The 288,358-nt window shown below is 42.7% G+C and overlaps 11 protein-coding genes and 1 long non-coding RNA gene across 36 annotated transcripts; 7 read left to right on the top strand and 5 right to left on the bottom strand.

Annotated features, from left to right (window-relative positions):
- The first annotated feature begins 20,192 nt into the window (after window positions 1-20,192).
- On the top strand, window positions 20,193-28,780 carry cxcl14 (chemokine (C-X-C motif) ligand 14). The gene is made up of 4 exons (XM_035650871.2): window positions 20,193-20,594; window positions 22,460-22,565; window positions 26,227-26,340; window positions 27,103-28,780. The coding sequence occupies exons 1-4, from the start codon at window positions 20,531-20,533 to the stop codon at window positions 27,116-27,118; spliced, it is 300 nt and encodes a 99-aa protein (XP_035506764.1). The 5' UTR covers window positions 20,193-20,530; the 3' UTR covers window positions 27,119-28,780.
- Window positions 28,781-30,075: 1,295 nt separating this feature from the next.
- On the top strand, window positions 30,076-89,322 carry fam13b (family with sequence similarity 13 member B). 7 transcript variants are annotated; one of them, XM_035650865.2, is made up of 24 exons: window positions 30,076-30,444; window positions 44,278-44,425; window positions 46,069-46,281; window positions 49,822-50,034; window positions 50,886-51,063; window positions 51,641-51,785; window positions 57,777-57,904; window positions 71,395-71,439; window positions 73,752-73,847; window positions 74,653-74,800; window positions 75,638-75,735; window positions 76,884-76,935; window positions 77,141-77,273; window positions 78,463-78,534; window positions 79,154-79,439; window positions 79,564-79,705; window positions 80,014-80,095; window positions 80,870-81,049; window positions 82,311-82,525; window positions 82,790-82,873; window positions 82,970-83,065; window positions 83,304-83,677; window positions 84,351-84,452; window positions 85,131-89,322. In XM_035650865.2, the coding sequence occupies exons 3-24, from the start codon at window positions 46,116-46,118 to the stop codon at window positions 85,252-85,254; spliced, it is 3,159 nt and encodes a 1,052-aa protein (XP_035506758.1). In that variant the 5' UTR covers window positions 30,076-30,444; window positions 44,278-44,425; window positions 46,069-46,115; the 3' UTR covers window positions 85,255-89,322. The 7 variants fall into 7 exon arrangements, with proteins under 7 accessions (XP_035506758.1, XP_035506757.1, XP_035506761.1 ...); XM_035650864.2 differs by having other exon boundaries at window positions 44,273-44,425; XM_035650867.2 differs by having other exon boundaries at window positions 30,078-30,444; window positions 44,273-44,425; window positions 77,144-77,273.
- A 1,599-nt stretch (window positions 89,323-90,921) lies between these two features.
- klhl3 (kelch-like family member 3) lies at window positions 90,922-104,599 on the bottom strand. Of its 3 annotated transcripts, none has more exons than XM_035649344.2 (15): window positions 104,484-104,599; window positions 102,526-102,684; window positions 101,958-102,064; window positions 101,715-101,836; window positions 98,279-98,441; window positions 97,867-97,976; window positions 95,689-95,805; window positions 95,154-95,303; window positions 94,931-95,048; window positions 94,420-94,617; window positions 94,113-94,214; window positions 93,863-93,991; window positions 93,107-93,247; window positions 92,635-92,778; window positions 90,922-92,522 (listed from the first exon to the last, which is right to left on the bottom strand). In XM_035649344.2, the coding sequence occupies exons 1-15, from the start codon at window positions 104,531-104,533 to the stop codon at window positions 92,494-92,496; spliced, it is 1,839 nt and encodes a 612-aa protein (XP_035505237.1). In that variant the 5' UTR covers window positions 104,534-104,599; the 3' UTR covers window positions 90,922-92,493. The 3 variants fall into 3 exon arrangements, with proteins under 3 accessions (XP_035505237.1, XP_035505238.1, XP_035505239.1); XM_035649345.2 differs by having other exon boundaries at window positions 102,526-102,660; window positions 104,484-104,597; XM_035649346.2 differs by lacking the exons at window positions 101,958-102,064; window positions 104,484-104,599 and having other exon boundaries at window positions 102,526-102,661.
- LOC118319194 lies at window positions 98,364-103,467 on the top strand. Its single transcript, XR_004795910.1, has 2 exons — window positions 98,364-98,749; window positions 103,028-103,467. It is a non-coding gene; the product is annotated as an uncharacterized LOC118319194 (long non-coding RNA).
- Window positions 104,600-106,316: 1,717 nt separating the features above from the next.
- Window positions 106,317-108,241, bottom strand: LOC124850498 (heterogeneous nuclear ribonucleoprotein A0-like). Its single transcript, XM_047334244.1, has one exon. The coding sequence runs from the start codon at window positions 107,959-107,961 to the stop codon at window positions 107,050-107,052; it is 912 nt and encodes a 303-aa protein (XP_047190200.1). The 5' UTR covers window positions 107,962-108,241; the 3' UTR covers window positions 106,317-107,049.
- Window positions 108,242-109,489: 1,248 nt separating this feature from the next.
- Window positions 109,490-114,011, bottom strand: LOC118319998 (heterogeneous nuclear ribonucleoprotein A0). Of its 2 annotated transcripts, XM_047334243.1 has the most exons (4): window positions 112,779-114,011; window positions 111,543-111,693; window positions 111,121-111,225; window positions 109,490-109,588 (listed from the first exon to the last, which is right to left on the bottom strand). In XM_047334243.1, exon 1 carries the CDS (start codon window positions 113,901-113,903, stop codon window positions 112,989-112,991), a length of 915 nt encoding a protein of 304 aa, XP_047190199.1. In that variant the 5' UTR covers window positions 113,904-114,011; the 3' UTR covers window positions 109,490-109,588; window positions 111,121-111,225; window positions 111,543-111,693; window positions 112,779-112,988. The 2 variants fall into 2 exon arrangements, with proteins under 2 accessions (XP_047190199.1, XP_047190198.1); XM_047334242.1 differs by lacking the exon at window positions 111,543-111,693.
- Window positions 114,012-116,397: 2,386 nt separating this feature from the next.
- Window positions 116,398-188,582, bottom strand: maea (macrophage erythroblast attacher, E3 ubiquitin ligase). Of its 4 annotated transcripts, none has more exons than XM_035649356.2 (13): window positions 188,455-188,582; window positions 185,975-186,066; window positions 185,534-185,737; window positions 185,074-185,171; window positions 154,892-155,017; window positions 123,499-123,681; window positions 122,026-122,229; window positions 121,700-121,822; window positions 121,198-121,274; window positions 120,921-121,029; window positions 119,256-119,389; window positions 118,551-118,746; window positions 116,398-118,443 (listed from the first exon to the last, which is right to left on the bottom strand). In XM_035649356.2, the coding sequence occupies exons 6-13, from the start codon at window positions 123,604-123,606 to the stop codon at window positions 118,348-118,350; spliced, it is 1,047 nt and encodes a 348-aa protein (XP_035505249.1). In that variant the 5' UTR covers window positions 123,607-123,681; window positions 154,892-155,017; window positions 185,074-185,171; window positions 185,534-185,737; window positions 185,975-186,066; window positions 188,455-188,582; the 3' UTR covers window positions 116,398-118,347. The 4 variants fall into 4 exon arrangements, with proteins under 4 accessions (XP_035505249.1, XP_035505250.1, XP_047190196.1 ...); XM_035649357.2 differs by lacking the exon at window positions 188,455-188,582 and adding an exon at window positions 187,714-188,159; XM_047334240.1 differs by lacking the exons at window positions 154,892-155,017; window positions 188,455-188,582 and adding an exon at window positions 187,714-188,159.
- LOC118319188 (C-terminal-binding protein 1) lies at window positions 128,091-155,506 on the top strand. Of its 6 annotated transcripts, none has more exons than XM_035649349.2 (12): window positions 128,092-128,562; window positions 144,888-144,911; window positions 145,061-145,215; window positions 146,533-146,677; window positions 147,610-147,713; window positions 148,161-148,263; window positions 148,713-148,837; window positions 149,161-149,250; window positions 149,866-149,996; window positions 150,820-150,947; window positions 151,387-151,501; window positions 152,499-155,506. In XM_035649349.2, the coding sequence occupies exons 3-12, from the start codon at window positions 145,078-145,080 to the stop codon at window positions 152,692-152,694; spliced, it is 1,275 nt and encodes a 424-aa protein (XP_035505242.1). In that variant the 5' UTR covers window positions 128,092-128,562; window positions 144,888-144,911; window positions 145,061-145,077; the 3' UTR covers window positions 152,695-155,506. The 6 variants fall into 6 exon arrangements, with proteins under 6 accessions (XP_035505241.1, XP_035505242.1, XP_035505245.1 ...); XM_035649352.2 differs by lacking the exons at window positions 128,092-128,562; window positions 144,888-144,911 and adding exons at window positions 133,969-134,217; window positions 151,864-151,915 and having other exon boundaries at window positions 152,499-152,688; XM_035649351.2 differs by lacking the exon at window positions 128,092-128,562 and adding an exon at window positions 133,971-134,217.
- Window positions 174,328-181,412, top strand: spon2b (spondin 2b, extracellular matrix protein). Its single transcript, XM_035649359.2, has 6 exons — window positions 174,328-174,479; window positions 175,600-175,868; window positions 176,225-176,448; window positions 177,174-177,365; window positions 177,875-178,061; window positions 180,334-181,412. Exons 2-6 carry the CDS (start codon window positions 175,634-175,636, stop codon window positions 180,510-180,512), a joined length of 1,017 nt encoding a protein of 338 aa, XP_035505252.1. The 5' UTR covers window positions 174,328-174,479; window positions 175,600-175,633; the 3' UTR covers window positions 180,513-181,412.
- si:ch211-255i20.3 (transmembrane emp24 domain-containing protein 11) lies at window positions 184,822-187,675 on the top strand. The gene is made up of 5 exons (XM_035649368.2): window positions 184,822-185,164; window positions 185,540-185,631; window positions 185,934-186,059; window positions 186,513-186,659; window positions 186,820-187,675. Exons 1-5 carry the CDS (start codon window positions 185,035-185,037, stop codon window positions 186,967-186,969), a joined length of 645 nt encoding a protein of 214 aa, XP_035505261.1. The 5' UTR covers window positions 184,822-185,034; the 3' UTR covers window positions 186,970-187,675.
- Window positions 187,732-194,286, top strand: LOC118319192 (probable E3 SUMO-protein ligase RNF212). 7 transcript variants are annotated; one of them, XM_035649360.2, is made up of 13 exons: window positions 187,732-187,845; window positions 188,430-188,680; window positions 189,329-189,390; window positions 189,525-189,599; window positions 189,753-189,809; window positions 189,935-189,993; window positions 190,103-190,162; window positions 190,796-190,860; window positions 191,319-191,379; window positions 192,158-192,200; window positions 192,410-192,464; window positions 193,276-193,345; window positions 193,896-194,286. In XM_035649360.2, exons 2-13 carry the CDS (start codon window positions 188,446-188,448, stop codon window positions 194,011-194,013), a joined length of 960 nt encoding a protein of 319 aa, XP_035505253.2. In that variant the 5' UTR covers window positions 187,732-187,845; window positions 188,430-188,445; the 3' UTR covers window positions 194,014-194,286. The 7 variants fall into 7 exon arrangements, with proteins under 7 accessions (XP_035505253.2, XP_035505256.2, XP_035505260.1 ...); XM_035649363.2 differs by lacking the exon at window positions 187,732-187,845 and adding an exon at window positions 188,020-188,143; XM_035649367.1 differs by lacking the exon at window positions 187,732-187,845 and adding an exon at window positions 188,028-188,143 and having other exon boundaries at window positions 188,430-188,554.
- A 7,705-nt stretch (window positions 194,287-201,991) lies between these two features.
- fgfrl1a (fibroblast growth factor receptor like 1a) lies at window positions 201,992-267,605 on the bottom strand. Of its 2 annotated transcripts, XM_035650185.2 has the most exons (8): window positions 267,075-267,605; window positions 265,475-265,579; window positions 242,598-242,870; window positions 215,663-215,740; window positions 210,887-211,171; window positions 207,520-207,692; window positions 207,226-207,406; window positions 201,992-206,553 (listed from the first exon to the last, which is right to left on the bottom strand). In XM_035650185.2, the coding sequence occupies exons 2-8, from the start codon at window positions 265,533-265,535 to the stop codon at window positions 206,126-206,128; spliced, it is 1,479 nt and encodes a 492-aa protein (XP_035506078.2). In that variant the 5' UTR covers window positions 265,536-265,579; window positions 267,075-267,605; the 3' UTR covers window positions 201,992-206,125. The 2 variants fall into 2 exon arrangements, with proteins under 2 accessions (XP_035506078.2, XP_035506079.2); XM_035650186.2 differs by lacking the exon at window positions 215,663-215,740.
- Between the last annotated feature and the right edge of the window lie 20,753 nt (window positions 267,606-288,358).

The following is a 288,358-nucleotide window of genomic DNA, read 5'->3' as shown; positions in this document are numbered from 1 at the left end:
AACATCTTGTGGTAACGTCGGTTCAAACCCATGAGGCGGTCGCACTCGTGTCCGCCATTTTAATCATTATCGAGTCACATTCTTATGAAATCTCCTCATTTAATACGAGCAATTTTCAGTAGACGAAATGTGCTGCCCTTTGACAGCTTCCCCAATGTTTGTACAGTAATTCCTTTTTTCTCTTTTAATTACTTTTGATACATACCTTTTTTTCCTGTACTGACTTATTCATTTTTTACGTGTGGTCTTCCAGCCAAGCTTTTGGCCATTCAACCTTCATCAAGGCAAGTCTTTGACAAAAGGGCATCCCACAGCTTTTAATGGCATCAAATCAAGAGGTCTTTCTTTCTGTCTGTCTGTATTTCTACTTATCTGACAACTGCTCATTCGGTCGACTTCAGAATTCCGTGGGTGTGTTGCTGAGGGCACGAGGACGACCTCTCTCTCTCTCTCTGCCTCACCTCAGGGCACTGCCATCTGGCCCTGCCACTGCTCTACCACCCCACACACACACACACACACACACACACACACACATTATTAATGTACGCTGATTCTCGCATTTATGTGCCCATGTTATGTTTTATGAACCGAATCCATCTTCTCTTTTTTTGTTCACGTTGCCTCGGGGCTAAATCCATTTTATTTTATGAAACCAAATATTCTTTGGTGTGATTATTTTTTTTTAGTTTCCTTTGCAAACAACATACATTAGATACGGCATCGAGGGCGGATGTTTTTCCTTCCCCCGTTCCCTTCTTTTCCTCATCTACCCTCTGTTTTTGCCGTCGGCTTTGTCTTTAATCACGGAAGAATGTGTGTGTGTGTGTGTGTGTGTGTGTATATCACATTACTGTTTTCCTATCAGCACAAAACAGACCTAATTGGTGCTGTGTGGCCGCAACCCAGACGAGAGGCATTGTAGTGTGTATTGTGTGTGTGTGTGTGTGAATGGATCTGAACGTCGAAACCATGAACCCAGATGACATTTTCTCTGCACCGTTTCTGTCAGTTGGCTATATTCCCGGTGGAGAGGTGGGATAAACACTATGACCTTCTCACTGGACCGGGATGACATAGCCCTCCTATTTCATTTAAGTATAACAGCAAAATACAATATGGGTTTTGTGGAGGGGCAGTTTGGTTGAGGACGCCTCAAAACAACGTGTGTACGTTCACCTCTAGTGGCCGTAGACATTGTCATAGGTCCAAGTAGGTTGGGGTGTGGATGGATGAGACAACTACAAAACCGGACTTTGCCTCGAGGGACTGCTGTTAGTTCTTTTTTAACGTGTCCAACCATGTGTGTGCGTGTGGACAAGTTTCACCAAACTTGGTGGGGATATTACCTCAGGTCTTGGGAGAACTCTAACACACAGAGTACAGAACAGGGCCGGTGCTAAGTGGAGCTCTGCTGAGAATTGTGCCCGCCTGCCAAAGACGGCTGAAAGGTTTTCATCGGAGGGATTTTTCTTCTGTTGCTGCCGATGGTCAGAAAGAGAGAGAGAGAGAGAAAAAAGCAAGCGACAGCGGGGCAAAGAGCGTTGCCCACAGCTCCGAGGTGTAAACACTAAGTTAGAGGTCTTTTATCTTTTGTGAAACAAAATTCATATCATTTTGAAACTGTAGTGTATATTCAGGAGCTTTTATACAATATGATATGTGAAACTGTCAGCGTGGTTTCTTTTATTACCCATGACCGTGTTTATTGTTGTTACCCCCTGCCCCTGATACGCTCCTATGTGTTGTAGCTGAGGGTCGGCACAGTAAACTATATGTTATACACGTTTACGTGGGAAAACTTGTCGGGTGTAGAACTCCATTCGTCGGAAGTTGAAAGTTTACTCGTGAAGGGTTTTGAAGGGCAACAGTAGTTCCAAGAGAGCGACTTTTCTTTTTTCCCCAAATGGTTTTGTCTTTAATCTTCTAACAGTTGCTCAGCGGGGGAGAGGGTTAGTGTCTCCATCTTTGAAGTTAGATGATGAGTTACGCAACTACTGCTCTGGCCCCTCATAAGTATTTTCATTCCATTAACACTCGGGCGGTTGTCACCATCTAGACGGGAATTTATAGCCACACGGTGACACAAATCCCCCGTGTTTACTTCCACTGCTGCTTACACAGTATTACTCCGTGGTTCAATGCTTGACTGCTTTAATCTCTCTTTTTTTGTGCAACTTGACATGAGCGACACCAAATCCACCGGGATCTTTAGATTCAAATGGGGGGAAAAATACGAAATGCAGTAGTGTCACTGAGCTCCTGTTTTGGCCTCTGTCTGCCTACGCTGTGTTTTCCATTCACTCAGACTTGCAGCAGAGGAAAAAGTAAAAGCAGACGGTTTTTATGACTGAAGCACTTTGCTTTGAAGTTCGCTGATAGGTCGCAGATAGGTCAAGGCTCTTCTGAAGAGGTTCCCCCGTTCATTCTAGTCTGGTAAGCTGCCGAATCCACCGCCACTTTCGCTTGCAATATTATTATTATTTCTTTGATTATTTTGCAAGTAGTTCCCACTGGACGTCTGTGAGCTGGACACACCCCCTAGTCTGGAAGAGGGGGGGGGGGGGGGGGGGGGGGGGAGGCTGATATTTCAAAATTCCTGTGATTTTTTGTAACGTACCCTCCCCTGGGAAGATGGTAAACAGCGATAGTTTACATGAACATGCCACGACCTTGAATAAAGTGTGATGAATCGCAGATCTTCTGTTTGGCACCATCCCACAACCTTCTCCTCCGCCTTGCCCCGCGCTCATCGGAGCTGCCTTCATTCACCCGACAGCAGTTTAGGCTTGTTTAACAGGAGAAATATGCTCGGAGGCTGTTTTTTTTTTTGTTGTTTTTTTTAAACACATATTTACCCGGAGAAACACAGTATCTCATTACTGGTGTGATGATTGAGCAGGCCTCAGACAAACATCCTCCTAGAGAGCTCAGAATGTCTTTTTAATCTAACAGGAATGTCATCCGCTTATCTGCGAAAGTATTTCAGCCTATTTGGCAAGGTTGAACCACAGCTTCCTATTGTGTGGCACTTTTTCATTACTAGTTTTCCCAGACAAAAGTGCTGGTTTGCAAAAAAAAAAAAACAGAAGAGGATGAATAGAATGATTCACACAATTCACATTTCGATCTTGTGATATAACCCAAGCGAGTTACGATCACCGATGATTAGGATGTGGTTATAAGCGCCGGAAAATATGTTGCGATATGTCAGGATGGAGTATATTTCCTGAAAATACTCTCTTCAGAGAAAGAAAAGATCCGGTGCCCCTGCAGATTTGTGGCTTTTACTGGAAACTACTTCAGCTGAGAGGATTTCAATTGAAAAAAAAAAATAAGAGATCACAGACCAAAAAGCACTCTCATTCATATTCACCTCTGGCTTCACTGTTGTTGTTTTCTCTGTGTTACTTGTGTCTATGACAAACCTGCTTTCTAAAAAATCCCTTCCAAATAGCTTGGCGGAAGCGTGATGGTTCGCTCGCACGGAAATCTTGTGTAACCGCCATTCCTCCCATCTGTTCCCCCGTCTTCGTTTCTCCTCATCTGTCTCTTTATTTGTTTATCACAACAGGTTTTTCTCTCCCCCAGCTGACTGCTCATTCGCCAGCGTCTAAATCTGTTGAATTCAGTTCATAGAAAGTGTTTGCTGAAGCAGCGAAAAAGTATGTTGGTTGTAACACAAAAAGAAATCAGTCAAAGGCAGCTTTGGTATTCAAACACGGAGAGATTATAAATTCATCAATCTCAAAGAAAATGAGTTTAAACCATGGTTCCTGCATCTACATACCTGCCTCCTTAATGATTAATTGTGGTTAAAGTTTTTATTTTTGTCTTCATTTGACGGTCAGGGTAGAATAGACGGGAAACGTGGAAAGTAACGAGGTCCGCCATTCAACTGTGGATGTTGTGAGTATATAGCACGTGACTTTCGGCAAAAGGGTTTCCCACCATTTGCTTTGAGAAAAACAAGGTGCGCGCTGAGCTCACATCAATTCTTTCCACGCTCACATTCAGGCATCAGGTTCTTTACTTGCTCGTCAACGTGGGGCAGACTGAGACGACATAGAGAGCCAGATGTTTCCCATGAGCCGACGGGAATATAACCTGAAGCTGGGTTCAATAAAACCCTAATAAAACTGACACAACGAGATCTCCCGACGCACTGAGGTACAGCTGCTTTGAAGCAGAACAAGTCAGATTCTTGGATTACTGGTTCAAAGACTTTCTGTGGCTGCACGAAAGCAGCCAGCCTTCAGTGTTACCCCCCCCCCCCACCCCCACCCACTAGACACGAAAGGCCCAACCGATTTTCTATGTTCTCTTGTAACTAATTAAACTTTGTTAACACACTGATGTGCACAAATACACCACCAGAGTGAAGGAATCCCTTGAAGTTTTCAGGTAGATAGACGTCAAACGCCTTGGCTTTTGTCTCGATGCACTAACCTCGACAGTGATTACAAATCCTGCTTAATGTTGATTTGAGTGGAAAATCCAGGCGTGTGGGTGTCCGTCCTCACCCTGGTGAAGGACACGTGCTCACACCTTTTCCCTTCTCCGTGCACCTTGGAAGTTGGTGAAGCTGTGCCAGAAAAATCTCCCTCTCTCACCCTCTGATCCCATTGCCCCTCTCAGCCCTCCGTCTCCACTATTCTCCAGCCAGTGAATCCAGAAATCCGTCTGTTTGACAGTTTGTCCCTCATTTCCACGACGACCGCCCACCTGATCGACTTAGTGGGTGAATGGCCGATGACCCGGGAAGGGCAGAGTCCATTGTCAAGTGTTGTTTGCAGGAGCAAATGTTGAGATCCCGTCCCTCAACCAATAGAACCCATTAACCCCATCATTATTTGGTAACAATGCAACACGCTGACAGGCAAATACATAGTTACTGGTCAATAACAAAGGCAAATTGCTGGATCACCAAACTTAAATATTCTGCACCGCGCAATTCAACCAAAAGGAATTCACGTGTTTAAAAAGGACTACACTGGTGTCAGACAGTGAAAAGTGTTTGTAGCACAAACTACTTGAAAAAGTCCAAAGTTGACATTGAAGGTGGTCGACTCATTGATCAGATAGAAAAGCATCGGAGGGTTTTACAGAAAGACATGTTTGTGTTCTCCAAAGTAAGATATCTCAACAAATTAAGTCTTGCTGCCGAAATGAAAGAACTGTATTGGTAGTAGTATAAGAACAACTGTAAACTTGCTGTAACTGAACTTGCCACGGCAACAACAACAACAACAACAGCAGAGATCATGTTTAACAGGAGAGGACAGGCCCAGCCGAGTGCACGTGGCGCTGCGTGGGGTGCGCTCGGAGCCGAGGAACACATTTGCGGGCAGAAATCTGCGCGAGCATGTGATCCTGCTGATCGCGCACACAAAGCCCGAGTCCTCCCGGGAGACGGAGGAGACGCCCGATGAATGTGGACGCACGTGAGGCGGACTTTGTGTGTGAATGTGCGAGTGTGTAGGAGAGAAAAGGAGAGGAGACAGGGGAGGACGGAGAAAGGAGAGGAGGCAATGAGTCCCGCTCAGAGGAGAGGGAGAGATTGAGACTCCCCGTGCCACACGGAGGGGAACAAGTGTATGTCTTTCGTATGTCACACACCCATTGAGTTAACGGGGATCCTGTTTGCCCTTATTTTCCTCCAGATATCTCTAAGACAGGATCCGTCATCATGGCAAACTCAATTGGCCGGACGTGATCCCGAAACTCAGTGTGTTGCTGTGTTCAGACGTGAAAGGAATTCCAGGAAAATTGGGTCCCGACATTTTGCCCTCAGGAGAGGGAGATTGTCCGAGTCGGACGCGTTCACAGGAGCGGGACACGTTCTGGGACTTTCAGGCGAGGGGTAGAGCGCCGGAGCAAACAATTGCGTTCTCACATACAGCCCCCCTCCAGAAGAGTTCAGGACAATGTCCAGACTTCAGTGCACGTCAAGAACCTCCAGCGGTCCGCGAGTCTTTAAAACGACCACATACGTCGTGATGCGCCATTTCAGAAAACGACATAGTTCGTCAAATGAGTTGGAGGACAGCGATCAGTGACTGCCCCACGGCGGTCAGCGAACACCGGCCTCGTCTTCGCAGCGGACCATCACATCGGACGAATTCACCGTCAAAAAGAAGAATGCGGCCTCAGGGAAACCTGCTGCACCGAGAGGCCACAACAATCCTCAGTCATTGGAAGACCTCCCTGAACTCTGCACACATTTTCCATCTCAGCGTTCCCATGATCACACAGAATTAACTGCGTTCACAAAACAAGGTGGAATCTTGCTATTTATCTTTAGCTGCTTCTTTCCGCCTTTCAAAGTTTGTCCTTTGCCCTTCTTTCTGCTGTGACCTGGGAAACACCTTGGCAGCTTGGCAACACAACACAACATAAACAATAACCGCCACTCCCGGAAGATATTTAATGTTGTGAGCACAATCCGAATGAGGAGGTGGAGAAAGTATAACCCTCAGTCAGATGTGAAGGTGTTTGTGTGTCAGAGTCCTCTGGTGTAAGACTCCTCGGTCTTTCCCAGAGCACTGCCCCCGAGGAAATAGCAGCGTAGATAATTGTCTCCTGAAACGCTTGTTTTTCTGTTTGGAATCTCGCAGAGAATCACACACAAACATTCGCTAACTCCCCCGTGGTTATTCCAGTGACCAGCACCTTCGGACGTGTTTATAGATCTCTAATGGCACGTTGCATCCATAATATTACGCCGTCCACAGCTTGTTAATTCTGTTTTCTTTTTATATATTTGTTTTTTACCGTCCCTCTCAAATGTTCTCACAGGTCCAGCTAGAAAATAACAAGGTGTTTCTGCGTAGTGGGAATCATCCTAACCACTATCATTACCCTCGTAATGTCACACTTCCTCGCAGACACGCTGACTGCCGGGTGGATGTTTTCCGTTGCAAAAGCGACGTCAAAACAAATGTCTCGGTTTCTGTTTCCGGGGGTGACGCCGTGCAGACATTTTCTTTTTTTGCTTCTTGCAAAGCATGTGGCAGCTTCTCTCTCCGAGGCCCTGCTTGCACTCTGTCTGACCCTCCCATCATCAAGTCTCCACATTCACTACTTCACTTTCAAAATGATTTTAAAATACATGTATTACTGTTGTGCATTTATGACAGGGGAGGTGCACAGGGTGGATGTGGGGTCGGAGGCAAACTTAAAGAGGAAGGGAACGTTTTGTGGCTGAAACATGTCATTATGACGTTTAAACTGATGACTCACAGTGTAATGATGAAAAAAACAAACTACATCCGTTCGTGCTTATTTTGGTCCTCTATAATATTTATGGTCACAATCAGTTACAAACTTGATTCACAAGAGCATTTTCAGAAATGAAAGAAGAAGAGCGCCATGCACTTCAGACACAGAGCGCTGAGGCTGTGTGGAATACAGAGCACGTGATGGTGACCTGATGTTTTTCTTTTCTCTCTGATGCTCTTTTATGAAATGAAGCCTCAGATCTCATCACTAAGAGGATTACTTGGGCGAAGACTCTTGATATCTTGGAATCACGGCTGGGGAATTCACAGTATTCTCATAAATCCCGCTGTCATCCATCCTCTCGGGGCAAAGAGGACGACTTAAGAATGTGAGTTTTCATCAAAATACTGAAATGTAAAAAAGAAAAAGAAAAAGGGAATTCAATGAGTTTAAGGCCCTGATCAGACGGGGCACGTTTTGTGGGTTGCAAACGCACACTATGCTGCCTGTTTTTAACTTCAGGGACAGGGCAGTGCATTTGTTACTGTTGCTAGGCAACCAATGAATCACCTGTCCGTAGCCTTGCAATTTTTGTTAAAATCCCATAACCCATCGTTAAAAAGAGCCGGAAAATGACAGCAAACCAGAAATATGTGCGAATGTGAAATGAACAGCGAAGCGGTCCTCCCCTCATCTCTGAGTCTGTCCAGGCTGCAGCTCCCTGAGGCGAATCACAGCAGCTCATCAGGCCCCATCTGGCTCCAGCAGCCCGCGGTGCCCTGTCATGTGACGGCAGCCCGAGACGGATCAGGTCGTCTCCTCACTACCTGTCCCGTCCCTTCACCTTGTTTTTGTCAACCAGGAGGCGTCTGCGGTGTCGGGAGAAATTGGGCAGCGACGCATGCAGTGCGCCTTCTGTCGGGATTCGTGGTGCTTTGGCCAAACGCGTCACGTTGACTGCTAAACGCAGTCGCACAGAGGAGCGGCGTCACTGCTGGCCCAACGAAGAAGAGCAGTGTGCGGTGTATGGATGCATGTGATGCATCAGTATCATCCAACTTAACTCGGAGTCACTCCCAGCTGCTCGGTGGTAGCACAGAGCCTCCTCTGACCGTCACCAGGTCAATACCCTTGGCGCCGGGTGCAGCTGAGTACAGCATGTGTCGAGAAATGTGGAAGCTGTTTGCTGCAGCGTCCCCATTATGATATTTAAATTTTAAGAGCACACACGTATTCCAAATGCAATGTTTTCAGCCTGATCTCACAGTCTCAGTGGGCTGACGCTGGCCCCGTATCTGGTATTTTACAGCCCACCCCTGTCATAAAACGCTCAAATACAAGAGTTCTCCTCAGGGTTCTGTGTCGGTTATTCAAAACCACGTGCTCATGTGTGGGTTGACTTCCCCTTTTCGACTTCCTCCTCTCAGTCAATCCGTTGACTGTCTGCGCCACATGCAAAGTATGTCGCAGAGATGATGTGAGAGATTCGATGCTGAATGGCCGCACTGCCACGAATCCCACGCAGACTCGGTTAGCAGCTAAAAGTGTGTCAATGGAAAAACTATGCGTGCCGAGTGGGCGTGAGCCGTTCCTGGAGTACGTCAATCGCCTGACAGAGTCGGCGCGGGGCGAGAGAAAAGGACACTTTGTTCAGCGCCGAGTTGTTTCCCATTTCTCCAAAAGTCGCATAAAAGCGTCAGAATGAACCCAGACTGAATAGAGATTCACATTCAGTCATCGTAGCTGAATAGGACATGACAGAGCGCTGACTGAACACACAAGCGGCATCTTTTGTACTCGCTTCCCATTCTTCAGACCATTTGTGCTCTTCCATGCCCTCTCGTGACTCACGAACAAACACGATGATGGACGAATGCATCGCATTGTTGTCCATCTGATGCGCGAAGCTGTGTGTCATTCTTGGGTTTTGCTGCCTCCAGTGCTGCCCACGTCCTCCCTTGTTCAATGCGACTCAAGCGTATGTACGCACACACTGTATTTAGAGTTCTGCCAAAAAGTGGTAACGTCTGACAAACACATCGCATCATCCCATCAGTCAAACGTGTATCTATTTTATTGACTAAAATATTCTAATTTAAGATTTATGTATTTTAATTGCCTGTAAAATGTCCCTCCATTTGGTTTACTCAGATTTGATATAAACAATCTTAATAAACGTCATGTGGTTTCAAACAAAGAGGTTTTATTTATATTGACTATGTAAACCCGGGTTCTTACGTTTTTGAAACAAATGGGATTTATTGATTTATAAATATCTAAATCTGGTTATGTGCATTTAAAACATATTGGGTTCATTAGAGCTCTTACATTCATTTCACTCTTACTTGTTTGATTTATGTTTGAACTATGCAATTAAAATACATTCATCTTAAATATTAGGACTGAATCTTATTGTGAGTGAAGAATGACGAGAATGTGAAAAAAAAGAGGATTATTTTCGGAGTTATGTGCTTCACAGACCAAGATCCCATCGCGCTGGTTTCTGCGACACAAACATTGAACTGTTGTACATCATATATGTCCCGGCTGCTGTCACTGTTGAGTTTTACTTCAAATCCAAATGATCAGTTGCCAATCTTTGTGTGTGTGTGTGTGTGTGTGTGTGTGTGTGTGTGGGTGTGTGCGTGCGTGTGCGTGCGTGTGCGTGCGCGTGTGCGTGCGCGTGTGTGTGTTAGGTCAGTGGACATCTGCCTGGCCCTTGTTTGCAATCCCAAGTAGCCTGAGCCTAACAGCTACATAATGAGGGTGCAAAGCAGCTGGTCTCTGTTTGTGTTTGTGTGCGCATGTGTTTGACTGTGCGTGTTCCCTTGCCTCTAAATGTGGACACAAAACAGTCATTAGCTGTGTTTGTCAGTGTATGTGTTTGTGTGTGTGCGCTTGTTTAATAGATAGCCAGTGCACAGAGTAGCCTTTATAGACAGAATGAAATTATCCGATTACCACACTGAAGGTGCGCTTGTGTGCGCTTAAAATATCATTTAATAGCAAACCTGTCATTTGGATGCTGTGTGTGTGTGTGTTTGGAAAAGTGCACCCCGTGCAAACGTGTTGTGCAGGTGTTTATATGCGTGTGTCAACAGTAGACACAGATGCTGGTGGAGTTGGTACACACACACACACACACACACACACACACACACACACCTCACAATACCACTGGCTGTGCTTAGATTTTTACATTGGCATAAAAACACAGGCGCACTAAGTCTAGACTGTGTGTGTGTGTGTGTGAGAGAGAGAGTTAAATTCAAATTCAGTTTGCCTGCTTTAAGTCAAAGATGATTGTGTGAGTTGTGTCTCTTGTGCGATAACATCTCAACATTTCAATCCATCGACCAAATGTAGGATATCAGTTTCCTTTTAAACTATACACAAGCGAGTTTAAATGAGAGGCTCTAAATTTCCCATCAATGTGAGTGTTATTGCGTGAATGGATATTTGTCCCTGTGATATACTCTGCCCCTCGCCACATGTCGGCTGGGACTGGCTTCAGCTTTCTCAGTTATTAAATTCATCACTGTGAGTGTTAAATTAGACCCTAGTGAAAGCTGCCTGATATAATTCCCCAAAAACCAGATATGACAAATAAGTAAAGCAGAAAGTATTATCAAAATGCAGAAGTTTGTGATTTATTTTCTGTCTCTACTAATTCATCCAGAGACTAATCATTGCATCTCTTTGTGTGTTCATGTGGGTGTGTATTGTACGTGACTGAGGTCATGTTGGGCATGTGGTGTGATACTATAGTGCAACTCTACATCACAAAAAGTTGCAAACAGGATTATTATACCGGGTACAGTTGCTCTTTTACTAGTATGAACAATAAGAAAAAATGAAAATGAGAGAAATCAGTAATTGAGCTCCAAATGTGTTATTGTAATAACATCTCACGATTTCAAACAGAAAAAATACCTTTTCAATCAGAAAACTGAAAATAATGAGCCTACTAACAGACGGGAAGTGGGAATGACGGGGTGACGTTACTGGAGCAAACTCTTCGTCAGGGTTAACTCCTCCTCCTCCTCTCTGTGTCCTGTGTGAACCAGTTCATTCATGTCGCAGGCGAATACCTGTTCACTCGTAAACAGATACTTCAGAGTAGAAGTTTTGAGTAGCAGGATGACGAGGAGTTAATCACGTGTTTCCATGAAAGAGGAGAACGTTTCTTCAGTCTGTCACAATCATAGGAAGTCTCCGGTGTCACTGAGTGTGTACGTGCATCTTTCCACGAGCGAGTCTGTTTACCTGTATAGGCTTTGTCGTCTGTGTGTGTGTGTGTGTGTGTGTGTGTGCGTGCGCGTGCGTGTGTGTGTGTGTGTGTGTGTGTGTGTGTCACACGTGATTAACAGACCCCTAGTGACATCATTCTGAAGCGTGCCTCATATACCTTAAGGTCACTGCGGTCAAAGTTAATAAGCACGAGCAGGTTAATAATTAACCAGCCTCATCAATAACTAATAATTGAACACAATGCAAAGCTGCTGACGGTCCCTCAGCCACAATGACAAATCCTGAAATCGTGATTTGATGGTTTTGTGATTATTATAGAAGTATTTTTGTTTATCTTTCTCTCTGAACAAAAACATATATATTTTTTTCAAATTTACCCAAATCTTTGGCCAATCTTAGAATCTCAAAAACTCCACTCAGTAGCTTTCCCCCGAGCTTTCAACCACATCTGAAAGCTGCTCTTCCTCGGCCTTATTTTTTTTTCTCTCACTTGTCATCATGTGACCCAGGTATTGGGCCTTCAGTCATGTGGCCAGAGGCCGTTGTATGAGAGGAAGACCATGAGAATCTCCAGGGGGAATAAAGAAAAACTAATAAGTGGACAATGAGAAAAGAATTTCTTGAAAAAGTGAATTCATGCTTCACTAAGATCTCATCTGAGTTCGGTCAAGTTGTTTTCATTTGTTTAAAGTTTTCTTTAGTTGACATATACATTGATGAACACACAATGTCTATTTTATTCATGTTATTTCCTAGTTTTTTGGAGAAAAAAAAGTTCAGACTCAGAAATACACGATTGATCGGGGGGGGGGGGGGGGGGATTGGGTAAACATAAAAAAAAGTCAATAATGTAATCAATCTTATATGTGTCATGTGTTTTGATGACTATCACTATCACTCCCATGTCTCTGCAGTACACCAGCGAGATCGCGCTCTGCTCGTTCTGTGTCTGTGTCCGCCGTCTGTGCCAACTCCACGTATGTATCCCCGAGCTGCGGGACGCGTGGCCTTTCTGTGTGCGTGATCTCAGAGCGATCGCTCTACGTGACACGTGAATTATTCAGGAGCCCGGTCACGTTTTTCCATGGGCGCGCGTCCTCGTCTCGTGCCCGCATTAGCTTGGTGACCTACATCGTGCTTTTTCAGCCTCGGCTGTTTGACGTGTACGTGCGGCCCCCAGTCTCTGTTGTTCACCAAGCACAGATGAAAATATGTTGGATCAGGTGATGTGAAGTACTTTGTCTTTTATTTGATGTTCTATGGTATTCAACAGAAGGTGTGGTGGCAACCCAGTTCAACTTTGTTCACTTCATTCAAGTCGGGAATGTTTGATAATGAACATTACCGTGATGACACTTGTGTTTTGGGCTCAGCCTGTGAGTAATGTGTAGGTTAAAACCCCCAGGAATGTTGAAGGTTTCCAGTCAAGCGGCTCCACAAGCTCCGCAATTACCGAACACATATCTGGGGGACAACGGTCTGATCTGCCCGCTTTCTTTGTGAAATCCAACTCGTTTGGGACAAAATCTTCCGACATACACGTCGACTCGTCCGGCAGCTTTCTCGCGGCAGTGTAGCTTCAGATACGTCTTAAAGGCGTGTTTTGAGATTTTAGCAGATGCACACATGCGTTTCCTCGCGTGGAGTTGGAGGAGAAGAGTCCTACCACTGTCATGTGTACGAGAACTGAGGCAACGTGCGGAGCCGTTCTTTTGGCCCGGCACAGTAATTTTCCAGAAAGGCTCCACCCAGTCAACACAAAGCCTACAAGTCCAGCACTGGTCTCCTCTTCTTTGGACTAAGCAAACCACACGTGTTGTGTGTAAGAGGTGTATTGTTGTTGTGGTTGTTTCCTCCAAACAGAGCCAGACTTGCTGTTTCCCTGTGTTTCCAATAAATACAGTCGCCAGTAGCTGGCTATAGCTATGTATTTTCTCGACAGACATGAGAATGACATTGATCATCTAAATCCAAGAATGAGAATATTTCTAAAAGTGCTGAACTATTCCTTTAACATTAACTTGTTTCAATGGCAGTCGTGCATTGGCCATTTAAATATTTAAATACAAATAACTTATTTTGTGTAGCATAAATTGGGGATGAACAGTGAGGGTGAAGGCTTCCTTCTAAAAATCAATTCATAAGTCCAGCAGCACTTCAGTGAGCATGATAATCAGTTTGCGATTTGAAAACTAGGTCTTACACGAGATTAAGATTTGATCTGATTTCTGCTGCAACACTCTGCAGATCTGCGATATATGTGATTATAGAGGCAATGTTTTCACTTATTTGTCCTCCTTGGCAACAACTTTCACACCAAGTCTTCAAATGGGTTTAATCAGCTGCGAACATTTGGAGGAACAGTTTGTCTCCGCACCTGTTTTCTTGCAGTTTGTCCACTGTTTATGTTCACAATAACAACGCGAGCTGCCTCCGGTGTAGTGTGATGTTTCATTGAACCTCCCGGGGGGATTCTTTTCTTTTCTTTTTTTTTTTATCAGCTGAAATCATCTGCTCGAGTCTCCGACTTTACGACATTCATTTGCACAACATTCAAGCATTCGAGTCTCTGTTCCCTTTTGCTGAAAACATGAAAAGGGTATTTCTTTCCGGTGATGCCGCCGGGTCAACTCATTTTAATGACGCCAAATATCTCAGTGAACCACACAGTTTGGAGACGGAGCGATTTGACCAGAAACTCCTAAAAACTTTAAAAACCTTGGGGAATTGAAACTCTTTACATTTTAGAGAGATATTTAAAATGACTCATTAGAGTTCCAAATGCAATCAGGGTCATATAAAATATGTGTGTTTTATTGCACCAAAAGACAAGATTGTGTCCATATTGTTTGGGCAATTAGTCTCCACTGATGAATAGTGGATGACACTGAGGTTTTGACAGACATCAGGGATGCGTGACCTTGTTATCAACCATCATGAGCGAAGCTGACACAGCTGCAGTTCTGACATTTCACTCTGTGTCCAGAACGTCCAGGTCATTACTCACTGACTCACTGAGAAAGCAAAGAATAATTAAGTTTGATTTTCCCATGGCGGGAAACATACCTCATGAAAAATGACTTTCCAATCAACAATAATCGCTGTGTGTGTTTTCTCGGTGGATCGGAGAGCGCGATGTGGCCAAAGCTGGATAACAGAAGCATGAGGTTGTTACCGGAGACGGGAAAGGAAGCAAAAAATAAAACCCATGAGAGTGAAAACAGCACAGATAGAAGGATGTCTGAACTGGGTAATGACGCCGCATTGATGGAAGTAACTAAGATGATCTCGTGGTGCTGATGAGAGCAGCGGACATTTCATAATGATAGTTGATAGTTCAGAAGGTGAGAGAGCAGGTATTCTGCAGGAAGCAGTGTTACTGTTTTATTATTATAAATTATTGGAAAGGAAGGATCTTAATGCTTGTAGTGAACGTTGTACATGCAATTTACTTGTGTAGTTTTTCTTATTCACTCAGAAGGTAGAAGTTAACAGCAGAAAGTCACTGGTATATAATAAAACACAAACCCCAATTCAGTTTTCCAACGATATCTATGGTCATAAGAGATAAAATCACAATCCGCTGGCTTTGAAATGTTGGCTTTTTATTTTAAGTAACTAAAAACGTACAATTAACAAAGCAAATTTGTTTTTATAAGTTTCTGGGTTGTGTTATCATACTGAGGATGTATTTCATGTTTCCACTCTCTGAACAAGATATGCATCAAATAGCGTCAAAGGATTTGTGACACCCTGCGTAAATATACATCTGAGTATACCGTTATACCGCCTCTTAAAAAGTTAGTTTTTTGAAAATCTGATTTCATTGGGGTGGTTTTTATTGCCGGTCATTGCTGCTGGACAAGAACCATTAAAAGGCAATTCCTCTTCGTGCTGCTGTAATACCTACTGGGCACCAGCAGAGGCTAATCAAAGCCATCGATCAATTAGTTCCCCCTTGATGGGAACTTTTTATGCGACAAACGAACTCGAGGAACCGAACACGGCGGTTGAGAAAGAGAAGAAGGACCTGAGAGGTTGCAGCCCCAGTTCCTCACATTGGGAGGAACATCATCTTCATTAGCTTCCGCTGCTGTTTGTCTGCAGGAGGAGTTGGACAGTGCAGCCAGAAACGGGTGCTCTGGGATGCATTGTTAATCCCATGACACATGCAATCTGGATTACTGCCGTTTAGATTTTTTTTCTCGATTTTTTGGGCCATTTCTATTTCTGGGCCATGTCCTTTGCTGCTTCGATTTCTCATCTGGTTCCTTTTGCTCATTTCCGTCCGTACGGAGATCTCATTTGCGCTCTTCCACTATTTTATATTTATTTCAACCTTTGGCTGAGATCTGATGGCCTTCATACGTCACCTCATATCAGCTGTGTGTGTTTACACTTTGCATGGACTTCTTTGTCGAAATGCTCTGTTTCGCCGCGCACTTTCGCCTCTGTGGACATTGTGCACACTCACATACTTCTCTACAGAGACACATGTCAAAACAGATGGACAGTGCCTGTCTCTGCTGAGCACTAATGGCATGTCTGTTTATGTGCTGACTGACATGGATATAAGAGATCTCAAGTAGGAATCTCTCTACACACACACACACACACACACGAGCTATGTCTTTCTGAAGCCAAGGAAATCCAAACATACTACAACCGATGATGGCGTGTCTGTTCTGAGGTCATGTAATGTCGCTGCACCAGGCGAACCATGTGTTTATTATTCACTCAGCCTCAGGACTGTAAAAGGAAGGATGGTCACTCATTGTTTTGAGCATTACTTCAACGGAAGAATTTTATTTTGGTTGAATAAATAATCCAGGCCTCACACAGAACTGTCCTGGATTTAATTTTGTATTTCCACTGAACGGTCATTGTTTATTTTTTCTGAATTCTTTAAAGTGAATTATGGAGGCTGCACATTTGCATTTGTCATTGCAGACACGTGTGTGTGGACGCAACAGATGTGCCGAGAAAATGTTATCTGCACTGTGCAATCACACGAGTTGAAAATGACAACAGTTTTGAGGGTTTCTGGTAAATTCGGAGACGAATCCCAAGTGCTGAAGTGTCAAATAAACACTGCACAGACACACGTTTGGTGAGCTCGTGTAGTTTAGTGCCAGTATCGAAGCAATAACAATATATGTCGCACAGTCAAGCTAAATAAAGCTGCTCAAACAGAAAAAAAACATCTCCATCTCAAATGGAGCAAATGTTTCGACTAAATCCCGATAGAAATGGTCTACGTGAAAAGACAAGCGGAAGGGAAATCTCACCGCAGACCCGCCCTTAAACCGCAGAAGCACTGTGATGTGAACGTGACAGTTTAAACAGCAGTTGGCCTCGCCCTCCGCCCCAACCCCCCGTCACCTGCGAGGAACAACACCTGCCGGCCTCTTTGCCTGGGAGAAAACCCTTTCTTTGCATACCTTCCCCTCTGTCTTTCCATTCTCACCCTCAGTCTTGTCAATCTGTCCGTCCTAAGCTGCTGAAAATCAAACTCACACAGAACTTTAGCCACGTTTTTTTTTTTTGTTTTTTTTTTTGTATCTACAGAATTACTGGTGGTGAGTGGCACTTGCACTTTTTTTTCCTATTTGTGGCTACTGTAATAAACTGTTGCAGAGAAACGATGAAACGTAGCCGCTCCCCCTGAGCGTCCCATTATCGTCGGCTGCTGCTGCCTCCCAGCGTCTGCACGCCACTCTGTGTGTCCGTTGTGACCTGTCCCTACATGCCTGCGTTACCCAACACTAAAGGGACCATTGTCTTCATTATTTGAATTACCCTCAACACCTGCATGTACCGCTCCGCCCCATCTGTCCTCGTGTCTGTCTGTCTGTCTGTCTGTCTGCCGGCCCGCCGGCCCTGCGCGCATGCAGATCTCCTTCGTGTTGCGTTTCTCTCACCACCTGTTTTGTTCTTCAGGATGTGCGTGAAGGAAACACGTGGGCACAAGATGCAAATAAGAAGCAAAGTAGAACCTGCGACAGCTGAAGATAATGGGCCTAAAAATATTTTTTACAAAATGCTGAAAATGCCTCTTCAGACAAGAGTATAATTTTGGAATTTTCCAAGGGTTGATACAGAGATTGGGATATATTCAGATAACTTTTTTTTGAGGTCTTACGCAGCTGCAGGCATTGACCATTTACCCATCGATGGGTATAATCAACCTGACCCTTTACTGCAGCCTGTATTTAAATATCAAGAAAAACTCAGTCCAACACAAATCATTTCATTTCCACTTTCTTTTTCTTTTTCTTTTCCACGTTCTCCCTTATTTTCACCTCTTTTTTTTTTCCCTCTGTCTCTTCTCACACTTACACCTCATATCCTCCACAACTAAACATTAGACTCCTCACAGCCTCTGCCATGTTTGACTTTTGGGGGGAAACTGCTCAATATCCCCGTGAGTTAGGTCTGCACTTGTGCTCCTGCCAAGTCAGTCCAGTCGCAGAGAAAGCTCTCCGGCACCGACGGAGTTTACAAGCCAAGTCCAGGTTTGTATAACTAGACGTCGTCTCCCTCCCTATATGCTAAAAGTCAGGCTGAAAGACTTGGAGCGGAGTCCAGAGGGACCGACCGTGTGGCTGGAGTATTCTGACAGCTACAGTCACAAAACAGCTCTGCTGCGATGCCTCAGTAACATTGATTTTGGGGAAAGAGGTAATAGAGTTCATCAGCTACAACAGCTGCTCCGGGGTTTTCCAGATCTCATTACCTGTGTTTTGAGGAAATTGGCTCTAAGTTGTTGGTATAGCATCTGTTGAACATTCGGTACAAGCTTGCTGATTATTTTGTCTATTACTGTACTCCGTTTTGTTGTGAGGAGCCGCTAACGCTAATGTACCTGTAAATGACGTTGAGATACGTCATTTACAGGTAGTTCTCACTCTCCTCAGTTTGATGCTATCACGACATAGATCATCTTTGACCTGAATTTGATCTTCAGTTCGAGTCTGATTCCTATTGGCTGATCACCTGTGTTTCTATTGGTTCCACAGCCGCCTTCACCTTCTGTGATCTGATGGATGAAGACAACAAATGTCCGACCGATCATCTGTCACTACTGCTGGAGAACCGACGGCTGAGCTCACCCATGTCCTTCATCCACAGATCAAAAATACATGGGAGGCTTTCACGCCAGCACCGACGTCCTGCAGGGGATCACGGAACGTCCTGATCTGAGGATCATGTTTCAACTAAACTTGAATTTTAAGGCAGAAACATATATTTGTAGCTTCATGGGGTGAAAACTCAGATCTGCTGTCGGTGTTTAAAACTAGCCACCGAATCCAACACTGTCTGTTGAATTGTTGCACACACAGAGTACATGTAAAACATCCTGTTCACAGATGAACACGCTTGTACTCATGTAGACACAAACACAAAAAGTTGGACGTACATGCATGAACAAACTGTACACACACGCGCACACACAGGCTCGTGCTGCAGGCTGACATTTCATGGCCGCTGATTTGAGTGATGACAGCAGCTGATTGCATCAGTGTTCGGGTCAGCAAGGTCAACACACACGCACACACACAAAACTCACACACACAGCGAGAGAGCAGAGTGAACACACACACACACACAAATCCCTCACGGTGCACGACGGCGATGATGAATGCTGTTTAATCCCGTGGTCAGAGCGTCCCAGGTGGGAGGGGTCAGACCTTCTTCTCAGGGCTATTCTCTTACAGGCCAAAGGTTCAGTCCACGGTGGCATCAGCAGATACAGTGGCTGCATTTATTCATACGCAAGGGATTGAACGGAAGAGCTTAAACACCACTGCATCCACGTAAATATTGTCGTGGCTGAATTTATATAATTGTGATCAAAATGCACAAGCGAAACCCCATGCTTTTTAATGGCTGTGAAAAACAATGAGTTTATGTCCATCAGTCAAGAAGTTGCAGTGAAGCTCTGCCAAGCCTTGAGTTCAGCATTTTTTTTACCCGCGCCATCTTGGTTCTTTTGAAACCAGAACTAACCATATTTGGAGGAGCAGGGGGGGTGGGCCTGACCTGCGACCTGCACCCATTGGACGGTGCTCGCTGACCATCATGCTGTATTGAGATGAGTGTCTATAAGACCATAAACTCCTCAGGAGAAGTTTTTGCTACATATCAAGTGAGAAGCAGAGTCATTTTATCTCATATAGACTTCTATGGAACCGGACCATACTTTTTTTCCCTTTTTTTTTCTGCAGACAGTGAAGTCGCCCTCTGCTGGTCGTTTTAGACACTTCACTCTCCGGAGCATCGGGTGACAATGTGTCCATTTTTAGACACAGTCTATGGAAACATCATATAACTTTGTCTCTGCTTCTCTGTTTAGGAATCTGCCAACCGAAACCTTTTCATCTGCTCATCTGTATAATGTCGTCTAAATAAAATGCCGTTGTTGTAACATTAAAAACATTACATTAAATTTAGTTTTTTAATTATAATTAGTTTTATGTCAGTTATGATTCAGTCAAAAAAATTGAAATAAAGTACCAACACAGTCCACCCACCCACCCTTATTCCAGTGGATGATATGCGTATAGTTTGCGTTTTCTTTTTTCTTTTTCTCCCCTCCCCTCCCTTTGCACGTTCTCCACTCTTCCCTCGCAGGACACTAGTGTTTGATTCGCTGTCTGGCCGTGCATATTAATGAGAGGGGGGACAGCGGGCTGCTTTTAAAAGAGCTGCTGCTGCTGCCTGCCTGTCCACAGCGAGAAGGAGAGAGAGAAGGAGAGAGAGAGAGAGAGAGAGAGAAGGAGAGAGAGGAGAGAGAGCTACACGGGTGATTGGAGATTCATCCGAGCGCACAGGACGCACAGACTGGAGTTGCACAATCTGCGCTCCGCGACTCCAAAAAGGCAGAGAACCTCCTCCACGTCTGCCCCCCGAGTGGATATTAATTTGCACTTGAAGTGCCTCTTTTTATGTTGATATTTTTGTGCGTCTGCAAGTAGAGAGCGTCTCGGATTTCGAGGAGCCTGGTTGAGGGGAAGAGAGAAAAGTCCATTTCTGTTAGTTTTTTACCTCTGAAGACATGCATCGGTGCACCGCGGTGCTACTGTTGTTGATGGTGGCCGTGTACGTCCTGAGCGCAGAAGGTAAACTACAGCACTTTCTATTTATTTGGGGGGGGGGGGGTTGTCTGGATGTTTTTTTTATTGCACTAAAGCTTTCTGCAGAAGAAACGATCATTAGGTGGAGATGTCCATGTTTTTGAACGCCTCTGTTGGTGTGATGTGTGTGTTTGAATCGTGCGTAAAGTTGCGCAGTTTGGGAAAACACCAACTTGGCGTCAGTGATTCATTGATGCGTTTGCCTGCGTGTTGATTATTAACATCATCACTTTGCAACCCCATGTCCACACTCTTGTCCCTCTTAATCTGATCCCAAAACGCGTTGTTCACAACCTCACCGTGTCCAGATCCCCAACAACAAGATGACAGTGTGATGGTGTGAACATCTGAGGCGTTCGTTTGCTTGTGAACACTCCACATCCTCGAATCTGTGTGGTTGTCAAGACAAGTGAATGTGACCATATGTAGCTGAAATAATTGAAAGCCAATATTCGGGGAGCCATGTGTGGGAGGAGATGAGGGACTGGTGGAAATGGATGGGTTTTGCCAAACGCCATTTTTTCTTTCTATTGTAAATTATTGACTTAATGAGGAAAACATTTGAAGGAAGAAAAAGATCTGCAGTGGAAGACTGTTGTTTCTGCATCTGTCAAGTTTTTCGATAAAAGAGGAGCATCATTACTATTAGTATTAGTAGTCAGCTCCCTGGGAAATATCTTTGGCATGCCATCATGTTTTGGGGCATAACAAGGGAAACCTGATACTCATCTACTCATAAGATTGGTTGTGAGGTTGTATTTTTCTCCATATATTCCTTCACCCATTGGTTTATGAAGTTATTGACCAGCACCATCACATGAGGCAGAAAATAGAAGTAGACGACCACTTGAATTTAGAAAGTAGATCCCATCTTCTACCAGTGTGAAATGTTGGAGCAGATTCCACAGTCTTCATAGTATATGACTGTACTAACCTCGGTGACTCCGTGGTTCTATTGGTCCTCGTCGTCCTGTGTGTCTGTGCCGAGTGCTGCCACCACGTCAGGGCTTGTGACAGATTTAGAGGCGGGCGGTCGGGACAGAGAACAGGTGATGGATGAAGGAAACCTTGGGACGATCCATGGTCACCACCCCCTCCCACGACAGATAAACAACCCACCCGGCCAAAACTCATCTCCTCTGCCATTATTCAGCAGAACCAGATAAAGAACCGCTGTGAAACTGAACCTGGAGAAGACATTGATTTAAAATGTGTAAATAATCAAGAAGTGGCGCCGCATGTAACCTTTGTTTATCCCCCTGCCTTCTTCCCTCTCTGTAGCTATAATAAAATAATGTCTTAAAATAAACGTCAAATCAAACCAGTTCATTTTGCAGATGTGCAGTAGCTCTAGAAGAAGCCAATACTTATACTTAAGATAAATTTGGACAAATATATATCTCAGTCTCTTTTGCAGGGTACCAACTTGTGTTCCATTTATTTGTTTTCTCACATTTTTAAACATGTTCACATGCGACTTTGTTTAAAACTTTTAACTGTGTCGTACAATCGCTGTTTGTTTGTTTGTTAGACATGTGAAGCTTTCGTAACTGGTAATCCTCCTCATCAGCGTGCAAATTTAAAGATAAACAGGGGATTTGATGATGATTGAGAGCCAATTTGCTGTCAAATCACAGAGAATTAACTTTTCTATCAGTCGGCTGGAAGCAATTACGACGCTAGCCGTGATAACCTGTCACCCAATTCAGCGTCCAGATGGTGCATTTTCATCATATCGCTGTAGAATTGGCAACAAAAGTCTTGACGACAAGATTTCCCGTTCACGTCGCGGTTCAGAGAAAAATACAGACGATATATGATCTTGACCGTGTGTGTTGATTTCTCCACAGCTTACAAGTGCAGGTGCACCAGAAAAGGACCAAAGATCCGTTACAAGGATGTACAGAAGCTGGAGATCAAACCCAAACACCCGTTCTGCCAAGAGAAGATGATATTGTGAGTGGGACTTTATTCTCTCTCGTACCTCCCTCCGCCTCCTTTGTATTCTTCTTACTTGCTCGATCTCGACATTTTCCTCCCCATGTTTTCATCAATGCCGACATTCCTGCTTTTCTTCTTCCTCTTCTTGTCCTCCGCTTCTCTCCCCCCCCCTCTCCCCATGTGTGTGTGTGCGCGCTGATGTATCTGTACCTGCAGATATACGGTTGTAACTCCATCGCTGTACGTTTACTTCCTGTTTTTCTGAGGGGGGTCGTCAGAAAAGTACGTAAGGCTTCCAGTATGAAGCCTTACGTACAGGTTTAAGTTTGGTTTATGGTTTATGATCCTCCCACTCTGTCTCTCTGCAATCTGACCTGTGACCCATAATATCACAGCCCGAGCACACACACACACACACACACACACACACACACACACACACACACGCACACAGCCTTTATGTTCAAATTGAGCCATCGTGGACTGCAGCCTGAACATCTCTGATGAAACTTGGCCTCTTCCAGTAAACAGATCCACACCTGACCTGAAGTAACCTGTGGCTCTCTTAGACACACACACACACACACACACACACACACACACACACGCACTCCAATCCTGAATAAATAAACTTGCTTATTATGCATAACATATCTACTGCATGTTTTATGTAATAGCTATGAACGAGAGACGCGATCTCTGCGTGGAATTTAGTTTGAAGTTTGGTGTCAAGGCCACCACAGGAAGGGAAAACAGATGGGAATGTTATGTCTGCATCCCCAGAGTCGGGTTTTACATTCGAGGCTCAAACTCTGCCGCCACCTGCTGGTCAATCACAACGTGACACGGAGAAGGCAATCTGGGGAACAGCAGCAGCCGAGTAGGAAAACAGATTGTGTGGATGTGACATGAATAAATGTGTTTACATAGTCAACGTCTCTGGTATGGACAAAACAAAGTCCTAACCATGCAAGACGTTAAATTTTAGTTGTTGAATTAAGGTGAATATTCTTTAAAATTATTAATTAATCACCTTGACAAGTTTTTACAGAACAGAGAAATTTCTTAATATCTTAAAGTGTTTATTCTGCTTTTCTCAAAATGTCTCATTCTCAAACCGTATTATAAGGTTGAGTTATTTTACATATATAGTAAAAATAACATTATAAAAGTTGCATTTGATAAACTGTAATAGAAAAGTGTTTGAAATTTAACAGATAAACTGCTAACCTGTGAATTGATTAATCTAATTGAGTCAGAATAAAATCTACAACAATTTTGTTAATTGATTGTCGGGTCCATTTACTTTAATGTAACAATTTACTTTTTTTAAATCTGTTTTTATGCCAATGTAAATTAAACATGCTGGGATTTTGGACTATTGGTCAGATGAAACATTTCCTTAGGCTCTATGAATTTATATTATATTACTGAAGGACAAATCAATTGATCAGGAAATAATCAACTTTTGAACTGACAATCAAAAACAAAACAGCAAATGAGATGGAGCCATAGTAAAGTTACAGATGCAATTTTTAAAAACCGTTATCTCAAAAAAGTAAGAAAAGGGAATTGAACAGAAGAGTAACAATACATAAACAATGAGTGGAGGGGGGAGAGATAAAGACTCTGAGAAGTAAATTTCCTTTGGTCTTTTTGGACCCACATGTCCGTGACGTATGTGGCATAGCTGTTAGTCAAGGCTGCTCCATTAGCATGAGATGGGGGCCACCAGTGAAAAACGAGCCTCAGCGAGCTCCAGAAAGCAACAGAAAGAAAGTGAAGTAGAGGAGAAACAAGAGAGAGAGAGAGAGAGAGAGAGAGAGAGTCGCCCCCCCCCCCCCCCCCCCTTCCCTCTGGCCTCTGTTGTGGCCGTTTGGCTTACGCCGTTCAGTTTGGCATTCTGGGCGACCACCCCGAACCGCAAACACACGAGCTGAGCGCCACGAAATGTCCCTGTTTTATCCCCCTTCACCTCTGTCAGTCTTATTTCCACTTCATCTTAATCTTCCTCTTTGATATAATTTTTCACCTCCTTTTAATTCTAATCACTCATTGGGTTTCGTATTGGTGCTCTTTGTCTTCATCACTTGCTTTTCTGTCTTTTTCTCACCAATGTGTTTTGCCAGTCGAGGACGTATTCACATCCCTCACTTAAGTAAACGATAAGAACATTGCATTAGAAGTACAAATCTTTACAAAACAACTCATATCATATTAAAAAAAAAATTGATTTTTTTGTATGTTTCTGTGAGTCTAAATCTACAAAGCAACTTGCAGATGAGGCTGTCGAATAAATGTTGTCAAAATCGAAGCCACAGTATGTCTCCGCTAAACGTAGTGGAGTAGCGTTAGTGGCAGAAAGTGGGAATACTGAAGCAAAGTGCTCTCGACCACCATCACTTCTGTTCTTCCTCTTTTGTCTTTGTGCTCATCAAACACTCTTCTGACAGTATGAGCGTTCGGAGCCAGTGGCTGCACTTCAGCCGCCCAGGTGAATGATAATGAGGAGGAACCAAAGCTCAGATTAACACCGTTTCACCGCTCGCTCAGCAGCCATGGATACACATTAAGAGAGTTGTTTATTACGGCCTCGCAGATATGAAACCATTGGCGTGCCCCGCGTACATTCGCGATTTCTCCTGCTCTCGCTATCGAACGCAAACCCAGAGCTCAATTCTGCCACAACAAAGCGCGTGGTGCCAAAACAAAGTGACAAGTGAATGAGCAGGAAAATAGATGCAAAACACTTTAATCTAATTCTCAAAACTATTGAATGCGACATTTTTCATCGATAGACGGGCTCTTTTCTCTTCCAGTCAACCCATTGAACATTCATGTTTTCTGTGAAAGCCTTTGAGTGTGTCACTGGATGGAGAGGCCCCATTGCATGGTGGGAGATTTTTCCCACATTTCTCTCTTCTTCTTTTTTTTTTGCTCTGAATATGCCACATGCCGGCGGACCGTCTCTCCCATTGCCCTCAGGAGCGGGTCACTGACACACCAACTGATTCAATGAGCTCACATGTCACATCCTTTAAGTGGCACCTCCATACGACCGCCTCACTGCCAAGGAGCCGGCCTCCCAGCTCCAGCTGATCTTTTGAAATCGCGTTTGAATTGCGAGAGCGTTTGACTGTGGACATGTTATTGAGTCCGCCCTACAACCTGTCCAGTTGCTATTCAAATGAGTCAGACTCACATTTTTTGACTCCATTCAGTTTCTTGGCTCTCGGAGTTGAACTCAACCGTCTCTCAAACTATTCAAGTCAACGTGGCCGTCCAAAACATATTGTGTGACTATTTCGCCGTCAAGTGATTGTGTCAAATGTTTTTGTATGATTTCTTTTTACTCTGGAAGCCACGGGGGTTTTCCGTCTGAATGGTTGTTTGTCCCCAAATCTTAAAATAAAGTCACAGGGAGGTGCAATTTAACTCTTTATTTTTTTTCAAAGTTTGATTGAATTGTTCTGTTACATATTTTATTATTTCTGACTTAAAGAAAACACACATGTTGCCTCTCCAATCTTCTCCAGTACATCGTGCCTCACTCACCAAAGGTTTTCCGGCTTCTGTGCCTTCACAAGAGTGGTTTAGGACAAAAGGACAAAATTATTTTTGGTAATAACTTTTGGACTTTGATATATTTTTTCTTGTTTCTTCACTTCTCCTTCAGCGTGACGATGGAGAACATCGCTCGGTTCAAAGGGCAGGAGTACTGTCTTCATCCCAAACTCCAGAGCACCAAGAATCTGGTCAAATGGTTCCGCATCTGGAAGGACAAGCACAGGTAATAGTTCAGGTTCTGTCTCAACTGTATTCAGGCTATTGAATGTTCTACTCAACTTGTACTTAAATGTATTCCTTTTTAAAATTTTATTTTATTTTACTTTATTTTATTTTATTTTATTTTATTTTATTTTATTTTATTTTATTTTATTTTATTTTATTTTATTTTATTTTATTTTATTTATTTGTATTATTTTTTTTTAATTTTTTTTTTTTTTAATTATTATTATATATATTTATTTATTTTTTAATTTATTATTTTATTTTATTTTTTAATTTAATTTTGTTTTAAATTTATTTTATTTTATTTTATATAGATAGAAACAATCATTTGATGTTAAAGGAACAGTTCTGCATTTTGGGAAATGCATTTCCAAAATCCTCATACGTGACATTATACCTGTTGCACAGATCCACACATACATGTTACCGTTTCACATACAGACCTCTGTTATCACTGGACTCTGACCTGTCGATCATGTCCAGTGGCTTTTCTGTGATGTTTCATTGTTTTGCTTTGTTGAAACTTCTCTCTAACACGGGGAGGTCAGAGGTCAGAGGTCAGTGTCAGCGTCAGCCACAGACCTAGGCCCTGTGGAGACAGTAGTGATGGAACATTTTTGCTTTGTACACAGGCACACGGGAACAAGAAGATAGTGGCAGTAGAGGATCATAGCAGAAAAAAACTAATATGAGAGGGGAGAGACTGGGCAAACGTTTGAAACCACATTAATAAATCAACTCTTTTTTGTTTCTTCCTCAGGGTGTACGAAGCCTAAAACATCAAGTGAGACAGAGAGAGACAAGCGCCACCACCTGGACTGTTTTCACGGAGTACAAGATGTAATCCACGATCAACCTGTACTTCTCCCTCTTCTGCCTGAGATCTGTCAAACGCATTAAGAGATTTCTTTAGTTCGTGTGTAAGCCGGTGGGCTCATTTTAGTCGGACATTGCTCTAGACAACAGTCACTCACCACTCCAGTCCTTTGCAACTGTAGTTATACTTGTCAAATAGTGGACAAGACACCGCCGTCTGTGTGTCAAACAGTTGTGGGTTTGTTCAGATATGATTTAAAGGGACTTCTCTTTTGCTCTGGGTTTTTAGGGTTTCCTTTGAATACGAAAGAAGAAGAATGTGTCGTTCTTAAGAAACAAGCAAACCTCCGTCTGACAGATGCAGTGTAGGTGATTCTGTTGTTAAGATTTCCAGTACTCTGTGTTCAGTAAGGCAGGTATAATATTTTTTTGTACAACGCCAACCCTTAGGATCTGGTTACCTGTGTTTAAGAGGTCTTAAGTAGAGGTGAAGCGATGAAGGTTCTCGATGAATCAGAGTCGGTGTGTGTGTATAGAGAAGAGGCATCGGTTACAGATCTACAGTAATACAGAAGTTTCTATTGTTCAGTCAGATAGAGATCTACCACTGTGTGTATGTGTGTGTGTGTGTGTTTATCAGGTCCATGCTTACTCATACGTGTCAAACAAACACACCGCTCTGCAGCACACATTTTGTAAAACACGATCTCACTAGACGTGCAGGGTGTATAGTTTCAGTAGACATTAAAAATACATATAGTTCATACGTGCCATGGCTGCATAAATTACAGTCTGAGGAGTTTGTGGAGAGAAAAAAATCATGAAGAACCCTTAGAAAGCAAGACTGTCTGCAGTTTACGTCAACAGAAGAAGATCTGCTTTATGTTTTATAGATTTCTGTGCAGTGAAGCAATATCTCATAACAAACTTCCGAAATAATCTTTGTATGAAGCTATGATAGCGTCCCTAAAGGAGAGCACTAGTGGTATTCTATTCTATTCGTTCATGTGGACTGAATCCACAATGATTTACTCCATCTCTCAGCACCTCCCAATTCGCCTGACCTGTCTGTGGCACTTGGATTCATTCTGACTAAGAAATCGGAAATAAACACTTTCACAGTTTTACTGGGCACTGTAGTTTTGAGCCAACATCACTCATACAGGAGTAAAGTAGGCATTTGTTTGAGACTATTTTTAGTCGTGGATTCATACACATTTGGTTCTTAACCGAGTGTTTACAGCAGCACAAAGACTGGTTATTGGACAACAATGACTAATATATAAAAAACCCACCGCATTTTCTTTACCTTTTGAACAATGTGCATTACTCTTGTTTTATATCTTATATATAAATATATATAAAGGAGCATTTTGTAAATGGACCAGTACACGCCTACATGTTAGTGAGAACGACTTCACCTTAAGACTTTATAGTGTCATCATGTATATTGTATCGCTGCATTATAGTTGTTTTTTGCTTTTTGTTTATTTAAATCTTGGTTTGATAACATATGTATATTTGGAGGGTGCGTGTGAAGAGGACTGGCCCACCAAACGCAGAGTTAGACGTTACGCTGAGTATGAAACAATAAAAAACAGCAATAAAGTGTCTGTAGAGCAGCTCGTGTTTGTGTGTGATTCACTGAATTAACTGAAACATAAAAAGGAAAACTGTTTAATAGCAGATGAGTAAAAGAGGAAGCAGGTCGTCGAACTAAAGTGCTGGTAGGTAAACAGGCCACCAGATGGCGGTATATACCAACTGACTAACAGGCTAACGTCAGGAGATTAATATACACATACATATTAATTAAGATCTATTTTGAGGTAATATAGATAAGTCACTATTAACGCTGAGGAAATCTACAGGGACTTGTATGAGAAGTCAATATCTGGGTCTATTTTCCTTTATCGATTATTAAATCAGATTTAGAAACTGGTTTACACTTATTTGTTGTTTCATATTATTATGAAAAAGATTATTAATACATATAAGTGGCACTGCTTTTCAGATTCAGAGGTAAAATGCTGCCAGTGAAGACAATAACAGGAATTAATGTAAGTAGATGCACTAAATGTACCGGTAGATAAATATATATATAAATATAGTATCTAAGTATATTTTATAGTATCTAGTGTATATTATTATTATTATTATCATTATTATTATTATATCATACAACCCTAATTAGATAGTTTGTTATTTTTTAGTTATGTAGATACCACCAGACGACCCATGTGGACATATAAGACAATAAAAATACTAATCAACATAAATTCTTACATTATACACTGGAATCTGTCTCATGCTGTCTCAAATAAAATCAGCCACACACAAAACTAACCTTTGCAATAATTCGATTTTTTTTAACTATAGAACACCTTTGAAAACATTGACCGAATTGCTTTTAAAGAGATTTATGAGATTATTGGATTGATGATTACAACCAAAGAGAGACACATAATAAACATGTTACTAAAGAGAATATTTGTACGCTTATATTCACAGCTCAGGTTTTTCATAATAACTCATCTACAGCAATTAGGTATGTTTACTAAATAGTGTAGTATCATACCATAATTAGACACGTGTCTCTTTATGGAGACCAGCAAACCTGCCGCAAATTATTCAGAATATTAAAATGTGCATAGACATTTGACTTCTGCCTCATATACGACAATATGTCCTTAAATAATACAGATGTTATACAAAGTGGTATAAAAGGGGGGGGTGGGGTGATAGACCCTGTGAGATGATGAACACGTGTGACAGAGAAACTGCGTTATCAATAAAGATGATCACGAAAACACATCAATGATTGTGTCTCTGTGCGTTCGAAGTGCTGCTGTCCGCCTCTCTGCAAGGCGGGGTCAGCATTTGGCAGCTGCCTCCCGCTGTGCTCGGAGTGAGGGGGGCGGGGTCAGTTTATGGCAGGTTCGTCCCCGGAGGGTGTGCGTGTGTGTGTGTCTCTCTCTCTCGCTCGCTCGCTCACTCGCTCGCCTGCCCTCTCTCTCTCTCTCTCTCTCCAAGTGAGTGTGTCGACTCGCTAAGCGACGATCTGCAAACAGGCACCGGAGCCAGTCCGAGCTAAAGAGACACGAAGAAACAGGAACCACAGTATCTCCCAATGTTCTCGACGACACCTCTCCGCCGCCTGCACTGATCCCGTCGACGTTGCCGTCTCCCCGGACTTCGACCTCCCAAAAGAAAAGGAAGAAGGAAAAAAAAAAGCCACAGGAGAAATTAATGCATCTCGCGCTGCGTTCCTGTTCGTTTTGACCTGGTAAGACGAACCGCTTCCTCCCGGAGCGACCGATTAGCTTCTCCGCTGCTAACCAGCGCTTCCCCTCTTTGGGCTTCCTCAGCATCTTAGCGGCTAACGCTAGCCGAGCTAGCCCCAAGCTAACTTTGTGTCTGACGCTATTGTGTTGTCCTGTTTGATACATATTCCTCACTATAGATATCATCATATCGGTTGTGTGTGTGTGTGTGCGTGCGTGCGTGCGTGCGTGTATTCGGAGGGGGGTGCTCGCGTGCACCGCGGCTGTTGAATGTCGTCCGTGGCTTCGTTTGTGTTCATCCGAAGCTAACGGCTAACGGCTAGCTCCATCACATCTGTGGCTCGGCAGCGAGCTCACTCCGGAGACAGGAAGGGGGAAAGTGCGCCGTGAATGAACACACATTTGTGGGACGGAATCGTGCATTTTGCTTTCGGTTCTGCATTTTTAACATTTGATTCTACAGTTGTTTATATTAAGTCTTGTTGCTTCTGCATCGGCAATGTGATGAGATGCACCGGACGATTGAGAACCAGCTGGATTCGACGGTGGTTGTTCACAGCAGTGTTTCAGAAACACACACACACACACACACACACACACACACACACACACCCTGTGTGTCTGATCTCTGCAGTTTCATTTTATGTTGAGTTGTGGTTTCGTTTCTCGTTTTGACTGTTGCTCTCTCTCTCTCTCTCTCTCTCTCTCTCTCTGTGTGTGTGTGTGTGTGTGTGTGTGTGTGTGTGTGTGTGTGTGTGTGTGTGTGAAGTGTCTGTGCTGGAATGTTCTGGTGTGTTGTGGCACAGTCGATTACAGACATCAAAACTATCTGTCACATGCCCCCTTGTTCCTGATGCATGGATGTTTTATCATATTTATTAACGTGTGGCCATTGATCTAGACATTTGGTGTCTTTGAAGGATGTAAAAGGTTGACGTGAAATTCTGGGCTTTGCACATATTGCATAAGCGTATCCGGCCATTGCCCAGAATTAGGACGGATTTGTCTCTTCATCCATGTGGTGTTATAGGCATGAGTGAAGGCGCCGACGTGCATGTAGGATTTTCTGTTCATGCATTTTGCAAAGTTGGTGTTTCATCATTGCAGGGCTGAAAACCGTTGTTTGTTCAGTCAAAGTCAACGATTGAGCAACAACACTAAACAGTTATTGTTGGCTGGGCTGCAACTATAGGGGTTGTTTTCGGTATCATTTAATCCGCAGCTTATTATATTTTTTCCCCCAACTAATAATATTGTCAGAATACTCCAGAACCCAAGCTTCAAACCCAAATATATACAGATGTGAATATCATGGATATCAGTGAAAATAGACTAGAGTCGAAATATATATATATATATATATATATATATATATATATATTGTACAAGTTCAATGAATAACAATGACAATAAGTGGCAAATCCTGCAAAATCACAAACGATAAATTGATTATCAGCACAGCTTCAGATTATTTTTTCAGTCGAGTGACTAATCCGTGAATTGTTTTAGCTCTGAATTCGGAACTGTTAATTATAAAAATTCAATGATTGAGTTATTACAGGAATTATTCTGTTTTTTATGGGGATTTTTTCTTCATTTTCTAGAGGGGATGGTTCAAATAATTGGTATATAATTGAAACATGTTGGTCACAGCCCCGAGGATAAGCATTGCAAATGATAGATTGATATTTGAAGTCCTACACTTTTGCCAATATCAAGAAACATACTAATGATGATGAGTAGGTTAATAGATCGAATGGTTTAGTTGATCGAAAGAAATTTAATGGGTGAATATTTTGATAATCAGTCAATCGGCTCAATATGAATATTAGGTGCTTCCTGCTCCTTAGATATAACTGATTTGTTATTGACTTTATTATATTAAATTTTTTGGCTTTGACTGTTTCGAACATCACTGTGGGCTCAGCGGAGGTGTGATGGAAGTTTTTTAGTTTTTGGTGTCAAGGCTGACAAAGAAAATGATTAATTAACTACACAAAACTGTCCTGCTCGTAACTTGGTGCGACAGAAGGCTCTGTTGAGTCTGTACTTGATTAAATGTGGCTTTGGGCTTATGAAATACAGCAAAATAAGCTCTATTTGCTGTGTATTCAGATGTGGAAAATGCCCCTGAACTGTTTAAATACTTATTACATCATTGTGAATAATTTCTTTTTGCTCCGCACATATACGTTTCTATATTTTCCTGAGGTCTGACTTATATTTGAGCAACGCCAACAAGATAAACATAATCTTCCTGTTTGCAGAGGTCACATAATGTGTAAGCTTGTGTAAAATGTGTCCTATGGCTCTGTAAAGTTTAACCTGTGAGCAAAACAACTATGCTATTGTGTAAGAGACAGCACGCATATCTATAGACACACTGGGGTAAAGGTCAACTTTGCAGTGGTGCTGATTTTGGAAAAATGTTAGTAAGTTGTTGTTTTACATTTTAGAATAATACTGTCAACTTGAGTCGGATCAGTTCCCTCCTTAAGATGACAGCAATAAAGCTAAAACAGTATGTCAATGTCAGTCGTCAGCGTTGTGATTACTCAGTGGCCTTATTAATAAAAATGAATAGTGCCTCATTCTCATTCTCATCAAGTGCACCCCAGCTGAACCCGGAGCCTTTTTACATGGAGGATCTCACGTCTGCACATACCAACAGTGTCAAACTCCTCCAGCCTCCTGCGGTGTGGCGATAAGACCGTGTACGTAAGACAGCTCATTGTTTTTTATACGGAGGGAAAACACGTATGCACACAGCAGTGGCATAACCGCAAGGCCCCCTGCAGCGTGGGATTGTTGTAGCCAGGTCAGTGAGTGGTTGTTTTACTGTGGACCGGGGCCAAGCCAAACCAAACGTTGGTCCAAATCCCTGCTGAAGTTGGACCCACACCGCCACAAATTTGCCAGATGTAATGAGACCAATTCCAGCCTTGTTATGTTCACACCTGTATGCAAAATATGTTCCATAACCTCCTCATTTTCTTTTTTTGCAACCTGCAATGATTATATCGGTGGTTATCAAAACATTGCAATACATATATATATATATATATATATAGATATAGATATACATATATATATATATATCTGTATCTAATAAGAAGCTGTGAGAGCATTGTCTGTCTCCTGGTGTATATTAAGCCAAAAAAGGCCGAAGGCAGTTATGCACAGTGTGGCACTGACCTCGGCCAAAGATTGTGCAAGTAGAGATGGTCCATAAGGAGGCTGAAATAACAGCAAAAAATCTTTGTGTTCATGTGTCTTCATGTTTCTCTCTGTCAGAAAGTCAAAGAGAAAAGCAGCACAGGCGTAGTTTCCCTTCACATCCTGGTGTTTATCAACTAAAGAAATCCAACATTTTGGATGCATGTCCTCCACACGTCTCAATACCCCACTGACTCCTTCTCGCCCAGCTTTGGTTAGACAGACATTGGCAGTCGCCTTCTGCTGGTCATTCCAGAGAGACGGGCTTCTGGCACTTCCACATTGGCTTTGACTACAACCATTTTATGGTCCGTGCAAGAGTCAGTTTTGAAAATAACTGCTCTCCGCCGCAGGTCGTCCCGAAAAGACAAAAAAAGCGTCACACTTCAGTTCGTGTCTCCTCAGAATTGGGAAACCCCTTCAGGACATAGCACATAGAGTTTATGGAACTCAATTGGAGGTTGTTTAACTTAGCTCTGAGCTACCGTTGCTTTGCAGTTCAATGATTTCAGGCCGCAGCTCGTCAGGCAACATCAGCTGGTTCCACATTAAGCAGCTTAACTAATATGTTCAGTTCCTTTTTAGTTTACTTTTTTCCTGTGCTGAGACTTTCACCAAATGCCCCGGAGGAGTTCTGCACGCTTGTCAGCATGTTCAGATGTCATAACAGGCTTCTGTTCTCGCAGGATAGATTCTTTTAATTTAAGGTTCTAGCAGCTTCGCAGCGGCAACCACACTCCCTCACAAAGTCCTCTTAATGAGGTTTTAGCTTCTTAGCCGTTGGCTCGCTCGATGCAAAAAGTGGACCAGGACGTGGTCTTGTAAAATCTGCTTGTTGGACACACAAAGTTTTACCTGCAAACTAGGCACACTGTCTTGCCCTTAATGGCACAAAATAGATTATTGCTGTCATGGTTAGTTTGAAGTCTGAGTTGCTTTATTTTGTTGCAATCGTCTTGCGTGCCAGATCAAATTGTTTCACACACCACATACATTTCTGTATTTTAAAGAAAGGAGGTAAATACAGGAAGGTACTAATAAGCTTCGGTAACCCGTCAGTTCCTGTTTGTGAGATGATTATTCGAGCTGCTCTGTCAGTTTGCTTGGTCACTGTTTGCCTGCTCCTCTGTCCGCTCATTTGTCAACTGTTGTGTTGATCTGTTGTTTATACACACACACACACACACACACACACACACACACACACACACACACACACACACACACACACACACACACACACACACACACACACACACACACAGATGGAAATGACAGGATGAGTACGTTCCTGTGTAACAACAGGCTTGAGATTTCTTCATTGATTAACTGTTATCTCACTTTGTTATTGCACCACCACTGTTTTTTTATAGAGTTGTTAGGCATGTACTGTACAAAATATGACGACAACAGACGGAGAAGGGCCTTTTTTTTTAATGCAGCGAAGGCAGAAGCATTCCGGCTCGTGTCTCATTGAGCTGTGGTCTGGAAATTTCCAACTGTGTGAGATGCAGCAAGAGGGAGAGGTGATACAGATCAATACTAAATCAATCAGGCTCAATGTCACTGTCACAGATGAGGCTCTGCTAAGGAGAGGATCACCGTTAATCCGCGATGCTGCTGTGAATTGTAGTTCACTGTGTTGTGTGAATCACACGGCTTGTTCGTTATTGGGTTTAAGAAAACCTAAATGAAAGCTGCGGTGAAAGCTTTTGCACACCCGAGTCACGTGCCGACCTTTTTCTCCACACAAAATATTGTTCAGGAATAGTAAAAGTAATCCAAAAGGAATCAACCCAATAATCAGAATCGATAATGGCACTGGTATCAATAAAATCCAATCCAATCCCTAGTCACGGTCAGACCCTTTGTCAACTGTCAGATTTTGCGAGACCAGTAATACTGTGGTCGCTGTTTAGGGCTGCAACTAACAATTATATTCATAATCAATTAATCTGTTGATTATTTTCTCGATTAATCGATTAGTTGTTTGGTCAATAAAATGCCATAAAATTGTGAAAAATTAAGATCGTGTTCCCCAAATCCCAAGATGATTTTTTGTCGTTTATCACACACCAAAGTTTTACATCAATGTGAAGAAGTACATTACTTTTTCAGATCGAATTTCCTGCATCAGCCTTAATCAGCGTGACTATAAGGGACATTTTTTCTTGAGTTGAATGTGACCTCTGAAGGTCCAACAGCAATTATTTCACATAGATAATTAAAGTATATGTCTTCAAAAAAAGTATTATAGATGGAAAATGATGATTTACAGTTGTTTTGTGGTGTTGTACATCGGCATAGTTCACGAGTTGGTATTTACACAAGGAGATGGATTTGGTTACTTAAAGGCCAAACACTGCTGTGAAGGCCACATGCAAATGAAATGCACGGCCAAAACTGTTGTTGTGGTGATTAAATGCATTTCTTAATTATTCACCAAAAACCTGAGTTTGATTGTTTCAAGAGTCAATAGGGAGATAAAGGAAAAAACTCCGGAGAAAGACGAAGTTGTGTGTCTGACTGTTCACCCAGATGGCAACCGAGCAAACTTTATGCAAATGTCCCAAACAAAATGCTGCTTTGCCTGCACTCCCACGGTTGCCAACACAGAGCTGCACTTGTTTCCACTGTAGGCGTTCAAGCTTTTCTGCAGCGTCGCAGCCCCTCCGGCGGGCGGAGAATGGACCTTATTGTGCCGTTTCTCCATAACAGCGCTTGAAAGTCATGTTGGCCCTGTGTATTAAATGTAGGTCGGGGGCAGACTGTGATAACCTGTAGTATAGAGCGAGGCAGGCTCTAAAGAGCAGGAATTTACCATTTCAGGGAAACTCCCTCGTTCCTTCTGCAGAAGCTATTAAGTCGGGCACTTCACCCTGACAGTGGAAGTGTGTGGTAGCAGATAACCTTTCGCTGCACAGGCCTTCGGTTGTTCCGGGGTGAAATTGTGCCCTATGCATTGTGTAATGTACATGTGAAGTTGCTGGATAGAGCGGAGATTGGCTGCCCTATTTTATTATTCTGAATAAATAGGTTAAAAAAAGATAGACTACAGCTAATGGTAGTTTTACAGAGCAGGGCTGGTGTTACACAGTGAAAGCGGTGTTTGGCCGAGTTTGTGCAGATTCCTGTCTGCCTGCCGAGGACGTTAAAAACACAGAGGCGCCCACAAGGGCGGGATTTCTCCCAGTGCTTGTTGGGTATGCATCGCCCCGCCAATGCTTTCATTATCACTGAATCTGTCAAGTCATTTGCTTTACAGATGTCAGAAGATTGTGAAAAATGTCCATCAGTTTTTTTTAAAGCCCAATGTGAAGATTTGAGAAGCTGAAAAGAGAGATTTTGGAAATAAGAAAATATCCCTGAAAACAAATGTTTTCAAAAAAGTTGCCGATTAATTTTTTGTCAATTGACCAATTGATCTATTGATTAATTGTGGCAGCTTTACACTGAAAAAAGTCATCCCCCCCCCCAATTTTCGATTATTTCCCAAAGCATAAATCGACGTCTTCATATTGCTTTTTTTTGTCTCACCAGATTTACCATCATTGAAAACAAGTGAAGGCAGCAAATCTCCTCCACTGACGAGCTACAAAAAGAGAATGTTTAGCATTTTTAATGAAAAATCCAAACAAACAATCAACCATTTAAACGATTTGCTAATTAATTTCCAGAAAGGGATGATGTAATAGTTTGTAACAAGCTTTTCTCACTCTACCTTTTTTTTTCACCCTTGCTTTTTCGACTTACACATTGTGTGTAAAGACAAATCTTCACACGTGGTCATTATTTTTGTTGTGCGCTTGATGTACCTTCAACACAAATAAAGGGGAGTTTCAGCTCAGTTCGGTGAGGGTGTAAGAGATAACAAGGCCTGAAAAAGCCCATGTCCCCTGAAGACATGTGCTTATTAATTTATCACTGACAGCGCTACGCTGGGAGGAGCAGCTAAACTAGGCTAGGACAGTGAGCTGCTGTTACTGACTCAAGGGCAAACACTGCCTCTTCTTCTCTCTCTCTCCCGTACCTCACTAAATCTGTCTTTCCTGCCACTTCCCTTTCTCCCCGCTGTTTTTTTCTCTCTTATAATCTTCCTCTGCCTTTCTCTCTCTGATGCTCTTTTATTCTCCTTTCTAATCAGTTCTTCTGGAACCAATACTTTGTCAAAAAATATGGACGACATGTCTCCCACTATACAAAAATGAGGCCAAAGTACCTCAAGATCCAGTGGATTCAACAGACCTCTGCTCATCGTAGGCAGCCATCTTGGTTGTTAAGGAAAAAGATTCAGTGGCTCTCCCGTACCATCCTGTAAAACCTACCTCATTATGTATAAACGGTTGTGATTGGCCGGATCACTTTAAGGACGGACGTAGACCGCAAGCTGATTGGTTCTGGTTTACAGGTTAGCAGCTGTAAAATGTATATAGCGGAAAACACTGGATCATCATTAAACATTAACTTTATACCAAACTGGTTATTCAAAGACATTATGTCATAAAGTTTCTTGCAAAAAAACGTTATGAGTGAGTGAGTTAAGTTTTCAAGTTACATGTCTCCAATCCCTCCATTTCAACTCTGAAAACACATTTTAAAGATGCACCACTTTTCTCAAGTCTTGTTGGGAAAGTTTTCCTGAGATATGATTGGTTCAAGCAACATGAAATACTTCCACTAAAGCAGATATGACTCTTACATGTGGGCAGGTTGTCTGTCGGACACATTCTCCTTCTCACTTTCCTGTCAGACTCCCGACAGCTGTCAAAAATATTTTCTCCAGCAGTTCGCATTTTGGTAATTCTTGACTGCTTGACTGAGACGACACAGTCTCACAGTCTGTTTCCACCTTTAAGATGACCGGGGGGGGGGGCTTTGAACTAATTTTCGCTCGTCATGATTTTATTTCCTCCGTGATGATTCAGAAAGCGAAGTGAGTCATAAAGACATAGCATGATGGTCTCCAAGACACTCGTTGGCCTAGCAACAATAACCTATAATGCAAAACTCGCTATACCTCAAAGTTTTGGACTGTTGTTTAAACACAAATTAAAGATATCTGCAGAAATCAAAAAATAAATTCCTAATTTTTTATGGACTAAACAATTAGTTGCTAATGGACGTAATCATGAGCTGCAGCTCTAATCAGGTACTTGTTCATCTTGGTAGTTTTATATTCGTATATATCTTTGTTGGTTGTTTAACCTCGTGAACCACAGACTGTATGTACAGTATCTGTCAGGATGTGTCTATATAACCCATGACAGGAAAAGCTGTGTTAGAAGGGAAACATGTGAACTGTCATTCAGTTTGTGACACGGCTGATGAGGCTTGAAGTCAAATGTTCAATTATTTGCGGAAGATATTTGTATCCGTTCGTCTCTGTACTCATTCAGAAAATTACACATCCTTGTACTTCTTCCGTCCTTGTGATTGTGTGTTTGTGTTAAGTGTGCACACTATTTGAATATGACAGGTCATGCTCACAAGGAAGTAGCCCTGTGTCAGTGTCACGGGATCTAAGTGTGAAGATTGGACCTGATAAAGTAACATGGTGTATATATATATGCCGACGTACGAGGCTTTCGATCTCCCCCTCATGGAGTTTGGGCTTTGACACAGGAATCGGATCAATTTTAACTTCTGAAGGCGATTCCTGCTGTCCGACCTTTCTGTCTCCCTCTCTACTTCACAGATCATGGCCGACTGTGAGCTCTCATTTTTGAGATTCCCCCCCCCCCCATAAAAATATGATGTAAGTTGGAGGAAATGTGCTGATTTATTCATCCCGACTTGTGAATATTTTTTTGTCTCCTGCTGGTCATGCACTTTGTTTCAATGAATTGAAGATTGTGGCAGATCACAGATTGATCGTTACACACACCAAGGTTTTCTATTTAATTGTGTTTTTGGAATATGAAGGATTTTTTTCTCCTTTTTCCCCCCTTTTTGACATTCCTGTTACCAGTTTCAGTCCTCCCTAAATATTTCCACAATTTCCCTAATGTATATTTATTTTGTGGTATTTAAATGTGGTCAGATGATGAAATGTGATCAAACAATACCAGTTTTTGTTATATATCCATGACTTTGGAGGCTTTAAGGCTTTACAAATGAATCTACCAAAATCGTGCCATTGCATGCACTTGATTTGCCAATAAAAGAAGAGTCTCACTGAAATCCATCCAAAGGTCAAAGGTTGCTTCATGCTCTCTTGTTCTTTAAGTGTGTCTCTCCTTGTGTACTTCGTTGGACTTGGTCGTTCTCATATTCTCTTCCGTTCCCATTCCTGTCTGGTCCTCGAGTTCTCCTTCATGTTTCTCTCTCTCTCTCTCTCTCTCTCTCTCTCTCTCTCTCTCTCTTTAAACAGCTCTGTCTTAACTTTCCCTCCAAATAATGTCCCTCATTGTTGAGCAGGAGCTTGTCAAGCATGATATCTAGGATTAAGACGCACAGACAGAAGGAAACACAGACACAGCCATTCTAGGCTGTTCCATTACTGGCCGAGTCCCCGCTACAGAGGCCTTTTAGGGTCAGTTTTCATGGCAGACTTGGTTCGGGAACAGTGAGTTCGCTGATCTCCTGGTGTCATTGTCCTCATCCGTCTTTATCCCCTGCTTGAAAAGGTGCATGCCCCATGGTAATGTGCTACTTAGCAACTCAAACTGATGGGAGGAATACTCGTTTTACAGTGTTCAACCAAGTACTTGGAGTTTTCCTATTGACAAAGTTCAGTTCTTTCCAGTTTTTTTTGTACGTTTCTTTGTTTTCAGTGTTCAGGGCCCGGACCCGACACAAGAATTTCGGCTCCAAAAGCAGGATTTTCTCTGGCTTTTAAAGAGGCTTACAGCCTGGCAGGACCAGTTCAGTTGGTTTTGGAAAGAATCAAGGCTGAAGAATGCCCTTTTAGAGGACTTTGCAAACTTTGTGAGCAAACATAATGCTCCTGAATCCCAGAGTTACTTACACTAAGTAAAGCAAACAAAACTGAGAATAAAGGTGGATTCATCAGCCAGCAACAAATATAACGCACTGAAGTTTAATATTCTTTCTCTTTATTTTGTTCAGTCAAGAGTTTGGTAAGAGCAAACAAAACAACAATATTATAATGATAAGAATGAATGGGACAAGCAGATATCAGATGACAATTAAAACAAGTGAAACTTTTGTGGAGGATTTGGATGTGATAGTCGTCAAAGCATTCCTTACATATTTAAGTTAGGGAATTGTTTTAAGGTGACATTTGATTATTCCGGTGGGTCTCAACTCGTAAAGATGGAGAACTGCTGTACTAGTGAACTGACTGGAGGAGGTCGCCACGAGATTCATTCATTATTCTCTGGAAGGTCCCATCCCGATGAAACACTGTGACTCGGCTCCGTCCATGTTGACAGAACAGGGTCTGTCCTGTCTACTCCTTTTCACATCGCTTGTGTACCAGTGAGTCATAGAAATATTCAGGTAACATTTTAGATTTACCAGCTTGTAGATTTACGAGAATCTGACACTACTTTTGATATGAGGTGAGCCGACCAGGTCTTGATTCAGTCTGAGCTTTAGAAAGATAAGAAGAATTCCTTAACTTTTTTGTTCCTTTTTTTTTTTGTTTTGTTCTGTGTTGCTCCGGCTTCAGCGTTGCTGGGGTTTCGGTCCTCTCTGGTGCCACTAAGATGTGTGGATTTATAAGCGATCCGGGCTATTTACATCTGCGGTGACCTTCACATAACATATTGCATAACCATTATAACAATGCGGTGTAAAAATGTAGAGCAATTACTGTAAAGGTTCGACAGCCCCTTTATGATGTTCCCGATAAAAAGAGCCATTTCAAATGAGCTGTTTGGCACAGAATCACACAAACGTGGCTTCTGCTAAAAGCTGTAATTCTGAATTAGCACTGTCCCACAAAACTGGTTATGACGTTCAGTGCACTTAAAAGGTCTCTGCAAGGATTTAGGTTTTACATTGAGCAAAAAAAAAGACAGATTAAAGGAAATTTTTGTGTAAGGGCTTTATTCAGTACATCTGAGTGTGTGTTTTTAAATTTTAGTTCATTTTAATACCAGATAAAAAATGTTGGACAAAACAAATGGTGAGCGATTTAGCTCCTTGCTTTTCCTTTGTACCTAAAATAACCTCTTCCTGGTATCTGGAATTTTTGTTGCTTTGCATCGACTGTGGTTTCTGGCGTTTAAAGGTTTTTATACTGTGGCGCAGGGTTTAATTTACGTGTGTTTTTTTCCCAAATTCTTAAAAAATGACTAGAATTGGTATCAGTTACTTGGCCCTATTGGCTGATTGAACATAGTTTGAGTGATTAAGCGATTTAACTGTTTCTGTATAGACAAATGCTTTGGTGCGATTGCCTTCACCCTGGGCAGAAAAAGTTAAAGGAGCAGTCAGATTCTTAACTCAGTTTATATCTTAACACTTTAGTCTGCTCATCTCTGCTCTTCTGCTCCTCCTGACGGAAGCAGTAGAAGTGATGCAGAACGCCTCAAATAGGTCAGATGGCTTGTGTAACGTGCATCGTGAGGATGAATGAAGGAAGGATGAGACACAAGAGGAGAGGACGGAGTAAAAACAAGAATGAGAAGACTTGTTCTGGTAAAATGAGAAGAGAGGGACCAGGTGCATGTGTGCAGATTGAAGACCACGGCGCTTGTCCTCCCAAGTTTCTGCCGCGCTGTTCGTCCCTTGTATTTGCCAGTGCCTCCCTACCTCAATAGTGCTCTAAAAAGAAGAGCTGCGTTAATATTTCACCATGGGGCCATCTTCCCACAGAGAGCAGCGAAGTGGACAGGGACACACTCAAAGGACCGGTTTCTCTCTTCATGCACACTTGGACACGCAGACCAACACAGTCGCCCTCTTTTATCTCACACACACTAAGACACAGCCTTATTCATGGGGTGCACACAATGGATAGTTAACCTCACCTGTTGTCTCACCTGTATCGAATGACTGGTCTGCTTTGAGCGAGAGACACGTTTTCACTCTTGACAGCCTCTTCAAGCACGCACGCACGCACGCACGCACGCACGCACGCACGCACGCACACACACACACACACACATTATTCACATATACCAAAAGACATAAATGCACACACACATGTACTGAGGTGGCACCAATTAACAGGGACAACGCAAGGCCAACATACTCCGGTTCAGAGTGACAGTTTACTGCAGAGGGACATGCTCAGACATGTATTAGGACACACACACACACACACACACACACACACACACACACACACACTGGCACAGCTTCGTAGCCTAGCATGCGTCAGTTTAATTATTGTGTTCACTCCTCCAGCTGACTCTTGGGCAGCCTGACACCTCAAGCCTGGAAGTAAGAAGACAGGATTAGAGAGGAAGGGGAGGATGGAAATAAGAAGGGAGATATGACGGGTAGAAAAAACAGGAAGGTGAAAGGCATGCATAGGAAATGGGAAGACAGGAGGGCGAGATAATGAAACCAAAAAGAAACAGAGAACGCCTACTGAGAAGTAAAGAGAGTCCAACTCTCGAAGGAGGCACTCAAATATGAAAAGTCTGGCATGTATCATAAGGTTGTGTGTCCCGGTCCGGCTGGTTTTCATGTGGCGAGTCACTGTTCCGCCAAACGCATGTTTCACAACAACATTTTTTGTCTTACCACATCAACATGATGTGAGAAGTAAAAGATATCGGTGAAACTGAGATTTCCATATTATAATAATATTATTTATTATTATTATTATTTATTATTATTATTTGTTGTTGTATAGTCCTTTGCCCATATTTTGTGTCTCCATGGGCACATGTTCAATTTTTTGAAAAGGTATTTTGAATGTATTGCAAATCATTATCTTGATTCATTGCATTAGTTCCTTGTGTTGCAGTCGCTTCTATGAACTGCTTTGAATAAGGGTGAGCCGAATTTTGCCCGTCTGTAAACAGTCATTATCAGCAAGAGCCATAAACCGTCATGTTGCATAGATATCTTAACATGAGGACTGCTGGCACGGTGGTGCAGTGGTTGGCACTGTTGCCCCACAGCAAGAAGTTTCTTCTTCTTCATCCCTGGTTGATCCGAACCGGGATTCGAACCCGGCTTTTCTGTGTGGAGTTTGTTCTCTCTGCGTCTGTGTGGGTTAAAAGTGTTGAATATGCTGATATGCCAAATTGTCTTGGAAGTCCATTTTAGTATTATTAAGTATTATTTTTGATATAAGTTGTTAAATTCATTATTATTACTCATTGCAAACGCAGGTCCTTTGCTGTATTTATAACAGAAAATAAAATTAGTACTTTCAGTACTTTAATAATAATATAATTAATTGCAAGACTCTTCACCAGAGAAACAAAACCGAAAAGCATAATCAGAAGACATGTAGACCTAGTTTAGAGAAAACATGTTCTGGCAGATATTTGACAGGAGCAAATGTAAAAGTGTAAATTGTGCAACATGAGACACAATAGAAAGTTGTAAATAACATGTTTACGAATATACCAAGGTTTGTTGCTCTACTCATTTTGTCTTGTCTCCCCCCTGACTTTTTCTCCTGCCTTCATCTCCTTTTCTTTATCCCTCTCTCTCCTCTTTCTCTCCTCTCTGTCTGTCTCTCAGTGTAGCTACAAGGGAATCCTGCAAGAAGGATTAGCGGTCTGTCAATGAGGAACTACCGGCTCATCTTCTGCCACAACCTGAAGCAGCCATAGATGGTTCAGTGGTTCACTGGCTAGGGGAGGAGAAGATAGGACACACTTTCACTGCTACACGGTGAGTACACACACACACACACACACACACACACACACACACACACACACAGCTGACAGCAGAGCAGAGATGCTGCGATGGAAACGGTGCAGCAGGTGAAGAAAACGTGGAAAAGAGATATTTCAATCCGTTTCGTCAGCTGTTGTTTTACACAGTTTGCCACAAATATTAATATCTTGTACGATCTCTAAACACTAAATGTGATATGAAGCATAAAACATATCCTGGACACTGACTTAGACAAATCACCTAGTGAAAAACAAGTTGAATGTTATTTGACAAGCTGAGCATGAATACCATAACTGGTTTAAACTGGCTATAAAGTGAGGGGAGGAGTAAACAGCTGATCACTTCAAAAAGCTTCATCCTTCCGTTACCTTTGTGTTGGTATCTTCTGAAACATGCTGCTGAATTTAATTGGAGTTTTTTCTGATAAACACCTGGTGATGTTCCTCCTCCCCGATGACCGGACTGGACACCATCTGCCTCCGTTCGCGTTCAGATTACTCACCGACCGACTATCATCAAAGTCAAACCTCAGATAGAAATGATTCCTGCGGTTTATTGTCCTTCCTCTGCTTGATTTGCGTGGATTTTCATTCCACCGACGGATTCTCCTTCACACGGGAACCAAGGGAGTAAAAACACCAGAGGGATGGAAATTAAACTTAATCATAATGGCCTTTTTAAAATAACGATTAGGTAATAGTCAACTGGACAAGTGAAAAAAAAAAAAGGAAAGAAAAAGCTCTTCGCCCACACCGAATCTTGTTTACGTAATTTAAAACATCTCCCGCGGGAACAAATAATTGTGAGTCTTTGATACTGTGCAGGGAGAAAACCTGATGTGTTACTTTAGCCACTGTTTTGTTAAACAAATGAGACATTATATGCTTCCCTAATCGCTGCCTGACAGGAACACAGACACATTCATTTCTTTACCTGAAACCTTATATCTTCTCCTGTTGCTTCAGCTCCCAAAACACAGCGGTTTCTTTAACTTATCTTCAAGAACCACGTCGGAGTTCCTGAAATCAAATCTTGTTGTTTCCTCATTCTGATGTTTGATTTGAACATTGACTGGAGCTCCTGACCTGTATGTGTATGATTATACGCAGTGCACTGCTGCCACATGATCGGCTGATTAGATAAATGCAGGAATGAAGAGGTGTATAGATGTGATCAATGAGTATGTTGTCTTCTTTCACCTAAAAGAACCAGGTGTAAATGATTTTAAAGATCAGTATCATGTTGCTCCCCCCGCTCTCCCCGTTCCCCATCCCCCTCTTCTTCCTCCTCCTCCCCTGTCTTGGCTAGATAACAGTTCACAATAATTTGTTGCAATGAGTAAAACCAACCATTCCTATATGTTTTGGGTTTTTATTTTTCATTTTATTTGTTTGTGAACAGCAGAGATAGTTGACTTGTGCACCTAAATCTTTCTTTTGTTATCTCTGAATTAATTCTATTCATCTTGGTGACTGATGTTTACTCCACTCTTTTATTGCAGGAAGGGAAGATAAAAAAGCAATGTTTTTCTTTGCCATACTGCATCCTTTACTGAGGCTCTTATTTTGTAAATCCTTCCATCCCACTTTATTTTTCTAATCTCTTTCCCTTTGCTTTTTTCTTTCTTATCAAAGACGTGAGGTCTTGGCGGGTCTGTGGTGAGGAGGAGGAGCAGGGGGCCATGAGGAAGAGCGTGTCTCTGTTGCCAGGCAACGAGGGTGGGAGCTCAGCCAGCACCACGCGGGTTTTTGGCGTTCCTTTGGAGGAGGTGTCGCGCACGCACACCATCAATGGCCACGAGGTTCCTGCACTGGTGAAACACATTGTTGACTACATCGAGGAACACGGTGAGTGGTGGCCACACACGCACACACGCGCGCACACACACACACACACACACACACACACACACACACACACACACACACACACACACCAGTATATACACACAGCAGTATATACACACAGTACACAATCCATCCAATATTAAATGTTAATACACTGCTGTAAAATTTGAATCCACAAATCTAAAATATCCGGTCAATGTAGATGATGCCAGTGCAACAACATCAGTAAATTAAATACCTATAAAATAATAGTCCTGATGCAGTATGGACGTACACTCATGATTCATAAACACCCGCACAATCCATTTGTTTGCAGGAATTTAATCACACATGTTTGAGTCTGTTGAGTGTTTTGTCCTCTTTGCTGCCTTTTAAATATAAATGATGAATCTGTAATAAAGGAATTATTAGTGTAGTTTAAATGGAAAGTGTTAAGTGAATTAATGATGTTATTGTAGCAGCCAATATTCACAAATTTAGACTGAATGAAACAACTTTTTTTTCTGACTCATTTGTTCACATTTAATCTTTAAATCAGGCATTTTTCATAGATTAATTTGTTTTCTGTTAACATGATGGACATGGTTTACAATGTCTGTATATACCTGTAGTTTACATTATTGCGTGAAGTCTTACATGGACCATGTTTCATTGATGTTTGTCTCTGTACAGATTTTGTGTTATTTGTTATTTGACAGACAAAGTGACATTTCACATAGAGACTTGAAATTGGGATAAAAGATCCACCTTTGTGCATTTATGTTTTGAATTCTACAATCTGTGGCCCACTCATCACTTCTGCATAGTCGGTTACATCTGAAAACCTTCCATGACTTGTCGGCCTCATAGTCGTTGACCACAATATGTCGTTAGGTGGAGATCCAGTTTATGCGATAAGAAGAACCCTGAATGTACCCGCAGACACGCTCCGCTTCCTCTTTCATTACATAACCGTTCTGTCAACCGCAGACTCACTTGTAAAAACTGAAGAGCTTAACAGTGGAGAGGGGAAGCTACCAAATGACTGGCCCTGGACCTTTCCCACATGCCCCCTGGAATATTTCTCCGCAGTTCTCGCAGAGCAGGAATGTCAGACTTTTGTCATTTTCCCTTTTTAAGTGCAGGTTAGCAGTTTCAAACTTTTTGCTTCTTGAAGGATGAGAGGGATGAAAATGGAAACTTTAACGGTGTCATGAGCCAAAAAAAACCAACTAACAAACCAGAGCCAGACATTATCTGATATGGGTACTGACTGCATAACACCACCAGTACCAGTTTGTTGCATGACATAGCTTGTAATGCTTGAATGCTATCTTGTGTTTTTGTGCTAATGAAACATTGTCGGTATGAACACTGGGGAAATGACGTGAGTCATTTCGATTCCTTTCACTTTTTTCACTAAATCTTATCATCTCTGGCATGTGCCAAATCTCATGCTACAAGAAAAAAAAATGCATAGCAAATCAAGATCCATTTGAAGAATAGATTTACATTCTGTCTTACAGTAGAAGCAGCTGCTATAAAAGTGCAGGAAAAATCATGAAAAGCCAATAGATGATTAACAATAACAGCTAAATAAAGGGAAGCATCCAGAAGACGAATATGTAGGTAATGTTCAGTTTTAAAATTTTCAAGGCAACTTCACATACTGGTCATATATATTTTATATACGTCTATATATTGCAGAAAGTGATACAAGTTTGTTTACGTGTTGTCATTGGCTTTGGGCTTGTGAAAACGAATCAGTGCACGACGAAAGGACATAAATCTACATTGACAAGTTAAACAATAGAAAAAGTTTCCTTCTCTTATTTCCCTTCCCTTCCCTTCCTTTTTGTGGTGAGCACTCGCAGTCAAGACATTTTCTTGTAAAACCTGTCGAGTCCGTCAGGTTTATTTTGTTTTTTTCTTCGAAGAAAGCTTCACCTCGAATCCCCTCAAGTGACCAGTGAAGCGGCTCCGTGGTTAGTTTGACTCTCCGGGGGCTGCTCGGCCACATGAGGTTATGTAATAAGGCTTTAATCTCCCCCGGGGCTCTGCTGGCCGCAGCGCTTGCCAATCCAGAAGCTATTGAGCCAGTGAAAAGGCCTTAATCTGTTTTATTTCATTTGTGTGTGATGCCTGAGGTTTTTGCAGAAGCAGGCTGGTGGAAAAATATGATAACGAGGTAATTTGATGTAAGGCCGAGATGGAAAATTCAAAGCACCCGAAGGTGTCTCGGACTAAAGTCGTGGAATCTGCGATGGATTAAATTCCTGACATATATTTTGTTGTGTTCTATAGGACTAAGCAATGTTTTAATCAAATTTACTATTGGCTGTTCTGTTTCTAGGTTATTTTGTTATCTGGTGTGTTTACGGAAGAAAAATCGGGGAAGTAAACTAGAAGGAAAACCAGGCAGTTGTTTCAGAATCCTCGAATCCCAACATGTTACCACTCAATCATCTTAAAGCCTTGCCTATTGTGTCTATACACACCAGGTTCTGCAGGTCATCTTCAATTCATCATGATGAATAAATACAGGATCAGCAACAAGTGACAGCACTGGAAGGGGGGGGGGGGAATATTCCAATTTATGCCCACGTAAGGCGACAATACAGTTTTATGCTTCAAACAAAGAGCTTGTCATCGTTGAAAAGACATGTTGTTTTGTAACTTTTCAAAAAACCAACAATTTGCCAAGCGTACCACTTCCATGCAGCGATTGTATGCAGGCTATTAACTTCTCTCTCAAGCTCTCTATTCTTCCAGTCATCACACAAATACAACCAAGTGTAACATTGAAAGAATTCTAGGAGAGTCTGTTGAAATTGTTCAAAATGCAATATCCGTTTTATACAATTCAATGCATCGCACTCTCTCTGCCCATTACAGCCGTCTTTGAGTGTGGCCTTTTAGAACAGGTGCAACATCTCTGCCGTTAGACAGAGTCTGGAAACTGTTTTGGACAAACTAGTTTGTTTGGAGCATAGTGAGCCCTCTAGGCTCAACTGGTTAACAGATTTCTTCTGGAAACAGCCCAAAGATAAAACCAAAAACAGGCCAATCGGCATTCTTCTTTTGGGGAGCTCTTACTTCTTTACCTCACACCGTGACAAATGTTCAGGAATAAAGGCAAGACGGGAGCAGCGAATAGGTTAATGGAATAGAGTTAATACATGCACAAGAGGGTTGTTATCCATTTAAAAAAAAAGAACTCAGGATAGTAGAATTGTTTTGCTGTACAGGTCGATCTTGTATATGTACTTCTTTATGTACATTTTAATCTATTTGAATTTGTGAAAATCCGACCAACAATTGTTGACCTGCAGTGGTTGGAGCTGCCAAAGACACACATTGTTTTGCAAGAGATTCATGTGATTACATAATACATGATACCCACAGACACGGGCACACAACCCCTTGTACTATAAAAAAAAGGATAAAGGGATATAAATAAAGGAATTAAATAGGAATGAACAGTATAATATATTGTTACGGTAACTATGTTGATGGCCCAAATGTTAATGAATGACTAATTACTGCTGTGTTTCTCATCAGGTCATCTGGACCTGGAGGGGCTCTTCCTGGTTAATGGCAACGCAGAGCGTGTGGATTGGCTGCGTCAGCGCTACGACAACGGTGAGGAGGTGGAGCTGGAGAAGGAGGCCGACCTGGCGTCCGCGGTCAGTTTGCTGCGACTCTTCCTGCAGGAGCTGCCTGAGCCTGTTATACCAACAGCGATACAGGGACACATACTGCAGCTACACCAAGGTTTGTGACGGAGACTTATCTTATCCACGTCTAATGCTATTACCTGGATTTCTCCCCTCACTCACCCCACCCCCCTTTTTATCCTCTCCGAAACAAATGATGGTAGAAACTCGCCAAAACAAACTGTTTCCTAACATGCACCTGAATAATCTGTGTGTGTTGTTTGTCTACTAGTTTGAGGTTCGTTTATTGTCCTTCTTTTACTCTCAGGTTCATTATTAAAAGGTGGCAGGACAGATTAGAACAATGGGAAACACTGATTGTGACTTGCTGGTATTTTGGTATATATAATTAATGGTACTGACAAAAAAATCTGATGAAGTAACCAACAAACTAAGAGGTGGACAATGTCTATAATGTGTTTCTCCTATTTGCCCTCACCTCTTTTGCATCTGTTTCTATCAGAGATAATCTACACTAATCCCCTTCTCATGATGATGGTTGTTCCTGTTGCTGTCAGCATCAGGGGTGTTTTCGCTAGCTCTCCATTTTATGCCATCAATTTGTAATTCTATTCTACAACGGGACTACATTAAATATCCCTCGTTCCAAATATACCGTTTTTACTTCATTTCACCTCGATTGACCTGTGTCTGCAAACTGTCAAATGAGGAGCACCATTGACTCGATGACCTATAATATACTCCATGTACAGTAATGAAAAAGCTGTGTAGCAACGTTCAGTGCAACATGTTGTACTAGTGCTAATGGCAATTATAACCCAACACCCTTTTTGCAGTAAAACTAATTGCAGTAATAACAGTCAGTAAGTGATGTGCAATGAAGGTTGTAAGAATGTTAATAGTGTCATATATTATCATAACCAGCAGTCTATTTTCAAACATCCCCAGATTACAGCAATGAGGAGGAGCTGTGTAGAAATCTGAAGTACCTGCTGCAGCAGCTTCCCCAGCTGAACTACGGCCTGCTGCGTTTCCTGTGTCGCTTCTTGGCCAGCGTGGCATCACTGCAGCAGGAGAGCTGGAACATCGGGACACTGGCCGCCGTCTTCGGACCTGACATCTTCCAGTAAGACACCTGTTCAGGAGATACATGATTAACACAATCACTGTGCCTCCTTTGCAAGTTATCGAAACTGTATCAGGTATTGTGTACTAAGGGCGAGCAAGAGTATTCACTTACAGTTTTACTAATACCCAGGCAGGTTGTCCTGCATTTTGTGCTGTTTGCAATCTGCATTTCCACACGTTAAGTCAAAAATTCCAATATCTAGTTTTATTTATTGCATTTTTCTGCCTTGGAAATAATATCATCCGGTGCAAATTGGCGCATATCATCAAATCATCAGAAAGGGGAACAAGAAAACAAGATTGTTGTACAAGAGAAATAGATTTTTGCTGAAGCCTTACTTGTGACACCACAGCCACAGATTGGACTAACAGCTGCTTGGTCATGCTTCCTAAATTCTATTACAGTTAAAAGGGGAATCCACATGCGTGGGGGGGAATATATATATATAATTTTTACACAGAAAGGCATAAATAGGCACTTTCACTTTCAAGTTTATTTAGCTAGTTGAGGCATTTAATATCCCAACGGTGGCATTGCACAGCAAACACCCCTCTTTCTCGCCCTCCATCTGCAGTCTATCAACAGACGGAGAGGACCTTCGGGACCAGGAGTCTGTTAGCAGAGTCCTGGCAGAGCTGTTAGACAACCAGGAGGGCCTGTTTGACTTGGAGGACGATGATGTCTCCACTACCAATGACTACAGCTCCATCAATGAACAGGTACAGCCCTTTTTCTGTAACGGCTGCCACTTCTCTATCACTCTTTTCTACTGTGAATCAATATCTGCTTGTATATCTGGTTGTATACACATTGTACACATGGCACACTTACACAATTCTTATGTTTATGTTTTTGTTTTATATTCTTAACCCTGCTGAAATGGTTCAGTTTCCCCTTCAGGGTCATTAAAGTGTGTTTAATCTGTTTTTGTTCACTTCTCCATCGACGCACATTAATCTTTTTAGTTATTGTTGGAGGGCTGTTTGCTCAATGTAAAAAAACATAACAATTTCAAAATTACAAAACTCCTCTTTGTCTTCTTCTCTGTCTTTTTTCTTCCTTTCTGCCCCCGTAATGGAGCCCAATTAGTAGTATGTGACATTTAACTCTGCCAGGTTGAGGGGTGAAATTCCTTCTGACAAATCCTTCTATTTAAAGTTGGGTTAGGTTAACAGATTTACAGAGTCCGCAGATGAATCAACTGGACATTTCATTTGGTCTGTGAATTTGTTAACTTCTGATTTTTCAGACCATTAGATATGTGTCTATGCATGTTATCTTCAGGAAAAAAATATAAATAGTGTGAAAACGTCTGCAGTCTTTTATATTCTTCCTTTATTCATGAAAAATATTTAAGCTCTAACAAAAACTCTGGCTTTTAAAAGAAATCTAATTAGACTGAAATTGAGTTCAGCACAGCAATAAACTGAAATAAACGTTTCTTCCATGCAACTCATTGAATTACATATTTATTTAGCAAATTGAATCTGCTTATCGGTCTTGGTTTTACCCCTGTCTTCCATTGTAAATTGTGTTGGCCGGCCTGTCAGATGGATGAGACAATAACATTACCCATAGGAAGAATGAGAAAAAAAGAGCAGAAGAGGAAGCGGCAGACGGAGAGAGAAATCTGTGATGACAAATCATCCAAGCAGCAATCTCTGTGTCTTATGTAAGAGAGAGGGCAACAAAAAGTGAGTGGAGAAGGCAGACAGGAAGATGGGGGATACATGGTGAGAGAGGCCGAGAGAAACGTAAAACAAAGCATAAGAAGGTGAAGGAGGAGGGGATGGGAGGGACGAGAAAAAGAAGCCGGTGATGATGTCATTTTTTCAACTCACCTTCAGCACCCTGCGTTGCACTGGGGATGGCTCTGTGTGCACACACTAACACACACACACAGAGTCAGACTTAAGAGTAAATTTGAAATAAATTCTCAGAGGTCAGATCGCATAAAGATGGAGGAGGCAAGAAATAAGCAAACTTTTGTTTTGGCTTGAGTTTGACTTGTTGGTTGACTCAATGAGAGTCAGTGGAATTGTGTTGTTTAGGTGAGAGGGGAACTTTGCTAAAGCTCGTATAGTTGCTTTTAGGAAACCAGTGTGTGTTTTTGTTTTACCCCCCCCCCCCCCCCCCCCCCCCCCCCTCTTTTTCAGTGAACCAGAAAGATACGACTGAAAATCATTAACTTTTGTGTTTCAGATAAAATTATAAAATGTCGCTGTGTCTGTGCGTTCAGTCCTGAGAGAGCTTGTGATGTTTTTGGCCGAGTCAGGTTTGATTCCTCATCACAACATTTTCTTAGAAAGCGCTCCAGTCAGAAAAAATGCTATAGTTCCAATAAAACACATCACATCCTGTAGCGTTACAAGGATGTTCTCGTTTGAGTCAAGCCCGCAAGACACCATTTTTATTTTTCAGTCTCTGTGTTTCAGCATATTGAATTTTAATTTAAACTGAGTAGGTTAAAAAAAAAAAGCCTCTTTAGTTCTCAAAATGTAAGGATTTGAACGTAGCTGGATAGATACATTAAAAAAAAATCATCTCATCTGATTTTATTGAATCGGCCTGTCGAATCCGGGGTGGGTCTTTTTCTGTTTCCTTTTTGTTTTCACAATTTCCTCTTTCCATTTTATTAACAGGGCAAATTTTTTGGTCAGTCTGCAAAATTTTGTTGAGTGAAAACAAGACATGGCTTTGAGGATTGATTTGCATCTATTTGCCTCTGAATCTAGGGCCTGTTCTTCTTAAGCTCTTTCAGACATGCACCTTGTTACATAAATATGATGGTGATTACATCCGCTTCAAATCTTTAGTTTTTTAGGCTAAAGTTGCGACAGTAGTCTAGACTATTTTGGATCCAGGAACATTTCTGTGAAATGCCTCAAGTCTGAAGTCATTGTATCAATGTTAGAGACATGTGGTAGGATATGCACAGAGACATTAGTCACCTTGAATATCCACACTCGCACGCACAACATTCAGCACGTCAGGCAGGTGAAGCCAGCAGAGTTGCGTATTTCATGTCTGAGAAGAGCTTTAGTAGCAGCTGGCCTGCTAACACAGGGCCAAAGACTTGACTGTGGTTCCGCCTGCTCAATGAATTAGTCCCTTAATGGAAGCCTTGCTCTTCCACTTCTGTTAGTTTAACCCCAGCAGATAAATGAATTAGGATGTGCCCTGTCACTTCACCGGTGCCAACTCAGCCAAGGGGCCGCTGGAGCAGAGCCTTGTTACAGAAGTCACAGCAATATGTATAACTGTACCCTTGACTGTGGACGTGGACATGCCACAATTTTCAGCAGCAGGGAACATTTTTTTATATATATATATATATGTGTGTGTGTGTGTATATATGTATATGTAAACATTCGTCACCCATCAGTGGTTTTGCAGGATAGTGAGTGTTAAAAAAAAGAATTATGGATAGTTTGTCACACGCAGCCCCACAATTTATAAGTCTTCACAACTGAAAATGTTTCAAATAGGAAAAAACAGTCTGTAACCTTTATGTCTTTTTTTTATATTCACTCATGGTCGAACATGACCAATGACATTCAGGTGACTGAATGACCTCAGTCAGCTGTCTTTGTCCTGTTCTTGGCCCAGTGACAGTTCAACATCTGAAACAAATAAAACCACCGAGTCTTGTTGTTTCCTCCGTTTTCCATCCATAGACTCCTACACACACCGTACAGAGATTTACCACTTGTATTAAGACACGTAACCTTCACTCTGACACATAATACACAGAAACGCTCCGCAGGCTGCTCTTTTTTTAAAACTCAATGATTTGTGACCTAATGTGATTAAAATTTTCCACAGTCTTAAATGAGGGGATAATATTTCCAGCCCCTGTGAATGACCATGCCAGGTCATCCTGACAGAGGATTTAACAACTCTTATCCCCTAATGTCGTTGCGTCACCGCGAAAGGCTTTCTGACAACTTAGTCAGCAGCGCCTTGATCATATTCACGCAAGTGTGAGTCAAGGCCTAAATAGTTCTGGGGGCACTTACTCATTCTTGTTTTATTGTTCATTATGTTGGCCTCTGCATTTTAATGCGTCTCCACAAGGTCACTTCTGTTTGTGAGGTGACGACGTCCAGGCTCATTTTTCCACATCACTGGTCACTGGTCTTGATGGAATATGCTCTTTGTAGCTGGTGTATAATTCAAGGTTATATTCATGGTATCCTTCATTCATATTACTGGAGATGGGGGATATGGATTTTTTTTGTTCTCTGTTTGATTTAATGTAGATGTGTTATGCACAACTGATTGTCCCTCAGTCTCATCTATATTGATGCCAGTTGCAGTTGAAAACATTGCAACAGATGTAAACTGATGATTTGTTGTTGTTTAGTTTATATGGTACTTGTCTAACAAGATTATTATGACTGATCATATGACAATTGTTTATTAATTTATTTGCAATCAAACAACTGCAACTTATCCTATGGACACTCATAATTGGACACCCAAAGGTTAATGCATAGAGCTATTTATTGTCACTGGACAAGTACAATGATATTTTGTGTGGAGCAAGCCTGTAGATACCTAATTGGGAAACAAACACAGATTAAGACTATGAAGTAAAGGATAAAATGGTAAAATACAAGCTATAAAATATATGGAAAAACCTTATAGACTAAGAAAACATAGTGATAAAAATATAAAGTGTATCTAAATATCTATATGCAAGGAATCAAAATAGAGAGACATTTATTAAAATAAAGTGACAGTTTCAACAATAGACAGGAGGACACATACACACACACACTGTGGCTCATCCTTATTGATCTGTCCATGTGACGATGCAAGAAATTCCTGACAGTCGATCGTAGCTCTTGGAAATGAAGAGATGTTTCCATAGCGACGGCACAGTGACAGCAGCAGATGGGTTGCTGTTGAAAGGAGGGAGGAGGAAAGGACGAGAAGTGGAGGAGGGGAAATGAATGACGATACATCGGGTTCATGACCTTTTCTGTTTTTCCCAGTTTTCTTTGAACGGGCACTCGGGGCATTAGGCAGCAGATGAAAAACAAACTGACCAAAAAAATAGCCTCATATCTCTCGAACTAAAATTGGTAGAAATTAATGGAATTAGCTATTTATCATCGGTGAACTAACTACAGCTCAAGGATTCCGTGTCTGTGTCTTGTTCGCATGCTGTCAGCTAACTGTATTATGAGGAGTTATTTCTGTCTACATATTTAATCCCCTCCTCTCTCCTCCAATATTCACAGTCCCCATCTCTCCTTCCCCTCTTCTCTTTCACTCCTTCCCTCTCTTTTACTGTCAGACGCATTACTTTATTCCCCCCATCACTCCCATCTCTTCCCTCTGGCTCGCTCTACCCTTTTATCAGTCGCTGTTACCTTTAAACCAGTGTTAAGCAGCTATATTCGACGAAGCCTTTATGAGAATCTCTTTTGAAAGTGTCCTTCTTGATCTTTGACTGTGATGTTTCAGCCGGTGCAAGAATCCATTTGAGACACTTTCTGGCTTTCTTTTCTCAAACATGCCGATTTCCTTGTCCACGTTCGCCGAGTGCTCTCTCTCTCTCATTTTGGGGACCGTCTCTATTATATTGCACAGACCTCAGTCTGTAAAGAGCCCATTTGGCGCCGTGCAAATAAAACTGAATTGAATTTAAGCCAAGTGGAACAAAATCAGGCAAAATTATGTTTGTTATAGGAAAAGGCTGCCTGTATATCGGTCATGGAGTATTTGTTATATCTATAATATTTTTTTTTTTTCCCATTTTTCAGTTTTTTTGTTGAGCAGTTAAACAGTATGGTCGGTGTATCCCTGTGCGTCTCCTCGGCCTATTACATAATTTGTAATGTACGGGTACATTGCTAAGTCAACATGAAAATGATATATCCGCCAGCACAGTAAATCACTTTATACCCTCCACCCCCCTCTTCTCTTTCTCATCCACTCTTCAATCTCAACCTCTCTCTCTCTCTCTCTCCTTCCAGGAAATTTTATTTCATTCTTTATTCTCTTTATCTCTCCACTGTATCTGTTCTGTCAGTGTGGCTTCATTTGTATTTATGGAACAAACTGTAATGTCTTGTCTCTACCTTGCACAGACACACACACACACACACACACTGCACATTTGTATGTGTTGGATTTGTTTGTGTGTGAAACAGTTTATTTGATAATATTTCAGCCAGAAATCTTTTCCTATTAGTTTCTGTACTGGCCAGTTCATATCCAGTCCCTTAAAGTTGCAATTTAACTAAATGGAAATGAAGAGGGATATGTTTTGTTGGAAATAAAGACCTGGAATAGAAACTATTATCCCTTTTTTATTATTCTTAAATCAGTCTTGAGGCCGTTAAAATGTCAGTGCACATAAAGTCTAAAATTTGCTTCTGATTTAATTTACTACATGATCACTTTGTCTTTAGAATTCTTTAATTTTTTTCAGTCAGCCTGCAAGTAACTGCAAATAATATACTATAAGATATTTATTAAGACTTTTTTTTCATATTTAATTCATTATAAATAATTGTTTCTAATGAAATTATTTTTAGCTGCAATTCCAAAAAAACAACAACTCCAATGAAATCCATGTGTTGTAACCACATTATTTGGCCTATAATTAACAATGTTGTGACATGGTTAATCTCAGTAAATGACTATGTTTTTTTTAGTGGTAACCTTTCGTGTCCCTCTTCTATTCCTGTCCTCAGATCACAGAGCTGTTGGACGATGACAAGTGTGAGCCAGAATGTGAAGAGCTTCCTCAGGACGGGGAGGAGGGTCCTGCCTCCTCCGACTCACCACGACACACGCACGCCCATGACGACCCTGCAGCCAGGTAAGATAAAACTCCTGAAGTGTGTAATTTTTTAAGGACAAAATAATCTTCTGAAAACTAAAAATCGAATAGGGTAAGTGGGTTATGATATGTGACAAAGGTCCCAGACTGGATTTAAATGCCAGGACGGTGCAGTTATACGGTATTTACCTTCCTTTGGGCCTATTAGTTGCTTAGTTTCTTAGATAGTTTTACACATGTTGTTGCATCATGGAATTTCTAGTTAGTAAGCATTTCTTCATTGATTCATCTTTTAAACATTAACTGCATTTGTAGCAAATTTTCCCAATGATGAATTTTGAATTTAAACACATTCATTTGTGAAGCTCATCCCACCACAGCTCATAAAGCACCCGACCTAATAAATAGCAAGATTGTTTTCAGACACTTTTCATCAATGGTAGAGGATTTAGTCAGCTTGAAAAGGGGTCAGATTGTAGAGTTACACCGTGTTCTGCTCCTCAGTCTTTAACGTTATAGTCTGTGCACCAACATAATCAAAATAGAATCATCCTAAATATTTCAGCAGATTCCAGTTATCACACATAAACATGCAAAGTGCTCTTGATGACCTGTTGCTGATAACTAGCTTGTAACTAACCAGTAGACAAACATGGGACATGGAGACGCTCACGTACGCAGGATAATGAGGCCCCAGACTGAAGGACCAGAGTTCAATCCCCCTGAAGGAACATGGTGATCTCTGGTTCTTCTGAGCTGCTGATCTCCTTAAAGTTGATTACTGAGCACTACACCCAGACTGCTGTGTATAGACACCCATACATTTTACACAACGTACTGTAATCCCCAATATAAAGTAACTAGTGAGTGTGTGTATGAAGTAGTACTGCACAGAGGAGATTTTCATGCTTATGAAAATATAGAGTAGAGCATTTTAAAATCTTGAATGACTGATTAGAATCAAACTGTTATTCTATTGTTTTTCTTCAGTTCAGAGAGCAGAACAACACAACATTTTAACTTGGATTAACTCATAAGTCGATATTTGCTTTCAAAACAAAAGTTACAAAGATCTTGACAATTAAAATGCACAATATAAAACAGGGGCTGCACGGTGGTGTAGTGGTTAGCACCTTCGCCTCACAGCAAGAAGGTTCTGGGTTCGAATCCCGGTTCAACCAGGGCCTTTCTGTGTGGAGTTTGCATGTTCTCCCCGTGTATGCGTGGGTTCTCTCCGGGTTCTCCGGCTTCTTCCCACAGTCCAAAGACATGCAGAATGGGGTCAGGTTCATTGGAGACTCTAAATTGACCGTAGGTGTGAATGTGAGAGTGAATGATTGTCCGTGTCTGTATGTGGCCCTGCGATAGGCTGGCGACCTGTCCAGGGTGTATCCCGCCTCTCGCCCAATGTTAGCTGGGATTGGCTCCAGCGACCCCCCGCGACCCTTAAATGGATAAAGCGGTAGACGATGAATGAATGAATGAAATATAAAACAGACCAGGACAGTAAAAACAACATAAGAGTAACAAAATACAGATCAACAAAAGGGCAAAGCACTTAGAAAGTTAATACAAGTTTCTATTAAAAAATGTAAGTGAAATTGATCATCTAATCCAAATTTTGTAGAAAAGATGAGAACAAAAAGATGTTATTATATTTCATGTTGCAAATATTTCTTAATTTATATTTTATACATATTTTAAATTAATAAATAATACATTTTAATACATTTTTCAATAAGTTACATTAAGGCTGAATTATCTGTTCATCATTTATTTTGTCGGATCGCTGCCTTCATTTTCCACAATGTTTCATCCAAAATTGTATAACTATGCTGCACTTACTCACTACTATTATGACATTATTGTCCTTTTTATATTGCAAGAGGCAATTTTTCATATTCGATTTGTTTTAATTACTCTCCAATGTCAGTTATGTTTGAAGCACATAGTGTGAGTCAAACTTCCATTTGTGCAACTCACCTTTGACCCGAGCGGCATGGAGTTTCTGTGCTTTATTCAGAAAAGCATATTTAATTTATCCATGTGAACTCCTGCCCAGTTGTGTCAGTCAGTCGGTCTGTCCTAATGTGTTCAGACAGAAAAGGAAAAGTATATTCTCCACTCATCGTTTGGACACATTTGACCCCAGGCTCTGTTTGTACAATCCGTGTTGTCACCTCAAACAGTGTAACAGCTATGTATACGTTAAGCAGTGAATTAGCTAGGAATGGACACATTGACTGTGTGTGGAGTTCGTGTGTGTGTGTGTGTGTGTGTGTGTGTGTGTGTGTGTGTGTGTGTGTGTGTGTGTGTGTGTGTGTGTGTGTGTGTGTTTACTTTCTGCTCAACCTCCGACTGAACTCTCCAGGAACTCTTAATTAGTTCTGCCTCTTCCCTCCATGCTGTAATTTCCTCTCTAGCCTCAGTGTTTGCGAAGTAGATTCAAGATTAAACAACTCATTGCTTTTCATGTTGTTTAAAGTAGCACTTCAGTGTGTATCGCACTGTGGTGTGTACGCACCATTTGCTCAGTAGCAAACTACCTGTTAGATTGTTAGATAAAGGCATAGTGGTAAAGCGCCATATAACAATAAATCTGTGCGTGCGTGCGTGTGTGTCAGGGTGTTGCTGCTTGCTAGTCTTGATGATTACTGACTGTAATCCTTGATCCACATACACACAACTCGCACAGTTTCTTTCACTACACACACTCACCCATGCTCACCTGACTTGAACCATACAATGCAGGCAGTGTATTTGTGTGTCACCGGGTGTAACACGGACACAAAGGCTGGACTGAGTCATTGTTGACTTAAGGCGGCATTTGAACATTGTTCATGTGCTGCCATGATGCTTCACTTTCATCTCACTGTGCCCGGGTAGACGAGGACCACGCTCAGGCTGCTGTGTGTGTGTATGGGTGTCTGCATCTTTGGTATCTAAGTGGTTTTATCATTAATACATTCTGTGCGTGACAACACCAAAGGATTTCTCTCTGTGTGTGTGTGTGTGTGTGTGTGTGTGTGTGTGTGTGTGTGTGTGTGTGTGTGTGTGTGTGTGTGTGTGTGTGTGTGTGTGTGTGTGTGTGTGTGTGTGTGTGTGTGTGTGTGTGTGTGTGTGTGTGTGTGTGTGTGTGTGTGTGTGTGTGTGTGTGTGTGTGCGTGCGTGCGGAGGGTTTTAGGTGGCAGCTGTTGAACTGCGGTGCTCAGACGGCAGTCAAAGCTTTAATCATTACTGATTAAGATGAAGGACGGTTACATGCATACAAATTATTTAAAATAAACGCCGCTGCTCAGACCGTTTTGATCTTTAAGACTAATGTGATTTTTTCAGTAGATATTAATTCTCTGTCAGCCGCGGCTGGGCTGCAGCATTCATCCCCGTGACCTTGTCTATCCTCGGTGTCTGGGCTGGGGGGATTACTGCTGTATTAGTAGACCCTGGAGTCGACAGCCAGCGGCCACAAAGCAATTTAAGACGATGTTGACCCAGAGATTTACAAAAAATACATCTGTTAAAATGGCTAAACATATCGAGTATTCTTTTGGCCTGTCACAGATACAGTCAGTGTTTCTCTGTTTTCTGTGGAAGCCCACTCACGCTCATACTTTTATCAGCTCTCAGTCATAGTCCTGTTTTATTTCTGCCAGGTTATTGACACATTTCCCACCATTTGACACCATTGCATCTACATCACAGATGCAAATGCAATATCTCAATTCCAGTTTCATTTTTGCTACATTGGTACATTTACAACATGCTGCAGTAAATATTTTCATGATCATCTGTCATTTACTGCTACTCCATCTGACATGCCCCCCCCCCCCCCCCCGGTAGAATGACACACGTGACCATGGATCTTCAGCCCAAAAATAAGACGTTTCTGTTCAGATTATGAAAATAATCTGTATCTTGTAACTCGTGTCTCGATTTTTGTTTTCGTCCCATTCCAATTTATCCCTTACCTGTGTGCTCCTACTTACCTTACAAAAACGTTATGTATGTCTGAGGTGAGTGGTCACTGTTCCATGTGCTTACCGTTTATTCTTCAACACATGACCGGTTGTGACAGCTCAGAAATAGAAAGTTCCCCTTTCGTGACTCTTGAGTTGTTTGTCTAGCACTTGACTGACAGGGAAGTCTGTCCTTGTCGGCTGTCGCAGCGTTCCCTTAATAGACTCTTAATGCCAACACACAAACACACACACTTTACGTGCTGACAGCCTCTGCTCATTTCAAATCTATATTTAATCCCTGGTATTCCTCTTCTGATCTCGCTTCTTCTGTGTCACTACTTTGCCCCCCTACTCCTCTTGATATTCTCTCTCTCTGTTCATGGAAAGTATTTTTTTTTTTGATGAGGCAGCGGAAATATCCGACCTAGCAGACTCGGATGGAGGGCTCTGGGGATGCACTTCAGGCCCCGCCGTGAGGAGGCAAAGCGCAGGAGCGAGGGACGAATTAATGGAGAGCATTGAGAAGGGCAGAGAAGGTCGGGAGTGGGCAAGGAGAGGGTGGGAGAATTGGAACATGTCACTTCTTGCAAACTAATTATTGATTTTTTGATTTTTTTGTCCAGTCTGAGTGAAAACGCAATATCAGACCTCAAGAGGGAAAAGGTCAGGCCAGAAGACAGCATTCAGACACATTATAAAACACTTGTCATCAATTTGCCTCCAATCCTGCTCGTCATTCCTCACCATTACAACCGTCATACCATCCCAGCGTGACTGTCATACCTACGGTCTCGTGTTGCAGATAACCAACTTTGTACCTCTTAAAGGTCCTCACGGTGAATCCCCCTGGGAGATTTTTCACCCGTTATTTATGTGCGGCTGTGGAAATAATTTATGTGCCAATATGATGTTACACCGTGCAGAGGAGATCTCTGTTCTTCTGTGTCTGCCAACATCCGCAAACAAACACTTGCCTGTTGATTGTGCAAAAAAAGCAATCATGAACGTCCAAGTCGCAATCATAGTCGGACTATATTATACGACTATACGAGTCAATTCATCAGCTCACATCATCCATTTAAGAGAGTTTGTGTTTTGAAAATTCAGGTAAACAATAAACTAGCTTTGACAAACCTGTACATCGGTAAACCACAATTGACCTACACTTTATTCGATCTAGACGCCCATCCACATGTTGATTATCCAACCCATGAGTACACAGAATTTATCACTGCTTTATTACGTGGGTACTCATTGCTCATGGTCCAGACCGCACCCATCTTCAAACTTTATATATAAAGTTTCGTGAGTGTATGTTGCAGGGTTGTGACACTATTGTGGTGACACACACACACAAACACAACCCAGGACTAGAGCCCAACCAACATTGGATTTTTTCCCCGATTCTGTCACTGATTTAGGGAGTAAAACATTTTGAGACCGATATATTTACTATTCTTTGTTTATACAGTTCAATGGTTATAGTAATATTGAGAAGAGAAAATAATTAGGTCATTGTTTATCAACGGTTGGTTAGCAACGTACTGTGAAGACTCCATGACTCCACCACCGGCTGCTCAGCTGTGATGCGTACTCTGCTGAGAGTATTGTAAACACTGGAGATGAAGCGTGCTGTGCTGTTCTAATCTATGCCAAGCATCTTCCTCTGGAATTTGTTCTGAAACTTTAATTGAATCTCCCCTGTTCTGTTCTATAGTGGGAGTAGTTATCAGAACACAAAATTGTTCCTGAAGCTTAAGAAAAAGAGCAAAGTTCCATGAAAAATTAAAACCCAAAGCCAAAGCCTGGAGCGGTGGTTTAAAGTGTGATGGGATTTAAATGTTTTACTTTGGCAGCAGTCCTTGAATGCACCTACACTGAGAGGTTTGATAACAGCCCTTGCTTAAGATTATAGCAGCATTTAACTACCTCTACACTATACAGTACAGTAGAATACACTGCAGTAAAAAAGAGAGCTGTGCATATCATGGTATGATAAAACACATTCATTCTTACACGTGCAGATCTCATGTTTATCCTCCCCCCTCTTCCCTCAGTTTGTCCTACTTTGTGCCGTGCTTTCCCTCCGACCCTCACCCTTCACTGCCCGATTGTGTGTCGAGGTCCCGGCGCAAAGCACTTGGCACAGAGTGTAATATGATATAGTAACTGACCTAGATAGCACCATTCTCCTTCGTGTGCTGTCAGTTCTCACTCTCTGTTCTGGAACAACTGCCCAGTGGGTTTTTTTCCCCGACGAGCACTCTCACTCGTAAATCATCAGAAAACAAAAATTGACCACATTTTTTTTACTACATGCTACTGCTGAAGCCTCTTTTGTACCATTGCCTTGTTACTGTAGTTGCCTTGTGTTGCCCGTAGAACATGAAGTTTTAGATAAGAGTTATGAAACACTCCAGACAGGAGGTTGAGTTAACACCAATACCCACGGCCGTCTTTATTATTTCTGACCAAAGTTGCATAACATTTATTCTTTCTTATCCTCTTTTCTTTCCGTGAGTAATTTCCGGAATGTCGTCGAGGTTAGACGGTCGTGTCCCAGACAGGAAACATAACGCCAGTTTAAAATTAAACCGTTTTAGGAAGTGAGGGATTATTGAGGTATTTCACTAATCGGGTCACTTTCAAGCATACTTTATATATCACAGTATATTTCTCTCTGAGTTTTACTATAATTTGTAATGTACCACAATCCGGTCCAACAGGACACCTGGCTGACCAGTGGTTAAAAATCAGTTCACATGGTTCATTAAATCAATTCTGTCTTTGACACGGAAATGTCAACAACAAAAAAAAGGAACGGAATTTTACTCGATCCCAAAGTGATGTCTTCAAATAACATCACTCGTCTGATCAATGTCCACATAGCCCACGGTTATTTTATGTAGTGTTTTAATAGCACATTGTGTTTAAAGTGTTTAATATGTAGATTCAATATCTTTGGAAGAATAATGATCAATGTAAAGTCCCTGCAACAATAATAGTCGTTCATTGACTAATTTCCCTAATAATGGCGACACTACTTAACAATTAAACCAACCTCACATGTGAACTAGACATCTTTTAACCAACAAACTGCGTACCATTACACATTGTGCTGTCTCCCTTTTTCCTCTATTTTTTTTTTTGTTTCATTTTATTTACGTCTCTGTCTCGTCATATGCCCCGATCCCTCGTTTTCACTCGCACTCTATGATCAGCTCATTATGCTTCTTCTCTCGGCCCTTTGTGCTCAATAATGTATTAAAAGTCATTACAAAAGGTTGTTGGGGGTGGGGGGTGGGGGGGGATGTAAAAGACACAGGTGTGTGTGTGTGTGTGTGTGTGTGTGTGTGTGTGTGTGTGTGTGTGTGTGTGTGTGTGTGTGTGTGTGTGCGTGTGAGGCTCTGTGTGTGTGTGTGTGTGTGTGTGTGTGTGTGTGTGTGTGTGTGTGTGTGTGTGTGTGTGTGTGTGTGAACACACCATTACCTGCTGGGTCGGCTGTGATAACTGCTGAGTTTATAGTGAACACTGAGCGAACCGATGAGGGAAAAAATCAAATGCTCCTCCCACTTTCTGCCTCCCGATTGGCTCACAGAACTCAGTCCCCTGTTTATTATTGGCTCCCAAGTTCAGCTCCTCCCATCCCATTGGCCCCTTCGGGCTTGTTGCCTGGTTGCATCAGAAGCTCATATATTTGAGCTGGGCTCTGAATGTTTACTGCAGCACTTTCACAGAGTGCACAGTGAGACAACCTCACACACACACACACACACACACACACACACACACACACACAGAGCCTCACACGCACACTTGGAGGACACCACAGAATGCGCCCAGACGTTACCCCGGCTCTGCTGCTAGACCTGCCGGTGCTGATGCTGACTCCTCAAAGTGCTCAACTGGGATAACCTGGACAAAAGGCAGACCTGGAAAACAGGCGGATACCGAGGAGAGACTCGGAAGAAAGAGGCAAAAATCAAAAAGACTGTGGTTAAAAATCGAGCCGACTTCTTTCTCTGCTGGAAAAGAAAATCGGAACTGACACAATCATCCTACCTATCAACGCTGCGTCACTGACAGGCTGGATCCACTGTCATTAACAAAAACTCAAAACAAAAGAAAAAGGACAGTTCACTGTGAGAGAATACACAGCTGGAAAAATGAGAATGGCCTGTGACATTCTACTGCAGAGGTAAACATCGCAGTTATGCAACTCCTTTTGTCTGACTGGAATACATTTTTGGATGGGAGAATGAATGGTTGGAGGGAAAAAGCAAATAGGTTTGAATGATGGATGCATGAATGAATGAGCAATGGATGAGGTGAAAGGAAAGGTGGAAGAATGGATTAACGCGTGAGTTGTGGGATGAATATGGGGCGGGGGGGGCATCTTCATGCTGAGAGATTTAGAGCTTTCTGCTTTTTTAATCATGAATGGAAGAATGGAGGGAAGTCAGGTGGGATTGTGTGTCTTGCTCATTGTTTTTTTCCCACCAGGGAGAGATGGAGGAGACAAGAAAGAGGCAGCATCTTTCTCAGGAATAGAAATAGAGCAGGTGGAAGATGAAGAGAAAAAGGGGTCATGGAAGTTACTTAACAGCCGATATGTTATGCAATCTGAGCATAAAGGAGGCAGAGGGGGCTGAGGATGTGTCAGCGTTTTGATGCACAGCACGGAAGAAAAAGGGCATTTAGAGCTTCATTAATCAAATCTTATAAGCTCCTAGTAATCAATTTTAAAATTATGTTTTTAACAGAAAATGCTCAATGTGTGTCAAGTAGAGAAGAGGTGAGGGAAAACAATTTTATTGTTTCGGCCATGATGAATCTGGAGTGGTTGTGTTACTGTTGGCAAAATAATTGATTATTAGTTTCACATGGAATAATTCGGCAACCATTAGCTTGTTTTCTGTTTGATGGGATGTTTGTCGACTGAAAATGGAATTGAACAGAAACCGGTTGTCAAATAATCGATTGGTCACTTGAAGCAAAAAAAAAAAAAATTCCTTTTAGGCAAAAAAAATGCCAAAGCGTCTGTGGTTCATATATGATAGTATATTGGAATATGTTTTGGTTTTGGACAGGTGGTCAAAATGCAGGTAATGAGCTTAATTTACTATAATCTGACATTTTTAATAAAATAAGAAAAGAAATGTGTGGATGTACCAAAAAATGAGTAATCAATAGCTGCAGCTTTAAAATACAACAGCTTTGGGTTTGGGTGCTTGGTCTCATACGACCTTGTCTACTGGGAAGTTATGATGGATATTTTATTGGCTAAACATTTAACAGATTTAAAAAGAAAGTGATTCTCTGCTTGTTAATGAAAATAATCTTCAGGGTGGGTGGGTGGGTCTGGTTTTTGAGTAGATGCGTAGACTGCAGTAGTCTTTACCTCCCAGGAAGAACAGAGCAGAGTCCAGTTTGCTGACAACAGCACCTCTGCAGAATCACAACTAACCTCAAACTCACCTTACACACACACACACACACACACACACACACACACACACACACACAGCTGTCTTTTAGTTTTTAATTGCCGCAGACAAAAACAGTCATTCAGAGGTGTTTTTTGTTTAGTCGTTCAGTCAGCTGAGACAAGGCCACTGATACACACAGCCCAGCGTTTCACACACACACACACACACACACACACACACACACACTGCTTCTACCATCTGTTTAGGTCAGTTGATTACACAACAGCAAAACCTGCCTTGAGTATTTGCCAAAACATCAAAATGCAGCACAGGATGTGAAATCTCTTCCGCACCATATATATGTAAAAATTCGGAATCACCGAACAGAATATGAAAATAAGCAGAAAATAATTTCTACATTTTGAAGCAGAGTGTGTGGAGTTATTTTAATCATAATTGATTCAATTTCATGTTTTACTAACGTATGAATGTAAAATGTCGTGCCACAAAAACGTCTCTGACCCGTCAAGGCGTGGACTCCACAAGATGTCTGAAGACGTCCTTTGGTATCAGACAGCAAGGCGTGAGCGTCAGATTCTTTAAGTCCTGTACGTTGCGAGGTGGGACCTCCACGTGTCAGACTTGTTTGCTCAGCACATCCCACAGAATGTCGATCGAATTAAGATCTGACGTATTTGGAGGCCAGGGGCTACACCTTGACCTCACACTCCTGAACAATCTACGTAGAGTGACATTATCCCGCTGGAGGAGGGCCACTGCTATCAGGGAATATTGTTGCCATGAAGGGCAGCACTTAGTCTGCCACGATGTTAAGGTTATGTGGTAAATGTCAGGATTCAAGGCAACCAGCCCCACACTGCCTCCGCGGGCTGCCCTTCTAGCCGTGTCTCCTCCCAAGGTCAAAACAGATCCTTTTTACGAAGGTAGAATTTACAGCGAGGTGGTTGCATCAGACTGTTATAGCTAGGTGTACAGAATAAACTGCCAATTTAGTGTACACAGCACAAACACAATTCTGAATCTGCCAAAACAACACATTTATGACCTTCTGTTAAACACATTTTATGGTTCTCTTGTAGAAAACCAACAATTTCAGTTCATATAGTTAAGTGTTTATAAAAACATCATTAATTCAAGATAACTGCATTTAAGACAAAAATAATTCTGAAGATAGAATATCTTCACACATGAATGAATGATTAGATTCATATATTGACAGATATTTTTGAGTGATTGCATTACTCAGCTCTTAGGTGAAGCTAATAGCAAATTAATAATGACCAATTTCTTTTTAATTTTCCATAGCTGTCTGAGAATATGATGACATATTTTGATCATCTGTGAGGCACAACTTAAATTAGGCATAATATGCATCACACACAATATAAAATAAGTAAAATATGTATTTTTTCATAACATTTTTGACAAAAACAACCAAATCAGTTAAGAAACAGTTGAATTAGTTTGATAGTGTGACGCAGATGAACATCCATGATCCACCTTTGTCATGTGTGACATTAGAAACCATGGAGCTGTTCTGTTCCCTTCACCATCAAAGGTTTTACAGTTTTGAAGCGAGCAGTAACACTGACGCTGAAGATGTGACTCTGCAAGACGTCATCGAGGTCTTATCTCTGTCTTTGCCTACTTCTAACCCCTCTGCCTGCAGGGCAGGAGCTGATCTAATCAGACCTAGTAGGAGAACTTTTGAAAGCCAAGCCTTTATTTGCCAACGAGTGCTCCTTTTTTCACGTGGCACCTTTTTAAATGTTGAAATTTAATGTTGTCCTTTTATATGTCTTAAAATGGTCGGGTGACACCAAAAAGTTGAAAAGTTGCTAGCTGCAATATATTAGCAACATATGCATACGACATTGAATCTTCATTGGAATCACCAGTCTTCAGTTTGGATGTATATATTTTAGACATTTTTTATATTGGTTATATTCTAAAGCATTCCCGTCTACTCGTCAGTGTGGCCGCTATGCTGCGCGATTAGTTAAGGAAACTTTCCATCCTGAGAAAATAATGAAACCCTCTTCAAAACCACTCTCTACTTCACCAGGGACCAAGAATTTTTCCATGATCTCATTTGCCCTTCATAGTGTCCTAATCAGGGAAGAAATACAGTGCCCCACAGGGCTCTGCGAAGCGTGTCCTCTACGGTCCTTTAGGGCTCAACTGACACTGATAAAGATGTTATCATTGCTGCTTAGGGAGCTCGACGAAGGGCAAGAACAAACCAAAGGGCCCAACAGTGGTTTAAGATCAAGTCCTCGGGGGCAAAAGGGTTTAAGATCAGATATTATCTTAGCGACTTAAGGCCCATGGAGATTTTGTAACTTCCTCGAGGGTCCTATCAGGGATCTATTGTTAATAACACAGCCACAGAGAACATCTCAGCAGGAGAAGACCCTGCTGCCAGATGGTATCTGTGCGCTCGAGGGGACGGTCTTTGCTGCGGGGACCCTTCGGGGTGGGTTACTGTTTTTAAAGTGCAGTTCTCAGGAGGAACTTAAATGACAGAAGGATCTAATGTTAACTCAGTCGACAATAATCTCTGATTCAGAAATATACCTGATGTTGCAGAGAGATAGCTGGTATCCGAATTAATCCAAGTTAATCAACTGGGGGAGGGAAAGAGAAGGGAGGACACAAGAAACTTTCTCTTTTTGTCTGTTTTTCTCTCTCACATGCATGATCAAGGTAACAGCCTCAGAAAGGGAATGTGAGATTTAAAGACAGTTAGAAGCAAAGGAGATTGAAGAGGTAACAAAATGAAGGAGAAGATGGAAATGGGAGAACTCAATCAAAGAAAAGAGATGATGTGACTATAAATGGTGATGGGTAAAATTGGTGTAAGGGAGGAAGAATGGGTCGAGGATAATGAAAGTGATAATTAAACAGAGTGAAAATGGGGAGGACAGCAGAGTGTTTGTGTAAAGAGCCAATCAAACTGAAAAACGAAATCATAATGGAAGGAAAGGATCTGAATGGAGAGAGAGTGGTGGATGGGAGGAGGACAGAAAAGAGCAGTTGAAGGATGATGGACAGAATATCAGGAAACAGGAGAAGGAATTGGAAGAAAAGACGAATGAAGACGAACAGAGATGAAGGGCGATATCTTTTCCTTTCTGCCATTAATAATTCAGTCTGTATTGATCCACCTGAAGACTTCATGCTGCATTTGGAGTGAATGTGTGTGTGGGGTTGTGTTAACGAGCCAACACGCGCGCGCACACACAAACACACACACACACACACACACACACACACACACACACACACACAAAACCCATTGCAATTCGATGAAGAGCTAATTCAAGCACACACAAAAACACACAAAAATCTCGAGCAACATCGTACACATCTTCAACAGATTTATCTTCTTGCTGCCTCTGAAACAGAAAAATAATTTTGTGTGTGTGTGTGTGTGTGTGTGTGTGTGTGTGTGTGTGTGTGTGTGTGTGTGTGTGTGTGTGTGTGTGTGTGTGTGTGTGTGTGTGTGTGTGTGTGTGTGTGTGTGTGTGTGTGTGTGTGTGTGTGTGTGTGTGTGTGTGTGTGTGTGTGTGTGTGTGTGTGTGTTATATAAATCTGGATTCCTAGCGTGCCACCGTCATTGAGTGTGTATGTCAGCGGTGGGCTGCTGAATCAATGCACACATCTCAGCCGCCGCCTTGTTTCATACACACACAAACACGCACACTTCCTTGCTGGAACATTGAAGAACAGATATGACGTGACACACACCCTTCTATCAGATCAGCAGGGTTCAGTTGAGCTCTGTAGCCTAAATATCAATCTGCCCACCCAGAGTGGCGCCACTGACTGAAACTTTGTGTGCGTGTGTGTGTGTGTTCGTTCCTCTCTACAACTCAAATACTTGATCTAAACTTCTGTGTCTCCAACACACATTAAACACAGATGCATTCATGGTCGACATCATTATTTTGGATTTATTTTCATTCTCCGTCTGTTGTGGCTCTTCCTGCCTGACGCCCACCAAGGTCGTTTCATGTGAGTATGGGAAGTGGAGTCGTGGAGTACATGATGTTCTAACCATGTTGTCGTCGTCGTGTCGTCCCCCCCCCCCCCCCCCCCCCCGTCTCTCTCTCTACAGCTCCCACCTCTCCTCTATGTCCATCCTGCCTGCTGACTCTGCAGAGTAAGTACATACACACAGTCGTTTTATCAACTCACGACGTACACACTCATACACTCACTTGAAATTCTAGCTACTTAAAGATCTAATTTCACAATTTTTTTCTTTTGAGTATTATAAAAAACAGGGGGTAAAAGAGTGAATAGGTGTTAGCTGAAGTGTGGTGAGGGAGTGAAAGGAGTAAATCTACTGAAGAGGCAGATAAAACAACAGGAATAAAGAGAAGCGTCGAGAAGAATCGAGTTTAGAGAGAAGTTAGAGTGTAAGAGGAAGTAATATGACGGAAAGATTACTTTTTTGTTTTTTATCATGAAGCCAAACTAAAGCGTCTTACATGGTGTGGTGCTTTCACAGCCCCAAGGACATGAACTCAGCAATCACATGACTTTAAGCTTTCGGCCTGTTACAAGAGTCGACGTGTAAGATTCGCCAACTGACAAATTCATACTCCAAACAAATACGGGACAGCGTGTTACCAGGAAGCTGGGGGTCGCCACAAACTATCAAAAGAAAGAACAAAAATGCACCGTTTGTATGAGGAATAAAAGTGTTCCACGAAGGTTTATTTAACAGTCAGATTATGGAACAGGTAGCACGTTTTCCGCGATTATTTCTAAAACAATTTCACTCTTAGTCGGCCCAGGTAGAGAAACGTGGGAAGATGTAGAGTTGACAGGAGTAGTGATGGAGGAGAGCAGCTGGAGCATCGATATCAATCACTGAGCTTGAGGAAACGATGGAGTGAATGAGACAGAGACAAGATGTTGATAACACAAGTTTATAGCCTCCTCACAGTCACTACTCTCATGTTGGACCGACAGCACACTTAACGCTACGGTGACTCACAATCGCCTGCTGAGGTACATGAGTGGTATCATCACATGATGAGATGGGCCGGGGCTAACTGATAAGCATGCTCATAACTCCAGTAGATATCTCCGCCGAACAATACACAGACGTCTTTGACACAACTTAATCGCTTCACGCTCTGTTGATAAGCTTAGTTTTTAATGTTTTAAACTAAAGTACTTACATTTCGCCCCTTTAAGAACACCAACGTGTTGTAGAGCTGAAACTCACAGATTAAGATTTTTAATTCATGGTCACATAAGGGGCTAATCCTCACATCGCGTGTGATGGATGGTTATTCTTAATGGAGCGTCTTGCAGTCCTGCAGGTGAACGTTGGCATGTGGTCCGGGGAGATTTGTGCACAGTGGTTTGTGTGTTTGGTCGATGCATCCACAACTTGCACACACACATTTATTTAACCTGAGCCCAGCACCTTTATGAGTTTTTGCCTTAAATGGACACACAAATTATATTCTTGCTCCGAGTCTCCCATTTTATAAAATCTGGGAATTTTTACCGTATACTGGGACAGAAGCCCATTTAATTTAGTAGAGTAGATATGTAGATTAGATATGTTACATAATTCATATCTACAGAAAACAGTTGTGGGAACGTAGAGTAAACCTGGTGAGGATATGAAGTACAATCCGTCCAGGTGAACAGTTAGTGTGGAGGAGTTGGAGAGAGTTGAGAGTTTTTCCCTTTTTTCGACCTCTACTGCCGCCTGAGCTGGAGGAGGGAAAATGCTCACATGCAGGAAGGAATACATGACACAGATATGGTTCATTAAATAAAGCAAGCTAAATAAAATCTCACTAGAGCCCAAGGATCAACTGTGTAGCAGAGGTCAGAGTGCGGCTGCGGTTTCTACCTTTTATAGGCTGTAATGTTGTCTCCTCTCTGCTGCCCTGCTCTAGTTTAATCATTATTAATCCTCTCAGAACAGCACCAGGTCACTGACTTAATAAGGACTTATACTCCACAATGGAACCTTTTCCTGTGATTATTATCATTAGGCTCTCAAACATGTTTAATACATTAATAGAGTTGATGACAGGTAGGATTATGTGCAGAGGATCCCATGTGGGCGGCTGCATGGTGGTGTCTCCTGACAGCAAGAAGGTTCTAATCCATTTTCTGACAAAAAACGCCCAGGTTTTCTTTCTGTGTGGATTTGAATGTTCTCACAGTGTACGTGAGGGGTTTTTTTCTCCCTGTACTCCGGCTTCCTCCCTCAGTCCAAAGACATGTAGATCGGGTTTAGGTTAATTGGAGACTCTAAGGACCCCTCCCCATTTAGGATTAGGAGTATTTGAAGTTGTAACTAAAACCCGACAGCCAAACAGTTTGTTTATCCATACACTAGAATACAGCACAGGACCTAAAAAGAGGCTAAATGCAGAAGAATATTGGTAAAATCAACTGATTGATCAATGCATTTTTTGTGCGTGTGTGTTTTCCCAGGATAATCCAGCGAACCATCAGGGCTGCAGTCGAGCAGCACTTCTATGAGCTGAAAACCTCCATCGACCATGGCCTCAGCAACTATGATAGCCAGGGGTGAGAGCGCCCACACAGAAACACACAAATACAATACAGACATGCACAAACATACAAACAAAAAGCACTGAAATCAAGTACAAGCACCAAAGTTCTTAAACACCTTTGCACAAACGTTGCTGTTGCACCTGGTGATAGAAACGTGTTGGCACGGATTCCTAAGTGGCTGAAAGGGGCATCAAATTACTTTAAAGAAACATATTTGACATAGTGAACATTGTGCACAAAGGCTCAGAGTCAATCAGATGGGTCGGGTTACCAGTAAACATGTTGACACCGGTGATGTTAATAAGCAAACTGTACATGTCGAGGGCAGCAGCTGTTCAGTGACCGTCACCTCCAAAGACAATACAATGACCTGAGGTTTCCAACGTCAAGGAGACGTGACACCATAAAGGTTTTACACTGCACACAAAAATAGGCCGCAAATATCTAAACACACTTGGTAGGTAAACGTTAGCGTCATCTCAGCTCGCGCCCCCTTCCAGACGTCCTGTGTCCGTCCAATCAGCGTCAGAGAATCTCTGGTTTTTAATATGAAACTGCTTTATTCAGAGTCGCTTTGTTTTGGAGAACAAGAAGATCTCTGTGGAAAGTTAAGCTCCCGGGGGAAAAACAAAAAAAAGGTTACTGCAATGACAACAAAGATGTGAAGATTAAAAACTCCTTTGATTCCCAGGCTAATTCACAATGTCGCCAAACTACATTTTTTGTTTTTTTACACGTTGTGTTGTAACATTATTAGTTGGTATCTAAAATGTCGATTGTTTAATCTACTTTCTGAAATGTGTTTTTTTTCTTCCAGGGCGAGTCCCAGTGAGCCAGCAGACGAGGGTTGCCATGAAGATGAGGAGCAACAAACGGACCTCGGGGAGAATCCCTGTGACACAGAAGGGGAGACCCCACTCACGCAGACGGAGCAACACATGCAACAAAGCCAGACAGACACACAGGTCTGTGGCCGACGCACACGCTCACACAGAAACGGCACAGTATATCACACATACTAAAAGTTATGGCAAAAACTTAACTGTCCTCCCTTTGTACATAAATTAAAATTATTGACATTTAACATTTCACACCACAGAGATTTATCTCTGGTGGAAAACAACAACAACAACACCAGAGCTCAGGCCGTGAGTTGCTGTGTGGGTTCGCAGCATTTTTCCCATAATTGACCTCCTTCCTGTCTCAGTGTGTTGGTTCATTCCGAGGCCGAACGTTGGATACTATCAGCACAGCACATCTTTGTTCTGCTCTGATTGCTACAAAAGCAAGAATTCTCCCGGGGTAGCGCGCAGAGCCAACAACGCGTCTGTTTCAAATGCACACAAAGATCATCAGTGAATCCACGGATACACACTATACTGGCAAAGTTTTATTTTGAACTAATGTATATAAAGTCATGAGGGAATGAGAGAAGGCCAGTGCATTTTTGAAAAGACCCTTTGTCCACTTTTTGTAACTTCACGATTCCCCAGGAGGAACATAGGTTTTAAAAATGTGTGTCACCAAGTCCCCTGGAATATCTCGCCACTCCACATCTTTTTATTTCCCGAGATTGCTGTAACTCCTTTAAAGCAAGCAAGTTCAAAATGATACCAGGATTTAATATGCTAAGACAAATGTGTCCGTTTGAAAATGTTTCCCTGGGAAAATGGGATTTTCCTGCGTAAATTAAAACATTAACGAGGTAATACCAATGTTTTGTTTTTGTTTGTTTGACTCCTACTTTGGTCCATGAAAAACAAGAAGATTAATCTTAGATTCTTGCTGTTGCTTTCTCCCAGGATTCGCTGGACTCTGACTCCGGCCTGGTGAAGAGCTCGGGAATGGAGCTGGATTCAGAGGCTGTCAGAGACGCTGAGAACAACATCAACACTACCAGGTGAGCGACAGCACCCGACTGAATTCTCACATAATAAAGGAGAAGAAGTAGAAGTAAAGAAGTTATTAGTTTTATAAGCTCAAGGAACATTTGAACTAAATTACGGCTTTGTCTGGAAGATGTAATGTGGAAGAGAGGACTTCCTTGTTTCCCTGAGAGAAACTCTATCTCTTTAACACGTGCGAACAGGGAGCATCGATGTTGTCATGCACTGATCACTTGACACGTTGCGTTTATTAATCGCTTCGACATGCTGCCTCAGCCAGAGCTCAATGTCACGCTGTATTTGATAAGCATCTTTATAATCTCCATCTCTCTCACATGTAACACGTTCTAACTCACACTGCATGGTCATTTAGTTTTAACGCGTCACACCAGTGTTTCCCACAGGTCGGGTAATTATTTGTGACCGATGCAGAGACTCCTGCAGTTTAAAAAGGGGAAGAGCGTGAACCAGATCATTTTTCTGTATTTGTACCAAAGATAAAACGGATGATTCTAATCTACAGTATTTTGGCCGGTCCGCCCAAGAAGAACCTGTGTTTGGGAAGCATCACATACTGTATTCATGCCTCCAGCTTGGGATTTTTTAAACAAGTGCGTTGAATTTAAACTGTAAAACTGGTTCAGGCAGCCAGTGTCTTCATAAAGTTTCAAACCCTTTTTTCAGGAAAAATAATCATGATAAAGAAAAGAGATCAACCAACACAGCACTGATTTCAGTTGCAACACCAACTTAGCACTGTAAAATTTTCACACCAGAAATGATTTGTGTTCATGTGAAAAATATTTTATTATTATGTGACTGTAGTGTGACTCTTCCTCAGCTCTTATTAAAATCTTCCAAGGATGCAGTCGTAGGAAGAATCCCCTTAAGGTGGAAAGATTCTGACTAACATTACCGTTCAGTACATAAAAACAGAATTACTTTTCTCGATTGATTTACACAATAATAACCAACAACTCAGTTCTAAATATCTAAGCAAATGTATCGTCCAAGGTATGTCCCCCTAAGAATCACAATTAGGAAAAAATACAAAGCTCCAGATGACTGTGTGTCTGTTTTTGTGGGAATTTGTCGTATTCTGTTCCCTACTTTTAGTCATAATTATTTTTAAATACATCTTTTATTTCTTATTTGATTTCAGGCAGGACAATCAACCCTGTGACAGCATGGATCAGACCGACTCCATAAGCTGTGTAAGTATTAACTTTTATCAGAGCATGTCTACAATCTGTATCAACATTTAGCAAAATATTACCTCAAGTTTCCTCCACACCGTTTCGCTACCTAACTTCCTTCATTTGTTCCCTTGTAATTAATTTCTGTTATGTTAAATAAATTGCATCTATTTCCCTCATTTCCTTCCAACGCTGATTTGTTCCTGTAATCCTTTATTCCTAGCAGGACCCAACTTCATGTCGCTGTGATCAGAATGCCAACACCAGCGAGAACAACAGGAACCACCCATCGCCATGCCAACAAAACTCTGGCCACAACCCCCACCTCCAACTCTTTCCAGACAACCAATGGGAAGGTAGGAATCTACTTGTCTCTGCAACACCAGTACACGCTCTATTCACCAGAAAAACAAATACAAAGTACAAATATAGCCATACTAAGACTAGAATGGCACTCAGTAGAGCGCATACCTCCGCTAACGCCCAACAGTTTCCTCTTCTTAACTAGAAAAGTTGCACCAAATTGCACACACTCATATATCAGTCCCCTAAATATGACAGATTTTTTTTAATCAAGATCCGTTAATTATTCCCTGGGGAAATGGTGAAAATGTCAAAAGAAATCTCGCAATGTTAAAGAAAGTGATTTAAAGAATTCCTGGATCTGCCCCTTTTCCAGATCTGCGCCAAAATTTGACGGGTTCTGTCTTGGCAAGCGTCCCATCCTTCCTCCAAGTTTCATGGAAATCTGTTTAGTAGTTTTTGCTTAAACCTGTAGACAAACCAACCAACAACCAGACAGGGGCTAGCAACATGCTAAAGGAAATAATTTTTAAGCAAAAAATAGTCTTTTCTTTGTGATACACAATAGTAAAATTAATATCTTTGGATTTTTGACTGTTGGTTGGACAAAATAAGACGTGTACAAATCCCCTTCAACAGTAGGAAATTCGAAGAATTAATTATTAATGAATTAATCATATAAAATAAAAATAAATAGCAGATTAATCGATAATGGAAATAATTATTAGTTACAGCCCAACTTCTAAAACTGACTTTTCGACATATATAAATTCACCTAGCTAAAGCGGCATGTAACTGTTATTCTCTTTATCGAGTCATCCAACAATTATGCTTTCTTAATTATGAGTTTTGTTTCATAAAAAGTCTGAACATAGTGAAAAATTAACGTTACACTTTTCCTAATGTGTCATCTTCAAATTGCTCATTTTGTCTAATATATTAAAATGTTTGACTTTTTTTCTTTTTAAATCATGTCATCTCTGCAGAAAGTTAAAATTTTAATTCATGAGCTGTCATTCTTCATTTCTCCATACCTATCCACACACACACGAACAGAGACATACACTCTGAACTTATGTTGTTTGGAATGACTGACCTCACCACTCCTCTTCTCTGCTGCCTCTCTCTCTCTCTCTCTCTCTCTCTCTCTCTCTCTCTCTCTCTCTCTCTCTCTGTCCCTCATCCTCCTCCTCTTTCTTTGTTCTTCCCTTCTTCCTTCTCGTCTTCCTTCCATCCAAACAGCATCACCCCCCTCCCATCTCCACCTCCCTCCCATAGATTTCTCATGTATGCATCTGCAAAAAGATGGCCAAGGTGAGTAGTTTCACACATCTACCCAACCACCCCCCAGTTTACCAATCCTTCCTTTCATCTTTCCATCTTTTTTTTTGCTGATTTGGACACAGTGTGGAAATGTCATTAATGCATTCTCACAGGTTTAAATTTTGCTTTGTAGATATTGACGATGAATAAATCCCTGCATGTAATACATTCTTTCCTTCCATCAGATTTGATAGAAGCTGGTTTCACTCACTCACTCACTTGCTGCTCTTCCCTCCTGCTTCAGGCCACTGGGCAGATTTATCAGGACACATTTCCTCTGCTTCTCTGCGCCTCACCCCTGTCTCGTTATCTTTCTGACCCATCCCTCACCCTCTCCGTCCCCTTTTTTTCCCTCCTCGACTGAAAATAAGTGAGTGACTCATCAGGGTACCGAGAGAAGAAAGTGATTGTTGTTGAAGGCATCGTCTCAGAAGCGCCCCTCCCAGGCGGCTGTTGTGTGTTTCTTACTGATATGTACACAACCTACTTCTCATGCAACACTCTTTAGAGTCGGGGGTTTCATTTAAAATTAGACTTTTTCTCTCCCTCCCACCCTGAGCTTCATGCACTTGCTCTGACTCTTCTCTCATTTCTTTCCTCTTCCCTCCAGACCCCATCCCGGCTTTCAAATCCTGGCAGGATGACAGCGAGAGCGGAGAGGCGCAGCTCTCGCCGCTGGCTGGTCGCATGGTCCCTCTCCCCCTGTTGCCCCTGGAGGAGTACGGCGATGATGATGATGATGATGAGGAGGGGGAGGGAGGGCAGGACGCCTCCCCCTCCTCTTCCCGCTCCCACCCTCACCTTCTGGCCCGCCGCTTCCTCGACTTTGGCGCGCACGGTGCTCAACGGTTCCTCCAGCAGGACCCGGACGCCACCTCGCCCACCAAAGCACAGAGGTAGGACGGGGCGCCCACCTCCAGCGGCGCTTCTGAAGAGTGCGATCACACCTGTACAAGTCAGAACATTGATGTCTGGTTCATGGTTAACTCATCATACCTGTGAATTCTCCGTCACCCTCAGGCCGCGCCGAGCATCGTTTGGCTCCAAAGAGGCGATGAGGGGAGGAGATTCAGTGACCCACCAACTCACCAAGAAGCTACAGCACCTGAAGAAGAAGATCAAACAGTTTGAAGAGCAGTTTGAGAAGGACAGAAACTATAAGGTACAAATATACATGTTGATTTTTTTTGTATTGATCAATAAAATTAATTAACTAACTATTATAAACATAATGACTAAAATTTAAAAGATGACCTGAGTACGAATAAGACAAAAGTTTTAGAAAGTAAATTTGTTGTGACTGAACCGACAACAAATCAATCTTGATAATTTAACATTTTGCTTTTTTGAGACCTTTTCTGTTTGAAAACATCAGCCATCTTCTTAAATTACTGTTGTAAATCCCAAAACTCGTTTACCTAAATACCAACTCTTCCTTGTCTCCTCCTCCTCCTCCTCCTCTTTCCGCAGCCCTCTCATGGCGACAAGGCAGCTAACCCCAAAGTCCTCAAATGGATGACCGACCTCACCAAGATCCGCCGGCAAATCAAAGGTAGAACCACTCGCTCTTTCTCCTGTGAATGTGTGTGTGTGTGTGCGTGTCAGGGTTAGAGTGTCTGTGTGCCATCCTGTTCCGTGCTGGACAGCTTGACCCTGCCCACTCCTAACCTTTGACCTTTGTAACAACACCGCATGTATGCTGGATTAACACACACTCAAGCAGACATACATACGGCAGAGGTAGACGTGGCTTTTCATATGCGTGGCTCCTTCCCTCCAATGTGCTGGTGCGTCCTTGTGAACCCACATTCATGACCTGAGGAGAGGTCAGTAAGGTGAAACCGTGGAAAATTAAAGAAAAGTCTTCTAATAACCTCCAATTGGTTCAGTAAAGTTCAAAACTTGAAATGTGGTTGTGTATGTTTTTTGCCCTTTGTCTAGACTGGTGTTTGTTCTTATTAACTCAGCACAAACATTTAAGGGGAATAAATTGATAGAACCAAATAAACTGAAGCTGATAAATCACTACTGAATCACTACTCTGCAGTTTCTCTGTCATGGTCCCATTGTTTCACCATACTGAACAAACCTCACGACACTCGTCAAACATCCTCTCTGCTAGGCGACGGCTTCTCCTGTCCGGAGCAAACCAAGTGGCCGAAAAAAACATTTCTCTCTGTTTCAAATCGAAAAAATTGAAAGAAAAAAAACAACAACAAAAACAACAATAACGCGAGCACCCGCTCTTCCACTTTCCTCCCTCCTCCTCCTCCAATCGGCCAACGACCGATCGATTGATTGATTGACTGACCGATCGGCCAACCAGGACGCCAGCACCACCTTTTACCCAGAAGCACGCTGAGGCACCAGGCTTTGCTCCATTCACACAGACGCCACCATGCTCCCTCCTTCCCCTCCTCTTCCTCTATCTGCCCACCTCCCCATCACACACTCACCCCCCCGCGCCACCCCTACTCAGGCCTGAACTCTAGACCGTTTCACCTCAGTAAGTACCAACCCCTCAGTAAGTAGACCTTACATACAGTACACTGCTGACAGTAACCATGAGGCGGCATTGTGAGAGCATCTTTTGCTTCTTCATCTTGGTGTAATTCCTTGTTGAAACCGCATGTTGGCACGGGATGTTTGAATAGAGGAATGTTTTGAAAAAATGTCATTTGAAGGAGCTGGGATTCTTGATTTCCAACTAGAAATATATTATTTCTTTATTTGAGTTGTTTATTGATAATAGAGCCCGACCGTTATATCGGTTGGCCGATGGTATCGGCCGATATGTTTAGAGCCCGACCAATATTATCGGCCAACAGATATGACAATTTAATGTGTATTTATGTTTTTACATTTTAGGTAAAATAAATGTTTATTTTCTTAATTCAAATTCTATTTATTTGGTTGTATTTGTAATTTTTTTCAATTTATAGTTATTTATGACTATAAAAAATATTAATATCAAGCCTCAATTACATTTCTGTCATAAAAGTTTGATAACGGCATCTTAGGAATCATTGACAGATTGAATATATATATATACACACACACATAAATATACATGTATCGGCCGATGTATTATTATCCGGAGTCTTGTACTCCCAAATATTGATATCGGCATCGGACCCAAAAAATCCATATCGGTCGGGCTCTAATTGATAAATAGTCATGTGTAAAAAAAACAAAACTGTATAAAGGTGTGAAAAAAATACAATTATGAAAGAAACTGCACTAAAACTTCTTTGTCACCAATAGGAGAGAACTGTCGCTACTGAACAGAACTTGTGTTCTATAATGTAAATCTAAATCTAAATGTTCTTGCTCATGATGACAAGCTCTTGCTCCAACAGTATCTGACTGTAGAACGTTAAGGAAAGGTTTTTTTTGCGCGCTGTATTTGGGCTTTTACTTGTGTGGTGGTGTATGTGTTTTTGTTTAGGGGGTGTGTGTGTGTGTGTGTGTGTGCGTGTGCGCGTGTGCGTGTGCGTGCAAGTGTGTGTGTGTGTTTTGTCTAAGCATGCTCTTCATGTTGTCATTAGCTCACCATCACCACCACAGCTGTGTATTAAACTCCTGCATGTCTGATCGTCCAGTCGGAGATGTTTTTCAAATGCCGCCTGAAGGATTAAGGTTTCATTCTATCAGTTTCTACAACCACTGTTCCTTTCCCCCGGTTCCTTATCTCTCACATTACTCCCTCTATCTCCTCCTCTTTTATTCCCCCACCTCTCCTCATCACTTTATCCCTCCGTCCCCAGATGCCAAACACCGCGCAGAGAGCGAGCTCGGCCCTCTGACTCGTCCTCGCAGCAACACCTTGCCCAAGAGCTTTGGCTCCACACTGGATCAAGGAGCCTACGATGCGGCGGGGGAAGTGAAGGGTTCACATCCCACCAGGGAGGAAACACTGGAGATGATCCAGCTCAGGGTCAAAGGGAAGAGGCAGGAGGACGGATGGCCTGATGACATCAAGGTGAGTAATGGATATTTTCAATAAGACGAAAGCAGGTAAAGGACAGGTGGTGTTGATGGTCTGTGCGAGTATTTGTGTTTTGTTTTTTTTGTTTTTTTAATGGAAAAAAGAAATTTATATATAGGGATCCTCACTGGCTTCAGAGATGAAATATATGTCTCTGGTATTAATGTAATAGAAAGATCAAGGTGTGGGAGTAGAAAGTTTACAGAATATTATATCACTATCACACAATGAACCGTGTTTGTCTTTCTGTCTCTGTAGAAGATGACAAAGGAGCAGTTGTCCTGTGAGAAGACGGTCCTGCAGAAGAACTTGCTGCACTACGAAGGCCTGCACGGCCGACCGGTAAATCACCAACCGCCCAAAATCCGGATTCGATTTCATTTCATCGAAAAAACCCTTTCCTTCTTTTTTCTTTCTAATCAGCTTTTTGTCTCTCAGGTGACCAGAGAGGAGCGTCTGGTGGTGAGGCCGCTCTACGACCGCTACAGATTGGTCAAACAGATGCTCACCAGAGTCAGCATCACACCTGTCACAGTAAGTGAACGCACCATTTCATCTGTTATACGATCTAAGAAACGTACACTCATAATCTGAATTAATCTAACTAGAAGAGCTCAAGGGTCCAGACTGCATTAGTTTTAACTTTAACTAGAAAGTATTACAGCACTCAAACATAATTTTTCATAAAACACAAACTTACATGTTCTTGTTAATGCCATTACTGCGTTACCGCATATTAAACTGCCTGTGAAACCCCTTCCGCCCACCCCAGGTGTCCCCCTCCAGTAAGAGGAGGAGTCAGACCCTCCAGCCAATCATAGAGGGTGAAACTGCTCATTTCTGGGAGGAGATCAAAGAGGAGGAGGAGGATGAGCGGAAGGGAGGAGGAGAGGAAAAGGAGGAGAAGGAGGAGGAGAGGGATGAGGAGGAAGATGACGAGGAAGAGGAGGGAGAAAGCAGCGGCGGGGAGATGCAGAGCTCCGAGGTCATCATGGCCGTCGACCTCGTGACCCCGACCGACCGGCAAATGGGGAGCCAGAACCAGTCCGACGGCCAGGGCGACTGTCCAATGAGAGCCAAGCTGGAGGAGGGGTCGGGGAGGCTCGCGCTGGACCTGAGACTGTCCAGCTCCAACGCCTCGTCCATGTAAGAACAACACACGCACACGCACACATGTAAAGAAAAGACGTTTGCAAAACAGGCAGCTTGTTTTTTGGGATCACTTTACTTTCATTTAGAGACAAGAAACGAGCAGTTGAAAGGATTTTTGTCAATTTTAAAATCAGCAGCTTCAAGCGTCTTGTGGGAATTAACGGAGATGATCTGTGCTAGAAGTTAGAATTTGTCACAAACGGCCACAACAATGAGACGCAGAAGATAAACTCCTCCACCGTTTTATGATTTCACATCTGCTGCGTCTATTTTAAATTTCACTTATTGAGAAGAAATGGCGTGGGAGACTTGTCAAGAACATGGATATAGTGAAGTTACTATGGTAACTGCTATTCAACAGATTATTTCTAACATCTGTTATTTCCTGTGAGTGTCCGGAGATTCACAGCCAGCAGAGCCGAACACAACGCACACTGTATCCACCTCAGTTCACTTCCTGCCCTCAATTCTTTATCTGTGGGTCAAGATCCAAGTGGTTCCTGTAAAAGAAAAAACAAAACAATTTTATTATAAGTATTTAAATCGATTTGGAGAGAAGAGAACAAATGATTTAAAAGCAAACTCAGACCCGCCAGCCCCCGAAACCCGCCCACTTGTGCAGTATTACTTTTATAACCACATCCTCATGTGTCCTATCGTCCTCCAGGCCAGAGCTGCTGGAACAGCTGTGGAAGGCCAGGGCCGAGAAGAAGAAGCTGAGGAAGACCATCAGAGAGTTCGAGGAAGATTTTTATCAGCATAATGGAAGGTAGGTCATCGCATGACAAAAATCAAACTGTCATCTTTTAATGAGATGCGTCGGGATCCGTCTCATCCTTATTGCTTTAATCAGAGCAGAGAGAAATATCAGACACCAGACTGAAGTTGGTTTCATAATCACCAGTCGGATGCACGTAAGCCAGTTGAAGTTGAGTGACGGGTCGTTCATGTAAATCTGGTGTCTGTCACCTTTATTTTCAGTTTTCTGTTTATACCAAAAGTAAACAATTAATTGATAGACAGCAAAATAACTTATTTAAATTAAAATGCCACACTTTCTCTAGTTCCACCTTCTCTTCATCTTTAGATTAACAGAAAACTGATTATCTTCAGTGTTATTGCGCCTTTAGTCAAACAGAGACATTACCACAACCTCAAATTCTATTTAATCTTCCCCACATATCCCAGATGTAAGTACACAACACAAATGTCTATGGATAGATGGTCACCATGTGACGGTGATGTCTGAAAATCCAGACTACAAGTTGAACCCGGATCAGGAATGTGATGTTGCCAGACTCAACATTCATGTCTGACGATCTCTTTTGCTCCGTGTGCCTCTTGTCTGTTGGATTGAATCAAATCCTCTGAGCAGCTCCGCAGGGACCAGCAAGAGTTTTGCTCATTAGCGAGTTGATAATGACGCTCACTCTCTCTCCTGCTGTAGGAATGTTCAGAAGGAGGACCGGGTGCCGATGCTGGAGGAGTACAGAGAGTACAAGAGGATCAAGGCCAAACTCCGCCTGCTGGAAGTCCTAATCAGCAAACAGGATTCCTCCAAATCCATCTAGACCCGCCCTCCTCCTCGGTCAAACCCGCCAGTCATCCCTGCTGCCAGGACACGCCGGGCGGGGCGTCCACCCGTCTGCCCGACGACAACACACCCGGGGGGGCGGACTCACGATCGCTGCTCGGTCTGCTGCAGTCATGTCAGTGAAAACAAGTGACGGTGACAAACGGGCGCATTCAGGAAGTTCTCAACGTGCTATTTAACTTTTAAAACTTCCCAGTTACAATTTAGGGGACTTGTCTTTCAAACCTGAATCCTGGACCTGGACTCCAGGAACCAAAAGGTTTTCGGTTGAAGCTGTTTGTGTACAGCTTTCACTCAGACTGCAACCCAACACTGGATGTTGGTAGAATCATTCGAACGGGGGAAGGGAAGTTCTTCCTGACTAGTGGATAAAACATAAGTTATTTGTAAGTAAAAAAACAACTAAAAAAACATTTAAAAACCTCGATAAAAAGTAATCACTTTTAGCAGGCGAGGAGTTTGTGCAGCTCACAGTTACTGAGACTGTGTTCAGTGTTTTGATCACAGAGAAATCATAAACCCCATGTTTTAAAAAATAATCTCCACTCGACTCCAGCTGCTTTTCCTCGCAATGTCAGAGTTCAGTCAAACCTTTAAGATCACACAAGTTATTTCCCGTGACATGACTGCAGCAGCAGCAGCAGCAGCGGCGGCGACACGTGACTCCAGTCGCCCACAGCCGATCTCCGCTGCCTCATCCGACTTCATGTCCTCTGAAAATCATCTTCATCGCCGTTTGTGTTAATCATCGTCATCCCAACAACTTGACATAAGACTTTGCACTTGTCTTTTCTCGTGTCTCGTCTTCTGACGGGGAAAAGAACGTTCAGATTTTTTGTTTTTTTTTAAATTTCACTGGAACCTTTCTGTCGTGGAACTCTGTTCTTCACGGTGTTTCCTTCACGAGGAATCTTCTGGGACAGCTCGAGGACTGGCATTTTAGACGCTCTTCTCTCAAGACATCCCTTCTCTCGCCTCGCTTCAGGGAGCCACGATTTTAAACCTGATCTTCGCCTCCCCGGCGCGGGGCGACTGATTATTTTTTATTCTGTCAACTTCCTCGAAGAAACATCTTCACATCCTGAGTGCTTCGGACTGGTTTTAAAATTAATTCACAAAGTAAAAAAAGAACAAGTTTGTGCGTGTTTAGAGAGAGAAAGGAAAAAAAGTACACGTTTGTTTGAGAGACACTGTTTTCTTCGTGTTGAATGAAAAAGAATCTGTTGTATTTCAAGGGAAAATGAGAAAACTAAATGTTTTAACTCACATTTAGTTCTTTTCTTCTGCATTTTCTCCGTTTTGGTTCAGTTTATGTCGGCAGGTTGCAAAATAACAACTTCAGTTTCCTTTGAGCTGAGGTCTGAGTTTTTAATTCATACTCCTGTGGTTTGGATATTCGACGGGATTTAAAAGGCAGAATTCGGCTGAATGTGTTCACAGGAAACAGTCCGACGCCAGATTAGGAGATTTGGTGATTGTACAGTGGATACGGTTGTTGCAGAAATAATCTGGAAGCATTCTGCGTTTTCGTTTTTGACTTCGCTGCAGAGACGCTTGTGGGGGATAAACACTGAGGAGAGGAGCCAGTATTTGTTCCGTGTTGCTGCTTGTTCTCTGAAAACCAAAAGCATCATTGGTTACGGGTCTGACCGGGTTCGGTATCAGCGTAGTTAGACCTCCTCTCTCTGGAGGAGGAGGAGGAGGAGGTGGGGACGCAGCGAAGCAGGTGCTCTGACTCATCGTCGTGGTTGGTCCCTGGTTGATCTTCTTTTTTTCCCCTTTTGGGGTTTTTAGCTTTAAAGGCCTGATCAAAGCACTGATTTTAAACATCTGTGGTTTTCCATTAGCCTCATATCCACCACACAGACGGGACGTTTTTTACAGCAGATGAGTTTAAACACACATGAACGGAAAAAACCTCTGCTGCGTTTCTGTCCTCGGTCGAATCTGCAGCTCCGGTGAAGTTTCATTTCCTGCTGGCAGGTCAAATGAGGGCAGACGAGGAGAAGAGTCCGTTTCTGAAGTTGGATTCACGCCGACGAGTTCGTCCTCTTCATTCTTCTTAGAGGCCGAGTTCTGATTCAAGATGTCACAATGTGATTCAAAAATGTGGGTCGGAGAAGTTTCCGTCAGTCGCTAAGTTTCGTCTTTAGCTGGAAAGTGAGCGACGCAGCCGTTTGAGTGGGTGAAGTTCTATTATCAGAACCTCGGCAGCTGGTTGACCGCGGGATGTTTTAGCTGTTGGAAGACAGATGACACACAAATGTGCTTTTCTTACTGTATAGATGTACATTGACCTGCGGAGGACGGACGTGATGAATGAGACTCACAGTTGAACAAAATGAGGGGAGGGGATGGGGGGAGGTTTGTCGGCGCGGTAACGGAGGTTATTAGATGTAAAAAGATGTTATTTGCACAGCATTCACAGAATGCAGCCCTGTTGTGTTTTTTTTCATTTGTATTTCTAAAAATGAAGCACTACTTCTATATAAATATAAATATATATATACTGTACATTGTGAAAAAAAAAGAAAAGAAAAAACACCCGAAGGAATGAATGTCAGAAATGTTTAAATTATTTCAAACATTGCGTTTGGCCCCTTTGGTTCATTATATTTGTGATGCCCTGAGAATGTGTTGTTGTTTTTTTTAAGTATCATTATAAATACTACTATTACTATCATAACAATTCTTTTGTGTGATAAAGACGATTAATAATAATAACCCTTTTTGTATCTGCTCACTAACTGTAAAAAAAACCAGCTGTAGAAGTTAGTTTGACACTGTGTGTGTGGCTAACCAGACACCAACCTGCTCCACTCCCGGTTTGATTTTGTCGCTCCGTGTTAAAAATAGAAACAGAACTGTAGTGCGCTTGCATGGCAACAAGAACATAATAGTACAAAAAAAAAGAAAAAAAATCATATATTGTTTCTGTTATTTGTGCCATGAAGAAGCAGCAATAATAAAACGGCGTGGAGGTTCTGCAGTAGCGGGGTCGTGAGTAAACGATGGGTTATAGCGACTGTGTGAATATTTGAGGTACTAAAAGTCAAGTCAGACACACTCTGTTAATATGTCGTGCTCTTACCACTTGTTGTCAGCGTAATGTTCATGTTGGCGCCGCTGAGAAACCAAAATATGAATGAAAATCAGTTTAACGTGAACAGGGAATCGAAAAAGCCAATGACGGATGAGTTGTATCTGAAAACATTCCAGTTTTTAATCATCATTTAAAAAGTGGAAGCGACCCATCGTCTCTGGAGGGTTTTGTTTTTTTCCTTTTGGGGGAATTTTTACATTTGATTTGTTTCGGCGCCTCCGTTCGTCATAAATCAACCTTTTGTTTGACGTTGTGCCTGCGACAGAGTGGTAAGATGTCACGTGGTTCAAACGTTCTAGGCTGTAAATGTCTCTGTGTACAGTATGTTTCATGTCACACTCACCCATCCAATGTGCACGGTTGTTTCACACGCGCGCGCCTGGGATTCACAGCACAAGTCACTGTCAAAGACGTGTCACAGGTCACCGCTCCTGAAACAAAAATGATCAGCAACAGAAAACGCCACACGTCCATCTGACAGATCTGCAAAGGGATTTTTGAGTAACTAGAGGCCTTAATGTTTGAACGGATCGACGCTCTCGTTTCTCACAGAGTTGAGGAGAAACTGAGCAGAGGAAAGAGATTTGTTCCGGCAGCGTTTACATTTCTGTTCGGTTCACAAAACTCCACTTGCGTGTGATTTCCTGAACCTCGCGACGTCTTTGACTCAGAATTTTTGCTGTGAGTTCCTTTCGACCGGAGGAGTTCAGGAGGGACGGGCGGCGGTGGTGAGCTGGTCCCTCTTGCCTCCTCCTCCGGCTGATCTGTGTTTTATCACATTAATATATTGTACGTAATGTGTGTGTGTGTACATGTTTTCATACTTTGTGAATGCTTTTGTTTCTTTCCTCCTGTTATTTCTTCATTAACAAAAAGGATGAGAAAATACAATCAGTAACAAACATTTACACATGGAAATAAAAAAAATCCACAAGCTTGCCACATCGGTTCCTCTCCTCGTCCTTTGAGTCGGAACAAACCAAACCAGAGTGAAAAGATGAACTCTGCTCTGAGGAGCGACCCCGAGTTCAATACAAGATGCAGCAACAGAAAATGATCCTTAACACTTTAGGTCATGGATCAATTATTTTAGTAAACATCTGCTGCTTCAGAGACGTCCATGTCTTTAATGATCATAAATAGAATAGAGCTGCAAAGGTTCATTGATTAATAATTGACTATTGAATTATTTGCCAACTATTTTAATAATCAATTTATCACCACGATTGTGAAAATTCTATGATTTCAGCTTCTTATGTGAATATTTAATTTTGTAAATATTTTGTATTTGCGCCTCCATGACAGTTATCTAAATATCTTTGGTGTGTGGACAAAACAAAACGTTCTCTTGAGGTTTGGGAAACGCGATCGACATTTTTCCCCATTTTATTGACCAAACAACTGATCGATTCATCGAAAAAATAACCGACAAATTAATCGATGATGAAAATAATCATTAGTTGCAGCCCCAAAACGGATTCTATTTTTGACCCTTGTTCGGTTGTCAGACGAAACAAAACATTAGAAGGCTTCACCTTTATAGAACCAAGTCAGAATGAGCATTTTCTGACATTTTCTGGAGAAAGTATTGATAGGTGATAATGAAGATACTCATTAAATCTCGACAACTCAAATAGTTAATAACATAATTTCATTTGTAGTTATGGACAAATACGTTTATAACTGACTACAACTGATCATGTTGGGCGGTTTAGTTTTAAACAAAATACAGTTTAATGCTAAATTAAAGTCCTAGAAATTATTTTAAATGTTGACACTTATGTTTTTAGATTAAGTCGGGCTGTTTGGGGGATGGTCACGGTTTTTAAGAAAATGATTTGTTTTATTATTTTGTCCTTTTAATTGTTAGAATCTCCTGATATCCTAAAAAATTCTGCTGCCTGATATTTACATTAATCATTGTCTATAGCAGCGTTTTTATATGAATGTTTGATAATGGATCCTATTGAAGTTCTATTATATTCAGCTCCACTAGTAAATGCATGTTCGAGTAAATGTCGCCCTCTAGTGGACAACAGCGTCATACAAATGTAACTCAAAACACCTGCCACCAAAGAGCAGGTGTCACTACTAACAATAATAATTGTTCATGCCATCAAATGTCATTTAAAACACATTTAATCAAGTATTATTCTTAAGTGCAAATTTACAAGAATTATTATTTTGCCCACATATTTAAGGCTCCAAACTTTTAGTAAATTAACAAACAGTCGTGATTCAGTTCGAACGGAGAGAAACTCACCTGTTGTCTTCGTCACGTGGAAGAAGTCCACTGGTGATGATGAGAAATTAAAACTAAATCCCACCTGAAGTTTCTCCGGTTGATTCTTCAGACGTCGCTCAGCTGCAGGCCACTAATCACACCTGTCAATCACCCGTCAGAGACCACGCCCACAGGAACATTCACCTCAGGCAGGTTTCAAAGTTTTATACTGGAATCTTTTGACATGAAAAATCACAGCTTAATAGTTGATCTGTGACATTTAAATTGACTAAACATACAAAACACCGACAGTTTGGTCTTTTCAAGTATTTTATATACGTCTTTGTTATGGGGGGGTTTGAAATGGCAGCGGGTTTGTTTCCAGTTTTACTCTGTGATTTTTAGAAGATTGTTGACAGAAATGAAAAGTTGGCTGAAAAAGAAAAAAACAGCTTCTCTGAATCTCTTCTCTTCACAGAATCGAAGCGATGGCACCGGTCAGTCACGTCTGAAACACGCCCACCGTCGTCTGAATGAACGTGACGTTAGTAGGATGAGAAAATGAAATGCAAACCTCGATAAACGCTCTGTGTTATCAACTGGACCAAAAAACAATAAATAGAAAATCTTAAACCTGTGATCTTTTACATTAGAATTATTTTTTTTTACAGCTGGATTTTTCTACAGTGCATTCGGACACACTCCTCAAACAATGAACAGAAAAATAATGAACCATTGCACATTGCTAAGTGATAAAAACATCTCTGGAACTATTCTGATGGTTGTAACTGGCACCATTTTGTTTTTGTAATGTCTGATGAAATGATCGGCCTTTAATACGTGTCGAGTTTAAACGTTCCCCGTGAGTACGGAGGGAATCTGACAGCAGGTCAGAGAGACAGGCAGACGTCCGCCGGTCCACATCAGTCAGTGCAAGTGTTAAGTGCATCAGTAGTGTGTTGACTAAAAGAATCAAGTCCTGCTGATTCGTCAGATCGGCCCGCCTGGGTCTGTTTTCAACCTCTTTGAAAACAATCCAAAAATACTAAATATGACAATTTGCATATAAGACGCTCCAAACATTCTTTGAATCACCTCGCAGCTCCTCGGGGTCTTTGAGTTGAGAACTGCGGCGGTTTTACATTTAGTTCCAACAGCAGGAAAGTGCCGATGACGGTCGGCACAGGAATCAAGCTTCTCTAAATCAAGCTGAGCAAACAGAGCTTTACGCTCGTTTACATTGTAGGAACTGTGGCAAGTGTCTTTTTTTTCTTTTCTTTTTTAAATAGCCAATGACGCGCCCAGGTTTCCTAGATGCTCCTTCAACAGCCACTCATGTGCTGATTATTGCAGCAACACCATGAACTCTGTAAGCAGAGTCTGCCCGGCGACGTGTGAGTCTCCGTCAGCTGGTGTTTGTTGAGTTCAGCTCCCGTCACAGGAAACGTCACCTTCACACCACGGAGCATCTAAGGCGCTTTGCTCCGTTTGTCAAGTTCAGCTGCTTCCTGACAACAAGTCTCTCCAACATCAGCTGATACAGTTGCTTGTCATGTGCTTGGCATCTGAGGAACTTCTCACTGTGACACTGCTCTTCTCACTCTCTTTTGTCTCTATTGCTTCATATCGAGTGCAGCGGTGGAGATGATGGAAGTTTGAAGCAGTTAAAAAATCTGGTTTTGTTTTAGCACCAAACCCCCCCCCCCCCATCTTCTTCCACTGGACAAGATCCACCCGCAATAGAGTCACCTAAAGGATCGAGAGCGACCCGTCCGTTTTGGACAGAGTTAATCGCAGGTGGAACTTCTCGGTTTTTCCTCACGAGCTCCAGATGTCACTGTGAGTCACCGGCTGCCGATTGCATAGCTGATGCTCTGGGACAGCTGCCGTCATAGTGGCTTGTCAATCACAGCAACCCCTGAAGGAGAGAGAACACGACAGACAGTGGGACGGAGAGTAAGCACCACATACACGGATCAAACGTGTCTTTTTATATTGTGTGTCCGGTGGGATGATCAGTGGAGACGCACCTGCGTAGCTCCGTCCGTTGCTCATGTTGGTGGGAATGAGGCTCCACTTGTCTGTGGCCGGGTTGTAAAACTCCACGGACGAGAGGTTACAGGACCCGTCGTCTCCGCCGATCACGTACAGCAGTCCGTTGATCGCACAGACGCCTAAAAGGAGAGAGTTGATCACCGTGAAACATCCTGGAACATCTTTGTCGAGTCAATTTCAACTAATCAACATTATATTTTTCCCAATTTTTTTATTATTTAAGAACAAGGCGAGGAACAATATAAATTGAAAGAAAATCTTTGGAAATTATTATACAGGGCGAGGGACACAATGTGTGCATCCGGACACAGGTACGGTTTTACTTTCTAGATTTATTTTCTAACACAATTGATCCAATGGCCAAACTGGTGCGAACGCAACTTTACATCATCAAATTACGTCATCACTGATTTTTACTATCGACATCGTCTGTGGGTGAGATCTGACCTGCGTTCCGTCGACACATGTTCATGTCACAGACGAGTCTCCAGGCGTTGGTATGTGGGTCGTACACCTCGACGCTCTTCCTCACTAGAGGTCCGTCGTGTCCTCCTGCCGCAAACAGCTGACCGCCCAGCACACCCACACCTGGAGGAGAAGAAACACGACGAGACAAGAGGTTTAGAATTGTTAGTTTGTTTCTTGTTTTTGCAAGTGTAAACAATGTCCACCAGGAGGTACTGTTGCATAAAAACTAACAACTGTGGCAAAAAGCCAATTAGTTCAGTTATTTATTATAATACAGAGTCAATTAAAAACGATCAACTAACAAATGCAAACAACTTTCTGTTGAGCCACATCTTCAGGCAAGAGAGGAATTGTTTGCATTATGTGCTGTACTAATATAATATAATATAATATAATATAATATAATATAATATAATATAATATAATATAATATAATATAATATAGACTGTATTGTCCCAAAGGAAATTTGTCTTGGACACATTCACACACTTGCAAACAATGGCTGACGCCACACACGTCAGACATAGTGTTATCAAACCAACACGTTGTACAACACATACAGTAAAAATGAATAATATTAGCAGTATAGTAGTATAATATATAAGTATAATATTAGTAGCAGTAGGTTGTGTGTGTGTGTGTGTGTGTGTGTGTGTGTGTGTGTGTGTGTGTGTGTGTGTGTGTGTGTGTGTGTGTGTGTGTGTGTGTGTGTGTGTGTGTGTGTGTGTGTCTACCTGCTCCACTACGTCGCGTGCTCATATCAGCTACATAGCACCACTGATCAGAGACGGGGTCGTATTCTTCCACTGTACTGAGACACTGACGAGACGCTCCATCATAGCCTCCTACTGCATACAACTTACCTACACACACAAACACACACACACACACACACACTCATTAAAAAAACAGTCACATTTGAATTTTGTATTTCCATTGACATGGCACACAATATAACCCTGATCACACACATTTCACTCTTACCATCAACCACCCCCACACCCACACTGCTGCGTCGAGTGTTCATGGAGGCCACGTAGATCCACTCGTTGATTTTATAATTGTAGACTTCCACCGTCGACAAACCTGAAGGAGAGCGAGACAAGGAAAAAAGGAAAGAGTCAGATAATGATGCTAATCCAGACGAGGAAACTAACTCTTTACACACACCTGCAGACTTTCAACAATCTAGGTCGCAGTAACTCAACTGCCTCACCACATCACACGATCAAAGACTGAACAGTAGCGAGTGTACATTTAAACTGTAGCGTGTGTGTGTGTGTGTGTGTACCTATACTTCCGTTGAAGCCCCCCACAGCGTACAGTAGATCCGCCAGCACGGCGGCTCCCAGTGTGCTGCGTCTCTCCTGCATGTTGGCCACTGCACTCCACTGGTCTCTCACGCCGTCGTACACGTCCACCGTCCGCTCCCGCAGTGAACTGTTGAAGCCCCCGACTGCATACACACGGCCCGCCATGGACACGATGCCTGGGACAGTAGAGAGACGAAATCAAATGTTTAAAAGAATCAGTACGTTTAAGTCATTTCAGGATAATTATACTCAATGTATTTTATTGAATACATTAAATGTATTCAATAAATTGTGAAACTCAAAAAGTTTATTTTGTACTTGGATTGTGTCAGTTAATAAGCCGATTCCAATCTACTGAGGAGGAATTTCTAGTTGTCGTTTTGGAAGATATTTATGTTATTATGTCACCATACCGCACAAGCCTATTAAGTGTGGGAATAGCTACATCTAACCATAAAACACAGTCATGCACAGGATACGTGAACTCACCTGCCCGGCAGCGTCTCGATGGGAGGTCAGCTACTTGGTACCAACGGTCTTCCTGGAAGTCGTAACACTCCACACTGCGAATCGCTTTAGGAGCCTGACCGCCGACTACAATCATCACCTGTATCAGAATAAACAATAACTGATACTGTCAGTTCACGTTGCTCGTCAGTGAGCAGCATGTGACATGTAAGTGTGTGTGCGCTTCTTTTTTTTTTTTTATTACCTTGGGGATGCTGATGGGCGTCCTCGGTCGGGTTCTGTCTGTCTTGATGAGGTGCCGCTGGTCGGCCGGCAGCAGGTGATACTTCATCGCTTCTATGAGAAAATCTTTACACGTGTTGTTGTTCTTTATCAAAGCCTCTTCCTCCACGATCTGTAAAGAGGGAAACAGTTCAGCCAAATCTCACCTTTTACCTTCAATTAGGACACTGGTGTAATGTACTAATATTCATACTTTCTTATAAATAGAAAGAAAAAAAGCAAGATGATAATAAGGCAAAAAGACTTGCTGGTACATGTTGTATTAGACATTCCCTTAGTACAGTATTTCTAGATATTTTATGATCTGGATTATCCTGATTTACAGACATATTGTAAATATGTTATCTATCTAACTTTTTGTTATCTATCTAACTTATTCCTCAGACTTATTAAATGTTTTAAGTAAGCAATACTGGGCAGTATGAGGTATAAAGGGAGAATAAAAAGTTGAAGAATTTAGAGAAAGCAGAACAAGGACAGAGAATTTTCTCTTTCACCTGCACCAGGTAATCCCTGGACAGCAGTGGAAGTCTGACGTGCTCCATTAGTTTGGGCATGTGTTCCAGACGAGCCGGCTTATCAGACTTGATCCAAGAAATCATAGCCTCAAATACCTGGGAGAGAGATGGAGAGCCGAGTCAGAGGGCAGAGGGAGAAAATATATACATCTCACACACACACACACACACACACACACACACACACACACACACACACACACACACACACACACACACACACACACACACACACACACACACACACACACACACACACACACACACACACACACACACACACACATATATATATTTTAATACACAAAGACATCTGGTGAAACACTACATGAAGTGTTGGGTGAGATTGATGGTTTTGGAAAGTTGTTTTTTCCCTGACAGTGAAAAGGTGTGATGAGAAGGAGGGGGAGGGTTTCAGAAGCCGTTCAACAGTTTGCGTATTTGAAGCATACAGATGTCGCTAGTGTGGACATGACGCGACACGCCTCGACAATTAAACTCACTGTTTATGTAAAAATGCATCAATCAGTGAAGCAGATGCTGTTTTTCTTTCACATGGATTGCTTGTACTTCTGGATGTGAGGTCATCTTTGACCTTTTTAATGACCCTTTCTATCCCAAAACAGGCTTTGGTGAAGACACCACACCCCGTCAGCAGTCTACTGCGTCAAATTCATTGATTTACACACTTGATCATCTCCGAGGACAGTTGAAGGAAAGAGGGCTGATACTCGATGACTCCTCAGTTGCTCCTGATTTAACACCCTTTTGTATAACCATGACATGGATGAATGAGAATCTCCACAAACACCTTTTTGTTTTTATAAGCTCAAACAGCAAAGTCATTAAAAACACAAGTATAATGTATTCAAGTACAGCAAAATGGTGTCATATCATAGTTCTGTGTTGTACAAAATATAGATACTGTTTGCTCTTTACTGCTGAATTTCTACAGACCACACCACAGCTTATTCATCTGACTTTACATAATACACACTGTAATCATGATCATGTGAGAGGGAAAACCCCAGACACTTCAGCCTCACAGTCGTAATTCAGTGTCGGAGATATTGGGAAAGTTGCAAATCATTTACTGATTCACTTTAATCCTTTACTTCACTTGACTTTAACTTGTTCCCCTTTATCAAATCTTTTTTTTTTTTAATATGTGATGTGGACATGTAAATATCTATACTTCTGTATTGATCCTTCACCAGTAACTTGTAAAAGAGATTTCAGTGGCTGTGTCTCCAGATGAAGTTGGTTTGACACTTCATGGACAGTATGATGACAGTCTCTCTCTGTGTTTCTGTCCGGCTGAACCAGCTGTCACCTTGACTGCTGTTGTCCTGACAGCAGGATGACACACAGATGTTGCCTCAGACTCTTCCTGTTGTGTGACTAACATCAGGCAGAGATACCATCCTCCAGAATATGTCTGCCAGCCAGAGTCATTTCATAAGACTGGTGGTGAGGATGTCTTTATTTAATTCAACTTTATATCTTTCTCAGATCCTCAGCCCCAGGATTTTCAGACTCGACTCAGAGTTTGCAATTCTAACCGATGCATCAACTCCAAGTTTGTCATCTTCTCTATATGAACTGGTCAGATGATTGTGGTTCACGATCTCCAGCACCTGCGGTGTCAGTTCAGTCGCTGCCCTGGGATATGAAAACACCAGATTTCCTAACAGTCACAGAAAGTCTAAGTAGGAATTTTTATCATAGCTCAGTTGTAAAAATCCCACAGCTGTCTCATCTGCTGCGTCAACTGGACACCGGAGCTGAGAGTTTCAGATAACCAACAATATTTATTTGTCGTGCTGCTCTCTGTTACTATCATTTGCCTTTACTTACGTCAAAGCTAGGTTTGTGGTTTGGTCATTTTAAGACAAAACTTGATTTTTGAAATTTACGTCAGGGATCTAAAAAAACTAAATAACGAAATGCAAGTCAACTTTCCATCTTCTTGCATCTTCAACTCATTGACTTGCCCACCTTGGATTTCCTTACAGCCTTATAGTCATTGTTTCTATTATTTTTCATTCCCCAAAACATCCTGTTCTTCTCACACCTTTTTTCCACCTCGAGGAAACAGACAAACTTTTATTAAGGAATTGAAGTGTTGAAGTATGTGTCTGCATTGTGCCGTCTGACCTTTTCCTCTGTGGAGACGGTGAGTTTGTCACTGGAGATGAGGCTGCACACTTGCTGCAGAGAAAGGCCTAGAAACTCTTCACCCTGCACCACCTCTGTGAAATGCTGCTCTGAGAGACACAAACACGCAGGGTTACAAATGACACTAACTAACATATGAGCTCAAATACAATGTCCAACATTGATCAAAGCTCGTCATGTTTTTCCTGAAAACTGCAAATGTCTCTGGGGTCTTATTCCCCTTTCAACTCTTTCAACATTACATTTTCAAACTCGCTGTACACGTAGCAGGTTTCCAAAGATTCCAGCATGTATTTTTCAGGGCTGTTACATAAAAGTACCACCGCCTACCACACCACACACGGCTCAAGGGTGAGTCAGGATTTTGCGGTGTGAACACCGGGAAGCTTACCAGCGTATGCGTGGGCCTGGCCAAGAAGCTGTGTGCACGTGTGAAGGTCGGCAAAGGCTCTGATACCCAGACAGTTGGTGGGGTGAAGCTGCGACTGCAGGAACTCACAGCAAACCTGACGAACATCCATCAGCTGGAGGAGGCTCGCTGCTGGCAGCAGCACCTGCAAAGAGGAGGACACACACATGGCGGCGCCGTTCAGACCTGGCTTAAACAAGCGTCTTGGCTGATCCGATCACAGCTTGCTATCAGATATTGTCCCCCGCTCTATATGTACATCATTTCTTTCTGCAAAGATCAAATGCAATGTCGTTTTTAAGAAGTTCCGGTGGGAGGTAGCACTGCACTTCAAGTCTGCCTGAAATCAAAAGAAGAAGAAGAAGAAGCAATCATTTCAACACTGACTGGATCTGTTCCCTGGCGTCTTTCGAGACAAGTATTTTAACCACAACTCGCAGGCTTCCGCACGCGGTAAGCACAATATTTAACAGACAAAGCTTTAGTAATAGTGAGAACACTGATATGTGTTCACACAGCCATAACTAGATATTGAACCTGTCTTTGTTTGCCACCGACAAATACAATACTGACATTAGATATTGTGAGAGACTGATCGTTGGGTTAGGGTTAGCTCAGCCCTGAAGTCATCACGTTAGCTTGTCTGTTAGCACTACAGGCCAGTGGGCAGTGCACTGTTACTACTGTGATGCTAACAGACAAAGCATCCTTTGACACATCCCTACATATTAGCTTAACTAGGTCAGTGGGACCGTCTGTCTGCACACTCACTGCTCCTCTGAGTGTGTATTGTTGTTACTGTCTCCTCTGTGTTCCAGCTGCCCTGAAGCCTTATGTTTTCTAAAAGGCAGCATCAGGAACCACTGGAGCTATGTGTACAGCTAGCTGTGTGACACAAAAACACACACACACACACACACACACACACACACACACACACACACACACACACACACACACACACACACACACACACACACACACACACACACACACACACACACACACACACACACACACACACACACACACACACACACACACACACACACACACGCAGCCTTGAATCTACGTGGCATGTATTACACACGATGTAAACATTCCTTTTAGAATTTGACCTACATTGGGCACAGCAGCTAGGGTTCTCACAAGAACTTGAAAAAATATCAGCATCTTCCCCCCATTCTTAAATATTTAACTGCACCAAGTAGTGTCTATGTTTTTATGCCTGTGGAGTACTTTGTAAACCAGCTTTTAGAAAAGTGCTGTATAATTAAGCTTATTATCATTATCATTTTTATATTGCATCAAATTATGCAGCACATTCATATTGAAAATCTCCCTTTCTTCCACATCCAAAATGACTCAGGTCTGGTGACTGAACAGTTTTGCTTTGTGAAACGGTGCATTAGCATGCTGGAAGTAGTTTTTAGACGATGGAAAATTGTGAGGGAAGAGAGATGCACATGACTTATTGATATTAGTTCGCCTAAATGTCTGCCAAAAACCATTCATCGTACCACCACCAATGCAAGCCTGGATTGGTGACACAGGTTGGCTCAATGGATTCATTTTTGCTGACACCAAATGTGGATCCCACCATCTGCGGCTCTCAGCTGAAATCAAGATTTTATCAGACAAGCTTATGATTTCCAGTCTTTATCTGCCCAGTTTTGGTGATCCCGCTTCCACTGCTGCTTGAGAGTTCTGTTCTTGGCTGACAGCAGTGGAACCTGACATAGTCTTCTGCTGTTGTAGCTCATCCATCTCAAGCCACAGTTTTAAAGAGCTGTTATCTGAGTTACAGTAGCATTTACTGTCCAACCAGTCTGAGCAATCTCCTCTGACTGATCCTCACTATGTTTTTTTGTTATTCCCACCGTTCGGCGTAAACGCTGCAGAAAATCCCAGGAAATCGGCAGTTTCAGAGGCACTGCGATCACATTTCCCCCCATTCTGTTACTGTGAACAGTAACTGGAGCTGTTGACCTGTACGTGCGGGATTTTACACATTGCTGTGCTGCCACACGATTGGCTGACTGGATAATTGTGTGAATAATCAGTTGTACAGATGTGACCACTGAAGTGATCAGTGAGTGTATGTTACACAGTGAAAACATAGTTTGAAGAAATGATAAGCTAAAGCAATCTTTTACTGAACATTAGCCTTAAGTCAAAACACACAGGTCACACATTTGCAAGCGAGCCAATCAGGCGGCCATGCTGCGAAACAGTGGGAGGATTTCCTGTCTCTCTCCATGCACACTTCCTGTGCTAATAATCGGAGGAAGTATCCAGCCTGCAGCTTGATCTCGGAGCACTCGTTCAATCCCGCGGCAGAGCCGCGCGGTTACCAAGAGTTAATGCCACAGAGATAAACAACTCCCAAGTCCTCACAACCATTATCAGCACTTACATCCTTTGTAGTAAACATCTGCTGCTCAGGCAGGATCGCTTTGGCCCTTCTGAAACTTCAACTGAAAAACTAAAGGATTAAAGCGATCAGACTTTCGAGTACAAATCTATATCGATAAAATCGTACATCAGATGTACAGATTTACTTTTTTCTACTTTTTTTTGCAAGTAAAAGGTTACTAAAGTAGAGAGAATTAGAATTAGAGAATTTTACAAAGTACATTGTTTCGTAAAACTTTTATTCTACTCTTTAATCTTCCAAAAGTCCATTTTATACCAACATTTACTATATATTCGAGAAGAATTTCTGCACTTATTTTGAATGAATGGGGAAGCAAAAGAAATTTTGAGATGACCACTGTAACTCCTGCACTCAGAACTTCAGGAATCCTCGTCTTACACTTTCTGTAGTTTTGTTTGCTTTTTTCTTCAGTTTCAACTTGTTATGTTATTATTCTGCCTTGTGCTCATACCAGTGAGCAAACACAAAGGTTCATGCTCAGAAAAAGGTCAAGACAGCAGCCGCAAGATGTTTCCTTCTCAACAACAAGGACGTTTTTTAACTGTGTGACTAATGCTGCCACCAGCAAAAATAGAGTTAAAAAACAAGGTACAAGCCGTCATAACAGACGAAGAAAGGAGTATAAGTAAAAACAGGAAAATGTCTTTTTTTTACCCACTCCCTTCCTCCTCGCTCTCCCTCTACATAAACATTAACTAATGCCGAGTTCACACTAGACGATTTTAAGGCAGATTTTCCGTTCGCCGACAAATTCTCGAGCTCTGTGACAAAAATCAACGTTAAGTCGGGGATCGCAAATCGGCACTCTTTGGTCTCTATGTGAACCACAACGATGCGGACAGAGTGACTCGCAGATGTGAAAACAGCAAAACAAGCGAAAGGCTCAGAAGACAGCAAGTCGTTTAGTACGAATGATACAGTGATCTTACGACAATGAAAACCGTGTTGTGTGTCCGAGCTATAACACACACACACACTCACCTGGACGTTGTCCTCTGTCACCTCAATCTCAGCCGTGTAGATGTAATCAACTAGTTTTCTCAGGGTCTGACCTTCCACCTCTCTGATCTCCACCTGATGTGCCTTGCTCTCACTCATGTCACCTGTATACAGGGAAACACACACAGATAAGCGCACACGCACACGCGCACGCACGCACACACACACACACACACACAGTGCACACATTAGATATGATGCCAAGCAACATGGGCGTATGTTCACCTGTGAACATGGCACAAAAGTAGGGGCTACAGGCTGCCAGGACCACCCGGTGAGCAGGCACTTCAACGCTCCCTGCAATCAGCTGGACATCACACAGCATCTTTTTACTGAAGGATGAAGAGACGAAGACAGAAAAAAAATGCATATTTGTTATTTGCCAGGAAAAGAGTGCATCCTTGAAGACAAGTATGGTGCTGCCAAAATATGTGGCAGTTTAGGTGTTAATCACCCAGGCTTTGCTTAAATACCCCTATAGAATATATTAATTACTCGCAACTGGAACAGATCCATTTGGGAATATATCAGGCAAGACCGGCATATTAATTTTAACCCAACTTCTTGACAGAGGTGTTTAGAGATTTTTTTTCAGCTTGACTTTTCTTGTTTGAAAATAAAACAGGTCCTCTCGACAAACCTGGTGAACCAAGGATGACTCCTGTGTTAATGCGTTATTTCTGACCTACAAGGCAGATTACAGCCTCTTCACCTGCACACTGGAAATGGCCACATGAATACTGGTTTTGTTTTTGTCTGTCGGGGACAAACACGACTGTCAGCAGCAACACACCTCCTCAGGTCGTTCATCAGCTGGAAAGCTTTCCTCGTGTGCATCTGGTTGAAGGTGTGCATCCCTCCATTGACTGTGTCCTCCTCCGAGTCCGTGTGGCAGTTTGGCTGTGTTGAAGCCGGTGTGGCCACCAGACTGGTGAGACATGAGAGGCAGTGTCTGGATCATTGGAGATAGATGGTGACCCAACAGTTAGAAAAAGACTACTTCATGGTTAATCTACAGGATTTAAAATAGAGGATGGGACAGGGTTGACAAATTAGAAGTAGTAAAGCCAACACAATCAACAATTTCACCTACCTATCTATGTGTTGTGGTAAGATGATCTTGAAATACACAATTATCTTTTTTATTTTTTTTAACCACAGAAGAGGCTGTTAAGTAAATGTACACAAGTGTTTGTTGTTTCTCTTTTCAGATGCTGCTGAAGCACATGCACTGTGTTTCTTTCAAGACATTTAAATACAGTGTGGATTTGTCTAAATTGCATTTTATATTGCAGGTCTCCAATCTGCCTCACAAATTTGGGATTCTGCACATTCTGCACTGACGGATAGTACAACAGAAGCGGAGAACCTGAGGTTTTACTGCACCGTATATATACCAATGCATCTATGCCTTTATTATATACAGTCGTAATTGGCACTTTTGGGAAAAGTTGTATTAAATAAGCAGGACCAATTTGGCTATATATTGGATTTCCAGGATTGTTGCCGTTGTTGAACCTTAATTTGTCAATTAAGATTTTCAGATTTAGACAAAAACCGACTCACGCTGACCATAGCAACCAGGTCAGGGCATCAGCAATGATCAATCCACATTATGTCAAATGTCAGTGTTTCCTCCATCAATTACATTTGTTCGGTCACTTGGAGCCACTGAATGATTGATTTGAAAATAGACAAGTGTGTGTTCATGGTAATAAAGGAATATGGCACCTGGTAATTTGTTATCAATTCTTTTCGGCCACAGTGGCCCATATCAGACTCTAACTACTCGGACAATTTATGACATTTTTGGGAGATTTGTTGACATGCTGATATATGGCCTGCACAAAGAAAGGAAGGGGGAACAAATATTTCCTGTTTCCCAGTTTCTTTTCTTTCCTCGTGAATCCACTTGAGCAACACAGAATTAAAAAAAATGGAATTCTACAAGGACAATTTTAAACTTGTCAACGTGTAAACTGAGGTTTATAATAAACTTGTTTCAGTCAAAGATGCTCTGCACTGAGCTGAGAGCAGGTGGCAGGAAGGAACACAAGATAACAGAGAACATCACAATCACCCGCAGGACCAATGGGACACGTGTGTGGTTTCGTTTTTCTGTATTTGGTTTTTTTTTTTTTTAACGTCTGGATTCTCATGACGATTCATCTCTAGTCCACAAACTGTTCGCACAGATATCGACGCAGCAACTTACTAAAGCCACGGGGGAGTTGTGTTGAGCACATGTCGGTGAAAGTGAAATGACGAGAATACTAAACGGGTTCGCTGTGTCTACATTCGATGTCGAGTTTGGGAGGAAAAATAAATAAATAAATAAATCCGTTTTGACTTTGCAGCTCAAGTTGTCAGGTTAGCTAGCTGTTAGCATTGCTAATCATAACAGAGGCTTATGCTAGCTCCCGTTAACTTCTTCCGAAACCCCGCTGGTCATGTCGTAGTTATAAGCGAGTTCAGACGTCGGCGTACACCCGTGTGAGTGTTTACAAGAGGCGACGTGAGGGCAGCTCGCCATTGTTAACTCGGCAGTTTGGTGCTGAGCATCGCTGCTAGCTAACCGAGGCTAACTAGTCAACAAGGCTAGCTCGAGTTCGCGAGCCCGGGGAAAGTGTTTCTTTTGACTGCCGGCGCCGGATTTATGGTCATGTGGGCCTGAACTGTCACCCGACAGACGAACGAGCAGCGTGAATCACAGATCTACTTAATAATCCCCGCGCCGCTGAGCCAACTCACCCCGGCGACACACCGTCCATCCTCCCGCAGTCACAGAGCACAGCAGGCATGGGCGCTGCTGCCGCACAAAGATCCTGTGCCACCGAGAGGAATCACTTCGTTTCGGGAGAAGAAAAAAAAAAAAAGCCCAGACGAAGAGGACGGAGAGCTTATTCACACATACACTGAGGTTTCAAGTCAGTGTTTATTTAAATCAACAACCCAAACAATCTCAAATACTTGTTACACGGGTGCTCATAATACTCGGTGTATGTAGTCCACATATTTACTTCCCCAAAATTGGCAATATGATAATTTTCCGAACCTGATTTTTTGGTCTATTTCTTGTTTACCAACTTTAACAGCAATTTGCAGATATATACAGATATATTACAGGTTACCCTGGACCTGACTGAATCCCTAATTCTTTTAAGTGTGATAATTGTATGCAATATGTTCTCTTTAATGTAATCATTTTTTAATCAACCAGGAGTAACACTAATTCCTGTTGTACTTTGTGCAATACAATGACAACTGAGGCTTTTGAACCTGTAATTGGAACAATTGGGTCTCAGATCCCAGGATGCCCCAAAACACTTTATGTTCACTGCATGTCAACTGAATTTAGTGCTTTGACTAATTGCTTTGTACCATGAAAGTACAATATTAACTAGGGCAAGTCCTGCATTATTAGTTCATTCTGTGTCCTTGTCTTGTTCAGCTATGTGGTTGGGGGCTGGTCACAATTAAGTACAATTTAATAAGGTTTATGCTGTATAAATGTACAGGTTGCTATGATATTATTTGAAAGTTGAAGCCAGCAGAGAACATAGCTTGTTGTTGAGGGAGAATTTATTTTGAAATACTACTGTTGGTTGAAACATGAAGCTGCATTCACTCTTCAAGCAAATCTGGACCAAACCCCTGGAAAAAAGTATGATTGATTTGTATCCATTTAAATTAGCTAAAATTCAAATGTTGCTTTATATTAACTTTTTTTTCTTTCAGTGTTTTGTCTTAATGCCCTTTAATGCGTTTTGTGGAGCACATTGAATTATCTTGTTTTTGAAAAGATGCTTGCCTTGTCCTGAAAGTTTAAAGTAAATCACAAACATATTATAGGAGGGTGTGATTCATAATGGGGCCACTACACCGATAATTTACCAAGTCACTGTGTAGTGCTATAGACTGACATTGGTTTGATAATAGAAAGAGTTGAAACCAAGAGCATTGGTCATTGATGTTTTCCTGTGAGCTCACACCTACACGTTTTCTTCCTTTCTGTAAGTAGTATTGGTTTACTCGTAAAACCAACAGAATGTAATTCCATCCATGTTGTGACTTCCTAGCAACTCAACAATAACAAGAAGGATGACACAAGTGGATGTACACAAAACCAGATATTCAGGAAAAACCTGCATGCGAAAACGGATAATTTCCTTTAAAAAAAACAAACAAGGAAAATGTTCAGAATTTAGCTGGTTTGTATTATAAAAATTTAATCAAAGAAACATCCAAATATGCATTAAAAAAATAAATTACATGTCACACTGCATCCATGTGGGGAACATCCCTTCAAGGTGAGTATGTGCTCGTTGTATTGAAGGTTGCACACTTAAATTATTCCCACAAATGCAATCACGGCAGCAGAATATTGTTTTTGTCGATGCACACAATCAGCTCCTTATAGATCGAGTATTAGCGCTGTCGGTGTAAAATGGCCGATGAACATGAAAGCGAGGTGATTTGAGGGCAACAGCGCCCCACGTGGCGGCTTCGTGAACTCCATTCAGCAGATCACATCGTGCTCAGTCGAAACCCGCACGGTTTGAAGTAAAACTGCGAGATAAGATGGATTTTTCAAAACATTAAAAACTTTAATAAAAGCAGAATACAACATAGGGGCGAACTGAACACATGGGTTTCATAAACGGTTTTTTTTAATTTAAAGAAAAGGCCTGGCGGCCTAATGGGACGGGAGAAGTGGAAACAGGTGTTAATATACAGAAAAAAGAATCAGTACGAGACGTCTCCGAAAGAAATACTTTGTCACGATGAAAAAAAAAAGAAAAAGTATTTAAGATCAAGCAACTCAAGCAATCGAGTCCCATGCTGCCCGACACTGCCACCAACTTCACCGTAAAACCCCTGAGTTCATGATGCGAACATAACACACGGCTGCTCTGCGAGACAAAACAAACTCACACCCGAGTCGAGAAGCAGTGACTGACATAGGTAACGGCTTTACAAATGGTTCGAAACGAGTCCCCCGCCCTCCCCCCTCCTGTCAGACATAACAAAAGTACAATTCAATAATTCACGATTCTTAGTAGTAAAGTCCAGAATGTGAGGAATATGAGGACATGTGGGGTCCGGGCGGGGTTAAGGATCCAGAGGACAGCCTCATTCATTCCGGGTGGGTGATGGGCAACGTCTCTTTTTAAACTGAACAATAAAGACCCCCCCTCTCACCCCCACCTGGGCTTGTGTGGTGTGTCTGTGTGTGTAAATTCAAGTTCGTTGTAATCAGAATCCCCCCCCCCATGAAACAGCTCAACAAAAAGAAAAAAAAAACGGCAGGTAGTCACTAATAGCCTCCGCCGAATCCCCCGCCGCCTCCTCTGCCGTAGCCGCCGCCGCCCCTGTTGTAGGGCGCCCCGCTCCTGTACGCGTAGTTGCCCCCCTTCATTGCACCATAACTGGAGTGCTGCTGTCCGTAGCCTTCCCCAAAGTCACCGTTGTTGTACCCGCCACCCATCTGGTTGTCGTATTCTTCGTAGCCCCCGTATCCCCCGTAGCCGCCGCCGCCGCCGCCGTTGTAGCCCCCTCCGTAGTTGTCGCCGTAGCCGCCTCCGTAACTGCCGCCGTAGCCTCCCCGGTAGCCGCCACCTCCTCTTCCGCCGCCGCCATAGTTCTGCATCCCTCTCCCTCGACCCCGTCCTCCTCGGCCGCCGCCGCCGGTGGACATCTCCTGCTTGGTCAGCGCCTTCTTCACCTCCACCTGGTTGCCGTCGATGTTGTGGAACTTGGTCAGCACCGCTTTGGTGGCGGAGTCGGTGTCCTCGAAGAAGACAAAGCCGAAACCCCGCTTCCTGCCGGTCAGCTTGTCGGAGATGATCTCGGCCTTCTCCACCACGCCGAACTGGGAGAAGTAGTCGGTCAGGTTGTCGGCCTCGATGTGGTCTTTCACGCCGCCGACGAAGATCTTCTTGACGTTGGCGAGGATGTCGGGCTTGTTCGCGTCCTCTCGGGCTATGGCCCTCTTCAGCTCCACGTTGTTGCCGTCGATAACATGTGGCTTAGCCGCCATTGCTGCGTCGGCCTCCTCCGGTGACGAGTAGGTGATAAAGCCGAAACAGCGGGACCGGCCGACTTGTTGGTTCATGACCACAACACAGTCGCTGAGCGCCCCGAACTGCTCGAAATGACCGCGGAGGCCATCCACCGTGGTCTCCACATTCAGACCACCGACAAAAAGCTTACAAAGTGTGGCCGCCATGACTGAGTTTCTCCTGTGGCTGGTTCGCTCAGACCGTCCCTCTTCTTCTTCAATGGGCGACGTCAGGGCGTTCCGTTTCACTCACTTGCACCGTAAGACGTATCGGTCGTTGATTGGCCGTCTTGAAAAAAACTCGCCACCGCGATTGGCTGGCGGGCGATTCTCGTTGCTGCCGCCTTCCCGTCCTGTCGGAAATACAAGCTCCTTTGATCCAGAGCGAAGCGCGTATTTCGATCATTGTGCCAGTTATGTTCACAATGTCCATCACTTCTGCAACTGTACTTAAGAAAGTACAAAATGTGTTTTTAAAAAAACAAATACAATGAGGTCCAAGTATTAATAAACATAATTTTAGCACAACAAGGTTAAGTGTTGTCCCAATCATTTCCATGAGCTTCTCTCACTGGCACTGCACAACCCACATTTGCCTGTGAACGCTAACGTTATTTAGAAATATACGTATTTAACAGATTGTGGCTTGGCAGGATCATAGATTACTAGTTTTAGAGCAGGACTCGAGCCACCTTGTGCCATTGACTTATTTCAAATGCAGACCACAATCTTAAGTGTCCAAGCTGAGAATTCAACATAAGGCTGGTAAATCATCTACAAAGTGACCTGATTGTGACGGAGCTGATCAGGTTAAGTCATTTGGAACATATCTATAAGTCTATAAACACAATAAATAATACATCTTCCAGGACAGCTGAACACACTTGTCACTTGTGATTTTACTATTTTCTTTTTAGCACGTGGCCTGTTCCTCTCAGATCTGTACTGTGGTGTTGAGTGTATGTAAATGTAGTTTTGGCATTTATCTTAACAGTTTACTTTAGCAGAAACCCGTCTCAGCCCTCTGCCCACAAGGCCGCTTGGGGGGAAAACACTGTTCAGGGTTGCTTCTCTCATTTAGATCTAAAGAATCTACAGCACATTTAAGCCTGTAGCAACACGCCCGTGTTATGAGGCATTAATAGCTGTATTCGCTCTCACTGCACATTATTGTCACCAGGAATGCTGCGGAATCAGTTTAAGGAAACCATCCAACTACTTAACCAGGCCCCCAAGCAATGTACAACGAGGAAGTAAATGTAATGTGTTTTGGTAAAAGACATGGAGCATATACATAGTTCTTGTTTACGGAAAACAGCACCTTGAAATACAGAAACCAGACTTCAAATGGGACTCATGCACGGCCCTTGTTGGTTTTCACTCCAAAGATAAAAATGATGACATAACCAAAGCTCAGCCAAGCTTCTTGCCAATGCCAGCTCCAACATGTAAAGCATTGAATTACACACATTTCAGTAGTCCAAAGCCATGAAAATACTCTTTGTAAGATTCAAACCTGGTTGAATGAAAAAAAAAAATGAGATCAACCAACATGGGATATTTGGCCTCACAAACCTGTCCAACAGAATGAAGATCTGTCAACACAAACCTTATTTTGACCCCTTCATGACAGGTAATCCAATCCAACTATGCTCAATGTAACAAACAAACAAAGAAGTAAAGGTAACAAGTCTTGTCGTATAAAAATATATAGATTTATTTTGAAGTCATAAAAAGCACAGCCAACGTAACAGACGTTTCCTTTTCCTAACGGAAGATCACAGGCATCATTATCCTATAAAAAGGTAAAAGAACAGAAGGCAAAATTTACAATCCAATCACCTAGTCCAGTATCACTCAAGCACAGCATTGTTTCTCGTCACGCACACAAGAACAACTTGTCAAACTAGTTCTCCTGAAACACCACAGTAATTCAGGGAGGAGCTTTCATCCAAACTTAGAGGTGAGGGTAATGTATGCGTTTTAAGTTTTGATAATTGCTATTACAGCAAAGACATCAGGTACAATGCCAATAAGTATATACTGTCTGATGTAATGTTAACTGTGTTCAAGAGTTTGACAAGATTCAGTTCACGTTCAACACAGATTGAGAACATCTCTGACTTTGTGTGATCATTACAATTGCTGCTGCATTGACAGCCACCTGTAAATTCAAACAATATAATAGAGAATTATCATGGCTTTAATAATACCCACACAATTTACTTTAAATTTAGGACTGCAGACTTAAGATCTTCCAAAAACAAATGATCCAATGAAAAAGTCACAACTGCTTTTAGTATTTGCTTAAACATGGCACTCACTAGCCTCCAATTATTTTACAAATTCCATTTCCCAAACATCACTGAAAGAGACATGATCACGTGGCTGGATACAACCTCAGGTGATTGGTCTTCATTAACCCTAGCAGAGACGGTTCACTGCAGATTTTGGGTGTACATAAGGATTGGTATTGTATGTTATAGGGCTCCACCTACTGGCCAATATGATCAACATCTCATTTACTTGCACCTGTTGTCCACTGAAGACTTGTTTAGAGAAAGATCCAGAGAAGATTCTAGATGGATCAGCCATGGTTCATTTTGTGTTCTGTCTTGCGTCCAGTTAATTAACAAGGCTGTGGATCTAGCGACAGATACACAAACGCGGACATGGCAAATTTATTTATATTACTTATTGCACATTCCCCCGCAAGCAATAAATGGTTCAATTAATTCTCAAAATTTAAGTCTAAGGAAGTAAGATTCAGTTTCATTCTTCTTTTGAAACAAGACTGCAGACAAATATTGATTTACATTTACACTTTCCTCACAATGAGTATCACACTAGAGATACAGCCCTCAAACATTTTTTTTTTTCTTCAAGAAATACTCTACAACTATTGCAAAGCTCTTTATGGGATTAAATCATGTAGATCAATAACACAAGACATAAAAGATGTAATAATTTATTGTATTTTGTGTAATGTATTCTGAAACCCACAGTGCCCTAATGCAAACTTCTGGGAAATCAGCTGTTCAGTCAGAGGTCACAAGTTGATAATGCTTCATCTGAAGAGGTCACAGAAGGTTGAAAATCCCTGGCTTAAGTGTTGTGGTATGACGGATCACTACACAGGTCCGACTCTCAGGGCTGGTGATTGGGGAACAGAACATCTATGATGGCACCTGAGCATGGTGCTATCAAAAAGTCCTCCAAACCTGAAACTAAGCAAATCTTCAATAAAACCTGTAAAATCAAAAACCCCGTGAGACTCATTCAAATTCACTTTGACCAAACTGGAATCCCTTGTGAAACTGACTTCACCTGTGGGGGAGAAGACACAACCACTCTCGGTCCCCCCGCCAGCGTGGAGACACGCACCCCGTCGTTTTCGGGGTGATGTCCTCGTGCCCAGGTTACCGTAGCAGCCTGGAGAGGGAAGACAAACACAATGAGAAACTAGACCGAGCATGATTTTCGGGAGGAGACACCAATTTACTCGCTCCATTCTCATTTAATGGTGGAACAAAATTTGGGTCTCCCTCCGCCCACTTAGTTTACATAAAACCAAATTAAATAGACCCCCCTTTTTATACTTTAAGATTAGCTATATATAAAAGGCGCAATGAGTTCTTAAGTGTCAGTTAAGTTGTGCAAGATTAAATAATGGCACACGTGTGCACCATCTCAAAGATATTCCATACATGGTTGACCAACACAGAGTGAAGACAGGTTGAATTACATACCTAGTTTGCTGGATGTGGATATCCTAAAGAGATATTTCAGACTCCTATCACAATCGACCCCAGGTAATCAACAGGGTCCTGATGTAGCCTACAAACAAACTGCTACGGCTATTTTGGCTGGGATAGCCTACAGGAATACGAGTAAGAACACCTAAATATAGGAATAATCAAAGTTAAATAATCAGAGCCCTCATGCCCACATATAGAGATGTATTCAAATATGTAAAAAATTAATAATATTTAAAAAATATATATATATTAGCAATTTCTACAACCACATAATTTTAAAAATAATAATGTCAAACCCTACAAAGCCTACATGCATTGGCTGCGGGTAGACTACAACGATTGATTTCACCCACCTGAGTGTAAGGGAATAAACTGTGGGAAAGAAGCCATGCAACTAAAGATCGAGATGATGTCACCTATAAGACCTGTGGATGAACTTGAGGACGCCTGGTTGAATAAGTAAAGTAAAACCTGTGGATGAACTTGAGGAAGCCTGGTTAAATAAGTAAAATAACTAAGCTAAGTGGTATAACGTTTTATTTAAAATGAACATACATAAGCATACCAAAGTGTTTTAACAGTAGGTTTGTTCTCCAGACATGAAAGTATACAATATACATTATATATTGCTACAGGTAAATGGAAAAATGAACAATATTTTGATTGGAACTAGTACTATGCGTGATGAGTTTGAGAACACAATATAGGGAAGGAAACAAGGAAACTGGATCCTGCAGTGTCACGTTCCCGCCTTCGCCGAATGACCCATGTCAATAATTATACAAATCGATGTTTGTCAGTATAACATAGCTATGAAATCCAAAAACCACATATCATGCTTTCTCATCCTCATACATAGGAATCACACTAGGTTTACTCCAGGAAACAAAAAAAAAATAACCTAATCTAATTGCTTAAAATGTAAATATTAAGATAAATCAGAAGAACTGGTCAGAAAACCCCCCCCCGCCCCCCACCCCCCCACCCCAAAAAAAAAAAAAATACGAATAAGAAACAATCCTACATCGAAACTTTCCAAGAAACAACGAATGAACGCAAATAAAAAAAGGGTAAGAATCAAAACGCTAAACGACAAACCGCACGCCGTCGGTGCGGGGACATAAAAGGGATCGTTGTGTTTGTATTCTTCGAGTTAACGTGTCCTAGTGGCGCGGCAACGACCGCCGATCGCTACTATCAGGTTTCTCTGGGAAGTGGCCTTCCTACCTGTTTGGGGGTTTGAGGTCTTCATTATGATTAGAGGGGGGGTCTCTCTGTCCTTATCTCTGCCATGGGTGGGTTCCACGGCAGACGCCCCGGGACTGAATTTGGGGGGGTTTTTTGGCGTTCGAATCCTGGCTGGAGGTCGGTTTTTTTTTTTTGTGGCGAGGGATGGGGATGGTCTCAATTCTGTTTCCCGGTTGTCCGCGGTGTCGCCTAGTAGCCGCCGCCACCGTAGCCTCCCCTCGGGTAGCCGCCGCCGCCGCTGCTGCCTCCGCGGGTGTAGGGCGCCGCGCTCCGCTGCGCGCCGAAGGGCCCCCCCTTCATGGGGCCGTAGCCGGAGTTGTGCTGGCCGTAGCCGCTACCGAAATCGTTGTAGCCGTTTCCGCCGCCGTAGCCACTGCCCTGGTCCCCGTAGCCGCCGCCGTAGCCGCCGCCGTACCCGCCACCGTACCCGCCACCGTAGCCGCCGCATCCGCCGCCATTTCCGTAGTTGTAGTTTCCGCCGTACTCCCTGCTGTTGTAGCCATTTTGATTTCCCCTCATGCCCCTACCCGAGCGACCCCCCATCCCCATGCCGCTCCTGTTGGACGCCTGCATCTCCTGCTTGGTCAGGGCCTTCTTCACCTCCACTTTGTGTCCGTTGATGGAGTGGAACTTCACCACGACCGCCTTGTCGGCCGCGTCGTGCTCCGTGAAGTACACAAAGCCGAAGCCGCGCTTCTTACCGGTCTCCTTCTCCGAGATGACCTCGGCCTTCTCGATCTCGCCATACTGGGAGAAGTGGTTGGAGAGGTGCTCCTCTTCGATGTCGTCCTTCAGGCCTCCGACGAAGATCTTCTTCACCTTGGCGAGGGCCTCGGGCTTGTTGGCGTCCTCCCTCGCCACGGCGCGCTTCACCTCGACCACGTTGCCGTCGACGGTGTGCGGCCTAGCGCCCATGGCGGCGTCGGCCTCCTCCGGCGAGGAGTAGGTCACAAAGCCGAAGCAGCGGGACCGCTGCAGCTGCTTGTTGACGACGACGACGCAGTCGGTGAGAGTGCCGAACTGCTCGAAGTGCTTGCGCAGGCCTTCGCTGTCGGTGTCCACATTCAGTCCACCGACGAAGAGTTTACAAAGCTGGTCGGACATTTTTTTTTTTTTTTTTTTAAACAATGGCGACGTGAAATGACTCGACCAAATTCAGCCGTTCGTAAATCTCAAAATGGTGGCGAGGGGAAGAGCGCAGCTGTATTTATACCGGAGACGAATAGGCACCTCCTCTTCCGGTCTGAGCGAGTCTTCCGTGTCAGGAAAGTGTAACTACGTAGCTCGAGCGCCAACTGAACTGACTCACATCAAAGCAAACTATCGAACTTAAAAGCATTGGACGTAATAACTTCAGTGCATTCAACTTAATAACTTCAGCGCATTAAACTTAATAACTTCAAAGCATTAAAGTATATATCCTCAAAGGCACACAGAGCGCATTTCTCTTAAAGCAACAGTAGCTGCTTAAACAGAAAAGTCAAATATTGCTGCCATTAACAAAATTGTTCTAAAACTAACATTAATTAAAAATAATTATTAATAGCTGACCTTTTAAAAAAAATCACCATAAACATAATGAATTAATAAATTGAATTAAATGTTTAATGTCCAACATACGTAAAGCACTTAACACGATATAAACTGCACTTATTTAAACTAAACATGTGGAGACGTAACTTGGTTCCAACACTCTTCTTTGTACCAAAAAAACAACAACTAATATTCTGTTTATTGCACACAAAATGACACAAAACCTCAGCAATTATCAAATATATATATATGCAATTGAATTTCATTGCTATGTGCAATGACAATAAAGGCATTCTAGTCTATTCTATGATATGATGATATATTATTTCTATCAACGGTTTCAAAGGATTTATTTCAGGTGGCTGTTTTGAACTATAAACCAGTTTTTGTCTCATGTGGAACATCATTCAGGATTTCTTGAAACTGACGATTGATTTAATTCATCCCCACCAACATCAGGCTCTTTGAAGTTTGATTCCCTATATTTTTGTTGCTTCTAATTTGTAAAATTGAGTATTGTCTGTCATTATGACACGAATTATCCCTCTTTGAAAATGCTTCTGTTGCCATGCAACTCCCTGAACACACATCGCTTATATACAACCTACATACTGTTGTCTGTAGTGATTTGTATTATAGGAATATTGGGATGTGACTTTTTAGCCCTGGGTATTACAGCATGGCTACAACTAATGATCACTTCCATAATAAGTTAGTCAAATTAATACTTTTTTGGATTGTTATCTCTACAGAATGTGTGTGTATATATATATAATATCAATAAATCAATTCAGAGAAATTGTCCTGTAGAAGAAGCCAGATGAAACTATAATCAGGTAGATAAACTTCAGGATTGTCTTAAAGACATAGAGGCCCGAATGACCTGTATTTTTTTTTTACTTCTAAGTTCAGACGAAGCTGAGGTCTTTGAAACATTATGACTATACAGTTACTTTGGACGGCATAACTTTGGCCTCCAGCTCTACTGAGAGGAGTTGGATTTATTTTGGACCAAGACATGACTTTTTGACTCACATGTAGAACACGTCTGTAGGACAGCCGGTTCCACTTGCGCAATGAATATTTAAAAAAATTAGAAACATCCCATCTCAAAAGGATGCTGAAAACCGTAGTCTATGCTTTTGTTAATAGACGCCATAAATTTTTTATCAATGGGATGTACCAATAAGTCTGTTAAAAGCCTCCAGTTAAACCAAAATGCTGCAGCAGACATGTAGTTACAGACAGGAACTGGAAAAGGAGGATAATGTTTCTCCCCTGCTAGCATCTCTGCATTGGCTCCCTATAAAATCCAGAATAGATCGGGGGGACCCATATTAATCAGGCTCCATCATATCTTAGAGAGCTCATAGTTCCATATTATCGCAATAGTACACTTCGCTCTGTAAAAGAATAGTCAAACTCTCCACTGATAAACAGTTAATCAATGGACATTTTCTTCTGTTGTATCATTGTCCTTTGAATATCTTTGGGTTTTGGACCGTTGGGTCCAACAAAACAAACAATTTAAATATGTAAAATTGGGCTGTGGAAGCTCAAACTGAAGAAAAAAAATTGATGGTTTAATCTGCTATAAAGATATAAAAATAATAAGTTGTTTGCAGCCCACCAAAATCCATAATTTTCCAGTAACAACATACATATGCTTGTGGCAGATGCATTGTCTTTGGAGCAAAAACTTGATTCGCTCCTCTGTGACATGGCAAAATCAAGGGTTGGGTCATCTAGTAAAATGATCCCTAGTTACACAGTTGTACTGATGCATTGCCATGTATGTTACAGATAAGGGATCAACACTACAGTATACATCTATATGCATGCTTTTCTCTTCTAGAGTCCCGAAAACAAATGCCTCCACAGAATGCAGGCTTCCAAGGACCATGGAGACTCCAAGTGGTTTCAGGTGCAAGACAAAACCCTTTGCATTTCCATTTCAACAGGATTGCAGTGAATAGTTTGTCACACCTAGCACAGAGCTTATGGTAATGCCGGTCTCAGCGGCCACAGAGCAGACGTCGCGAATAAAGAAACACTGAAAACAAAGGTCACTGAAATCTTTATGAGGCATATTGCTCATGAAACAATCCCTTTATCTAGTCTAGCAACACAAACACACAGGACAGTCTGTGTCTTTACAGGTACAGTTCCAAACTATTAATGGACACAAATGAGGCATCTTTTGGTCTGTCAATAAACAACAAATGGAAGAAATGATTGACCACGAGACTGATCACCTTTAACATAAAACTGCATTTTTGGATTGTTTTGTGTGGATGTTTAGAGATATAGTTTCACAAACTAAGAGTAACTTAGCATTAGTTGACACTGAAGTCAACGTCCATGTCCTATTAATCCACATTTCAGATTTGTGTACATGAAGTTCTGTTCCCGGTCCATCTGGAGAAAGTCTTAAAGGAGGAGTCATGCTTTCACATGACTGAAAGAAAGAGTTTACCCTTTTAAGTTTGCAAGAAGGGGCAGGGTGGTTTAATCAACCCCCCACACCCTGCCTCTTAATGAATAAAAAAGGAACAATTGTACATGAACTGTTGATAAACTTGGTGTACTTTTATACCAAGTAAAGCCTGTAGAGTTGGCGCCACAAGCAGCTTTAACATATGCAGAGGAGAAAAATATCTACAGTCTTTTATCTTTTTCCTTTGTTGGAAAAATTGTCATGAAAAATAACGAATGAAATAAAAAATATGACATTTAAAATAAAACTGTTTAATTGAGAAGCTCAAACCATCTGGTTATGGTTAAATTAACTAAACAACTAGTTTAATCTTTAAAAAGAGTAAATATTCTATGTAAAAAGTTCACTGACATTTGCTCATTCTTTTGGCTGAAGAAAACAACTGAAATTGTTTGAGTAGAGCTGAAAAGGGCAAACACAAACATGAAAGGAAGACAATCTGTTCATTAAAAAAAAAAAACATCAGAGATTGTTGTCTTGTTTAAATAGGGTTAGGGCGTGTTTTTCATCATGGTAGAAAAAACACCATAATTAATTAATCATGGTGTTTTTTTCTACCATTAGTTGTGTATCAGCTTCCTCAGAAATACGTTATACCGAACTACCAGTTAACTTGAGGACACTGCAGGGCTGTCGGGTTATCAACGGCCAAGGAAAGACTTGTTCTCTTCACACAACAATCTTTGTAGGGGTTACTTGTCCCCACCCCCCCTGAATTTACACGAGGATGACCAATTCCTATCTAATATTTACATTTGAAAGGGAGCCTATACCGCAGCCCAATCAACCTCCACTTTCACAGCCGAGGAGGTGAAATGCAAAAATGTTAGCAGGGCAGTTTTAAGGGAGGCATTTAACATATGCCCTCAACAATCCACCAAAGAGCACATGGCTAGAAGAACACAGCATGCATCACGTAATTAGATGCTACTATGAGACCAGGCAGCCATGTTTATTATAAAAAAGAAAAGCCCAAACCTCATGTAAATCTGCGTAATGTAGGGAGTTAACACAGTCCTTCCACGTCGTTTAAGTAACAAAGGAACACGACTAGTAAAAGGAAAAAGGCAAAGTAACCTCATCAAGATTTTATTTTTTTTGTTTTAAAATCAAACATCTACCTAGAAGCTTTTCAGCCCCTCAGTCCTTTTTTCCCCTAGTCTCTAATCTTCAGAGTGAAGGCTTGTAAGATAATGACAATATTGATAGTCCATGTGCTTGAATGAATGAATCGATCGATCGATCAACTCCTAGCCCAGCTAAAACAGTCCGAAAGGAGTAGAGCCCAGTTTCTGTGTGATGAGGATTTCGGAGGGAAAGAGTGGCAGGAAAGGAATCAATCGTGTATTTGGGAGGAGGATGAGGAGGGGGGGTTGTAGGGTATTTTGGGTGTGTCTGTGGGGGGTAGAAGGGCACTAGATCACAGCTCCACAAGTGGCTCTCTGAGTAGGGCAGGTCACAGGCGATGGACGACTGCATTCAATCACGTTAACACTCGGTACAGGGTCGTCTGAGTGATCACATGATGTAGACCTTCTCCGCCTGAGAGAAGTTGAAGACTTCTTTGGTTCTGGGACACACCACTTTGTCGTCTTGGCGGATGGACAGAAGTGACTGGAGGAGACATAGAGCAGAGGATAATAACTCTCACACAAAACAATCATCAGTTTTCTGCATTTTAAAGCTATTTGTCATAGAAAACGCCGAACACAGTCACTCACATTGTAACCGTACACGTATCCATTAGGAAGCATCATCGGAGGGTTGTTTTCATTCATGACCTCCCCAGAGATCTTGCACACTAGTCTGGAGTTGGCACAGTGGGCCATGGGGAGCGGCTGGGCCAACTTGTTTAGAGATTTACTGCACACGGGGCAGTCTGGGTTCTTTGAGGTACCGTCCTCCTTGTAGCACTGACTGTTGTGGGCATGGAGGTTAAGGACCATAACTCGCCACTGTATGATTTTTAGTGTGGATGTCACAGCAGATATGTTCATTAGACACCAAAGAGCAAAGACTAGAAATAGGGAAGGGCGTTATAATTTTTAATAGAGGTTTTCCTGCTGCATTCTCTCATGGTCTCACTAGGACATTCTCCCGACATTTTACTGGGTCTGGCAGGAAAATGTGCTTCGTCGCATACAGAGTAGTATTCCAGATTAGAGTCAAATTTCATCCCAGTCTCTCAATCTTTCCTCCCTGTCTTGATTTGCCCATGTACAATCTCTCTCAACATTAAAATGTCACCATCATTTGAATACTTTCAATTCCGGTCGACAACGCTAGTTCACCTCAACCAAGCGGCACCTAAAATGTGTCCAACCCTGGTCCAGAGGATCCATACTGAAAGACTACTGGCATAGGTTAAACACAAACACCCTGTCAGTGAATGGGTTATGACTAAATACTAAGGTACGGTAGGATACGGTGTCTTGATGGCAGACAGACCAGCCTGTAGGGTTATGGTGAACACAGAGTTGTTTCCCAGCTGGTGCAGTCTGTAGTTGTCATACCGGAACTGCTGGATCAGCATCTTCCAGCGAGCTGGATCCAAAAGATCCTGATGGGAAAAAGTACAAACAGGAGACAGGAGACACTTTTACACCACCTAGTGATTACGGTTTGTGAGATTGCACATGCATCGCAAATTAAATTGATCAAGAGGGCACATACAAGTTATGTTCCTACACAAACTGTATTTATATTGCAAACATTTCTACCATACGGTCTTCATTACAGTTTAATAAAGTACAACATAATCCAGTGATACATCTGAATTCCTTTAATTGCATCAACATTTCCTTCACTTGCATCTTTTTACTCCCACTGAAGATGTAAGGGGAGAGGAAATGAGGAAACTAATTTTAGAGAAATGACGCGTCCCTTCATCTGAACCGTCATCTCAGGCAACATCTGGTTCTAATGACCTCAGCACAGTGTAGGATTTACACATTATTAATTTCAGCTCTGTACAAAGGATGGTCTCCTGTATCCTTACCCGTGGCTTCAAAAGATTCCTCTCTGATCTCAACCTTTGCTCCTCAGAGCAGACATACAGCCTTTGGGACGTTTCCCGAAAAAGCTGATTGTGGAATGAGAAACGGTCAAATAATGGAAATGTGATGTACCCTAGATCAGTGTTTCGGCTTTATACATTTTACTGCAGCAGTTAAGTTAAATATATTTCATTACATATTGATTTTCACTCTGACAACTGCCATACCACATGTCCCACCCAGGTGCCTGACTGGCCGCCAGCCACACGGGGACACAGTGATAATCACATGTTTTTGTTTTGAGCAGACTGTGATTAACGTCTCTCTGCTGATCAAACACAGCCGAGGTGGTGGGATGATGTGTTTTCCAATCCTGCATGTATAATGTAAATGCACTTTCTAAATGAAGTTACAGTTAAATTCCTTCAGCTGTGTTGTGGTAACTTTGAACTTTGAATCCACAAACATTTTGGCAAAAGACAAGAGATTGTTAGTTCTGCTTCCGTCACACATGTTGTTGTTTTGTAATCATGTCAAGGTAAAACCTTATTTCTCAGACAACTTCTGTCTCTGGCTTTGGAGATTAAAGATAACAGCACTGCTATTGAAATGTGTCTCCCAACGACAAATCTAAAGAAGCACGAGGGAGAAGTGAGTTTATTTTATTTCTTTTAATGGACGAGAGTCCATCGAGTGGCTCCTCTGTTGTTAGCGCACTTTCTCCGCTTAATCTTGAAAAGTACCACTCAAATAATTTTAGTGGTGTATAAAGATGATGGCATTGACTCTGGTGTTTAATGACGTGTGGTGCATTGTGTATAAACAGCTGCTTTATAGATGACACCACAGTATGTGTGTCCACTGGGAAGAATTCAGGTGTGTTACTGATACGGAACTAAAACGCTAAAACTAGACGGGGAATTGCTTTAGTTTTAAAACTTAACCATAGTATGGTAGTCTGTGTCAGGTCCGTCAATGATAGTGGAATTTCCATGTGCGAAACCCACAAGTATACAACACACTATTCCTCGGGGTCTGACCAACTAAAATCTTACACCTGTTCATATTTGTAATCGTTAAGACCATGGGTGTTACCTTGTATGGAGAGATGTGTGTATCTGATGGGAAGGCCAGCATCCCCATCACCTGCCGAACCTCATCCAACTGTCCACCCTCTGCTTGGCTGAAGTGTTTCCTTGCATGTCTGACAAAGGGACAAAGACTAAGTCGTTAGTTTTTCCACAATCTACAATATTATTGAAAATCAAATAGGTGCAATCGGTGTAAAGATTTAAGTTATAACAGTTAATGTGTCAAATGCAAGTTTGTAAGGACACAAATAACATGCGTGTTGTCGTTCCGTGTCCAGTACCTGACGGCATCCATGCGTTTGTTTTGTCTGATGAGCTCAATGAACTCCTGGATTCTCAGACTGAACTCCAGACAACTCTGCCAAAGAAACAGACGAAAGAGGTTTGTCAGCTTTTCAATACTTTTGACCAAATGTTTTTTTTTTTGTGAAAGAAGAATACAAATGTCCTGCTGCAGTAGATGTAGAGCTTGAAAAACTATCAGAGAGTTAGCTTCCTTCTCTTGTAACAGGACAATTAAGTGGGGCATTTAAAAAATGCTTGCCACAAGAAAAAGCATTTTGCCATTCTTGTAACCTTGTAATTCTTTGGGTACCTACACACTAAAATGTGGACTCTGTAACTAACAGTTAAAAAATGTGTTGATTCTGGGATGACACCCCTACTACTTAGTACTTTCTAATCCCATGATACATTTTAAAGGTAGAGAAAGCGATTCTTAGTGAATCTCTCCTCGTGGTCCGCTGGCAGCTTTGGAATTTAACTGTCGGAAAAATTAGCTACCTTCATCTTGCGGAGGCGAGACTTGTTGTCGTGGCACCAGGCTAGACAGGTGGCCGTCTCCTGCCTCTCCAGAGACTCCTCCACCTCCTTCGCTGTGAGGAACATTTCAATGTTCACCAGATCCTAAAGACACGGGCGATTCCATGTGTTATTGGAAAAGAAGGAAACTAAAACAAATATTAACTACAGTACTGAACAGAGGATAAAAAAAACCTGGTAAAAATCACATGCACATGCAATAAATGTGTAGGAAGCAAAACTGTGGTTCAAACAGGCTCAGGAAATGTTAAACATTAAAGACATAATGTTGACACACAGACAATCACCTCTATACCGCTCTGTCTGGCCAGTTTAACAGCTGTGTTGTAGTAGCCACAGCGCAGCAGATGCTCCACCATCATGCGGTCCATGCGCTTCTTCTTCCACAGGTTGACGGAGGCCGGCTGGTCGCTGCTGTGCTCCTTCAAGTGCTCAATGCGACGCTTGCACAGCTTGGCACTTTCGTCCTCTGCTTGGATGGACTCCGCAGCCTACATGACACAAATATAAAGATATTTGAAGTTTTGGAGAATAATAGTTCTGTATTTATCACATGTAAATGAAGCTTACTTTCAAGAGGAAGAAGCCCTGACTTCTGAGGAAACCTTTTGCGATACTGCTGCTAATGACTACCAACTGATATGATAAGCAGCCCGGACACTGAGGCCAGATGACAAGACCAACATCTACTTCCAGCTCTGTGGATAAACTGTTTCGTGATGAAGGCCAGTTGAGTGTCATTACCATAAAAGCAGAAGGTCACACTCACTCTGAATTGCGCTCCCATCGCCACATGTTACATCTATTTCCCAAATATATGTTGAAATGTCAAAGCATTAAAGAAATAGTGATGATTAGTGATGTATCACTGAGTGAATAACTGCATTCCAGGTGCACTGTTACATGCACACTGTCATTTAGGATTAGATTAAAAAGCAAAACAAAAGAAGCACTGGATTTGTTCAACATGACTCCCTGGTTCAATCTCTTTTGTTTGGCAAAGAACAAAACTCTTACTCGAGCTATAAGATTTTATTCTCGACTCTGAACTACTTTTCTTTATTTCCCAGGTGGATTACGTTAGTATGTTTATGGGGAAAATGACCTACAGAAGTGTGTCTTGATTGCTGTTGTCAGTGCACAAACCAGCCAGGTAGCATTCCACCACTAAACAGCCACATTCCACCGGTTAAACCATTATAAAGAAACCACGGGCACAGTAATGAGCTTTTGTCAATGGGGGCGAGTTGTGTGGCTTTCAACAGTTGGCTTCAGCTGGAGGCAGATCTTGTTTACAGATCACAATGATTCCTAACTGTACAGTACAGTTAACACAAGACATGACTGTTGTGATAAACCCTGCACAAACATTGCTTAGATAGAGATTATCTCTATAGTCAAAATCTTTTTGGACAAAAACAGCCCTCGGAAAACTAAAATGGCAGGATATGACAATGACTACACCGTTATTGTGTGAACACAAAACACTGGAAGTTATTGGAACACATAACATAAACAAACCCTGAGCGTCAGAGGCGACAAATTTTGACTGCGCTAAGATCCGGCAAAAAATGTCAAAAAGCCACGTTTGTTAAAATTGCCTTTCTGTCTCATCTATCCTCTCATATTTCTTTGTTTTGTCTTTTAGTGTGAATAGCAGTTAAGGACTTACATTTAACCAAATCAGTTATTGTGTGTTTGTAAAGTATAAGAGCATGAAGAGGAGTGCGTATGTGTGTGTGTCCATCTGTATCCCTCACCTTCCTCTTCAGGGCGCTGAGTTTCTCCACCACTCCATCCAGCAGTGACACCACAGAGTCGACCACGGGGAAGCTGCTCAGGGTCTTCTCCAGCTCCGCCACCACCATCGTCACGTGACTCGTCTCCCGGTCGATGTTCTTCTGAGCTGCTCTGAAGCGTTTGTTCAGAGTCTCGTAGGGGACCTGCGAAGACAAATGCCGTTGGATATTTTGAAACCTCGGCGTATGAAGCATTCGGATTTGGCAGCGGCACAGGACAAACACGCAGCTCGGAACATTTTTACAAAGGCGTCAGCTCAACATAGGCACATGAATATTACCTCTGGCTGATTCAGGTTCGTGTTCGGGAGAATGGTAGGATTTTGTTTGGATGGCTGAGCTGCATTGGACCTTGTAAATATTCTGCGATATTCAGTGTGTTGCTCCACAGAAACAGAAGTCGTTTGCATAGACATCCTGTAAAAACTTTTCCCCTCGTCTTCCACAGATATCACCCACAGTGGGAATGAGGGCTAGTTAGTTAAATGATATTATGATATATGCTTACATTAATCAATCTGTCAATATTACAACAGATCCAAGAACATCATCAGGGCTACAGAGGGGACTTAACAAACACTATGCAGGTATAAAGACACTGCAGGTCCACCGCTGACATGTAGCTACAGAACGCATACTTTAGTGGTTGTGGTACATAAAGCATAAATAAAACACAATTAAAAACACAACAGTTAAGTATTTAACTTAAATTTAACCAAGTCCATCTCACAAATGACTTGATTAACTATAAAATCGGTGTGATGTGAATTTAACAAGATCTGAAGGCAAATTATTTATAATGAATCTAAATGACAGTGTTTTTTCCTCCTCTGACTGTTGTGGTTAATTCTAGTTGTCTGCATTTAAAAAAACAAAATACAAAGAGGAGAGCTCTGCTCCATTGAGAAGATTTTCTTCTCTTCTAAGTTGGAGCCTTAAGTCTGCAATGGAACGCCATTGGATGTTGTCTCCTAACTGGAGTTCAGCTCTACTTTTGCAGAATTAAAGAGCAGAATGAGACCCTATGATTCAGATGTTTAATTTTGACCACAGAACGGTGTCATATGCACAAGTAAATATTCACTTGTGTTCAGCTGGAAGAAACAGCAGGCTCAGGAATGTGCACAGCCACAGTATGAGAGAAAAAGAAGGATGGAAAAGACATTTCCTTTACACCAGTCGCTCCAGTATTTCTTTTTCCTGACGACTACATCGAGGTTTTGCAGTAGACACGTTGAACTGATCAGTGTTTGACCTGACAGCATTTATTTTTTTTAGTGACACATTTGGCCAAAGATCAAAACATTTATCGTGGGTTATTAAATGAAGAAGTCAGAAGCCAGGATAGATGGTGATTATTACAGCGAGATGTAGATAAAAGTCAAATGACCTCTTTACAAATTCATAGAATTTCTGGTGTGTGCAAACAAGCAGGGTTCGGCAACACGGGGATATAATCCTTGAAATCACAGCTAGAGTTACGTGCACCAAACGCAACTTCTTCTCCCCTAATATGATCGGAAACAGAGGGCTCTTTCCCCCACCCAAATGTAAAAGCTGTGGGGAACTAACACAAAGATTACATTTTTAAGTAAAGTAGTGTGAGACCAGGGATTGACGTGGCACTAAAAACTGAGTCTGCACTGACAGAGCATTTATGATGACATACGTTATGGCCAATATGTGATCGGCATAAGGTGAGTCGTGGTACCGAACACTGCGCCCTGATAACATTACACCTTCTCTACTGTAAATTAATCAATATAAAAAGTACTTCAATTATGTAGTATTGTCAGGTATTCATATTCACTTTATCCTGATATATATCTATGGTGTTGTACAAAGATGTCTGATCTATATTGCCCACATCTGGGGGGGGAAAACATAGTGACATGTTATTCAGTCATGTTTCAAACTGCTGTTACAGTGCCGGGCTGACACTGTGTGTGAGTGGTTGTGAGTTGACACATTGTAAGAGAGACACTGACAAGCCCACTCCCAACACACAGTACTCATTAGTGATAATCAGGACATTGCTGGGGTAATATTGGTAAGTCTGAATGATGATTTGGTCTCACCTTGAAATACAGACACAATATGTTAAATGTATAGCATTATTACACTCTCGATAAGACTAGCGGGCCTTCATGTTTCAGCAATCATCAGGTTAACAACCCGCACACCACTGGCTAAAATGGTATGTGAAACGTGAACACGTGAATATCACTGTCACCATTTCCCTCGCGCACGCCGACTATGGACAACATATATACACATACATACACAACAACACCCTCAAGGACACACTATCCATCACATGGATGCATTTCCTTGGACATGCAGACGAGCAGCTCCCTGTGTGGCAGGCAACATCATCCAGCTGCAAAATGTGTCCTCCAGCTGTCGAGTCCCATCAGCCCCGGTCTTAAAATGGTGCCCATCATGTATCACCATCCTCACCGCAGCATCTGAGCACAGACACATCTCCCCCCCCAATCCACATGCCACGTTGTATCTTCGTACCGTGGCAGCATCACCACATCGTTTCCGTTACCACAGAAAAAGCAGCTGCCAACACACACACACACACACACACACGCCGGTACTCACTGGCCCAGCTTTTCTGTGTGACGACGCCGCCTTTCTCTCTCTCTTTCTCTCTCTCCCCCCCGGACACGAGGTGCTCGGACTCGTGTTCAGCTCGTCGTGTTTTAGCGGCGGTGTCGCAGTCACGTTGTGTGGAATGGAGGAGGAACGGTGCGTGTGTGCGGCGGCGGCGACGGGCCGTGATTCCTCTCGCTGGCCATTTTGGAAGTGCACAGATCTGATGACACAGCAGCGCTAACTCGCAGGGCTGCTCCTCGGTCCCCCTCTCTCTCTCTGTCTGTCTGTGTCTGTCTGTCCCCCCGGTGATTTCCACCGATCCGTCTTCTTCCAACTACAATCTGCATTGTGAATATTTAGCTATTCCTCTTTAGATGGATAATACGAGGTTTCTACCACAGCTAGCAAACAAGCTAGCAGGGCTATCACCGCCTGCACGGGGACTCCCATTGACGCCGTGTGTGTGTGTGTGTGTCTGCTTGATGGAGGAACGAGCGACCATGTTGTTTGACATTCTGTCATTGTAACTGAAGTCAACTGCCAAACCAGTCCCGGGTCCGCCCCCCCCCCAGCTCAACATTCAATCACACCGCCGCTAACGTGTCGCCACCGTTAAATTAACGCAGCGATAGTTTTTTGTTGACCGACACCGAGTCACAACTACTGTGAAAAAGGAGCCGTGACACAACAGGCTTCGACTCGAGCTGACATTTCACCAGGCCCTCGACACTCTCAACGCCAACGGAGTGCTCCTTACTGACAGCGGAGCAGCGAGCTAACTAGCCAAAAGATAATGCTATTTATCAAGCTACTCAATCTTTACTGTCGCCTTGTCAAACGCATGTATTCAGTGGCCGCTGCTAGCTGGCTAAGCTAGTGCAGCCAACGTTAGCCTCCCTGTCAAGTTCGATGCCCCCGAATGAACCATTAATTCCCCATTATCCAAATAGCACCGAACGAATCGGGTGTTTCAGCAACACGGCGATCGTTTCGCTACCATTATCAACCAGTTCCAGTTCGTGTTTACCTTCAGGGTCGGGTATTCTTGGACTTTGAGAGCCATGGACAGTTGAGATGCTGTCTCCTGCACCGCCATCTTGGTTTTGTGGTTTTCTTCTTGTGGTTGTTTGTGTTTTGTTTTTTTCTTCCCATCCAATCAGAATGGCCTTTGTGCTCACTACCGCCACCTGGCGGGACGGTGTCAGCACTGACAATTTCCAGGATGTGGGTTCTTTATGGAATATTCCTTTTCTTCATGTATCTTTTTTATTCTGATCTCAATTAGTCTACATTTCAAAATATTTGTTGATTCAAGGTGAGCATTTTCTTTAACATACTGTGGTGATTATTTTCTATTTGTAGTACTTTGTCTGTAAAATGCCAGAACAATAATTGTTAAATGGTAAATACAATTTTCAAGCATCCTTTATCTGACCGGTCCAAAACCCCAAAGATATTCAGTTTACACAGATTATATGTCCACAAAAGATTGACATCTTCGCATTTATGCAACTATCAACAACAGACTGATTGATTAAATCGACTGGTCGTTGCAGCTCGAGCTCTGGAGCTTTGATGCTTTGATGCTTTGTTCATGACCACTTCAAGGAACTTTCGTCCACAATTACTAATAACTGTAAATTACTGTAAATGTGATATTTTAGGGCTTGTGACTGTTGGTTGGACAAAATAACGACTGTTTAATTAATAATTCATATTAGTGATCAGAAATCTTTCATATATATAGATATTCTGAAGAGATAGCAATCCAAAAAAAGTATTAATTTGACTAACTTATAATTAAAATGATCATTAGTTGTAGCCCTGCTGTAACACCAAAGGATGAAAGGTCACATCCAAAATCTTCCTATGATACAAATTTCTACAGACAACAGTATGTACAGTAGGTTGTATATAAGCCATGTGTGTTCAGGGAGTTGCATTGGCAACAGCAGTATTTTCAAAGAGGGATAATTTGTGTCATACTGACAGACAATACTCAATTTTACAAATTAGAAGCCATACAAATATGGAGAATCAAACCTCAAAGAGCCTGATCAATGGACAGCTTCAAGAAATCCTGTATTATGTTTCGCATGAAACAAAAACTGGTATATAATTCAAAACAGCCACCTGAAAAAAGAAGTGGACATATATCTTTTATTATAAAATATATATTTGAAATACAGATAACAATTCATATGACTCCCCACTACACTCGAGAGCACCCTCCCCCCCAGCCGTGGCGAACATACTGCCATTGGCCGCTGTCCAGTGCCGAGTCGTGCTGATTGGCTGGCACAAATTGTAACCTCTTACAATTGGCCCTATTATTTGCTGCACGCCCCACACCGCCCTCACTGCTTTGGAACAGGGTGGAGCAGTGGACACACACAGAGAGAGAGAGGAAGGTGATGCAAGGTCTGTGATGTTTCTTTGGCCCCGTGTCGAGTGCTGCCTGTGTGTAATCTGTGTTCAATGTTTATGTGGTACCAGCAGCCTTGTCGCAGTCTGAAGAGATAACTCCAAAGGCCAAATAAAGGGGAAGTCAAAGCTTGTGCACTTATAGAATGAAGGCCAGTTTGTTATGAACATATGTTTATTTTTGTTTGTGTGACAGCAGGATAGTTATTTATTAATGAAGAACTTGGCATCTTGGTATCTCTGCCTCTTTAAAAATGGATTTCAGCCCAGAGCGATTTGTTGAATGTTGGCACTATTTGTTGAATGTAGGAAGAAAATAATCGTCTTTCATCGTAAACAACGATATGATCAATAACAAATCTCAGAGGGCAGTGTACATCCGAAGAACACCAGGTGGCCCTGCACTGCTTTTGTGACTTTCAAATTTAGGGTGATTGTTTTTTTTTAAAGAAAAAAATGAAAATCATACGGTACAATTTGTGTACCAAACTTGAAAGTTTAAACTCAACTACATTTCCTCCAGTGCACTCCAGGTCTCTGATCACAAGTAGCTGTAAAAGTCGCTCAGTATAGATGCTGTCAAGAGTAAAGTAAGAAACCGTGACCCCTCCAAAAAAAAGCTTTTTAAAGAACCGGCTGATTCATTGAATTTGTCAAATGAAAAAAGAAAAACAATCTGCAACTATTTTGATAATCGATATTTCAGGAAGTAAAAAAAAGCTGAATATAACTGTCCCGGCTCCTTAGATGTGAGGATTTTCAGCTTTTCATTGTCACCTGTGACCGTAAATTTCCCTCTTTGACTTTTAGACTTCAGGGTAGACAAGTCACCAACATCTGTAGACTGGTCAGTTTGAAAATTAGATTTCTGACATTTCATTCACCAAACTCAAGAAAATAATCTGCAGGTTTATTTGTAAGTAAAAATAGCAAAGTTATCAAGAACACGTCAAATACATTAAATGACACCCCTCTGCATTATCTTTGATGTTAGATGTTTAAGCGTCTTACAAATAGATTGATATTTTTCTCTGTTGCGGGAGGAGGCGGGTGTTGGATCTCCACTGATCATTTTCTAATCTTGAGATTTAAGATGCCAGTTTTCTATCCATCAGCCTCGAACCACGACACCATGTGACGTTACATTTTCGCTGACAACTAAAAACGGTCTGTAAATTTTCAGCATCTGACATTTTGTGATATTATTGATTCTTCTTCCTTTATTCCCTCACCCTTTTCTTATTCTCCTCATCCTCCTTCTCTGCTTCCCATATCTCCTCTGCCCCTCCACTCCTCTTTTCCACCCCCCTGCTCCTACGTTTCACTCCTCTCCTCTTACCTCCCCTCCCTCTCCTTTCTACACGTGGGTTCGATTCTTCATGCCTGCGGTACCCGTCTCCTGCTATGGCAGATTAGATTGCTAGTTTCTCCAGTATCTGCTCTGTAGCAGCGTCCACATTGTTGTGCAGCTCTCTTGTCAGGATCCATATATCCAAACTGATGTCTGTTTATGTGCCTGCATCTGCAATTTCTCAGCTCCTATGATTGGCACGGAGCGTTTGTGGCTGCAGTGTGTGTCATGTGTCGTGTACGTGCGTGTGCAGACATCCACGTGTGTTTTGCATCTGATTTTTGGTCATAATTCATGCTGCAGCTGCATTATTGTGCAACTTGTGCTGCTCATGCGGTTGTACCGTGTATGAATTTCTCTGCGCACAAGCTTGTATCTTTGTGCACTTGCAGGCGTTTGTCCTTGTAATTATGTGTCCATGTGTGTGTGTGTGTGTGTGTGTGTGTGTTTGCGATAGCTCTAGGTCTAGGTGGCTGTCAGTCTTGATAAGGCCAGCGGTTGGGGAGGCGTTAGCCGGGGCTGCTGCATGCCTGGCCTCCGCGTGGTGGATCTGCTGAGAAGGAGCCGAACCATTAGACACGCTGCAGTGACTACAGAGAGAAGAGAAGGGCTGCGAGGTGGGGAGGGTGGAGGATGTGCGGTGTGAAAGCCCGAGATGAAAAAAAAAAGAGAAAGTGAAAGTGATGTATGAATGAGGAGGCAGGGGAGGGGGGACGTGATGGAGTGCCAATGAGATCGAGAGAGAGAAATTGGGAGGGATAGAAGACAAGAAAGCAAGATGAGCAGATGGAAGAGCAGGAGGTAAAGAGACAAGGAAAAGGGGAGAGGGGGGGGAGGCAGACAGAGAGGGGAGGAGTGGGAGGGAGGGAGGGAGAGGTACAGGAGAGAAACTGAAGAGGAGGGGGACAATAGGAAACATCGGGGGGGGGGGGGGGGGGGGGGGGGGGGGGTGGTGATGAAGGGGAGGAGAGGGTGTGACTGTTAATGTCCACCCTCACAAACTGCACGCGTGAACATCACTGTAAAGACTGAACAGTGCAGTTAAAGAAAACACGTATCCTATCGATCATTACATGTTCAAGCCCTCATCTTCTTTTCTTTTTTCTTCTTCTTCTTTTTTGGTTCCCTGTGCATCTAGAACAATCGTGTTGCCCCCGTCCTCCCCTCTCTCCATCCTTGTTTAGAAGCACAGAATGTTTCCTCTATTTCCTGGGCAGCGTTTATGTCCTGCGTGTCAAAGGAGGCTGCAGTGAAGTGGCCGTCTGCCTTTGTCAACAAGATAACTGTGTCTGTAGCTTCTCACATTGTCGACTCCAGCTTGTCAGTTTGAATTCGTCGCGAGCACCAAGACCGGACTAGCAAGTTGTATAAGTGCACGTATAGTAAGTGGTTGCGAGACTCTCTGCAACGGGTAGCATGCCTCACGTATCATCAGAAACATTTCTTTCTTTTTTTCGTTTACTCAGGAGCAGGCTCATGTTTGTTCAGAGCAGCTGCCACTTCAGACGGGGACTTTTGTGTCAGGTTTTGCATGATGAACATGAGGGCTTTTATCACTTCACTACTCAAACGAGGACACAGATTTGAAAAGTCCCCCTTTTGATTCTGTCCACGATTCATCTGACGAACGATTGAGTCGTGTGTTTCTAGTGTGGACGCCTGGAGTGGTGCTAGTGGCAGCGATCTAGAGCCAATTTCAGACATGAACTCCAGGAAAATGTCAGGAAAATTGGGTCCGAGTTAGGGCTGGGCGATATGGCTGAAAACTGTATCACCATATAAGTGTTTCATATCGGTCGATATCGATAATTATTGATAATTTTTATGACCAAAGAAACACAAACACGAGCCAACGAGATGGCGCAACCAAACGTGATAATGTTACATGATTGGCTATTAGGCGTGTCACTCCATACGTTGCTAGGTACCAGAGGAGGAAAAAAAAAATGATCGAAACGTTCTATCGAATGCATTTTCTATTGATATTGATTACGTGTCTATAGCGATACATATGGTAATCGTTTTATCGCCCAGCCCTAGTCTGAGTTTCAGACGCGTTCACACCATCAGGTACATTTCTGAAACATTCTGTTGCACCTTGGTAGATCATGAAGGAGACAGGAAGTGACGATAATTCTGCTGCGGAAAGCAGAAGAAATGTTTACGGTCAACAACACGCCCGATCGCTCGCTGCGAAATTTCCACAGATTTTCCTTCTGTATTCTCACATGGGCTCACTCACACGAGAAATGTCCACATGCAGCCCCTCTGGAAAAAATTCAGGAAAATGTCGGGACTTCAGTGCATGTCTGAACACATTCACAAAACTCATCTTCATATACGTTTCATATATTTAATCTTTCTGTTTGGAGTAAAGCCAGTAGTTGACGACAGGAATGACAGGGGTGAGGTTTGAAATCAGCCAATACCAAACCGTGTTGGTTTCCCTGACCCTCTGCCACTTTCTTGATTTGAACATCTCGCCCACCGGCTGTCTGTGACATTTACCAACGGCGAGCATGTGATGTAACCACCATTGCTGTAAAATAGGTTATGCCCTAGCAGTTAGAGGGACATCTCACATCACTGTGGTTTTCAAGTGGTCAAGTCTGAGAGGGAGTTCGGGTGTTTACCAGACCAAAGCTCAGAGATGCAAAGTGATTTGATCCTGCTTCACAAAACGTATCAGATTAACGACACAATCGGATGCCAGCCATATTTACATGCACATATTTATAGAAACAATCTATTGCTACATGAATAAAACCCAATAAACTGAACCCAAACAGAGAAATTAGTACCTGTTGCAAAAATAAAGTAATAACACTGATAATACACAAACTCAATTAAGATTAACTATTTTAATGAGCCAGTTTGAGGAAGTGTTAGAGCAAAAAAAAAAAGGATTCCATTATGGAATCACTTACATTGAATAATTAGACTGTTGGCCCATTAGAAATTTGGAAATAGACAAAAATGTTGTGTACATATTAAAAAAATAAGCCTATTATTAGGCAAACTTTTCCATAATTGTTTATTTCAACTAAATGCCGTAGTGATTTGTCACAGGCTGAAGTCAAAAAGCCACAGGGGCTAGTTTCTCGTCCCAACCCAAAGAAAACACTTCTGAACGGAATTGAACATGGCTAAACCTCCAAGATTAGCCATGTCAAGAGATCCTCGTGTTATTTGAGAGTTTTGTTCAGAACTGTAACGATGCTCGTATTATTAAAGCTTTGATTATCAATTCTAATAATTACAAAGTTCCGTTCAGAGTTGCATCTAAACAAGTCTAGGGAATTTTTTGCTTGTTATTTGCCTAATAATATCATATGTGATACAATTTACCCACATGACTCAAAAGGAATTACACCTGTCATCATACAGGTGATTCAAACTTGCTGACATTCTGGATTATTTATGGATTCTTTAAAGTACAATTTATTATTGAGTTCAGTCTAACTGTGAACCTTCAAGGTCTTTATAGCGATTTAATTGAATAACTTAACCATAATAACCAAGTTTGAATGTTTCCGCAATGAGGTGAACACACTTGGATCTCAGAATTGAATTTGAACAATTGAGCTGACTATAATAAAGTTTTACCAACTTTTTTTACCTCCGATATTAGAACAAGTTTTTCCTCTCTCACTACAGCCGTGTCATTGCATAACTCTTTCTTTTCTTTTCTTTTTTCCCTTCCTGTCGTCTTTCAGGAAACAAAAGATGAATTTCGTCCGGTTGGCTCCTCCCCATTCCTGCTCACTCTCTTTCTCTCACACACACACACACACACACACACACTCAAACACATAATAGTCTCTTACTCTGGCTGGTCTCGTTTACACTCTCGTGCCCTTTTGCTCCTGTACATGTATGATATTTTATAATTTCTTTTTATGGGGGGGGGGGGGGGGGGGTGACGGAGACAGAGGGAGAACGGAAAGACAGATTTGCTGTAATAGAAAGTGAGAAAGGAAGGGGAGGGAGGTTACTAGAGACGGCAGGCAGGGAGGGAGGGGTAAGACAGATAGAGAGAGCGGCGAGCAAAGGGGACGGAAGGGAGGGGAGAGAGCGAGAGAGAGAGAGAGAGAAAAGAGGGGGAGCACATGTGTATGCTTGTCACTAAGGGGCTGGGAGAAGGACTAAGGGAAGCGAGGTAGCTGGTCACAGCCGCCATATGCTGACTGGATTCCTGTTCATGTCTGCTGTGTGAAGACTGTAGGCTTGTGCTGTGTGCTGGCCGGCTGGGGAACACGCCATGGGAAGCTCACATCTCCTCAACAAAGGCATGCCTCTAGGTAAACAACGAGCACTCTGCTTTTATGTGGGGGAAGTGTGTGTGTGTGTGTGTGTGTGGGCCAATATTTGTGAACTCAGTGTACATTATTCTGCCTTCCTCCTCCTCCCCTCCCCCTTCTCTCTCTTCCTCTCCCTTCTCTTGTGCCCTCCTTCTTCTCTTCCTACTGTAATTCTCTCACTCCACTATCTTTTATATATCTCAGCCTCTCTATCGCCACACAAGAATGGTTAGCCTTTTCTCTGAAGCTCTGTGTGTACGTGTGTGGTTGCGTGCGTTCGTGCGTGTGTGTGTGTGTGTGTGTGTGTGTGAAGAGGCAAATCTCTGCTATTGAAGGCTGCTTGAACACCTCCATTTGTGGCGACAGAAATAGATCTCTCTCTCCTTCGAGGGCTAGCAAGGACATGACACATATTTCCCTTTCATTCTGTCATTGTGCTTCTTTACGCCTTAAAACACACACAGACACAGACACACACACACAAGCATGCATGTGCATACATACTCACATGTATAGGGAACTCAACTGCACACACGCCGCTGGGTTCACACACACACACACACACACACACACACACACACACACACACACACACACACACACGTGACAGATGCATCTTATGATAAGGTCTGGAAAAGACTTCTAGAAAATGGGATCAAGGTACAGCTGCTGAGGAATAAGGGGGGGGGGGGGGGGGGGGGGGGGGGGTTGTGGAGGCTGGGTGGGGGGTGGAGGAACAGGAGGCGGCGGGTGTGAGGATAAACGATCAACTCTGAATTTTTGCGAAGCAGTTTCCTCCCGAAAGAAACCAGATTGTAATATGATGTCATCAACAAGCTGCGGGCTGTGCCTCTTGATGACATCAAAGATTAAAGTTGAAGCCCTGACACCCAGCCCCCGCCCCCGTCCGTCACCCACAAATTACTCCTCAACAGCTTCGAGATTCCAAGGTCACGGGGATAACGAGCGTGAATTATGTGTCAGGAAGGTTTTCCACCACCACCAGTCAATAACTGTGCGTCCGATCTGATCGTCTGCTCGGTTTCGCCAAACAGTGAAGACGGTTGACCCTTAAAGATTTGCCTTAAAATCAGTTTGTCATTCCAGGTGATTGATGGATGTGTTGATTTATGATTTGGACGGCAGGGCTCCTCTGAACTGTGACTGTTAAAGTCATTTCTGATCTCACGAAAAAGACCTAGATCCATGACATACACTCACAAGTCACTGCCTACACCCCTTGTTAAATGCGATTTAAGATAAAAGACTTCGGTGTAATTTGTTTTTGATTTTACAGAATGATCTTAGACACTGTTTAGCTCCAGGCCGTTTCCAACCAGGAGGTTACGTCGCATTATTATTTCAAAGAACAAAAATCGAGGAAACTGCTCATGTTGTGACAAGTTGCCAACGCCAGAAAACCACAACGCAATATCAGAGGGAGGTTCTACTAATGTAAAAGTCATGAAACACACCTGCACAGCTATGAAATGACAACTGAGTTAAAAAAAATAAAACTTTTCATAAGCTTACATATCTTAAACACTACAGATGAGCTTGGAGAAGGTTAGCTGATCCAGTTTTTAATACATTTGTACATAAAATACACACTTACACATATGGTAAATACTGAAATATTGTATTGTGTAATTTCTTTCACATTTTTATCATTGTCACAGATGATTGTTTTGAGTTGAACCTATAATTTATGCAGGGACTCATGAATCATAAAAAAAAAGATACCTTTGTGTGTGTGTGTGTGTGTGTGTGTGAGCGAGAGAGAGAGAAGGAATGTGGAGGAGCTCACACCGGCCAAAATTCATCCTTTGTTTCCTGAAAGACGACAAGGAGGATGGGGGGAGAGACTTATGCAGTGGCACGGCCGTAGCAAGAGGGAAAACGTGTTCTAATATCTGGGGAACATTCAAACAAAGTTCATAGAAATTTATTAAAATCAGCAAGAATTTGTTTGCGAGACCGTGATCAGTGCGTGCCTTTAAAAAATAAGTGACAACCCCTGCGCAAGGGTCTCCAGGATCAAACTAAATTACTGGCTCGTTATTTTGTTTTATATAAACTATGTTTATTTTTTGCAATTATACAAATTATATTAAAAACCCCTTAATTAGACAGAACTAAATAATAAATTGTATTTTTTTTAAACTCGTTTAAACACAAACACATGGAAAGTATGAATATTTGTGTATTGCATATCAAAGTGGGTGAATAGCTTCACATCTGATATTATTTTTCCACAATTTAAAGTAATGAGTAAAATCTGATTCATACTTTGTTTGAATGCGACTCTTTGTAGTGTCGAGTCATGTCTCCTCTCAAGACCTAGTCACACACGCTAGTCACCACATGCATCCGTTGTGAAATGTGATTTTCCGGATTAAAGACACATTTCATTGCTGATTTGTCTAATTTGATGAGTGTATTTGATTTTACAGAATGAACTTAGAAACTGTTTAGCTCCAGGTAGTTTCCCACCAGGAGGTTAGGTCGCATTACTATGTCAAAGGACAAAATCGAGGAAACTGCTCATGTTGTGACAAGTTGCCAACTCCAGAAAACCACAACCCAGCGTCACAGGGAGGGACAACTAGGTTAAAAGTCGTGAAACACACCTGCACGGCAGGATATGGCCAACGACGGCGATGAAAAGACGACTGTTTTTTGAATGGATTGACTGTTTTAATTTTTAAAAGTCTTTACATATCCACAGCACCACAGATCACTTTTGTTAGACGCTCCGATTCTTAAACATTCGCATTTGCCATAGACACACACTTTAAAAAAGATGTTAAATGTGGAAACACTTTACATTACGTAATTGCTTTCAAATTTGAATCATCTTCACAGATGAGCATTTTGAGTTGAGCCTTTGATTGAAGCAGTGACTCATGAATCTGACTAGTCCAAAAAAAAAAAAATTTGAAATGCCCATGCAGGTATAACTGGCAAAATGAAAATCTATAAAGCCTTAAGTGCTCAGCCAAAGAGACCGCATGTAGTCAGGGCAATTGAAAGGCAAAGTCTATTATGTGTAACGCACACAAGAAAAAGCTTGAGCTGAAAAGGGAAGCAGCAGTAGAAGGGGAAAGATCCACCAGCCGCCGCTGAAAAGGCATTCACGGCATATGCAGCGAAGGTTAGCCGCTGTAAGAAAACTTGCCAGTTACATTCAATTACATGCCAGTCATGAAGCGAAAAATGTAACTGAGAGGCATGTCGGCAAAGACAGGTGGTTAAATACCAGTAACATCGTGTGCAGATAAAATAACAGGCCTGGAGCGCAGCGTCCCAAAACAACAATTAGCAGACAGGCTGTAATTCAACTCATGAGCCCGTAATGAAAAGCAGCCACTACGTCGGAAACGTGCACTGTCTGTGAGTGTGTTTGGAGAATGAGACACGCAGCTGAGACACATCACTCAGCTGGAAGCCGTGGAGCAGGAACTCACATGCAGCTTTGCCATTAGTGTGTCACACACGGATTTACATCTATTGTCAGCGATAGGAGGCTTTGTACACCGACATTAACGAGGTGTCACATGCCCAGGAACCGTCTCTCTGTTTCAGATCACATATTGACTAAAAAGACCAACTGATTTTTTTAATTTTAGCTTTTGCCCTTGAACCCCCCCCCCCCATGTTGGTCCTTGGACACAAGTTCGAGAACCCTTAATCTAAAAATAATAATAATATAATAATAATAATAATAATAAGTCTCTCATGGCCTTCGTAATCCGTTAATGGGGCACATTTACTCCCGAGTATCCAGACTGACCCAAATCCAATTGTAACTTCAAAGTGATTGTGAATTTCTTCTGCATATTAACAGTTAATCCAATATAACTGGCCGACGGCCATACAGTAATCCAGTTACGGCCTGTATATTAAATGTAGTATTTCCTGCAGTGTAACTTTTGTATGTGCCAGTACTTTACCTTCTTGGTTTATGGCAGCTTGCATGGTGCCCCCCCCCCCCGCCTGCCATAAAAAATAAGGAAATACACAGATTTAATAGAAAAATATTTAGTTTTTTCTACCTCCATGGTGCTGGTGTTTTAGTAACGCGAACAAGAAACGGACAAACCTGAACTGGCTTGCTGATACAGTACCTGCAAATTAAGACCTTGTATTTGTGTGTGTGTGCATATATATATATATATACACACACACACACACACACACACAAATACATATATATATATATGAGTCAGTGTGTGAGAGAGGGGGAAAGAGAAGACCTGCAGGCTGATCACTTCTATGTGTAAGCACTTGTATGTATCATATATCACATATCTCATATTAGTTATGTCAACCTGCATGGATGGGTATGCTGTGTCTGCACCTGTATTTCTATATGGGTTGGGCGGTGTGTGCATGTGTGAGTGTGTGTGTGTGGGGGGGATGTGAAGGCTGTGAAGACTGCAGGTGAGGGATGTGTCTGTCTTCTTGTCTTTCCTCCCTGGGAACCGATGTGTGGGTAGTGAGAGATAAAAGACAAAAACAAAAAAATGAAAGACAGAAGCAGAAACCTCAAGCTGCCTGAACACTTTGTACCTTTGGACCTGCACATTCAGATGTTTTTAAGTCACATAAATACAGTATGTGTAAAACATGATGTTGTTGTTGTTGGGATTTTTTTTTTTCATTCTTAGAGAGAGGGGGCAAGACAGGAGAGAAGAAAAAGGAAATGGCAAGGGAGATAAAGAAAGCCTGGGGAAATGAGACTGAAATGAGAGATGGAGATCTAAAAATGAGGCAACAGGAGATGAAAGGATGGAAGGATCAACACTGAGCGAGTGAAAGACTGACATAGGGGCCTTTTAACCACGTCATGTCGCTGCCTGCCACAGGAGCCGGCGTTATAAATCAGCCGCGCCGTGGCTCGATGGTTTGGTCGCTACAGTTGCAGCAGGCGGCCGACTGATCGCAGGCGGCGACAGCAACGCTCTGCTCTCCGCTCCACAGCGCAAAATACAAACACGGTTTGCTGAAGTGTGACCTCGACTCCGCTGGGTTCATTTTCAGTTCAGTCGAAAAAATGGGACTGAATAGAGATTTAAATTCAGGAAGTCTGATCTATTCCAGAACTAAGAGGCCGATGAGGCTGCTGGCTGAGTGGGCATCATTGGCCTGGCGTAGCCAATAGGACCTCTCGGTTTATTTCAGACTTCCAAGAGGCGTTACCAACGGACGCAGACGAATCATGTGACGTCTGTTTAGCGATGCGTAAATGTCGACAGACTAGAACGTACAGAAAGATGTCCGTGATGAAGATTCCAAAATGTCTGTGAACCAGTGTTGCCGTTTTTGTGTGAGAAATTTGAAAGTACCGTCCGCGTCGTGGTATAAACCCCGCCCATTATCAGACAATCGGTTTTGATTGGACAGGCAGGTTATCTGCCCAATGGAGGGGATCCAGACCCAGACTAGGTACCTTTGGCAAGAACTGAAAATGTTTTGTGTGTGTGTGTGTGTGAATAGACTGAAATGCTCGCTTTGATCTTAATACATCTTTCATGGCCGTGAAAGTGATTGTGCTCATGTTTGTGCTTGTCATAGTCAACACAACAAACATGAATGAGATTTACGTAAATCGAAACTATTTTTTTTCACAATCGGCCGTTTTCTCGATTCCGTGATAAATGACTTGGTCTATACAAAGTCAGAGAATAGTCAAATCAAAAAAAAACCCCCACAATGATAAAAAGAGTCTAAGATGTTGTTTTCAGATATCTTCAGTCGACAGTCCAAAGATATTCAGAGTGAAACGATATGAAACAGAGAAGTTAATAAATGTGTTTTGCTGATTTAAACAATATTGATTAAGAATCTGATGTTACTAATGGGTCTGTTGTTTTGGACACATTTCATAATTCTTTCATCAGCTAAAGTGATTAATCAATAAACTTGTTAATGTACAAAATGTCTGGAAATACAGGGAAAACAAACATGGTGCCTTCATTAAAAATGAATCATCAACGTAGTTGCAGATCATTTTTCTGTGCATCAACTAATTGCTTAAATGACTAATCGTTTCAGCTACAGATTTATATACTAACCACGTTTAAAGTTACAACAAACTAGACTAGACTGCAGATGCCGCGTGTAAGAGAGCGTGGTGACAGACCGTTGTTGTGTGTTCGGCCTCGCAGCTCATTTTGGCAGACAGCTATCTGTGTTTCTGGGGAAACACATGAAAAATGCTGATCCTGGACATCCTGGTCTCTGTGGACGGACAGTTCGGAAACATTGTGTTGTTCCTCAGGGACAGAAATCCAGCTGTTCCTGTGAGCTGGTCAGTGACAGCTGAACTCAGGCCGGCTGCAGGGCTTTTCCCACTGGCTCTCGAGCCGCTGCAGTCCAGGCAGTTGTTGGCAGAGGCTTTTTCCATCTCGGAATATCAGTCGAACAGCGCTAAAGAGTCATTTGGGTCTGATTACAAAAAAATCTGCAACACAATTTTCAGCTCAGGGTCAGTCAGTTCGCACAGCAGCTCCTTCAGCAGAAACTACACGGATGGATTTTCTTTTTTATTGAAAAGAAATATCTTTTATCCTTCTTATCTTTCCTGAGCTTGGCCTTCGTTGCAAATCACAACTACTGCATTGCCTCAAAATGTTCACAGGACACAGTAGTGACTCTGAGCGTAGTCGAAGGAAAAAAAAAAAAGTGGATGGCAATGGCAGAACTGGGGCTGTGGCCCCATTGGCTGTGTAAAGGGCTGTTTGCACCGTGAAAGCTCCCAGCAATCACCCAAGCCCAGGGCTATGGGGGATAGAGAGGGAGGGAGAGAGAGAGAGAGAGAGAAAGAGGGAGGGAGGAGAGATGGAAGAGATGAATGAGGTTTTAGGTCTGAGCAATTATTTAATATAATGAAGAAATGAATGTGTGAGTGTTTAATGCGACGGCAAAACGAGAAAATACATGAATTAAAAGAGACTATAGGAGATAATGGCCGTTCGAGTTTGTTGGATTTAAGAATTCAAAGAGAGAGAGAGTGGATTAATATTTACGATGATGAGATTAGGTGTGTGTGTGTGTGTGGGTGTGTGTGTGTGTGTGTGTGTGGGAGAGACAGAGAGGCAGAATACTACAACTCAGCAGACAGCCAGTGGTGCTGGTCCTTCCAAGGTCATGCTTGGAGCTGGAATGAGAGCTATTTCCTCCCTCGCTCTGACCAAGTGTGTGCTGGGGAAATGTCGGGAATCTTTGTTACTCTCCAAAAAAATAAAATAAATAAATCCAAATCCAATCCCCGCCCCCAAAAAAACTGCCTCCTTGCTGCACGACTGACTAGACTGACCAGATTTCAGTATTTTGGTTCGAGTGAACATCGATTACGCAGCCCATCACTGAACCACAAAAAGTGTTTCGGCTCAATTTAAATCTCACAAAGGATGAGTTTAGAGGCCACCCAGAAAAAAACAAACAAACTGTATAGTGCAGCACATACAGGCGAGCGTGCTGTTTATGATTACATCGGAGTTAGAACGAGCTGAAGCCCCACAGCACTTTCTGTTCTTGTTGAATTCCAATTTCTCAGCTACGCACCATTGATTTTGTATTGATGTCTAAGTGCAATGGCCTCCAGGCAAACCCCCATTACAGAAAGCAAATGTTTTACCGGGCCACATAAAGGCACTGTGAGGATTTCAGTTTCACCTTATTGGTCTTCCAGCGATGTGCTGGGCTGCTTCATCAGATCAGGTTTCATGCTGTAATCGGATGATGGAGATAAGGAGACGATACAGAAAAGTTGTCAGCCCTCTTCAGAAAAAAGAATGTTATCCTTTGGTTTTGTTTGAATAGTGAAAGCACACAGGAAGTGATTTTAATCTTCGTACAGTCAGGTTCAAGTGAGACAAGGCGTCACGACTACAACGATCAGGGCAGAAACCAGGATTCTAGACATTTAGCTGAATCTGTTTTGAAGATGTAAATGAAGATGCAAAAATAAGCGCCACAGTCCCAATGCTAATTGTATGCACCAATTCCATGGTTACGGCGACTGTGTTTACTCCCACACGTACTGCACTCCCGTTGTGCTCTGCACGCCGGAGGAAGTACATGCTAGTTTAAAAAATAACTCGTGAGTATGTTGTATGAAAAAAAATAAATCTAAGCAGGGAGAAGTGCTGCTGTAGAAGTAGCACCTCGGATCTAAGTGATGTCTTCACAGTATCTCGTCTGTTCTCTCAACACTTCTGTCACAAAACCCCGAACGCTGCAGCACAGTGGAGCAGGAAGCATGTAGGCATGTAATCACTGTATACATTATTTCCTCATGCATGCACATCGGCTCAGTCAACAACCTGGAAAAAGAGGCTGTTGGGGGAAAATAAATCAAGACTAAGCAGTATGTTTTTAGACGAGTATTGGCTTTCTGAAACCACTTATGAGGACGAGGAAGATCATCCATCTGCGTTTGCCCATGGGAAGCTTATTTCAAGTTTTTTTGCTGCATCTTGTTCATGTTATTCATGCAGCTACACAAAAGCAGCCTTCCCAAACTTCAGGCAGGTGTAAACGTAAGAGCAGTAATGCGTAAAAAAATTTTTTTGAAAATGTAGTAGTGTTGTGGATGTCGCCTCATTAACTTCTGGGAGCTGTCCAGTACAACACAGTATCATTTTCACTGCAGCAAGTAATTTGTAACTGGTCAAATGCAGTTGATGTTGCAACGTGTCAAAACATTTCCAAGAACTGAAACGTAGATTTTTTTTAAAAAGCTGACAAGTTATGAAAACATTTGTCCCGTTTAGATGTCACCACATAAAGGTCACGATGACATCTCTGCAAACCATTTAGCACCAACATGAAACACAACATGCTGCGTCTTTTCTCGGAAAACGTGAACTAAGCTCAGAGCTGATGTAGAAATATTATGTAGATGAAATACAAGAAAAAAAAGTTAAATTACAACGCAACGGCAGTGTAATCAGAGACTAATGACACATACTGGCAGTATGAGTATGTTTCCACCAGACACTTTTCCTTTAATTTATTTTGCTCGTGGGCTCTCTAATGACAGCTCTGACAGGTGGAGCATTGCTAAGTATCCATGTGCACATTTTTCCAAGGCTGATTTGCGAGATGGGAGCTGCCAAACATCTGTCCACAAGTCGGATACTCAGGGATCCTTGGAATTTCGAAGTATTGCAGAGAGTGTCGAATGCAGATTCCGAAAAAACGGTTTGGCTCCTTTCGCATTGATTTTAGAGGTGTTACATCAGGTTCCATTTGGAGGAGTGAGTTGCAAAAACAAAAACAAAAAAAGTTCTAGGGGGAATATTTTTTGAGAAAAATGACGGAGGCAGCTTCTTATTTCAGAAGTCGGCCTGAACATCTCAGATGGGAAGAAGTCAACAATGAGTGATGAGCAGAGTCAGCATCAACTATGCACGTATTTCATCTTTAGGGCTGGCGAAATGTAACATGTCAAAGAGACAAATCACACACTCACATTTTTCCTCTGAATCAACATCTGTCTGTCCGTCAGATGTCAGTGATCTGAGATGATTAACCCTTCAGTCACCTGAAAGGAAAGACAGACCACAGATCCAGGACGATTGCAGTGGGAGGTTACACTTACGGAAAACGACAGCAAGAGCAGTTTCCCGTCGACCACTGCACTTGTTAAACCTGTCGGGTGCATCTGCCTTGTTAAATGCTACTTATCCTCGTGGAACTGCCTGAAATCACTCTCTGGGTAATGGTCCAATCTGAAGAGGTGATTTAATAAAAAGGTCCTGTGAAAGGTTACAGCGGGAGCTCACTCTCACTCAGTTACTGACAGATCTCAGATTCCTCTCTCTGCAGGTGTCACCCCGCCCACAAGAACTATACTTATCGTCATCGGTGAACTTTTCAACTCCTTTGATTTTACGAAACACAATTCATGTTGCATATTTATAAATCAACATCCAATCATAGCGACTATGTGCTTGAGAGATAATCTGGAGCTCCAGCCTTCATGGTCAGTTGCTTTTCTGGCCAAGACTGCCAGAAAAGTGCTGCCCCATTTGTCTGTCAGTTGCTCCCTGTGGTCGGTCTCAGTGGTCCACAGGGGCGAGCTCTTACATTCACCATGAATAAATTACTTCATTAAAATAATGCGGAACAGGGTAAAATACTCAAAGGAAGCTCAGTTTTTTTTCCACTTGCTGAGTTTTAATTCTTGAGGGGTAAGTCTAGTCCATACTATTTTCTACACACCTACAGTCCCTGTAGAAACTATCTCATCCATCTTCCCAATTACCGCCGGTTTCAACGAGTCAGCAAACTGTTTGAAAAAAAATCTGTGATAAAGTGAAACAATGTAAAAGGAATAAGGAGGAAAAACAGTTACACAAGCTCTTTCAAGAGGACCTCTCTGCTGCAGCGTGACAGCTGCCCTGGGAATTGCCCCCCCCCATGCTTACTGTCACGGTTGTCATAGCAACTGCATCAGTCTGGAGCAGGAATATTATGGGATGCAGGTGAGGCAGGACGTTGTCTTTGCCCAGGAGCAGCCACACATTTTCATATATAAATTACTGACACTAACGGATATGTTAAAGACACGGGGGCTATGGTGCAAATGAATGCAGGCCTGAAGGTTTATTAATATACAGTGGGGGGGCTTTTTCTATTTTCTCTGAGGGGGACTGCAGCTGTGTAGCGGTTCCATCAGAACAGTAAGAAATTACGCAGATTAAATGCATTTGAACACTTCTATCACCTCTGACAATGAGGACTATTTTTATTTGTTTATCGTTAATATTCTGCCCATCTCTTTTCGTGTGTGTGTGTGTGTGTGTGTGTGTGTGTGTGTGTGTGTGTGTAGGTATCAGGCCACCCATCATGAACGGGCCCATGCACCCGCGCCCCCTGGTGGCGCTGCTGGACGGCCGCGACTGCACTGTGGAGATGCCCATCCTGAAAGACGTAGCAACTGTGGCCTTCTGTGACGCTCAGTCCACTCAGGAGATCCACGAGAAGGTAATACTGTGTTAACTTGACTAAATGATGAAACACACACACACACACACACACACGCACCCCCCCAACCCACACACACCCACCCACCCACCCACACCCACACACAAACACACACAGTGGGATTCTATGTTGACCTGTGAATTTAAAATTTCCAACTGGATGTAAATTTATCCAGTGGAAACTTGTATTTACTGTATGCAGCAGTTTCTAACTGCACACACAACATGATAAAAGTACCTTATTAGGCAATTTAAATAATGTGACTTCACGGACAGACGAGGGGAAAACCCACAACGTCTTCCTGGTCTTCCCATTGCACCAACATCACATGAATGCAGCATTAGAATTTAAGAAAAGGAGGATCTGAAGTTATCAAAACAATGCTTTATAGTCTTTATTTAGCTAAAGCCTGATCAAAAGACAGGGGGCGAAAAAAAACAAAGAAAAAGATGATCTAAATAAAGATGGTGAAAGTAAACGGGGAAGAATAAAGAAGAGCACAGAGAGTTAAAAGTTAAAATGTGGGTCAGACTCCGATCTTGCCACAGCCACTATGGATTGTAAATGGGTTTGTATGTCTGGCAGGGTTACGTCTGGTCCTGGGCGTCTGCCAGGCGCACTCGCTCTGTGAGGGCACTCACTGGGCCACAGCGTGGGAGAAACAGATGGCTCTTTCCCTCGCTCGCTCTCTATCTCTCTGGCTCTGTAGCGAGCAGCCACCTCATTGTGCGATTAAAAGGACTTCTTTATTGTAATTGAACCGCCTGTCATTTTCACCTGCTCACGCATATAAAGAGGCGGATGGCAAAGTTAAAAAAAAAAAAAAGATGGAAAGATCCACTGAGAATCAAATAAATGTGACGGCTGATGCTGACTGGTTTTTATGTAGTCCCATTTTATATGATAATCAGTTTTCTATATCTCATCGTCGATAAAGAGAAGAAGGTGGTGATTGGCGGCCACAGAGACTCTCCGTGAGAATGAGACTGCTGCTAATATTAGTCAGTTTCTCCAGATGTGGACACACCTTATCTCGTTTCCCGCCGTTATAGAAGCTTAGTTTCCATGGTAATACTCAGGAAATTCCATGCAGGCAGGAATATTTTAAACAGGATATGAGGACGATATAAACGGCACATTCAGAAAAAGGCCGATATGGAAACACAGCGACAGTGAACTCGGTGAACGGCAGAGCCACGCAGTCAATTGTGCTCACACCTACACAAGGACGGGATGCCAACGACTCGGCCATTACTCTGTTTCCAGGTGAAGCTTTTTGTCTGTGAACTGACACTCGTCGAATGTGTGTGTGTTCAGGTGCTGAACGAAGCTGTAGGAGCTCTGATGTACCACACCATCACTCTGATGAGAGAAGACCTGGAGAAGTTTAAAGCTCTGCGTATAATCGTCCGCATCGGCAGCGGCTACGACAACATTGACATCAAATCAGCCGGGGAATTGGGTGAGCGCACGCAACCACATGCCACAACACACGACAACTAACCTTCCATGTACAGAATTTGACAATTTGCTGCTTTGTGTCGCTGCGAAGTTGAGCAGAGTTTAACTTTGTTGTTGAACAACCTTTACTTTCTTCACCAGTTTAGTTCAATAGATTTTTTTTAATAATATAATAATATAATAAACTTAATTCAGATGTTGTAGTAACAATTCAGAACTATTTTAGGTGAGGAATGATCATTTGTACATTCATTTTTAAAAAAAGCTTGTTTTTGTTCTGTTGTTCAGTTTAGTTTTCCTAATTTTTAATCACAGTTAATTAACCACCAACGTTGCTGTTATTTTAATTTTCTAAATTATAACATCTCTATAAAAGTATAATTTATCATGAGCGTAACAGAGATTAGAAGTTTAGATAAAAAATGAAAGGATTGATGTATATATTCTCCTTGTTTAAAAAAACTCACTTTTATAGCGTTTTCTTTAATTGGAACAAAGTCGTATTCCTCTTTGGATGCTTCTACTTGTTTCACTGCTCTGTCTTCACTGTACAGTTTACTACATTGGTTCGACTGTTAGGCACTTTGTAACTCTACAAGTGTTCTATAAATACACTAATTATTAATTATTCTTTAAGAACATTTTCATTTCGATCTTCCGATGGAAATTTTTACAGAAAAAGTAACCTCAGTGTGGCATTTAAAAAACCCCCCCACCTCTCTCCTTCAACATCCAGAGCTTTACTATCTTCTCCCACCAAGAGCCTCTGTCATTTCGAAGTTCTCTGCGGTGTTTGTACAGAAAACTGCTGACATCCTGTCTCCCGCCTGCACTCCTCTACCAAAACAGCTTTTCTGCCAGACTTCATCTCTTTCCATAAATACCCCCCCAAAAAAGCTATTACAAATCCTTATCTGCTCTGTGGTCGAACAGGCATCGCTGTATGTAACATGCCAGCGGCCTCGGTGGAGGAGACGGCCGACTCCACGCTGTGCCACATCCTCACCTTGTACCGACGCACCACCTGGCTGCATCAGGTTTGTGGCCTATGGCGCGGCTGATAAAAAGGGGGATGGATATGGATTGGAATCAAATTAAATGAATGAATTTGAAATGCATTGATTGGTTAGAGGTGCACGTTTGGTTGTCACAGTTTCGGTTCCGACAGTCACTAATAATGGTCTACAGACAAATCAGCAAAATTGAAACGTTTCGTTTCCTTTAGAATGTGGCTGTATTTGAAAGACGTTGATGTAAGGTGTAGAAGGTACAGTAAAATGATTTGTTCCTCAACTCAGTTAGAAGTTTGAATTATTATGTTGTTGACACATTCTGATCATGATCATGAATTCTGAAAGGATTTAGACTCTACTCTGTTCATTAAATGCAGAGTCCTGACATCCTTATCAAATATACCTGGATCACGTTAAACAGTTTTTTGTTGGTTTTTTTGCTTGTAATAATCAAATCGATATTCATGCCAGGCTCTCCGGGAGGGCACGCGGGTTCAGAGCGTGGAGCAGATCCGAGAGGTGGCGTCTGGCGCGGCGAGGATCAGAGGGGAGACACTGGGACTCATCGGACTCGGTGAGTGATGCCGCGTCAGTGTCATCTAAAACTAACTCAACATAAGTCGGTTGGATTGTCGAGATTTTCCATCAGGTCGCTGCTGAGGAAACGTTTCCGTCAAACCATTTCCCTCTCCTTTACATTATAATCTTGAGAAGTTTTCATCCTGTGCTCAGCTAAATTGGCTTCCCAAGGAGTTACTGCCAATAAAATATAAGCGGCTTAAACCAGAAGTAGAATGTAAATCTCCTCCCTGTGCAGTCAGAGGATTTTCCAGCAATAATGAGCAGACGTGTGTAGCCAGAGCATTATGGAATTTTTACAGGAAAAAAAATAGGAGGATATTTTAGACGCACAAATGTTCACTATTGGGTGAGAATGAGTTTTAATGTTTAATGTGTGTTGAAATGTGTCTATGTCTGTGTGTGTAATAATGTGTGTACCTGTGTGTGTTCATGTGTCTCTAGGTCGAGTGGGCCAGGCCGTCGCCCTTCGAGCCAAGGCCTTTGGCTTCAATGTGATCTTCTATGACCCTTATTTGGCAGACGGAGTAGAAAGATCGCTGGGACTGCAAAGGGTCACCACACTACAGGTAGCACACGCACACACACAGAGGACAGTTTGTTTCTGTGAAATCCAGACACTTGGGTGTTTTATAAAAGGAAATAAATGTTTATGCTCAAACACAATCAACAGGAATCCAGTGATGTCACGAAAGAAGTGGCAGCTAATCAATCTCCCCTCTGTATTTCATTTAAACATTTGTCTGTGTCTAAAAAAGCAGCTTATATGATATTACTACATCTATTACCTCATTATAAAGAAGACCGCAGTGATGTATACATGTCCCCTCCGAGGGGTCGTGTGAACAGAGGAGAGGAGTACATCAATACTCGTGTCTGTCTTTGTCCTCAGGACCTGCTCTTCCACTCTGACTGCGTCTCTCTGCACTGCAGCCTGAACGAACACAACCACCACCTGATCAACGACTTCACCATCAAACAGGTCACACACACACACACACACACACACACACACACACACACACACACACACACACACACACACACACACACACACACACACACACACACACACACACACACACACACACACACACACACACACACACACACACGAATGATTTATTTATCCATACATCAACTGCAGCAACCCGAGGCCATTCATATTTAAGAGGGTGGAAACCCAGGGAAGCCCATTACCTGCATACAGATGAACTACTCCGCACACACACTGCATATGATGACTATGATGACCGTGACTCTTTTTTTTTACGGCTCCTCAGCAATTCTGACCTTGCTGGAGGAACAAAGAAGGAATCGATACTATCGATAAAACCCCACATATTTATCATTATGTTCAGGATTCTGCACCGAAAGCAGAATATTACATTACAAGGGGACGACAAGTGCTTTCTAAGCTCTCATGTACAAGTTTGGTTTCTCCGTATTTGCACATTTTAAAGACAATTAGCCAACATTGATGACGGTGAATATTTACTTTAATTGTGCCTTTGAATGATTTGAATTAAAAAAAAGAGAGAACGAAAAATCTATGTTTTTCTTAGATTTAAGTAAATGATGTTTATACGTGTTAAAGATGCGTCAGGGGGCGTTCCTGGTCAACACAGCCAGGGGGGGTCTGGTGGACGAGAAGGCCCTGGCTCAGGCTCTGAAGGAGGGGAGGATACGTGGAGCAGCTCTGGATGTTCATGAGACAGAGCCTTTCAGGTAATAAACTCACTGTTTCCACACACACACACACACACACACACACACACACACACACACACACACACACACACACACACACACACACACACACACACACACACACACACACACACACACACACACACACACACACACACACACACACACACAGTGATGTTGTGACAGGAATATAAATATATGGTAAGACAGCATTTCATTCTAATGTAGTGTCATTTCAAGTGAATATAAATAATGGTCAAATTTAATATCAGGCCTTATACATGCCTAAGGGCTTTTTGTATAACATATACTTTTGCAGCACAAGAAAATGTGAATAGAGTGGAACACATTAGGACCGCAGCTAACGCATACTTTCATTATCGAGTATCTTCTCTTACACTCCAGGGTAATGTTTTCAAATGTCTTCTATTTAATATCACAGAAGATAAAGACACACCAGCAAAATATTCACATTTAACATGCTCACAAAATGATAGCGTTGGTCTTCTCTATGATTAATTAACTTATTGTTTCAGCCATAGTCCAAATTATGGTTAAAATGTTCTTATTATAAAATTAACTGATCAATTAACAGAAATGTTGATAATTGCTTGAAAATCAAATCAGGTAAAAAAAACAAAAACAACAACCTCTCAGACTTTTTTGGAAGGAATCTTTGGATTTTGACGGTTCATCGGACAAAATAAGACATTTAAAAGAGAGGAACTGTTAATTGTTGTTTGACGGCTAATTGATTAGCTTGGTAATTAAAACAATATCATTCATTCATAAATGAAAACCTTTGTTGCAGCTGTAAGTCGCGCCGCTTGTTCTGTGTCAGTTTCAGTCAGGGCCCACTGAAGGACGCCCCCAATCTCATCTGCACCCCGCACGCTGCCTGGTACAGTGAACAGGCGTCGCTGGAGATGAGAGAGGAGGCAGCCAGGGAGATCCGCAGGGCTATCACAGGTAGCGCACGCACACACATGCTGAAAGATGTAAACTCATAGTCTTAAAAGAGATATGTTTTAGGTGTTCTGCTGCACTCGAGGGTAAACCATCCATCTTATTTGATTTTTTTTTAGCAGAGAGGGAGATTAAAGGCCTTTCACAGTCTGCCTCCTCCTTTCTATCCTCGTTTTTTTTACTCTCCCTTTTCCATTCTCTGGTTCAATGGTTTCCCCAGTGGCTCGCTCTGTTTACCAATGGCCTGTTTAATCATGCCTACCTTCTCTGTCTCTATGGAAAGTGGGCTAGTGAGGGAGGGGGGGGGGGGGGAGAAATACCCCACACACACCTGTTCTGAAACGTAGTGCAGTGACACTAACTAGTTCCCCTGTGAGTAGAGAACCTCTTTCTACTCAAGCACTTCATCATCTCTTTATTTTGCGCTGTCTATGTTTTTCAGGTCGCATCCCAGACAGTCTGAAGAACTGTGTGAATAAGGAGTTCCTCACACAGAACAACCACTGGACAGGAGTCGACCCGGCCACCGTCCACCCCGAGCTCAACGGGGCTTACAGGTATCTACACAGTAAGAAACCTGAGTCAGTCAGTGCAATTCGTCTTGGGTTATAATAAACATGCTTGTGTCTTGTTTTGTGGCCAGTAACAGGGTTTTAAGGCTCACAAACTATTCCATATATTTACTGTTAGATATATATATTTTTTTCATCTGCCAGCGAGTCACTTGTGATGTCTACTGCTGACCAGCAGCACCTGCCCGAAGGCTGATCAAGGCTCTTTTTTATGGTTCAATATTGACCATATGACACCTGATCCATCACTGATCCAATACTGTGGCTGCTAGATGTAAAAAATAAAAATAAAAACCCAACTTATTAACATTTTTGTATTTTGATTTATTTCGATGCTGGGGACGAAGTGACTTCTTCTCCACTCATTATGCAAAACACTACAGGAACAAAATATCACAGGTGAGCGACTAAAAAACAAATTAATGGGTATAATAATGTCGGTAAGGGTCAACTTACTAAGGAATATATCCTGTCACTCCCATCCCTAGTAGAATCTTGCTATGAATATGGTTTTCAGATATACTTCTCTGAGATTTTGCCACCATCACAATAAAACAGAGCCAATTTCAATTTTGTTCACGGTGCTCACCAGAATTAAAGAAAATGACATTTAAAAATTCAACAACAGCATATTTCCTAAGAATTCCCTGTAGAGACAGTCCCAATGAAAAGAGCTGACAGCATGTAAGTCCAAGTAAAAATAAGGACACTGTTTCTGGAAAAAAGATGGTGCTGTTGAATATTTTACATGCCAGGCAGCACCACAGATGAAATCTTCATGGCTTAATACCACTATGGATTTTTTTTGGGGGGAATTTAGATGGATGGACCCTTCAATACAGCAGTCAAAATATTCCACCTGGCTTCACTAATGCTAATGTGACCCAGTACAACGACTGAGTTTCAGAAAGGTCACATATGTATCAGTCGTTTCACAGGTTCCTTCATGACTCAGTCGTGTGTCTCTCTCACACACCTCCAGGTATCCCCCAGGGGTTGTCAGCTTGCCAGCCGGTGGCCTCCCGCCTCCAGTTGAAGGCATTGTGCCCAGCGCCGTGCCCATCACACACACCCTCCCACCCGCTATCACACACCCTCCTCATGCTCCATCTCCTGGACAAAACACAGTGAAGCCACCAGAGGGCGACAGAGAGCAGCATCTGAACGACCAACTGTAGCCACGCACACACACAAACACACACACGCACGCCTGCCCGGGTTGTATGGCAACTGGAGGAGGTCGGCATGGCAACCGGTGTCAAAGCAGTACGTTCCCTAATGACATGTTATCAGACAGGTTCACAGAGCATCACATCCACAGGATGAGGTCCCAAAAAACTATCGATTCAAAACTCTCCCTGGCAAATGGTTCCCTGCTGCCACTCCACACTCAGAAGAGGAAGAAGAGGAGGATGAGTAGTGGATAGCCGTCAAATGTTTTAATGAAAGCTCAAGACAGTTGTCCACATACCAAACCAGAAGTCCTGATAAAGACTGCAACATTCAAGGTCAGCAGGTTGACGTTCACATAACAACTTTAGTCGAGTTTTAAAATTGTTTACTCTGCCAGAAGAAGAAGAACTAAATAAATATTAACTATCTCTTGATTTGAAAAGAACAAAAAAAACACTAAATCAAATTCTGCTGTCTTAGACTGTAGTGTGTCCAAAGTTAGAGGAGCACCTCTCATGTCTTTCTCTCCTTATTCTGTTTTTTTCTTCTCCTTAGTTTGATGTACAAGCAAAAATGGTAGGTTATGAAATGAATGAAACCTGTCTGTGTACAGTTTTTAGAAACCTGCGTTAAGAAGATACTGATATATGTATTCCACTCTTACACAAAAACAAGAGTTACAGTGTGTGTTCTCTCTCTGTAGCCAAACTGGTTTGAGAATACAGTATCTGTTTGTTTTGTTCTGTATGTCCCCAAATTAACAAGCCCCCCAACAAAAAAGGCAGCTTTTTTGCACACCACCTCAGGAAATTACATTTCCGCAAGATGGTATGTTATTACTTTTGTTCTGTTTAAAAAAAGAAAAAAAACATTTTTTTTATGCCACTTTGTGCTTTTGTTTTTCTACCTGCTTGCCTTTTGGTGTCCCACTACATTAGAAAAAAAGAACTTTAACAAGCGCGAAAGCCGATCTAAAGTTTGCTTTTGTTTGTCACGTTAAAGGGGCATGTGACTTTGCTCTTGGACTTGTGTAAATGTTTGATCCCAAATTGAGGGAGTTGTGGGAGGAAAAGGCTGTCGGAAGGTGGCAAAATGGTATGCTTGGCAAAGGGGCGACTTCATCCCCGGTCGCAATTTTGAATCGCAAAATTGAGTGGTTGTGTTAATCACAGCAGGTTGTCCATGTACGCATCTTTGTCTTCTTCTCGTGCAACGATCCAGTACTTCCGCTATCACAGAGGAATCGTCCAGCTCATGGAGCACGAACAGTTCAGCACACCGAGGTTTACAAACGATGCACAACATTGATGAGTCAGTGTGTGTGTGGCTTCTTGCTGCTAAGTAAGTATTTTACAGAAGTTGCTCTTTTAGCTCTGGATATATGACAAATCAACCAACAGACTTGTGGAAAAACTACATTAGGAAAAAAGAAAAATGTTATTCAACTGCACTACCTTCTGCCAAAACCCCTTTCGCTTCCTATTTGAAGTTCAGTTCACGTGTACAGACGTCACATTCAGTTAAGGACGGGCGAAGGTTACTGAGGGCAGGTCAAACCAAATCTTCGTATTTTTGATCGGCTCCCAAGTCCAGCTTTTGAGAACTTAAAAAATACTTCATGGCTTGTCAGTTAAAACAGCTTTCTAAAAGAGGAACCTGCTTGTGAAAACCCCCCAAAAAACGTGAGACATCATATATGCAGAGGGAAGTAAAGATGTTTAATGGTAGCATGTCAGAATGTATGGATTGCTCCAGTGCGTAGTATCCCTTTAACATTTCACGACGGCTCCTTCCTGAGTATACCGTTTAGCCACCTTCTGTGGCCTCCGTGTCTATGTGTACATATGGTGTTCTGCCTGCCTGTGTCAATGTGACTTGGTTGTATCTGTGTCCAAAAAAAAAAAAAAAAAAAAGCAGCACTGGGAGAAGGGGTGGTGGCTAGTACTCGAGTACACGAGGCGTCATTATAAAAACTGCCATCTAAGTATGATGTTAAGAAAAAAAACACTTAGGCCAGTAATTCAAATTTTCATGTCAGAGGTCAAATATGTGAAACCCCTTTGCTATCAGGAATATTGATAGACGACTGCAGCTCGTGCGTTGTTGAGGTCAGCAGGCCAGCTAAAGGCGACGGTGCTGTCTCGATCCCCTTCTACCAGCAGCTGAGTTGTAAAAAAAAAAAAACAGTTCACTGTTGCCTACCTGGTTGTCGTCATGGTGAGGTAGCGAGCGTAGCAATCAGGGATGGAAATTTCACTAGCCATCTGTGAGTATCGTGTAGCCCGGGCCAATGTCGAGTTTTCACTAGCCAGCATCTGAACGGGGAGTCTGGTACAGATGACAGGTTAAATATCACCGTCAGGCTACAACCCTAAAATCCTGAGAGGAAATAGTCGCTGACATAGTTTGAACCTAGATCTTTAATCTTTCCTCACCAGATGCCTGACGTTACGTGTGTGTGTGTGGGGGGGGGGGGGGGGGGGGGACTCTTTGGTCGTACTTCCCAATATAAACTCTAAGCATTCCTTATTCAAACCAACGGGTGCCACAATTAAAAACAGCGGAGTAAGCGTTCAAAGCGCAGAGGTGCTCCTTGAAATTCCATCCCTGGTAGTAACATACAGTCCACTGTTGCCTACTTTCGTTCCCTCTTATGGTAAAGTAGTAGGCGTAGCAATATACAGTATACATATTCTATATTCTACAGTAAATATCATTATTTTTGGTCGAAACCTGACAACCTGACAAAGATATGTTTGTGACTGTATGCATTTGTATGAATTATTTTAAAAGGAAATAAACTGTGGAAAGGTGAAATCTGTGTGCTTTTGATCTTATTTCAGAGTCAGCTGGAGGTTGCTAGCTTTTTAATTGAAACTGTTGTGAGAGGTGATAGGTGACAGGCACTTCATCAAACCTTTCTCTAAAAGTCTCTCGCCGCTTGTACAGGCAGGCATTTTGAATCCCTTTTTTGAAGTTTTGAAGTTTACAAACTCATCCTTTAAAGTATGCACTACTATGTAATCAACTTCGTAGTTTTTCCATGTTTTGGCAGTTAGTACACTGGACAGGAAATCATACCAGCAATGTAAAAATGGAGATTGTGCAAATGCACCTTTTAAAAGGTAGTCGACAACAGATGTTGAATTTAGACATGTAAATGAAATAAAGCATCACGCTTCCGCAAAGGTCAAATGCAACAGGTGATTTACTGAATAGAAGTTTGGTCACTTCTCCAGAGTGAGAGCAGCACATGCCGAAAACATGGTCAGAATAGGAGGTGAATAAATGAGAGAGAGAAAGAGAGAGCATGGGTCTCTGGGCTTGTGCTTACATGTGCTAACAGTACTTCTGACATTTGGTAGGCTACGGATGTTATCATGTTATAATGCAAAATCAAACTGTTGTGCTCCTCGCCTCTATTTATCATATTAAGTAGCAGTTACGAGTTGACTCCACCAGGTGTCACTAGCATCGCTGCTGCACTCCTGCTAATGGAGAAAGACCTGCAAGCCTGCTTCAACATCAGAGTCTGCATTGGCTTGGCTACTTGGCCTCTGTAATTCAGTTTAATTCATTTATGCATGAATTAATATTTATCTTTCCACGTCCTCCGGACATATAGAGTGCAGATGTGTCACAGCCAGTCAGCAGCCATACATTGGGTTATTGACTGGTCAAATATAAAACCTGGTGTCACCAAATCAGCCCTCATCAAATTAATACAACATCCATATTATGAAAGGAAATAAGTCATAATGTGTTACACACTGCCCTGTGTTTGTGAGCGGCGCAGAGCTGGATTTCAAAAGCGATGGTTTAAAGGCCTCAGAGTGAATATAATCCAAAAGGGCTGAAATCGAAAACTGGAATGAACTGAACCAACTGAGAACTCAAGGTTTTACTCGCAGTTATGTAAGTGTGCCTCATATTGATTTCCATGTGTGGGAATAAATTGGATACGGTCTGATTCTAGTTAAAACAGGGAACGTCAGTGGGAGAACAATGATTTATGCAGCTTGTACAGTGAAGTTCAATTCCAGTCGACAGACTGGACTGAAGAGCCACAAAGACTTAACTAGAGAGACATACCTCAGTAAATATATATTAGATTGTACCATTTTACAGATTATGGCTTGGCAAAGTAAAAAAAAGACAGAGCACAAATGTTTAAAATCTATTCAATAATAATAATACGTTGTAAGGAGGCAGGAGCCAAATCTTTTCTTCTCTGAATATTCTGTCTTGACTACAGGTTGAGTAGATATGGTTGTCAGCTGCAAATCACATGAACCGACCCTAGATGACTTCAGACATTGGACAAGGAACAAGATTTCTACTACATCTTTTTGTTTTTCTCTTCATCCATCTCTGTTTTTGCTCCCAACATGTCCCAAAATCTCTCCATTGCACTCGTTGTCCCTTGCCCTTTTCCTCTTCCCCCTCTCTGGTTCATCCATTCGGGGTTACGGCCACTGAAACACGCTCTCCAGCAGCTGGAAACTCAAGATAGTTTAATCTAAATCTCAGGAAGCAGGATGGGAACCAGATGCAGTAAAAAAAAAAGAAAACAGGCAGAGGGCACGTTTTATTCAACGAGCATGGAGACCTCCAACGGGCAACCAGCAAAGCGGGAGGAGAAATTTGAAGTCTGACCGTCATCAGACAGAAATATCGGAAAGTTCGAGACATTAAGCGCACTCTGAGCTTTCAGTCACATCTTCCATTGTGAGTATTGACTGAGCTTGGAGATTTAGGAGATGCTGGCTTGTTAGAAGAGGAGGAAAATTTGGGGAATGGGTGAATGACTAACGCTTTCCACTCCATCAGGACATACCTCCGAGCTGCCCCTGGGTAAAAAGACTTAACATTAATCCACGTTAGAGCATAATATGGTTTTACTGGGTTCAAGTGGATGAGTGAGGCTTTTTGTCCTTGTTAAACCTTTGGCTGTTGGGCAGTCTGAGGCATGAAAAGAAGAAAAAAACAACAACAAGTGAAAATGAAACAGCTTGTGCAAATGGACAAGTACAAGAGAGTCCCTATCCAAGCAGTAACTTCTGAACAGTTGATGGTTTGTAGAAAAAGTCGCTGATCGTAAAACTTTTGTTATTCTGGAGTTTTGTTTTTTTTGTATTTCAAAATTCCACTTACAACATAAGTTCCACTGGATTCTATTCTACAAATAGTTTTAGATGTATTTTTTCATTGCTCTGATCCACCTGCCTTTAGCTGGCCACCTACAAGATGACTGCAAGCATGAATATTTGTACCTAAGGGTTTGGAAAACACAAATATTAAAATATTGTTTCTTATTTTTGAGCTAATAATCAGAGGTGGAATCAATACCGATAACCTCTTTTTTTTAACAAAAAAATTAAAAGTCCTCCTTATACATTATAGCCACTTTAAGGGTGATTTATGGAGCCCCTCTTAAGGTCCCTTAAGACAACTTTTTAAAAATCTTATGTTAATTTTGTTGCAAAACTGTTAACAACTTTAACATTTTTATTAGTGACTTCACATAAATGCTAAATTCCAATTTTCGCAGCCCTAATCAGCCAAATGGGTCTTTGTTCTGTTTAGAAATGTCGCTTTCTGCTTTGGTGTTTCAGCCTGTCGCGTCTCCACCAGTGCCCTAAGGTCAACTGCAGGGTCGTCAGCTGGAAGTCAGATTTTCACGGATGTTTTTCCCCCCTGTTCCTGTAAATACTCCCAATTGGGGGGGGGGGGTCTCCCGGCCGCCCCCTGCTGCTGCATTTATAGGGGTGTTGGACCACAAACGCTACCCTTCAGCCAAAGCCACAGCCAGTAACTGGCTTCATTTGCCTCCTCTCCCGTTGTTACAGCACAGCAAGACATTATATATTTTCATATTTTTATAGACCTATTAATTGATTACTTTCTTTTCTGTCTGACTGAGAGGTTTGGACGAATAATTTATTGTATGTGGAATGGATGAAACTGTAAAAAATATCAATGTCTTAAAAGTAAAATTTAAGTCAGACAAAATACAATGTCTAACACATTTTAGGCCACACACTTAGACCACTCCCCACATCTTAATTCCGTGTTGGGTCAAACCTGAACACTCTCTGTTGAAAGTATTGTATGTGACAAAGACATATGTGTGATCCAGGTAGGTCCAGGCTATTACAGATGAATTGGGCGATGATGGACGTGGAGGAAACGGGTGGATTTTCACAGTTCCTCTCCTCGTCTCCCCTTTCTCTCCCTCTGCTCTTCTCGCCTTTCCTCTCATCTCCTCTTAATCTTCTGCGGTCTCTCCTTCCTACACTTTCTCTTCTGCATTCTGCTGTGCTCTCTCCTCGACGGTCCAAGTGAAGCCAAACAGAGGATTATTATCCACAGTAATGCGGTGGAATACATCGTCCGCCCTAACACTGGAAAGGTGAGGCTCCCTGCTGAGACGAGTCGCCCACCAAATGATGGATTTCCATCACCATTTGTTTCTGTGACAGGTTTTTAATGTACAACCGGTCCACGTACCGTTTCATAGGGGCCCTTCCACCCAGCCGAGAAAAATGTTAACGACACCAGACACATGCTTGTAAAACAACGGCTGCTGCTCGAAAAGGTGCTAACTCCATTGGCTGCTTTGGCAAGTCACCCAATATTTTGCTGGTGGCAAGCAGGAGTCGTGCAAACTTCCAATTTGTCTGCTTTTTTTTGTCTCAATTCATCCGTTTTTACAATAGATAACTGGTGACCACTGTGTCACACATAAAGAAAATGTGTTGTGCCACTAGAAGCGGAAAATGTCAACAACAGATGGGAGGGAGCTTGTAAACCCCTAATTTCTTTGACTGCAGCTATCAACTACAATGCCAAACACGCAGGGTTTTGTTGATTCTATGCCTCCAAATGCCTTATTCAATTTCTGGGGTTTTAACAAGGCACAAAGACTGGCTCCTACTCCTTAACTGGATCTGTTAAAGAAGATTATTTTGTTATCTCTGGCCCTAATGGATTTTATTAGACCCATAATAACTTTGGAAGACATGCAATAGTTTATATGAAAAATAAAGAGACTGCTGGATAGGGCTGCTGGAGAAACCGCAGGGAATCAAATGAGAAGACAACGTTTACGAGAAAGACGGCTAAAGAAAGGAGGCAGAGAATAAAAAAAGGGAAAATGGTGAAGAATGATAAATGAGGTGACAAAGGCCCCTCCACTAAAACACGTCATTTCTATCATCGAAACACAACACACACGCACACAATTAACCTAAAAATCAGCTTTTTCCACCAGTTACTCTGTTTACATTTTTCAACGTGAGTCCAGGTCACGTTTTCACATTTCGCCTCAAAGGCGTATACGCATGTGTGTGTTTCCCAAAAAGGTCTGTGAAGGTGGTGACCCAGTTTCAGCAGCCGAGGTTTCTGGGGTTTTCTGTTTTGTTTTCCAGCCCAAATGCGTCTGAGGTGGGAGGAGCTGACACTTGACAGATGCCATGTGGTTCACATAAACACACACAAACACACACACACACACACACACACACACACACACACACAAACACACACACACACACACACACACGGGAGAAAAACAAAAATAGTAGTAGCACTATCTTCATGCATACATACACACATATGCAGCATGAGCTTAAATTGTTATCATGGTGTCTCTACTCTTCCCCACGTTGTTCACTGCAGTAAGATCTGCTGCCTTCTGACCTCTGTGCAGTCTGCTTAGAGCACACTGTTGTACTGAATTTTTTTCTAAACGCGGCAAGACGAGAGTCTACCAAAGATTAACAAATAGTGAACAAGTTTAATTTGGGGCCAGCAGCTATGACTCAACTACGAAGCAACTAATTTCACAAGAAACAGGAGTCATGAAGCAAAGTTAGTAGCCAATTTATACTATGTTGAACCGCGTAGCCTAGGTCGTAGAAAAGGCCTTAGCCTGACGTAACCTTCTTAGAAATATAACTACATGTTGTGACGACACAGACCACAACAGCTGTTGTTGGCCCACTCGGTAGCATCATCTTCAGCTTTTCCACTCATAATAGCAGGGGGTGGGGGGTTATCCAAACTTTACATGAGGTTAAAAGACATTTTGAATCCTCATTTCATACAGTTCAAAACAAGAGGCTGTATTTTAATCGACTTTCTTCATCTTCCCAAACCACAGAGGCCTTGATAACTCAATCCCAAATGAGAAACTTCCAAGAAACATTTAATCATGTGCAGGAGCACGGTGCACCCACTATTGTTGAAACAAGTCAAGAGTAGGTTTCTTCAAGGAGATTAATAACAGCCTGTTTTCCAAGCGTTGATCCAGGAAGCAGTTACAGAGACGATTCCTTCACATGACTTTGAGAGTAAAGGCCAACAAAGATTATCTTAGATATTATACACACGGCGATACATATAAACCAGACGGACAGGCGTGCAGCCAGAATAATTGGTAGCATGCCAGTAATTCTAAAGATCCAGAATCATGCAGTTATGCAAGGTCAGGGCCGGTTTAAAAATGTTCAAACCAGGTTGATATTTAGCCAAACACCATGACCAGATCGATATACTGAATTTTACCACTAGGAGTCGCTTTTGACTCAGCAAATGCTAGTGAGAGCAACATAACAGTCTGATAAGAGCCTAAAAACTAGAGTATGGCAACTCCAGTCCAGCTGGTGGCGGTAATGAGCCTCTAAGCTGGTTCACTTACGGCCAATAAACAATAAATAGACGTAACAAGCAGATCGTGAAGCAAGGAAAGTGAGTGACCCGTCATTTTTCACCTCCCGCAACAACCATTCAACTTTGCCCGTTTCTCCCCAAGTCGCACCAACATTTTTTGCCGCCTCGGCAGAAAAATCGCAGACAGCTCGTCAGACTCTAGTGGCTCCATTTGGTTTGTCTATCGACAAACACATTACATTAATCCAATTATTCCATGTCCAATACATGCTATTTCAGCCTCAATGAAAAAGTAGTTATACTATATCCATAACAAACCAACACAATAATTTTAATTTTAGCTGAAAATGTTATGAAAGTTATCAATAAAATTGATAACAATAAAATAAAATTGAGAGAGAGAGAGAGAGAGAGAGAGAGAGAGCAAAAGAGGTCAATTTCCTAGCAAAAAGGACGGGTAATAAACTGACTGGCTCTATGGTGAAGCTTCCTTCCAACAGCAGGGCTGCTCTGCAGACCAGATGTACATATCTTCTAGTTTAAGAGTGTGGACAGTGTTACGCAAAAGACCTCCTTTTTCCAGCTTTCCAATACACAGTTGCAATGATGAACAAATATCTAGTTTCTTCTAGTTTCGTAGGCATTAGTATCGGTTCGATAGGAAGAGCATTGGCAGACTTACTGTAAAGTTATAGAGTTAGATGCATGTGTTGCTGGTAAAAATTAAGTTTGAGGCACAATTTTCACACGTACAGGGGGAGCCTCTGCAAGGTTGTAGATCAGGTGGGGGCCAATTTGCATCTCAGAACACATTCACTAAATGCGAGCAACCAGCTGCTACCGAAAGATCGTCGCGGTGTGTGGCGCTGGACCATCTTCTGTCTTCATTAACCTCCCAGCATGGCTGAGGCAGACCCACAGAGCAAGAGACAGACAGGTACAGAAACAGAGGTGATGAGTCACCTTCTCTATTAAACATCCCCCCACCTCAAACCTCAGCTGTCAGATTTTCTGGTTGCAGTTCTCACATCCATCATCATTATTTCATTAAAACAGAAACCTGAGACAGCGGCTGGCAAGGTCGTTTACGCGGAATATGGTGCAGTAACTGCACACACCTATGAAAACATAGTGTGGGCCTTATTACTCTGTCACAGGAAAGCAGTGGTAGGAAGAGGAGGATTATGGTATTTCAGTAATCTCATTAAAAAATAATAACTCATCCCACTGCAACCTTTCACAAATTTTTTGTTACATAATAGTGGCAAGTATATCAGATTTTAACTTGACTTCAATAAACTTATTTTGCCTTTGTAATTGATCCCATATATTAAATATAATTTTACACTTTGCACTTCACATAGCTGTTGAATATTGTTTCAACACTACTTAATATACAGGGCTTTTAGAAACCTTAGAAACATGTGCAGAAAAAAGGTGGAGTAATAACAGACTAAATTTGTTTAGTCTCATTTTAAGTATTTTATGCCTGGAAGGAAAAAATTCTATTTCCTATAAATGTGACATAAAAATGTTTAACTTTGCAATTTCAAGGAGCGAATCAGTGTGAATAACAGCTGGACCTTGTTGAACTCACAGCGTTTCCCTCAATTTTCCCCTCAAACTTTCCCCAAATGTCAACATGAATGAAGGCTAATGCTTTTTTTGGCAGGACGACGTCTCAGTAGGACATAAAAAGGTTACAAAGGAAATTGGCCAGAACCAACTCTGGCAGTACCGCACCTACTAAAACGAGAAAGTAAAGTTAGCTCAATTGTTGGGGGGCATTTTGAATCGACAGGGAAAACTTGTGGCTGCAATTACAGGCGATGTGCTCCAATCTGTGATTGCACCTTTGATACCTTAACACAATCTGGCCTGCTTTTGTATTCCTGTATTGTTCACAGTGCTCCTGTTACACTGATTATACACATTTATCTATAATGCCTTGGAACAAAGCATTAGTGTTTGTCCCAACAAAGCCCAATATGGAGACGTTTTTCCGTCTTTGATCTTTCATTTGAGGCATTCTGGGTCTTTGGGACGCAATCTGTAAACAAGTACATTCCTGGTGACATGCATAAGGCATAGTCACAAGTAACATTTAAAAGATACTTTAAGATCAATTCCGAATTAGTATTTAGACGTAAACATTTACAATTTTGACCTGATGATGACAGTCAGGATATCCACTGTCTTAACCCCTAACCATATGTTATGCCTAGTTTAACCAATATACAGGCTAAAAGAGAGTTTTTTTTTATTATGGCCTGGCCCAGGCTTCAAAAGGTCCTTCCATACACTTGCAGTAGTAGATGCCACAGAGACCAAATCTGTTGTCAGACATGGTTCCGGACATTTTCCGGAGTTTGCCGTTCACCTATGACGAATGCAGCAGGAGACCGTCCGAATCAGAAGCGTTCACAACAGCAGGAAACTCTACTAGCGCGCCTAACCCCAATCTTCAAGACATTTTCCTGCTGTACTCTCACATGGGCTAACTCTGACATTTCCGGAATTTTTAAAAACATTTGCAGCTCTCACATACAGCCAGCCGCTTCTGGAAATGTCTGTACTTCAGGGCATGTCTGAAAGCAGTTAAAGTTGATGTTTTGAGCCACAGGCTCATAGAATGGCAGGTTGTTAGTTTCATGGTAAATACAAACAGTGAAGAGGCTCGTATGGTCTGTTGTCTCTCTGGAAAATATTTGATATTTTATTTAATGAACAGTATAGTGGACCTGCACCTGCTTTTGATGCAATGATGTATGAAAATCATGTCAGGCCTCAAAAAGCCTCCTCCCACCTGTCCAAACCTGTTGACAGAAGTAGATTTATTGGATGAGGGATCCGAAGTTTCATTTGGGTTTACCTGGTCAGCCAGGTTCATGGAATCAGCAGGTGCTCCTCAGGGCCCCCCTTGATTTTGTGTATGGCTCACGTCCTTAAAAATTTCAGAACTTCTGGGCAGCGGAGCAACGTTACCTAACGGATCCTCAGAGATGGACAATAAATCCACCAGAAACACAAGATGATGTTCCTGGCTGGCTTGTGAACAGGCAGTGAAAGTCGATAAGGTGTGTGTGGGTGCGTGTTTCTGTGTTTCTGTCATAGTCTATCTTGGGAAATTTCTTATCAATTGGGGACAGCTTGTTCAATTGGGAAACAAACATATTTTGGGGTGATGGGTTAAGGTTAGGGTTATGTGAGTCTCCAGAAAATGAATGTAAGAATATTCTCCAGTCTCTAAAGGTGACATTTAGAATCTGGTGTGTTAATATACTTATACATGTATGGGCGCTTGGTTATGTTTTAAAATGTGGGAGCAAACTTGGACAGATACATAATTGGCGGAGGGTCTGGAGGTCCTCCCCCAGAAATAACTAATTCATAAAAATGTCATACATTTCTACACAACCTAATCTCTAGGGTTAAGTCCTGTCTATACAAGTTAGATTGAGAGTTCTATGAAAACCAAGGCTGTACCAAGAACAGTAAATTACTGACCTGTTTATTTTCTACAAAGGATTTAGTGATAGCTACTGTATTCTCATAGCACCACAAGCTGGTGTAGCTAAAATATTTAAAAGCTAAATTTTTACCAACATTATCTCAAATCAAGGACTATTTTAATCCACAACTAAGAGGGTTAATTTTGCTCTTCAAGACTTCAAATGGACATTTTAGTCGCGTACCACAACTTACTGCAAAAACGAAGTGTGGAGTGAACTTACACCTCTCATGTACTCTGTACGACAAAATGAGGGAATAATCATAGTAATGAAAGCACAGCGCAGAGTGGCTGAATGAAAGGAGAGATCAGTACATGGAGCGGTGCGTCCTTGTAATTAAAAATAATTGAATCCAAAGTCTGACTAGAGGTAAAACTAAAACAAAGCAGAAGTTTAAATACTGTTAAATTGATTTGACAGTGGACTGAACCAACTCAAAGGGAGGTCCAAAAATATGAGAGCTCTTTTATTACTCATTGCATTGATATTGGCTACTCAAATATAATCACCTGATTGTGGGGACAGTATAATGATATATTTTCTTTTTATAGAAAGAAAGAAAGTGGGGAAGCTAAAATTTGCCCTCCCTAACTGATTAAAGCATATGCATTCGTCCCACTAGCTCCATTGTTCAGGTGGCTAGTGTTCTTGTATATGTTGTGTGTAATAATGTCTCGTGTCTTGTCCTACAATAATCCCTTGAAGAAATAAAAGTCTCTATTTTTATGAGACTTAATGAGCGTGTATGAAGGTATCTCTATTTTTTTCCTTTAGTACAAATCTCCCTTCAGATAATAAGAAAAACAGAGAGTCTATAAATTATTCTCTCTGCAGACATCTGGTCCATTATCTAACCACATCTTCGCTGAACGTTTTTGTGTGTGATCTTGCATTTTCATTCATTCTGTTCTTTATTCATGAGTGCAGTCGTGTCACTGAGACTGCATGAGACATGCACGACATCCACTGCTTTGCATGCATGGTGCTTTGCCCAGCGTCATCTTCGAGTGGGTTCATCCCAGCCACTTCAACAGGCCATAAATCAGGCAATCAAATTACAGAGGTAACTGCCCACAGTTTCATACGCCTCAGCGGGGATTCAATACAAAGCATCACTGTCCAAGTGTCATTATGCAACATCTCAGTCATGTGGAAATCTTGTATGGTCACTTTTGGCTTTTGCTTCATTTTCACCTTGACTTTAAAAGTGACATCATCCACCAACGTCCGGAGGGAGTGATATGACCTTTATGTCTGTAAAAACCATTCAACGCCAGTTGTTTTTTTTCAAAATCCGTTGGCGTCACAGTTTTTCTCTTTCTCATGCGCTGTAAAAGTTATCCATCTTGACAAGTAATCCTGTGTATTGTTGAGTCTTAAAATCATATTTCTCTCAAATCAAGGGGGGCAAAATCTAAAAAGGAAGGTGAGGTAGGTTCCTTAGAGCAAACCGGCTTTTCAAGCAACTTTTAAGTGATGTTATATCAATACCTATGCAGCAACAACATCCCTATTTCACAATGTCATCACTTAATGAAGAACATTAGTGAGAAAAAAAATTTAAATGGATTTTGCGGGGTTAAAAGAGAACGTCTTCAAAAATGTAGGGTTTTCTTTTGACGTCAGTGATAATTTGATACGCTCTCCTGTCTGTTCACTTCCAAACTATTAGAAACTCATCTGTATCAAAGCCTGACGGCTGGACAGACTTCTGTCCAAACAGATTTCCTTGCCCTCCATCACTGAAAGATTTTCCAACAATCACAAGTCAAAGAACAGAGAACATCACATTGGCGGGTTTCCAGTTGTGGGTATCCTCTGTATCAGGTATGTAATCTAATATTTACCAATTAGGGTAAAGATCAATGTTCATTGTAAATTTCTGGCAATTAAATGTGCAATTCAATTTTTTTTTATCTCCCCAAAAAGTCTTAACATATGCTGTTGCAGCTCCACTACAGCTGTGTTCGGAAGATGAACTTCCTCTTAGAGAGCTGTAAACTTTTCCACTACCCTATGATGAATATCTCGATGAACGATAACCACAGATGTGACATTTTAAAGCATGCGTTTTTACTTGCATATTGCACAAGAATAGAAGTCTAATCCAAAGGCATATATATAACGAAATATGCACGTATAGCGGTTACATGTCATTGCCGACATGGCGACAGTCCAGAAAGTAGTAGATGCAAAATGTTGCGCATTACAAGAGAAATGGACAAACAATAATTGTTTGCGGGGACACATTTACACCTGGATTACAGCTGAAAAACATGCTAAACTGGATGAGATGCAAGGTAAAGTTGCCCCAAAACTCTTTCTAGGCTTTCCGATGAAAGCATGTTTTAAGAAGAGCTGCCTGATATCCTCAGGAAGGTCGTTCCAACACCTCAGGGCCCTGACTTCAAATGTCATCCTCCTACTGAAAACTGTACATCAAAAATATGGTACAAATTCAAAAGTTCCTTTTGAATTTGTACCATTCAAAAGTGGTATCGAAAATCTCATGGAAAGTTTTTTTTAAAGCTTTTTTATTAAAATATTTCACTTCAACTTTAAATATTCAGTTTTTAAAAAACAACATTTCAGGCATACTGTACCGTTACCATAGCTGTGGTTATGCAACCGTAATCAGCCTTATTTATGGATGTTGTGGAATTGTCTGGACACTGAAGCACAGATGTACTGGTGTTTATCCAGGAGTGAAATTTATGGGCCTAGCCTTTCACTGTCTGACAATGTTTTTGGTTCAGGAGGAGTGTGTCTGGGCACTGCACTCGGCTCACCGGAGATGTGAGATACTCAGCGGGACACGGTGTGTTTCAGATCGTGCTCCAACAGGGTAACCTGCCCGACAGATAGACCAGTGTGGAACAAACAGGTTGCATGTTTGGATCGCCCCAACAAACGTGTCCTTAAACACGAGTCTGCATTTACATAAACCAACACGATGCATGCAGTGGTAGGTGCTCGGGATTTAAAGCTTAGACACTGAGCTCATGTCTACGCTTGAAATGTGGGTAATAAAAATGTAGCTGATGCTGTGTTTTCACTCCTGAGTGCATCTAAGGTTAGATATAAGGTATGTTAAGGTATTTGAATGCCAAAGTCTCTGTAGTCACATGTCCAGACACCAATTTGTGGCAGTAAACTGAATAAACATAAATAAAAAATGACACCTGAGAGCTTTACAACGTCATCACAATCATCTCCTGTCCGATGAACTGTTGATCCCAACTGCACCTACCGGTTCATTTGGGACAAAAATGCCTCGTTTGCTCAGAGAAAGTAAACTTTTGTTGATTTTTCTTCTTTACTCTATCCAAATAAGCTTTTCAAACCCATGACCTATTTTGAAAGTAATTCAGGATACATTTGTGGTTTCACATTGCAATTAGAGGTTTTGAGCGATCAACTTTACTTTACTTTGCGAATGATGAAGACTTGGTTTTTGCCGAAAGGTCAAAGAAGAAAAAGATGGAAAAGATGCAGACATACTTTCAAACCTGTGAGAAACCACATACTTCCCGGGGTACTGCTTTAATAACTCAAAATATTTTTGACTGAAACTTCCATTGTACAATGCTTTTCAGTTAAAGTACTAAACTGTATCAGAAATCCAGTCCAGTTATTGTTGCTTTTAAGAAATGTTGTAATTCTTATCACAAATGTTCACATGGACAGTGACTGCTTCTGATTCAACACCAGTCCAACAGTATCACACTTTGCTAACTACTTTTTTTAACGGCTAATTCTAATTAGCATCATGCTTCTACATCCCCACCACCATCTCTCTGTAGTTTGAACATCACCTCTAACGGTGGCAACGTGCAGAAGGCTGCACGTTTCAGCATTAACTGTACGAACAAGTGGCCAACGAGATGAAAAAGCCAGACTTTGATTTAACTGGGTCTTGACATCCCATGCTTTCTTTTAAAACACATCATTACAATGTGTCAAAGCCGCAGCCTCAGGTCTTAATGCTCAACTGTTGCCCCCAACTTCCTCCCACAGACATGTCAACAAATCACACATGGAGAACAACAGACTGATCTTATCACGGTTCTCTCCTCGTGGAAATAGACTTCGGCACTTTAGCAATCTGACAAAATCGGACCACAGTGTGCGGCGGCGACAGTGCCATATTTCAAGTCAAAACTTTGAAGAGTGAAACCTGCCCTGAAGCAGAGAGCTACTGTGTTGGAAAACTGAGATTTCATGAAATGTTTCTTTTTTTTTTGTGTGTGTGCTTTCTTTTCCCCATTTTTTGTTGCGAAGGGGCCCTGTAAATCATGTCCTTTATACCTCTGGCTGGGGGGTTCACCGCCTCACCGCGGAGTGGGAGGACAGCATGATGGGAAAAACATGATAGGATCTCACTTGAGTGGGTCAGAGAGAGAGAGAGAGAGAGAGAGAGAGAGAGAGAGAGAGAGAGAGAGGAAGAAAAAGGTCAAACGAGAATGAGGGGCTGTGAAGCAGGTAGGAGGAGCTGCTCGTCTTTACTAGATGAGAGCAATCAGAGACAGTAGAGGGTAAAATATTGAAATACAGTCACAGACAGAAAAACACAAATAAAGACAGAAGAATATGAAGACATAAAACCACAGTAAGAGCAATAAAAAAATCTGACTTCCTATTTCAAAGGAATTTTAAGCAACCAGCAAGGTAACTCCATACTGCCAGAGGGCACAGAATCAGACCAAGGGGTAATAAATTAGGAATAAATAAACACATAGACGTCAGGGCTTATTAGCTGCAAGGATACAGTTGCAGATATTCTATCGTGTGTTTGATAAAATACCACTTCACTTTCTTTAGAAGAATTTTTAGAGAGAAAATACAACATACTGGTCTGGTCTTCTGCAACTTTAACTGGCTGACAAATATTTAGATTGTGCCATCTTTCACAGCTAACAATGCGCAGCTCAAGGTTTTAAGAGATGTAAAACATTTATACATTCATAGGCAACTACTTTAAAATTGATAATTTTAAGCAACAAATTCTATTAGAATGTATAAAATGTCAATATTATCCATTTTCAGGCTTTTTATGGGAGAAAAAGGAATATCTTTGGATTTTGCGGGACAAAAACAAGCTATTTGAAGACATCACCCTGGGAAACGGTGGCGTTAATTTGTTTCACACAAGGAGGAAACAAGTCTTTGCAGAGGGAGGAACCCAGGCCTAGTGACTGTGCGTCTGCTGATTTGGTCTGTAAACATCACAGTCGGCAGATGGAGACAATTGCTGCACTGTAAACTAAATCTGAGTTATAAACCAGTCACAGACATAACACATACAATTTAACATTCAGTGTGACGTGGGCTTTCCAAAGATGCTACAAGGTTTTCTTTTTGCAGTATCAAAGTAATCTAGTGGTATTTGTCTGTGCGAATATGAATTGCTAATATCAACCTTGGCATATTTTTTAAATGGTGCTAATTCACCAAGTTTGTCTCCACGTTATCTGAACGGGGGTGACGAGATTCAACTCAACTAAAATTCATAAGAAAAAATTATTGCGAAAATTATTAGCCTTCCTGTAGCCCTGTCCCAAAGCGAAATTTGGTAAACGTTTTGGCCGCTCAAAACCAAAACGACAATGATGGCTCACTCACCCCTGTAACAACTCTTGGCTCTCTCTTCCACATGACCACTCACTGTCACTTGGCGTTGCCCGTGTACAAATCTGCTTTGAGCAGCTTTCGAAAAGAACGAACAATGTAATCCATGTGTCAAATTCTCGGCCAATCGCTATGACGTAAGAACGAGTGAGCGGGACCGAGAACAGCAGACTCAGCAGCTGTGATTTTCTAATGGTGGATTTATATGCGTTGTGTTTTAATACTCTGTGGTCACCCAATACCCTGGACCAGAGCTGTTCATCCACATTTCTCAGATATAAATCGCTTTGGTCTCGACATCCAATATTGGCTTGTCTGGTATGTGGTGGGTTTTGATGATTGATGATACAAACAAAGTGAGTTACAATACCAGCGGTCTGCTTCTGTGGAGTCAAACAGTAGGACTCATATAAAGTATCATCACAGGGTTGAAGTAGGTCACGGTTTTTATGAAATTCTGTGTAACCAACATTTTCAGACGCAAATATTAAGGTTTATAGGGGCGAAACCAGCCGTATCTTCACAGCTGAATGGCAAAATTCGTTCTTTCACAGACATAAGAAGCATGACGGCGACCACAGAAACATGAGGAAGGGTTCAGCCAAACCATCGTGATCCATGTGTTGCATGGATATGCAATGCAACATCACCACTGACCTGCTGTCTCCCGTTTATGCTCTGACCTGCAGCTTCCATTTGACGGGTAAACGTGCTCACAAATACAATTTGTCGTGAAATGTGCAAATGCAAACATCGAGAAGGAAATTATTCCCAGAAATCAGGGGTAATCATTGCTGTAACAAGGCGCCGGGGACATGCAGAGTGGAAGTTGGGGGAGAGGAAAAGGTGGAATGTTAAGACCAGGTGTCGAGGAGAAGTGTGTATTCATGCTCGAGAGTAAGTAAGACAGAAAGTGACTGATTCAGGATAAAAGGTGTTTGTTTTACCTACGGGCCCCTACACGACGGCGTTGGTGGCTTCAACAGAAAAGACGCTCATTCACTGAACTGGGTGACATCAATGTGTTGGCGAACGGCATTGTGGTTCCTTTGCTTCACCGATAGAAAGCAAAGGAGAGACTAGTGGGTGCAGCAAAGAACAAGTATTGTACTGACTGATTCAAGTTTCAAGTAACCTCTACTCTTCAGGCCCGGTTTTAATTTGGATTAATTTGGAATTTAGAGTGGAGCAGCCACACGCCTCATGTCGTACCAGCAACATTATATAACACTTCCACTACAGTTTCAATGTCGAGAATGAAGGGCACTATTTTTTCATTGCTTGCGCTCTTGCTTTCTTTTTCTCTCGCACGTGACTCTTTCTGGCTAGAACGCTTCACACTTTGGACCACTCATCCACAATGGATGGTGATTATGATTATGATTAATGGCCATTATCAAAGACTGGCTGGCAGGACGAGTGCCACAGCAGACACGCTGTTGGATTTGGACATGCAGTAGGTCGGCGCCCTTGGTATTTACAGCTTCATTCCAAACAACATATGACTGCATATTTTCCTACACATCAGCTCCGACCACGGCCAGCATGTTTTTAGTAGACCTCGTCAGTTTTTAGGTCATATGTGGAAAACATGGAGCAAAAATAGGTCAGAGTGCACTTGTGAAATTGTTCCTGAAGGACAACAATGTCATAGAGGATTATATAATAACATAAGCTGAGGCCACGCGTGTCCGTGTGTGAGTCGGTCACATCAGTCTCATTTGTCTCACAACAATTCCCAAACAATAACAAGGCAAAACTGCACTTACATGTGTGTTCAGTACAGTAAATTCAGCATTCACAATATTTAAATCGCAAAATATCAAATATTTCTATAAGAACTGTGAGGGAAATTGGGATGAAATAAATACGGACTCACATGAGTCTAAAGATGAATAATGTGTGATAACGTCCAAAGCACCATTGCAACAAAGTAAGCGGACTTGAGCGGAGATCGTTTTGTCAACTGCAGTTTTCGAGGTAAAGAACAAACTTAAAAGTTTAAGCAGAGATGACAGAAAAATCCTAATGATGCCAGAATAATAGAAAGTTCAAACATTTTCACTTCCATGACAATTGAGCAAACATCAGATAGTTGAAAGCTCCAGAGGCAGCAGAAGAGACCTACAAGTACTGTTACTACTCATAATAACTTCTTCACTTCAATGATCCCTGAGGGAAAATTCACTTCTGTGAGGGTCAGAGTTAATTTTTTCAGACATAGGAATATAAAGGATCTTTCGATTGAGTATAGGCATCTTACACACTTTTAAAGGGTCAGTAAGCGATATTGGAGAAAGATTGTTTTTTGCTGATTTGTGGCTCGAAACCGCAGCCTCGGGTACGCGAGAAAGACGCGTTAACCACGAGGCCAAAAACCTTGAGTCGTAAGCATCTGTTGCTAGCACATCTCTTGCTAGCACAATTTTTACTGTGTCGGGAGTGATGTTTACAAACTGCACACAGTGTTCTGTGTTTTTTTTCAATTTACAGAGCCAGGGCTTTGTCAAAAACAGCAACATTTATTTCGGCGCACACAGAACCGACAGCTTGCGGACCGTGAGGAAATATTCGCTGAATTTTACAAAAAGTGTATTGGATTAAAATCGCTTACTGTCCCTTTAAGGTGTGATATTATTCATGTCGGGATGAAGTCATGATGAAACATGCTCAGCTGCGTACCATGTGTATTTGGCGTCTGCGAATCCATCTGATGAATTAAGCATACTCGCTCACTCAGCCACACTGCTCATGCGTCTTGCTTCTCTCATTTTGCCCCACTACCCTTGAAAGAACTGAAAACTGTCCAGCACTGTTCTGAGTGCAAAGGTTACGAAGGTGGCGAGCGAGTTAACTTTCCCTTTAAATGTCACTGACAGAAAGCAGACTGGACGCCAGTTTTAGTATGTGTTTCTAAGAAACGTGACCACATGGAAATCATTATATGTGGGCTGATTCAGCACGTTCGTAAATTTGTGCGTTTGCACGTGAGTGTGTGGCGTGTTGTCTGCCACCTCCAGGTTCAGCAAGTCAAACACTACACCAGAGAGGGACATGGATACAGGCTAATAAGAATAAAGGCTGTCTGGATGTCTTTCATTCAACAGTGTTGTTTTTAAAATTCCAACATCTTCTGTTGACAAATCAGGGTCAGGTCGTGAGACTTATATTAATGGGTTAGGTCAGGTCATTTCTAGTACCAAGCTTTGTGGGTGAGGTTTTTCAAAATTGGACCCATGCCATGACTCTGGTGCAGCGTATATTGGCAGCTACTTATCAAGTAGACTAAAATGGCAAAATTCAAAAAAGCTTTTTCCAAAAATAGGTTTTTCATTTGCTTGAGATGATTTTTGAATTTCTATCAATGGAATTATGCAAATTGACTTTGTCCAAGGCAATAAACCTTCCAACACGAGTGAAAAAACAGCACCAGTAATGGATCTACCTGCTCAGTTGTAATTCAAAAACTCCACCAGGAGACAATTAGAAAAATCCTAGAAATGCATTATGAGATTCATTAGTCACATTTGTAGGAATAGGGAGCTACAGTATCACACTGCGAAATGGCATTCTACCAGTGGAGCTGCACAGGACACCTGGCTGTGAATCCAGGACTGCTGAACACATCAGTCGGTTAATGGGGTATTTAAAAGAATAGGAGAGAGGAGGTGGAGGGAGAGCCAAAGTCAAAGGGCACGAAGGGGGCAGATAGAGAGGCTAAGAGGAAGAGTTGAGGAGGGGAATGGAGCAAGATGGGGAAAGGGGGGAGACGAAGGGGGGAAGGAGGGAGAGAGTGAGAGAGGGGTGAGCCTCCTGAAAGACATAAATAGGCGAAAGAGCACTTGGAGCCTCGCAGTCACTCTTCCAGACGGCCACATCCACCGCTCTCCTCTCCCCTTCTCCTCACCTCCAGCTCCAGCTCCACCTCCACTCATCTGCTGCATCCCTTCATTCATCTGGAACCCTGAGCAAAATCTGTGAGTAGTTTCCGCATCATTGTATAAAAGAAGGCTACCAAGCGTTCATGTAACAGTGGAACTTTATGCCATTATACACTGTGTAAGTGACGAGAGATTCAAACAACAAACATGTGACCAGGAAGTGTGGATAAAACAATGTTTATATGCTTGCCATGTGTTTGATTTTTGAAAGAATTACTGTGGCAGTAAAATGAAAGACATCCAGCTCTACTTATGTATTAATAGTTAAAATGCAATAGCTCTCATTATCATTTTTAAGATAAGATAATCAAAAAACGACAAATCAATGAGTAGAAAGTCCTCACAGTAACAAACTGTGTATCACACTCAATGTGAATGTTGTTCATGAATACATCTCTTAAAAGCAAGGACATGCTTCATGTAAAAATTAATCCCATGTCCCTCTGGGAAATATTTAACATCAGGACTGTTTATCGATCAGGAAGTGAGACATATTAGCGTAAAAGTCGTACTGCTATGGCAGGGACTGAGAGACACGACCTACACCAATGAAGAGTTACTGAAAGGGTTCACAGAGGTGAAAAGATGAGCACCAAGTTTCTGCTCCATCGCTGTAGAATTAAACTAAAGGATAGTGTAGAGGATGTAATGAGGAATCCAATGTCAGGAAATTCCGCTGACAAAGCTTTATATATGTTTGCGCTCTATATGTTTGAGAGTCAGGAAGGTAGAGCTGCAAGAGGCTGCAACACCAACGTTTCACTGATAGGTTTTTAATTAATGTCAGATCTCCCTCCTGCCGCCAACCCAGCCTTGTTTAACTTGAGGTTACAAGAGTAAACATTGGAAAATAAACAGTGGAAGGGAAAAATGTTCTCCTCTGACTCACACGCTCAGTTGTTAAACTCAACAGTGGTGGTGCAGCCACACACTTTGCCCTTCTCTCAAATTCCCTGTCAGTTTGCCATGTACCAGATCTTACAGGAAAATGACTGGTGCAAGTATAGACATCAAGATAAATGAGAAAAATTACAACTTACTGCAAATTACACCTGTACACATTTGCAACCGGATGACGCAGCTTGGAAAAAATGAATACATATCACAGCTGACTGTTGTCCTTTCATTAATATCCCCTTACTTAAATCTTCTCCAGGTCCTTCATCCTCCCCTAACCAGCCCTTATCACCATGGTCACCACAAGGATCATCCTCTCCACTGCCGAGGCGCTTTTCCATCTGATTGTCATGCTGCTGACACTGGGCCGAGGCGTTCACTCCATGCCCGTTACTACCGACGTCCCCATGTGCACGGCCTCAGACACGGCACAGTACAGCCTCACGTTTACTGGCAAGTGGACCATGGCGGCCTTCCCAAAGCAGTATCCAGTGTACCGTCCCCCTGCACAGTGGTCAAACCTTATCGGTAAGTGCAGAGTGGAAAAGGCTTTTTGGAATGAAAACTAATGTAGAAATGTTTCTTCTACTGACAAGTGTTTGAAACCGAAAAGGCGATTAAAGAAAAATGACCCAAATTCTCAGTATGTGACCCGTAAATAGGAAAAAATTCCATATTCAATACAAGTAAAGAAGATACTGTTAAATTGTTTTCCATTACAAAACAATCCGCTGCTTTGCAGCAATAAAAACAATCTTCTCAATTATGCACAAGATACAGCATATTTGTACATAGCAAAGATGTACAGTAAATAAACTGACTATTGCAGACTCGAGGCCCTTCAGCAACATCTGATCCATTCCTTTCCTCCTCTCTGCTCTCAGGGTTGACCCACAGCTCTGACTACCACATGTGGCAGCGTAATGACTTTGCCAGCAACGGAGTGAGGGAGTTTGCGGAGAAAGGCGAGGCCTGGACGCTCATGAAGGAAGTCGAGGCGGCCGGCAAACGCATCCAAAGTGTTTATGGGATCCTGTCGGCTCCCGCTGTTGCGGGAGGAACGGGCCAGATGAGCACTGAGTTTGAGGTCTTCGCCAGGCACTCCTATGTAAGTTACTGAACACCTGGAATGTCTTCTGTCTCGGCCGGGGCTTAAGTACATCACAGGCCTTTTTTGCAGATCAGTCAATATACATAACAAGGTAGTGAAATGCTTTTTCCTTTTCAGCCTGGGACAAATTCATTTCTTAAAATTGTTGCCAATCCTTCCATACGTACATTAAGCAGCAGTCTATAATAGTAGACTTGTGTGATACCAGACTACTTGTGTGTTGGCCCTTGTCAACCTCATATTGTGGGGATATTTCCACGGGAGATGTTGTGTTTCCATGTCACAGCAATAAAACTGTGAGTAAAACATTATTATTACCAAAAACCAATCCAAAACTATTAAAAACCAGGCCAGGGACAAGTATTTTATTAGCCAAGTAATAACTTATCATAATACTGCTCCTTGGTGTTAATAAAAAAAATTGTATTAGTATAGTAGTATTATGAAAAAGAGCACACTGTGCTTTTTAACTAAGTGGATGAAGATAAAACTGTCAATGCTACTAGCTGCTCCCAACAGATAATTCCATTTGCTGTGCCCTAAAGATAGGTTCTGAAATGTAACAAGCCAAATCCATGCATCTTCAAATGAAATGAGACTTGGACAAGAGACAGGACAGAGTTTGGAGAAAGAGAGCTTTCGCCTGCATTTCCTCTCCTTTCTCCTTTGTCTCCCTCTACACTCCATCTTCCTACTCATGCCTTCACGTCTTCCATCTGCAGCTGTCGTTTATCGCACGCATCGTTCCGAGCCCAGACTGGTTTGTGGGTGTGGACAGTGTGGACCTGTGCGACGGCGACCACTGGAAAGAGAATGCGTCGATGGAGCTCTTCCCATACGACGCGGGAACCGACAGCGGTTTCACCTTCTCTTCTCCAAACTTTGAAACTATCCCACAGGACAAAATCACACAGGTGGGTGAACTAGAGCCAAGGCATTCCACCAACATTCCCTCAATCCAAACCCAAATAAAACAGCATTTTATGGTGCCTAGAGAGAAAGGAATTTGTGTATTATTACTACTACTTATGACAATTACATAATACAATTATCAACATTCCAACTACAAAGTGTTTCTACATTAGTACATATTTATATAATAGGAAAATAACCTAAATGATGCAGCTTTCAACAACTGCTTACAGCCACGCTGACAATGTGAGATGAGGGAATTAATGAGCAAAATTAAAGGCTTTGCTGATCTTTTTTCTGCTCAGCCATTTCTTTTCTATGCTTAATTATCACACTATGTGTGGAAGACATTATTATTGTCTAAAAGGCAATAGCATGAGTGGAGCATTGCACTATTTATTCATCAAAATACATTTACATCAAAAGTGATAACTATTGGTACCTCTGCCAACAATGGCAATCACTCCATGAGTCATCAACGGTTGTTGAACATCCATCTTTCCCTCCATAGATCACCTCATCCTCCCCCAGTCACCCTGCCAACTCCTTTTACTACCCCCGCCTGAAGCACCTCCCACCCATTGCCAAGGTAACGCTGACCAAGGTTAACAAGACAAATCAGATCATCAGCCTGCCCCTGCAGCCCACCCAGTCCAACCAACTACCAACAGGGAACGATATTGAAGACACACTCATAAGTAAGTCTGAAGAAAAAAATACTATTTACAGAGAAAACCGGTTCAGCCTGGTCTGTTACCATTGGTTACCACTGTCAACTAACAGCAAAAAGGTTGTGGGTTTGAAAAACGTTACATGATAAATGATCAAGGATACAAATGTGCTACGGTCGTCAGAGTAGACCCTGTAGTTTATATGTTCTGTCAAACTCAGACTTAAGGTTTTAACACAGTACTAGGACCTTGTGTCTTTTGCTTACTCGGATGAAAGCATTTGCAAACCGTTACGGACCACACACAAACTCAATTACCTCCAACCAGAAACCAGAGAAGCCAGGCGAGTGCCGGGCATCAGAAAAATGCCAGCGGCACATCTGGCATCCAGTGGAAAATTCTGAACATGAGAGATCGAGACAGTGAAAGAGCATTTTACGAAAACTATAGTAAAAAATTATGTACAGCAGCTTTTAGGTTGTGTATGTAGACAAGTATTTAAAAAATCAAGACCTGGATCCATGAGTTGAAGCTGAATTTACTTAATATTTGTTCCCAGACTGTTGAATTTAAAGACTCCCGGTTGTACAGATAGGTAGCACAGTAAAACAGTCTAACTGCAAGGACGGACGGGGAGACAGCTTGGAAAAATAAAGATTAAGAGCATGTCAAACTATAAGTAAAGCCAACACTGCAGTAGTCAAACAACCTTTCTGTGTGACTGATGTTCTCAGTCACACAGCAAGGGAAAAAAAATTACTTAAATAAAAACACAATTTACCACAGAAAGTCTACACGGATGACTCGACTGGGGAAAAGTTTCTTTTTGGTTGGGAAAAAAGGAACAGATAGCGTGTCAACCTGGCATTAGAGATGACAGTTCGGTAATCAGATTCAGGTTTGGAGTGACTGTTAAGGTTTGACTCAGCATCACAAACAACAAGTCTGTTCCCCCGACTACCCATCAACAAACAACAGAGGTGTGCCAAGAAACTGTTGGGGTTTCCTGCCCTGCTCCCAATACTCCCTCCCAGCTGTTTATCCTTCCTTCCCTCCCTCCATGAATCCCTCAGTCTCTCCTCAGGGCTTGGATAACAATTAAAACCTTACATGTTACCAATCTCCTGCTCTAGATTTTTTTTTCTATGAAATACTGCACATAAAATACGATAAATCAGCATTCTTAATGGACATGCAAGATGAATGGAGATGCCAAAATCTGCCTGAATTTGGGGCGCATGTTCCATCTCTCCATCCGTCTGTCCGTCCATGCAACTTCTGTGCCGCCTCCCTTCATTCTGCTTTTCAACTATTTAAACAACAACTAAGTTTGTGATAAATATTAGCTGTGCACACGCTCACAACAACTTTGGCTGAGGTAGACCAGTAAGTTCACAATGTTGGAGAAGAGAGAAGGGAAAGCAAGTTAGAAAAATTAAACATTGAGTAGAGGAAAATAAATATTCACCAGATCAAAATTTGTAATTGAACACAATAACAGAGCACTTTAAAAATGTGATCAAACATTGGTACTTACTCCAGAAAGGGAAATCGTAACATTACAATACTTATGAAGTTGTAAAGCAATCTCTTAAAAAAGTGTACTGACAGGAAAACCATGATGAACACTAACACTTGCCTTTCTTGGCAATGACGCTTCAAAACACTTTCTGTAAGAAGAACGTCAATAGTTCTAAACAGGTCATCCTTAAAGCCTGAAGATTTGAGAGGGCTCTCTCTTGTGATTTTGATCTTCAGTTCCTTCCACAAACGTTCTCTGTAACCTCTGTATGTTTTAAATCACTGTCCTGCCGCAAGGTCCACACAAATCTCATCTTCATCATTCATGATGGCAACATGCTCATCTCAAGAATTACCCGGTACATGGCTCCATTCCTCTTACCTTCAATAATATGGATCCTGCCAGTAATTCACAGGGTTTTCCAAATGTGGGTTTGCAAGCTTCAAAGTGCCTGCCTATAACGATAAGTGATGGGTTCATAAAGAGCTGCACGCGCAGCATGTCACCATTTACTAGAATTCACTTTTCACTATTGTGTTCACATTCTTATGGACAAATAAGTGTTTGAGAGCAATGTGTCTCCTGATTATGACCTATTCCACTCATTTACATTTAAAATCTATGAAAAGGAACTCAAGTATCCAGTTACAAATGTTATTACAATATACAGTATATCAAATAGGAAGTAAAACATGGGAGCTAGCAAGCAGTACCTCTGGTAAAAAAGAAAACTAAAATGTCGATGTGACTGTAACGCCCTCCTCCCTTTCTGTGCAGATACCCCTCTGGACTGTGAGATGTCAGTGTGGTCTCCCTGGGGCTTGTGCAAAGGCAAGTGTGGAGACTCGGGCGTGCAGCACCGCACGCGCTACATCCTCATGCATCCTGCCAACAATGGATCACCCTGCCCCCTGCTGGAGGAAGAGAGGAAGTGCGTCCAGGACAACTGCTTATGACTAGGCCAGGAGAGGAGGGAGAAGAAACAGAAGAAGGAGAGGAAAGAAAAGAAAGATAGGAAATGCAGGAAGGGGAGGAAGGGAAGAAGACGGAGAAACAACAGTAAAACATCTGCGGTGTATTCACCTGAGTCCTAAATATGATGAACTAGAGTCCCCCACTTTCCTCCCTGACCATGCCCTTTCTGTGGAAATGACTCAGAAACGAGAGATTGACTGTCAAACTGGTAATTTGATAGAGTTCGACTACAAAAAAGTCTCATCCTCATGTCACATTGACAGATCTGACAGCACTACAGAGTTGTAGCTGAACAAATCCGCTATTAGATAAAATTCAGTTTTTGCAGATTATAATATAACTATTGTCTGAGGAAAGAAGGATTCTGTTTTAAACACAGCCATTGACTAAAAACACATTTTCACATCATAATTGGATTTAATTTGACATGTCATAAGATCTGAGACAATAGTTTGCCTCCAAGCATCTTCAGTGGAAAAACGGATTTGGCAAAAAAATCCCTATAAAACAACACACACTCTAAAATCCAAAAAATAACATCAGCTCTTACACGGGGGAAAACTCGATGCCTTAATAGTTCCATTAGCTGAAGTAGTACCAGAAGAAAAGTGAGTCAGACAAAGACATTAATGTACGGAAAAAAGAGAAGCATAATGTTTACAGAGACGTTGTGGTTATTTTCCTGAAGAAAAAGAATATATTTATTGACAGGATTTTAACCTGTAGTGTACAGTATATCTGATCTGGTAGTAAGAATTTGTATTCCCGTGTGTTAGTTCAATTTAGAAAATTGAAGAGAGTTTTTGGTATAAACATTTTTTTTAAATGTACAAAAAAATGTATGTCTTCTGTATGTTCAATAAAGTGTAAATATATCTGGAGACAATGTCTTTAATAACTTTAAATATTTTGAACTTTGTTGATTCCTATGAGCATAACCAGGGGCGATTCTAGGATCAGAGCTTTAGGGGTGCTGAGCACCCACTGACACCCCCCGCCAAAAAAACAAAAAACTGAGTATTTTTTAAAATATCCATATCAATTTAGAATATTTTTCTAATTGAATATTGGGCTGCTCTGGGCATCTAGATGAGAACGGTTGGAATTCGAGACAGGAGAGTTGGGGTGAGCGTGTCATGTCAGAAAAAAATAATAATTTAGAATCAAATTTCGACACTAATTCAAATAATCTGTTATTAATATTATGAAGACCATTTACATTCTCAGGATATGATCGAGACGCACAAACTATTATCATTTTGACCTTAATCTCTCACCTGAACCTGGCTCTTTTCTTCAAAAAAAACGATTGAATATCCATTTGACACACACACACACACACACACACACACACACACACACACACACACACACACACACACACACACACACACACACACACACACACACACACACACACACACACACACACACACACACACACACACACACACACACACACACACACACACGACAAGTTATTTAGTTAGGCAGTTAGTTAGCTAGTCAGTGATGATACAGATACATGTCAACACCGAGCAATGGCACAACAGCTAGCTTCTCTCGCTACAGTTCAAACAGAGCACAGTGTTTGATTGACAACCTAACATTAGCTACGTCTGCTACCTAACTCCGCACTAAAAAAATAAAGAGTGATCTGTGAGACTGGTGGTGGTTACAATGTGTTGGTATTGAGTATTAAAAGTAAAGAAATGTGCAACACATCGTTGTTTGAGCTACTTACTGGAACCAGTGCACCACAGACAGTCAAACAGCTGCACCGTGTGTGTGTGTGTGTGTGTGTGTGTGTGTGTGTGTGTGTGTGTGTGTGTGTGTGTGTGTGTGTGTGTGTGTGTGTGTGTGTGTGTGTGTGTGTGTGTGTGCATGCGCACGATTCACGCTGGCGGCTGCAGGGCTCCGGCAGAGCGGGGCAGTGGGAGGGAGAGGTAGTGGATCATACCATGACGGGGAGGGGGGGCTGTATTTTCGTTATTCAAATATTAAGTTTAAACCATATTGTGTATTATTTTGACCATGTTTAAGCTCGTCCAACACGAACTTGTGTAAAAAAAAACAAAAAAACACACCTCACTTTTTTTAGGGTTGCTTTGACTAATTTTTAACTAACACCTAAAAACGGGCTAGATAGGTCCGCTGAGCATAACATTGGTTTTCAAGTAAGAAAAAAATTCTCGAGTGCCTCTTCTCAGTACAGTGTACTGTATGACCTCCAAATCTGAACCACACATTTGGGCTTGATTACATTTGGGCTCCCAGTGTAAAATTACAAACACTGAGACTGCAGGATCAAATTGAGTGTACAGAGAAATGAATTTAACCGGATGACATGGGTTCAGGGCCCAGTGTTGGCTTGAGCCTGCCCTGATGAAGTGTTACTCATAAAAGGGATGAAGGTGCTCACCAACTATTCAAAACAGTTCAACAAATGATGATTTAGAAAACAAGTCATGAAATCTTTTAGAGATCACCCTCGTGACGCAAACGTCCAGTGCGGCACATCTCATCATGACGTCTTATGAGCCCCTTTAATGGACAGAACAGACACCGGTGACATGCTAAGTGACCTTTCATATGTGAAAGAGATAGAATCACTTGTGACCCCAAACCCATTTCCCGACGAGCAACACAGAAACCATACTGCAGATGACAGATTGAATAGCAATAAGAACTGAACATCTGGTGCACAAGGGAGCTCCTTCCGTTTTCAATAACAAGGCAGAGGAAAATTACTGAGATAAAGAATCGGGAGACAGGAGGAGAGCAGATCCAGTTTCCTTAACAGTAGTTTCATCAGCTAAGAGTGAAGAATATGTCCAGTATAGTATGTGATGAGGAACATATGACAGGGCGTATAGATTCTCAAAATTATGTTTGACTGTCATGTCAGGCAGGAGGCTAAGAAATTGTCTTGGTATGTTCAAGATAAAGAACAACTGATATAGTGTCCCACAAGGAAATTATTTTATTAGGAAAACCTGTCGATCGGTTTATTCATACAATTATCAGCCAATCACGTGGCAGCAGTGCAATGCATAAAGTCATGCAGCAGATACAGGTCAAGAACTTTAGTTAATGTTCAAATCAAAGATCAGAATTGGGGGAAAATGTGATCTCAGAGACCTCAACCATGGCCTGATTTCTGAAACTGCTGATCATCTCAGATTTTCACGCACAACAGTCTCTAGAGTTTACTCATGATAATGTGAATAACAAAACAAAAAAAATCCAGTGAGCAGGAGCTCTTGTTGATGAGAGGCCAGAGGAGAACGGCCATACTGGTTCGAGCTAACAGAAGACTATGGATAACCACTCAGACGACCGCTCTTTACAGCTGAGTTGAGCAGAAAAGCACCCACGAACGCACAAAACGTCGAACCCTGAGATGCATGAGCTACAAAAGCAGAATACGACGTTGGATTTCAATCGAAATCTGAGGCTGCGGTGGGCACAGCCAGACTCACCAAAACTGGACACGAAAAACGTAACCTGGGCTGATGAATCTCAATTTCTGCTGCAGATGGTAGATTCAGAATCTGCCGGCGACAGCATAAATTCATGAATACAACCTGTAACCGTGTATCCCTCAATATACCGTTGTTGAATGGCTACTTCAAGCGTGATAATGCACAATGTCACAAAGCAGAAGCCATCTCAAGCTCTCTTCATGAAAGTTACAATGAGTTCACCGTACTACAAATCTACAAATAAGTACAGAAGAACACACTAAATGGACAGACTGATCAGAAGCAGCAATAAAATAATGCAGCAGCAGTGCCGACAGGGAATCACTAATTATTAATGGTAGTATTCATTTGAATATATATCTAAGTCTGAGAAATCATGGTAGGTTAAAAACTGAATTTATTATTTTATCAGCAGGCATAGTGGCATTTACGCTTTCTGTAAAACTACTGAAGTGTGGGAGGAGTGGGAAATCTGATTCTTTGCTTACTTAGGCGATAACTTTTGCAGACACTAAATATGAGAAGGGTTTATTCTGTGCGTGTGGGTGTGTTGGGGTTTACTTTATTAAGTGACCTAATGTAAGATAAGCTTATGGCAACTATTGTATGTAATAGATTTGGATTACATTTTCCACAAAATGTCCAAAAAGCAGACACTGTAAATCCTTGAGGTTATCCGTATTTTTATAAGACTAAAAAATCTATAAGGAATGAGTCATCGGTCAGTCGCCACCAATCACTGGGTTTAGATACCTTGCTACTGGCCCCTAGATTAACCAGTCACGACACGACAAGAAGGTCTCGTCACACACAGCAGCACCTGTGATATTCTCACACTCCAACTATCCCCCTTATACTGTAGCCCTCCACTTTAAATATCTGCTAAAAGAAAACACCTCAACCTTGACTTAGATTTGGCAATCTACAAAAAAGAAGAAGAAAAAAAATAGGAGCTACAGGCCAAACATTTGGTCAGTGTCAAGTGTATTGTAATCCAATAGCTCATTGTTTTCTGAAAATGGGTTTTCGAGGCATTGGCTTTCTGCTCCAGTGTTACCTGATGTTGGCTGCAGCCATGTATTTTGATCTCGGTGAGCAGGAGGAAAAATGCATCATCGAGGAGATTCCTGAAGACACGCTGGTGACTGGTGAGTCCTGGAGAGGGAATATTCATCCTGGGTGTTGTTTACAATTTAACGACGGAGTGGAATGTTGATAACTATATTGTCCTTTGAATCACACAGTAATGTTATATGCACTTCATGAAAACTGATTTGTTCTTCAACAATAAGGAAATACAATTTGCCCTACATTAAGTGAATGAGTGAATTGTTTGTGTAACTGAGTAACATGCTGAGAAATGTATATATTAAGCCCTACATTATGTATTAACATTGAAAAACATATAATGTAAATGCCTGTATATCAATTCTATTCCTTTGCAAATGTTCAAAGCTTGGTATTGGCCTTGACTGCAACTATGTGTGTTTGTGTACTCATGTGGGAGTGTCTCTTACCTTTAGGTTATTTCTTGTTGGAGCCTTGGGATATCAAGACATTCAGCCACTCCCCCCACTTTGGCGTCAGTGTGACAATCAGAGACCCAAACCATGAGGTACTGCTCTCAGGTTTATCACGAAGCCAGGGTCACGCAAACATGAGTATGTGATGGTAAACTTAAAGATGGTGAAGGCTTGCTGCTTTACCCACACAAACCAAATCTGCAAAAGGACAAAATGTGCATTTTAGGTTGGTTTGATTGATAAGAACTGGCAGACAACGTATCACCTCTAGTTTCATATAACAACACCTTACTTTTTCTTCCGTTTCTTCTGTACTTTATCAAAACGAACGCAGAAATATACGTGTACATAGCCACAGAAATCCTGGCCTAACAGCATGTTTCCTTCTCTCTAGGTTCTGATGTCCAAACGCTATGGTAAATTTGGTAAATTCACCTTCACAGCTCACGCCTCTGGTCAGCACTACCTCTGCTTCCAAACCAACTCCACCAGGTTTTCTGTCTTTGCTGGAGAAAGGCTGGTGAGACCTGTGGATACACAACCACATACACACACAAAAACTATTTTAAAAAGAGAGAAAAATGCAGTAACACATAAAACATTGCAGAACAACAGAATGTTATCAAATTAAACAATATGAAATGTAGAGGTCACATTTCTAACTTATTGACTTATGATACCTGTGATGAGGGGTCACAAGCAGACATGGTTTTATTTTAGGGGGTTGCCTAAGATGCACTCATGAAAACACTGTCTCATGTGACAGGCCTCAAATGTCCTGAATTTTTTGGCAAAATCTTGGGCTACAGGAAATTGTAATTTTTAGCGCTTTCTTACATTTTATATGCCATTCAATCATTCAGGAAAACAACCATCAGAATAATCAATAATGGAAATTACTATTTGTTTTCCGACCGTGGCAAATCATACTTATTAATAAGAGAATAAGTCCAGTCTAACCCATACTGTGCAGAAGCTACATTTGGACGTTCAGATGGGAGAGCACTCGATTGACCCCAGCGCTGACAGGACTAAAGACAACATGGAGAGACTGGAGAACAGCCTCAGACACCTCGTGCAGCAGATGGTGTACATCACAAGGCAGCAGGAGTACCAGAGGGTAAATGAGATGCATTTTCATTCACCCTGAGGTGATGTAAACAATAATGCATGTCATGTCATCTCTTCTTCAGTCTCAGAAGCTTTAACATCTTAAAAAAATGTCCTTTCATGCGTCTTTCCCTCATCTTTTTTTTTTTTCACCGTCTACTCTCATTCAGGAGAAGGAGGAGGTGTTTCGTCACATCAGTGAGAACACCAACAGTAAAGTGTTGTGGTGGGCCGTGGTGCAGACCTCTGTCCTGTTGTCGGTTGGTTTTTGGCAGATGAAACGACTAAAGGACTTCTTCATTGCCAAGAAGCTGGTCTGATGACGACCACTGACCATCTAACACTGCACCTGTTGTTCACCTCATTGTACCTGTTGTGTTGTTCACCTCGTTGTACCTGTTGTTCACCTCATTGTACCTGTTGTGTTGTTCACCTCATTGTACCTGTTGTGTTGTTCACCTCATTGTACCTGTTGTGTTGTTCACCTCGTTGTACCTGTTGTGTTGTTCACCTCGTTGTACCTGTTGTGTTGTTCACCTCATTGTACCTGTTGTTCACCTTGTTGTACCTGTTGTTCACCTCGTTGTACCTGTTGTTCACCTTATTGTACCTGTTGTTCACTGTGTTGCCCACACCTCTCCCAGTGTTTACTACTACAAACTGTACTAAATCCTGCAGCACGGATGCTGTCTGCCTAGAAATAATACCAAATGATAAAACTTTTCATTCGCCCAACTGATATTGGATGAAGGTGAGAACTGTGTATGTGGGAAAAATAAAGTGAAAGGATGTAAGAGTTGGACAACATCCATTTATGATAAATGATATTCATAGACATAATAATAATAATAATAATAATAATAATTTCTCAAGCTCACCTATTAAGCCCATTAAATGTCAACACTCACTTATTGTACAATAATAATGTTACGACCATGTCTAATAAGCCTCTTTATGAGCAAATATAAACAATGTCAAGACACTGTCCAAAATATTAATGTAATCTAATTAAAGTTTGAACAACAACTGTTTTGTATTTACTCCTCATTTATAGTATAACTCACCTCCTCGTTGCATCACCTGGAGGAGTCAGGGCGTCTCAGCCACGTGAGGTGGGGTGTTAGCTAACGGCTAACGGTACACTGACGTCGGTACACTGACGTCGATACAAGGCTAGGAGCTAACGTTAGCTAAAGGTACAGCGTTACTACTCTTTTAAAAATAAATAACTAATAAGGAAAAGGGCAAGTAAGCTTAAAATTAAGTGACAATGTTCAAATAAAAAAAGAAGGAGTAATATTGTGACCATTGACTGGCCACAGACTTCCGGAACGTCGCTTCTATAGATCCGTTGTTCAACCGCTAGCGGTCGGCGCGTTAGCATTTAGCTTCACCAACAGCACGCTAACTTCATTTACACGGAGCTGAGGGTAAGAAGGGGAGAAGTGCGCTGCGCTGTTGAAGTTGTGCTCAACTTGGAGGAAGTCCACGCAAGTGTGTAGTGCGGCGTCACGATACGACACAGCTTCTTTTTATTTGAGTGCTACAGTGAGATAACGACAGGTGACCTATCACGTGACATTCGTTAACCCCCGGTGTTTATCTCCCTCCTCCGATGTCAAGCCACAGTTGGCCTGTGAAAACTGGTTAGCGTTGGCGCTGGACAAGGTTTAGTCCACATCCTGGTCGAGGAGGAAACATCAAGTCGGCTTTAAAAAATAAAGAAATAAATAAATAAATAGGTGAACCCCATCGACAACGCTGTTCTTGTCTGTCGCAGGTGTTTTCATTTTAAAATGTCTTACTGGATCTGCTGCAACGTCTGCTTCCTGCCGCCCGGCGCCGAACGGAAGTTGGCCGTGACGACATGCGGCCACGTCGTCTGCAGCGTCTGCTTTCAAAAAGGTGAGATGAGCAAACCCTACGAGGCGCCAGACGTGCAGTCGGTCGCTGTTGTGGTTCCTGCCTGCCGCAGGTGGAACGACACGTGGTCAGACAGAGACATCTGTTGGACTCGTGGCGACACTGCAGGTTGGAGCTCTCTTCTTTTACCGCAGGTGTATTCCACTGACTTTAGTCCATACCTATAAACTCTCAAAAACATTTCATAGACTTTCTCTGAGTGAGCCAAAGTTGAGATACTACTTGTTGTCACTGCTGGGCTTTGATACTGTCACTGCTGTTGATACTGTTATTGTCAATAGAGCAGCGAGTGAAATCTCTGATCCTGCCACGCTCAGTGCCTCTCGTCATGTCATTTTCAATTTTCAACTCAATTTTATTTGTATAGCGCCATACATCAACATACATTGTCTCAAGGCACTTTACATAGTGAGGTCAATATTACAATATTACAGGGAAAAACCCAACAAATCCCGCAATGAGCAAAGCACTTGGCGACGGTGGAGAGAAAAAACTCCCTTTTAACAGGAATTAAAATCTCTGGCTAAAGCAGATATCATCATATTCAAGCCTGGATAAGAGATCTCTTGAAGATGATCCCACTGATCATATTTATATACAACATTTTCCATTCCTAATTTCAATCAAACTGCTATATTTCAATTCTCTCTGGATGTCTCAGGTGGAGACAGTTCGAAAAATCCATTTTGCTCAGTTTATGCGAAGATTATGCATTTTATTGATTTGCTTTGTACTTTTCGGTTACTATAATTGCAGGCACACAAGGAATATGTTTAATATGCAACGCCAAATCCCAAGTGTCACCTCTGTCGGACAAAGTAAGCATCTTTCTTCAAATTTACTGGCATCGTCGTCGTCGTGTAGTTGTAGTGATTGTGCGACGGATGACAATCACACTATCCTTTTTTTTCAATGACACGGTCATTACCGTCATGTGAAATGTGTGTTTCAGAGCAGCTCAGAGGTGAAGGCCCTGTTTTCTGACATCAACGTTGTGGCGAACAAACAAATGAAGGAAGTCAGCCATGTATGTATTTGTGTTTTCTTGTTTCACACCATAAAGTGGTCTCATTATATCTGCATCCAAATCTGTTTTGGAGAGTTATATATGCAGTCTATATATTTTTATATCATTCAGTAGTACAGACTTCACATGACAGTGTTTCCTCCCATCCCTCAGGTTATAATGTTCCAGGCAAGACAACAAAAGAGACTGTTGACTCATTACCAGCAAAGGGTGAGAGTCATTTATCGTGGGGCAGTGGACGTTTGTGTCTCTGAAGGTTTGGTTTTCTTCGTTTGGCAGGTGAGGCGCTGTCCTGCATGTGCTAAGTGAATAATTAACTGTTTAATCAATTGCAGAATGAGAAGTTAGAGGAGGTGTTAGTCAAGATGAAACAAGAAATGCAGCAGATGACAAAGTAAGTTAAACCATATGTTTATAATGCATTTTCATACGGATTTCTAAGCTGCTGTTTATGAAAAGTTTGGTGACTTATCTTATGTATTGTTATTATTTTACATTTGAAGGAAGCTGAATGAGCAGAGTGCCTACATCTCAAAGCTAGAAAACTGTCTTCAGCATCAGAGGTAAATACAGTAGATAAGCATACACATACACCCTGATGTTCTGATAATGGGATATTAAAAAGAGGAGTAACTCCTCTTAAAAGTTATCTTGACTAATAACCACTTTCCTCCCTTTTTGTTGTTTACAATTTTCATTAAATTTAAGGCTTTTTTAATATAAATAACTATTAAAACATCATGCAGGTCAAATTGTTTGTTAATGCTTGTAAATTGTATCTGTAGCTGGCGAGTTGTACTATAACAACCACAGGCTAATCCACCAGTATTTAACAGATCTACAAACCAGACTATCCTGAAAAGTATTTAATTTTCCAAGGAGTTTACTAACAAGCGTTTGGCTGATGTTTCATTTTAATTTCCTACTCACCAGATTGTTTTTCATCATCCTCTTTTATCACATTTTCACATGTTTTTTCACACTTCATATGGCATGATCATTCGTCATGTTATACTTCACCTCTCACTAGGTGTCTCTCCTGGCACATCCACTCCTCGCTTGTTTCTGCCAGCACAGAATGAGTTTAAACTATTTTCTCAATCTAGCATTCAAGCCCTAACTCAGTCTGAAGCAGCTGCAACCTCTGTCTGTTTGGTTGGAACTGATTCAACTTGTATTTTGTTTTTCTCACACAGTGTCAAAGCTTCACCAGGGTCTCAGATGAGCCACAGTTCCCATACGCCACATGGACATAAATCAGGTAAACAGTATCATAGTTTAATGACACACAGAGCTGATATTACTGCTATTCACATTCACATAAAATAAATGTTTTATTGTACTTATCACGATGATACACATACTTTTACGATTATATGTTATTTATGTTAGTTAAGTAAATATATACAAATACTTCTATTTTTTGTTGCAAATATTCTGTTCATTGTGCCATCATTGCTGGCATCACTGTGATGGCCGATGATGGTGAAAATAATCATTATTTTTATTATTAGACAGTATATACAGTATGTAAATGCACTTTAATCAAGACTACTAGTTGTACAAAAATGGCAAAGCTACAATAGCAGGCTTATGTTGCAAGACTCTCATGACCCTGATTCAATGGGGCCACTGAACAACTGGTCCGAGTCAATGTTTCTTTATCAATAAAAGTATAGAGTAGAAGTTGATATGTTACTCTTTCATGTTTGCCGTTAGTCCTACAGATCCCATATAACTCCCCCATCTGCCTCTCACGACACCCCTCATCCACGAGCATGTGAGTTTTTTTTCATTGTCCCTCTCTTAATTTTTCACCCTCCAGTATCTTCTTATCATCAATCCTCGTCTTCTCTGTTCTGTTCTCGTCACCTTGTCTGATGTTCTTGTTTGTTTTTTAAGAGAGAGAGAGAGAGAGAGAGAGAGAGAGAGAGAGAGAGAGAGAGAGAGAGAGAGAGAGAGAGAGAGAGAGAGAGAGAGAGAGAGAGAGAGAGAGAGAGAGAGAGAGAGAGAGAGAGAGAGAGAGAGAGAGAGAGAGAGAGAGTGTGTGTGTAAAGACGCTGTAACCTGGTTCAGCCCCGGTCTCTTATCTTAGCTTAAGCTGCTGTATAGCTTTGCCCTGCCCTTCGGCCATTTACGCACACACACACACACACACACACACACACGCACACACACAGCTGAATAAGCTAAGGTTTTGTTGGGTTTAGTCAGGAATCCCTGTCGGGTTTCCTAGAAACCGTTGACACAGGATTGATTGGCTGCCTGGATGTAATAGCTCAAATGTTGTTTTATCCTCCGAGACTTTAGATTTTTTCCTCCTGCGGATATTAACCCAATTTGCTCTATTACCTGCAGGGTGAATACATTTTTGAATGAAAAAGGACGTTGATCTGGTCTCTGTAGATCTATTATTGGTTGGATTTTTGATTCAAGTTTCATTTTTAAAAGCCATGTAAAGCCACTTGGAATGAAATACTGTAGGTGTTTGGCTTGTTGCACTTCTCAGCCAAATGAACCCAACCAAGACCAATGAACTGTGCTCTCCTGTCTGGTAGCTCTGAAAACATGGATGTCGATGAAAGGAGCCTGTTCAGGAAAGTGAGTTCAATTTCCTTCTCCTACAGTAAATATCCATATGTGCTATTTGTAAAATACGCTGTTAAATTATAAGATCTCTCAAGCTCACACTGCATCTTGAAATTGTGATTTATCTCTTGAGTACATGGAAAATAAAAAAAGCACTGAGAAGAAGAAGCAAATTAAAAGTAATGATTCGTGCCGCTCCTCTCTGTCCTTCTTTCTTTCAGCCAAAGATTGTACCTAGACTGTCATTAATCAGTCCTCCGCAAGATGAACGCATGGGTATGTGCTCTGCTCTACCTGTCGTAAAACTGTCCTTGTTAACTATAAGGAGAAATGCAGTCTGTGTCTGTTGGCCACAGCCTCGTATCTGCTTTAGCAATTTCTCTGTGTCATAACTCTGGGGAGAGGATCTGCTTCTATCACCTCGATGCAAAGAGCGCCATGCCAGTAACGTCTGGATTAGATGTTTCACTTCCCCTCCAAACCGAATGCATCTGAAGCTGCAGATTCACGTATGTGAGGTCGCACGAACACGGGCGTAATCGCACTGCAAACATCGTCTGGCAGTCCCAACTTTGTTTGGGGGGTTGTGGACACCACAACTGACCACCCACCGTGATTAAACTAATGCAGATGTTGTCAGTTGTTATTCTTTAGGATTACAGTTCCTCCTCCTTGTGTGAGTTAGTCTCTTGAGGGATTAGACCTCAGTTATGGTGGATAAATAAGGTGACAGCCTTGAAATGCTGTTAGTCTTGTGTGGATTCTCACTGTATCAGGAAGAGTGTTTGGTGAATTAAAATATTATATTGAGAAAAAAACATAATATTTTACCAGCATTTGATTGATTGGACTTTTCAACTGCAAACTGTAAATTTGTCTGAGCTATTAATTACTCTGAAATGTGACTCACTCATTCATCTCGTCTACATGGAGGCGTTTCCAAAAGAAACCTGCAGCAAGCTTGTGTGATAGAGGATGAGACAAATGAGCCTATAATGACCCCAAATGTGTTGTATTTATAAAACCACTGTATCTGTAATACGTGTCATGGATTTATGATGGATTTATCATCTGCTGTCATATTTAGGTAGCATCTCTCTCAGATCGTCCAATCGGAACACACTGGCCAACCATTCCACTCGCTCGGCAACAGTCAGGTGATTGATTTATTTTAAAGTAGTCACCATGGTAACGTTTGTATCTGTCTATATAATTGCTCTCATCAGTGTGAGTATTCCAGTAAACGCATCTTTATATTTGTCGTGTATTATAACAGTCTGTTGAAGTCCATTAATGCATTAGTTTTGCTTTTCAATAGCTTAATTTGACTAAAAGTTTTAAAGGGTAAGTCTAGGATTCTATATCCTGATATATTTTACAGTCATTAAGGTCTGATGTTTTAAGTGATGGAAAAATAAATAACTGTTACTTTTGTTGTTTTTAAAATGGTATTTTTTAAGTACTGTATGAAATAACAACATCCTTGATGTAAGATTTTCTGGTGTTGTGTTTAACAGCGACTCTTTTAAAAGGTGACAATCAAGTAACGTAATACTACTCAATATCCACTACTGAGAGTTAAACTGACTGAGTTGATCATGGTGCTCACACTGGAGAAGGAGCTATTACCTCCGTAACAAATCCCCTTTTGAAGACTATGATAAAATCCTCCCACGCCGTGAGTGAACCGTTCCTCTCCTCTCTCAGTCGTTTTCAGGGAGCACCACTGACCCCAGATGTTTCCTACGGCTGGACGTCTCCCATCTTCAAACCGCCCTCCTCCTTCAGACACTCCATGTCCTCCCTGGTTTGCCTTCCTCCTTAAGACGTACACATGAACACGAAGCCTCTAGAGGAAATACGCATGGCCACTGGCATGTACTGTACGTAGAGGTATTTATGTCTCTTGCGACCCTAAAATGATTCACAGGACAATTTGTGGGTTGTTTTTTTATCAAGCCTGTGAAATCAAAACGTACTCGGCTTGAACCTGTGCCACCATTTAATTCTGCATTGAATAATAAACTCTAAATTCAGCGTTATTGAATTGCAATTCTTCCAGTGTCCCACTAGAATAAACTGGTAAAAATAATGAAATTGGCCTTTTTGTTGTTTATTGAAACAGGATCCTCGTGGTCTTTAGCTAAGCTGCCGTCATGCCGCAGATATCCCGATGAATTCTGGTCGCAGTCGTGTCTGTGGTGGAGCCTGGTATGTAGTCAAAGGTCATGTTAATCAGTGGAGTTTTGCGTTCTTGGGCTGTGTTGTTCTGAGGGTGAAGTACTCTCAGTAATCCAGTCTCAGCCTACAGAGCCTCACCAGGTTTTAGCCAAGGGCACAATTTGACGCCGCGCTCACTCTGTTCCACCAGCACCTGTTCAATTTACAAAGACAAACTGGGATTATCATGCAAAAAAAAAAAAAGAGTCCGTTCACTGGATTCCGCAAGACTCGTCTTCGTGGTCGACAGACTCGTGGTGTGCGAACACCGAGAAAGCCTTTAGGCAGCGACACAGTCAACTGCCCCTCGACAAAAGTTTCCGCTCTCCGTGTAACTTCGGTAACGTGACTCGTGATTTCACCCTGAAATCTTGTTACAAAACGGCTGCAAGTGAAGGCAAAGAAAACTGTTGCCAAACAGAAACACGACACCGCCTCAAGTCATCACAACGGGGGAGAAGCCGATGCGTTGGAGCGGGTGGCGAGGACGGCCCGATGTGTTCAAACAGGTTGATTCTGTCTTTGTCGATGTGCAGGTTTCCTGTGCCTCTATTGTCCCGGGTTGTCAGGGTGGTGAATGGTTTCTATTGAAGGGGGCTCAGGTGTGACTGTGTGTGTGTGTTCTGGGTCTGTGCACGCTATACTCAGGCACTTACCTGCGTGTGCGTGTGTGTGTGTGTGTGTGTGTGTGCGCGTGCGCGTGCGCGTGAAGTTGAAGGGTATTGTACAGAGTCAGTAGTCTTGATCCTCCTCTACACTTCAGTGGATTCAAAGTCGTTTCCTGTTTTTTTAAAGGTCCACTTTGAGAGAAACGGCTCCCTGGGGCAGACTAAGCTGTCATGGTGTCACACACTGACAGGGAGAAGACTAAATCAGAATAATCTCTCCATCATGGAGACACACACACACACACACACACACACACACACTGGATGGTCTCTTGTGCTGTACCACAATTACAGTGGGTGTGTTGCATTTGCATTGGGTGTGACAATGCTGGATTCTTTTCTCATGCACCGAGACGTCTCCCTTTCTCTGTCTCTCTTTCTTTATTCTCTCACTTTCTCTTGCACGCACACGCACGCACGCACGCACACACACACACACACACACACACACACACACACACACACACACACACACACACACACACACCTCTCTGCATGGCTCCAGGCTGTACAAATGAGCCCTGCCACTTCAGAGAGCTAAAGAAAACTATTCTGATGTCATTGGTAATTATTCAGCAGCGTATTCCCACAGCTTGTCCTCCGTCTCTCTCTCTGCCTTTCCATCTCCATCTTTCTCAGAGAGAGAGAGAGAAGCTTCTCCCTTAATCTGATCCAGATTTCACACTTTGTCACTCAGTATTTCAGTCTTGTACCTCGGGTGCTCTAAGTGTAATCCCCTCCAGGCAAGACACGACTTGAACTAAATGATTTCACACGAGAGCTATTTGTCTTCCCGGGGTGGGCAGAAGGTTTCCCTGAGTGCAGGACTACAGAGTGTAATCTATGATCCTGTCACCTTTATTGTTTCACTCTTTAAAAAAAAAAAAAAGATTAATTGAAGATTACTTGTTTAAAATGTTCTTGAAAAAGCCACCAGGGTGGATTAATTTCTGAAAGTCATGAAATTAATTGTTAACTTGGACCCTGCATCCAAACCTTTATTATAATTTTATAATATATATATATATTTTTAAATACATTCAAGAAGACACAAATGTTTGTTTTACCTTTTTGAGTTCAGTTTGCAGACATGCGAATCTGCCGCCTGCCTAAAAGTTTGGTCTATATTCTTGGTTAAAGTGGTCTAAAACACGTAATAAGATAAGAAGTAAATAAAATACAATATTAAATGCATTTTTTCTGATTTAATCTATTAGGACAGATTTCCTTATTTCCAAAGAATATGATTTTTTTTTTCCTCCATGCAAAGGTCAGTTTAGTAACTACTAATTTGTAGAGACATTCATGTTCTCATGATGATAAACAATAATAACTTTTTTTAATGTTGTGTCATCATCGGGTAAATATCTTTATTTTCTATATGTCCTGGTTTATGACGGGCTGCTCCTCTTGGTCATGGTGGTGTGGAAGCATGTGTGAGTGTGTGAATGGTTGAAAATGTCAAAGTTAGAAAAGCACAGCGTTGAGTGCAGTATATTTACTGCGAATGACTGATATCGTTTATACTTGACATTCAAGTGACTGGCCTGTAGATGGCACTATCGTCTGTCTCAGTCTTGTATCACGATAACTCTTGTATACATTCCTCTTGTGTGTGTGAAGGTCTTTGGACCACAGCTGCCTCTGATAGGGATCTACAGGATGAGGAAGGGACGCTGAGGAGGTCACACACACACACACACACGGACACACACACACATACACACACACACGGACACAGAGGCATCCCACATGTGAAGGCAGGCAGGCTGTTGCCTTTGAAGGGGCCTGGCCTCCTCCAACTGTCCCATGCATGCTTGAGTGATGTCAGCACGCCTGTGGAAAGATTCCTTTCCTGTCACACAGACACACACACACACACACACACACACACATGCACACACTACTTCTTTATCACACACATCTCCTTTCACACAAACACACACCAACTAGCCTTGCTTTTTACTACTCTCTCAAACAAACACACACACGCTCTTGCTTGTAAAACACACCGACTTTCTTCCTCTCCTTTTCTTTCTCTCCCCTCACACACACGCACGCACACACACTCGCACAGAGACACACACTTGGCAGGATGTGCGGGAAGAAAAAGGGGCCGAAAGACAACACCGAGATTAGGAGGCTTTTGTCACGGCTCCGTGGCAGACTTTAAAGGCCTTGGCTCCCTTCCCATCTGCCAGATTTCTTTCTTTTCTCACCCCGTACGTCCGTATCCCTCTCTTTTCATGGAGGGGGGTAACACTTGGTACAGAGAGACGGAGGGAGGGAGGAAGGGGGGTAAGGGAGGGATGGGTGGAAGAAGGATGGAGGCTGCCCGCTGCCCCCCTTTTAGCCTCCTCTTTGTGTTTTTGTTTTCCCAGTTTTAATAGCAGCTTTGTGGCTGTGTGGAGGACGAGTGGAGAGAGGGAGAGGTGTGCAAACAGAACAGCGCTTCAATGCCAGCCAGGTGTTGGTGTTGTTCCCATCTGTGTGTGTGTGTGTGTGTGTGTGTGTGCGTGCCCGTGTGCGTGCGTGCGCGTGCCCTTCATGGTCACTGACTCCATTCACCTGAGCGCTTCTTTCACAGTGAAAAGGCGGTTGCCGGTAAAAAGCTCTTTGGACAGCTTCCCCTCATCACCAACCGCAGCTGCTGTTGACTCAAGCTCCCAGGAATCTCCTCCACGGGTTCACACCCTTTTAACCAGCCGACCGCACACTAGACCCCTCCACGGGCGCGCAAAAGGTCCTGCAGGGCCACGGCGTCTGAAGGGCCTCAACATTCGCCCTGGCAGTGGACGAGACTTTCGCAGATAACTGCGACGGGCTTAATTCCTCCGGAGGAAATTCCGCCCAAATGCATGATCGCCGGTGCGGGAGCCGCCCGCAGGTGCCGCGGCATTTCACAGAACGTGGAGCATTCAAGATCCTGACGCTTAAGCCTGCGACGTTACACTGCCAAAGTTTGCAGCTTCGAACTCTCCTCAAGCGATTGTGAAAAACTTTCAAATTACTATACACAAACTAGTCCATTTTTTTCTGAAGGTTTGTGTGAAACGAAAACAAACAAACAATGACCTCAACCCAACTAAGGACTTTTACCCTGCGTGTCAACAGCTGAGGAATGTCTTGAGTAGATCCACGCTCCTGCTCTGCCTGCTGACAGCGACACACTGATCCGAGAGGCCGAAGGTTTCATTCATAAAACGTTTCTCTGAAAGAGTCGGCTGCGAATCTGCTGAGGATGTTTTTTGTTGTAATGTTTCCTTAATCAAAAATGATTTGTGGAATGATTTTTAAGCCTCTTCCAAAGCAAAAATCCAAAAAACAATGTCCTGTGTGAGCGACGCTCACGTCACCACACAACTGATGGTGGGAGGGACGAGGTCACGTTCCAGCAGATCCACATACTCTTGTATGGAACCAGCAACAGTCCACTGGACGTCAAAGTAAAAAGGCTTGTTCACGTTCAGATCTTTAATTATGACAAAACTACAGATTTTCAAGTGTAATTTTGAATGTTTTATTTTTTTTAAATTGTTTCTACTATCATTCAAACCCCCCCCCCCCAAAAAAAATCTATTACTTTTTTATTTGTGATTTTCTTATATGTATATGTAAATATAATTATGGACAAGCTTTTCAAGTCTCGGAAAATATATTGATAACTGATGTTTTCCCCCTGCCAAAAATCTATTCTAACCCCCGCAATTTTTTACAATAATAATAGTTTCAACAAATACATTTTGAAAATGTGAACGATTTTTTATATGAAAGCACGGACAGGGGATTGACTACCGTCCACAAGCTGAGTGACGGGACAACTTTATCAAAAACAAAGTTATAAAATGTGATCGTCTTGTTATCTATTCATCCTTTGGTCTTGAGAACAATAAATAAGGTGTATTATAACAGGAAGTCATTATTTGTTTTAAAGTATGAATAAGAAGCTGGGAGTTTTTGTGCGCATGAAGTAATAAGTCAGAGGGTTTCCATTATCAACACATTAGAATCTCAATCTATTTCAATAAATTGATTGAAAGGTTTTGAGCCACACACCCACTTCAACCAGCGTGTTTATTAATGTCACAGTTTTGACATTAGTCACAGTATGCTGGTAATCTTCTGGATTAGTCTGATTTCGTTTCTGATTTATTTAAGATGGTCACTTGAGATTTGACACCTGCTCGTATGTTTTAACAGGACAATCTCCGCTCGTTGGTGTAACCCAATCCCTGGCCTGGTATTTATTTTTTGCCTTTATTCCTTTGTCACTTTTACTGTATGCTGACGTCTTTGCCCGTCTTCTCTTCCAAAGCTCATAATCTCAGCGAGACTTTCACCTGGTTAAACAAAGTTTGAATACAAAACACACAGCGGATCCTCCCGTGGGCTGCGCCAGAGTCGTGCACCAACATTAAACATTTCGTTTTTCCACTAAGTAATTGGGAGTTGTTAAACTGCAGGGCTCAGCGAAAGTGTGCATCACAGTGACCGAGATTGTTACTGAAATTGATTGGGTTTTGACTTTTGTTTTTGAAGGAATTGGAATGACAAAGTAGAGAGACAGAAGGTGAGCGGCCTCCGTGACGTTATTGTCTTCTCCTCTTCCTGTTCTGCACATTTCTATTCGCTTTCATCCGACACTCACACACTCTCCGCTGATCCCGTCTGCACACACTCATCTCCTCTCATCAACGCAGGGCAGCACTGAGCTCAACTCGTCTGTCAGCAGCTCGTCTCTGTATCATCCTCCTCCTCCTCCTCCTCCTCCTCCTCCTCCCTGCTTTCCTTCCATCTCTTCCTCGTCTGTCTGTCCTCCCGCAGTCATCCTCTGCCCCCCCCCCCCACTCTTCAAGTCAGTCACATTCACAAGAGACAACCAGGAACACACACTCCCGACAAAAGAAAAAGCAGGAAAAGGCTAATCTCCGAGATAAGAGAAGAATGAGAGTTGGATGTCGAGGATGGAAACGACCCAACAAAGTCACACACACACACACACACACACACACACACACACACACACACACACACACACACACACACACACACACACACACACACACTCTCACACGCACACACACTCTCACACACACACACACACACACACACACACGCACACACACTCTCTCACACACACACACACACAGTATTTTGGCTTGTTCAGTATCTTTTCTCCGGTCTGTTTTTTCCCTCCTCAAATCTCACACTTACTCTCGTTTAGAGAGTTTAATATATTTCAATCGCTCAGTTATTTATTTATCACCAGTGAAGCTTTCCAGATGCACGGAAATCCATGGGTTCCAGGATTTGTAAATCCCAGGGTCGGGTGATACAGTCATGAGTAACTGTTGACTTTGCAGAAATTTCAGAAACCACAAATTCCTGTGAGGTATTTTTTCTTCTTTGTGTATTTTCTTTCTTTCCTTTACGTTTTTTTTTCTTTTTTCCCTCAGACCTCTTTTCCTTATTCCTTTCAATACAACTCATTTCCCCTCCGGCCCCCAGACCCATTATGGAGCTCAATGCGGAACATTATGAGACAGAATTCCCTCTACTACTGTACGTGTGAATGGAGGATCCCCTTTGGGTCACAACATCCGGGTCCGTCTCTGTCCGTTTAACATGTCATGTCTCACAGAATTGCCTCTCTAATCAGACAGACTTTGTTAATAAGGAAGTGGTGTTTAAACTATTAATCTGACTGTTGATGTTTTGATCCTTGCAATGTTAAAGAATAAATGCCTGTGCGTTACCCGCTACTGTTCATTTACAGGTCTTCAAGTCTTTTTTCATGATGTGTAAAATTTGCTCAACAACCAATATCTTTATTAATATTAAGATGAAATGACCATAATGTCAAACTGTTGACTCATTGTGACAAACCCCCAGGGAGTTGTCATCGTGCTCTCTGCGAGCGTTTTATCCTCTTTCAGCTCACAGTTTTGGTTCGGCTGCCTAAAATGATTTGAGTTTTGGTTCAGTCTCATCACATCTATACATCTGACCTGTTGTTGCCCTGCTCACCAGCTCGTACCTCCAGGTCCTTGTGCAGGGGCCCACTGCCTGTCCCAGAAACCCAGGGGACAACTGGAGGGGACCAGGCATTTGTACAGTAGTCACGGCCCCAAGGCTCTGGAAAGATCTGCCCGAGGAAATCAGTTCGGCATATTCAGTAGGAGATATATATATATATATATATATATATATATATATATATATATATATATATATATATATATTTTATTATAAGTACTGGGCGTCATCTGGGAGTATTTTCTGATTTAACTTTTCTGATTCTTCTATTTAATTCTGATGATTTTGTGACTTATTTGTTTGCCTTGCGAAGCAATTTTCAATCTGAATTTTGAATTGCGCTCTTTAAATAAGGATTATTGCTACTATAAAAAAAACAAAAAACGGAATAGCACGCAAGCGACTCTTGTCTGCGCGTCTTCTTGTTCTGTTTCTCGTGTCCTGCCTTGTCGATCTCCTCCACACCCTTTTCTTTTTTTTCTCCCAGTGCCCCGTCTTTTCAACAGTATGGTCTTTCATCATCTTCCTCTCCTTAAAATGAGTCAGACAGCGCGAGAGAGAGAGAGACAGAGAGACTCCGGGCTTTCACACCCTGCGTCTGCACGCAACGCTTGTCCATCTGTCGTCTCTCTCGACAGACATGTTGACAAGTGGACCGCCGGCCGCAGCCCTCACGGTTGAAGGGCTACGACTGTTTAGAGAAGGACATTCGGTCAAAGACGGTCCCGTGGTGCTGGGAGGTGTTGTACCGGATGTGACCCGAATCCCTGACGTGACGGAGAGTTCAGGCGGCGACACGGACAGATCCGGGACGTCGGGGAAAAAGGAATGAAGAGACGAGGACAGAGTTGAATCTTTGACAACAAATGTGACACCGCAGAGATTTTAGTTGTTTTTTTTAATGGCACGAGTAACGTGATTACAACGGGAGACAATAAAATCTTTTATCCTAAACGACGATGCGACTGTACAAGATTGTCGATACAAAGACCTTTTCGATAATTTTTTTTTTTTGTATATTCTGTCGGCACGTATAAATACAGTATCTTACAATGACATGAACATGGTATCCGCTACATAGCTTACATGATGACTATAACACAAAATCCACTCATGCAGTATAATGCCCAATTATATGAAAACAACAAACATGTTTGAAAGAAAAATAAATTAGACGAGCACACGGAGAAGCGTAACTTCTTGAACGGCGAGAGAATTTCAGCATTTACATTGTGTTCGTGTTGCCAGAGCTACTTTATGGTCCAAAGCATTCTCACCCAACTCCCTAATATCTTTCTATAACTTAAAACATCAATGTCATGTCATGCACATACTAGTGGTAAATGCACATATATACGGTCCGTCTGTTGGCAGTCCATTAGCTCTGACAGGTTTGAACTGAGAGAGGGAAAAAGAAGAAGCGGGGACTGGAGAAGTTTTTTCAGATGCACAATTTTTCATCCTTCCAAATACCAGAAGAAAAACTTCACAATGAAATCTACTCCAGCTGTTGCTCAGGGTGACTTTGTCAGCAGACGTTTCAAAAAGAGAAAAGATCGCGGGGAGGAAAGGAAAACTCCCCCCCCCCCCCCCTATTTCCAATTACATCTGTTGCCCGAGATGTAAAAGAACATACAATAATAATTTTGTTTTCCAAGAGTAATGCTTTTTTCTTTGATGCCCTGATATGCTTAGTGGCTTCATACAGAAGAGGGGGAGTCTGCAGTGGAATACACGCGATGCTGTTAACTTGGCTCCTGAACACGTTAAGCTTCTGAATACATTTCATGTTCAGGCTTACAGACGCTGTCAACATTATCTGTAGGCTGCATTTTCCCATATTTTTTTCTCTTGAGTAAGATCACATAGAGACATTCACAGACTTCAGCGTAAAGTACCAGTGAGTATTTCCTCTTCTTAAATTGGCATATACGATTTATCCATTTTAATACACTTTTGTACACTTTTCTACTTGAGTATTAACGATTTATGTGCAAACATACATGCTGAAGTTCGACCACACGTGCAACCGAGTTTACCAGGTGATTTGAATAAATCACTTCCTGTCACGTGCTTGTTTAAACACACTTGTATTTAAGATGTCCTGAAGACAAGGCCGTTTACTGAACACAGTACAAATACCAAGAACAAACACGACGAGCTTACAGCTTCTTTCATACGTCACATGTATACAGTACATTTTTTCTTTACATTTCTGCACCGTTTTTTTTTTTTTAACGTTTGAACGTTTCTGGACAGCCGACCCACTTCTCCAGCCGCTCCGGGCTTCCAGAGCGAGAGAGAGCTGTAATGCAAAACAGCTGAGACGCAAATCTTATCTTAGCGTATCATTTTACACAGATTTATTATTTAGTGGTCAGATTCATGAACACACACACACACACACACACACACACACACGGACAACAAGATGGACACCTGAGAAAGGGAGGGTCTGGTATATGTTGATGATGAGAATGTTCCTTGCGGCTGTTTGTTCGATTCTTTATTCGTGGTTCGTGACACTGAGCTGGTCCGAATGAAACTACCAGGAGCAGTAAAGACCGTTAATGTGATGATATAGTGAGTGAGAATAGAAGTCATCCAAGTAAATGGATGAACACACTACAAAGTGCATTATTGGAATATCTCTGAACACCTCCGAGAACATGAAAAAGTAAAACTCTACTGCTTCCTGTTTTACTGTTGTCTTGACTGGAGATTTAAAAATGCTTAAATTTCGGTTTTAACCGTTTGAAAAACAACCTTATTGGCTTGAAACTTTATTTTTTCCCCTATATGGTCACTGTGTTGTAGTGGATTCCTGAAGCGGCGGGTCCACGGGGTCTTATAATCTCAACTGCGGCATCGTCACCTCATAACTACGACCTCGGCCTTAAAATCCATTTCCTCCTTCTTGAGCTTACGTCGACCGGCAAAACAGGTTGTCCTCGGATTTTCATCTGCTAATTTCTTTAGTCCTCGCAGCTGCCGATGACCTCACTAACACAAAGGCCCTGCGCGAGGTCTCACACACACACACACACACACACACACACACACACAAACACACACACACGCACACACGCACACACACACACACGCACACACGCACACACACACACACACACACACACACAAACACACAAACACACACACACACACACACACACACGCACACACAGACACACACACACGTGTTTTCAGTTTGGCTTATTAGACCTCAGCTCAGGATGCAGCCAGGAGGAGCAGCATTAGGAACGACCTGGGTTTTACCAAATTCAATGTCTTAATTGCACTTGCAAAAAAAGTGCAATGAGGATTATATCAATGAAGCAGTTCATGTCCCACATGCATGCGGAGGGGAAGGTTAAAACAAGTGACGAGACGTGTGGCAGTGTACGATAGGTGCGTGGCTTCTTTAACATGGAATTAACATGAAACCTTGGCTATGAAATCGTATATGAATCAATTCAAAAACACACTTCCACATCCCATTGTTCAACAATCTCTTGAGGAGGTTCGTGAAATTAGAGGTAAATCTGGAGACGACTGGATCCAAAACATCCTGGACAAGTTTATGAATGTGTAGATGCACAGTGCGTACGATGACGACACTGATATTCAATTCAGTTTAAGGTTGTTGGCCATTATTTTACCTCTTAAAGTAGCTTTACAACAGTTTCCGTTTTTTCTTTCCCAGGGTGACAGACGGCACTGCGGCTCCCTGTCCAAAACTTTACATTCAAACAAGAGACAACATGTCAAATCTGACGAGTAACAAACACAGGCCGCACGCAAACGGTGTTCACATACACCCCTGCTCATCTTGTGTGGTGCTCGGAGAAGAGTTGAGGGTCGCGTGCCTCGTCCTTGAGCTACAAAGTCTCCCTCTTTTTTTCAAGCCCTCTAAATCATAAAACAGATTAACAGGGACCATTTATATATCCGCAGATCCACAGAGAGTGATCCGTGAAATCTGGAAACAATTCTCCGGAGGCACCGTTTTGCACCGAGGCGCTGTTGATGATCCCTTTGCGCCGTTTGCTTTAACAAGTTTAAACGTGTGACACGATGACAACCGATACCCTTCATCCCTAAAGTCAGCGGGCGTCAAACTGAGCCGCAAAAAGGAGACAATGCAAACAGGAAATGTAAAGGGGGGCGGAAACTACTTATCGGCGTCTGAGGAGGTCTAGCGATCACTTCCGCAACCGCCGTCTGAAAGGAGAGGTGCCTGGTTGAGGCAGAACTCACACCCTGGCTGCAAAGAGAGATTGATATCAGCTCTCTCTGTTCCACACAGCGAGCGGATAGCAGCTGGACGTTTATGAGAGCAGCTGTCGGCCCCGGCTGGAGCGACTTGTCTCCGCCGAGGCTGTGGACGCAGCGGAGTCAGTCTTGAGTTGTGGCTCGCACGGCTCCGCTGGGCCGACGCCAAGAGATATACTCTGACGTTACGCGGTTACATTACACACAGGCTATACGTTCTTTATAGATTCATCCCGGGTGAAGTAGCATGCTAAATGCCATATAATCATATTCCACTATGTACACGAGTAGCTATGTTTGGAGCCTTAAGTTGTGAGAAGTGAGCTTGTGTTTGTTCTATCACTGAGGAGGTTGTGGTTGTGTCCAAAGTACTAAACGAACGGAGGCAGATAACTTGTGAGTTCACTGTTGCTTTGAGTATGGCAAAAGGATTGATTATGGCATATTTGGGGATTTTTGCTCTCATAGGTTGCAATGAATTGGCCAAAAAATGAAGGATCTGTGTCTTCTTGTGTCTTGAGTAAATCCGTTTGCACCCATCCTATGCGCTGCAGCAAAATGAGGAAGAATTGCATGATCCCCCGTGTCTGTACGTGAATCCGCATGGTCTCCTGCATGTTCTCTGCCCTGTATGTCAGCAGTTAGTGAGGACTGTTGTGATGCGTTGAGTCTGCACACGCATGTTCATGTGAGAGTCGAATGTGAAACGCCACGCACGCGCACTTGCCGCTAGCCTCGCTGCTAACACTGGTAGTGAATGTGCTGGTGCTGGTGCACTTTCCCGTCCACGTGCGAATGCGTGTGCGTGTGAATGTCCGTGTAGATCTTGGGGTAGACCTTCGGCGCCAGTGGAGCGCCTCCTTGAGCCAGCAGCAGCTGCTGATGGGCAATGTAGTCCTCGTATGAAAGGCAATCTTTGTCGCCGCCGGCCGTCTGAGGAGGCAGCGCGGGGCAGGCCCGGTCCCGACCGGCCACAGGTAGACGCTGAGCAACCGGCAGGGCGGAGGAGGACGAGGGGGAAGTGGAGGAGCAGGTGCGTTTTGATTGGCAGAACCACAGGAGGGCGGTGCCTAAGATGAAGGCGACACCCGCTGGGATTCCTATAATGACGGGCCAGGGGAGGCTCGGGGAGGTCGCTATGGGGACAGAGATGATCAGGGGCTTCAGATCTGTAAACAAAAAACAAGAGATGCAGAAATTAATTAAAAGACAAATAGCCGAAAATATGAATCATTTATCTAGATTTTAATCTAACACTCTTATAGACACAAGTATGTTGAGCAGTGTGCTGGCAGTGGCTGCAACATGCTCTTCAGCTCATCACATGACTCACTGTTGTTGGTTAGCATCTTGTTAGCCTATGATGTACACTGTTGATAATACAGACTAAGATGGCAATTAATGATTATTTACAACACCAGTTAATGAATAGAGTATTTTCTTGATTCATTGATTAAAAAAAAAAGTGTTATGATTTCCAAAAACTTCCAAAAAAAAGAGTCAGTTTCTTATCATGTTCATGATAAGATGATATTAAATTTCCCTTGTTTGCTTAAAACATTTGCAGCTCTACTATTGACAGAGGTGGATGATTTTTCAAGGCAATATGCTTTAGTCAAGCACAATCAATATAGATATATGCAGCCACATCTGCTCTCTGCTTAGGTGATGGTCTTTCAGGGGTTGATGCCAAATCTTCTGGCACCACAGCAAGTACGACAGGAGCTCATTGGATATTTTGCCATCGAGTAAAATGGAAGAACCCCCCCCCCCCGACACAATCATGATCAAATTTCTCCCTCTATGTTTCTGATGATATTTTCTGTCTTTCTTCCTCCGACCTGGTAGCACAGTGAGGTAGGCACTCCGGAAGCTGTAGCCCATCGTGTTGGCTCCCAGGCAGATGTACATGCCAGCATCCTCCTCCTTGGCTCTGGTGATCAGCAGCTTGTTGAGGTAAGAGCCATCGGGACGTGACCAAACCTCTCCCGTCGGCAGCACCACAAAGCGATGGTCCCCGACCTTTAAATCAAAATCACACAAAGTACAAAGTGGTTGCTGATCAGTTCACTCAATCATCGTCAATAATCTCTCTCGGGTTATTGTGGTCTTTTCGACGGTGCATGTGCTCGTACCTCTATGGTGGAGTTGAATTTGTTCTCGTCACCAGGTTCGACTCTCTTGAGCCACTGGATGACCGGCTTGACGTCGCTGCGGACTTTACACTGGAAAGACGTGGTTCCTCCGTAGTCCACCGTGGTGTTGACGGGGTGAGTGCCAGTCAGGATGGGTTTGGAGTTGGTACGCTCTGCAGAAAGACACACAAAAGAGACGTACATGCACAGAAAAGAGTACAATATTAATATTAAAATCCACTACCAGTCAAAAGTTTTAAAACACCACCGTTTTTTCAAGTGTGGACATTGTGCTGGTCTTCCATCATGTTACCATTTAGTTCTTAATCCCTGAAAATGACCTATTATCATCTAAATGTATTCAAATTGAACTTCTCTTTCTTCCTTCCCTTGGGCATCGTATTGTTTACCTTTGTACCATTTAAGGTTGCTGACTGGACTTGAACTTGAAAAAAAACTGGAAAACCGGGGGGCGTATACTTCAGTTGCCAAGTGGAAAACGATAAAAAATAAAAAATGTATATCATAAAGTTTAATTGTTGTACATTATAAACTTGAAGAGCGGTTGGGAAAGAGTGTGTAATCTTTTTATTCAATCTATTTGAACTGAATGACACTTAAACAAAACAAAAAAGAGAACACAATATGGTATGAAAGGACTGTTTGCGCAGCATCTGCAGTATTCACCACCACATCCTCCGTCTCTGCTGAAGATACACAAACAGATCCCGTATCTTCGGTTCCCACCTTTTCCCCCTCAGTTTGTACAGCAGAATAAAAACACCTTCCGGAGACATTCAATAGTCTCCTTTCTTTGGCATGTGCTAAAGCAATCTCACGGAAATATAACCCCGTGAAAATGAGTGAGCTGTTTTGAATCTTGTCTTCAGTGGACAATATAAAAGGCATCCTCAGCTGGTTTGTAAGTTACAGAAAAAATTCAAGAAGTTGGAAATATAGTTTCTGAACTGAAGCTGTATAACTATAGTTTCTAAGCGGTCGGTGGATTTCAGGGAGGACCATAAGGTGAAGGGGGAAAGAACACTCTGCAGAGCTGTGTTGTTCCGGAATGCATGACTAGCAACAATTCAAATGCAAAGGAACCACACGTGCAAACAACATCTAGAACTCATTAAGCTAGACAGAAAACTTTGTGTCAAATCTTTGGGGAATGATTTTTTATTTAATGTGGTTAAAAAGTCAAGAGGTACTAAAGATACTAAATGGTGCAGGGAGATGACCTGCATTTAGCCAATCCCAAACTTATTGAATTCCCAATCTGCTCACGCAGGTGCAAACCCATTCATGACCATCACACAATTTACTGTGTTTAAGAATTCCGTGCACGTCGTACCACTTTTTATATGTTTTGTACGAGCTTTGCCGTTTCTTCTCCTAAACTCCTTTATTTTTTCACTTTTCTTTAACGCTGTCAAATGATTCAGTGAATCTCTTCAGAAAGAGAGAATATCGCAGTTGACACGCGCGAGCAGCAGTTGGATTTAACCCCGCTCCGTCTGTGTGCGTTTTTGTGAGCGTGCACGTTCGTGCGAGTGCACGAATGTCTTTGAGGAAAGACTACAGCTGTAGTTTAATGTGCAGCAGATGTGGCGGGTAAAGCGAGAGTCAGGAGACTCTGAGCCTCTCCACAGAGCTATAACATACAGTTCAGAGCACGCACACGCACACACACACACACACACACACACACACACACACACACACACACACACACACACACACACAGTCAGTCAACACCAGCTCCCCACCAAGCAGCTCAACATTAAATCAGCCAGCGTAAAGGAAACAGCGTTTTTGCAGCTTTCCAACAACACAACACATCGAAAAACACTCCCAACTCATCAGAACACACACTCTGCTCCCAACAGTCAAAATCAGATTTCTTTTTTTAGGGTGAAACTGCAGCCGGCTCACCGTCCAAACTGAAGCTGCCGCTCGACATTCCTGCCTCACTTGAGTGATGTCTACTGACAAGACTGACAAGACTGGTGGTGATCAATAAATGCCACTGAAGCGAGAGGAGCCTTATAAAAGCTATTCTCAAACTGCTATTCTCGGCGCGACTCAATTGCGAGCACATTACAAGCTGCGTTTAAGGTCACAGTTTAAAGCTTTTGGTTGACACTGTCCCTAAATGTCAAATTCAACCAGAATATCACAGTTTTAATTGGCAAAGGATCTACAACAAAAAACATTTGTCACTGTCTGTAAACACTTTCAACATGTGGTTTGTGATAGTGCAAGAGAAATCTGCTGATGACTGACCACTGTCTTCATGTCTTTCTCTCTCCAAACCAGATGGAAATCTACACTCAGCTCCCTTTTCCAAGCACTATCCGCCATCTCCTATGAGAGCAAAGAGCGATTTACTCTGCCATCGCATCATTTCAACGCTTGAAACGTTAATTATGGTGTTCCCGATCATACGATCTTCGACGTTTCACATAATCACTGCATTGTGAGTCCGAATGGAAACAAAAAGCCAATTCCAATCCCTGGCATTTAGTCGGACGGGCCTCCCGGTCGAACAATGATGTACGTACTGTGTACAGCATAATGCATGTTATGGTTTTTCTAAGTGTATCGTATACCAGCCGGGACACTCAGCAGCTCACGCACCACAATTCCAAAAAATGTGCTTTCAGATGTGTCACGACATGACATGACCACATGCACCACATGATTTGACATACATTCAAAATGTTTACAGACAAAACATTTTTGGGATGCCTCATCTCTCAAAAAGTTGAGCTGAAATGATTTGTCGATTGACGCAATATAGACAAATATATAATAACTGACAGATCGACGAACCACAAATATTTCTTTAACTGAATATCTTTGTGTTTTGGACAGTTTTGGGCTAAAACAAGTGATCTGAGCACAGAATCGCAGATTTCATGTTGTAAACGTCTTCACGTATTCAGGAATAATTGGACAGTTCTTAATAAATAACCTTTTCAGTAGAAATACTACAATTAAGGGACTTACACATTGAAAACAGTTTTGCTGTTATTGTACAAAGAATTTAGGTGCAGTGATTTATGAAAAATCCACCTACACCTAAATAAAGAGCAACTGATTTTGCAAAGTGATTTTTGAAAGTGGAATTGTGCATTTGCCATAACTCTCTTTTGTTCCCAGTGTGGAAATTTTGCTGGGAATCTGGGACAGAACACTTCAACTGGGCCGATTCTTCTGAGTATCAAATTTCAAATTGGAGTTAAAAATCACCTTTAGAGTTCCTCTCTCTGAAATGGACAGCGATTGCTGTTTTGGGAACCAACCCACCAACATTAATATGGACTAACTCTATTAATGATGCGTATTAATCACGGTGACTCACGTATGACTTCCACCTTGTAGGTGGCGTTGATCTCTCCTGCTCTGTTGGACACGTGGCAGGTGTACTTCCCGCTGTGCTCCGGCGTCAGGTTCTTCAAACTCAGGGTCCACTTCTTCTTCTTGCCGGCTCCACTGTCTTCGTCCACCAGCGGCCGACTGTCCTTCAGCCAGACGATGTCGGGCCGAGGGTTGCCGCTCGCTGTGCACTTCAGACGCACCGAGCTGCCCACCGGGCGAGCGATGACGCGCTTCCGCATCTTTGCCGGCTGGGTGAAACGTGGACGTACTGTGCGAGGGAAGAGGGAGACGGGAGGAGAATTGAAACGGCAATCGCCTATAGATTCTATTATTCGAAAAAATACGTCCTACTTTTATTAGCTGCTTGTAGGATATTGGAGCTTACAGTTACAATTTTCAACAATAAAATGTCAGTTTCAAGATATAAAAACGGAAAACTCCCTCTGAGTCAGTTGCAGATGTGAAAGAAGAAGGGCGGACAGGAGAGAACCGAATAACAGAATTAAAAAAGATAAATGATTTATAGGGCAGTTTTATATTTACAAGCACTGTTCTGTTCTTCAGACCAGAGAGAGGACGACGGACCGGCAGAGGAACTCATCAGATTCTTATTTGACACTTTTATTAGACGTAACAAGCGATCAAAGCCACGTTATCTGAAGAGGCTGTGACACAGGGGGAGGGTTCAGAAAGGTTTCAAGCCCCCTGCGTTTCAGATTATTATTGTTACTCCACTTCTTGGAGACATTTTCCCCAATTGAACAAATGAACACATGATTATCATTTTTGAAGAGAAGGGGTTTCGTTTGATTATTTTAAGGTTTAATCTCCTTCAACATACCAACTTTCCTTTAGGATAACATCAAATTGACTGATAAAATTGTTTAAATATATATTTCCAAAAGCGAGTGAAGCGAATGACACAAATTTAGCATCTTTGTGATATTCCTCGCCCGGAGTATCGAATGCAACGAATGTAAAAAGATTTGCTTCGCGTTTGGTGTGAACGCACCGTAAAATGTCAGGGTGAAGCACTGTGCACTCTCAACGAGGCTACTGGAGCTGTTGAACTCTCCATACACACTGGTATTCTACGCATGTTGGCTTGGACTTATGAACAGTGGGTTGTTGTTTCCTCGCTAGTAAGTGTGACCCCTTGCGTATGCACGCAGACAACTGTTGCAGCTAATGCGGTCCCAAATTAATTTTCCGCCCCAAAACTATTCAGCACTGTTAGGCGTATGGCCTTCCACGATGCACCAGGAAATCAATTCATTTGTCGCGGATAATAATCTGCATCTACACACAAGTGCATGTTTGTGCCTGGTGTGAAAGGGGCTTCTGCTTCTGTGGGTTTGGTAGGCAATGGTATCAAGGGGAAAAAAAACACGGATATTTATTTTTGAAAGTGAATTGTAGGACTGAATACGAGACTTAAATGGAATTTTCTCGCAGTGTGAGGGCTGTCAGACAGGCTGAGGTCATCCCCGCAGGCCGTGCCAAGAATGTCCATGTTGTGCTGTAACAACATATGGCAGCGTGCCTCCTGGTATACACAACCTAATTTTCCTGTAATAAACCCTAATTGTTTTGTTGGAGAAAAATGTTTTAATCACTTCCTCTTTTTTCTCTGACACAAAAGACGCATTCATACGACACACACACACACACACACACACACACACACACACACACACACACACACACACACACACACACACACACACACACACACACACACACACACATGCATATACACAAACGGCAGATTTGTTATTTTCCACTGATCCAGCACCTCTTGCCCCAGGTTCGTGTGCCTCCGCTGCTTGTTAAAAAAAGCAACATATTTAGACTTTGAACCATGCTGCCATGACAGCTCACTGTGAAACCCAGGAAATCAACGCACAGCTATGTAACATCCCTGTAAATATCCGGCCATGAATGCATTAATATCTGTGCAAGTCATACAGGGCCAGACAGTGACTGCCATCGCACCCAGACATCCTTTCACCCCTGAAAATGAACCATACGAAACAATAGAGCTCATACACACATTCACACAACCACATCCCTCCACACAGTTGCATGGCGTCATCCCATCTAGCCATTCAACATATACATATTCCTCCATACATAGAAAATAAAACGGTCGGACAATGAGCCCAAGCATCTATTCATACACACAAATCCCTCTTTAAAAAAACACACAAAAATAATCCAACAATCAACAAGCAGTGAAAACAGATCAAAGAAGAAAAAAAGAAGTATCCAGCAGGGAGGGAGGAGAGGAAATCATTCACAGGAGCGCTTGCTTTTTACAGCCCTCATGTTCTAGCCCCAGCAGATAGCCATCAACCGGGGTGATAAATCACCCTGAAACTACTGCGGTTGCGTCTGTTTCTTTGGACACAGTTATTATTCCAGCTCTGGGTAAACAAACAGGGGGAAGAGTTATGTGACGGGTTTGCGTACTCAAATCCGGAGATTTCACTACGGCGGCATTACTCAGCGGAATATAGCTCTCCGCCGACCGACCCGAAGCTGGGCCCGATGACAAAGAAAACACGCCCGAGAGGCTTTTAAGTCTCGCCTTTGTCCTCCATGAGTCTTGAGAAACGCTACTGGACTACTGCTGAACTGTGACCAGACTGAGTCAACACATCTAGCAGAGACGAGAGGGAGAAAAGCGGAGTGGAGGAGAAGTAGAAGGCAGCGATTGCTAGTCTGAAGCTTTTGGCAGTGTCTGACTTTGAGGACATAAATTCAACTGCACTTGCTTCAACTACAGTTACCTGCGCAAAGAGGCCGGGAGAGCCAAGGCACAGCGAAGCAGAAAGAAAAACGAGTCTCACAAAATACAGTGAGGTGCAATTGAAATGAGCAGATTCATAACGTCTAAGCTGGACCAAATCAAACAGGAGTCGAGGAGAGAACAGATGGAAAGAGAGAGGGAGCGAAGTTCACGTCAAGGTTAAGACATACAGAAGACTGACTGATTGCTGAAAAACACATGACGCTAAGTGGGAGTGACGGCAGAGAAATCGAGAACAAAGAGAAAGAGACGGCGTTAAAGTAATACAAAAAAGCGAGAGTGAAGGTGAGAGGGAGGGCACGCGAAGGGGTAGAGCGAAAGGAAAACAGCGAGGGAGAGAAGTGAGGGCAAACGGAGAAAGCGCCTCATAGGGGGAGAGAGGGACGAGGGGAGTAGGTGAGAGCCCGAGCGGGCGAAAGGGCAGGCTTGCTCTGGGTCTCAGGGGCCACTTCACCGCCACACTTCACAGTGTAAAAATACTACTGACCCTCCGACGGGCCGCCCTTGATCCGTGCGCCAGAGAGATAGAGTGTACGAGAGAGAGAGAGAGGGAGAGGGAGAGAGAGAGAGAGAGACAGAGAGAGAGACAGAGAGACAGAGAGAGACTTGGGATTCCCAACTTTAGATTTAGCCCTGAACATTGGGTTTTGATTTTTGGTTTGGGTTTTTAAAAAAAAAATTGATTTACTCCTGAATCCTCGTTCAGACATGCACAAGTGAGGTTAGGACCTCGAATTGGATTTGATACAGTTCAATTTTTTTACTGTGAATTAGATGATAAGGTCGATGCAAAGTTAGCCTAGCTTTGCATGAAGACAGAAAAACAGTTCTGTCTCTCTGAAATTCTTGGGAATTTATACAGATCTTGTTCCTTTGACTGCATCCGAAACTGAAATATAAAATAATGTGTATAATTTCAGAGGGAGTTAACTGCTGTGACTATTTGCTGACAAACTACCGCTGAAGGTAATGACATACAACTGGATATTAACCGGCAGCTTCTTCCCATTAACAGGGAACTGGTCTTTGAACCGGTTCCATCGAGGGTCATTTGAAATATGGTGCCATCGAGCGAAACCATTGTAATCATGGACACACCACCAAAGGAAATCACGGAAAACGAAAGGATGTACAATGGAATGAAAAAAGGTTCTAGCAGCAAGATGGCAGGTCGCATCCATTACCTGCGATATTTGTTCACCCTCAAAAAAATGAGCCTGGACTAACTTCTCACGATAAGAAGACAAAGAAGACTGAGACATGAAAGACGAATGGTTTGTAAAAAAACCCTGGTAAAACAAATGCCTCGCGCTGACACAACGACACGCCTACCAATGTCATCAAGAACCAGCTTTTTTTTTTTTACCAATTTTTATTTGGTCAAAACGCGCGGTCCAAATTTCGCTGCTCTGGCTCCATACGTAACTCCCAGACAAGAGAGTGGCAGCAAACTTCTCATCCAACTCTGGACGAGAAAGTGAATAACGGTTGAGTCAAAGCAGTTGTTGAATCATACATTTATCAATGAAATCATTTCCACGAGTCACAGCCGGAGGAACAGTCTGGTGGAATTAGGCGTTCGGAAGGGAGTCGGATGAAAGGATAACAAAAAGCATGGGTTGAATTTCATGACAGGGAGACTATCCAGGGACACTTGGCGGAGGGGGTTGTCCCACCAGATCACACCTCACACAAATAGACTGCTCTCCACTCTGTCAGAGCCAATTACCTACGCCAACAACCACCCTGGTGTGTGCCCGTGCGTCCTCCTGTGTCTGTGTGCGGGCGTATACACCGTCACCTCCTTCCCTCGGACGGTGTGCAAGGGGTTTATTGTACTGTAAGCTACTGTATTCCTTGAAATGTCACAAACCGCCAGATATCTACAGTGTCACCTCCAGGCTTCCTTCCTATATTGGTGAGATCAGAGACCTTTAAAGAGCTTACCCAGTTTCCCAGCCAGCTCTGCGCCGTGTGCGAAGTCGCCGTTGGCCATCCCTGCTCCACCTCTTGAGCTGGAGTCATCTGGTGGGGAAGAGCGAATGACAAAAAGTCAGTGAATTCCCAACTGAACAAGCCGGTCATGAATAGCATACCGTAGTGCATATGAAGCGTTCTGACGCAGGACAAAGAAATATCTCCTTGACCTCTAATTGTTTTGAATTATCTCAGAGGTTTCCGCGCCCATCTGTTGCTCCAGCGAGGCCACAATGTGCATGAATCATGTGCACAGTTTGAGCTACACACAAAAGGGGTGACACGAAGCCTCAGGGGTGGATGGGAGTCGGGAGGAATTTGTCTGTTTTCTATCAGCGTCTGACAGTTGTTTTTATACCATGTTGGCGTTTTAAGCATGGGGTCATGATGTCGTTTGTTCAACATCAACTCAAGAATTTGCAAATTGGAGGCAGATTGATAAAGGTTAGGCAAGCGGTGAGGTAGATAAAGTAGCAAACCGCGGGTGGATGAGCAGTAAGAAAAGCAAGCGGGTGGCAGGTACGATCTGATCAAAACGTGAAAAATTACCGAATGACATGGCACAGAGTAGAAATTCAGTTTTGAATACCTTGATACTGTTTATGTCTAAATTACGCTTTACAGTGTCCTATTTCTTTTGATCTCAGTCTCCTTCAGTCAGCGTGTCTTCCCGTTGATTACCAAAAAGATGAAAACATCTGCCTGGACCTTCCTGCTAGGAACCACCTGAAGATGGAACCAATGTGTCCGAGGGGCCCCGTAGCAGGGAGGCGGGGAGGGCTGATACAGCGCGACGTCAGGTCTGTCAAAATACTTGAAGGGGGGGTGTGCAGTCAACTTGGCCTGAACCTGAATCTTCAACCAAAACCCGATGGAGGAATGAAGAAAATGGACAACAGCATTGGACCACCTGCAGATTGCAATTTTAAATGGGTATGTTTATCGTGCACGTTGGTGTGCGGCTCTGCGCCCGGATTTTCGAGGCGACCACCTGAAAGCTCGGAGTGTTTAATGCAGCGCCAAACGTCTTTAAAGCATCACTATTTGGACGACGGAATGAAAGACGCAATTGAAATGAAAACACGGAGCATGACCTGCATCCTCGGGGCTGGTATTAATAGCAGGCCGGCCACGTGGTGGAGGCCCCATGTGTGTGTGATATGAATTCCTGAATGGGTGTGTCCGCGCATGTGTGGGTGCAAGTGTTCTGGCGTTACTTGACTAAATGGTAACTTGAGGTGCTGGTATTCCCGTCAAAGCTCAGTCCTCCTTCCCTTCCTCCGAGTCCCCCCCTTCATTCCTCCTTCCTGCCACATGCGGCACAGTGTGCTCCGGGGGCAGCGCGTTCAAAAGCCAAGGTGCACGGGGGTCTGCTCTGAAGGGGGAACAAAGGAGTAACCCCCCACCCCCCCCCCCCTCACAGGAGTGGTGCGAGCCTGTAAAACTAACTTGGCCGACTTCCTGGGGGCGGTTGGAGCGCTTCCACTGTACATTGTGATACCGATGCAGAGACAAACTAACAATGGGCTACAAAAGATTTACTAGCGCGCGGTTTGCTGAAAAATATAAACTAGACATTCACTAATAGACAATTTAATTAATGAAATTAACAGACACGTGTTTTCTATCCATAAACTATGTCAACTATCATTCAACCTCGCGGGTCACTCCTGTCGACTGCCATCAGACTTTTCTACCTTTATCTACCTCGGCCAGGCCTGTGATCACTGAGCTGGACTAAATTTCTCTGCACCGTTAACACTTATACTTTGAACTGGGCCCTCTGTACATATTTCTCTTTCTCAACTTATACTGCACTTTTAACTGCCTCATGGTACCGCAGTAAAAAATAATGTCTCAAAGCACATCATGCACCTTATATTAAATATTTAGAGAGTTTTTCTATTGTTCTTTCTTTTTTTTTTCTATGCAGGACATTGAAGTGAGATCTATAATACAGAAAGACAGCTGTTGAAGAGGGGCCTCCTAGAATAAACCATAAACAGAACCGTCTGCGTTTCAGAGATGAGCGCCTGATTCCTGCACTCAGCCCAACAGTGGAGACCCGGCTATTGATGTTAAAAAGCTGAGTTGATGTCCGACCATAAACACACGATGTCGCGCAGACGACCAGCTGACTTCTCCATTGTCGCCTCGGTCACGACTCGAGGAGGAAGCTTTCATCCAAAGATGTTCAGAGAGCAGAGGGGGCGAACTCGACGTGTGTGGTCTGACTGACTGCAGCGTTATTAACACCATGCTCTCTCGTGCACAACTTTGTCACCTAAGACTCCTGCTGGAAAAAAGCCACTCCCTTACAGTTATCTACTTTAATGTTTAGGATGTGACACCTTTTAAAACCTCCTCGTCCTTTAAAGTGAGTGCGACTGTAACAGTGTCTTTGAGTGTCAAAACCCACAAATCACACGTCTGTCATGTCCGAATGTTTGACATACGGGCTTCATATTTAATTTTCACACCTTTCCTCGGCTCTGTTACCCGAGTGCACGGTTGGGGGGCGTGGTTGAGTTTGTGTTTCACAGTTTGTTTCAAGTTGAACACACACAGAGTAGAAAACATATTCCCGCCCCAGCTTCAGCTGCTTTCAATAAACAAAATGTTTTTCTTCTGATCCGGTTCCACCTTCTAAAGTTCGGCCAGATACTTTGGCTGGACGACCAGCGCACACACATGCTGTAGGCTTTTTTTTTACGCAGGTTTCACACAGCTTTGATCACACTACACATTTGCTCGATCTGATCTTTTTTATTTCTTTATTATTTTTTTATGTACCCCCCTCCTCTTTAATAATCCCCTTAATCCCAGGTTCACACTACACGACTATCAAAGTTGTCGGATCAGTTGCTTTCTTGTGACTGGGAGTCTTGCAGTCGTTGCCAGTTCATACTACACAACTGATGGCGACGGGGGGGGGGTGGGGGGGTGGACACACTTCACGATCTTTCCCCAGGAGAAACAACCAACTACTCTGTCTGATCTCCAAAAAACAAAAACAAAAAAACCCTCCCCAAAAGTTTCTGCAGCTGTAGGTCATTGTCTGTCCTCCTGCGCTTGACTGCCCATGCAGCTGATTTGCAGATTCCTGTACGCATTCACAAGTCTGAGTACGCATTTGCAGATTCTTTTACACATTTACAAATCTGATTAGGCACGCACGGATTGAGATACAGTTACACAACTCTCCGCGCGCACACGCGCAAATAATGTTGGCCCCATAGGCGACCATTCAAATGTGTCATCCTGCTCAAGGATGATGCCTTTTTTTGTCTTAAAAAATCAAGTCGGAGGCGCTGATACATCAGCAGCTTTACAAAAACTTGCAGATGATGTGGGGGGATATTTTTATGTGACCATGCGAGCGCCAGTTGTAAAAAGATCAAATGTCTGCTGAAAGTCCATAAGTTGCATGGTGTTGAGTTCACACATGTTCTGTTTTTTGGGGGGATAGTATAAAAGTATAAAATGCATGAGTATTGTAATATTCCGAAGCTTCGCACCTCTCCCCGTCTGATGCCTGCCTGTTTTCTTCGTTGTTTTTCATTCCTCTCTTTTTTTTCATCTACAGGGGGGGACGTGGTTCAACAGTGTGCTACATTTCACACATTCACTGGCTGGGTACCCCTACGTGAGTGTGTGTGTGTGTGTGTGTGTGTGTGTGTATTTGTATAACCCCTTCTTGTATTTGCTTTGAGGTCTGTTGAGAGAAAGGCAGTGATTGAACATGAGCACGCTCAGAAATATGAGGCCCCCGAAAGTCCGTGTGTTACTGTATGTGTGAGTGTGTCCAGGGGGCCAGTGTTTTCCTAAAGGGTTATGTCCTTCCAGGTTTTAATATAGAGACACTGGATATGTGGACAGAGCCTCTGTGTGTGTGTGTGTGTGTGTGTGTGTGTGTGTGTGTGTGTGTGTTGAAGGCCATGTGTGAGGGAGAGAGAGATGTGTCTGTGTGAGCTCCTGCTGACCACTGCTTGTTGCAGCATCAGGGCCAAAAGCAACAGTCCTGATGTGCGTTTGTGTGTCTGACAAACCCAGTCAACTACTGTTAGTCCTCTAGAAAGTGGCCACAGAGCAGTGTCAGGCTTTACACAGGCACAGCTTGCTTTTCACTAGTGTTGCACTAGCCGGAGTCACTAAAAATAGGTACAATACCACATTGTATTAGTATCTGTACATTAACAATGACATTGTTTTAATAGGAACTGTGTGAGTCGCATCAGTTTGTGACAGTACAATTTGGCTTTATCTTTTAAGCAAACTTGAAAATGCGGCAAACATCTTTATATGCAAATGAAACATTAACAAGAGCTACAGTAAAAAACAGTTGTTCACAAGTATCTAGATCAGCATCACCAGTTGTAAAGGATCAATTTATACGCAGTCATTGCTGGTAATGATAATCATGGCATGTACTTTTTTGTAAAAAATAATTTCATGTATACTAGAGAATGCACTCAACTATGCAGTTTTTTTTTCTCAAGTGTTAATAATAGCAGCAACAATAACTACAGTGGACTTGTCTATGCATGTTTTGTGGAAAAATGAATTCCTGGCTCTATTTAATCTCCTTTTAAAAACAATGGTTATTCGACCTATTAGCTGTTACATTAAAGATTTTCCAAAATATGTGCTGCAGCGTGACTCGACCTCGAGTTATCAGCCCGCAGGAAGCAATGCATTTTCAGTTCCCTTGGTGACAGTGATGATAATTGACAAAACAACGATTCAAGATGTCAGGGGACCTTTTAATCAGTTTACTTTTATTTGACCTCCGGTAGATACAGCGATAGGGGGCCACAGAGATTTGCGGAATTGCTTTTTAACAGAGCTGGTGCAGCAGGATAAGATGATAACTGCTGAATGTGTGTATCAGACAGATGAACTCTAAAACCCCCGGTTCTGCCTCCGAACCTCGTCCCCTGCAACAACCAGCAGAATAAACATCGTTTGTCCTTCAGCAGTTGCTTGACCTGTCAGTGCACTGACCCCCCGCTAAAACACACGCTGCCATTATAACTCTGTAAGTTCAACAACAACACGGCATGTTGCGTGTGGTTCTGTCTCACATCACATGCCTCTTATTTTGGGCGAAGACATGACACATTTTTGACACTGGCGAGATAAAGAGAGAGGCATCCAAAATCTCTCCCTCGCTTTATGTTCTTTTCTCTCTCTCTCTCTCTCTCTCTCTCTCTCTCTCTCTCTCACTAAGTATTACGCCACAGTTGTGCTGCATTTCGTCGACCCCACGTTCCAAAAGTCCTTTTCTCTCTCCAGCTACAGTCGTTGTAGGAATATTAATCTGGATTTTGTTGCACAATATTGCAACATTCCGCACGTGTGTAAGTGCAATGAACGATTACATTAACACGCTGTAGCTCCCGATCCAAAACCTAATACTGTCGATGCTCTGTGGAAACCTTCTGTCTGCAGTGCGGCTCGCGTTTCAGATGTAATTAGCGGCTCATGTAATCCTCCACGGACGGCAACTGTTTAATGCAGCTAGGAACGAGCCAAACCACTGATGACGGAGTGCGCAGTGTAAAAAACCGACGTATATGGATGTGAAAAGAGATTTTTCTTAATTTGTTAAAAGAATAAATAAATTGAGTGAGGTCCAAAGAAGTGGTCTCACATTTTTTTGGACGCCACTGTCCAATAAAAAGATCTGCAGGATGCTACTGATATTGCAGTGAACCAGCCACGACTTCAGGGTCACGAGACAGACGCTTAATACCAACAGGAACGTAATGTTTGAACAAACCTAACTCTCAAAGAAGTCAACATTCTGCTCTCTCTGGGGTTTTTCCAACTGTATTAAACACAGTGAATTGAGTTTTTTTTTCTCAGTTGCATATCTGAGGATCTCATTTTTTGGATGAAATAATAGTTGAATTTTTACCCAAAAAGCTCGGAAAATGCCATTTAGTAGCTCCTTGAACTGGGGATTTTTTCTCAAACTTCTATTTCCAAGGTTAAGACTGAATGACTGTCAATAGGATCATTTAATTTAGTGCTGAGATGATTAAATGCTTAATCAAAAAGACAACTGCCTGAAAGCTTTGCAACAATTTTGATCAGTTAACAGCAGAAAATGACCAACAATGAGCTGGTGTCAGGTTTTCAAATGTAAGGATTTTCTTCTCTTCTCTTTTTCACATCACTACATTCAGTAACTTTAGATGAAGAACTGTGGATTGGACAAAAAAAGCAGTCTGAGGATATAAAATTGGACTTTTTCAAAGCTTTTTTTTTTTGACTTTTTGACAATATCATCATTCAGTTAACATAATCTCTTCCACATTGGATGTTACTGGCCTTCTTGGACCTGAGCATAGTGAAGTAAAGGTGGAGATCTTTTCAAAAGATTGACTAACAATGAAAATAATTAGTTTCAGCTTTAATTTCATTGTAATTTTAACGTTTTCCTGTGACCTTTATGCTAGTATGCACACACACACACACACACACACACACACACACACACACACACACACACACACACACACACACACACACACACACACACACACACACACACACACACACACACACACACACACACACACACACACACACACACACACACACACACACACACACACACACACAAATGTCACTGTGATTTACGCTCTCGCCTATGGAGAGGCCGTGTAGCCTTATGGAAACCATTAGAACTTGTGCTGCTACACAGTCCTCAATTAACAGCATGAGAGAGAGACATTGAAAGGGGCTGCGACGGAGCAAGGGAAAGAGAAAGAGGGAACAAGACGCGATCTGACTCATTTTCAGAAGAGGTCAAGAGGCAGCGGGAGAGAGATGAAAAGACAGAGTTGGAGGGAAGAAAAGACGAGAGCGCAGGGAGATTTATTGGCTGTGACCACAGAACAGACAATCGTACACTACAGTTAACTGCTACTCTGTCTGAGTTTACATGACAGATTAACAGCTTATGTGTGTGTGTTTGTGTGTGTGTGTGTGTGTGTGTGTGTGTGTGTGTTTGTGTAAACCCAGAGTATTCAGTGGGCACTGATCACACTGATGACGTGTGTTTGAGGTGATGACTTTTTCCAGTGTCCATAAAATCAGTGACTTCCACACACACACACACACACACAAACACACACAAACACACACACAACCAATTTTAAGGTTGAAAAACCCTCTTTAAGTAAACATATTTTGCTCTTAAATGTTTCTGGAACATTTGATCTCATTACTCCTCGTCGCACACACACACACACACACACACACACACACACACACACACACACACACACACACACACACACACACACACACACACACACACACACACACACACACACACACACACACACACACACACACACACACACACGCTTGACGGTGTTTTCTGTTCGAAATACCGCCCCCCCCCCTCCCCTCCCGTTCCCTTGGTCCCCTTGGACCAGGCCAGGACAACAAACTTTTTACGAGTGCAACTTTACGATGCTATTTACAAATGTGATTACAAGTTGTGGCATTCTGAGCTCGGGCTCTCTGAAATATGATGAACACATATCAACGTTCGCCTTGGAATTGCTTCCAGCTTTCCGACCCATTTGGTGCAAACATACATGTGCGAGCGAATCAAACGCACACACGAAGACCGACTAACACAGACACACAGCGATCTGGGTATGCGGTTGAATAGCCAAGGTATTTCGTTGGCAGGGGGTTTCAAAAGGAAGTTTGTCATTACCGCAAAGATTCTTCCACCATTTGCTGCTGGTTTGAGGTAAAGAACTAAAGATATAGAAAAAGATTCACACGACTGAATCCTCAGTTAGGTGCAATGTATGGTGATATACAGCATTTTGACATCCAGGTTAAGAATAAATCATGCACAATAATCACTGACTAAAATGGACGGTATCTTTGGACCATTTATTGACGAGGTGACTGACAATGTGCTGGCTTTCTTGTGGTGGAACGATTATGTTGTGTCAGAAGACAAAAGAATCAATTAATTAAGTGAAACAAAGGTCCATGTGAACATTTTAACAGTTCTACTTTGTTAAATGGAACAAAATGTGCTGCGCTGACGTCACAAGTGAATCAGGTCGCCAAAGACAGATCATAATTTGTCCTGAGACCAAACAGCTAAATCAGGTTTGCACAAGAAGTATCAAAGATTTTTAAGTAACATGCGGGATTCTCCACAGTTAAGTCGCAAAGAAACCAGCGCAAAGAGGGTGAATGGTGTGTAAGTTGATGGGCTCCACTGGAGGACAAAAGCAGCATACAATGTTCGGTGTGACGACAACCTCTCTGTTTCTGTTGCCAGCGTTTAGCGAGGCAAAGTTTCAACCTCGTCCAAGACCTTGACTGCTGAAGAACAGCCAAATGAAACGGTGTTCACTGTGCACGCCGCCTCACTTTTTCAATTGCACGCGAAAACCACTCACAGTTTCAATAATTCCAGTCCTGTTAGGATGTACAACAAAGTGGAAAAATGTGCCGCGGGCAGGGGGACGTGCCTGGTCATCACTATGAAGAGCTGATCGCCGAGCGCTACAAGCTTTTCCTCCGGCAGCATTATTACTGCTTTCATAACCTTGTGCCCAGCTGCTCCGGCTGCGTGAGTTCTGCTTACTGCTGCGGCAAAAACGCAACAACTGTGCGTATTCTCTTAAGGGTGACTGGAGATGTTGAACACTTGGAGCTTATCTGACTCATAATCGGCTGCCCTCCACCTTCGCCGTCTGTGTTCTCTCCCGGGCAGAAGTGAACACTGAGTCTGTAAGTTTCTACAGTGAAGTCCAACGGAGATCTGTTTCGCTCGCAGACTAAACAAAAACAGTTTTGGGTGGGGGTCTTTTGTACGCCGGCATCACGTTAGAGAGAGAGAGAACAAGACCGATAAAGAGTGGAGGTGCATGCATCTACCAATGTGTGGATACGTGTGTGTGTGTGTGTGTGTGTCTTACTCTAAGCAGGGCTCTGTATTTCCTGAAGCCCAGCACACTGCAGTTTGATCTCGTGCCATGAATGGGCTCAGCACACTAATTACAGCCACCTGTGTGTGCGCGCGTGAGTGTGTGTGAGTGTGTGTGTGTGTGTGTGAGAGAGAGTGACTGTATGATCATGAAAAAAAACAACCTGCTGTTTCCATTCTCTACACACACACATACATACACACACACACACAGGAAAAAACTAATGTAGCGTCATACTTTGAGGAGGTAGAAGGGCTGTTTTCCACTCTTGGGATAACCTTCAGTGTTAGTGTGTGTGTGTGTGTGTGTGTGTGTGTGTGTGTGTGTGTGTGTGTGTGTCTGGTATGTGTCAGACCTGTTAAATTCACTTTGGCCTTGACCATATCTCAGAAGCAGCAGATGTCTGATATAGTCTGTCCAGCTGTGAGTCCAGGAACAATCTAGAAGACATTTGAAAAGCAAGCATACTAGAAAAAAGTGACTTTTAAAAAAAAACAACAACATTTGTAAGGCGATGAGAGACGGGAATTGAGGACTCGGGACGGATTTGTCCATATGTCACTTGCTTTCACATATTTTCACCCATTCTAACAAACTCCACGACTTCTATGACAACATCAAACAATCACTTCTAAAAGCAGAGACCTACCAGAAAGCATTAAATAGCTCCACTGCAATCTTTAACTCCAGGCAGATGTATTCACCACTGTGTTGCTGGAAATCATCTTTGACTTTCTGTCTTAATTTACATAAAACTGTGGGTAAAAACCCCTCTTACATGTTTATCTTTGTATCATTGACTTCGTGAGCTTGAATGTCTTGTTAAGCTGATGATTCCTGTGTGTGTGTGTGTGTGTGTGTGTTTGTGTGTGTTTTATGATAAGGACAGGATCAATCGAACTATCACCGCGTCCTTGTAATTAAATGAAGGTCAAAGAAGAATATATTAACATGGTCACAGCTCAAACATCTGGCGCTCTGCTGTTTTACCCGTCAACCATGGTATTGTAAAGTGGTCTTGAGAGCACGTATGGCTCACGATGAAGGTCAGGCAGTAGTTGGGGTGATGAATGGCAGAAAAAAAAGAAAAAGAAACGCCATCGAGAACCGAAAAAGCCCTGAAAGTTCCCAGTTTCCTTCCAGGTAACTAATTTAAGCCGGGGAGCAGAGTTCTGGCTAAAACTGCTCGGCAATAAAAGCCCGTTCCAGGAAGTAAAATCCACACCCCAAAGGCTGAAAATAGTTCCAGACCCCTCAGCATCGCCGCTTCTATAGATCTATTGTACTGCACTGCTCCCTCGCTTCTCACCCTAACCATATCCTTTCTTTAAAATGACTTCATACTAAACTTCCCCCTGTTGACACCTTCATCCGCAGAGTCAGAAGAACAAAGCATCAGAATGGACTTCATAAGGTGCTACCCTAAACAAAACAGACCGGGAGGAGATCGCGGCCTCATCCGATGAACAGATTTAACTGTTAACCTCGTGATTGTGTCTGACGTCGTTTTCACGATAGCAGATTCAAATTAACTTCATTTTCTAGTCAGAAGAGAAGCCGCAGCAGGCGGGTCGGCTCAGGCGAACGTCTGTTGTGGTAGTTTACACCTGCGTTCCTCACTCCTCCGCAGTATTGAAGCGTCTAAAACTGAGACGTTTGGAGACGTCCCACCTGCATGACGGACATCTGATCAATCTGAATCTGCGAAGACTTGGAAAGGCTGTTGTGTCTATCGTTTAATTTGAAAGGGTTCAAACACCTCGAACCCTGAGACATCTAAGAGAGAGATCCGGCAGTTCAGCCCGCTGTGACAGCTGGAGCACATCTGGTTTTCCACAGGAGAAAATGAAACATTACACAATCAATCAAAGAAACACACAAAAAAATGTCCGATACATCACCAGTAGCTGCCTTCTTTTTTTTGTGTGTAAGCCATGTGTTACTGTGTGAGAAGATCTGTCCTTCAGGTATCCTTGAGAAAGAATCTAAATCCCTATCTACTTTCCAACTGCCGACCCTGGCCCCCAACCTCCCTGCAAGGAAGCAAGAGGAGGGGATTTTTTTCTAACTAGGAGATCAATAAATTATAAGATTATACTGATTCTGACTCAAAGTATTTCAGGGAATCTTTTGCAACTGCTGCGGAGGGAAGAGAGTTCAACTGTTTCGCCTCCAGCTGCCACAGCACAGATCCTGTCCCCATTCAATCTCCATCTAGATTTTATCCAAATACACAATATGTGAGCAACGTGCCGCATTTTTGTAATGTGGTGTTAATTAGCGCAGATCCAGTTCCTAGCAGAGTTACTTGTAGATTCTGCTCTGGTGTATTTGCAGACCCTGCGGCCAGGCACGAGCCGATTACCCTTGGCGGTCAGGTTTAGGTTAACGACAAGGCCCTGGGTTTGGTTATGACATGAAAAATGTCCAGGAAAAACAACAGCGAAGAAATTCACCAAGGACCTTGGGCTCTTCTCTCATCTCTGAACATGGACTGTGTCAGAGTGTAAAATATCAACAGAGCGATGAAATAACACGCAGGCGCGAGGCACAAGTGGTTCCACACTCGCTCATAAACGTCGCACGGCGACGGGGTTTATGAGATCTGAAAACATACAGTTAGGGATCAAGTTTTGGGTTTTGCGTGTGTGTGTCTGTTAATACATATCTGGATCTGCACATGTTCATTTTGTTGTTTTAAGCCTGAGTATAAAAGTTAAGTAGCCCCCTTCAATTCCTTCTCTTTCGTTTGCTCTCGCCTCATTTTTTCCCAGATGATTGCGAGAGTGCCATTAATCTTTGCATCTGCTGTGTGTGTGCTCATTTGCGTAGCTGTTTTACATCACTGTTCACACTTCGCCGATGGAGCCGCAGGGTCAAGCGTGAAACACAGACGGAGATTTCCCTAAAATGGAGACGATATGGACGGGCGTGCAGGAATCTGGCAAACACACAGCAGCGGCCTAAAGGCTTTATCATCAACGCGGCAGATTTACGTGATGGATGCGGTTTACGTCCAAGGACGAAATGATTCAGGGGAATTATTGAATGACTTCATGTCCGCTGCTCAGAGGGGGCTCTGAGATCACAGAAGTGGAATCACTCAATGTTGTGTGTGTGTGTGTCAAGTAGGTTACATATGTATATGTCTGAACTAAACAAAAACATGGTTTTAAAGGTAAATTGCACCCTAAAACAACACCAAATTCATTGAAAAGGTCTTTGTCGAAAACTGAAACTTGTACGAAACAACATCCTTATATACAGTCACAGACGGTGAAAACCAAACATTCTGAGACAATTACAGCATCGGAAACTGATAGAAGACCCACAGAGAATAAAGACAAACAATGGACCTCAAGGTCCATATACAAGTCTATGATGTCTATGAGCAAAAACCTTGTTTATTTCAATATACTGACACTGTGCTGACACAGTGTGCGGGGGGGTTCACATCCTGAGGTCGTTCGCCCGCACACCTGTCTGCCAGGTGCGCTTTACCCTATAGTCCCTTAAACCAATGGTGCCCCAACTGGGGGGCCCGACCCATAGGGGAGGCCTACAGTTATCAGAATCACTTTGTGCTGCATTGTTTGTATGAAAATACAAATAATGTCTGATCGATTTTGTGAAATTATGTTAAAAGCAGTGAACGCTATTACACCGTAAAAATGAAAAAGATGAATAGAGAAGAGTTTGAGATAACTGAGAAAGCTCACAAGACCACCAGCAAGATAGAGGGTTAAGTTAAAGAAACAGACTTTCTATTACCTGGAATACTGATGTCACATAATGTGCTCTGATAGGAATAGGATTCAGATGGAGCACTAGTCTATTTAAGTTGCATCTGGTCAGATATATTTAGTCATTTGCTCCAACCTCAAACCATCTTGGCTTGCTATAATATATATATATATATATACCGTCATATCCCCAAAATAGATGATGTCCCCATCAGTCAAGTATTGCCACGTGAAGGTCCACTTGCTCACCAGGAGGCAGAGACGTTACAGTAATTCCTTAAGGATGATGGACGACGAAGTGACTCACTCGCAAATGTGCTGGTGGCGCTCGTATGTCATCGCTAAACTGCCCTGTTGTCTGAAAAAGCAAAAGACATTTGGTCACAAACGAAAGAGAATAAATCTTTTTAGTTCAGTCAAAGAGCCCCAGTCTGTGGGGTTTAGAGAACTTTTGCATAAATTTGTGTCTGAATGACAATGTATGTGTGTATGAGGAATGTGTTCTTTTTATGTATCTCCAAATGTTTCTTCCTGTCTCTGGGCGTTTCAGTGTTATTGAATGTATATGTGTGTCATTATGTGAGTTTATGCGAATGAGCACGTCTGAGGACATTTGCACGTGTAATTATATGGGAATTTATGTGCATCTGCCTTAACGTGAGGACACTGTCTTTTGCATCCAAATGCATTTGAGTGTGAAATGTTATTGTACTTACAGTGTATGTGTGTGAGCGTGTGTGTGTGTGTGTGTGTGTGTGTGTGTGTGTCCGTCCAGCTGCTGCATGTGTAACTTTAGTAAACATCAAGGCAGCGCTTTGCTTTTGCTGAATTACTGAATCTCTCACATCCATCGCCACGCGCCGCCTTTGAAACGCATACCGCCGGCCTCGGCCCAGCACTTTGAACTCTCAATCATTCTCTCCCCCTCGCGCCCGCCCTGCTCTTCCCTGTATCAAATTATACCCCGGTTAAATAGCTACTCATTAGTGCTTTAGCAGTTTTCTCCCCATTTGACCTCTCCCTCCTTTTACAACTCCTGGATTCATTTTTTTTCCAGCAGCGGAGCATATGTGCGATCACAGCTGCTGTGGGGGTCACATGAGGCCTAGAAGACATTTATGTATTTATTTCATTTTACATTTATTCATTCAACATTATTACTGACTGTTTAGCCCTTGGGCCTCATGGCCTGTTCTTAATTGCTTCAATAGTCTGATTCTAATTAATTCTCCTTCTGTCTCAGATAAATTTTTGCCTGATATATAATTCGTCCAGCTGCGACAACTCATTAACTGGAAAAGAGAGGAAAATGTATAATTGATTCATTAATTTTGACTTTAAAGAGCATACAGGTAATTATGTGAATACATTTTTTAGTTGCAAATACTGGATATGCTGACTTTTCAGCACTAGAGAAATTGGTTTCACTGACATTTGACATTTTATATTGCACTCTTGAAGCGTAATAAAGTGAGGCATGACATCCAGGAATCCAAGAATCTAAAAATTCTAAATCATTCCCGGCTTCTACACTATGTGACCGAGGTCTGCTGCTCCGCTCAAGTCCACCGTGATCCCTGCCGGAATGCGAGCGAGGCCTTAAAACGAGTCACACTTCAAAGCGACGGGTGAACCTCTTTAGCGCGAGTATGTCTTGTGCAAGTGCACAGGCATGTGTTTGCTTTGTGCACACTTGCATGTACGATCGCTTTCTGCGTAGATCTGCATACTTGTTCACATGTGTGCGAGCGTGCACCCACATGCCCCTTCCTTGTGCACGTGTTAAATTCGTGCAAGTGTGCGTGTGTTGAGAAAATGCAGTTGTCCTGTGCAACTAACTTCAAAGATGCTGGCACGCTCTGTTGAGGGAGGCTACACGCTGACAGACTGTCTTTGATGAACAACTATTTACAACAATGTAAAAGTAACCCGCTCATCACGATGCGCCCGCTGCGCGACGTTCCGACATGACTCACCTTGATATCAGCTTTTTTCAACGCTAATTTGTTGTTGGTCAGGGCGTTTTTTTTGAATATAATAAAGAAACTTTTATCCTCACCCAGTGGGACGGCTCTTTTTTCTGCTTACTCACTTCCAATAGCCAGTTGTTTTTTGCAGGAGAACATTTCAGCGAGACTGCTGCATGTGTTCAGTCCTGCAGTAACGTAGCTGGTCCAAGTTTAGACTCAGAAACTGTGTAACACGATGTGTCACGCACATCCATGTGGTAGATGTGTCCGTGCCTAGACGAGCAACACACATCGCTGCTGTCAATCTTCTCAGTCCGAGGACATCTACCTGTTGAGTGAGTTTCATACTCGATAGGCTTCCAATTTCTACAGGATACTTTCGGAAATGCACCTTTAAAGCGGAAATAGACGACTTTTTGACTTTAACTTGTCGTTATGATGTTAAAACTGATTGCACAGTGTAATGGCGATAGCGAAACAACACCAGCTGTTCTTACATTGGTCTCCCGTGATCCTCGCTTTCACCACATTATTCTCTTGGCTTCCGGGACGCCATCACACATTGTATAACCAAAAACAAGGAAGAGAAAAGCTTTCTCCCTAGCATTTTCCATCCATAAAGAAAAAAAACAATCACATTATTCTTAGTTTCTGAATATGTGTCATTTAAGAGCCCAGAGCTGCAGAAAACCAGTAGAAGTCCGCCATGGGCTGACAAGGGTTTAACTCTGTGGCTTGTTCTCATCATTTAACGACACGTCCGACAGCATCTACACACCCTCCGCTCTCCCTTTCTTTCTTCTGTTTCTGTTTCCACTTGTTGTGAGAGATTTGGTCTTTGGGCAAAGACCAAAAGGACACACTTGTCTTGTCACGGTGGCTTAAATCAGACGAGTTTTGGCGTGGAGCGCGGCAAACCACGATCGCGGCAACACTCGCAAACAGACAAATCGAGGATTGAAGGAACGTTAGCCTTGAATGAAAGTGGGGGAAATCTCACAATAGCCAAAAATCTCTGCAGTTGAGAGGAATTTAGAGAAGGGGTCAGTGAGCTGGACATACGGAGAACCGGAAATTAATAATGGTTTGGAAATGTGGACATTTAAACACAACAATAGATTAACAAAGATCTTAACAAGAAAATGCAAAATAGTCAGGACAGAGGAATGGTATGAATAGATTATGGTCATGACCACAGAGGGTTTGTGTGAGTGTGTGCTGTGTGTGTGTGTATGTGTGTGTGTATCACTTTTCAGCATGCTGTCACACAGATCAAACTTCAGGCTGATAGCAGAGGCGCCGCAGAACCATCAATGTGTTTACCTGTGAACCGTTGGGAAAACTGCACACAGACATACGAGCAAACCTCATCGAGTCAACAGCGAAAAGCATATTGTGCTTGCATTTATGTGAAATACAATGCGCTGGAATGCAGTGACATTATACAAGTAAGGACACGCACGCACACACACACACACACAAACACACACACACACCTGATGGATCAGAACAAAACCAGTCTGTTGCAGCTCATATCTTTTTTGACGCTGACATCGTCTGTTTCTAATCTATTCGCATCGTATAAAAATTATATTATAACCTATATTTTAGAGACTGTCTGCGACGTTTGTTTTTGTTTGCCATTTTCATTTCAGCTATGTTAAATGTTTAGAAAAATACAAGCGATAAAGCATTTATCAAACTTCCTGGCCGCTTTAAAAACCAGTTTAGTCTACCCGCCTCCTACAACCAGATGGCAAGAAAACATTGAATAGGCATCACGGCTTATCAAATCCAGATAAATCACTGGCTCAGGGAAACATAGCTGAAACCCTTGATAAACCTTATGATAAGTGGAACAAGTTTTTCCATGCCTGCTGCTTTTTTCTCTTTTTTTTTCCTTTATCATCCCTCCCAATGCGAGCGCTTTTCCGCCACATCCCGTCTGCTTGTTCTCAGTGTGGTGAGATTGGAGAAAGCCAGATGTATAACTGCAGAAATCTGAAGAGTGACAAAAGAAGAGTGAAGGGGGGGGGGTCTCTGAGCATAATTCGCTCTTCACGTCATCATTAAGACATCAAAGCGGCGGCATAAGATACAGGGCTTTTTTGGTGCCGACACGAATGCATTCCCGGGCAGAAGGGGTTACAAATGAGAGAAGAACGAAAGAAAAGAAAGGAGGGAGAAGGAGGAGGAGGAGGAGGGACGTTGCGTGCTGAAGAATCAGACTTTGGCTTTGATGACAGCACAAGAGTGAAGCAGCAAAAAAAAAGGAGACAAAAGTTTCTAAAACTTCAAAAGAAGCCGTTTTGTAGCACAGGTCCCCCCCTCTCTCTCTTTCGCCTTGATTTTTCCATTCTTTTTTCTCTCCCTCCTCTCTTCAAACATGTCTTTGCTAATTGCCAGACCCTGCTCTCCACTCCTCTCAGGTCTATTCAGCTGGGGGGGTCGTTGCAGCGAGAAGGCCTAATAACCAGCTCTGAGCGGGACAATGGAGCCTGCAGGGCCAGCGACAAGAACCCAGCACTAATGAGAAAAGACTCCTTCAGCGAACCAGCAGGTCTGTCAATGGACCGGCCTATTATGGAGTAGCAGGGTGGGGGGTGAGAGGTGAGCGAGGGAGGGAGGAGGGCGTCTGGGTGTGTCCGTTTTTTTTAGTTATAGCCACGTTTCAGTCGAGTTATGGGTGCTCCGGTTTATGTATTTATGTGATGAAGACATAATTAAGAAGCAAAAGAGAAACAAATATTGAATCAAATAGAAAAAAGACAAGGAAAGAAATAGGAAGAGAGTGTCTGTGTGTGTGTGTGTGTGACTGTAAGTGTGTGTCCGTGTGTGTTTTGCTGGTACCTCCTGAGGGTAACAATAGTGAACAGGACTAATCCTCCAGACCGTATAATAGCCACTAAGCTGCCTATTCAGGACTGCACGGCTCCCCTGCTAACTGCTGAGATCAGACACGAATACCCACGTTCACCCATTCACACCTCCTTTCCTTCCCCTACATCCACCTATCTATCCATCTATCTATCTATCTATCTATCCATCCATCCATCCATCCATCTATCTATCTTTCCATCCATCTATCTATCTATCTATCTATCCATCCATCCATCTATCTATCTATCTATCTTCCATCCATCCATCTATCTATCTATCTATCTATCCATCCATCCATCTATCTATCTATCTATCTTCCATCCATCCATCTATCTAACTATCTATCCATCCATCCATCTATCTATCTGTCGGCCGATACCAAGAAATTTCAGTATTTTTTTTTATCTGTCAAATGTGCCAGAATCAACCTCGGTAGCAATTCTTCACAGCGAGTTATTAAAGGTTTTATTCATTTGATTTTTGTCGTGTAATGTGTATGATCTAAAAACTTTACACGAGCCAATAAGTAATCATATCAGAATTTGATTAAACTTTCAACAAAACATATCGGCCTTAAATAATCTGCTCTATCTGTCTACCAATCCGCCTGTTCTTCTTTGTGATTGTGGATTTGATGAGGTTTCAGACTCCATCCCTCCGTCAGTCGAGCTCCCTTCACCTCCCTCCTCTTTCTTAATCCATCTCCTCCTCTCTGCTTCTCACTTCTTCTCCTCTTTCCTCCCTGCTCCTCCTCCTCATCCTGCCAATCAATTTTGCTGCGCGCGCGCGCGCGTGCGCGTGCGCGTGTGTGTGTGTGTGTGTGTGTGTGTGTGTGTGTGTGTGTGTGTGTGTGTGTGTGTGTGTGTGTGTGTGTGTGTGTGCATGAGTGTTTGCATCAATGAGGTTATGGAGAGGTTAAACCCTCTGCCGTGAGAACGTGGAGTCGTTGGTGCTTGGCGTGAGGAACTGGGAGTTATACGCCGTGAAGGATGCCGAAGCACCCTGTTGCCCTGCAGTGGTGGGTGGGGTGAGGATGTGGTGGGTGGCTGTTAAGTGAAGGGGGGGGCGGGGGCAGGGGGGCATCTCCTGTAGGCAGCCACTTTAAAGAGACGTAAGTGTCTCCTTGAGAGGATTTGCTCATGTCTTTCGCGTCTCTGGACTTTCCCTGCTTGATCAACCGTCAACCCTTCACACAATCAAGTTTTTAAATAAAAAAGCCACGCAACAGTCAAAATAAAATTTTTGCAAACAAGCAAAATTTAGATTTTTATCAAGAGATATGTGCCCAGAAATTTGATGCCAGCTCAATTCACTACAATTTTGATACTTGCTGACACATTTCACTTTCTGCCAGGGACTCATCCAGTGTCCGCCGCTCTCATTATCACCCATAATTCCCTTTGCCGTTTTCTCCTCTTATTTTGCCTCCCCATTCTTTTCACGCCATCTTTCATCTTTGTGTTACTGTTGGACTCACACTGAGGAGTTCGTCTTAATTGCAAACTGAGATACTCTAAAGTAGCCCACATTGTCACATATTCCGTTTCCCACAGTTCGTGTTGTATTCCAGGACAGCGCGCACTTTGTGATATGAGTAATAGGGCGCTAAATGATCCGTGCAGCATTTGTTACTTATTATAATCATATTTTTCAACTCTCAGGTTGCCCAATATGCCAAAACACACACACACACACACACACACACACACACACACACACACACACACACACACACACACACACACACACACACACACACACACACACACACACACACACACACACACACACACACACACACACACACACACACACACACACACACACAGAAGTAAGGCTACACCTCATTTTAGCTATGGGAGAGTTGCTGTGGAAACCCAGAGTGAAAACACATTTGCTTTAGACTTTGTGAACGGCTGAAGTCAGAGGCAATTTCCACCCTGAAACCGAATCTACAAAGGAAGGAAGTGAAGGAAGAGACAGAGACATCATGTTGCAACCAAAGAAATCGATCAATATAAGTGGCTGATGCCTCCATGTCCATCATTGTCGATTAATAAAAAAATCAGCAACACGCGTGGTGCCAAGCGAGAAAGAGCTAAATGCAGACGTCAACAGTTTCTTCCTGGTGTTCACAGTGAATTTGACTCCGCATTGACGTAGCATGACAGCACACTCGAGCGAGAGGAGCTGGAAGATTGGCTGGAAGGAATGTAATTCAGGGAGGTGAGCTGAAGAGATTTCAAGGCTCAATGAGACAATAACAATGAAAGTCTCTATAATCATAAAAAAAAAAAGCCACACACATGCATCACTTCTGCTTTGTGGTGGATTTCCTCTTCGGGGCGGTTCACCGCTCGGGCCTCGAGGAAAAGGCTCGTTGAGTGACAGATGGCACCTCGCACGGAGAACTGAAGTCAAAGCTAGCAGAGGGTATTTAAGACCCATTAGGGGTCGATGAGAGCTTGACTTGGCATACAATCGGCAGGCGCAGGCCATACTCACTTACTCGCATGCACATACGCACATATGCAGATGTAAATGGAGCATGAAGGCAAATAGGAGGGGGACCAACGAGGAGCTGAAAGACGCTCAAGAGAAAAGATGCCTTCCATCAGCTGGTGGGGCAGAGGGAATACAACCGGAGGCTTGTCAGACAGAGAAAGAATATGAGGGAGTGTGGAGAAAAAGAAACGACAAAGAGACGAAGACTTTGTGTCCTTGATTTGTGCAACATAAGTCATGTCCTCAATCTCAGGTTTTGTTTCTAAATGTTGCTCAGTGTTGAACTGTTATTTCAACAGACCACAAGTGCGTGTGTGTGTGTGTGTGTGTGTGTGTGTGTGTGTGTGTGTGTGGAGGGTATGTGTGAGTGTTTTTTTTCTCTCTCTCCTGTTAATGAAGTTTGAGACTCAGTAGATACACGCCTCTTTATCCCTACAGAGTTTTTTGGGGGGAAGAATTCAAGTGTGGCCTCTCCTCCTGTTAGGCCATAGATTATTATTCTTTTTTCCCGCCTCCAGACTTGTTGACGTCTTCAGACTGAGGCCAGGAAGAGAGCCGAAGCTTCACTCTTTTCTTTCCCTGTCTCTCCATCCGGTCCATCTTCTTTCCGTGTCTTTGCTGGATGTGAAACGAGGCAGAACCAAAGGATGTGGGACAGACAGCCGTGAAATGGAGGCCAGGGCCCCTGAGGAGTGTGCGTTCTTGTGCATGTGCGCGTGTGTGTGTGTGTGTATGTGTGTGTGCATCTGCATGTTGTTCACATCTGTCAGTGAGTTGTGTATGTGCAGGAACGGACAAATGTTTTTCTGTCCGGTCTTGTTGATCTACGCGCAGAAGTACAGAACATATATCTTTGTGCATCTGCGTGCATTTGTCTCTGAAGGACTCAAGGCGGAAAACAACTTTTGAAACTCGACTCGACTCACTTTTCTCCCCGTCTGTAAGTCCACAGTCCCACTGTGCTATTTCACGCACGCACGCACACCAGCATGTTTACATCTCCTTTCACCACAGTGCCACCCTGATTTCCGGAGGTCTTGCTTTGTCTACTTCTCTGTGAGGGCGGCATGTCATTACAACAGCAGGACCAACATGAACGAAACAGATCTGATACGGACCCTGATGGAACGACTGAAAACAAAAACAAAGAGTCCTTATTGAGTTTCTTTAAATCCTGATCAATCATAAAGCATTTACGCTTGTGAGGCCAGTTGGAACGCTGGCAGACTTTTCTTTGACTGAGAAAACCTCAATCTGCATTTCCATACTGTACATAGATATAGTCTGAGGTACATCTTACATTACTTTTCAAACTTCACACTTGTCTGAGTCGCGTGCACTGCAGCGCACTTGTGTGTGAGGCGTTTAAGGACCTGTTAAGTTGTTGCCTCCACATGTGCGGCTTTTAGGGGAATTGTTGAGGGAATCTATAAAGAGTCAGACCCATAAGAAGAATCAGTAATGGTGGCAATAAAATCAATTCACATCCCTTGTCATCTCCCTGTTTGCTGACCGTAGACTTCCGGATAAAGGTTAAATCAATTGTATTAAAATAAATGTCCACTGATCTTCAGCATTTTTTCATTCAAGTGGCACAAAAGAATCTGAGGCACATTCTAAAATCACATCTTTGTCATGTTCTGTAAATCTGGATTTAGTCCCCCCCCTCAACACACACGCATGCACCCACAAACGCGTACACACGCACACAAAATTCCCAATGAGGCCTCAAACCCTCAACTGAACGCCACAACTGAGCCAGTGGTTTGTCCGAGCTGCAGCTCCAGGTTCACTCCATGCATTTTTTCGCCATTAGTGAAAAAAGTGGCGTGTGTAACCTGAGCAGAAGAATCTGGCAGTAAAAACACTGACTCCAAAACACGCACGCACGCACGCACACACACACCTAGCACGCACACACATCCAGGAAAAAACACAGCAAGTCAGGCAAAGCTGCCCTGGCATGTTTGTAAGGAGGTGGGTGAGTTTGTGTAAGAAAGAGATTGAGTTATTTGAAATTGTTTTTAAGGCGCTGTGCAGTCACACACACACACACACACACACACACACACACACACACACACACACACACACAATGTGTCTGTGAGTGTATGACTCACACTCATTAAGCTGGAAAACCTTGGCCACCTCTACATCCTCTCCAGATGAGGCACCAGATATCTCAATTAAAAACTCTGACATTTGAGAACACAAAAACAGCGGCGGTATCGGGATGGAAGGTACTGAGGGACAGAGATGACGATGTGGGTCCGCAACCTGATCTCATGTGTTCGTTTCTGGCCGGAAGACAGCTGCAGTCTCACACGAGGAAAACAGTTAAGCGGAGGAAGAATAGACAGTCTGCATCACACTGAATAATCGTGAGGCAGAGATAAATTTAACAGTGCTAGTGAACTAATCCTGACGTAAAACACACAAGGCTTTAGTTAGGAAAAAGTTTCTCAAACAATCTTGTTGTGGGTATAGTTTTGATTTAAATTTTTCAATATTCAATATGTATCTTTCAATTAATGGACATTCGCTGTTATGTCTTTTCCTTGTGTTCTCCAATTTTGACCAGTTGTCAACTGCACTTCAACTCCCCACAAAATGAGTAATACCTAGACCACACACACACACACACACACACACGCACACGCACACGCACACGCACACACGACTCAAAACCGCTTCCTTCCTTCCTTCTTACGCACGGCTTCCCGACTCCGCTCCAGACACGCTCCCATTTTCATCACATCTGGTTTGAACTATACATTTTTCTATCATTAATCTGGGAGGAGGGAAAAATGATTTCATAATATCCATGAACCGAGTAGGTAAGACGGACAGCAGAGGAAAAAGGAGAGAGGGAGAACAAAGAGAGATCAAGAGGGAAGAGGTGAGAGCTCTCCTGGCGTTCAGTGTTTGAAGGACGCCGAGTTCCCCCCTCCCATCTTTCTCAGTTTCACCTTATACCAGGTTCAGACTATCCGACTTTCAAAGTCGTCGCATCTCTGTGCAGTTCACATCACACGACTTGCAGTTGTTATGAGTGACGACTGACTGGTGGCAGGGGTGGTCACACAAAACACACTCTTTTCACCAGAGCGGTTTTCAGGCTTGAACTCTGGAAAACGTCTGGAAAATTTCGTCTGGACATTTTTTCCCGGAGTTTTTCTTTTACATATGACAAACGCAGGTGGAGATTGTCACTCAGACACAATTCAGCTGCGGGAAAAAGACGTTTTTTTAAATTTGCATTCGCATTCTCACAAACAGCCAGGCCGGAGAAGCTCAGGAAAATGTCCGGACTTCTGAAAGCATCTCAGGAGAAACAACAGATTATGGTGTATTCCTGCGCTCTGATTAGCTGTTGTTGTTGCAGATTTGTCTTTACTTAGCCTGTTAGGAATCTACAGTATGCGGAGGAGGCGACGTGTCCGTTACCCTCCTGAATTGCATCCTGGAAGAGGTCTCACATAGCGATTTGCAGACGGCCGAACAAACGCAGATTTGGCTTCTTTTTTTTTTTTGCAAATTCCAAAATTGTGGAAGAGGAACAAGGTGGAGTGGAAAATTGGGATGATGACCATTAACTCACGCATTCATTTGCCAACCCACACATAATAAAAGCACAAATACTTCAAGGAATCTTCCAATTTCCCGCCACTAACAGAAAAAAGCCTTCACAAAACGCCTCCCCAGCCCTTCCAAACCCACGGGCAGCAGCACAATGGAGGTTTTATAGGCAATCAAATGCCATTACACCCACAAAAAAACGGGAAACTATGAAAATATTGATACAAATTAAGACACGGTCGGGGGAAAAATGAGCCGACAGACTGAGGAAGGAGGAACGAGGGCCGAGATTGAGTGCTAACAGGAAAAAGGTGTTAGAGATACTTTGGGTTAGAAATTGAGAGGGAAAGACAATAAGACGCGGGTGTGGGCTCATTACTGTGAAACGGAGCGGTCATAGAATAATTACCGCAGGACCACACAAGAGAGAAGCGGAGATGAAAGCCAAGAGGAGGAGGAGAAAGGGGAGGAAGTGGGGAAGGCAGAGGGAAAACAGCACAGAGAAAAACAACGCACCAAGCAAGAGTAAAACAAGACTATGGCGTCTTCATTTTCATCCAGTCAAGAGCAGATGAGGATAGACCATCGCTTCTGCTGAGACCTGCCGCCCTCACGCTTTGGGACGTCATTACCTATGCAGATTGCTCCAGCTATGAAAACACGGCTTTCCCATGCTCACTGCCTCTCAGAGGAGATGCTCTTGCGTGATTTTCTGGCTTGAATTACAGAGGGGAGGGGGGGGGGGGGGGGGGGGGGGGGGTGGGTCATCTGTGAAGGTTGACCAGGTGGAGCGCAAAGTCTCTCTGGTTGCCATTTGTGTTGTCAACCAGGGCACTCTCCAGTGCAGGGATCCTGCTCAGCCCTCAACTTAAAGTGGTAACAATTAGCCTGTCTTGACTTGACACCAGAACCCGTCATGTACAATATCAACTGAGGCGAAGAGGATTGATCCAGCTCCCAACTGTCTTCTTCCCAAAGTCCTACCTTTTTCACTCGAGGCCTTACTGGCCTGTTGTGAGAATACGTAATGAAAAACACTTTGCACAGTCCATTGAAGCATGTATCTGTGGGTGCGTGTGTGTGTGTGTGTGTGTGTGAATATAGGAGAGTTGAAAGTGAATGAAAGGGACAGTGAATGACAGAGAAATTGCGAGGGAGGGAGGGAGGGAGGGAGACTAAGAGAGAGATGGAGAGAGGGAGGCAGCAGCTGTCTGTAGGGATGACCTCAGCTGCAGCTGTTGCCCCCCTGCCCAGCTGCCCTCTGTGTGCCAGCCCGCCTTTGAAGTTCAGGTCAAGACCGATACAGCTTTGGATCACATACCGATAATGGTTACTGGGGAACAAACCTGGCAATATGTCACAATAAAAAAATATATTTTTGCAACCACTGCTGGGATGAAAACTTGAAAAATCAACAGTTTTTCAATGCAGTTTTAGTGACAATAGGGATATATTGATATTAATGAAGAAAAAAAAAACATGAATGCACTCTTACAACTCATGAATTTGTTCCACGAGACAAGTTTTTAGTATAAAATATCAAAAACAAACCGTTCGAAAACGAACAAGAAAATTGAAAATTTGAATAATGCCGTTCAGTTTTTCTACACTTCACACTTCTTTTTTTCACACTCTTGAATTTAAATTTCCAGTTTGATTAAAACACAGTAGATCTGTGGTTCATCAACGACCATTTAAGGTACAGAAAATATCGTCTGGTAATATCTGTCTCGGAACGTTCGCTTGTGCCCGTCTTTGAAGCGCCGACGCTGGGCAGAAAGAAATGCTTTAGTCAGATTCTCTGGAAGGCAGAGCAGCTTTAATCTCCCTGTTGGCATCTGCTCCACTGACTGAAACCTGACACACACACACACACACACACACACACACACACACACACACACACACACACACACACACACACACACACACACACACACACACACACACACACACACACACACACACACACACACACACACACACACACACACACACACACACACACACACACACACACACACACACACATATTCTCTCATGTCTCCATGACTTCAGGGGACATTACATTAACTTACACTAATTTCCTGGAAACTTATTCAATACAACATATTTACATAAACCTGACCTCAGAAGATGTCTGAAAATAATAATTTACGTAATGGGACAAGTCCCTATGATGTGAGTCTCACTCTCACACACACACGCACACACACACACACAAACGTAGTGGTATGTGCCAAAACACATGGAATAAGAGGGTTGTGTTGCAGTGTCTTCACAAATACACACACACACACACACACACACACACACACACTGACTAACGTGTGTATATGTGTCCTCGCTGGCTATTTTCTTTACACTGAGGAGAGTTGAGTGAAGCGGCTATTTGAGTCCCAGTGCAGACAGAAACACACACACACAAACACAAAAAGATGCACACACACCCAGACATACCGACAACCGACTGTTAAAATGATAATGTAGTGGGAAAAAAAGTAAAAAACACAACAGTGTCTCTTTTATAGTGACATCTAAATTGAGCTGCACAAATTAACATGAAATTCCACACTACACTGACGCAATGTCCTACACACACGCGCGCGCGTGCACACACACACGCACACACAAACACACACACACACACACACAGGAAAAAACACAAGCATCTCCTTTAACAAATGCCTCATTCATAATTACACGATAATTGTGGTCACCAACACACACACACACGCAGACAAAAGCAGGGCTTCATTGTCTGAAGAACTACACAGGCTTTTGTACTGTACAATGGCCCCACCAACCTGGCTAATTATATCCTAGACAGACTCACAGAGCAGAGTCAATGGGAGCAAGTAAGCATGGAAAATCACAAAGAGCGACAAGAAAAGAAAAAGAAAGAAAGAAAAAAAATCATGTGTAATGAAGACAAGAAGACGTAAGTACAGAAGACCAAATGTAGGCTTAAATTAATGGGAAGAGAGCAGAAGAAATGGGGCAAAATATTGTCATTTACTTTTTTTTTATCAGCCTGTTATCAAACATAACCACTGGAAAAAAAAAAAACATAAATCTGAATTACTTCAACATGAGACTCGTGTATTTTTCCTGCACAATCACGAGTCTTCCTCCAAAAGCACGCCACATGTCTTTGGTAGATATTAGCCAAGTTCTGTTTTGTGTTTTTTAAAAGGTTGAAAAAACGCGTCTGTATTGGCGTGTTTCTTTGTGCGGTTTGGACACGTACCTATGACGATGAGCGTGTAGTTGATGTTCACGCTGCCGAAGCCGTTGGTGGCCTTGCAGATGTAAGTTCCCGCGTCGTCGGTCTCCACCTCTTTGATTCGCAGGCCGTGCTGTAACCCCCTGAACCGTGTCCAGCCACTGTGGATGTTGCGGCCATCTTTGGTCCACATGATGAGCGGCGGGGGGTCGCCCTCCACTGGACAGGGCAGCTTCATGGTGCGACCGAGGCGGATGCTCTGGCGGTGGGCCACCCGCTCTGACACCCTGGGGGGACCTTGATGATGGACCAAGAAAGAGAGAGTTATAGAGATTCTGAAAACACTCCCTGATATTTTTTTAAAATCGAACATTTTGTCACACAACGCCATTCGGTCAAGGCATCATTTGATCTATTAAATTTCAAAATAGAATGAAAAAATACATAGACCCCAACATTTTCTGTTCACAAACATTTATGACAATGAAAACAAATCCTCAATTTCCAGAAACTGAGACGTGAGAATTTCGTATTTGTACAAAAAGATGAATCAATTAATCAAAATATATTTTCAGCCCTTACGTTACGCAAAATGTAAAATTTTCATATTTATCATCCCCGCTGCAAATACGCGTGCCAAGAGTTGGTGCGTCAACAGGTTTATGATTAAGATTATTTCCTGACATGTCAACATCTTTAAGTTTGCACACTTGTCATTCTTACTGTTCCCACACACACTCAGATTAATATAGCCTGCATATCGGCACATATTGGCAAACATAAACGCTGATACCAATATGTCTGTGAAAGGCTCACATTGGCCGATATTCATCAGCAAAACGATAAAGTGGTCTGGCTCAACAAATGACCATACAAATATGGCATGAAACACAAAGGAGTAATCCTTTAACCCTATTTCTAACAGCCTAACTAAAACATTGACATTTTTACAAAGACAACAATAAAATCCCATCGGAGCAACACACTCAGCCCAGCGGTGAGTTTAATATCCACCGAGATGTCGTGTTGAGATATAAAATCAGGCATGACCTTGACAAATCAGTAGCTGGTCTACGTGGTGAAACTGCACACTGGAAAAACAAAGCGGGTGGAGGAGCAGATGGAAGAAATGGAAGGAAAACAGAGAGCGATGGAGAGAAGGATGGAGAAACAAATAGGAATGCAGGGGAGGCGAATGGAAGAGGAAGGAAGGTAAGGAGAGAAGGGGGGAGGAAATTAAGGGGATGAGGGAGCCTGGAATTTAAGGGAGTACGTCTGAGGAGAGAAAGGGAATTAAATATGTCAAAATAGGCGAGTAAAACAAAGGAAGTCAAACAGGAAGGTGGAGAGATGGGAGCAGGAGGGACGTAGGAGTTTGCAAGGTTCAGCGCATAACCGACATCTTTGTTTGGCCTCTCATTACTCCCCTCGAGACAATACCCTCCAAATATAGCCCTAAAAACACATAACAGGCCACCATGAAGCGAACAAAGTGTCCTGACATACTACAAAAGGCAACTGTATGTAAATCCATCAGAAAACAAGCCACATGGTCAGGTCGCGTCCTGTAGGTTAAACATTGTAAAAGGAAGGACAAAGGGAGTTTCATTATAACAATGAGCCTGATAGAGGCTTATCCAGCTGAACACAAACAGTCTGATAAAGATTAGAAACACGTGTAAACATGGCCTTAAATATACACATTTGAGGTTTGGTACTTTCTTATCACGGAGAATTAACACAGCCTGATGCCAGATATTGCAAACGCGGGCCTTTTATTTGCCCTTGTGAACAACTACAGGGACAGACTGCACTATTTTGTTGTCTTTTTTCGATCAGATTTGGTGGTTCCTGCAGAAGGAAGGGAAAGGGAAGTCGCGATGTGGTCACAGGAGAAGAGCAGGTGGTACTTTAACGTTATAGCATCCCTGCTGTTCTACCATAGCCCACAATGACCTCATTAGAGTTTTATTGTAATTGAAAATGACAAGACCACAGTGTGCTGAAGCTCACAATACCATCATTAGTGTTGATTTGTAGGCTACATTTGTCATTTGAAGCTCAATCTCATAAGCAAGAGCAGCCACCGCGGTTTCACAACCCACAGGATCTCATATACTATATATAAAGACAAACACTTTGCATCCATGTCCTATACTGTCCAGCTGTCGCCAACACAACACAGGCAGCTGGAGATACGCTGTATGCGATGAATAAGGTGTCTCGGAGTGGTTTACATTAGGCGGGAAAAAGGGTTACAGTAAGTGTCCAAAGTGTTGGCCGTCAGGGTCAGGCCGCTGCAGGAGAGCAGGAGGTGAAGATGAATGGACGCGTGGATGGATGGAGGTGAATTTGTGTGAAAAAGACTTGAGTGTCATGGAGGTATTCACAGGAGCCTCCCCCTCTCCTCCCCCTCAGCCCTCCCTCCGTCCTCCTCGCTCCTGGATGGGTGATGTGTTCGTTTAGCAGCTGTATGGCTTTCTCATCAGGGGCCTGACAGCTCACTCACGCTCCTTTTCCTTTTCCTTACTCTTACTTTGGTTCTTTCTTTTCTCTGCACTCCGGTTGTTTATGCCTATAGCTCTCCCTGAACACATGTAAATCCCCTTTCTTATTTTCTTTTCATTTTTTCAATCTATTTTTTTTTCTATATGTCCCATTTCCACATGTCTATAATGTCCCTTTAATGCTCATTTTTTTCCTTTCTATTTATTTCTTGAGTTTTCTCCCTCTGACAGATTGAAATCTCATTCCCCTGAACTCGCCCTTCTCCCCTGCTACCTCTCTCCTTCTTGCCCTTAACCCCACGCTTCCTCCACCTCCTCCTGTCCTCTCTCTCCCTGTCATCACTCTCATCGACCTCTCCGCCTCACTCCATTCTGCTCTCTTACTCCCTGCTCTCCCTTTCCTCTTTCGTCACACTCATTCACACCGAATTCTTCGTTCGGCGCCATATCTCTTCGTTTTCCTCAGAAGTGATTTACTAGTCCCTTGCCTTTTCCAGATTTGCACACAGAGCCCCAGCTTCCCCAGAGGATCACAGGAGCAGGACCTCGAACTGAACCTCTCAACTTTCAACACTTAACCTCTCCTACACACTACCTCCCCTCCTCACCCACTTTTCCTCCTCCACTCCCCATGTGCCTTGTGAAGGGAACACAGACAAGCAGCTCCCTTTCCTCTCGCCCTTCCCCTCCTCACCCCAGTCCGTCTCCTCCTCCTCTTTGCACGCTCATGGCCATAGAAATGTCTTTTTAAGTCTGTCTCTGGAGGTGAAACTGAGCAAGTAAAAAATATATTCTTCTCTTTCATGAGATATATGGTCAGTGTGTGTGTGTGTGTGTGTGTGAGAGAGAGGAGAGTTTCTGCATGATTGTAGGTCTCTCAGGACCTACACTGTATGTGTAGCTGAATGTTAGTTCATGGTAAGTGTTACAAATACTGTATTTAGTGAAATTACACTAATTATGTGTCTCTGTGTGCTTGAGCATCTTTGTCTGTTTATCTGTACATGTATTTGTAAGTCAGTGTGTGTGTGTGTGTGTGTGTTTTTGTGTGTGTGTGTGTGTGTGTGTGTGTGTTTTTGTGTGTGTGTGTGTGTGTGTTTTTGTGTGTGTTTTTGTGTGTGTGTGTGTGTGTGTGTGTGTGTGTGTGTGTGTGTGTGTGTCTTTCTATGCTTGTGAGGGCAAATTTTGGGTCAAAACCATTATGGAGAGGACATTTTGACATTGTGAGGACATGTTGACCTTGGGAGAACAGGCCAACATGTCCTGTGTGTGTGTGTGTGTGTGTGTGTGTGTGTGTGTTCCGGGTGTTGGGGGCAAGGTCAAAGAAAATTGCAGGGCTTTAAAACGTTGGTCTGTTTAGTCCATTTGGGGCTTAACGGCGCTCCTTTGGCTAAAACTGACTTCCCACAACAATATAAAATTTGTTGGTCTGCGCCTCCAGATGCACACAAATATGCACACATTCCACGCACACCCTCCCTCTATTGCCCCTTGATGATCAGGGAGTGTGCACGTAGGTTATACCGTATGTGCATACCTGGTATTATGCAGCTTAATGACAGGAAAATACAGCCCAAGTCAGACCCACACTACTCCCACAGAGGCAGAACCTTCCAGCTCTCAACTGCACATCCTCCTGCATGGACCGAGGGAGGAAGTCTGAAGGCCAAATAAATCAGATCATACATTCTGTTCCTCTCACAGTTATACTCAAAAGAAAGTGCTTACTTAATAAAAGTGAATCTATGAGTTTTTTCAATCAGAAATTTGGGGGGAGACTTTAACTTTCTAGAAACTTTATGTAGCATACTATAGTATGATATTCACTGTGTTTCCTTTGGTTGTCTATTCTGCATTCTTCTTTAACATTTAAAGACCACTGCCAGCAAATATCTGAACAAAGTGCTTAAAAAAAAAAAAAAATCTGACTCACTAATGCCTTTCCCAGACATTTCAAGGATGAAAAAAAAAGGACTTAATTCCACAATTGGCTGACAATGAAGGATTTGTAATATACTTTACATCAGTGGGAGAACAATAAACATCTACAGTCCATCACAAGGTCATGTGACGCTTCCTGAAGTCAGCTGAAAATCAGCGTCAGCCTCCAATTACTTCTACTTTTCTGACTGAATGAGAAAATATAATAATTTAGTATAATTTTCGCGTGACAGCCCGGGACTGCTCTTTACGTTTCGGTTTGGTCTTTTAATCCCCTTAACGTTCCACTGGTCTTTGAGTCAGATGGGTCCAATACAACGTTGTTATTGGCAGGGACGTGGGACTGGAGCGAGAGGAGAGAGCCGAGGAATGCTTTTGATGGAGAGCACTTAACAGCGGGACACGGTGTTGATGTACTGCGCAAGGTAGAGGGGTGTGTGTGTGTGTGTGTGTGTGTGTGTGTGTATGCATGCTGAGCCATGTGTCACTGTGTGTTTCTCAAAAGACTGTGGAGCACTGTGGCACAAAAAGGTTCCCCAGGAGTTCATTATTATTATCCGATCAGTGATAAAATAAACTTTTTTCTATCTTGTGCTTTGAACTGAGCTCATTTTATAAACTTGGCAGACATTTTTTTGCGTGCTTCTCAAATTACCCGAATACACATCAAGTCTGATATTCATGCAACACTTTAGCTCAAACCCTGTAATTCCCCCGCTGTTACGCGTTTGTATCTGAATTCTCTCTGTAAGCCTGGATCCTGTTATCACATCTATAGTCTCTAAATTGATTACGACCAGTCTGGTGGGATTCATTGTTGGACAACACCTTCACCACATAAACAGACTCAGCAACCCAGACAAGGCGCATGTCCTCCTCCTCCTCCTCCTCGTCCTCTGTCACGGACATACACACACTCAGACACACACTCAGTTGCCTTTCTTTGGCCTAAGGTGACAAACGGAGTGATGGCGGTTGCGCATTAAGTTGCCTTTCCCTCAGGTGCACACGCTCACACAAAAACACACAGCTACGCCGACACTTTCTCACTTTGACCCAGTCACTTCCACCTCATCAATAGGTCAACTGCTGCTTGTTACCCTGTCCTGACAGTTAACACGAGGCCTGAGGCTGAGGAGGATACAGCAACCTCACGGAAGGGACACACACACACACACACACACACACACACACACACACACACACACACACACACACACACACACACACACACACACACACACACACACACACACACACACACACACACACACACACACACACACACACACACACACACACACACACACACACACACACCCATAAAACCTGAGGTCTACACTTGTCTCACGCACACACGCAGACACAAAAGAAAATAACACAGCGGCCAGAAAAGCTTTGAGGAATCTGCTGAGTGGTTGGTACGGCAACCTGATCCTCTGAGCGACTCGCACCATCGGCTTTCTGAGAGCAAACGCTCATACAAGGTGGAAAACCTTTTGTCACCCTGCTTAATTTGTTCTAATCAGATATTTTATTGCCTGATACCCGATCCTGCTCATTATGTCGCCTTTTCTTCCTTTCTTTCTTCTTTCACTCTCTCCATCTTCACCTTCTCCTTCTGCTCTTCTCACTGCATGGTTCTAACAGCTTGTTATATTGGTCCACCTCTCTTTTCTTCTTGGCACCTGTCTGCTTTTCACCGGAGGGAAGATAAATGATGAGAATCAAAGCTGTTATTTAGAGGAAACCGACCACACTGACTAGGAGAAAACCCCTTCTCTTTTTTCCAGTGTTTACATTTCACGTTAAGGTGCTCTGACACCAGCGGGGTAAAGGGCAAAATGTACCACTGACATTTTTCTGTTGGGTTTATACTTTGCAAGAACAACAAATTTAGCAGAGTTTAGTTCCTGGCCTGCAAAAATAAATGAATCACTACTAAAGACACACCCCCTTCCAATGAATCAGGGAGAGAAGATTTATGAAAACAATTAATTTACCCCACTGTAGGAAAAGGAAACTGTTTGAATGGGAACTATTTGCCGCTCTGAAATCCTGTTTGACGTTTATGCACTGTGGGAAAAACTGTGCAGATTTGCTGTCAGAGAATCTATTAAATCTTAATGTCATTCTTTGCACAACCCACATTGGTGCAGCGACACACAACCTGAAGCTATAGCTTGTGGCCAATGGGTTCATTCGGGCAGATTCATAAATCTGTGGTCCAAAAAATAAACACTGCAGGAGTTTCATTCCATAAAGGAAAGATGGAAGATTCTCAAACAATGGAAAGTGGGAACAAGGTTTTTGAAGAAACTGAGAACATGAAGCTCCTTAAACCACGAGAACCTGGGGGCAGTTTGAACCTAGAACATTCTTTTTAAGCTTGTAAAGGGCTTTGCAAAAAGTGTGCACTTGTGTGAGCGTAATAACAGCTTGGGCCAAATTAAGGAAAGTGACTATTGTACAGTGAGAAAAGAAAAAGGTGAATGAATGCATGAAAGGTAGTAGAAGAACAGCAGAATTAAGTACACACCTAGACAGACAGTTGAGGAATGGAGACAAGGAGGGAGAAGGAGGTGGGATTAATCCGCACAAACTACTACCTGCTCAAATTGGGGATTTGCAGGTCAAGTGCAGGCTGGACAAGGAACTGACATTTTAATGACTACCTTCGACAAAGACTGTAACAGAATGTACTTTGCTTCCGTAAACTTGTATTTACGCTTGCATCCTGTGAATACAAAAAGGGAAGAAAAAAAAAAAAGATTGACAGAGCAAGACACATCCTCAACGGTCAATTAACATCCTGCAGTCACGACTTGTTTAAACCTGATCTGCTGGTTGAACGCGAACAAAGACACAAAATGATGTTTTCTCTGTTACTTCTGTCTTTCGGAGGCAGAGACGTGGGGGGGGGGGATTCGATTTCACGCCGTTTGACAACGAGCATATCGAAATGCCACGTCTGTCTCCTGTGATGACAGAGCGTCTCCAAAGCATCCTGCGTTTCATTTTTACTTTATGGATCAAGTTATTTATACACCGTTAGTGTCTCAAACTCCCCATTCAGAAATAAAGAGGGGACACAGACGGATTACTTCATTTTTCTTTCAATGAAGGTGGGGTTTCTTTCTCGCAGACAAGTGCAACTGTGCCCATTTTTAACAATCACCTGTATTTTGATAAGTAACAGGGCAAGGAAGAGTGGGTGAGTGGAAAAGACTGAACAAATGAGGCGAGAGGGCCAGCTGCAGCTAAAAGTAGGTTAAAGGCCATAAGTGCTATTCCAGTTCAGTGTGTGTGTGTGTGTGTGTGTGTGTGTGTGTGTGTGGCTGGTCAGTCTATGGAGGCTGGGGACTAGGTTACAGTTTAAGGCAAAGTATATAAGACCCAAGACAGACATGGAACAGACACCAGGATCAAGAGCCAATAACCGACATGTACGACAGCATTAAGCTTACTACGATCTTAACCCACCGATGTTGAAGTATTGAATAGTTCACAGAAATACGTAACAAAACGTCCAGTGCAACAATGAAGGGGTTGTCTGGTTTCAGAAAGTAAAATCTAAGGCACTTTAGTGCCACAGGGAATCTCGGAACAGTTTCCTTCCTCTCACCTTTCACTCTTTCCATCTCCACCTTCTCTTTCTGCTCCCCTCACTGCAGCATCTCTAACGGCTTGTTCTACTGGCCCACCTCTCTTTTTCTTCTTGCTGTAGCACCTGACCGCTTTTCACCGGAGGAAAACCTTTCCACACCCCGTGTAGAAATAAAACCTCACACGTGTAAACACAGTGCCCAAAATGTCGCCCAAAGATATAAAAATGAGTAAGAATGAGGTAGAATGACCACATAGTCACATTGTTCCTTCCAAAAATAAAGACCAGTGTTTATGTTTCATGTTAACGTCCTCTGAAACCAGCAGGGTAAAGGGCAAAATGTACCACACACCTTTTCCTGTACTTTGCAAGAACAATAAATTTATTGAGTTTAGTTCCTGGCCTGCAAAACTCAATGAATCACTTTTAATGACATACCCCCTTCAAACGAATCAGGGAGAGGAGATTTATGAAAACGATTAATTCACAAGAAACAGTTTTAACAATTTTGGCGCTCAGAAATATTTTTTTTAGATTTTTTTCTCTGTAGGGAAAAAAAGTTATATTTGTCGTTCAGTTCATTCAAAAGTCAGTCATTTAAGAAAAAAGTTTTCTGACTTCAGACGGCAAAAGTAAGGCACTTAAATGTTGCAGAGAATCTAGGAACAAAAATGCAAAGGTCACCTGCTTCTAAGCATGAGCAAGACGTTAAAATATAAGGCTTGTGCAATATTTAACATACCTTTTTTTTTCATTTTCTTGTATGTAATTCACTACATCACAGTTTGTAGTTTATTTTCATCATGAGATTACTGCAGAAACCCCTCAGGGATAATAAAGCATATCTTATCTTAAAACAAATCACATCAGGAAACTGGTGAAGTACGTCTGAGCTTTTTTTTTTTTAAAGTTTTGCCTTTGTGATCTAACACGTGAATGGAAGTGCAATGTTTTTACGCACAGAAAATGTAGACATGCAGATCATTGTAGCCAACCTTAAAGACGTCTATCACTTGTCAGGCTGCAAAGTCTCTATACCCGAAACTGCAGCCGTGACAGGTGCTGTTAAATGTATGAGGAGTTCGCAGGGTCAACAACAACAGCCCCCTGAACAAGGTTGAGGCGGAGACAATGCACTTTTCTTTTTGTGGTAAACAATTATTGTTTTAACTTTAAACCAGTTTATCCACCGACGCTGGCCATTGTAAATGCATTCGCATTGTGTTGTGTGCTGGTTGTGTGTCCCTTGTGTGTGTCTGCGGAGTGCCTCGTGCCTTATACAGATAAGGCAAGACATAGTTGTTGCTAGATAAGAAGTAGTTAACACAAGAGTGTGTGTGTGGATGTTTGTGTGCGTGTGGGTGAGACGCGCCAACCGGTGTCCTCGACCTGACTTTTATCAGCGTTCTGGAGGCAGACACCGTTACTCATTGACGGCAGTGTAAAACACACACACACACGCACACACACACACACACACACACACACACACACACACACACACACACACACACACACACACACACACACACACACACACACACACACACACACACACACACACACACACACACACACACACACACACACACACACACACACACACACACACACACACACACACACACACACGGTGGTGCCCTTCAGTGGGTCTTTCATGTTGACATAACACATACAAGGCAGGAGACTGATTTTATAAGCCCCTGAAAAGATGGAGTATCCTTCCTGGCAGTTAAATAATTACAGATAAGATATAGATTGTCTGGGGGAAAGATATGTACGGGGACGACCCGACCAACAGGCACAGGGACATTTGTAGTGTGTGTTTGATTAAGTTTAGGACCCGTATCGTTCAAAAATGTAACTTCAATGCCAGTTCCTGAACGACACATTACATTGATTATAAAACCCAACTTAAAGTTGTCATTAAATTAGAAAGTACAAGAGCTGGAACTGAAGAGGAGAATTTCAGATTACCACACAACCTCTGTACGTTCTTGGTGGCAGCGGTTCAGGAGGTACAGCTACAGTTTTGTAACAACTATGCACTAATTGGCTGAATTCTTTGTTTGCTAAACATGACCTGGTAAACTCCAAGTCGTCGTGCCGTCCTAGAGGAGGACAGCTTTGCTCTGTGTTGTACTCGCAATCCAACACTTAACAACTTTCTGCTCCTAAATTTATTCCAAATGCGTGTTCGTGTGTGTCATCAGATTTGTTGCGTCGACGGTTTTCGCAGTAGTGTCCTTTTTGCATTTATTGCAGTGACAGATATTTGCTTCAAGCCGGATAAAATGAAGCCACACCAGTGACCTCTCAGGTGCCCACTGTGGTCTTCGACAGTCAATCACCAGCATTTTTAGCTCTATCATCACGCTGTATATTGGCTCACTGACGCTGATGAGAAGTTAGTAAAGGAATAAAGACTCTATGAATCAAATGAATAAGAACCTAAAGACATTGACACACTCAGGCTGCATGTGATATCTTAGTTTTCCTTCGTTCTCCTCCTTCCTCCTCCATTTCCTCCTTCTCCCCCTCCACCTGAGTGTTTTCTGGTTCACTGGGAGGGGAGTTAGACATTCCTGGCATGCAACACACACACACACACACACACACACACACACACACACACACACACACACACACACACACACACACACACACACACACACACACACACACACACACACACACACACACACACACACACACACACACACACACACACACACACACACACACCCCTCTCCCACATTCCACACCAATCCTCAGCCGTGACTAAGTCCATTTGTTCAGCTCAGGTCACTGTCCCTTCTTAGCCTACTGTGTGTCTGTGTGTGTGTGTGTGTGTGTGTGTGTGTGAGAGAGCGAGGGGATTAAGTGTGTGCGCGCATGTGAGCGTGTGCGTGAATGCATGTGCTTAAACTATATCTCTTTTTGTTGACTGACATACTCTCGAAGGCTTTAAAAGAAGATGCAACAATTCTACTGACGTTTTTTCAAGCTTCCAATTTATGACCTTTAACCTTTGAAAACACTAGAGGAAGTGGACTCAGGAAGTGATGCATTGATTGCCATAATCGTCCCAGCTAACTGACGGGTAGATAAGGTCGAACCTGTGATAGTACAGAGGTGATGATGTTTGAGAAATGATAAGAGCGGTTGACAACATTTGATATCTAAGATTTCACATTTTATAACTTGAATACAAAGATTAGTTTGCTATCAAATCTTTTTATGACCCTACTAGATCACTCAAATATATAAAAGATGAAAATGTATGAAAGATGTTTTTAACATTTTGCATAAGAAATGAATGCAATTATAAACATTTGTCTTCTGTATCAAAGCAATGAGATGGTCGTTATGAGGAAAGTTCACACACACACACACACACACACACACACACACACACACACACACACACACACACACACACACACACACACACACACACACACACACACACACACACACACACACACACACACACACACACACACACACACACACACACACACACACACACACACACACACACACACAGGTGATTCCAGAATACCGCCTCAAATGATTCAGTCATCATGTCACTTGTAGCTGTCCGTATGGACCTATCTCTGTCTCGGTCCGCCTCCCTCATGTTTCCCCTTGTACTTGTTTTTTCTCTCTCGTAATTCTGCATATGTGCGACTGTGTTTCACATATTTACCCTGGGGAAACTAGAAAAAACAAATCCACAGAAAGCGCTGCACTACCAACTCGCAGGGTTCCTGAACTTTGCTGGAAAGAATCTCAGAAGCCGTGTTTACCGTAGACTTTCCGTCAGGTCTTATCCCAGGCCGCCTTGTGAGTTGATCTGTGTCTTAGCCAATCAGACTGTTTGCTGAGGAATAGTGGGTGGTTTCTTTTGACCAGCAGCAAAATGTGACTGTGTGACTGCAGGCCGTCACAAAAGGGGAAATCAAATCAACACTTTTTCTTCCCAGTAACATTGTTAAAAAAGTGTTTAATAGATACACATAACCATATAGACATGGCTTATAGTGTTGAAATATATTCCTGTGTACCACTGCGCACTATATACAGTTGCCAGAGTAAACTCATCTTTTTTTCTCCTCTCAACTATAAGTAACCACAAGTAATCCAGTGTGGCTAAGGCTGCACACCTAACGTCTGAAACCTCGCTACACCGCTGAACTGGGAGCTTTCCTTCCCCCAGCCCACCTCCTCCGTTTTCCACCGTGTCCCACTGCCCTCCCCCAAAGCTCCGCCAACACAACAGTTAAATCCCAGAAAAGCAGCCCATAAGTACCTCTGTTAATTACGTGTGGAAGAATGGGCCTGTTGTATCCTGGTGTGATAACGGTGCCAGCACAACAGAGGGATTACCTCCGGATAACATGTGCGCTGAGCTGACCGGTGTGACGAAGGGTCGCGTGGTGGGAAATAATTAACACAGCTAACTGGTCTGCGTCCCATTCAGCCATACGTCAGCACTGTGCGGTGACTGGCAGGGGTTTAGTGTCCTGCGTTGTTTCCCCTGCAGCTGTAACCAATATCTGGAGATACTCTGTTTTTCTAATTCTTTACAGATCCGGTCAATGTTTTGCCTGTTCCTTTGGGAGAAATGCAAGTAATGCCAGTCATGCCATTCTGCGCTGCTTTTCAAATTATTAACAATAATCAACACAGGATGCGCTGTCTACTTTGGCTGCATGCGAAGTCCCGGAATACCTCACCTCAGACTGTGTCAGTGCACAATGTCTCAGTCTCTGGGATAGGAACTGGTGGCTTTTGGCAGCTGCCTATGGGCTGAGGTTCTAGTTGATTGTAGATTTTTATTTTATTTTTTACTTCAAAGGAATTTCAAAGTCAAGTCAAATCAATTTTATTTATAAAAGCCAAAACTCACAAGTTTGCTTCAAAGTGCTTTACAGTGTGTGCAGCATGCGGCATTCTCTGTCCTCAGACCCTTGATTCGGATGAGTAAATACTCTGAGAATAAACTTCTTTAAAGGGCAAAGAAGGAAGAAACCTCAGAAAGAGCAACAGCGGAGGGATCCTTCCTCAAGGATGGACAGCCACGCAATGGATGTCGTATGTACCAAACCACAAAAAAGCCAAGTTTGTAATTTTAAAAGCCAGCTTCAATAATTTCAAAAACTAGGCTCACCAGATTTAAGTCCGAATCAGCACAGCTACATTTTCTAGATTTAAAGCCAAATGCAAAAGGTTTGATCCTAATCAAAACCAAAAACTTTTAATACAAATGAACTGCTCTTACAGAAGAGTCAAGGCTCTTGAAGGCCAAGTCGCACACGCAGCCAGATTCCTGGTACTTCAAGTGAAATTCATTGCACGTAAAGCTAAATCCACACATTATAAACATTGACTAAAAGACAAACAGTATACTCATTCAGAAAATCTTCAGATAGTTTCAGAGTGCTGCCACAAATGTACTTAGAGCTGAACACAGAGAGTCTTTTGAAAACTGAGATTTTCGAGTTTAATGTGCAGACCCACAAAATTTAGCCCCTGAGGACACAACTGAGGGGAGGAGACCCGAGATGTGTTGGTCAAGGTCGAGCAAAATGCATGCCACCATGGCTTGGCTTAGCTTGGCACAGCTTAAAGTGGATGACCAAGACTAAAGGAAAATCCGTCATGCAAAGACTGTAGATGTGCATTATTCCCATAATTAAACAATGATCATTTCTTCTCCCTCGGTGACAGTGTGCCTCCCTCCACTGTGGAGTGTGGACATTCAGAAAAACTGGCAACATTTTCGTCTTCCATGTGGACGGACACCACATGGTACAAACTAGTTATTTCCTGGCAGAACCATGCCCAAAAAGTTTTTCACACACATCAGACACTGTACATATACCATCAGAGACAGATATTCAATGATATTTGAGTTTGAACTGATATCGTGTTAATTTTGATCATGAAAATAAATGTCCTGTAAAACACAAGATGAGAAAAAATGTATGTCTTTGGCCAGCCCGTCATAAACACTGGTATACGACCCCACCAGAGTTCCCATCTTGCTGAACCCGCCCCCACAACTCTCACACTCCTCTCACATTCCCCCTGAAGTATGGATTCCACACTGACAGCTGGCACTGGGGAGACAGAAGAGTGCATTTGTGTCTCCTCGTGCGTCGTGGTTTTCAACTTTATGCCATGTTTAAGGTTGAGGTTTTTTTGTTCATCGTGGAGAACAAAAAACTGTTGCTAGGCCCATTGTGATTATTAGCAGAGATGGAAGCCTTAGAAGAAAGGAAGTGGCACTGAAAAACAAGAACAAGATATGATATTGTGAAAATCTTGGAACATACCTCATGGATCCTGTCATTCTAAATCCAGTGATGCAATCTGAAATGTGCAAAACTTGTATATGTTCACAATATAATATGCATTCACAAGCTCAGAAGGAAGGATATGAGAAAAAACAGTTTAAACTGAAATAAAGAGGAGCTCAAGAGAACGGGCACATGTCAAAGCTACAGCAACAGCTTATAAAAAGTATTTCCTAAAGCTGTCTGCCTTAACATCCTGCCCCTGATCAGCCTCCACTTCCTGAAGGTGGAAGGTCATCTGAGTGTCTAATGAACAGCCAATGCGAAGAGAGCGTGGCTCACTGTCCATAACATGTCAATCACATTGGAGGCTGAGGTCACAATGGCGGTATTTTTGGATTTAGGGTAGTCTTGTGTGTGTCTGTCGTTCTGTGTAACACAGTGACAAATCACGCTCACACAGACAGACAGACAGACACACACACACAGACACACACACAGTTGCCCTGAGCATAACCACCCCCCACCAACAGACCCAACCTGACAGACTAAAGCCCAAAGAAAACAAGGCTATGTGTCTCCTGTCCCAGCGATCACCTTTCAACATCTCATTTGTAACGCCATCAGGAATAACAGCTGGAGACTCTGTGTGTGTGTGTGTGTGTGTGTGTGTGTGTGTGGGTGTGTGTGTGTGGGTGTGTGTGTGTGTGCGGTTTCAGAACCAGTCTGGTTGAAGGGCAGACAAGAGGGAGAGAGAGAAACCAGCCGAGACAAAGAAAGTGGCAGAGGAATTAGAATGTCAGAGAGTGAGATAGAGAGTGACAAAGAGAACGGACAGATCACAGAGAGGGTGAGATGTGGAGGCAGTGGAGTACAGTAATTAGGTGACTGACACTCGTACAGACCTCCCTGTCAGACAGTTTTTCAAACAATTTTTTTTTTGACATTTAAAAAAGAATTCCTGTTTAACCGTTGACTACAACGTCTAGTGATTATCCAACGTGATCTGGAACAAAAAACTGGTTCCTGGTGATAAGGCAAACTCTCTGTCTAATTCTGGTGAGGTACATGTGGCTGTTTTAAATTCTATACTGAATTATTTATGGTAAAAATAAAAAAATCTCTCCTCTTGTGCAGCTAATTATTACAAATGTTCCTTGTCTAATGTTTTCCCCTCACAGCAGATACTAGGGAAAGATAAGAATTATTATAAAACAAGTGTATTGTGGAAATGGGCAACATTTGTGATGGCTGATACCAATACTTAAAATATAAAATATATAAAAAACTAAAAAACAAAACAAAAAAAAAACTCTTATTAAGAGATATATACACGTTGGAATTGATTGCGCAACAATAATATCATTTCATGAAATGTTTCAAAAATATCAAAACACTCATAGAGAGCCAATGTATTTACGTCATTATAGTTTGGACGTGTTAATGTGAGGTGATGCTGTCTCTGACATACATGACAATTGAGTTATTGAACTGAGACAGAGTGAGAGACAGAGGGGAGATAAAGGAGCGAAAGCAGAGTGTGTGTTGTCCTGTGGGGTTCCTGGTGTGTTATTGCAGTCTCCTCCGGTGCTGGCATGTGCTTTCTCTGACACACACACACACACACACACACACACACACACACACACACACACACACACACACACACACACACACACACACACACACACACACACACACACACACACACACACACACACACACACACACACACACACACACACACACACACACACACACAGTCCCTGACCCCTCCCCGATCCAGTGGCTGCCCTTTGACCTGCTGTGCTGTAGCACTGACCAAACATACCCCAACCCCACTGAGACCACAATACAGCACTGTGGCGCCATGACCCACACAATACTGCCCTATGTGGAAGAGAAACAAGAGCAGGGGAAGAAAGAGTAGGAGAAGGAACACCAGAGGATGGAAAGAAGAATGAAATATGAATATTGTCATATTCAAAATCACCTCAACTGCCTGTGCTCAAAAACTACCACTACTAGAATGGAGTAATTGATTAATAAAAGATATTGAGATGTTTTTTTAAGAGCAAACTAACCTTTCTCCTCTCTAAACTTTCTACCCTCTCGATGACAATCACATTACTGAAACTCCCACAATCCTGAACATGCACTGACTGTCTCTGCATATACTTACACGTATGTTTGCAGTCCTGTTCTAACAACTACTGTACTTCTCTAGTTCTGGCTCGGATTGATCTTCCTTTTCTATTAAAATGTCTTCATCTTTAGGCTTAATGCCTTCAACTTTTAGTATAAACTCAAAGCTGTGCAAGCCAGACGTCGTGCAAACATACAGAACTTTATTTATTTTAGTGGACGTCCTGACAGTTCTCAGAGATACCAATCATACCAGACTGAATCTCAGAAAAATATCTAACAAATAACACTCGAGAGATCAAGAACGTTTCCATGTGAACTGGCAGCGCAGCCATAAAAAAAGAGTTCAGTATTTCACTCAATGTAAACATCACAGCCTGAACGATTGGTCGGTTGGCCAACAATAATCGGCCACTATGAGCCTTTCCTAGACGTATTGATACCAGCGTTTATGTATATGTGGACATGAAAACTTTTACTTTAGAGAAAGAACAAATATGTTTGGTTGTATTTTGCATATAGAATGATTTTTCCAGTCTACCTCTGGGGGGAGAAGGTGAAAACTGTGTGTTTCAGAGGTTTAGAGTCATTGCTCTTAAGCCTTTCTTTCTTTGTCTCTCGCCATTTCTCTCCAAAAAGTCTTCCGTTGATATCTTATCTCCTCCTGTTTCTTTCTGTAACCCCCCTCTCTGCAAACACACGTCACATCTTCACATCAGCGCGACAGACCATCAACCCCCACAGGGGACGTCCAGACAACCCCATTACTACCCCGCCACTAGCAATGTCAAAGCAAACATTGACTTTATCTAAATGTGGGCTAATAGCCTTTAACATTAACAGGCCCCGTAAAACAGAGGTTGCTAAAGTGGGGTGTGGGGGGACTTGCCCTTAAGGTCGCCAGTCAGTTCCCTGCAAATGCCTTCGCGTCAGTGCTGGTTACATTTTTACAGAAGAAATGACTAAGGATTATGTAATGTTAGATACGTTTAAAACACTACACAAATGCAGGCTGAAGATCCTGGGAAGTAAAGAAGGTTTTGGACGTGTCACAGTAGATGTTTCAGACGAGATTTGATGAGATCTACAAATATTTCTTCAAAACTTCCAGTAAAACTTAAGATATGTCAGATTTAAAGTGACGAATTCCATTCAGGGGCACTTGGACTACAGCTCTTCTTGCCCTAATAGCCAACCAGACAACATTTGGCCCTGACATTAGGGTTTAACAAGAGGAACTGAGAGAGTCATTTGCGCTCTTTGAAGCTGCCCTGTGTCTGCTAATCACCACGTAATCACAAACACACAAACACACACACACACACACACACACACACACACGCATGCAAAATTTCTGCTTTTCTGTCATTTTAAAGACAGTAGGATCCCTACCAGTAATTTAAGGTTAAGACCGAGGTACAGGTATAAAAATGTTCTTGCATCTTTCCATCTTTATTTTTCAGTGGCAAATGGAAAAGTCAAGATGAATATCCGCCCATAACGGTGGAACCTGGGTCCGGCGGCCAGATGCCACCATCGGGCCATATAGTGCTAATCAGCGCGTCAAATGGTGTTTACGATAGTTAGCTGCGACTCGGGACGCGTTGCATGCCTAGACAACAGGAGCGGCGTGGAGGAGATTTACTGATGTGGATCTTCCAGTGTGTCTGTTCACGGTGAAGTAGAGTTGTGTGTTTGAAGCATCTGTCTGTGGTATGCAGTCGTTTACTCTGCGGGGAATCAAGATGCTCTCCTTCTCCTCCTCAATCTGCCTTCTCCATTCTTCACATGGAGAGACAGGTTGTGTTTGATTACTACTTTTATCGGTGGAATAACGTGGTTGATCAATGTTTACCTGAGCTATATTTCCTTTAGAACATGACAATATTGACATAGCCTTATTTGTAAACTATCCGAATTACTTGTTTCATCCAACCAACCATGAAATCCAAAGGAATTGTGCTTACAACTGAATAAGATAATTCCCACACAATTCAACTAAATTAGAAAATGTTTGATATTGCCTTGAAAAGTGACATAAAGTGATTATCAAACATTATAATCATACTGATGAATGGAGTTTGCAATTTTGGGGAGTTAGATTTTTACAAAAAGAAAAGAAAAAGTAAAACAAAAAAGACTAAGTGCCAATAAGTGACGAGCTCAGGTAGAAAACAAATTCCTCCTATGACTTGTATATGTGTGCACATTGCTTGTACTGCATCTCGGGTATAAAACCACATCCAGTAGTCCACCAAAACGTCTGGTCTAGAGCCATAACTATTCGTCAAATAATATACTGGCAGAAAATCAATTCAACAAATCATTTAGGAACTGTCCAAGCAAACTGGCAAAAAGAAAATCACTGGTTCCACCTTCTCAAATGTAAATATCTCCTTGTGTACTATGACAGTAAAGTGAATATCATAGGACTCAAAGCACTTGAATGCATCACCCTCTAGTTTGTGTGAACTAGTGACTGGAACGTTTCACAGTTTGCTGATATTTTATAAACCAAATGATCAATCGATTTATCAGAATAATCAGGAGATTAGCAAATGTTTGGCTGTAGCCCTGCTGTTATCTGTCTCTTTGCTATTTGGTTGCCTTTTACTTTTTGGGGGGGGAAAGTTTCAAGCTCCTACCTATCACTGTTAGTGTTGGCATGCTAATTACATTCCCCAGTTATGAGTGTGTGGGACAGGAGGTCGTTAAGTTATTGTGGGCTGTGTGTGTGTGTGTGTGTGCGTGTGCGTCTGAGTGTGCTTACATGTGTTAAGTCATATTTATGCTTGTATACATTTCCAGCATCTGTGTATGCGGTTGTTTACACTCTGCACCGTCTCTCTATTTTTGTCAGCGTCGACGATGCTGCCTCCTCTGGTTTCTGTTCCACCGTGTGCACCTCTGATTTGGCAGCTCGAGTGCAATGGAGATGCATTTTTAATGTTTGTGACCCTTTACACGTCGTACAACAACAAATGAACCCTCTCATCTCCGTGTCTGTTCCCCTGCCTGCCTCTGAAGATTGGGTGGTCTATAGAGCACAATCACCTGGGATACATTCAAAATGTTTAGACAGAACCGTGCATCAGGAAACCATGTACACAACCCATGCTCATCATCTAGTTTCTGGGCATATCTATTTCCAAGGAAAGTGGGTGGAAGAGAAAGATGTCGACAGTCAGTTCAACACAGATATTAGCAAAAAATAAAATAAATAAATCCTTAGGTAATCACATTATTAGGGTTGGGTATCAAGAATCGTTTCCAGGTCGAAATATATAAACGTCCCCCGGTTACTACCAGTCTTTGACCCCTGTGTTCAAGCTCAACGCTGTTCAACCGACGGGGAGAAGAGAAACACTAATCTCTCAGCTGCTCAGTCTCATGCTCAACCACACACACACACACACACACACACACACACACACACACACACACACACACACACACACACACACACACACACACACACACACACACACACACACACACACACACACACACACACACACACACACACACACACACACAGAGGCCCAGACACCAGTTCAAACAGTGCGGTTGTGTAAGCCTCTGGAGAGCAGTATATGTGACATCTTCTGCAATAAAGACATAAATGTTGCGTCTTTATCTATTTCTGTTTGTGTCTGTGTTGCTGGGCTTATCTCTCTGTTTGTCTTCCTTTCTTTCCTTGTTTGTTGTTTCTCTTTTCGACATCCCTTTTCCTCTCTTGTTGTCTTCATCTGCATATCCTCCACTCTTTCTTACCCGTTTCTCTCCTTCCATGTCCCTTTTTTTTTTTTTGCTCTTTATCTCTGCGCCATGCAGCCGTCCAGCACAGCCCGCAGCCTTTCCAACGTTCCTGCTGCCATTCGCCAATCAGCACTAACAGTGGAAAACAGACTTCAGTGCCATCCAATACTCAACTCCAAGGACACACAGGGAAAAGTAACTTCCAGTAACAATCATTAAAACTGTTTGGCCTTGCTTGGTGTCCATTAATTCAATAAATCCTGCTGCGCTGCCGCCACGTCGTGGAAGCAGCCATACTGTACTTTGGAGTCCTTTTAGCGCCTTTGTGAAGGTGCTGTCAGACATAACTTCCTGGATTTATACAATAGCTGCTTTACATTTAGTGTAACTGAAGGATCCGTGAAAGGCGATTGCGCAGACAGACCGCACCACAGAGGAGTTCATTTTTCTTAAATGTCCTGGCACGTCCTGTGATATTCAACTTTTCACTGTTCATTGTTTATGCAGTTGCCCTGTGCAACCCCTCCGCCAGTATGAATAGTTGGATATATGACTGTAGTAGAACAATTCAATAACTGGCTGAAATGCCAGTCCTGAAAAACATACATTATCTTCCTCAGCTTTGATTTGAGTTTCCTTTCAGTTGAGAAATATTTGGCCCACACCCTGCTCAGAGGCTCGGGGGTTTTGGCCTTGTGGTTAGCGCGTCCGTCTCCCAAACCCAAGGCTGCGGGTTTGAGCTCCTAAAAGTGCAGTCAAAAAAAATCAACAACAAACAATCTCTCTCCAAAATCACTTACAGCCTCTCTAAGGTAGATCGCTGTGATGGCCCTTGGCAACTCCCACCACAGCTAAAGGTTATATTGCGCCACTGTGACCGTGCCAATATGGCCCCTGAATCAGTAAAAGCTTTTATGAAAATATTGCAATGCAATATCTGTGGCATTTTGTGCAACTTTTCAAGTAACAGCTTTGACATAACAAAGTGAAAGGCCTTGAGAAACCTGTTGAGGATGAGTTGTTTATGTTTGCAAAAAAAATATCTGTGGAAAATCTGCACTTCTAATCACCCATTTTTTCAGATGATTCCTCTGATGTTTGGTATCTTACATGTAAACAAGGAATGCTGAAGATGAGATACATGCTTTGCTTCACAGTAACATGGTCTGGACCTCAGACACAAGACCACTTAAAACATGCAAATGTAGAAACAAACCAAGCTTCTTCTTTTTTTCTCCTATTACCTAATTTTCACAGCAAATTTAGTTAGATTTGTCCTAAAGTGATACTGGACTTCAACCAAGAGAAACAATCCGGGTCTAGGCTTTAACAAGATAATGGAGAACTTCAGCTTCTAGTAGGTACACAATGGCATTTTGTTCCCTCTGTCCTCTTCATGCTCTCCTGCCTTTCTAAAATATTCCCTTTGCTTTCCCCCCCTCTCACTCCTTCCCCTTAGTACCTTCCTTCCTTTCCCTACTTCGCTTCGTTCTCTTTTATCATCCAATCTAACGCCAGTCTTCCAATGTCCTGTGGCCCCTATTTCTCTCCCCTCTTCTCCCTCCCTCCCTCCCTCGCCCCCCACCTTCTGTCTCTCTCTCTCTCTCTCTCTCTCTCGGCTGCCTGCCCTGTTCAATTGTCAGACTGCAGGCGGCGAGGGGGGAGGAAATGCTGTGGCATTGCACAGCAAACTTCCCTAATAGGCTAATCTAATCTCATCTCTTTGCGGTCTATGACCCTGTGTTTACTTTCAGCCCCGTGTCCGCACGCTGGCCCGGCCTCGCCTCGGTGAATGCAGCTTTGTTCCCGCTGAAAACTCATCATCGGCGCGATCTCCAGAATCGGGCACTGACTCGGTGACCGTCTGCCCACAGTGCCCGCGGGCCGGGGAATCACGCTCATCTACGCACAGCTTCTGTAGCCGCCGTTGTTTGCTTTTATTATGTTTGCTAGGTAGCGTGTCGAGTGCCGCGGGTACTGCTCTGTAGAGCTGATCCCAATCACCAGCCTCCCTGGGAGGAATGGCTGGTAAATAACTCTAAACTCAAATCTTTTGTTTTACAAAGACATTAGCAAAATAACAAACCACGCCACATGATCAAGACGACCTGACAGAGCGGAACGGAGCTAAATAACGAGTCAAAGTCAAAGTTCAGTGACAATCTACGGAAGTTCACCCGAGGACAAGTGTGTCAGGTCTGAATGAGCCAATTCAGGTTAACAAAGATGTTGGCAAGGCACAATGTTTTTTCGAAGGACACAACAGTTCCCAACGAAACCTGGTAGAAAAAGACAAAGACGGAGGGTTTGTCAGCCAACTACTATTGTCCTCCCATCATGTCGTTTTTTTCTTTTCTTAGAGCAATCAAACCACAATATTTCATAACCACAGTATTTTCCAGCAAGGAAAAAAACCCCCTGCTGGGGTTGGAAGAGCCGCGAGACAGCAACACAGCAAGGGTCCGACAACCGAACATGACACTATGATAAATGACTCCATGTCAAACAAATCTTTGGAAGACTTTCCTTTTTTTTCTGCAAGTGCTGCAGGACAGTGATACAGCCATTATCTCATTGACTGCATAAATGGAGGCGATGCTCCGAGTCCCTGTTGAAATCAGAGCGTCTGTTACTCACCCCTGGCAGCAGTGGACATCAGCACCATCTCCAGAAACACACAGACCCAGAGAATCTCCATTGTGGTTTAATTTTCAGGAAGACGGATGCTCAAGACGCTTTGATCTGAAAGAAAAAGTTGCTTATTGAGGGATAATAGGTGAAATATATCTGTATTTAGGAGATAAGGATGCAATTACTTCCCATCTTGAAGGAGTATTTCATTGTTTTTGATTACATCGCTGTTGTATAAATCATTATATCATTATGTTATCATTCAAACAGATGTATTGTTTGCTGTCACAGAGCGTACTTTATTCCAAAAAGCCACCCGCCACATTCATTAGTTCACTATCTGATGGGTTTTTTGATTAATTGCTGCCAAAATAGCTGCGAGCGCAATGGAATTAAAGCGTAATTTACCACCAACTGGCTGACAGCTGGCGAGTATGTGAAACCTGCCTTGAGTTCTAGAGGTATGTCATATGATAACATATGTGCCTGCCTCTCATGGTGATTCGTCTTACAGGTCTAACTACTTTTGCGTGCTTCTCTGCCGAAGTCTGAATAAGTTATTTGTGGAGATCTTTTCAAACACCAAGCAGCTTGAACTTTCAGAAGGTAGAAGGCACACAGAAGGTGAAGGGATTCAAGCACTCGCTTCCAGAAACGTTGAATCTTAATCTTCTGTTCTTGTTCGCCTCTGTCTGCTAAACAAAAATCCACAGCGGCAAGAACAAAGTATCGCTGAGCTGACACCGGTATAAATCTCTCCAAACTCTTTTGCAGAGGTTTTCTATAAGTGAAAAGTATTTTCCTTACAGATTTATATGTCCACCTGTCCATATGTCTCCCGTTACAGTGGTTTTAATCTTTCCGCCGCATAAATTCTTCCCCGAACCTTATGAGATCTTATTTCCGTACTTCACAGGCTGCGTCTCCGATCAGCATCTGTCAACCTGAGCGTCTCAAGTATTGGATGATTGATTTGTGAGAATCAAGGGGAGATTTTCACATACACACAATGACAGGTTAAGTCCCATTTCCAATTGCATTACGTAGTTTGCTGGTGTTAAAAGGATAACAGATACATCTTATTTCTATAAATTCCACATAGACATCTGTAAAAGTGTCTCTTAAAAGTGGCTGAACATATATAAGTATTTTTAAAGCTGGAAACCTGCAACCTATGACTGATTAGAATGATCCCAGACTGAAGGTCTAATGTATTTTAATAGATCACTTGTTTAAAATCAGTTATTGACAAGCCAATCATTTAAAAAAAAAAAAACATCCATACAGAAAGATTAATAAAACACATTGTTATTATCTCTATGATGGTGACCACTTCATTCATGTTAGTCAATGTAAACTTTGAAATTGCTGTAACATGTTATGGCATTATATTTATGGCAATACTGTATTTAAATAAAGATCAAATAAGATTATGTTGGTTAAAATCGGTGTGAGTCGAAATGAAAATGTCTTACGTTGTCACAGTAATAAGAAATGTAGATGTCATTGTAAAGTGCAGCAGGCAAACAATAAGTCATGTGGCCTTTGCGTGCATATCATGTAAATATTACAGCAGCGATCGGCTGATCAATAAAGTCAGACTTACTGTAAGATTCCCAGCAGTGGTGAGGTCTCCTCAGTCCGTTACCCGCAGGTGACCCGCACGTATATCATGCCGTTATCCAGCAACAAAAAAAAAAAAGTTGATCACCTTCCCTTCAGTTTGCTTTAATAATCACCAATGTGAAGAGATGCGTCTGCAAAAAGAGAATACAGACTTGCCAATAACGTACCGAGCGACACATTCAGAGAGTAACTGTGGTGGGGAAACTATTTAAAAAAAAAAACCATTATAGATATATTTAAAAGAAAACAGATATAAAATCGGGTCGAGCACGTGAGCGCTCGAGGGCGCAGGCTGTAGTATTTCTGAATGACAGTGCGCGTGCGAGGCGCTCGAGGGAGAAGCGGCAACGGGACCGGGAACGGCGAGTCAGAGAGCGAAATGAACACGTCGTCGTCGCCGCTCGTCAGTGGACGTGAGTCTTCGGACCGTTACCGTGTCGTATCCGCCGTGTGCACATTGCCTCCGGCGGCGGCTCACCGTCCCAAACTTCGGCCGCAGGCGAGAAAACAAACTGCGTCGTCCCGGACCTTCCCAGCCAGCGAACTTTGGGCCAATCAGAGCGCAGGCCAATCAGAGGGTGGACCAATCACGGAGCGCGGAGGTGCTGGACAAATTTGGAGTGGTTCGCGGTGTCGCGAGGAGGGCGGATATGGATTCAGATGATTTGTAATTATTCATTTAATAATTTATTAGAGACAGTAATGATGAGCGAAATCCACCAAATCCATCTTCAGTGAGACTTTGAGAACTACAGCAAAAATAGTTAGGTATTCCCATTCATTCATTCATCATCATCATCATCATCATCATCTTCTTCTTTTTCTTCTTCTTCTTCTTCTACTAGTAGCAGCAGCAGTACAAGTCATGTTAGTATAAACGAATACATAATGTAAGATTGTTTTAATATCTATCTACATATTGTATTGTATTGTATTGTATTCTATGATGCATGAAGTTTCATACACTCCAGCCACTGTTGCACAATGTTGCTTTACTGTTTAGTCCAACACTGATACCTTGTGGCATGTAGACGTTATTACAAAAATGTCTGAAGAAAAGAAGAAACGTTTGGTGGCAAATCACATACTCAAATCATAATCTTGCTATTGAAAGATCTTTGTTTCCATGTGTATTCGCACCAGCATTAAGAGGTTTTTTTTTTATCAAGTATTCTGGTCAGATTAGGAAGTAAGATTTACTCTGTTATTCTATTATATTCTACATGATGGAGCTGCAGCGCCATCTCCTGGAGAAGGGCAGCACAGCAGTGACACCGATTCTGCAGTGCAAATAGGAGAACCTCATACATTTATAAAACATATGCAGAAATCAATATATCCTTCTGTTGATTGATATCGGTTTGAGATTTTTCTAATGTGACATTTTAAAGCATGAAGCCAATGTGCATAATTGTCATACAGCACTTTTATATGCTGTGCTTTATCTGTTCCACATCATTCACACAGCGACACCTCTGAGCCACAGCCGCCCACTCTGCAGCTCTGACAGGACAGAGGTGTGCCATTGTCAGCTTTCAAAGCTGCTTCCTAATAAAACCATTCAGCATGAAACCATTGAACTGACTGACTGACCTATTGGCCAAAGTCTAACAGCTGTGTTTTATGATACAGTGTTTACATTATTAAGTTGCATAATGATTTAAGAGACCCATCTGTCTCAGTTGTCTTATTCCTATATGATGTACATAACACATCCTCATGCATATTTCATGGGGAGCTAGAGAGACACGTAAGCTCTCAGTTCTTGCATTAAACTGTTCTATCCTTGTCATTAACCCTTTGAACCCAAAGCCATTTTTTCCTATTTTTGGTCATCCGCGTCACCTCGTGTAACTTGTGCAATTCTGCAAAGCAGTTCCTGTCTGCAGTGACACAGAGGAGTGTCAGTGGTTGTAGTAGTAGCAGTAGGAGTAAACAGGAGGAGTGAGAGGTCCTGTTTCGAGTGTAAAATCTTAGTTTTTTTCGACCAGTCGACAACACAGCGTGTGATTGGTACAAGTCTGTAACAAAGCCTCTGATTGGTCAAAGATCCAAAATGGACGGCTAGAAGTCCGCTAACAACAACAGTAGCCTTTCACGTCTTGAAAAACGGGATAAAAATGACCATCAAAGTCATTCAACGTTGGATTTATCATCATGGACGTGTTGTACAAAGTCTCCGAAAAGACACTGAAGTTCCGGGCCGCACTACAAATCTTCCAAAAGGGCCACGATCGCACGGGATCCCAAGTGTTAGCTTCCCGTCAAAACAAACTGTAAGTTGCATAAACTGATCTAATTTTATGAGGACGTTTATAACATGACGCATTATCTGTCGCATACGACAGGTTCGGGCTCAGACAGTTAACCCCGTTGGACATACAGGGAACAATGCACAGGCACTTACTGAACATTAAAAATAATAATTTCAAGACTCCACGAGGGAATTGTTTTAAAGTTTGTGGAGATAATGTGGAAGGCCACATCACCATAATCATGAACTCTGACCTGGTGGTCTCAGCTTGTCTCCATTTTATAATGTGTTGGGGAAGAAAGAGAACATGATGTTATATTTACAAAATCAAAAATATGAGAAATGTGTAATCTGTGTATATATAGCCATATTTTTTGGATGATGGCCAAAGCATTAAAGATGACTGTGCACTGTATAGATAAACAAAAAACCCAGTTTGTCTGAATTGGAATGACCTTTTTTGACATCCTGAACTCTGTATCAGTCAAGCAGTCATTCGATACGATACAGCCATCCCACATGATCATTTTCTAATACAGCGTAGTATCGTCTATGGCTGTGTTCCAGTTCTATGGCTGTAACCACTGCGTCAGGAGGAGGCAGACCAAGCTCCCCAGAGTTTCACAGAGTGTCTGAGCAGCTGGGGGGAAGTGCTATCTGCAGACTGGTAACACTGCAAATCGGAGACTCTTGAAGGCCTTTTGATGCGACCTGGAAACAAATGTGTGACCAATTTGAAAACCAGGGATTATGAACCAACGTGAAAGTGCTGAAACCATTAGTAAGATCAGTGCGGAGCACCACCCTTTTTTTTCAAGGGCAAAATGTGCAGTGGGATAAAAAAAACAAAAACTGTGAGACAGCTTTAAAAAGGTCACTGAGTGGGCATCTGCCAACCAGCTGTTTTGAAGCTCACAAATAACATGTTATATCTTGTTTTTTATACAATAAAAATTGTATTGTATTGTAAAAAAATCAAAAAAAAAAAGGGTTTTAGGGTTGTGGGGTGGACCAATCCAAGCATACATCAGGGTTTTTTTCCCTATGAGGAAAACATCCATGGCAGTGAAAAAAATGTCATAATTGTTATGTTTGTGTTATTATTGTCATCGAGTCCTCAAACGCCTCACTATTAATCTATTGATTATGGACTGTCTTAAGAAATGCCACACTGTAATAGCCCTTTTATCATACCGGCAGGATAATTAAACTGATAATGCTTGAACTGAACTGAATTTAGCTGCTTCAGTTTCACTGTCAGGCTGTCACTGATTAATGGAACACTTGAACAGAACAGAAAAGTGTATCACCTGAGCTTTTTCTGATACCACATGTCAACATTTCTGATGGGCAAAGAGACCTACGGTATTCAATATTTGTTTCTCTGCTTACCAGTTTAATAAATGACTATTGGTCAGCTTTAAATGTCATATAAGATATAAGATAATAAATACAGCATATAGTTGTTTTACTGTTATGATGAGATCATACAGAATTCAGTTTAATCTGTTTTCTCACTGTTTAGCTCCACATTGTATCCACTAGATGGCAGCAGAGGACCATATCAAAAAAAACATACACATACACAGTACGTAGTCTTTTATGTTTTAAGTGTAGATATAAATGTAAGAACACGCTTTTCTCCCCCAAATGATCAGGACAGATGGTGGGAACATGGTTGAATATGCTCCATTAAAAACCATGCACTGTGACCGACAGTAGGCTAGAACAACTTCTGGTAAAGGCTATTATGTGTGTGTGTGTGTGTGTGTGTGTGTGTGTGTTTGTTTTATTTCAGTTGTATCTCTGAATTCATGTCAGAGTTTTAGTGACAACCCTGCCTTTTGAATATGAAATTTAAATACAATCAATTTACAACAGCAAACGTGTTTTAAGGGAAACATAGAGCTGATAATCATCTATTCTATAGCTCAGTCCAATTTCTACATTCAACTTTAACACACACGTGTGAACTAATGGTTTCCCCCCTTTCGCAATTTATCATTGTTTGCAAACTCTCTTGATATCTTTACTGTATCATTTTCCTCTTTCTGCTGTTCTCTGCCTCAAAGAAACTGATCATCAGGAGCCCGGAGTCCATTTGTTTTCTATAAGTGATGTAGAAGTATAGTGATGGTTGCTGCCATGTTGTTTCAGAGGAGTGTGATCATAACTCAGCCTGTGCGTAACAGACCCCGTCAATGGTAGATTACAAATGAATATTCTGATATTTCCAGACTATCATGGACAACTTCCCCACTGAAGATGAATCTGTCTTCTTGGTTCTTTTGGCGATTGCTGCTCCTTCATGGTCACCGCTTTTGCTGGGTCAAATTCGAGTGTAAATCAGGGTTTTGTAGTTATAATTTTAATATTTTATTTAAGAGATTTAAAGAAAAAGTAGGGGAGAAATGTATGTAGATAAGAGAATGACTTATACTGGAGACAAAACACGACCAATAAGTGGACAGAGGCATTATCACAGTTAAAATGAAATACACAGCAACATAGCAATCTTGATTTTCCGAATCTAAACTCAACTCTTACTCAATTGTTCAAACAAGTTTTCTCATTCGTGATGAAAAACAATTCATGATATATGTGCACATTATACTTCTCCTCCACGTTGGCTTGATAAATAGTGTGTTGTATGTGAGTATGATTTACTATCTGAGATATCAAAGATTGCAGTCTATGCACCCGGAGCATTGTAGGATGTCTGTCTCCTTGTATGATTCAAAAGCTGACCGCTCCGGTCTATGAGAGGACTATTATCTTTTAATCACTTTGCCATGGTAACGCAACAACAGCACAATACACAAGTGAGAGGAAAGTTGCGGCAGCGCAGCCCGGGTGTTTTTGTTCAGTTGGTCAGTGAGACCTGTGAAAACGGCCCTCCAGTTGAGTAAAGGCAACAGTCTGGACATGGTGGTTTTCATTATTAGGTTTTGCTGGGTTCCAGCCAGTGCAAGAGGGCGTTTAGATTCTGCAGGCGCAGCAAAATGTCACATTCAATCTGCACACTTTGTTTTCAAAAGGTCATAATTAGCTAGCCGTTTTGAAACAATTATGGCCAAAGTGCACCAACTTCCCTCCGAAGCAAAACATAGAATTACTCACAGCGAGTGAAGTTGAGTGGTGTGTATGTGTGAAACACTTGTGGTTTGGTGTTAGTCCACTCTTACGTCTTGGTCCAGTATCAAATGCTTTATCTCTGTGGCAACTGCAAAAGCTTAAATGTAGTGAGGAGAGACTGGCTGTCCAGCTCCATTTTTTTGGTGTAATGGTATCAAAGCTGACTGCGAGCGAATGCGGCGCGATTTAGGCAATTTCACACTTTTTGCATGTAGGAGCAGCTGAGAATAATTACAATGAATTATCCAGGTTGGAGAAGGTCTGGAGATAGGAGGGCACACATGAGGGAGATTAACAAGCAGCTGCAGGGAAAGAAAGAAAGTGTTATTGCTTCAGCATCACCACACATTTGCCGGCCAGTGTCAAAGATTTGAGGAGGGGAGAAAAAAATTTCTCCGTGGTACCGAGGTGGGCTGTTGAAAAACAACATTCCTAAGGTTTGATCATCATGTTTTTGCACAAATATTCGATATAAGTACACTTCATCTACCGTATAACATCCCTTTAAAGCAGCAGACGTCGACTCAAAGTTAAAAAAAAAAATCATAAATTAGTCACAGAGCATATCATGATAATTGTGCTTTCAAACACGAAAGGTGTTAAATGAGAAAAGTTTCATTTTTTATTTCGAGGGCCATAAAGAGGTCAAACGAGTGATTATGCTGCGGTTGCCAAGGCGGCTGGACCAGTTGCTATGCGGCCAAGCGGGAACGGCTCAGGTTAAAGGTCGACAGAAGGGGAAGGAGAGAGGCCGATGTAGCCACAAGGCTTTTGCTGAGCGCATGGGTGTGTGTGTGTGTGTTTCTGTGAGCATGCATACGCGTGTTGAGCATTTGAGCATGCATCTACTGTATTGTGTGAGTCCTTTTAAGAATATGTGCTGCATGTGCTAAATATTTGTGTATATAAACTGTACACAGTTTTTTCTTGTATATGTATGTACCACATAAATGCCTTTAATGTCTTTCTATGGTTGTGAGGACCAAATTTGTTCAAAACATTTTTTGCAACTTCCTCAAAACTTCAAAGAGGATTTTTTGATGATTATGGTAAGAAGTAGGTTCATGTTAGGGTTAGACTAAGGGTAAGGGTTACAGTAGGCAGGTTAAGGTTAGTGTAAGGGGCGAGGGGAGGACTATACGTTCATCAATTCAGTGACCCACATGTTGAGGTCCAGTGCTGGTCCTGCTTTAAATCATCCTGTGAAAATATTTGTTGAAAACTGGTACCGTTCATACTCAGCGCTGCCTCTGCAGGCTGCAGCAGGGACATGACTCACCGCCACAATTTTTTTCTCCCCACTTGTCTACAGCGAAAATTATAACTCTAATCACATGCTTTGCTTGTTTCCTTCGGACACTGGAGTTTAAAATTGAACGCACCTTACATCCTTTAAATCTTTCTCTTCTGGATGCTGTGCATTAAAGTGCAGCAGGGGTCAATGTACCCAACATGAAAATGACAGAAAAGTCTGACTACAACGCCTTCTCATTTGGCCAAGATGGTCAGAACTTTTCACTTGCTGCACAAGCTGTCAAAGATAAAAAAAAAAGAAGAAAAGAAGCTGTCATTTCAACACAGCGCTCACTGCACGGCCCACCTCCACCACTGCAGCACCTCAACTCCGGATGCATTGGTCATCGAGCCGTCCAACCAGAAGCCCGTCATGAAGACGTCTCCAGAGGGAAGTCTCCTTTGTATCTGAAGCACCTAATTCATAGGACAGCTGCCATGGTGTGTGTGTGTCTGTGTGTGTGTGTGTGTGTGTGTGTGTGTGTGTGTGTGTGTGTGTGCGCGTCTGTGTCTCTCTGTGTGTGTGTGTGTGTGTGTGTGTGTGTGTGTGTGTGTGTGTTGTAGGATGGCGGGCTCACCTCAAGCCTGAACCCAGTGTTGCCGTGGGGAGGGTTGGGCATTTATGAAGGAATTCTGTAATTTTCAAAACTGTGGTTTGAGTTTCACTCTTTTTAACAAGCTGGTTTGGGCACTGATAATGGAAAACGGCTGCAGAGAGAGAGAGAGAGAGAGAACCAACGAGGGTGAGTGAGACAGAGGCTTTTGGCATCCTTTGGATTCACTTCCCATTTCTCCGAATACAGTGTGTTTTTTTGTGATTTACTCATCTGGGATTCTTTTGCATTATCATTTCCATGCCGGTTACACAACAACCTCTGGTCGGCAACAGGACAAGTGGGGAAAAACTTATCCTAAAAGGGCCGTGCGATCCACAGGTTGTGGACCCCATGAGTCCCGTGAACATGGCATCATCAGAGTCCTAACCCTCGCAGTTCCACCAGGAACGATCCAGAGTTCAATGTGAAGACTGTGAAAACAGGATTCAACTTCATGTCAACCAACCAACTGTTGTGGTGCGAATTATCGTCTTGACACGCTTGTTTATTGCGACACAGTATGTCCACAAAATTAAGGAATCTTACATTGAACAGATCTTCAAGTGGAAGCAAACAGCTCTTTGGATCACACTCGTCTTAATGATGTAAAAAGTGATTGCACATGGCGCCATCCGTGTTTATATTGGTCAATTGAAGTCTTGCGTTCACCACGTCATCTCCTTCGTCACCAGGACGCTGTTTTCGCTTAAAGAAAACCACTAGGAACCACTGGGGGCTCGAAAGTTGTCTGTCACCCCTTGAAATTTCTCAATCTGCTGTGTCAAATATAACGACCAAATGGATGTAAACCTGTGACCCGTAAAGCCTCCAGTACGCGTCGAAGAACTGAAACGTACGCACAAACGGAAAATGCCGCTTGACAACTAGCATGCCATCAGGGGGGATGTCACCGCTGTTCGAAGGAAACGTCTGCCTCGCTGAAGTTGCACAGTGAGTCGGAAACAATAGCCGTGCTCCAAGCAGAACGTCTTGTTCCAACATCTGGATGCCAGGTAGCCTGACCCCCCGCCGCACTGCAACACACACACACACACACATTCCCACACACACTCACACACACACACACACACACACACACACACACACACACATATACACTTATTGGTCCAAGCGACCATGGGGGCCAGTTAATCCAACGGGAGATATTTAGCCCCCAGACTGGGAAAATAAAAAGAGTAATGTAATGGAGCCAGCTGTAAAAGCACAGAGTGGCACAGAGCAGAATGCAACAGGACATTGCCTGAACCTGGTGTGAGTCGGCGTAACCGGACCCGAGACTGCGCTGATGCGGGGCTCAGCAGCGGGCTCACTTCGCCCAGTGATGATGACATCAGCTAGAGCATGAACAGCGGGATGTAATCGGAGTTCATACGCAATTCCCTAATGACAATGACAGAGCCGATGTCGGGTCTTTTGGTTGTGGGTGTCTTTGATCGCGAAATGAACACCTCTAATAATTCATCTTGGAAAGTGAGTTCGTTGATATCTTTGTCACACGATACGCTAGAATCAATTTAGATGTGAATTAATTGCATCTGTTTCTACACTTGCAACACTTAACATTACATAATACTTAACTGATTGAAGATGCACTGTCTTTTTTTTTTTTCATGTCAGCACCTAAACGGAAATTGGAATTTCCAACGTGGTCAAACGTTTCCTCAAAGTTTGACCGTTTCAATTGGATTTCAAAGAAAACTGTGAGGGTTTGCATTTGTAAAGAGTGTATAAGCATCACGGTGAACCCACATTATTACGCTACCTCCTTTCAGTCCAATTAAATCTTCTTTTTAGGATATTTGTCTTTGTTTGCTGATCTTTCCGAGTAGTTTTTCCTGTGCACAGGCCGCGCTTGAAAAACAAGATTTCCGATTTCACCGAGACTATGTGAATAAATGAAGTTGGCGGACCTGGCTGCCTGGACCATGGGTCGAGCCAAGGCCCCCCCCCAAAAAAACCCCCCATGCTGCCCACTATTCAAAATGGTTTGTAGGTTGTAAAGTTTTTGCAAATCGTCTTCGTCGTAAGTAATGAGACAAAGACGGCAGTTGTGGGAGGAAAGCTTCCCATAAAAGACAAAAAAAAAATAAAAATACAAAATGTAGAGAGGGAGGAGAAGCTCTGACTGCATGTACAGTCGAGTATTTACATGCCAGTTGTGCCTGTGTGGGCCGCTGGCACTGCAGCTAGTTATGTTTAGTATTTTTAGTGCTGCTGTAAATAGTCGCTGTGTGTCGGTACATGTGAGTGTGTGTGTGTGTGTGTGTGTGTGTGTGTGTGTGTGTGTGTGTGGGAGCCGGTGGATTTCTGAGGCATTTGTTTGGTGCATTTTCCCCCGCTCTCTTCTGCCATTTTTTTTTTTTTTAAATTTCTATTAAAACACTAAAGTATATAAGTTTTCACAACAGTTGTGTTATGAACTTAATTTCTCTCGCCCTCACACTGAGGTAATGCAGAGCAAAGAGGTTTCTTTTTTTTATGAGCACTAAACACTAACGTTACACCAATGCTGCAGTCGTGAGCTCATGTTCCCGAGCCCCCCCCCCCCCCCCACCGCCACCTTTCATTCCAAGTTCATATATAGCTCACTTTCTGTAAAGAAAGCTGAGGATTTACAGTGTCTCCTCACATTTGTCGCCGAACCAAAGACCCACAGGCCACACCCGCACATTTTTCTAATTGAATTTGATTAATTCAGAAAAAGTGCGTTCAGAGCCGCGTGACTGTAATAGCCTCCACCGCCTCCATCGTATGTGTGAGGAGGAACGGAAGGTTGGTTGACTCGTAAATTTCCCTTTATCTGGTCCTGTATGTTCTCCCGCACAAACACAAAAGTCACACAGCCGCGCCGCGACCCCGCGCCACCTCGCGTTTGTCCACCGGTAAATCAGAGCTCCTGGACTAAAGCTGCCGGCCTGGCGCAACGGGCTGTACTTCCTTGGCTGAGGAATTCCTCACAATGACTACATGTCATGACTTACCGCCTATTACTGTGCACATGCACACGAGCTCACACATGAAAGTGTACGAATGTAGGTGAAGTCACACACACACACACACACACACACACACACGGGGAGGGCCATTAATTCCCAACACTGTTTACCGTTCCTGCAAAGGCCCTAATCAGTTGATTTACAGTTTCCCCTCAGCCTGTATGTATTTCAGCGTTCTCTTTTTATACCACACTCAGGTTTCTGGTACGTCTTACTATGTTTTATGGGCCAATTTAGAACCATTGAGCTGCCCCCCCCGTTAATGTCTCAACATGCGTTGTGCTTTACGTCCGAAGCTTGTTTTAATAAAACCTCATTCCAGGCTGCCGACAGAAGAAACCCCCACGACAGCCAGCGTTTTTGGATTACTGTTAGTTAGTTCATATTAGTTCATGTAACATGTGAATGATACAATCGCAGTATACTAACATAACGTTTGGAAGGGCTGCGGAGAGGGAAAGATAAATGCATTAATCACTCAATAAACAAATAAAGGAAGGAAGGTGTAAAGCAACACTGGGCTAAACCGGCGACTTGAAACTCTTGGAAAAATAATATTTGCGGTGAAGTTATTTTTTATGATAGCGTCCTGGAAGGGGGTTCGGTGCTGCTGGAGTTAGTCGGAAAAAAAACTGCCTGACTTACAGTCCTTGCTCAATTGTGAGAAGTTCTGCTAATAGCTTGTCTTGGCCTGACGACAAAATTATACGCTTTTAATATGGTCATATATGAAAAATAGGAAGATTTTAGAGGAAAAGACGATGATGTCATGATGTTGTAGGTATGTCGGCTCCTGGTGCGAAAGGCTCTGGCGTTCAGGCCTGGGGGGGTTTTTTTTTTTTGTCAGAAATGTGTAAACATGAGTCATTTCTAAACGAAGCCAAAGAAAGTGGACGTGCAACCCCTTTTGCCTTTTCGTTGCTCTATGAAAAGGTGCAACATCGTGTTCATTGAAACATGAACACGATGAAGTATATCTGTGATACAGAAAAAATACAGAACACGTTTTTCTCCGGACGATACGAATACTAGTTTGGGTATTTCGTGATGTTGTGCTTGGGTGTAAAACAAACGCTATGCTCCGCACAGAAGGAGCATCACGGTTGGGAATAGACATTTTTGAATATCAGGGACATGTGCAAGAGTATAACGGCCCAAAACTGTTTTCTTGTGTAAAGACCCATTGCATCCTGTGCAGAGAATAAAGACACACATGCGTGTTGTGCATGTGCATGTCCCTCCTGATGTGCATACAGGGATAAGAACCTGTCTTGGTACGGGACGCTGGTTTTCTACTGTGAAGTCTAGCGGCAGTGAATATTACATACATATAGCCTGTAATGATTTCAGGTGTCGGGGTCCTGGTATTCTGCAGGATTCATGCTGGACCGGGTCTGCTCTACACGGTTGTGGTGGGCAGTTTTTCTTTCTGAGTTTCTCGCGAAAAAAAGGAGCATAACCGCCCCGCCCCGCCCCGCCCCGCCTTGATCTCGACACCGTTCAACGCCATGTAGCCCACGTGGAATGCCGACTGCTTGCCAGGTCTCATCACCCGGCATCAGCGCGCGGCCTTCAGTGAGGCTCTTGTGTCTGAATGGGGGCAAACTCCTGCAGCCGCCTTCGAAAATATTGAGGAGGGCTCAGGCAGAGCAGTGAAATCTGACACAGCAGCACATCAGTTCGTGTTAATGTAGCAGCACACGGCTCTGGAATGAAATACTCATCGATCGGACATCATCGTGTGTGGTTACGCACCGTCAGTTTATACCATCCTCAGCAGGAGGCAAGTGTAATCTCTGCGTGTTTGTTTACCCCTCATCTATATGAAAGCCTCCTTTGTACTGGTAGCTCAGAAAGAAACAGGAAAGTGCTGCGCAGCTCTAATCTCTTTTTCCACCGCCGCCACCTCATCGGTGCACACGATCACACACACAAGCAGAACACGCAAACAATGCCTCCGCTTTTCATGTTCACACACTATCTCACCGTCGACAAAGGCTTCCTCCCTATCCCCCATCGGCCATCACTCGCAAACGTCCACACAAAGACCCCGCCCTGCAGCGAGATGAACCGATACGGATCCTTATTTTCTCTCCTCAGCGCCACACCTCTCACAATGCAACTCCCCTCTGCTCCTGTCCCCGGCCATCTCGGAACGCGATAGTCGCCGAGCAACCGCCAAAAACAAACAAAAAAAACATCCTTTCGCTCCGATGGCAACGTGTTGCGGCCCCTTCGATACAGTGGCGCGCGTTTGCATGAAAACAAACACGCACTGCGGACGCGTCGAACAAAAGCGCGGCGACGGACAAAAGCTCACGTGTCAGCTGAGACGTGTGCCCACCCGGCTGACGCCGCTCCACGGAACTGTGCAACGCCATGAAGACCGATCACGCGTTTCCAAAAGGCCGGGGCGGGGAGTTCCCGGCGTTGTTGCAGAAAATGCTGCGAACCAGAAAAAACGGCATTGGCGAAAAGTCCGACAAGGGACTTATTTCCTTGGACTTGCGACCCGGAGGAAAGTGTCGCCGACACCAAGTGTTTAAATTGCTTTTGCACTCTCTGCAGGCGACGGCGTCGTTGTTTCCAATTGTCCCCGTTTTCTGTACGTTCCAGACCAAAACGTGCGCTCCCCAAGCTCCTCTGTTTCAGTGGCCCGCAACGCTCCGGCCTGTGGTTGTGCACGCCAGGCGCACATTCAGCGGAAGCGGTGCGTTTGAAAACTGAAATCTAGTCGCGTGGACGTAGCCACCGCCAGCGGAACGGTCAATTCATCCGTTTGGGGATTTTGCCTCGTGCTGCAGTCCTGATTTACTTTCCCGAAAACGGGGAGTTCTGCTCGACGTGGAGAAACGTGTTGCCAGTGGCACCACTGGCCCTCACCCTCAACCCCCCCCCCCCCCTCCCCCCCTCCGTCCGTCCCACTTCAAAACTCCAAACTTAAAAGTCAAGCTCCTTTCCATGTCGAGAGTCTTACCCTTATTTCCTGTGCAGCATGGAAACACATAAAACTGCTGAGGAAACGCCACAATGTCCACAAAAAAAAAAAATCCCAAACCTTAAATATTACCACACACATACTTCTTATTTCTCGGTTTAGTTTGGCCGCGGACGCCGCTCCATAAGCTCTGCCCCGTCCTGCCAAGTCAAAACTTCCACGGTAAACAGCGAGTGTCACGTTTTGTCCGTTGTCCGAGACGGCGGAAGATGTAACACACGCGCTGGGCCGAACGTGGGCCAGACGTTTTTTTCGACGGAGCAGTCTTCGGGAATCCACATTCCTTGGCGCGGAGGCCAAGGTTTGCCCCTCCCGCCGCGTTCACCACGAACGCCGTATTGTCCCCACTCACTGGAAGCGCGGCCGCAGTCTTCAGAGCCTGTCTTGGAAGGTCCTGAACGTGATTTCCCAGAGAACACGTGCAGCGAGATTCCAGTTCGTGTTGGGAAATACCCCGAGCGGTGTTGGTCGACTGGCTGTGCAGCGTTAGATTTTGCACGGAGCAAATAATTATGAAACCGCAAAAGAGATTTGAACCAACGTTCTTGTCCTCATGGTTGGTAGGTTATAGGTAGTGAGGTGGGGGAGGTTTGCCTCCTGTTGACACAGCGTCTGATTATCTGACAATGGGCGGGGTTTATACCGCCACGCGGACCGGAGCGTCTTTTTTTTTTTTTACTTTTTCAAACTGATGAACGAGCTTCTTTTTTCTTAAAGTACCCGTATATTTTCAAATGTCTCGACGGCGACGCTGGTTCGCAGACATCGCCGAGTCCTCATCACAGGCGCCTCCCGTCTGTTGACGTTTTCGCATAGCTCAAGGCGCACCACGCGATTCGTCTGCATCCGCTGGTAGCGCCTCTTGGAAATCTACAATGATACGCCATCTGACCCCTACGCCAGGCTTCCCGACTTCATAAACTGGACTTTTCCCGCGCGCGTGGAGAATCTCGTTTCTGACGCTTTCTGATGAACATCAGGCACAAAATGAGGTGGTTCATTTTCTATGGATTTTTAAAGTTTTAATCTGCAAAGTTTACATGGAGCAGCGCGACGTTGTCGATGGCTACTGGGCAACTTTTTCATGATTTGATTGATCAACTCTCCTCTCCCTCCCCACTTTGTAGACCTTTTCGGTATATTTATCTTTCAACGCTTGCACCATCACATGTAAATGCGGTCACCCGTCATAAATCTCACACTCTTCTCACATGACATCATCTGTTTTTCTTTTCATGCGTCCCATTCGTCATCCTTCACCTCGTTTGGCCGCTTTGATCGTGTTCTCATGGTATTTTTGCGCCCTCCAGCTAAATGAACGGACTCTCTCTCTGGGCGGCGTGTTTGCTCCCGCTGCTTCGTTAGACTTCAGCGCGACCGTTGTTGTCACGGCGCTGGCAGCCGGGCAATTACACCAGTTCATAATGGGAATTTTAATGAAGAGCACTTCATGAACCATTTGTTTATATTACCTCAACTCTGACAAAGCATGAAGCGTGGCCCGCGAGCGTTCCCCAACTAATTGGACTAAACGTCCCGCCCCCCCCCCCCCGCCGGCGATACATTTTGGGATTAGCAGAGCCTCCGAGGGAAAATGATGTCATAAACTTGGATATAGGTTATTTGTGTTTCCCTAATTGGGAGTAAATGCAAAATGTCAAAATCTGCCGCGTTCCATCCCGCCTCTCTAACTCTGAGTGCTGACATATGGGTGTGATCTGTTATGTTTTCTTTGGTGGCGATAATCAATGGAAGACAACGAAACCAAAGATTTGACCTTTTGGCTGTTTTTAATATTTCTTTTTTTTTCATGTTTTCTGTGAAACAGACATGTGCCAGTCTGAGAAAGCACACGTGTGCAGCAGAAAAGAATTGTCTTAATGCAGACATGCAGGGAAAAAGAAGGGAAGATAAAAGGCAAAAAGGAAAGGAAATACGCTTGTTACATGAATTCCTGTTGATCTGCATCAGTTGAGTAACAATATCTGGAACAAGTCGTCCTTCTTTGATGGCGCTGATTTGTCACGCCTGATGAAAACTCACAAACGGAACAGGGAGAAGGGAACTTATGATTATGGATGTAGTTTGAATATCAATGCGGAGCAGGTCTTTTTTTGTTTATGCACCTGCAGCTGCTCATACATTCAATCATCTCCACGTCTCACGCGCCTCGCGTTTAACATATGCTCTCGCAGTCGTGCATGTTTTTTCCACGCGCCAACGCATTCTTGTTTTTAATAAAGTGTATGTATGTACAGACGGAATGTTTTTCACTCACACGTTGCCTTGCTGCACAGCAAAAACTCATTCCGATGTTAATTTCACTTGTCTGTGTTGTTCCCTCTTCATTTCCATTGGTGGCGGACCTGCTCGGCGGGAACGAATCAACAGAAACAACCTTCCACATTCGCCATCAATTCATCCGACGTCGTGATAAGCAGCACTTCATCCAATACACAACAGTAAGAACCGTCTCCTCCGCATACGTCTTTTCTCTCTCGGGGCTTTGGTGAACCGTTCGGGGGCATTTTACGCGACGTACAGTACATGACATGCGCTGCTTTGCATGAAGTTAAGTCCTGTCCCTTTTTTGCGTCGCTCACTTCAGTGATACTCGGTGTCCCGTGGCGCCCTGTGACGCAACCATCCCGTGGTCCCTAAAGAAGAAAGTGGGGAAGGCGTTCTCAGAGGAGGCGCGCTCCATTTACCGACGTCGATTGGTCTGTGATTGATTTGCAACTAACGGGAAAGTGAGGCCGACATTTTACTTTTGGAAACGTCCCGCATTTTGAGGAAAACCCCACGCAGTATTTTATTTCAGGGAAGAGGTTATCACAATATCGGCCTGATGATGCGCCCGACTTTTTTTGCGTCGAGGCTGACAAAGTGGGCCTATTTTCCCCCCCCCCCACATCTGTTGTTTTCCTCTTGCCATTTGTGAGAGAGAGAGAGAGAGAGAGAGGGTAGATTCCGAGTATTTCTGCTCATCCGCCCCAGACTGTATGCGGTCTCAGTTAACCTCTCGGCCGGACCCACCGCAGACAAATTGAGAAATTGCCCTCTCGATTCCAAGTGATAAATAAAAAAAGTTGCTGGACGCCTGAATGTCAACATGTTCCCCCGCGCCCTGGTCCGGAGGGGGAGACGCCGCGCAGCTGCGGCTTCTCTAAATATGTCGGGCCGCTGCGTCGAGAATATGAATCCGTTTCAATTTCCCAGATAGTCGCTGTGAGGTGCTGATGTAAACTCTCCCTCTCTCGCATCTACGGGCGATAGAGGACCCGTTGGCTGGGTGCTCAGGAAAATCCCTGCAGGTGATATCGAACATGAACGGAGCCGAAATCCTGCTTCGTGTCTGGCCATTCTATCTCGTCGCCTCCCCGTTGAAGTGGAGATATTAAATGATTCTCTCCGTCGTGTCCCTTTTTACTCCTGCGTGTCTGGCCCTCTCCGTTCTCGGCTTCACCGTGTCTGGACGGATTCGCCCCGAGAGTCTCTGATAGCGCTACTTGTCAAAGAGCGGGCTTGACAGTTTTTCGCCCGATGCGTTTCCTCCGTTGGCCTCGCGATCTTTGCTTTGTGGTGTGCATCGCTGCCAGTCACATGTCCGCGCGCTGCAGACCGGGCCACCCGCCTGAATGATCCTTCATCAGTGCCTCTGCTGCAACCTGTTATTTCAAATTTTATGAAAATACGCTTGTGAGCTACGTAAATTATTGAGGTATTAATTGCCGGACTGATAGAGTCTCAGTAGAGTCGTTTGGTTTTAAGTCTTGGATCAAGTCTTGTTTTGAAGTCAAGATAAAAATGTTCCTGGCTCCTTTCGAACCTTTAGGGATGGCTGAAGTGAAAAAGTGCACTCGGAAACATGCTTCTGCTCGCCTCCGTAGGATGTGTAGCGTTTGATGAAATGGTGGAAGAGGTGGGGATCTCGCTGGCGCTCTCTATTTATCTTTTCAAGCTTTTCTAAGCGGCCAACGCGTTCTGTCAAAATTGGGAGGCAATAGTTCGACTCAGGTTTTCCTTGTAACGTCATTAAAACCCAGTCACATTGATCAGGTGCTTCTTTTGTTTACAGCTTGTCTGCATTGGATTTGAAAGAATGAGAAGCTGGTGACTCCTCGTGGCACTGATGAGAACGATGCTGTCGCAGACAACGCACCACGTTCCCATCATGGCAACATATCCACACAACATACATACCTGGAATGTGACCCAGTTAATAGATCTGCTCATATAAATGTGCTCAACACCAAGATAAAAAAACAGAATAGGCAGAGCTTGATAAAATCAGCAAAACACACAGATAAGAGCGTAGGGGGAGATGTGTGCTTGTGTGTGTATTTAAAATGTGAACGAGTGCATACAGAGAAGAGAGGGCAGTGTGTGTATGTGCTTCAGCAGGTGGCGGTGTGTGTGTGTGTGTGTGTGTGTGTGTGTGGGTTTGACTTTTCATTTTTTGAAAATGATGTAAAACAGAAACATTCTCTTCCTATGTGGTCGGTATCACTCAACACACAGAGAATTAGACACAAGCTCATGTCCACATACACTGAGTGTTTATGTGTGTGTGTGTGTGTGTGTGTGTGTGTGTGTGTGTGCGTGTGGGCATTACGACGTGCGACTGTGTATTTTGTGCATGCGTGTTTTCATCTATTCGCCCGCATAGTGGAGGTCCTCGCCTCATTCGTGTGCGCGTGCGCGGAAGCCTGCGTTCAGAGAGATACAGGTTATTGATAAAGCTTTGAAATTGAGCCAGAAAATGAAAAATAATTTCAGCCGCGACGGAAACATCATTAGTCATCCAGACATCAGCGGCGCATTAAACCGCACCCGGGGAGAGGCGGGCAGAGGAGCTATCATTCTTTGGAAAAAAAAACAAAACATTTTCCCGTGGAAAGTGTTATGACAACCACGTCATTTTTCACATATTTTTTAATACCGCAAAAAGTCTTGAAGAATCTGTCTTGGGGAAGATAATCTGTCGGTTTGGAGTTTTTGACAAACCGCCAACATTTACAACACCCCTCACCTTTCTCGCTGCGGTGTCCCGCTCCATCCTCTCCTTTCCTCCCCTTCACCGCCATGCACCTTCCTGATAACCTTCTCTTCAACTTTGTCCCATTCTCCAATTGTTTTTTCATATTTGGTTGTTTTCTATTTTCTCATCTCGCCCTTTTTTTTTATTTTCCTAACACTATCATTTTCAGGCTTCACCTGTGCTCATGTCGCCCTCTCTCGCTTCCCCACCTGGCTCTTCTCCTCTTCCTCTTCTCCTTACGTTTTTTTTGAAACCTCCTTCCTCCTTCTCCATTCTGCCCTTGTAAAACAATATCGCTGTAACCACGAGCTTTTTCTCTGCAGGCCTCTGGCAGCTCAAATCAGGGAAATCAGGGGGGAAAAGGAGAGAGTCGGAGATAGAGCAGGGGTCGAAATAGAGACGAAGGAGGGGATGAGCAGGAGACATGAAGATGAAACTGAAATTAAAGGCAGAGGGAGAAATGGGCGATGATTTCTCCTGGGACAGAGGAGGGAGCTTTGCTGTTGTCACATTACATCAGTCATGTTACGGACGTCCAGAGAACAACGGGAGATTGAACAAAGTGGAGGTTATCTCACTCGGAGGGACGGATGAAAGAGATACACAGATGAACGAGGAGCCCACAACGACGGAGCAGAGGAAACAAAATCGAACGAGGGAAAAAAAGGAAAACCTCTCTTCCTGAGCCTCCGCAGCAGTCCCAGTAATCTGAGGACTTGATTGAGGACACTTCATGCAGCTCGGGGGTAACGTTAGCCTCTGCGACGTCCCAAAGCACTTAGACAAAGGAAATGACTGCCACACTTCTGGGTAATTTGTGCCACGGCAACCACCGATGTCAGGGCGTCAGCTGTCCCTTCGTCAGGCCACAGGCCTCACCTCGGCCGACGCGGGGAAACGCGAGGATGAGTGTGCACACATGGACAACTTTTTGTGCTTTGTGTCTCACTCGCAAAAAGTAACCGCTGAGGTCCGGGACCACGGCCGCAACGTTATGTGTAGGTTCAAGGTGACAAGAGGATGACGGGCGGCACTGGCTCGGCGCCATCAGCCGATTGGCCGGGGCTGCGGTGGTCGAGCGGTGCTTTGGATGGTGCGTCAGTGTGTGTGTGTGTGTGTGTGTGTGTGTGTGTGGTTGTGAATGGATGAATGAAAATAAAAAGCTGTGAAGCTCTTCAGAAATTAGATGTTGAGATGTTTTTTCAGTGAAAAGTTTGACCTGCTGGTGGCACAGTGTCCACAGGATCCACCCAAAATCCTCCGGATTGGATCCATCCATTCAATCCGCGATCCATCTGGCCCGACATGGAATGCCGGGGGGAAGCTGGGGAAGTGGACAGTGAGTAAACGAGCGCCAGCACAAATCTACGGACCTCCTTCTGAATTAAATACATTGACCGGGGCCTCAAGTGACCTCACCCAAAAGGTCCATCTCAGATGTAGTCATTGGTGATTAAAGAGTAACGCAGCATGGGCTTTGTGTGCTGTTGCTCTCTCTGGTTTGAAGTGTTGAAGCTGTTCTACCGAACTCAACATCACCGATGTGAGCGTGGGCCGCTCCGGCTGCATCTGCCGCACTCAGAGACACACACACACAATTGCGATGCCGCCGTGCCGCGGAGTACGCGTCCACATGAACGCGGCACAGCGTGAAGTCAAATCACCGACTGTCAGTGTGGATTTTAAGTTCCTCGTTAATATTTCCTTCATGATTTGTCGTGCGTTGATCTTCGTCAGCCTGTATCAGCTCCCGCGGTGCTCTGTGTGATTTACCATCCGGTTACTGAGAAACTGTTGGGTTTTATTCACACCCCAAAGGGAGACTGTTGGACGGCGTTAAAAAAGAACACAAAAAAAACACAGGAACCGTTTTACTTTGCATGAATCAGACCACTGGCATTATTCAAAGCGACGGTTAAAACCTCTTGGAGCAGGTTGCTCCTCTTATCAAAGGGGCACTTACTGGCCCCTGTCTTTCCTCCTCGCTTCTCACAAACACATCGACGTGCCTCAGGAGGCAACCGGGTTTTATGGGAAAGGTGGTCTTCATTTTTGAGAAACCCAAAAATGTTACAAGTGGCCCCTTCAACATGCTTTTTGAGTGCATGCTTAACACCATTGTTTTTACACGGCAAAGCCCACACCCACGTGGTTGGTGCCTGGAAGGACGCCAGCGCCACACCAGCTACAGAAAATCTGCTTCTGGAAAGAACGAGTAACGCTCCGACTCGTATTGATATTGCGATGAGCGATGAGCAGGTCACCTGCGCCGAATGAGAACCAGAACTAGAACCAGAACCAGAACCAGAACCAGAACCGGAACCAGAACCAGAACCAGAACCAGAACCAGAACCGGAACCAGAACCGGAAGAAGACTTGTGGTTGCGCGACACGGAGTTTGAAAAAAAAGAAGAAAGAAGGGCGTTCAGCAGGCTTTCCCTGAATCAAATAAACGTTAAGATGGAAGTCCGCATTCCCAGAGTTTCCCGCCGCAGCACTGACTCATCTCCGCGGGGGGCTGGTCGTCCTCGTCCGATCGTGTGGTGGCGTGACGGGAGGGCAGCCGGGCGACAGCGTCCCCCCCCCCCCTTCCTCCTCATCCTCTGCTCCGGAGGCCCTCCGCGTGGTTTCCATTGGCCGCGCGCGCCTCGCTGTCACAAGTCACGACGTCTTTGGAAGTTGACGGGCGCAAAAAAAAATCTGTTTTTGCGTCTGCTTTTCAGTCGCTGATCCACAACTGAGAGACGTGTGACATGTAAGAAATGGGGTGAGGGGGGTGGGAGAGAGAGACGGAGAGACCCCGGAGGTATTCCCGGTCTGTTTTTATCTCCTCTGTTTGCTTCTGTCTATTGTGGTGAAGGGGGAAGTGGTTTCTGCAGGGTGGGCCATGAATGTTGGCAGCCAACGCCAGAGACAGACAGATAATTACA

This window comes from Scophthalmus maximus, chromosome 9 (assembly GCF_022379125.1).
Source record: "Scophthalmus maximus strain ysfricsl-2021 chromosome 9, ASM2237912v1, whole genome shotgun sequence".
NCBI lineage: Eukaryota > Metazoa > Chordata > Actinopteri > Pleuronectiformes > Scophthalmidae > Scophthalmus > Scophthalmus maximus.
This window is presented reverse-complemented; position numbering and strand designations above follow the sequence as displayed.

Bases quoted from the DNA above. Each gene is read 5' to 3' on its own strand.
- spon2b (XM_035649359.2), top strand. From the start codon at position 175,634: ATGGTCACCACAAGGATCATCCTCTCCACTGCCGAGGCGCTTTTCCAT. The intron at 176,449-177,173 runs GTAAGTTACTGA...TTCCATCTGCAG, and splicing joins TCTTCGCCAGGCACTCCTAT to CTGTCGTTTATCGCACGCAT. The intron at 177,366-177,874 runs GTGGGTGAACTA...TTCCCTCCATAG, and splicing joins CACAGGACAAAATCACACAG to ATCACCTCATCCTCCCCCAG.
- maea (XM_035649355.2), bottom strand. From the start codon at position 127,237: ATGGCGGTGCAGGAGACAGCATCTCAACTGTCCATGGCTCTCAAAGTC. The intron at 121,275-121,699 runs GTAGCTAATTTT...TTTCTTTGGCAG, and splicing joins CTCGCCTCCGCAAGATGAAG to AGTTGTCTGGAGTTCAGTCT. The intron at 118,444-118,550 runs GTGAGTGACTGT...TGTCTCCTCCAG, and splicing joins GATACGTGTACGGTTACAAT to TCACTTCTGTCCATCCGCCA.
- si:ch211-255i20.3 (XM_035649368.2), top strand. From the start codon at position 185,035: ATGGGTTTTCGAGGCATTGGCTTTCTGCTCCAGTGTTACCTGATGTTG. The intron at 185,632-185,933 runs GTACTGCTCTCA...CCTTCTCTCTAG, and splicing joins TCAGAGACCCAAACCATGAG to GTTCTGATGTCCAAACGCTA. The intron at 186,660-186,819 runs GTAAATGAGATG...ACTCTCATTCAG, and splicing joins GGCAGCAGGAGTACCAGAGG to GAGAAGGAGGAGGTGTTTCG.
- klhl3 (XM_035649344.2), bottom strand. From the start codon at position 104,533: ATGCCTGCTGTGCTCTGTGACTGCGGGAGGATGGACGGTGTGTCGCCG. The intron at 95,304-95,688 runs GTGAAAGAGAAA...CCCTCTTTACAG, and splicing joins CCAGGGATTACCTGGTGCAG to ATCGTGGAGGAAGAGGCTTT. The intron at 94,215-94,419 runs GTACACACACAC...GCTCTCCTTCAG, and splicing joins GGGCTTCAACGGAAGTATAG to GTTTGTCGACGGTGGAAGTC.
- fgfrl1a (XM_035650185.2), bottom strand. From the start codon at position 265,535: ATGGAGATTCTCTGGGTCTGTGTGTTTCTGGAGATGGTGCTGATGTCC. The intron at 215,741-242,597 runs GTACGTGTCCAA...CTTCCCCACCAG, and splicing joins CTACACGCTCATCGTCATAG to ATGACTCCAGCTCAAGAGGT. The intron at 206,554-207,225 runs GTCGGAGGAAGA...TTTTGTTTACAG, and splicing joins CTACCTCACTGTGCTACCAG to ATCTGAAGCCCCTGATCATC.
- fam13b (XM_035650865.2), top strand. From the start codon at position 46,116: ATGAGGAAGAGCGTGTCTCTGTTGCCAGGCAACGAGGGTGGGAGCTCA. The intron at 75,736-76,883 runs GTGAGCGACAGC...ATTTGATTTCAG, and splicing joins AACAACATCAACACTACCAG to GCAGGACAATCAACCCTGTG. The intron at 77,274-78,462 runs GTAGGAATCTAC...CCATCCAAACAG, and splicing joins TCCAGACAACCAATGGGAAG to CATCACCCCCCTCCCATCTC.
- LOC118319188 (XM_035649347.2), top strand. From the start codon at position 134,178: ATGGGAAGCTCACATCTCCTCAACAAAGGCATGCCTCTAG. The intron at 148,264-148,712 runs GTGAGTGATGCC...ATGTGTCTCTAG, and splicing joins ACTGGGACTCATCGGACTCG to GTCGAGTGGGCCAGGCCGTC. The intron at 151,502-152,498 runs GTATCTACACAG...ACACACCTCCAG, and splicing joins GAGCTCAACGGGGCTTACAG to GTATCCCCCAGGGGTTGTCA.
- cxcl14 (XM_035650871.2), top strand. From the start codon at position 20,531: ATGCATCGGTGCACCGCGGTGCTACTGTTGTTGATGGTGGCCGTGTAC. The intron at 20,595-22,459 runs GTAAACTACAGC...ATTTCTCCACAG, and splicing joins GTACGTCCTGAGCGCAGAAG to CTTACAAGTGCAGGTGCACC. The intron at 22,566-26,226 runs GTGAGTGGGACT...CTTCTCCTTCAG, and splicing joins TGCCAAGAGAAGATGATATT to CGTGACGATGGAGAACATCG.
- LOC118319192 (XM_035649360.2), top strand. From the start codon at position 188,446: ATGTCTTACTGGATCTGCTGCAACGTCTGCTTCCTGCCGCCCGGCGCC. The intron at 192,201-192,409 runs GTGAGTTCAATT...TCTTTCTTTCAG, and splicing joins AAAGGAGCCTGTTCAGGAAA to CCAAAGATTGTACCTAGACT. The intron at 192,465-193,275 runs GTATGTGCTCTG...TGTCATATTTAG, and splicing joins TCCGCAAGATGAACGCATGG to GTAGCATCTCTCTCAGATCG.
- LOC118319998 (XM_047334243.1), bottom strand. From the start codon at position 113,903: ATGTCCGACCAGCTTTGTAAACTCTTCGTCGGTGGACTGAATGTGGAC.
- LOC124850498 (XM_047334244.1), bottom strand. From the start codon at position 107,961: ATGGCGGCCACACTTTGTAAGCTTTTTGTCGGTGGTCTGAATGTGGAG.